General features: G+C 35.8%; 3 protein-coding genes across 9 annotated transcripts; 2 read left to right on the forward strand and 1 right to left on the reverse strand.

The window, feature by feature from the left end:
- The first annotated feature begins 72,470 nt into the window (after positions 1-72,470).
- LOC149534232 (UDP-glycosyltransferase 83A1-like) lies at positions 72,471-74,454 on the forward strand. Its single transcript, XM_089805993.1, has 2 exons — positions 72,471-72,969; positions 73,526-74,454. The coding sequence occupies exons 1-2, from the start codon at positions 72,471-72,473 to the stop codon at positions 74,452-74,454; spliced, it is 1,428 nt and encodes a 475-aa protein (XP_089662119.1).
- A 36,842-nt stretch (positions 74,455-111,296) lies between these two features.
- Positions 111,297-221,915, reverse strand: LOC149534233 (nitroreductase family protein). Of its 7 annotated transcripts, XR_016356925.1 has the most exons (5): positions 220,168-221,915; positions 193,828-194,017; positions 170,426-170,569; positions 169,904-169,945; positions 111,297-111,521 (listed from the first exon to the last, which is right to left on the reverse strand). XR_016356925.1 is itself a non-coding variant. In XM_089804248.1 (4 exons), the coding sequence occupies exons 1-3, from the start codon at positions 221,809-221,811 to the stop codon at positions 170,442-170,444; spliced, it is 1,962 nt and encodes a 653-aa protein (XP_089660374.1). In that variant the 5' UTR covers positions 221,812-221,915; the 3' UTR covers positions 168,100-169,180; positions 170,426-170,441. The 7 variants fall into 7 exon arrangements, 6 of the variants coding, with proteins under 6 accessions (XP_089660374.1, XP_089660373.1, XP_089660372.1 ...); XM_089804248.1 differs by lacking the exons at positions 111,297-111,521; positions 169,904-169,945 and adding an exon at positions 168,100-169,180; XM_089804247.1 differs by lacking the exon at positions 111,297-111,521 and having other exon boundaries at positions 169,826-169,945.
- LOC149534234 (UDP-glycosyltransferase 82A1-like) lies at positions 114,539-117,295 on the forward strand. Its single transcript, XM_089804809.1, has 2 exons — positions 114,539-115,110; positions 116,268-117,295. Exons 1-2 carry the CDS (start codon positions 114,579-114,581, stop codon positions 117,152-117,154), a joined length of 1,419 nt encoding a protein of 472 aa, XP_089660935.1. The 5' UTR covers positions 114,539-114,578; the 3' UTR covers positions 117,155-117,295.
- Positions 221,916-288,358: the final 66,443 nt, after the last annotated feature.

Below are 288,358 nucleotides of genomic sequence, written 5' to 3' on the forward strand. Positions count from 1 at the left end.
GATCAGAAGCCATTTCTTATTGTAAATACATTTCTTATGATGTTTGCATTTTTGGCTCTCATGTCCGTTTAGGGTTTTTGCCCGTGCTCCATGCTCTTCCCTTCTATGGCTTCTCTTTGACAGGTTCACATGCAGGTGATCTTGGCGTCTTCGGAGTTGGCTTTCCTCAACTCCAACAAATATGAGAATGAATAACTGATTCTTTGGATATTAGATTATTGAATGATAAATTAATTGATGAATGTAAAAGTACACTAGAAGTACCTGTATATAAAGGCCTCTAGAATGACTAGGAGTTAGCAAAATGATAAGCCTCACAAATAAGCACATGTCCACCAAGAGTGGATTATCCTCCATTGAGCACATAAGTTAGTGCGATGATGAGAGGATAAGCTTACACAAGTGTATCACATAAAAAGATGTTGTAGACACCATGTGCTTAATTAGAGTGCAAACAACTATGTTGTCTACATGACAACTCAGTTGATTATGTAAACTCTAGTGTTTCAACAAGACAACTCATATGAGTATGCATACTCCTAGGTATCTAACTAATAAATAATAAAATAATGCATTTAATCTAAGTAAACTTAAGTAAAGTTTAATAATAATTAATTATTTACACTAACATGAACGACAAGGATCCTTTTGAATCCCTTGCTTGAAAAGCTAATCGAGGATCAACTCCAAGGTTTCGGGTGATCTTGTGACCTACCAAAATTTGCTCAATTGAAGATAAATGTGCCTTTGCTGGTTCTGAACAATTTCGGATAATCTGTTTGATCTATTACTATTTGAAAAAGTAACCACAAAAGAAATATATTTTTGGCATTTTTTATTTTTATGATAATGTAAGTTATCAATGCGACTATATGAATTCTTATTTTAACCTAGTGTTAGCAAAGCAAATAACAAAGATAAGGTAACATGAGATTAAAGTAAATAACTTGAAAGAGAAATTCCTAAAGGAAAGCATGGTAACAACATGTCTATGAATTAAATATTCAAAAAGATCGGGCAAGAAACCAATGAAATTAAGAGCAACAATTCCTCAACTCCATTGATGCAATTATCGATGGGAACTCAATAATAACCAAAATATGTTTCATGTTTTTATCAAATTGCAAGGCCACAGAAAGTGTGCTCGTGCGAGTCAATATGATATGCAAGAATAATAGGTGATCTTTTCTCCAATTTGTTAAGTTAGCAGAATTTGTTAACACAAGGCAAACACCAGAACTAAAAGGTCACACAATCATAACAACATAATAAAACCAATGGCTGCATTATTATTCATGAACATGCATTCAAAAAAATAACACACTCCAACAAGAATAACTACACTCAAAATTAGAGCACCAATAACATATATAATTGCATCAAAATAAGGGCCTAGAGTACATATTACATCTATGTATTTATAAGAAATCATCTCCTCCCTTTGTGTTAGAAATCAGAGCTCTTCAATACAAACTTATGCCAAAAAACTGATAAGAAAAATCTAATTACATACAAATTGACTCTCTAAATGGTGCTAAGTAGGTTTCTACCCTTTTTTATATCAATTAATGAGAATGCAATCTCTCTGGGAAGTTAGATCATCCAGTTGAATTGCCCACCCCAGATTGGTGTCTAGTATGCGAGACGAGACCATATGGTATGCATCCTCATATGCCACCTATAGTTAGTAGGGGAGACCATAGAGTATGATGAGACCATATCATATGGTATTAGTATGAGCCTTTAATTGACTTAAAACAATAAAAGAATGAGAAGATAAGAAAATAGAATCCATAAGATGATCTGGGAGATATGGAGAGCTCTAAAAATGAAATCTCAACCTTCTCTAGGTGTCTCTATGAGTTGAATTGCTATCAAAATACATTTTTGATGTATGGAATCCTCTAAAATAACAATTGGAAATTAACTGTCGATGCACTAATTCTTCTTCAAAATTGTTGGCACACCTCTAAGAATAGCACACCTGCACACATGCGCACCTTGGTGACAGGACCCAAAAGTCTAAAAAATCTTCGAAGTGTCAAAACTTGATTTCCAACATCTGGCTTTTCTTTTCCTTTATACCAAAATGATGTGTAGATTTTCCCTTTGAACATTTGGATGGTAGAGGTGATTTATTGAGGAGATAATAAGTCTAAAGATTCATAATTTACCCTCACTTCCCTATGGAAATCATGAAGTGTGACTTCTTAGGCATTCCCTAGAACATCAAAGTCATGGGTTTAAGTGTGATCTTAGCTGCTATAGAAGACAAGGAAGCCATGGTAATGTTTGGGACCTCGAGGGGCCTCTAGATGTTTTAGATATATGCACTTGCACACCTTTACAGACAATTCATTCATTAAATCTTCAAATTTCACACTTGCACACTTTCAGGAATATGTTCAAGGTGCTTAATTCACCAAAAAATCAAAGTTCTTTATTTTAAAAATAGTTTCTAGGTTTTTCTCAAATGGGGTTTTAGATCACTCTTGTGTACTTATTTTGATCTTTTTGATGATTAAGGCTTATTTGCACACCTTGTGCACCTATGTACTTTTCTTTTCAAAACTTGTGAAATTGTGCACCTATGCACCTTCACACATGTGCACCTTCTAAAGTCCTTCAACTTATGCATATCTCAAAATTACAATGTGCACCTACGCACCTTACACATCTACACAACTTGCACACCTTCACACCTATGCACCTTCTAGAGATAATTCATTCACCAAATCTTCAAATTATGCACCTGCACACCTTTGCACCTTCAAGGAATTGTGCAAGGTGCTCAATTCACCAAAAAATCAAAGTTCTTAGGTTTGAAATCAGTTTTTGGGGTTTTCTCATACGAGGTCTAGGAGAACTTTAGTGTACTTATTTTTCCCTTTTTTTAATGATTTATGCCCTCTTTATAGCTTGACATTGACATAGACTTGAACTCCTACTTCTTCTGTCTGAAATCCTAAGGCACTTGTTTTGAAAATGCATATGCAATACCATGGTAATTTTTGTGTGCTATGGATAATGAGGATTCAATGATGACCTACAAAAAAGATAAAAATTAATATACTGGTTCTAGGAGTTAAAAATGATGGTAACTAACTAAACTCCTAAACCCAAACTAAAAAGTTCCACTCCTTAAGGCACCTTGGAAGATACCCTATTTTGACGAGCAAGCTTTTGTGAGCCAAATAAAAGGGAGTCCCCATTTTCGAAGTAAAAAATGGGGCATGTGTTGTGGAACCACAACAAATACCATCCACCATCTATCCTAAAACTTATTTTTTATATCGTCATTAATATATTAATGAATGGAAAACCTCTTTGTTGTAGTTCTTAGGGTGTTTTGTTCTCCTATAAATTTAAACAAGGAACATATGCCATCTTTTGCATTTTTTGCAATTTTTACGTCTTTGTAGCATAATTTATTATATAATATTATTTTTTCTCCTCTCTCTTATTATGCCATACATTCAACTGCCCACTAACTGAGGCTACATGAGTCAAAATGGACTCAAGTGGTTGTGCTAATTGTGCCCTGCCAGGATTTCCTTCAATCAAACTTTTGAGCCTCCTAACCAAATTTTCTAATTTGGCTCTCCCTCTTTCAATTTCATTTAATATATTCTCTTGGGTTCTAGGAGGGTGTCTTTTGATTGGCGGTGGTAGTTGAGGTTATTTTTCTTCATTTGGAGAGTTTTGTGGTTGATTTGGATCATTTGGTTGAGGGTTTTGTGGTGGACTTGATTGAATTGGTGGAGAATTTTATGGTAGATTAGGTGAAGGGTTTTTTGGAGGATTTTGGACATTACCTGACAATTAAACAATACTATTTTAAAAAAATAATAAAAAATAAAGTGAAATTGATTGAAAACATAGTTATAAAAAATAATCGTTAAAAAATTCCTTCCTCCACCAAATTTGTATTGGCTCTGACATGGAGGCATTTTTAAAGTGATTTGAGAAATTTTTTGGTAGCCCATGGTGCATTCACACTATTGGAAGCAATAAAGAGGGGAATAAAAAAGTTTGAGAAAGTGAAAAAAAGGAAATGACCACAAGTTTTGCGATTTTTTTTAATAGTGCGGTTGCACTATCTTTTGAATTTCATGAGCCTAAGGCTTATGGCATCCAAAGCATAGTGTGATTAAGAAATGGTGTGATCACAATATTTTTTAGATAGGGGAAAAAATTTAAAGTGACACCTTTTTGGTACCACAACTTTGTGCACTTATCATATAGCATGGTTAGTTCTCCAATGAGCCATATTTTGTGCCCCACGCTCCCTATCATTGGGGACTTGTCTAGGTTGGAAATAACCTCCTCATTTTTTTCTCTCATTTTCCCTCTTAGTTTTTTAAAATTTATTTTTTTGTTTTTTAATCCTCTCTTAAGATTCTATAGGGTCAATCTTTTGGGGTTATCAAGGTCTCATGATCCCTAACCCTCAAAGTCCTGATAGGATAATTCTCATTTGCTAAGACAAAAGTGCTTTTGGGATAGTGAGAATGGGGGGTTTTCATGTGTATCATGACTCCTAAAAAATTGAAACAATGATACCACATCCCCTGGGTTATAAATCAGCTGATGCCACTCACATATTTACTTGTAAAGCTATTTAAGGGCATTTTCCTGCCACAACTACAAACTCTTGAGACATTACCTGGAGTGACTTGGTATTTGAGCTATTGAAAACTCCTATTAGTGTGATTCATTACTTTATTTCTTTGTTAGGGTTCTTAGATTGATCATTGGCTCACAATTAAACTACCATTTTCTTATGCCTTTTCAAGCTAGGGGTTTTTTTTACCCTAACTTTTTTATTTTTTTCCCTTTAATTTTCTTTTCTTTTCTTTTCATTGAGTAGTTTTGTTTTGTCACAGTTTATGTTGGTTTGTTAGTCATAGGCTTTAAAATATTTATAATTATTGTGATTAGATAGTTAGGGTTTAAAAAAATTTAAAATTAGTGTTAAAAAATATCAAACCCTAACTCACAAGTTTTTGGATATTTGGAGATTGAAGCCTAACTTAGTACCCATTCACATTGCATCACTTAAATCACATTTCAAAGAATTAAAACCCTAAGGTTGTTCAAATTTTTGGGGTTTGAGATTCGTAAAACCTCACCAGAGGAGTTAGGGTCTAAAATTATGATATTTCCTCTAGCTCACATGACTAAGTTCTCTTGGCACTTTTATCTTCACCAAGCCCTTTCAAGTGTTAGGGCTTCAAAAACCTAAAAACTCGAAAGGGGACTTAGACTATGAAGTCATAACCCCCCCTCAATCATTCACTATTTCCTTTACCTAGATCCCTCTAGCATTCAAGGCTTGTACCCCTAAAAGATCAAAAGGGGTTTCAAAGGTATGACACCTTGAAACCTTGCCTTTTCCACCCTTGAAATGAATTAATCCACTAAATCTATTTTCTAGGATTTCAAAATTTTGTGACCCCAAAACCCCAAAGGGTTCTCGGATATCAAAATAGTGAAGCTCTTATAGGACCCATACAATGCTAATTCTACTAATTTTGTTAATTTTTGTGGTCTTAGACTTAGTTTTTAAGGTTCTCTTTTAGTTTTTTTTTTCTTTCCCAATAAGTGTTAGTGTAAGTTTGTTTTTTTTCTATAGTTATATTAGTTGTTTTCATAGATTAGTTTTCATTTTTTCAACAAAGAATTCTAACTATACCATCTTAAATTACAAGCTCTTCAATTTGGCACCCATTTAATGTGGAGTCATTATTTATTTGCATTTCTCTACCTTTATCCCTTTTCTTCTCATTTCTCCTAGGTGAAATTAGGGTAGGACCTATGGATCCTCCTTGGTGCTCCTATTTCATGGCATAAAACTTGAGGTAGGATATAATCACTTGGGTCCTTCCTTGCCTTCCTTGAATCACTCAACATCTATTTTCTACATCGAAATGGACTTTTCTTGAAAACTACACCAAATTTCTGAAGACTATGTCCATTTTTAGTTTCTTGGGGGAATCCCAAGGGTTTTAGGTCCTGGTTAGTAAGTATGTAGTGCATCCCTACTTAATCATGGATGCAATGCATCTTTACTTAATTAGGGATGCAATGCATCTCTTCTGGCCCAATTAGGGGCACAATTCATCCCTACATGGGACCTATTTTTGGTCCACTTCTTAGGTCCCAAGTCTAGATTGATCTACAAAGTTCAATGCAAGGCTTATTTGACCCATAGAAGAAAGCTAATTTAAATCCCTTTATAAGCCCATCAAATCATCTTATTTTGCATCATACACTCACAAAATCATCTCACATACTAGAACTAAACCCTTCTAATCTTTAAGCATCAAAGGCTTCAAGCATTAAAGCTATTTTCAAGAGCATGAAAGGAGATTCTTTTGCAAGTCATTGGAGATGACATATCTTTCATTCAAGGTGCTTTCAAGGAGGTTCAAGGAGTTAATTTTGGGGCTTCATCATCTCTTTCATGTTCATGTCATGACCTTTCAAGATCTAGCTTCCTTCATAGGTGATAACTCGAAGCTTGTCATCAAGGAAGGGTTTCTACTAGCATTCATCCTTCATTACTCTTGATCCATTCAATTAGTAAAGTGATCTCATTGCATTTGATTTGAGAGATCCTACTATTGTAAGGTAAATTCATGTATTTACTTTACATTTCAAACATTTCAATTATTTTGAATTCAAGGTTAATTCCTAAACTAGGGTTTGACCAAGGCAAACCCCCCATCAAGAAAAAAATCATTTTTATTGTAGGCTTGGATCTTAGAAGGAAAAATAGGTTACATATTTGGATATCCTTTTTGTTGTACTTTAGAGATCTGCATTTTTTTTTGCATTCAAATATTGTTGAGAAGGGTCTCAGTTCATCCCCACTTCCAAAAGTTAACCCTACTAACAAAAGTTGACCTTGCCAAACAACAGAACAATTTCTTGGTTTTAGAGATCTCACAATTTTAATTTTGGGGCTTGAATTTTTCAAGGATTGGAGTTGCGTAGATGTCAGAAAATTAGATCCAAAATTCCTCTTCATTCTCAAGGTGAGTTTACTTAATTAGTTTATTTATTTCAACATGTTTTCTTTATCTATTATCTTGATTGCATTTCATAGCTCTTTCTACACTAGAGTTTTTAGAGTTTTGCATCCTTTCGTAAATTCTATAGCCATTAGATCTTTTACTTGTGTTAGTATTTTGTTATCATTTGGCTAGCACTAATATTTTTACATCTAATCACCTTAGAATTAGAATTTAAAGGATCTAATTCCTTGATTCCCCTTTGAGGTGTTCGGCTATGTGATGAACTTAAGTTTACTTCCTTGCTTCACATTTCTCCCTACACACTAACTAATGTTTCTTTTAGTAAAAGATCAATGAAATGAATTCACCTCTCCCAATGAAGTAAAAAATCAAAGGATATGGCTCACCCTCAAAGATTGGCAACATAGTGAGATTACTAATATCAATATTAGACATGTATGGATCTCAACAACTTAATGATGTAGGTAGCAAATCCATATAGTCAATCTACTAATGTAGTCGCCATGGGTTTATCTAGACTTATCAATGCAGAAGGATACCTAGTATCCATTCTATAATTGGACTTAATAATGAAAATTGTAGAACGTAATGACCCAATAAAGAGAAGTGTAAAGAAAAAGGTTGGCAATGGAGTCTTAGACATCTAACATGGTGTGATTGATGAAATTTCCATATTCCCCAAGCAAACTCATGCTTCTCTATTTTAGAGGAGAAAGGGGAGCATTATTTTTGGAATGCACTAAACATCTATTGAAATTTAAATCATGATTATCTATAATGTCCTCAAAAGGATGCTAAACATGAGAAAATGGACTTTCACAGAGCTTACTTGATAGTGGATAAGAAGAACTATATGACCCTATTGAGAATGATATGTGTTTCGAATTCAACATGTGAGGAAATTGGAAACTTGGATGGTGTTGTAAGCTAAAATCATCAAAGGTAGGAATAGGAAGGTAGTCTGGGGGAAGATTATTAGTGACAATCTTGATGAACAATAACAAATAGTAAAAAGACACCCCATATTCTATATGACCTATATTGTCTACTTGTTGGTAGCCCACGTAGATTACTTAGGCCTCTATAAGAAAGGATATCTCTAAGATCTAAATGCCTACCCCTAAATTGTATATCTATAATTTTAGAGAAAAGAAAAATTGAAGGAAAACAATCCTAAATATAGGATTGTGAAAGATACTCGTGTCTTCACAGTTATTTGAGAAATAGAAGGATATTATGCTAAAATAATATCAAAAGAGGCTAATGTAGAGATTAAGATGGTAGGAAATTATCTTATAGTGGCAAGGTGCACTTTGAATCTAAAAAAGTTTCCTTGATACCTATCAGACAAGATTATCCTAATAGAGATGAGAAGATAACGTACAAATGCCCATGAGGTTATAGTCAAGAACCATAAACATTTCTTTGAATTCTCTATATCAATTATCACATATACAGTCTATGATATCAAGGTGGAAAATTCAATCTATTTGGAATTGGATGAGTGACCCTTAGATGAATTTCATATTAAGAGGTGTAAGTTTGACCCCATTGGTACATTTAGCAAGGTGAATGATGCTCACTTCAAATATGATCCCCATATGGAGCTCCATTAGGAAACTTGTGTAGATGAATATGAGGTTAGGGTTTGAGATCAAAGTAGGCTATCACTCCCTTTCCAAATAGGTGATCCAGATCTAGATTCTATAGAGGGCATGGAAAAAGAATTCAGGTGATGTTTTGGTGCCTTTATATGACAAGGAGAACATCTACACTAGGGCCATCATAACTGCAGAAGTGACTACTTTAGAGAATGGTGATATCAAATATAGAGAGAGGATGTCATTGAGTGCACCAAGAAGTGGATTCATCAACCCTTTAGGATGGACTCGATGCCAATGAGGCCTAAGATTGATCCTCACAATTAGATAAATAAAGCGAGAAGAACATAAATGTACTAGCTTATAAGAAGAAACCTCCTCCTTGTCTTAGTCAAGTAGTCGATCAAGTTAGGAAAGTGGAACTATGGGGTCCTTCCTTTAGAGTGCCCTAGTATTAAGAAAAAATAGGAAAGACACCAAGGAACACACACTTATGTCTCAAGAGTTTACTCTGAAATGATTTCAACTCCTAGTATAGACACCTTGACATATGTCCCTTCTACTTTTGGACAACAAAGGGTTTTGTCCTTCAAACTAAAGGTCCCTAAATCTAGGGAGCTATAACCATAGAAAAATAAAGTTTACACAATACTTAAAAAGATGAGAAACTAGATGACTTTCCTTTTATTACAGTGAAGACCATGTTGGCTATTAGAGTAGTTAGAAGATAGGATATGTCCCTCTTTTTAGAGGACATGTTAGAACCCCCTCAAGAGGGCACTGATCAAGCTAGTTTGCAAGTGATGGTAGTGGAATCTAACTCTACAACCAATCTAGCAAAGATTAAGTAGGTGTGGATGATTTCTATATTTTATATTTTTGAGATTCTCCTAGGATATAAAGATTATTCAAAATAAGTGCCCAATTATGATGTTGGAAGAGAAAGGGAAGGGAAACAAGACACTAAGCAATTTGATGTTCAACTTCTTCCCATGTACAAAGCACAGGAACCCACAAAAGAGAAAACTCAATAGCTTCCAAAAGTAGAGATACAAGTCCCTCCTCAAGTAGAAACAATTTTATCTCCTACTAAATAAGTGAAAACTAAGGGGACAACCCAAGGGAATGCACATGTGTAAATTGTAGAGAAAGAAGAAAATGCACACACATAAGATGAAATAGAGGGTGAAGTACACACATAGGATATAGAAACTTGTAACCCAAATTTTTGAAATCACCAAATTTTAAACATTGGAATAATATTTTGTTTGATTTGATTTATCCCTACATACACCTCTTAACACCTTGTTGACGAGAATCAACTTTATCAATTATATAAATGTATCCTCTATCCTTGAAATGAAACTATTGTTTTTATAGAGAAGGATTTTAAATTCATAGTCTAAATTGTTAGAATGCATAGGATGTAGAAGTATGGAGGATACCATAAATAATAATGAGATGAAAAAATGAATTCACAAAACTATCAAAGAAACAAAATTGATGGAGAATAACTCAAGGCACACTGGCTTTCCTCAATTCCTCACTCACAAAGTCAATGATATAGATGCATCTAGACCTAATCATTATATCAAAAAGTATTTGCTAATTTTGGAGCTTGGTTAACACCTAATGAAAATTTAGTGCTACACATGGTCAGAAGTTGGGACTTCCTTACATTTTTAAACTAAACTTCCAAGCTTCTAGAATCAAAGGACTCTCCTATACTATACATAGTTAGGCCAATCACACATTCTTAGAAGTTAGAACTTTCTTACATTTTTTAGTTAAACTTCCAAGATTCCAAAATTATACGACTCTCCTATACTATACATAGTCAGGCCAATCACGATGTTCTTAGACCAAAAATTTACACAACCAAATTCAATGGTTTCAATATTCATTTTGGACCCAATAAATAATTAAAGGGAAAATTTGAAATGAAGTCGATTCCATATGATGATTGGTTATCATAAACATGTTATTAGATTGCTTTCATAGTTTACGACTTCTCTTTTTCATGATTCTGGGGTTGGAGACATTATTGGGCAAGATGTTTGTTTCCAACTTTAGTAAAGATATGATATAGTTCACAAATCGAGTTCTCTCTCATAACCAATTGAGAGTTAGAAAACATTCTAATATCCTAGCACTTCATTCATGAGCCAACATAAATCCAAGGCTCTAGTACAAGTAGACATTATGATGTTCACAATACATGTTTGGGGTTTAATTATGCATCCTTGAACCTCTATATTGTCCATAGGATCCATCAGTGGCCTGAAACATGGACAAATTATACACTATCAGTTATGAGATATCAACTATCACCTATTGAGATACAACATGATTATTTGCTAGCCTCGTTACATTAAGAAGTCAATTATTTATTCAAATATAGCAAGGAGTACCAATTACTAAGGATCATAAGCCCATAATGAACAAATTACAATAATGTGTCATTCTACTCCATGCAATCTATCTACCAATGAAAGCATAATATTGACTCCATTTGTCTATATGTACACAAATACACATATGTATGTATGTATGTACATACACACATATGTATGCATTTATGTACACACACATGTATGCACATATGTACACACACATGTATGTACATATGTACACACACATGTATGTATGTATAAATTTGAGTTTTTATGAATGTGTTTTAATAAACTGTTGGGTTCGTCGAAACTGAGGCTCGTCTTTTAGAAGATGAGAAGGAGCATTGTTGGCATGTGGGAATAGGGTTTCTTTCTACATTTATCTATACATAGTTTATGACCTCATAAACTATGTACAGTTGATGTATACATAGTTTAGTTTCTTATTCCATTGACATGATTTGCATTGATCTTATTACTGAGCACATGTTTACTATTTTCCTAAGCAGATTCGAAACCAACTGTTACAACATATATTGATTATTTTGCTAAGTAGATAGTAGATAGAAACATAACCATTATAGACTATGTATAGGTCAACTATGTATAGATAAAAGCTATGATCGTCATTGATCTGCCATGTATACTACATAAATATAGGCCAGATTTAGTATCCACCATTTAACAATGCAAAACTAAAACATGTGAATAGAGTCATGGGCATAAACACTTTAATTAGGTACATCCATACATAGTTTATGAGTAGGCCGTGTTTAATGAAATTGCAATGATCTATACATAGTTTATGACTTGGTTGTGTTTAATGGAATTGCAATGATCTATACATAGTTTATGACCTTATAAACTGTGTGCATGAACTGTGTATAGATCAGGGCCAAGATTGGCATTGATCTATACATAGTTTATGACCTCCTAAACTATATATAGATAAAATCCCTAATTGCCTTTGATCTATAAATAGTTGATCCATACAATTTTTTTGACTTGGCTCTATTTAATGGTATTGCATTGATCTCTCACAACACTATACTAGAACTCATTACTAGCAAGAAATTGTTACATACTTTAGTTTTTCATTTCATTAGCATTGGCATGATTAACATCTGAAGTAATTCTAGTTTATGAGTTTCCTATGTTGAATGGTTCTGCATGGATCTATTAATACTTGATATATCCATAGTTTAGTTGTTCATTTTATTGGCATGATTCGCTTTTATTAATGGTATTGCATTGATCTCTCACAACACTATACTGGAACTCATTAGTGAGAAAATATTGTCTATTTTGTTAAATAGATTTGAAACAAACTATTACAACATATATTGACTATTTTGCTAAGTAGATAGCAAACAGAAATAGAACCATGATATAAACTATGTAATAAGATAATCAGAGGTAATGACATGAGCACATACTAGAAGTCACTATTGAGCACATATTGACTATTTTGCTAAGAAAACTAGCAAAAAACTATGATATATCTATGTAAAGAAAAAACCCAAAATACAAAGATGGGTGGGAGAATAGAACCATGTATGCAGAGATTGGTAGGAGAAGAAACCCCACAGGTGTTATTGAAAGCAGAAAAAATCCACAACTATTAGCTAAGTGGAGAACAATGGCCCAAAAACTCCAAACTCGTCAGCATCCATAGAAACCCCCAAAACTCCAAAGTCGTCAGTGACCACAAGAACCCCCAAAACTCCAAACTTGTCATTATCCACAAAAACCCCAACCTCGCCCAAGAACACTAGAAACCCAAGTCGCAAGAGGAAAAATGGCTCACGAGTTTGCTATAATTTTAAACCCTACAAGCCAAACAAATTAATTCCAACTGAGGCCTGTGGAAAATGGCATGCCCTTGTCTTCCCAAATGCCTCTATCATCTTCCAAAACCCTAATATGGATTTTGTAGACTTGATGGTTTGATTAAAATGCCTTCATAAAAATCCATAATCGGGTTTTCATTTTGAATTCTCCCTATTTCTTGGAAGAAACTTCTTCCATTTTTGCTCCAAAATTGGAAGAAAAAATTGATAATTGGGTTCTGCATTTGGTGAACCAAATGCCCACATTTTGCTGCATAACTAGGTTTTCACCGTCAAAACCCTATTCTACCCCTCGTATTCCCGTAACCAAATGAGGCCCTATGGAAGATAAGTATACTAAAGGGAGAACACTTAGTAGGTTTTTGATTCCCAATATTTCATAATGGTTCCAGTCATTGGGGTTCATGATTTGGGAAAAATCGACGTACCGAAAATCAATGTGATCATTGGGACTGATTAGAGAATCAAGATAAAATCACCAAGTCTTTGAAATGAAGTATTGAACCTACAGAGTGAATAATTTCAATGGAGAACTAAATTGATCCAAGTAGCCTTATTAGTGGCAATTTTGACGAACCACAATCGCCAGATTTTGAAGCTTCACTTGATAATATTATTGGTTCATGAGCTAGAAAGACTATTTGAATACCATTTTGTGGTTTCAAGAAGAGATTTTCAAGGTTATAGAAGCCCTTAATATGTTTCAGTGTCCTTCTAAAAATACTTAAAGACCTTTAACATTTTGAAGAAGATCAAATGAGGAATTTTCAATAGCACGAGAAGATTAAACAACTTCAAACTATGCATGATACTCATTAAGCACATTAATCTTCTATAATAATTTGCAGCTGTATTAATAACATTGCCATCTCTCATAGCCAATCAATTCAACTCAGGCTCCTAATGAGAAGGACTTTAAATGATTAATATATGTTAGTGTAATGGTAGATTTAGTAAATTAGGCGTCCATAAAGGAAATGTCAAAACTCAAAAATAAGGTTTTCCACTATTACTATTGGATAAATAAAATGATATTACATGAGTAAAACTTTTCAAGCATTGTAAATAGCCTTCCACTTGTTGATAGATCAAAGGATACTTGTTACCTCAATTGAGATAATTTAATGCAGCATCAAGGATACATAGAAATATAAAAAGAGTTCAAAAGATTAAGTATCATCTTGCAAGAATTAGTTTTTCAAATCGAAAGGTCACCCAACACTAAAATAAGGCTTTTCAAGAAAGAAAGTTCCTTTTTTTGGGTGTGAGCTCACATTTTGGGCATTGAATAAATAAAGAAGATATTTATAAAATTATGACTTTATTAATGTTTCCTTTAGATTATAATGATCCATGTCTCAATATAATTATTTTTAGCTTCATTATTCATGTGTATTTAGTTTTGAAACTTCAATTTTAGATTAGATTATTTGTTGAGAAGGATATGCACTCTTTATTTCTTTGGTTACAATTTGTGAATGCAAGGGATTCACAAGGGAAGTGGACTTTACATCATTCTTATGCATTCACCTTAATTCTATATTTAAATATTTCACATCTACTTTCATAGCTTTGAGTAGGTATTAGAACCATTGTTTTTTAATGGGGAAAAACATATACAACATTTAAATTTATTGCATACCTTCTAAGAGGGAGTTGCACCTCTCAATTCAGAGGAGAGTTGTGAACCCCATGATAAGCTCTCCAACTATTAGAACCATTTATTATTCCTTTTGGGCCTCTTAAGTCTATTTATGTGTTGTGTTTTGGAGGGATAAATATGCTTACTAAAAAAACTAGGGAGCCTAAGGATGATGAATTGAGATAGGTTGCAAAGAAACTTGAAGAGAAGAAAAAGAAACTAAAATAGGAGGAGCCTTCATCACCCCATCCTTAGAGTATAGAGTGACTGATCCTAAGCAAGAGTAGGAGAATAATATGAAGGAGAAGAACCAAAGATGAAAGTTGGCCCTACAATGATGGGCATGGCTCCTTATGAGTCATTAAAGGCTAGCTCAAGGCTCACTTAGCTCACCAAAGAAGAGAAACCCCAAAAAAGGACCTACATAGATCAAGATGATGCTGATCTTTCTTAGATTAGTGAAGCATTCCATCAAAGGAAAACTAGTAGGAAGAAAAACACATATCATACATTATCAAGGACAAAGTGGAAGCTAGAAGGCACAAGTGGTGGTTCCACATTCAAACATGAGGTTAGAAGGTTACTCCTGAGGATTTTTTCATAGAAGATTTTAATCTTGGAGAACCTTATATGGAAGGAGGTGAGGCATTAGATACAATAGTACAATATCCATATTATTCAAATATATGCATGAGGACAAGGCTTAAATTTACAGTCCAACAATAGAATATAGTCTCTAAGGACTATATATCTCATTTAATTGGTCTCATTGACAAAAATAACCTAGAGGAAGTGTTGTAGGTGATACTTTATAAGAGGGCATCCCCAAAGAATACTAACCCATTCTTTGAGGTGTGCATAGATTAGAAATCTAAATTAGAGGAATTCTATATCGAGACTATACAAATAGTTCTTATGCATTTTCATACTATTGTTACAGAGATCACTTAGTTATTGTACATGATTTTAGAAGGAGATAAGAACATAGAGTGGAGTGTGGAGACATTGGGGAATATTTTGAAGGATTTAAAGAAGATAAGGAGAAAAAATCTAGACATTTTAGAAAAAATATTTGAAGATAGGGAATTAGATAAGTTGGATATGTGGATTAGGGCCATCAATTTAGTTGTCAAAGAATGTAACTGTAAGAATTTGGTATAGCTCTAATACCATGTAAGAATTTAGCTAAGGCAAAAATAAAATGCCAAGATCTAGAAGCTGAAAAGATAGCACAAGAGAGACAAGATGTGATCAAATGAGAATGAATTAATCACATAATTGGATGAATACATCATAGAAGTGCCTTATACATAAAGGCAATCAAGATGACTAGGATTCATGGAAAGAAATAAGCAACAACTAAGCACACGTCCACCAAGAGTGGAATATCCTCCATTGTGCATGAATGTATGTGCAACAATGAGAGGATAAGAATGTAAAGGTGTATCTCATAAGGAGATGTAGTAGACAACATGTGCTCAATTAGCATGCAAACTACTATGTTGCCAACATGACAACTCATATGAATATGCAAACTCCTAGGTATCTACATGACAACTAACATGAAAATGCATTATCCTAAGTAAACTTAAGTAAAGTGTAAATAGTAAATACTTATTTACACCAACAACAAAAATCTAGGTGAGAGATGATAGAGAAGAAGAGAGAAGATTCAATACTAAGACTCAATTGAGTATAAAAATTATTTGATTCCATTAAATATGAATTGTATCAAGATGAGGAGAAAGAAAAGTTGTATTCCATCAAGAATGTTGTTCAATAATTTTTGGGAATCTTGACAAGCAATAACTCAAAGGAAGATGTTAAGTGAATCTTCAAAGAAAAGGAGGACATGAGATAAATAATAGAGGATATTTAATAAATTTATAAGCTTAGGAAAAAGTTAATATCCTTTTAGAAGAATCAACAAACCCATTTAGAGTTCATGAAATTGTTGGATTTTGAGGAAGTATATGCTATGATTGTGAAATTTATCCAAGCAGTTCCAACTATTCTACCTCAGAATTAGGTGTTAATTGTCCATTCATTCATATTTTTTCATTTTTTCATGATCAATATCAGCCCATGGCTCAAAATTTCAATGGAGAAAAATCCCCAAATTCTAAAAAGTGACAAGGTTTCCAACTAGATACATATACCAACAATAGTTAATTTATTCAAATTCATGAATTAAAATCAAGTTATAAGTTGATAGAAGGGTGTTTTTTTGCAAGCAATGGTTAAACTTCACTTTTATCCACAATTTTTAAATGCAAAAGGTGCTTGAATATGCACATCTAGGCACAACAAGGAGTTAAAATGTAATTTAGCATGATATAAAATAGTTTAGGAGTGTTTTTCTTAAGTTAGACTTCACTTTTAATTCTATCTTGCCATTTTGGCCACCCAAAACCCCTAATTACACAACTCATGATTTTAAGATGTAAAAACTATAAAAACTCAAATGGGTTATGTAGTTAGGGCCGAGTAATATTTTTTTGTATAAGGATATAATATATAATTGGTGTTGCACTCATGGTGTGTTAATATCCTATCTATGAGAATTTATTTTCAAAAGTTAAGAGCCAAGGTACATTCTTGTGTGAATTTTCCTGCAATTCAAGTAATTGGTGTTAGTCATGATTAATTCTTCTCATGGTGATGATCAATTGTAAAGGATTTCATTATATGTTCTTGAGGGAGAATTTGTCTTGCATGTATGAATGAATTGGTGGCTTCACAATTTGATGAATTTTAAAATATCATTTTTTTGCTAAATTCCTTGGTGATTGCATTTACTTCATATGAGTTAAGTTTTCTAATTCATATCCTTGTAGGTTTTCTTTATCTAATACAATATTAAATATGTGTGGTGAATTCATTATGGTTAATGTCTTCTAGAAATTGACATTTGAATGATTTCTCCATGCTTTCATTGCCTTAAACTTTTGAGTTTTTTTTTGATAGGTAATGGGCTGAAGCCTATAATAATAATTATTATCTGTTATTCTCAAGTAGAATCGATTTCAAAAAGATCCCATATGAGAGGCTCACAAGTAACCGTTGTGTTGTAGGCTATTGCCTACCTTAATCTTTTGAGTTATTTTGCAAAAGTGGGCCAGAATTAAAATTTGACATAGGAATTAATTTAGTTTGCATTGGCAAATTTACATGCATCTTACTATAAAAAATCTAAAAACACAAAAAGAAAGTCTTATCAATTTCATTCTTAAGTTAGACTTCACTTTTAATTTTATCTTGTCATTTTTGGCCACCTAAAAACCCTAATTACATGGTTCATGATTTTAAGATGTAAAACTACAAAAAATCAATGAGGTATGTAATTAGAGCCATATATTTTGCATAAGGATACAATATACAATTGATGTTGGATTCATGGTGTGTTAATCTCCTATCTATGAGAATTTATTTTCAAAATTTAAGAGCTAAGGTACATTCTTGTGTGAATTTTCCTGTGATTCATGTAATTAATGTTAGTCATGGTTAATTCTTCTCATGGTGGGGAATGATTGGAAATAATTTCATTATATGTTCTCGAGGAAGAATTTTTCTTCCATGTATACATGAATTGGTGGCTTCACAATTTGATGAATTTTGAGATATCATTTTTTTGCTAAATTCTTGGTTATTATATTTACTTCATATGAGTTGTGAGTTTTCTAATTCATATCCATATAGGTTTTCTTTATCTAATCTAATATTTGATATGCATGGTGAATTCATTATGGTTTATGTCCTCTAGGAATTGAAATTTTAGTTATTTCTTCATGATTTTATTGCCTTAATCTTTTGAGTTCTTTTTCCTAATTAGGTTAGAATTAAAATATGATATAGGGATTTGTTTATATTGCATTGGTAAATTTTCATGCATGTTAGTGTAAAAATTCTAAATACACAAGAAAAAAGGTCTTATCAATTTGATTCTTAAGTTAGACTTCACTTTTAATTTTGTCTAGCCATTTTTGGCCACCCAAAAACCCTAATTACTGTTGAAGGAGACTGTTGAGAACAAATTAATACAAGTATGATCAATATGTTTCAATCATTATTTTTTCATTGATGTCAAACCTGCTATTTTCTGGTAAGACAATTGCTTACAAGATTTAAGTACTATCACTTATTTGATTGATGAAGAGGATTTGATCAAAAGATGTAACAATAGCACCTAGAGGAAAGGTTGAGTTATGATATGTAAAGGAGCACAAGAATTAGGTAAGATAGTGATAACATGATGTATTGATAATTTACTTAAGGTTACAAAGGTTGGTTACACTAAGCAAGTATAGAAGAACAAGTTAAACAAAGTTTGTTTGCCAAGCTTGACCGAGTGGATAGTAGGTGTCGAGAAAAGTCAGTGCAAGCCGAGCAAAAAATTAGTTGGAGCTGAGTAAAAGTCTATTCTAGTGTATGCCGAGAAAAACAATGGATTTCGAGTAAAGTTTAGTTGATGCTCAGCACTAGTAAACTTTACTTCATGCTGAGTGATTTTATAGAGGATGTTGAGCAATGCAGTATGTGTCGAGCATCAGAAGCAAGTTAATGCTGAGTGGCTGCATTATTTGAAAGATCATGAATTTGATGGATTTGAGTCAACAAGGTTATTTTCTTGGATTGTGTGAACCAGGTGGAAGATAAGATTGATGAGCTAGTGGCACAGAATTCAAGGTAAACCATTTTTAGGAAAATTCAAAGTGGATTGAAGGAGAAGTTTCTAAAAGAGATATGAAATGAGGGGTAGATTCATTGAATCCTACCTAATCTATCCTAACCCTAAATTGGACAATAGAGAACGAATGACAAAATATCTCAATTTCCTATTTATAGGAATGGTTGGTCAGAAGTAAAGGTTGTCATGTGTGAGAACCTAAGTAAGACAAGGAGTCAAGGGTTTTGCTTCATCAAGTGACCTAAGAGAAGAGTCTACATTGGCATGTTAAGTACGAAGGCTTAAGGGTATGAATGCTTGAAGGGTAAACAAGTTATTAGAGCTTAAATGTGTGAAGGCCAAGCAAAATGGAGGACTGAAACAGAGATCTGTAATCTATAAATGAAGTTGTAAGTTGTTATCAGATCAAGCCTTACTATTACTATCTAATAATTGTATTAGTATAGGATAAATCCTTTGGATTATGGTTGACCTAACAGTCATTTGTAAATCTTTTAACTGGATGACATTCTAGGTGAATGGTCTAAAGTCCTTAAACAAGGCTCACTTCTAACAGGGTGATTGAAATCCTTTAATAGGATCACATTTAATAGTGTGTATTGTAACCTTTAACAGGGTTGGCCTTTCACAGGGCATCACTTCAGAAGAGTGAACAAGTATAGCATGTTACTGGTGGTTTTTCTCAAATTGAGTTTCTACATAAATCATTGTGTCAAATGTGTTTCTGAATTTGTTATGGTTTATGTTTACATTTCTGCAAATTGTTTTGACAATAACCTACAAGTTTTAAGTGGTTGCACAATCTTATGGATGCATGCATGATGATAAATGTTTTCTGGGTTCACTAAGCTGTGAAAAGTTTTATTTATACATTTGGACCTTGGATAACTAATTCACCCCTCCATTTATTCTAAAGTATTCCAACAATTGGTATCAAAGCCATCTGCTTAAGAGGACTAGTTTGAAGGTACTAGAAGCACAAAGATCAAGATGTCAAAAAGAGAAGTACCCAAGCTTAATAGAGATAACTTTCCTGAATGGAAAAGTTTGATGAAGCTACACCTTGGAGGACTCAGAGGTCATGCATAATCTACCATTACTACTGAGCATGTTGATTCTGCTAAAGCCCCAACTGCCAAGGATATGAAATAGAAGAAAGAGCATAACCAAGCAATGCTCGAGATTACCTCTGCCCTAAGCTATGCCAAATTTAATAATATCAAAGGTCTTGGTAGTACAAAGAAAATGTGGGATGCCCTAACCACCATCTATGGAGGAGACACTAATGTTCTAAGACCCAAAGTTGAAAGTCTTAGAGGTAAGTTTGATGATATGAGAATGGAAGATGGTGAAAATATTGCTCATTATGTTGCAAGGATAAAAGAATTTGTTAAAGCAATAAGAGGATCTACTGACACAATAGATGATGATATTGTACCAAGCAAAGTTTTAAGAACACTACTACCTGGGTAAGTGCACAAAGTTGTGGTGCCAAAAGGAGGGTATAAGTGGACACCTTTTTCTTGAAATCAGCAAATTCTGGACTTCAACAAGAATTTGAAGATAGTTACGCTCAAAATTTTAAGATATGACAAAAACAAAAGTCGTAGTCCTTTGAATCTAGTTTCTAAACTACTATTTTTTTTTCAAAATGGTTTAGTTTTAGGTCCTCAAAAAAGGGCACCATAGAAAGTGGTACTGTTAATTCCAAAAAAACATAACATAGTACAAAGTGTGGCCCCCCTAAAATTTTAACTTTTTTTTTGAAATTCTTTAATCGCTCTGGTCAAAAGTTACCTAACACTATGTAGTTTATCCCAAATTTTTCGGGTAATTTTATAATGTGTATTTTTTTATAATGAATTTTATAATTAGACCCATCCCAAAAATGTGAAATATCTGTGTGCTCCCCCTAGAAATGATGGAAAACTAATCTAAAATCAAAACTTCTTTTTTTCAAAGTGTGCAGAATGGAGTCTAGTTTCTAAAAAACTAAGTTGTTACAAAATTCGATGAATGAGCTAAAATCTACAGCCCAATTAGTAGATGGTGGTTTTTGACAAAAAATGAACATACATTCAAAAGAAATTATAGATGAAAGACTTAAAATAGTTGAAATTAAAAATAAATTATATGGTTAGATAGCTAACACAGAGACCTATAATGTTATGTAACCTAATCTTATCGATACCCAAACACGAGGAATATTGAAGCGGAGCACACAAAAAAAAAATCATTTTTTGTATGTTTGCTGGAAAACACGTCTCAGACCTATTTATAAACTCCAAACCTTTGGGTTGGATCTCTAAGGGAAAACCAAGCCTTAGGCTTGGTTTTAATGCAAAGCTTTGAATAGCGTGTGCGCCCTATAGTGCGTGCACCCTATAGCGCGCACGCGCTATTAAAATGCTATTGAATTCAAGGTAGTGCACACACGCTATTAAGACCTAAATTGCAAACCAAAACCAAGAGAGAGCTAGGAGGGTGGGGCGAGGGAATGGCTATTTGTGTGTGTGAGAGAGATAGAGAGAAAGTAGGGGATGGGAGAGGGGAGAGAGGAAGTGAGAAAGAGTAGGGGTGGCAGAGAGAGTATAGGATGGGAGATAGAGGAAATGTGAGAGAGTAGGGGTGGCAAAGAGAGTACAAGATGCAAGAGAGAGGAAGTGTGAGAGAGAGTACAAGTTGGGAGAGAGAGATTGAGAGTAGGAGATGGGTGAGAGCGAGAGAGTAGGTGGTGGGAGATGGAGTGGGAGAGGAAGAGCGAGAGAGAGGAGGATGGGAGTGCATGTGTGTGAAAGAGAGAGAGTAGGGAATGGGAGAGGGGGAAGATAGAGTAGCTTGAGAGAGAGTAGGGGATGGGAGAGGGGGAAGATAGAGTAGCTTGAGAGAGAGTAGGGGATGGGAGAGGGGGAAGATAGAGTAGCTTGAGAGAGAGTAGGGGATGGAAGAGAGAGTAGGCGATGGGAGAGGGAGTGGGAGAGGGAGAGAGAGAGGGGGGATGGAAATGTGTGTAAGAGAGAAAGAGAGAGAGTGTGAAAATGTGAGAGAGGGTAGGGGGTAGCAGAGAGAGAGTAGAGAGGGAGAGAGTGAGAGTGAGAGAGAGAGAGAGTGAGAGAGAGTGAGAGTAGGAAGTGGGAGAGGGAGAGCAAGTGAGAGAAAAAGTAGAGGATGGGAGAGGAGAGAGGGGGGATGGGTGTGTGTGAAAGAGAGAGATAGAGAGAGTAGGGGATGGGATAGAAAGAGAGTAGGCAATGGCAGAGGGAGTGGGAGAGGGAGAGAGAGGGTGGATGGAAGAGAAAGAGATTAGGCAATGGCAGAGGGAGAGGGAGAGGGAGAGAGAGGGGGGATGGAAGTGTGTGTAAGAGAGAAAGTAGGGGATGGGAGAGAGTGTGAGAGTGTGAGAGAGAGTAGGGGTGGCAAAGAGAGAGAGTGAGAGTAGGGGATGGGAGAGAGAGGGAGAGAGTGAGTGAGAGAGAGATAGTAGGTGATGGGAGAGGGAGTGGGAGGGAGAGAGAGAGGGGGAATGGAAGTGTGTAAGAGAGATAGAGTTGGGGATGGGAGAGAGTAGGAAATGGGAGAGGGAGTGTGAGAGAGAGAGAGAGGGGGGGAATGGGAATGTGTATAAGAGAAATAGAGTAGGGGATGGGAGAGAGTGTGAGAGTTTGAGAGAGAGTAGGGGGTGGTAGAGAGAGCTTGTACAGGATGGGGGTGAGAGAGAGAGAGAGAGAGAGAGAGAGAGAGAGAGAGAGAGAGAGAGAGAGTAGGGGATGGGAGAGAGTGTGAGAGAGAGTAGGGGATGGAAAAGAGAGAGTGAGAGTAGGGGATAGGAGAGAGAAAGGAAAGAGGGAAAGAGAGTATGAGAGAGAGAGAGAGATAGTAGGTGGTGCAAGAGGGAGTGGGAGAGGGAGAGAGAGGGGGCTGGGAGTGTGTGTGACAAATATAGAGAGTAGGGGATGGGAGAGGAGAGAGAGAGGGGGGATGGGAGTGTGTGTCTATGAAAGAGAGAGAGTAGGGGATGGGGGAGAGAAAGTAGGCAGTGGGAGAGGGAGAGAGAGAGAGAGGGGGAATGGGAATGTGTGTAAGAGAGATAGAGTAGGGGATGGGAGAGAGTATGAGAGTGTGAGAGAGAGTAGGTGGTGACAGAGAGAGCTCGTACGGGATGGGAGAGAGAGAGTGAGATTAGGGGATGGGAGTGTGAGAGAGAGAGAGTGAGATTAAGGGATGGGATGGGAGAGAGAGAGAGAGTAGAGAGGGAGAGAGAGAACTTGAGAGAGAGAGATATAGTAGGTGGTAGGAGAGGGAGAGGGAGAGAGATAGGGGGATGGGAGTGTGCATGACAGATGTAGAGAGTAGGGGATGGGAGAGAAGAGAGTGGGGGGATAAGAGTGTGTGTGTCTATGAAAGAGAGAGAGTAGGGGATGGGAGAGAGTGTGAGAGTGTGAGAGAGAGTAGGGGGTGGTAGAGAGAGAGTACAGGATGGGAGAGACAGAGTGAAAGGATGGGAGAGATAGAGTGAAAGGATGGGAGAGAGTGAGAGAGAGAGTAGGGGGCGGTAGAGAGAGAGAGTACGGGATGGGAGAGACAGAGTGAAAGGATGGGAGAGAGTGTGAGAGAGAGTAGGGGATGGAAGAGAGTGTGTGAGAGAGTTGGGAATGGGAGAGAGAGAGAGTAAGAGTAGGGGATGGGAGAGAGAGAGTAGAGAGGGAGAGAGATAACTTGAGAGAGAGAGATAGTAGGTGACCTGGGAGAGGGAGTGGGAGAGGAGGAGAGAGAGGGATGGGAGTGCGTGTGACAAATCTAGAGAGTAGGGGATGGGAGAGAAGAGAGAGGGGGGATGGGAGTGTGAGTGTGTGAAAGAGAGAGAGTAGGGGATAGGAGAGAGTGTGAGAGTGTGAGAGAGAGTAGGGGGTGGCAAAGAGAGAGTACAAGATGGGAGAGACAGAGTGAAAGGATGGGAAAGAGTGTGAGAGAGAGAGTAGGAGGTGGAAGAGAGAGAGAGAGTACGAGATGAGAGAGACAGAGTGAAAGGATGAGAGAGAGTGTTAGAGAGAGTAGGGGATGGGAGAGAGTGTGAGAGAGAGTTGGGGATTGGAGAGAGAGAGAGAGTAAGAGTAGGGGATCAGAGAGAGAGAGAGTAGAGAGGTAGAGAGACAACTTGAGAGAGAGAGAGAGAGAGAGAGAGAGAGAGAGAGAGAGATAGTAGGTGGTGGGAGAGGAAGTGGGAGAGGAGGAGAGAGAGGGATGGGAGTGTGTGTGAGCGATCTAGAGAGTAAGGGATGGGAGAGGGGAGAGAGAGAGGGGGATGGGAGTGTGTATTTGCAAAAGAGAGAGTTTAGGGGATGGGAGAGGGGAGAGAGAGAGTAGCCCAAGAGAGAGAGAGAGTAGCAGATGGGAGAGACGGGCGGATGGGAGTGTGTGTAAGAGAGAGTAGGGGATGGGAGAGAGTGCGAGAGAGAGAGTAGGAGATGGGAGAGAGTGTGAGAGAGTAGGGAGAGGGAGATAGAGAGAGGGGGATAGGAGTGCATGTGACAAATCTAGAGAGTAGGGGATGGGAGAGAAGAGAGAGGGGGGATGGGAGTGTGTTTGTGTGTGTGTCTATGAAAGAGAGAGAGTAGGGGATGGGAGAGAGTGTGAGAGTGTGAGAGAGAGTAGGGGGTGGCAAAGAGAGAGTACGAGATGGGAGAGATAGAGTGAAAGGATGGGAAAGAGTGAGAGAGAGAGTAGGAGGTGGCAGAGAGAGAGAGAGAGTATGAGATGAGAGAGAGAGAGTGAAAGGATGAGAGAGAGTGTGAGAGAGAGTTGGGGATGGGAGAGAGTGTGAAAGAGAGTTGGGGATTGGAGAGAGAGAGTAGAGAGGGAGAGAGAGAAAGAGATAGTAGGTGGTGGGAGAGGGGAGAGAGAGAGAGATCAGCCCAAGAGAGAGAGAGAGAGTAGTAGATGGGAGAGAGGGGCGGATGGGAGTGTGTGTAAGAGAGAGTAGGGGATGGGAGAGAGTGTGAGAGAGAGTAGGAGGTGGCAGAGAGAGAGAATGGGATGGGAGAGAGAGAGAGAGAGTGAGTGAGAGTAGGGGATGGGGGAGAGTGTGTGAGAGAGAGTAGGGGATGGGAGAGAGAGAGTAGAGAGTAGGTGATGGGAGAGGAGAGAGAGAGGGGGATGGGAGTGTGTATCTGTAAAAGAGAGAGTTTAGGGGATGGGAGAGAGAGAGTAGCAGATGTGAGAGTGAGAGAGAGAGAGAGTAGGGAGATGGGGGAGAGAGAGAGAGAGAGTAAGAAGTGGGAGAGGGAGGATGGGAGTGTGTGTGAGAGATCTAAAGAGTAGGGGATGGGAGTAAAGGATGGGAGAGGGGAGAGAGAGTAGGAAGAGAGAGAGAGTAGGGAGAGAGAGAGAGTAGGGAGGGTGGAGAGTGATGTGTTCTCACATAGTGCGTACGCGCTATAGCGTGTACGCACTATGTGAAATCACCTAAAAATGGTCAAAAAGAAACTTTGGGGCTCATTTCATTCATTCTCTGCTTTTGTTCTGTTCTGCACTTTGTTATCCTGACAGAAATTGCGGGTTTCAACACAAAAAACACTCTTTCAAGGTGGCAAACACTATTTCAAGCTAACAAACACTATTTCAAAGTGGAAAACACTCCTAACTCCTCACGACCAATATTGATTTGAGGGTTCCTAGCCAACCACACATTCCAAATATGTTTTAAGTAAGATTTTAATGGTGAGAAAAAACTAACATCTAATGATTAACACCTATAGATGGTATACGCTACAAGTGACACACAATCTATGCCCAACTTCTTTGCTTTATCAATTATTTTCCATGTCATATGGATTCCATGATCATCAAATACTAGAAGACACCTTTTTGAGAGAAACACCCCACATGGAATTGTTCTTACAAAGTGGTCTAGCCAATTCAAGAATAATTATTTCATCATCCATCCATGTACTTGGACTTCCATGTAGTCCTTGAGATCATAATTGAAAATGTAGTTTTTTATATGTTTCTTAGCCTTGAACAAATAAAAATTGGAATTCTCTAACCAACAGTAATGTAAGGAGACCCACCCTGCTAGTTTAGGCCACTATGCCCAAACTAACCAATGACTTCTTCTGATCCTATAGGGTTTCTTCCTAACCCTATTCCCAAGAGGATATCTCCCAAATATACCCTTCCATAGGATCTATGCACACCAATTGACTATGTCAACTTCAATCACCCCAATATTCAAATGAAGGCATTTTCTCTCTACTAGGAAAAATTGGGCACAAACCCCAATGCAATATCCAGGGTTATTATATGGTCCTCAACTTGATATTTCCAAACTCTCCTAATCATCACAAGACTCCACTCACCAACCTAAATCATAGATGCCCTTTTCTTTCTTACTTGACTTACTAGGTCTAGAGCCCCAATTAGGCCAAAATTGTCAAACTCACTAGGTGCTCTTACACCATTCTCCCCATCTGACAAAGAACTCATGGTGGATAAATCTGAAGGAATTTCATAGGAATACCTTTCTTTCCAAAATCACTCTCATCTATCCATGTTACTTCAGATTTTGGTTGATCCTTCCATTTGATAAGATGCTCCATATAGGTGCCATGACAAGTCTTCTTCTTGATTCTTCAATCCAAAACCTTTTCAGCTTTTGGCTGAGATTATAATGGGATAGTGACTTCTTCAACCTTTGATTTTGTTTGTCCTTCTATGAATGTAGGCCCTTTATATTGAGCTGAGTCCTTGACATTAAAGATAAGGTAAATTTCCAAGTTTGGTGGGAGTTCTATTTTGTCAGCATTAGAACCATAATTTGCAAGTACCTTACAAGGTCCTATCCTATGCATTTGTAGCTTGGTTGGAACACCCTATGCAAGTACCAAAACTCGTCCTTGGCATCATATCATGGCCTCAACACCTTGGATCATCTCAAAACATCTCATCTAACATGTTCCAACTCCTTGCACACTCTCAGCAACTCATCTCTTACACTTTCTCAATTTTGCCTCTTCTAGGCTTGTTCCAACTAGCCCTTGCCAGTCACTAATTTGTTGTTTTCTCCAAAATTTTCCACAGAACTTCCTAAACTATTGGGTGATTAAAATACCCTTTTCCTCACTCTAAAATATACTCCAAAACCAACTACACTTTTTTTGTAAAATATCACTCAAAACTGGCTATTTCAGTCTGCCAACTAGGCCTAGTTTGAGGCCATTTACAAAGCAACTCACAATCCATTGACTTTTGGAACTCCCATGACCCAAAAAAGTCTTAAGAAATGAATCAAATGCAAGGATTCTTCTATTTTTTTGGTCTCATGATCAACTGTACAATGGTTTTTACAAAACCCTCCTTTCTAGCCCCTTTACCCTAGGGCTTTCTAGAAATCTTACTTTGCAACGTCTCTAGAACCCCAAAATGGTTCAAACACCTTCACTTTGGTTATATTAGATTATTTCAAACATAAAATTCAACTCTTTTTTGGAGAAAACACTAAATCCACCTTGGGAGCAATCACATACCCCTTTTTATGCACTCAAATTTTAGGGAAAACTATGCAAATACTTCTTAAATGGTTTCAACACTCGACTTTTTAGATGGAAATGGTTATTATAGACTCAAAACAACAAGAAAAATCCCAAACTTGAGGTTTCTCAACACTCAACAATCAAATTTCAAAACTGTTACCAGCACTTACTACTAGGACAATTTCTAGTTTTAACGGTAAATCTCCCAAACCATACAAAGGACCCCCCGCTGTTTTTTCATTTTTAAACACTCTTTTTGGAGACCTACAATAACCTCTCTCACTTTTTGGAGATCACACTCCGTTTTCATTTTACGACTCCATCTCGGGTGATGCTGAAACTTGCAATGTCGGCTAGTACAAAGTTGCCAACTGCCAAATCTCTCTCACCTTTCCTCATGGGATCAAACTGTCTGCTTCATTAGCTCCGCATGGCTGGGCAAACCCTATCCCCAACCTCTTCCTATCCCCTTCAGTGCTTGAACATTCTTAGGCACGCCAATCCAGAATGTCCCCAAGGGTCACTAAATGCCATAGGGCTGTGATCTTTGACGAGACATATCTCGGAGCTTGTGTGAGGTATGGATGCGATTCTAGTTCCTGCAGGACCATGTTTTAGAGACCTACAATAACCTCTCTCACTTTTTGGAGATCACACTCCATTTTTTTTTTACAATGCCATCTCGGGTGATGCTGAAACTTGTAGTGTGGGCTAGTACAAAGTTGCCAACTGCCAAATCTCTCTCACCTTTCGTCGTGGGATCGAACTGTCTGCTCCATTAGCTCTAGGTGGTCGGGTAAACCCTATCCCCAAACTCATCCTATCCCCTTCAGTGCTCAAACGTTCTCAGGCACGCCCATCCGGAATGTCCCCAAGGGTCACTAAATGCCATAGGGCTGCGATCTTTGATGGGGTATATCTCAGAGCTCGTGTGAGGTATGGATGCAATTCTAGTTCCTACAGGACCATGTTGTAGAGACCTACAATAAACTCTCTTTCTTTTTGGAGATCACATTCTATTTTCATTTTACAACGCCATCTCGGGTGATGCTGAAACTTGTAGTGTTGGCCAGTACAAAGTTGCCAACTACCAAATCTCTCTCATCTTTCGTCATGGGATCAAACTGTCTACTCCATTAGCTCCAGGTGGCTGGGTAAACCCTATCCCCAACCTTGTCTTGTCCCCTTCAATGCTTGAACGTTCTCAGGCACGTCGAACCCGAATGTCCCTAAGGGTCACTAAATGCCACAGGGATGCGATCTTTGATGGGGCATATCTCAGAGCTCGTGTGAGATATGGATGAGATTCCAATTCCTACAGGACCGTGTTGCAGAGACCTACAATAACCTCTCTCTCTTTTTGGAGATCACATTCTGTTTTCATTCTACAATGCCATCTCGGTTGATGCTGAAACTTGTAGTGTTGGCCAGTACAAAGTTTCCAACTGCCAAGTCTCTCTCATCTTTCATCATGGGATCAAACTGTCTACTCCATTAGCTCCAGGTGGCTGGGTAAACCCTATCCCCAACCTCTTCCTTTCCCCTTCAGTGCTCGAACGTTCTCAGGCACACTGAACCAGAATGTCACTAAATGCCATAGGGCTGCAATCTTTGATGGGGCATATCTCGGAGCTCGTGCAAGGTATGGATACGATTCTAGTTCCTATAGGACCATGTTGTAGAGACCTACAATAACCTCTCTCACTTTTTGGAGATCACATTCCGTTTTCATTTTACAACGCCATCTCGGGAGATGCTGAAACTTGTAGTGTTGGCCAGTACAAAGTTGCCAACTGCCAAATCTCTCTCATCTTTCGTCGTGGGATCAAACTGTCTGCTCCATTAGCTCTGAGTGGCTAGGTAAACCCTATCCCCAACCTTGTCTTATCCCCTTCAATGCTCGAACATTCTCAGGCACGCCGAACTAGAATGTCCCTAAGGGTCACTAAATGCCACAGGGCTGCGATCTTTGATGGGGCATATCTCGGAGCTCATGCAAGATATGGATGAGATTCCAATTCCTACAAGACTGTGTTGCAGAGACCTACAATAACCTATCTCACTTTTTGGAGATCACATTCCATTTTCATTCTACAATGCCATCTCGGGTGATGCTGAAACTTGTAGTGTTGGCTAGTACAAAGTTGCCAACTGCCAAATCTCTCTCATCTTTCGTCGTGGGATCAAACTGTCTGCTCCATTAGCTCCGAGTGACTGGGTAAACCCTATCCCCAACCTCTTCCTATCCCCTTCAGTGCTCGAACGTTCTCAGGCACTCTGAACCAAAATGTCCCTAAGGGTCACTAAATGCCACAGGGCTGCGATCTTTGACGGGGCATATCTATGGGCTGTCAATACTTCGACTATAATTTAAGTCAACGATTATCAATATGTGAAAAAATGGAACTCTTTGTATTTTGAAGTATTGAGAAGATGGCCTTGCCCTTCCCCAGGAGTTTCAGAAATGGGAGACATTAGGTAAGAGAGTGAAAATGTTACTATCGCTTCAACACACATGACGCAATTGGAAATGCAAATTTTGATGGTAATCTTTTTGTCATAAGGGAGAGACTAGGGATGATCATTGTTACTATCTCTTTAGTAGTGGAATTTTTTTTTCTCTTGAATTTGGTGGTGGGGGATCAGTGGTAAGTCTCCTTGGATATTCCTTCTTATGATGTTAGTGACAAGTGTTGCTCTTTGAAAACACTTGTACAATCTTTTTTAAACTATTAGATAAAAACAGAGAATTATAAGTATTAAACATGATTAACCTTTAGTTCCTAGAAGATCTTTATTTCCCCATCAATGCATTTAGAAAGTTAAGTTTTAAGAAGATCATAAATAGAAAAAATTAGAGAAGCGATTTAAACATTTATATTGATTGGAAACACGTGAGTCTTGAGTTTCCTCTACCTTTTAAAGAACGTTCCTTAGCTAGTAGACCTAATTCCACATTCCATAAGACTGTCATTGCACTAAAGATTTAGGAAACCAACTACTCTAAGATAAAGCTTCCCCATCAATAATAATCTAGCCTATTGAGGTACATAATACTTCTCAATTAAACTTGTGTTAATTCAGTATTAATTTTGTAATTAACTACAATTTCAGTATCTATGTACAGGGGGTGACTGAGAAAACTATTTGAGGTCCAATTTGAAAATATATTTGTAAGGATCTCGACCAAGGTTCACAACTTCAATGATTAATACATTCATTCAGGCCAGAACCTCACTACAAAAAAATAATATATAAAAAAGGTAGTGAATAACGTCATGTCTAGACCCAAATCAACCAATGAAAGTCAAATTATCATAATGTGGAACAACAATATATGCATTGAGTGGGTTGTCATAAAAAAGCTTCATAATAAAATTCATGTCTAGAATTAAAAGACCTTAAAGAACATTTATGCTTGTAACACAAATGGCCATTCAAAACTGAATATGATTACAATATGTGAAATAGCATTACAAGAACTTGTAATGCTCTTGTGAACATCATGTTAATTCTTGTAAGAATCCCTAAGATGCTTGTTATACTCAAATTTTTTTTGAAATTGAATTAATTTTTATCCTGTCGGTTAATTGGCTTAGGGTGATATATGCTTCTTGGATGGAATAATGAGTTCTTGATTAACTCTGTATTAAGATTCATAGCATCTTCTAGTTATTTGCAAAGGAAATTTATAAATTACTTGCTAATGTCATATGGCTTGCTTGAGAAAGATGTTCGTGTTCTTATTGATGGGTACTAATGACTATCCACATTTAGTTCTTCAATATCCTATTTGACAAGCTTTCCATAGACATTTCTTTGCCATACTAAGTATTTTTGAAAACATATTTGAGTAGAAGGACTACAGTAGATACTACATGATGTTTTAACAAATAAAGTAATGAGTTAAAGACTATTATTTCCAAGGTATTATGTCATAGTATTTTAATTGTAATGATCTTAGACTAATGATATTCTTGAAGGTAACTTCAACATGCAACAAGAAATGCAACCTACAGCCAAGGCTATAATGTGCCTACAACCAAAGCCATAAATTCTCACAGCCAAAGCCACTAGTGCACATAGCCAAAGCCATGGATGCTTATAGCCAAAGTTACAAGTGTTCGCAGCCAAAGCCATGAGTACATGAAGTCGATGATCACAATTGTTTACAACTATTCACCAGAAACAACTTCTTTGCAGTTTTTGAGAAATACTAATAAAGCAAAAAAGAACATCTACTAGTTGGTAGACATAATGGCAACTCTCTAGCAATTGAATTTAATTTCATACATGCACATATCTAATTTAATGTTATACATGAACATATCTAATTTAACGTCATACATGAACAAACATATAATATAAAATGATAACCAATAATGTCATATACATTAACAAACACATAATATATTATGATAACCAATAATGTCATATATGAACAAACATATCATATATTAACCAATAATGTCATACATCAAATATGTCATACATCAAATATAGAATGTCATATGTACATCAAATGTGTATCGAATATGTCTCTCAGATGCCTATATATATACATGGGGAAGGAAACAAGTCTCTATATATATGTATCAAATATCTCAACTACATATTTTCCTTCCCACGAGGGGAAGGAAACAAGTCTATCGACATCCTCTGCCATCATGTGGAGGGAGATAGTGGAGATGACGGGGCCCTCCTAACACGCTCACTTGACCTCTTGTTGAGGCTCTTCTCCAGGTCCAACTGATACAAAGAAAGTAGATATGAATCAATATTTATTATATGTTGAAATCAAATATATGTACTCACAAAATCAATTATTTTCTTACCGCCAACAAATAGTCAGTCTGTAAGTCCACCTCAAATGCTCGTGGATGATCAAGCGTGACAAGACCCTACAACAATTCAATAAATATAACCACTTATAAATAAAATTAGAAAATTTGAGATTAACTATTATAAACAACAACTAAAACGAAGAAAATTCTTTCATACCTCCGTCAGTGGCTGTGAGCTAGCCACAGCTGCGGCCACTCCACTATCAACAAACTGTCATAGATGAGGAGGTGTGTCCGACATCATGAGCTGCATGTCATACAATACACGTTATATCTAACATGAAACATGGAATAAATATAATCAAATGAATTAAATTAACATGAAACAACTGTACCTATGTGAAGCTCGTATGATGTCTCTACTCTGCGTTTGTGGTAAAGGTTGAGGGTCCTGTGGAGAACTGATGCACATGCATATTTTTTTTTGTCAAACCTTAATATGATTACGTAATAAATATATGTATTAATTAAAATGATTAAATTGATACATACCTCAGGACTTGTCGAAGGGACAAAAAATGGGCCTGAAGGATCATTGCTAGGTCCAGGAACACTTTGACCCTAAATTTTGAACAATGTCAATAAATCCTAATTAATTAATCATTCACTATACGTATGAAATGTGATCAAATTAGTAATTTACCTGTATGTCAATGCCAAATGTCTCATTCAAGAACTGATCGGTGACAAGCCCATCATTTTCACCATCTCCGACATGAGTGCCAAATGTGCATAGGGATCCGCATGAAGTGCACATGTAACCACGACGTATAGAAGGCTCCCCCTCAACTAATGGGCTCGTGGAATGGATGAGGGTCTGCATCAAAGAATTAATGGTCCCTAGAGTGCTGGCCTCTACATGTTCCTTCACAACTGAAGGAATAATCACATGCTCACGCTGTGGATGGACCACGACTGCCCTAACTACATTAGGGTCACGACGTGCTCCTGGCCTCTCAAATGATGACCCCCCACCTCTACCCTGGGAGTCTAACATATCAAAATAATTGGGGATCTCCCCAAGGACAAACTCACAATATAATTTCTTCAAAAAATAAATGGGGACATCGTGATTGTTGCAAGGAGGGGCATCAAAAACCATCCACCATCTATCCCAAAAATTATTTCTAATAGCATCATGTATGCACCAATGGATGGGGAATTTTTTAGTACCCTCTCTAACAGTATTTTGCTCACCGGGTTTTCTAACATCTTCATATGACAATTTATTTGCATAAAATCTTTTTGTTCATCCCTCTTAACCCGCCAAATATCTAACTGACCACTAACTGAGGCTATCTGAGTGTTAATGGATTCGAGGGATGATGCCAATTGAGCCCTTATTGAATTGGTTTGTCCGGATTCTTTCAACTGAGCAATGATTCCTTCTAATTTAGTTTTGCCTCTCTCTATTTCATTTCTTATATTTTCTTGTGTGCCTGGTGGAGGTCTTGCAATTGGTTCGGGTTGTGGAATTTGTTCTTCTTCTTGAGGAGGGTTTTGGTTTTGGGGTTCTTGAGGGTTTTGATGTTCTTGTGGATTTTCTGGTTGATTATGAACATTTCTTGATAAAAAATCAATTCAAATTCAAATAAATAAGCAAATCTAAATGAAATTTGTAAAAACCCTACAAAAGAATATAAAAAACTTACAAAACAATATGAAAAATATATCAAACAATGCAAAGTTAGGTTTATATCACTTACGGCGTCATTGTGGGTGCACTTGTGGTCTTGGATTTCGTCGATGAGGAGGCATTTTGGCAAATGGTGGTGCAAATGTTGAGTCTTCAACTCACGTACGCGCTGCTCCCTGTAGGAGTAGAAGAAAACGCTGATGAAAATGATGGGCTGCGGGTTTACAGCCCATCATATATACTTTTTATTTTTTTAAAGTGCGTACGCGCTTTTTAAAATAGGAAAAAAAAATTTCCTTGTCACCTTTTTGGCACCACAACTCGGTGCATATGCCTGCCTATATATGCTATTAGAGTTTCTGCAATTCAAGAACAGAGAAGTATACCAAGGAGTAATCTATCACTTGAAGGTTTGGTAGGTAGGTTCATTAATTTTGAGCTATCTAACTTTGATAATTACAAATCTAAAAATATTGAATATGCTTTTAGAGCTAAGCTATCATTGAAGGAACCTCATGAGAATAAGAAGAAGAAAAAGATAAAGTATGTGTCTAGTGACAGTGATATAGATGAGGAAGATGTAGAACAACTTGAAGCACTACTAGCAAGAAGATTCCACAGAGGTAAAGAAAAATTCAAAGAAAATTTATCTATCATTTGTTTCAATTGCAATGAGGTTGGTCATATTGTTGCTAGATGTCTAGAGAAGAAGAACTTCAAAGGTAGTGACAAGTACAAAAGTAGAAGAGATGAAGACAACAAGGACTACAAATACAAAGACAAAAAGTCTTGCTATATTGCTAAAGAAGAAACAAGAGATGAATCTGATGAACATGATGAAGTGGTGTATGTTGCAATAAAGGATGAATCTAATGAAGATGAGGCAACTGCACTTGTGATTTGTGTGAACAAGAATGATAGATAGATCATTGACAGTGAGTGTTCACATCACATGACTAGAGATAAAAGTAAATTCATTACCTTAAATTGTTATGATGGAAATAGTGTAAGATTTGGTAATGATGCACCATATTTGATAAAAGGAAAAGGTTCTATCAAACTCACAAATAAGATTTTATGTGACAATGCTTACTATATTGAAGGACTTAACTATAATCTATTGAGTGTGTCACAATTGAATAATTAGGATGTAAGGTTGAGTTTGAAAACAAGATTGCTAAAATATATGACACAAGTGGAAAACTAATTGGAAAGGGTGATCAGACTAGGAGTAATCTATTCTACCTTGACATAGAAGATGCTACTTGTCTAGTTGTAAAATTTGATGATGTGTGGCTATGGTACAAAAGCTTATGTCATGTTAACTTTGATAATTTTGTTAGTATCAATAACATGAGAAAAGTTAAAGGTTTGCCTAAGTTGAAAAAACCTGATAATATAATGTGCAAACAATGTCCAGTTAGGAAAAATGACAAAGTCAAGTTTTAAGAGTAAAGATCATACCTCTAAAGAAATACTAGAGATTGTTCATACTAACTTGTGTGGACCAATTGAAATGAAAAGCTATAAAGGAGATAAGTACATTATGTTGTTTGTTGATGATTATTCTAGAATGATGACAGTTATGTTTCTGAAATAGAAATTTGATGCTTTCCAAATGTTTAAGTGGTACTTAGTAAGAGTTGAGAAGGAAATAGGTAAAAGTCTGAAGTGTTTGAGATTTGATGGAGGAGGAGAATTTACATCCCATGAGTTCGAGATGTTCTGTAATGATAGAGGAATCAAAAGATAGACATCTGCCCCTAGAACCCCTCCACAAAATGAGATTGTTGAAAGAAGGAACAAATCTATAATGGACTGTGCTAAAACACTCATGATGGACAAAAATGTTGCTTTAAAATAGTGGAGAGAAGCTGTAAGTACAACTATCTATAACTTGAACCATGTACAAGTCAAGAAAGGTACTCATTCAACACCTTTTGAACTATGGTATGGATGCTCACCCAATGTAAAATATTTTAAGGTATTTAAAGAAAATGCTATATTCTCAAAGACTTCAAGAATGGTAAACTAGATGCAAAAAGTGAAGAAGGTATATTCCTAAGATATTCCACAAGAAGTAAAGATTATAAGTGTTTATATACTAACACTAACAAAGTTGTGGAATGTGAAAATGTAAATTTTGATGAATATACAGAAGTATATGAGGCTGAACCTGTGAAAGAACCAAAAGAATACAAATCATTTGTATACTTTTATGAAGGTATGCATATTGAAGAAGATGCTACAAATCAACTTGCAAACCAATAACAAGTTTCAGTGACTAGCGAGTCACATACTATGAATGTTGAGTTGCATTCAGGAATCAAGCTACATTTAGATGTTGAGTTACTAAATGAAGTTACAACACATTCTGATTCTGAGATTAGTGTAAATGAAAGAGAGATGTTGAGCTACCTGATAGAGATGTACACAATGACTCTGAAGTTTAAAGACCAAATGAAGAAACTATAGATGAACCAAGATTGTCCAAATATGTCAAGAGACATCATCCTGTTGCACAAATTATTGGAGATAAAGATGCTAGACCAATGACAAGAAATAAATTGAGAAATGATACATGTTTTCTAAGCATGAAAGAACCTAAATCAGTGAGAGATGCCTTAGAAGATGTGGACTGGAGTAAAGCCACGAGAGAAGAGATTGAATAAATTGAGAAAAACAAAACATGGATTCTAGTTCCTAGACCAAAAGACAAAAATGTGATTGGCACCAAGTGGGTATTTAGAAACAAGCTAGATGAAAATGGTGAAATCACAAGGAACAAGGCAAGATTAGTTTGCAAAGGATATACAAAAGAAGAAGGAATTGACTATGGGGAGACATTTTCTCCTGTTGCTAGATTGGAAGGAGTAAGAACTTTACTTGCTTATTCTACATACAAAGGTTTCAAAGTTTATCAAATTGATGTTAAATTTGCATTTCTGAATGACATAATAGAGGAAGAAGTTTACATAAAACAACCATAAGGATTTGTTGATGTTAACAATAAGAACATGGTATGTAGATTACACAAAGCTCTATATGGTTTGAAACAAGCACCAAGAGCATGGTATGAGAGACTTCATAATTATCTTGTCAAGATTGGATTTGAAAGGAATGATGATAACAAAAATTTGTACATGAAGACATACAAAGGCAAAGATACTTTGTTATTTGAAATTTTTGTTGATGTATCATATTTGGAGGTCAAGATGCTTTATGTAAGGCTTTTGCAAATGAAATAAAGCAAGAATTTGAGATGTCTATGTTTGGAGAGATCAAGTTCTTTGTGGGTTTGCAATTATATCAGATGAAATATGGTATATAAATCACTTAGTCAAAATATGTCAAAGAAATATTGAAAACTTTTGGATTGGAGGATTCTAAACCAGTAAGTACACCTATGGTTGTACAGGTCTATGATTGAAAAATTACAATATGTAGTACATATAAGACTTGACATTGCATTATTTGTAGGGATAGTTGCAAGATTCTCTGCTAATCCCAGAGAGAATCATTTGATGGCTATAAAGAGAATAATGAGATATCTAAAAGGAACAGAGGAGTATGGTTTGTACTATAAGAAAAATGAAAAATTTGAATTAAGAGCCTATACTAAAGCTTATTGGGCTGAAAACATTGATGATTGAAAGAGTATTAGTGGAGGAACATTTTTCTTAAATAAGAGGCTGGTTACATGGACTGACAAGAAACAAAATTGCACTTCACAATCTATTGCTGAAGCTAAATATGTTGTTGCTACTGTAAATTATACAAACATTGTATAGATCAAACAACTACTCAAAGGTACGAAGGAAGAGATCATAGAACCAATGACACTTTATTGTGATAATACAAGTGTTATAAACATATCAAAGAATCATGTGATGCACACAAAGATTAAGCACATTGCAATCAAGTATCATTACTTGATAGAATTAGTTCAAGATAAAGAGGTGAAGATGGAATATGTTAACACAAAAGAAAAAACTATTGATATCTTCACAAAAGCATTACCTAAGGATGCTCATGAATATCTAAGAGGTAAACAAGGGGTGATACCCCTATTAAAGGCTATCTAAGTAACAAAAGAAATGCCCTGCATCAAACAAGTTAATTTTCATATGTTACAGATTGATGCAGTGGATCTTACTTTAGGAGCTGCTAAAGTAATCAAAGAGTTGACACTACAAATCAATCACAAGCAAGGTGAAAAAGGAAGAACTCGAAGAAGTTTGTATCTGCATGTTAAGATGACAAGTCTTTGGTATTGTTGTCAAAGAGGGATATAGTTATTGATTTGATCAAGGGAAATATAAGAAAGAGGGAGATAGTTATTGATCAGGAGAACCACAAGAGTTAAATTAATTCTAGAGGAAGAGATATACAACTAAGAAGGAGATAGAACATATAGGAAAAGAAATCTACCTAGTAAGATGAAGATAATTTAGAGGGAGTTATAAGGATGACACAAAGGAGTTTCATAACCTATTCAAAAGATGAAAGTTGTTGATAGAGGGAGAGATTTCAATACAAGGAGTTTTATTTTTTTGGTATTTTGTTGGTCTTACTATTTTAACCTAGTCAGTTTGGTTTACCATTAATGCCAAAGATGGAGATTGTTGAAGAAGGAGACTGTTGAGAACAAATTAATAAAAGTATGATCAATATGTTTCAACCATTGTTTTATCATTGATGTCAAACCTGCTATTTTCTAGTAAGATAATTGCTTACAAGATTTAAGTACTATCACTTATTTGATTGATGAAGAGAATTTGATCAAAGATGTAACAATAGCACCTAGAGGAAACGTTGAGTTATGATATGTAAAGGAGTACAAGAATCAACTAAGACAGTGATAACATGATTTATTGATAATTTACTTAAGGTTACAAAGGCTAGTTACACTAAGCAAGTGTAGAAGAACAAGTTAAACAAAGTTTTTCTACCAAGCTTGACCGAGTGGATAGTAGGTGCCGAGAAAAGTCAGTGCAAGCCAAGTAGAAAATTATTTGGAGTCGAGTAAAAGTCTATTCTAGTGTATGTTGAGAAAAGCAATGGATGTTGAGTAAAGTTTAGTTGATGTTGAGCACTAGTAAAATTTAGTTCATGCCGAGTGATTTTACATAGGATGTCGAGCAATGCAGCATGTGTCGAGTATCAGAAGCAAGTTAATGCTGAGTGATTGTATTATTTGAAAGATCATGAATTCGATGGATCTGAGTTGACAAGTTTGTTTTCTTGGATTGTGTGAACTAGGTGGAAGATAAGATTGATGAGCTGGTCGCACAAAATTCAAGGTAAACCATTTTGAGGTGAATTCAAAGTGGATTGAATGAGAAGTTTCTAGAAGAGATATGAAATGAGGGGTAGATTCATTGAATCCTACCTAATCTGCTAACCCTGAATTGGACGATGGAGAGTGAATGACAAAAGATCTTAATTTCTTATTTATAGGAATGGATGGTCAAAGCAAGGGTTGTCATGTGCGAGAACCTAAGGAAGACAAGGAGTCAAGGGTTTTACTTCATCAAGTGACGTAAGAGAAGAGTCTACATTAGCATGTTGAGCAAGAAGGCTTAAGGTTATGAATGCTTGAAGGGTAAACAAGCTATCAATGCTAAAATGTGTGAAGGCCAAGCAGAATAGAGGATTGAAACAGAGATTTGTAATCTACAAATGAAGTTGTAAGTTGTTATCAGATTAAGCCTTGTTGCTACTCTCTAATAATTGTATCAATCTAGGGTAAATCCTTTGGATTAAGGTTGTACCTAACAGTCATTTGAAAATCCTTTAATTGGGTGACATTCCAAGTGAATAGTCTAAAGTTTTCTAACAAGGCTCACTCCTAAAATGGTGATCGAAATCCTTTAATACAGTCACATTTAATAGTGTGTATTGTAACCTTTAACAAGGTTGGCCTTTCACAAGGCATCACTTCAAAAGAGTGAACAAGGGTAGCATGTTACTGGTGGTTTTTTCAAAATTGGGTTTCCATGTAAATCATTGTGTCAAATGTGTTGTTGAATCAATTACATTTCATGTTTACAATTCTATAAATTGATTTGATAGTAACCTACAAGTTTTAAGTGGTTGCATAATCTTATGGATGCATGTATGATGATAAATGTTTTATGGGTTTTCTAAGTTGTGAAATTTTTTATTTATACATCTGGACCTTGGATAACTGATTCACCCCCCCTCTCAGTTATTCTAAAGTATTCCGACAAATTACACTGCTCACAATTTCAAGATGTAAAAGCTATAAAACCTCAAATGGGTTACGTAATTAGGATGAGGTTTTTTGCATAAGGATACAATATACAATTAGTTTTACATTAAGGTTGTGTTAATATCCTATCGATGAGAACTTATGTTCAAAAATTAAGAGCCAAGGTACATTCTTGTGAGAATTTTCCTCCAATTTAAGTAATTTAAGTAATTTTCCTTGGTAATTGAATTTAATTCATACGAGTTGAGAGTCTTCTAATTCATATCCTTTTAGATTTTATTTATCTAATCCAATATTTGATATGCACGGTGAATTCATTATGGTTTATGTCCTCTAGAAATTTAAATTTAAATTATTTCTTTATGCTTTTATTGCCTTAATCTTTTGTGTTCTTTTGCAAAATTGGGTTAGAATTAAAATCTAATACAAGAATTAATTTAGATTGCATTGGTAAATTTCCATGCATCCTAGTGGAAGAAATATAAAAACACAAGAAAAAGGGTCTTATCAATTTCATTATTTTGAAATTATTTGAATATAGAGCCAACAAATGTCTCCTTGTGAAAATATGATTATCTTTAGCCGAGTCTCTTGCATGGTCATTTCATGACCTCAAGAAACCTTGGGAGCGACTCTTGTCATTCTTTCAAGAGAGGGATTTGTATCACAATTTCCTATTATTACTTTGTGCAAACATGACACCCAACAATAACTAACAAAATAATATGGTAACAGTATTGAATACATTCTAAGCTCTAAACCAAAAAAAGTATTACCATTTTTCATTAATTTGTTTTACATAACCACCACACTATGATATTTATAACTACTTCCCCATCCAACTCTACAGACCAAAAGCCTCCATGAAGGAAGAAATCACCCTCATTCTATTTTGCAAGCAACCAATGCTTGTGACCTAACATATCCATGGTTTGAAGGCAATGTGAAACTAAAAATAAACAAACCATCCTTAAAAAAACACAATAATCCCTTTTCCATTTTTGATGACCTACGTCATGATCTATCAAAACCTTTTACTCTAATATTTTTCATAGGTATAATAAATTTGATGTTGAATGTAAATAATTTCATGAATAATGAAATTGATACTTTTAATGTGGTAATGATAATGACATTATTTATGCCGGTCAAAACAAAACACCCAAATAATGATGTTGACAAAATGAAGTTTATCAAAATAATAATCAATGGAAATGTCAAATAATGACCAAGTAAATTGTGACCAATAAGAAATCAAGAGTCATTTTCATTGCAATGAGATAAATAATACCTAGTATGTGAAGCAAACCAACTATGTCATACTTAGTCAGTCAAAATTTGTCAAGTTTATTGTCACATGTAATAATAACCATTACCAACCATCATTTGTCATAAATATATGTCACAACATCTTTTATGTATACCATGGTTGTAAGATCAAACTATTTTCACATTTTATACCAAGATTTAAAAAAACACTAAATTTTGGCAAATAGGTCATTGACCAATTAATCATTCTTGTTTTACATACATTATTATTAACACCTCATCACTTGATAGATTTAGACCTTGTATGAAAAATATTATTAATAACTTATACATGGGTAAGTGCAAGAAGTTGGGTCTCACTTTTGGGCTAAAAGTGAAAGTGAAATGCTATTTTTAGAATTTCTTGTCAACTGATGTCAAAATTTGAGGCACTTAGAGATTGAATATCAAAAAAATTTAGCAATAAAACTTTTAGTGTCTAGAGTCTACTTTTTGAATATGTAATATATTTGAATACCCATATGACAATTTTTTTTTGGTATGGATATTAAAAACCCACCTTTTCAAAGTGCTTGTTTTAGGACCATACCACACTTGTGTACATACACCACAATTTGACACAAATAAATGATTTTTTGTAAATCCTTTTAAAATGAGTTACCTAACACACTAAAGATTGATTAGAATATTTTTCCTTAATTTTTTATTAAATATTTTTAAATTAATTTCTAATTTTCTACTAAGCTAATTTTTAAAACCTCTCATGTATGAACACCATGATTTGACCAAAATTTGACTTTTTAAATTTTATTTTATTTTACAACTTCAAAAGAAATGTATGTAAATTGATGAGATAAAAAATGTTATTAGTGTTTTAGTGAACCCCACTATTTTACATTTAGGTATGACCTTTGATTAAAAAATAATACAAAAATAGTGTAAAAATCATAACACTACAAAATCTAGATTTCTAAAATTAAGACAGTGAGAGTTGTAATGGGTTTTCATTTTGTCAAAAAAATCGTCAGGAAGACCCTCCAAAAATTACGACAAGGTAGAAATTCATATATTACTTACCTTAGCCAAATTTTGAGAGATCAAACCCTAGGTTTGGTCCGACCAAGCCTTTCCCCAATCCAAAACCCATGGCTAAGTAGTGATTCCTGCCCATGACTTGAAAATTAGGCACCCATTTTTTAAATTTAAAAACTGGGCGCTCGATTCATATTTGGTCGTTGAGCACAAATCAAGAAATCAATTCATAGATAGTTGTTAGGACCCAAAAATTGCCCCACATGGGCAAAAAAAAGTAGTTCCAATCATTGTTTGATAGACTCGAGCTACGACAACATATTTATGCATATTACTCTATTTTCTTATCTTCTTTTACATTTGACAAGTTTAGATTCATTTGAATTCAAATTTGGTGCAAACATGAGATCAAAATAACAAAGAAAGAAAAAAATGAAAGTTCTAATAGATGAGGAGATTTTAGCAAACAGAGAAAAGGAAGCACAATGTCAATGACAGAGAAGACAAAGAATTAGAGAGTTGGGCATTGTTGGTTCTTCAAGTTCAAATACCATTTCACAAGAGAATAACATTGAAGATACCATGATGGATGAAGAGGTCAAAGAACAAAACCCATTACAAGGAGATTCAAGTGCACATTCTAATCAAGTATTCAATATAGGTGTGTCTCCACAACCTTGAATTTATTTTGATGATGAAATTGATCATTTTGTAGAAGTAGGTTAAAATTTAAATGATCTAGATTTTCTTCATGAGAAAAGAGTGACAAATGATCATGTACAATGATATCCAATCAAAATTCAAACCACAAATGAGATACATAGAAATAATGAAAATGACATTCAAGTTCCAATTAATATTGAACATCAAACAATGATCATTGCTTCTATTGGTCCACTTAATCGATATGGGGTGTGAAGTTTAAAGACATAATCATAAAAAAATAATAAAACACAACAAAACTTAGGCTAGATGCCCTCTTCCTTCTCTTGGTTACCATTCTTCTACTCCTCAGGAGCTTCCCCCACCTCATCCTCCTCCTCCGCTTTCACTGGTTTCTCCAAGATGATTTTAATCCAATCCTCCACCAAGAACCCATATATGGATTAGGTTGTCTCAGTTGTCTTTTCCAGGTCATGTTCTTCTTTGTTAACCTATAGGAAGTGGAGGGTTGTGGTCACAGAGTGCATAACCTTGGTGGAGAAGTCAAATAGGGTTTCAAATCTATGGAAACTAGTGGTATGGTTATCCACTAGGTCCCTCATGGCCTTCTCAAGCCTCTCCATCTACATCTTGGTGTGGCTATGTTTTCCTTTCTTCCCAGTAACCTTGGGGTTAACCTTCCTAGGAGAAGTGATGTCTTCCCCCCCACTACGAGCCAGGGTAGCTTCTAGGGTATCAGAGACTTGGGATGGGATGATAGAGCTAGGGCTAGGTTTAATGTCCTAGTGGAGTCTTTTCTTTTTATCAAGTTTCTCCTCACTACCACAGGAGTCAGAGGCGGATTTGTATTTTGGGGGGGTCTTAAATTTCTCCATCTAGAGAAGCTTGTTGGTTCTCCTAGCACACTACTTGCCCTTCTTGGTATCCAAGTCTGACTCAAAAATGCTAACTTTAACCTCAAGGTTAGTTTTGACCTTAGTGGCATGACCTTTCTTGGAACTCTTAATAGTAGAGCTAGGAATGGGGTCTAGGGAGTTTTAAGGGGTGATAGAGGCCAGGGGGTTAATCAAGAGAGGGGGATTCTAAGTCAAGTCCTGGATGAAAAGTTTATTCATTAGCCCATGGTGGATAAGGTAGAAGGGTTTCCCCTCATGTTTCCTTCTAGCTTTAAAGATGCTATCCTCTAGCAAATGTAGTAATACAAACCAGAGAGGAGATAAGGTCTAGATTTTTGAAATGATTTAGGATAGGAAAATGATAATGATATAGTACCTGAAAATAGTCCTCCAAGGTAATGTATATAATAATCACATAGCAAATGGTATCCCATGGCTTAGGAAGGGTAGCTCGTGCAAACCCACCACACAATCTCGTTGGTTCCTCCTTGGATTTGAAGAATTTATGCAAACTCACCTCCTCATTAACCTTAGCTTGCCTCTACCATTTCTTGCCACCCAATAGAAAATCCCCAATCCTCGTAATGTTTTCTTCAGAAATTTCAAAGCTCATGTCGTTGACAATAACTTTTCTATCCTTCCAAGTTTGATAGAACTGCATCAAGATGACCTTGTTGTGTTTAACCATGCCCTCCATATAAGGTAAAAGGCCCCCCTCTTGCAAGTAGACCATCACAGCTTCACTGCTGTTGATACACTTCTCTACAACCACTAGTTCAATACATTCTCTAGTGCCCATATCATTGCCCAGGTCCACAACTAACTCCTCTAACGACATAGCCTTGCACTAGGTTTTGGAGTTGCAAAATAAAAAATGCCAAGGCACAATGAGAAAATGAAAAGGCATTGCATAGTCATCATTAATCTGTAATATTTCCCAAAAAACCAAAAATCTCCCAAAATAGTACGTATGGCAGTTCCTTTCCATCCATAAATAGTCGTCGCTAGCTATACCAATTGTGGGAATTAACCAACCTGTCTTTATGATCATTATAAAATAATTCTTTAAATCTCACTGAATCCCCCCTTTGTGTCCTTTTACTATAGTCATCAATGTTCATGGTAGTCAAAACACAAATGTTAATCAACATCCAAACATGTCAAAAAAACCCTTTACTAAGTGCCACATTCCTGTGACCACATGTAGAAAAGGAGACCTGCCATCTACTTTGATTGTTCATGTATCATTATTGAAGGTATGTTCACTTTCCATCACAATTTGAGTTGATGATGGAAATAAACTAACGTCATCCCATTCTACTAATTGTGTGACACCGTGGCCAACTTTGGTAAGGTCATCCACCATGTAGTTTCCTTCCTGATACATATGTGCCACACAAATATCATGGTAATCTTCCATCATCCTTTTTATTTCATCAATAATGATTTTAATCGACCAACTGAATTTTCCCTCTCCCTTAGTAGCTTTAATGATTAGCATAGAGTCCCCTTTTATGACCAGCTTAGTGACTCCCTGAGATCTCACAATTCTTAGACCCAAGAGAAGCAAAATCACCTCGGCTTTATTATAAGAACCTCCACCATAGTTACCTAAATAAGTGGCCACCAAAATTTCCATGTTGTTCTAGAGGATACACCCCACGATGGTGGTACCCATCATGGCTGACCCATCAAAATTTAACTTTATCTAAGACTCCATGTGGGGGTGCCAAACCGTCTCCTTTCTTGCCTGGATTTTGGAATTGTCAAACTATGCCACCATTGGCCCCACACCCCAAGTCAAAGGCTAATTCTTATCAATTTCACTTAGGGGATGGGGGGGGGGGGGGGGGGGGGGGGGTTTAGCACTAGATCCTGCTACATTCCTTTAGAAGCCTAATAACTTGTTGAGCCACCCCTAAGCTAGTTTGGGCTTGCTCCCTGAAAATCCTATTGTTCCTCTCCTTCCAGATTTTCCATGAGACATAAGGTGGGAGAATCAACCAAAGGTTTCTGAGATAAGGGTGGGCAGTCGAGCCCTCCCAATGGGAAAATTGGTTCAACTCATTATCCATACACCAACCTTCCCTCACTAGCCTGCAAAGATAAGCAGACTTGATAGTAAATTCCCCTAGGGGTGTGGGTTTGTAGACTAAGGAGTCCTCAATTAGGATGAGGGGAATCCTATAGGTGTGCAAGAGATCCTACAATTCCTGAGCTAAACTCAAATCTCTTGGCTGAAGATTCTAGAAAGTGATCCATTGTCTATTAGGGGTGATAAAGTCATAAGTTTGAGAACTATACATTCTAGTGTACATCCCATGTAGAGGGGAAAACTTGGTTTTCCTAGTGGGTCCTCGTGGATCCATTGATCTTCCTAGAAGTCTATTGAATTACCATTCCCCATGATCTCGTGACACCCCTTTCTTAGGATCTTTCATGTGTTAAACAATGTTATTCCAAATCTTAGAGCCCTGGGGTAGAGCCTGTGCCCATATAAATTGGTGGGAAGATAATCCCCCAAAGTATTTAGCCATTATGATGTTACTTTAGCTACCCTAGGAATTAACCAACTTCTAGCCAATTTTGGTTAATAGAGCCTTATTCAAGTGTCCAATTCTTCTTAGATTCAATCCTCCATGAGCTTTAGGTTTGCAAACTTTCTCCCAACTAATCAGGTTCATTCTTGTCTTTTCTTCAGTTCTGGACCATAGAAAATTATGTTGAATTTTCTCAATGATATCTCTGAATCTTCCTAGGAGTTTGAAAATAGATAGGAAATACATTGGGATGCCTTGTAGGGAGGCTAAGAAGAGCTAGAGTTTCCCAACATTGCTCAATATTTTCCCTTTCCAACCCACTAGCTTTCTTTATAGATGTTCCACAAGACCATTCCAAAAATGGTTGGGGATCTCCTTAACACTAAGCGGTAGACCAAGATAGGTGTTAGGGAGGATTGCATCCTAGCATCTAAGGATACTAGTAATATTTTCTCGCAAACTAGCACAAGTGTTAAAAAATAAACTTTACTTTTTTGGTAGTTTATGCATTGGCTAGAGACTAGAGCATACATATTCAGGGCGTCTTTCCGTTCTCTAGCTTTATTGATGAAGGAGATGCCAAACAAAAAAGTATTTTCCACAAACTACTGTAAGACTTGGGGGAGGCACCAAGAAGCAGGCTCGATGTCCTTAATTTTGCTAGAGTTAGATAAAGAGACTAAATTTCTGCTTAATACTTCTGCTACAACAATAAAGAGATAAGGGGATAAAGGGTCACCTTGATGAAGACCTTGAGAGGAAGAGAAGAGGTTACCGGGGCCACCATTAACAATCACCAAGAAGGTAATAGAAGTCACAACATTCTTAATAATACTTAGAACCCTCTCATTAAAGCCAAGTTTGGTGAGAATGGAAAATAAGAAGTCATGCTTGACCTTATCATAGGCTTTAGAAATATCAAGTTTAAGGGCCATACCTAGGTTTTTAGATTTTTCCATCGAGTGTATCACCTTGTGGGTAGTTATGACTACATCAAGAGTCTGTCTCCTAGGCACAAAGCCATTCTGATGAGGACTAATGAATTTGTCTAGGAGGGGCTTGAGTCGATTCACCATAACTTTAGAAAAGATCTTGTAGATAGTATTACAAAGGCTAATGGGTTTGAAGTCTTCCATCCTTTGGGGGTCCTCAGTCTTAGGAATGAGAACAACGAAGGTTTGATTGAGTTCCTTTAGTAGCTTCCTTTTTTTGAAAAAGTCCCCTACAACATGAACAACACCATACTTAACAATGTCCCAAAATTCTTGGAAGAAGGCAGGGGGGAACCCGTTGGGGCTAGGGGCTTTGTACTAATTCATACTAAAAAAACCACTCTAAATTCTTCCTCTTTGACCTTACACATGATTCCCTCATTCATCTGGTCATCAATCATAGGTTGGAAGGTCCATAGGATATCACTCTATAAGTTACTATCAATTTGGGTTAGTGGGGGATTATACATTTCCTAGAAATAAGTGTTGACTCTTTCTTCTATTTGTTCCATTTTAGTGATCTCCTTTTTATTATCATCCTCTAACAAGTTTATAGTGTTTCTCTTTTTTCTCCTTGAGGCCAATCTATGGAAGAACACCATGTTTTTGTCTCCCTCCTCCAACCACTGGACCCTAGATCTTTGTTTCCAAAAGACTTCCTCATTTAGGAGGGAGTTCCATTTGTGTTAGCACTCCCTCTCCTCCTACTCTTGTATCACCCAAGCTCCACTTTACATGATTTGATTTTAGAGCTCAACCAACTTTTTTTTCTATATCCTTCTTATCTTTGGCTAAACTCCCAAATGATGATTTGCACCATTCCTTAACCTCCTTACAGATTCTCTCCATTTTTCTAGAACTTCAAAACATGATCATACCTTCCATTGGGTCCTTCCCCAATGTGCAATATAGTCTCTAAAATCATTATGCAAGTGCCACATAATTTGGTATCTAAAAGGCCTATGTTTGGTTAAATTTTGTGTCCAGGAGAATAGAAGCAGGGAATGATTTGAGATGCTCCTAGGATAAGCCTTTAGGTTAGTATACCAAAGAATGTTCCATCCAGCAGAGATGAGGGCCCTATCAAGCCTAACCTAGATCAAGTTTTTCCCAAGTCTATTGTTAGACCAAGTGAAGGCCAAACCTTGGAGGTCGATATCTATCATATTGTTTCTTCTCAGGAAATCCTCCAAATCCTGCATACTATCTGAGAAGTCCTCCAGTCCCCCCATCTTTTCTGAGGGGTACAAAGGGGTGTTGAAGTCTCCCATACATAAGATATTTCCTAGTCTTATGGAATCATCCATAGTGGTGAGCTCATCCCAATCAACAAGCTTTCCATTACGAGTTGTAGTGCTTGCCCCTAGTTCGCATTTCTGTTATCATTGTCATTTTGCTTTAGGTTGATTTTATACTTTAATTAGTTTTAGAGATACTAGATTTGTAATATTATGATATTATTTCATGACTTTGATTACAAATGTATTAGTTATTATTGCTTAATTGATTTCATTCATGTGTTGTTAATGATATTTTGATGATCCTGGTTAGTAAGTGTGGTTTCTTTCATAAAAATGTTAACATGATGTCTTTAATGATGATTATGTTGTATTGATAGAGATGCATTATTATACGTACGCATTTGATGTTAGACTTGTGATATTTATGATACTTACCCCATACTTGCATGTGTATGGTGTGCGTGTTTATTTTATCTTTCTGTCTGATGTGTTTGATGTGGTTAAGAGAGGGAGTCGTAGTCACCTGCTAGTCGGGATCTACACGATGAACCACTCCCCGCCATTGTCTGTTTAGTTTAGATATATTATATATATGTACATGCTCGTCTTTTATGCAGGATGCAGGTACCAGGCATCGACTTGCCTGAATTGCCAGGATGAGCGTGCCCTATTACAAATACTCAAATGGTGAGAATGGGAAGATAATGATCAGGTCCAATCCTAGCCATAGCCTAAAATACTTGTCCTGCAAGGAGGACTCGTATCAGACTGTCTAACCTTTTTAAAACCCGTGAGTATTTTGGGCGTATGTTGTTTTGTGAGTCTTTGATGAATTTTCTATTAAATTAAGTCCAATTTAAAGATTAAATTAATGATTTAATTTAATGGAGAATTATTATAACATTTTAATATTTAATTATATTTAATTAATTGAGAAATTAATTTATTAAAACAAATGAATTCGAAGATAAGAGTTATAAGAATAAATTCAGAACATGATAATATTTATTTAATTTAATAATAATATATTTAGAGTTCATTTTTAAATAAATGCTAAATATTATTGTTATATAAGTTAATAAATATTTATCAAATTAAACGTTCAAAAAATAAATAAATTAAGAAGTTAAAAGATATTAATTTATGGAAAAGATTTAAGTTCGCATGAATGAGTTTAAAATATAGAAATTAATTTAAAAGATAAAATATGTGAACTTGATTGAGATATTTTATTATAGCGCGCATGAGATTTAAAAAGTTAATAAATTAATTTAAAGCGAAGTCAAGTGGAAAATTAAATAAAGTAATTTAATAATTCACTTAACATGCATGAAGGGAATAATAAAAGAATATCTTAATTAAAAAGAAAATTAATTGTGCATGACTAAATTAATTTAATAAAATAATTATAATTTTAGAGTTGTGGGGATAGAAACCCTAAAAGGTAATTAGTTCTATATTAGGGGTTTTCGGGTCATTATTGCACACACAGGTTTTGGAGAGAAACTCAGAGGGTTTGCGAAAGAAAGGAATTTCTCGTGGTTTGAAGGATTTTGCGTAGGAATTTTCATCTTATTGTCAAAGTTTAGCATCAGTACGAGGTAGGGTTTGAAATCTCGTGAATGCTTTTTCAAATTGGAAATATCTGCTTGCTTCATGTTTGTTTGGGTGGTTGAAATTCTATTTGTCGTCTTGATTGTTGTTCAAATCTGATTGATTGAAATTAGTCTCTCATTATTCATATTTACCAAAGAAAATCATAGAGAAAATTAATTTAAATCACGTAGGGTTTGAAAGAAAGGTAAATTCTAATTTAGAAAGAATTTTTTTTTGATCATTGCCCATATTCGTCCTATCAGATTTAGATGGCAACTGTTTATATTATATATATATATATATATATATATATATATATATATATATATATATATATATATATAAAATAAATTAAAGTAAAATTAAAAAAATTATTTATTGTTAAAAATATTATAAAAGATTGTGTTGGTTATTTTTTTTAAGTATGGAATTATTATAAATAAATTGAATTTGTTTAAAAATTATAATAATAATAATGAACGATTGTTTTTAAAAAAAAGGGAATTTTCATATATTAATAACCCTGGGCCGCATGGTACCGCCGGCGGCTTTAATGGGCCGTGGCAGCTAGTACCTCTGCTGCCGCAAGCAGTAGTTGTACTGCTGCTGCGCGTAGCAGGGTACCCTGCTGCCGCAGGTAACAAGCCAGCGGGCCTTTAATCACGCATATATGTTATAAATATATATATTTTTTAAAAGCTTTTAAAGATTTTAATAATAATTTTTATTAATCGATTTTATTTGGTATTTAATGTAATTATTAATACATTTCTTTTATAATTATATTAAATTCAACAAAATTTTAATTAATGAATTTGATTAATAAACGTTATTAATTTTTTTTAATTTTTTTATAATTAATTAATAAGTATTGTCATTAGTATTATTTAGTTAATAAATAATTAAATAATATTAGAATGGTTTTGTTTAAAATATATATATATATATATATATATATATATATATATATATGTATTAATTAAATTAGTTAAAATCTTATTTAACTAAGGATAATTAATAAAAGAAAGATATTTGAATCAAGTATTGAACGTATTTAAATTATCAATAGCAAACGACCTTAATAAATTGAGAATCTTGTACACTTAAAATATTCTTTGAAATGCAACTGAAACTTTATCTTTGACTCTATGATGTATTCTCAAATCAAACACAAACTATAAAATTGTACCGTTTGCTTGTACTATCTATACTTTTGGATTTTTGAGGTTGATTAGATGTTGACCAATCTAGGATTTACACCAGAGGTTTTGTGAGATTTCTTGTATACTATTTATGTGGCTAGATGTTATGATGTGTTTTGTGATTCATATTGGAGATTATATTTATGAGGTTTATCTTGTGGAGCTTTTATGTGTTCTTGGATGGGAGAACCATCTTATTATCAGGTTGCCTATTAAGGAACCGAGTTTGATCTTTATGAGTGTTGTGGTATGGGACACAACTGTGTTTTTATGTGCTTAGGAGAGGTTGTCTAGGTACGTGACTTGGGGGTGGCTTGCATAGGGGTCTGAGACCCAAAGTGGTCAGTGCCAGGGTAACCTAATGCAAGTTAAGTAATAAGTGATAATCTAGTAATTAAAAATTTTGGGGGGAAACACACTAAAAAGATAAGTTAGAGATATTTGATCCACCCATGCCTTGAGTGCTTGTATAGACTGAGGATGGGAATGGGATGATTGCCTCATCTTTTTGAGAGGGCTTCTAGTTTCCACATGTGTGATGTTGAGAGTCCGGGGTTCAGAGTAACCAGTCCAGGGTAACTCAACACTTGAGGGTCTGGGGTCTATTAAGAGATCAGTCCAAGGTAACTCAAGTAGCCATGTGATGACACTTCCTAGTATGTAGCCTGAGTCTCCTCTGTAGATCTTTGTGAATTTTGTGTGCCTCTGGTGGTGTACTTATTTTTGGATGTGTTTATTGTGGTCATTACTTTCATTGATGATGATTGGTGATTCATGGATGATGTACTTTTGACATGTGGTTATTAACTTGAGGTGGTTATCTTTTGTTGACTTTATCTTATGATCTTGGTAATTGATTTATACTTGGTTCGTGTGTGATGTTGGCTATGTGGAGTCGGTATTGGATTGAGTGTTCTTTCCTTTTGGATTATCTTATCTTCTTTAATAGCATGTGTTACCTTTGAGATAGTTTTGGCTAGTAGGTATTCCATGCCTAGGAATGTTTTATGTTTGATAGCCATATGTGGATCGTTCATTATCTTCCCTGCACGGTGGGAGTGGGAGCCTGACTAGGTAACCACGCGGTCGGGAGGTAGTGTCTTCTTACCATTTGGGTTCCCCTTCACATTGCTAGCTATTGGATGTTCATTGCAGAATATGTACCTTTATCATTCTTATTTCTTATCACAAAGAATTCTTTTCAGATGATGTATATATGTTATCATGTATTCTGATGTATTGTATCTATTCTCACATACCCTGCGACATGTGCAGTGGATGTTATTAATTGGATATACTTTCACTGTATTGTTTATACTTATGCATTTGCTTATGCGATTATGTATCTGTTATTCCTTTATGATCTTAAGACATTGTACTTGGAACTTAAACTAATTAATTTAAAATTATTAAATGTGACTCAACGTAAAGGAACCCTTGAGGAATTGAAACTATATCTGTAATTGATTATGTGTATTTGATGTGTATGTTCATGTTGCTTCTGCATTAATGTTATCTTGATGTTGTTAAAACTTTAAAAAAAAAAAAAAATAGTTCAGTAAACATTGTAGCATGTTAGGTTTATTTCTCTTGGGTTCTCGAGCAGGGCGTTACACGAGTATTAGGGGCATAAAAATTAAAAATAAACTAGTTGCCAGATTGGTTGGTGAATTTAGTGGCAACAAAATGGGTGCTGACAAAAATATCCACTCTCAATGCCTTATCAAGATTCCACATCATGGAAATCCATCTAGAAACACCATTAGCCTCACAATAAGTGTAGCTAGCACCTGGCCAAACATAACTAGCTACTCTTGAGAAGACCTGCACTGTCATTTCAACTTCCTACAAAAGAATCAAATCAGCCTTGAGTTCAATGATCTTTTGTTTGATTTTGTACTATTTTCTAGGGCTGTTCAGTCCTCTCACATTCCAAGATATGACCTTCATCTTTTGCGGCTATGGGTTTCCTTAGGGTTCTTTTTTTTCCTTGAGCGATCTCCTTTTCTGTTTCCTTTTGATAGATGATCCTAGTTGGAGGTCGACCAACCCTCTCGGTTGATCTAACATCCACTTTATTCCCTCCTTTTTTCTTTCTCTTCAGGATTGTCCATTCAAAATCCTTGTTAAAAATATCAAAATTTGGGTCCCCCAAAGTGGGTGAAAGAACTTCAATAATGCCTAGCAAGGAAACCACAAGGGTTTCACTTTTGAATAGTGAACTAGCTCCCACATTAGGGAGTGGGCTGCATGTGTTCCCTTCTCCCATCAAAGCCATTTCTTTGCCCAACAACCCCTCACCTGGCTATAGTATCTCCAAGGTTTGAATTTCCAAAATCTCCCCCTCTTCATGCATAACTGTCTCCAAAGCCTTAGAAAACTTACTCATGTTCTCCTCTCCTTGCCTCTCAACCCAAGCTTTCACAGGGGTTCTAGTTTTCCCCTCAATATTAGGGGTTTCAATTATCTGGGCATCCCCCAAACCAAGTGGTTCTGTGCTTTTCAGGATATTAGGGATAGCATCCATTTTTAGCTTTTTTTGAGCTTTCTACCACCTCAACACCTAGGGTTGAGACCTTGTTCTTGAGTTTCTCAATTGTTGGGCAATCAACAAAAAGATGTCCAAAGTTGTTACACTCCTGGTAGAAGGTGACAAAATTCTCATAAGCTAGCAGTTACAACTAGATACCTCATTTAGATCTTAGGCCCATCGTGGTGGGAAGGGGTTCATTCATTCTCACATTAACACAGATCATGGAAAAGCCAAGCTTAATCTTTGAGCAAGTCATTGAGTTCACTTTTATGAACTGCCCAAAGGAGTTACCAATCCACCTAAAAACACACTCATCCCAGTACTCCAAGGGAAAATCCTAGGGAGGCATATCCAAACGGAGGCGGATATGAATAGATCACATTCTAAATTGATTCTAGGTTTCCACTTGGCTATCATCAGATATTGTTTGCCAAAGCTCTAGGACCCAACCATGATCAAATCCCAGTCCATCTTAGCCATGAATCTGAATAAGAAGAGGGCACCTGCTATTGCAAAGATGGAAACAAAACCCATTAGTTTCCATTTAGTAGAGCACCATTTTCAGACCATGTCCACCATAGGCCAGAAAGAGAGAAACTTTCGAACAAGGCTAAGGGTAAAACCTGAGGAGATCGAATCCACCACTAAATCTAGAAGTGAAATCTAGGGTCTAGTGGGACCTAAGGAGGACGCGGGTTTTGCATTAGAGTCCACATGAATCTTTGAACCAACAACAATCCCAAGCCAATTTGGCTTAGGATACATCGATGAAGTGGCATCATTTGAGGGGACACTTAGAGATTTGGTGCCCAAACAGGTGAAGTCATCAGGGATGGAGCCAAAGTCTACCAAGATAGCAACACCCTGCTATAGAAGAAAGTGACTATTTAGGGATTTTGCGACCAGTTCCAAATCTGGGCAGTCAAGGGCAAGATCTAGAGGGTGGGGGGATCCATCCCTCCCAAGATTGAGAGGGCATTGAAGAAGGGCGAGGGACTGCATCAAAGTTGTGGGTGGTAGGGAGGGTAGGAGAGTTGCAGAGTAGAGCTCTCAAATTATCTCATTACTCAAAGTTATTGGTGAATATCAAGTGTTGATATTCTAATAGGCCAATACTCATGTTACTAGGTAATATGATATCAAAATAGTATTTGGTGAATATCATGTGTTGATATTGTGATAGGCTGATACTCATATGTTATCATATGATGGAAGTCAAGTCTGATCAAAGATTTCCATTGTGTTATCACTAAATATTGCCAATAGTGTACTATTTATTTATGTAATTATCCTTCTAAACTAAGAGGGAACATTAATGTGATAGTTCAACCAAGATAAAATATCATGAAAATATAAATATATTTGTGTAATGTACATGATATATATATTTATATAAAATTATCATATGTAATAATATATTACTATTTGGAAATATAGATTGATTAAAATTATGACCAACTGAATTAACATTCCTTACAAGTGCGTTTTGATCGATAAACAATTTTTTTAGTTTAGAAATTCACTAGGAGCCACATATCCGATGGGATGTGACTCCACAGTGGAGTCACTCCCACCAGGGACATGGTTCCTCATTGGAATATATATTATACAAGGAAGTTCTTGTGTTATTATTAATGAACACATATTTTATTTAGTCTTCCAAACTAAGATCGCATGCACATTCAAATTTGACATATGATTTCAGCATCTTTCACTTTTTCAAACTGTTAAATAAATACAATAGAAGTTTTCTCTCTTTTAGATCGGACTATAAGAAGATATTGAAACCATATATATATATATAGACTCTATTCTCCTCAGTATTAGAAGAAGTTAAGATCTACAAATTGAAGCAATAACAGATAAAGTTTGATATTTTTACAAATTTAACAGTAATTATAGTAATTATATCTCAAATAGGGGAAATAATAAATAATTAAATATTAAAAAATCATTTGGTTGGAAAATGAGTGTTTTTTCTTGATTTGATTGGTTTGTTTAGATGATTGTGAAATGAGGAATATTGAGTATATATAATTTTCAAATGAGTTTTAGGAAAATAGTGATAAAAATAGACTATAAAATAATGAAAACGTAAAATTAGGAAATAGTGAAAATGGTTAAAAGTAAATATAGGAGGCAAGAGCCTACAACACATTGGTAAATTGTGAGTCTCTTATTGAGAAGATCTTGGATTCAAATCTACTTGAGATTAAAATAAAATAATAATTAAACTGATAATAATAATAAATCTTTGTCCTCTCCTTTTTAATTTGTGACTCTCTCATTTGATGTTGCTCATGCTAGAAGCATTATAATTCAATTCTAGCATAACGTTTATATACATTATATAAATATTTATCATAATATTATATTATACTATATAACATATAATAAGAAACTCTATGAAATATATTAGATTATATCTATTAATACATTAAATGCCTATATAATAGACTCATCTCTCTAAAAATTAATTTATAAAACATCTCAATTTTGAACCTTGCAATGGGTGAGATTACATAGTTAAAGATTAAAAATTTCCAACAATGGACATAAGTTTTTGAAATTAATTGTTACAACTTGAAAAAAATATGTTTCCAAAGTCTGTGACAAGCATGATTTTATTGTGTATCCATGCCATTGAATGCATGTGCATGAGGTGTGATTTTATGTTGATCAGATTGCCAACACTAATTACAACCACATGTAAAATAAGAATAGGTGATTATGCTTAATCAAGAACAAGATTATCGAGAACACAAAGTGAAATAGGGAAAAAATGTACCATTAAATGTAAATGTAAATTTGGACTATGATTTTTTATTTAGTGTCTATTTCACATTTATTAGTTAGTTTTAGTTTGTGTTGTGAATGATCATTTTATTTTAAAAAAATTTAAATAAATTTTGAATTATTTAATCTTAGAAAATGTTAACACAAATTATTGATTGTTCATTTATTATTATTATGCTATATGAATACATTATATTTTTTTGCATGAGTAAACAATTGAACATATCAACTCTTAGATGCATTCTAAATGTGAAGATGAATTAATTTATTATTCATTATTTAAGCAACAAATCACATATATTTTTAGTCAGCCATCATTTAGGTGAAAAATCCATTTTTATTATTTAAACACATAAGTAATAAAATCACTATCCTAAGTAATAAACATACACAATTTTTTATATTTTGCAAGCTATAAGTGAAAAAAAATAATATAAAATTTTAGAACATTACACCTAGTTTGAAGAAGTGGTGCTAGTATTACAAGGCTAATACATGGTTTCACTAATTTCTCCTGTTGTATAGAGAGCAAGTGCAACTAACATATAAAATAATCATTGTATACATCACGTATATTTGTAGTGAGAAATAAAAAAAATATAATTCAATTATGTAAAAAACTATAATATAATCTATAATAATAATTGTAGATCACATCAACATGATTTTTAATTTATAGTCATTTTAGATCTATTTATAGAAATTTAGGTTTCCCATATGTAGTTTAACATAAGAAAATATATGGATAATTTTAAAATTAAGAGATGGGGGTCAAGATTTGACTCTTCATGATAGTATGTTGTTTGAATGTTATCATTTAAAATTAGTCCCAAACCACTTCTAATATTTCCATTGCATGTGGGTCAAGTTGATAAGAGATTTACTAAGTAGTGAATATCATGCCATGTCTATTCATATAAAAGAGATTTCATAATCAATACAAAAATCTAAGGTGTTATATCACTTTATATCAAGGGGGCGGAAGAGATGAATTAACAATGTTCCATATGAATGGTCTTGGGTAGATTCATCAATTTAATTCATAAAAATTAACACATTCATCTTTTGGGAATGAACACAAGGAATGGCTAGCAAGTAATGAGTTTAGTATTATTCAGTTATATATATATGTATATATAAAACATTCAAATTAATTTATTTTTTATAAATAGATATAATTATACTTAATACAAAAGACGTAGAAATAAAAAAAGTTAATTTCTTTAATACAAAATAGCTAGTTTATGTATAAGGTAAAATAAAATGCATTCAAAACTTAAATATATGTGTTGGAAGAAATATTATTCATTAAATATTATGATTTAAAAACTAATTATGTATGTGTGTGTATATTGTTTACTATGTTATGAATAATGTGATGGAACATAAAATTTTATAGTGAAGTTTTAATGAAAATTTCTTAAATAGATATTCAAAGACCCAAATACTTTTTTTAAAAAATCAAAAAAAAAAATTGATATTTTTTCAAAGAAAAAAAATTTAACTACTTGAATTTGATAATTTCATCATATGAAAGAGGTAGGGAAGGAAATCATGTGCCTCAAAAATTTCTCAAACTAACCAAATTTATGAAACTAATTGCCATTCTTTCCAATTATTATAGAATGGGAAAGAGCCTAAGATTTAATATAAGAAGAAAGAAAGAATTTACCATTCTAATTCACATCCTTCTCGATACTAGAATATATAGTTGTGAGGATTCCATCTCACCAAATTCCTTTAAGGTGCATCAATTTAGGACAAGATTGTATAATCCACTTGTCTAGCTATAAGACAAGCACTTCAAGTATTGGGATAACAATTTACATATTCCTCCTCTGTCTTGGACTCTGGGCATAAACATATAGTGAATAATGAATAAAGTAAAATAATAATAAACAAAATAAAACACTATATAACATGCATTCAAGTGACTAAGTGGACTTTCTCATCAAATCGATATGGTCAAATGAGTGCAATAGTTTTTTCCAATTTGTTTACGTTTTCTTTTCATTTTTTGTGTGTGTTGATTGGGGAAGAATATGTAGATTTATAGAATTTTGGGCGAGGAGACAAATAATTTCGAAAAAAATTACCTTAATTCAACAACCCTTCTAATTTTTTTAAAATATAGTTTGTGTCATCTTTGATTTGTTGATTCATTTATTTTATGAATGTGAAAACATTAATTAGGAAATTAAAAGTTATAATTTAATGAGTAAAAGAGACAAAATGTTGTTATGACATGTTGATTCTATATGAAGCATTATAATGAAAATAATGAATTCTACTCTTCATTTTTCTCCTCACTTCTTTATTGATTATTAATTATAAACAATGTTAGAATTATTAATTAATTATGAAGTGAGGTGAGTGGATGAGAATGATAATTAAATGAGTTATAGAACATTAATATTCAAGAACTAACTAACTACTTAATGATAATCAATTAATTAATGTAATTTGATGCTACAATAGAACAAATTAAATAATTAAATTAAGTAGTCAACGTTGTGACGTTAGAGTAGAATAGTAAAGATGAATCAATCTATACATTTATCTATAGAAAATGGTGAAAATTAAGTGTTAATAAAATGCAATGCAATCATTGAGAGCTTGGCATGTCAATATATGTTTACCTTGCTTTGGTCATAAAAAGTTTTTAATAAGCAAGAATATTTAATTTTATCATATCTTTTATAAAAGTCAACTTAAAGAGACGTGTAGATAATTTATTTTGAGAATCTTATTAACAACCTAAATGCATGCATCCATTGAGAGGAACATATTATTCTATTTAGTGTTATTTTATCTTTCAACTTTGTATTAAACTATTAAAAAAAAGTTAAAAAAAGAAAAAGAAAAAACTATAATGAAAATTATTATAGATAATATATCATTTGGGAATTGAGGAAAAATAGATGTAGACACATTTGACTTAAAAAATCTGATTGACAACTTAAAAAACCGATTAACAACTAAGAAGCATATAATTTTAAACTAATTATTAACTCTCACCTTTCTATAAGACACTAGAAACAAAGTGTATACACATTATCATAAAAATTAGACTCTATAAATCTTTTAAAAATGCCAAACTAGTAAACTCTCAACGCCACTTAGTTGATCTAACACAATGTTTTTTTAATAAAAATTTCTCTCCTAGGCTTCTACAAGAAAATGTGCCAACTATAGAAGTCAAAGCCCAATATTTTGTTGGAAATGTTATGGAAAAAAGGATCCACTCTCACATTACTTTTGTTACTTAACGTCCACCGTTTTTAGTGACAGGCTGTTGCTTAACCATCTACTCTTGTCTATTGAATAATATAAAAGCAAAGGTCAAATCCTATTTGTGGTATACAAATTAGATCCAGAAGATGTATTCAAACAACTCTTTCATGGGCGTTTTTTTTATAAAACCATTTGTATTCAGGGGACTGAGAGGAGAAAGAATGGTGATGTATCATGCGTTATTATTGGTCTCATTTTTTTTTTTTGACCTGTTTTGGACAACTTGGCAAAAAGCATGCTGATGTGGCATCATAACAGGTGATGTGGACTTGAAACCTTAGTTAAGCCATTTGAAATTTTTACGCAGGGTTCTGATAAGCGTGAAGTTAAGGTGTTCAACTACTGGATCCTCTCCCCTAGTTATTCCATTCCCAATTGACGATCACATTAATCCTGATGGTCTGCCACAATCTGATTGTAGGCTGGTGCAACAGAGAATACTATATATTCACCAGCTTATTCATGTGATCAATGAGAGCACAGATTATCCTCCTCTCACCTTCAATACGTTCAATAAATTTCTTTATGATTTGTATATGAATACCGCTTCTGATGGATATGGATCGCCATGTTCATGAATTGCATAAAAGAAAATGTAATCGTTTGAAAGAATTGAAGTGTATAATATTGGATAGGAGGATGATTGACTAAGTACAATATGGCTCTTTTTGTCTTTTTCTGTGATTCATGTACAGTTGCGTACTTGGGACAAGTTTTCTTTACGTTTTCTTCCCTTTCTTTTATTCGTTTGATAAACGTGCGCAGGTTAAATACGCAGAAGTATGCCTGCGTATCTAGTTCGTTGAAAGTTACAAAAGATCCGCACTATAGAAAACGCCTTCCAACAATCCGGTTCACCGAGGCAGCGCCGAGTGGAGCATATGCTTCTATTTTTATTTAGTCTTCGGGTTTGTTCTTTTAAATTTATTTACTAGGACTTGTACCAAAAGAACTTGCACGGTGTACTTCGATAGGTTGTTGAAATAATAAATATTATTAAAGGAATATATAATTGAAGGAAAAATGAAAAGTTATTATTGTATAAGTAAGTTATTTTATAGAAGCGAGTCATTTACATACTAGTAACATTTTGAAAATAAATCACGGAAATACTGTATTTAACGTATGCAATATCAATGTAATAGTTTGCTTGTAGTGTACGATAAGTAAACAAAATAATCGTTCTCTTGTGTGGCAAGGCTGGAACAAGCTATAGAAAAAGGAAAAATGGGTTAATTGAGAAGAGAATGTAGATATGAAAGAGGGGCATATGTATCAAGATGGTGTGCAAAAAAGTGGACGTGGAAGAAGTCAAAGTACACATGTAATGCAATCACATTATGTACAGTTTCAATCAAATTTCTAAATGGGTCTTGACTTGTTACCCAACCAAGGAAAAAACATCAAAATTTTTGAAGGGGATGCAAGGGAGGAGAGAGAGAGAGAGAGATTTTATATTTCTCTATGGATAATTCCACAACACTTATTGCATGTGCACCGAAGACCTTCTATCACTACTTGAGCTACTAGTAGATGATTTCTCTTGGTCAATCCCACAATAGAGTTGAAATCTAGATTTGGTGGAAGAATAGTTTTAGATCCCCAATTTTAAAACTTCATCACCTAGTAAATTTTCAAGTTTGAATGACATCATTTGACAGTTTTCATTGGCACTAAGAACTTCTAAAACAATAAGTATTTTAATGCAAGCATCCCCCACCACCCTCATAAGATGAAGGCTTGAACTGCTTTCTAGTTATTCTTTATGCAATGATTCAAGAGGGAATAACATTCTTACCAGCAAATTTAGTTGCCAAGCACATCTTTTCCTTTTGGTTGTGTGGATCAGATTTCAATATCAAAATCCTCTTGATGTCTTTTTCCCAATGTACATGGGAATGTACAACCACTATAATTTGTTCTGTCTCGTCATCTTCAGTTATTATTTTCAAAGTTTACATAACTACAAAGGTTTTATCTACTTCACAAGCTATAGGCTCCAAAAGACCACTAATAATTTGATGCCTTCTATCTACTGATAATTTGAATGGTGGAGATAATCATATACAAACCTTTTTTGAACATGCCTTATCCTATCGAAAGCCTGTGTAAGTAGATGATAGTTGAAACACACTCCTCCTCTTTCTATATTGCTTGTGATTCCAATACCCACAATATGGATTCCAAGGATTGCCCAGCTTCATAAAACAAGAAAGAAAACATCCCACCGTAGAAGTAGCATACAAACTTGTCTAGTGAATATATTGTGTTGGAGATGGCTTCTGATGTCACATGATGATGGTGAAGAATACTCACCATCTACTAATAGCTCAAGTAGTGACAGAGGGTATTTAGTGCACATGCACTCATAAATTAGAGACATCTTGTGGGATCTTAAGGGGTCCTAATGTCTCTTCTGACACACTAGGACCCCTCATGACCCCTTTCAATACATTAGAACCAACAAGTCTTTGAAAGCACTTATATTTGTCAATAAAGGAGACACACCCATTGGATATGCAATAATCTTAGATATCTCACCTCAATTGATGTCATGTTAGTTTTGATGCTTTCTCCCAACTAGACCTCCTTGTCCTTTTATAGTACCTACATGAAAATAAAAATTTGAAGTTCAGTGACAAGCTCTATAGATAGCTTGAAAAAGAAGGTGTAGTAAAACACAACTTAAAATGATCTTATAAAATATATAGGAGGGATGACAACAAATAAATAATTCTAGTTGTCAAAAACCATATCAAACCTTGCATGATTCAAACATGTTATTTTTATCTTGCCTTGATACCTCTATCCATCTCTACCAATCTATTCCTATTCATTCTCTTGCCACTCTGAAGAATTTTGTGAATTAGGATTCAATGGTTGTACAAAAGCTTCATGAGAAATCCAAAAGAAATATCTATTTCTTAGAAATAACAATATTTAACCCATATTACATACCCCATTAACATGCAGAGTCATAACTACACACTTAAACACAAATACTTATACAAACATTTGTTACAATGGAAACAAGCTCATGTTTACAAATGAGAAAATGATTGCAACATATGAAAATTAAGTGTACCACATATGATAATGATGGTTGCATTTCCATGTCCTCAAAATCTAGCAGTGGTGGCATATTGATAGGCTTTGATGATTTATGAGATTGTTGAGATTGGGAAGATGTAGTTAACATTCACCTTGGTTACAATTAATACATGGTATGAATGTGAGCCTATGTCAGATGATGATGATGAATACTCACCATCTACTAGTAGCTCAAGTAGTGACAGAAGGTCTTCAATGCACATGTACTTAGAAAACTTGTGATGAAGATGGAACCTACAACTATTGGACTATAATGGAAAAATTGTGATGAAGATGACACCTCCAACCACTAGTATGTCATGGAAAGGTTGTGATGAAGATGTCACCTACATTCACTAGAGCGCTTATCAACATGTTTCATTGTTTCAAGGTCTCTACTAAATTGGCTATCAATGTTGAGCATTAATTTTTATTTCATCTCAACAAGAGCTCCAATAATTTGGCTGACCATTTGAGATGAATATGTTGTAGGTTTCCTTGTTTGTCATGGTGATGCACTCTTGGCTTAATTTCAAACCCTTCTTCCTATTCTTGATATACACACAAAAACCCATCACTGAATTTGCCTACATGATAAAAATCAAAGAGAAAGTTTAGTAAAATAAATTGATGTACTCAAATACTTCACAGGAAGTTTCCATCATTTCTTTAGAAGATGATTTATCTTCTTATTCAACCACAAGAATCTCTCTCCTATATCTGGACCTTACATTTTATTGTTTCATTGCAATTAGGTCTGCCCTGTAAGGATCACCATTTTGATGAACAAAAAACTGAATTATTCCAAGACACACATTTTGATTTCCACAAGCTAACATTTCCTTGATAGAATTGTCATTTGAATCTTTGTATAAAACCCACTATGCATCGTCCCTCCACCACACTCTTTCTTTGTATAAAAACCACTATGCATCATCCCTCCAATCATTTATTTGATGAAATAAATCCATTTTTAAATAGTTGCTTCATTAATTGGGCCTAATTAGGCTTATTAGGTCTCTGAATATAATTTACTATATTTTTACATAGACATAGCACAATCGTGTTATGTCTTGTAAAGTCAGACTAGACTGTGAGGCCTCACCCCGACCCATCGTAGCATAGTGATACTTTATTATTATTTTGATACTCACGACTCGAGATGTCGGGACATTTTCTAATGCTTTGAACATATTATATTATTTTATGTTGTATGATGTTTACTTTCAGATATTTGAGTTCGTCATTTAATGCTTTATGAACATGTACGTTGACAAAATAAGTAAATGTAGGATTAACACATTTATTATGGAATTTTTATGATTAAGGATATAAGTAGGATGAAAGAAACCCTGATTGATGTATGTTTCAATTTATGTGAATTTCTGATATGTATATACATATGTACATGTGATTTTATGGGACTACTGATGTGTGCAATGAGCACGCATGATATTTTAGCCGAGAAACTCGACGGAGGAACATAACTGATCCCTATGTGCTAATTTTGGAAACCTTGTTGTTTGTAATTCAAACATTTTAATTGTGAGATGTATGTATGTATCTTTCTGTGATCAATAAATGTTAATGTTTGTAACTATACTCTTATAGTGTCACTTGACACTTGTGAATTTGTTTATGCTCTTCAGCGTGCTAATTAGCGTTAGCTGTGTAACCTTGGACCTAAGTCGGATTAAGTTAGTGTCATTTTCGCTAGTTTTTTTTAATCGAGTTTAGTCATCCCTAATCTGGATTAGTGCTTAATCTGCAATTTTAGAGTTGTTAAATGATCCTTATTTTTTCCTAATTTTTGTTTGGTTTCAAATCTATTCCTAAGGCTTTAAAACATGAAATATTTATACCCAAAGGGTATGGGTATGGGTTGGGGGCATTTTCCAACCCCTAAGCCCCTTTTGTTGACTTTTGAGGTCACTCAAAAACTCTATTTTTGCCTTTGTGCGAAAATTGCAAGTGGTTACCATGAGTTGCATCACCTCAACTCCACTTAGTGGTTAACCTTAGTATGGGCTGAGTTAGAAACTTCTAGATTTGTAGGTGGGTGTAGGGGGTAGTGTTAGGAGTTAGTATGGGGGTTAGTATAGGTTAGTGTAGGTGTTAGTAATTTATTATGTTAAGTTATTGTTATTTTTTTTGTTTTGTTATAGCATTAGTTAGTAGTTTTATTATTTAAGTTTGTTTAATATGAGTAGTGTAAGATAGTTTTTAGTTTAGTATTAATTAGTTTTTTTTATATTGTTAATAGTATTGTTAGTTAAGAAAGGTTAGTTTATATTAGTAATTAGTTTAATTTATTAAATTTTTAAGTTAGTTATTCATTGTGTTGTTTAATTGTTATTTGTTTTAAATTTTAAAATATATTTAGTCAAGATTGTTTTAGTTAATATTTACTATTAAGTTAGTTTTAAATTTAATTAGTTAGAATTGTGTAAGTTTTGTGATGATAGTTAAATTAATAAAGTTCTAAGTTAGTCTTATATTGATAGTAAAATTTAATTTTTGAGTATTAAGTAGTTTTAATTTTAAAGGTTAATTGGCTATTTAAATTAAGTTTAAATGTAGATTTTATTTAATTAGATATTTTCAGATTAATCTAAACCCGAACTCCTTTAGAATGTTATTTAAATAACTTTCATATCTTGTTGAGAAGTTAATAAAATAATGTGATTAATGTCGATATCATTTTAAGAACGTAAGCTCAAATCTTAACGATGTATTCCTCCACAAGTTTATAAACTTAAGATGAAATGTAGAGAACCTTTACTTAAACTATGATCACGACCTTATCGAACTTAGAGCATTTTAATTATAATTAAAAAAAAAAATTGTGTTTTTGCCTCGTAGTTTGGGCATGACATAGACATAACATGATCGTGTTATGTCTATTAGACATAACACGATTGTGTCATGTCTAGTATGATAGTTAATTCATACGAAGAATAACGTGATCATATTTTGTTATTAAAAAAACACGATCATGCTTAGTGCTTTCTCAAGATCTACACACAATTTCCTAAAAATAGGACCTATTTTGGGAAATTGAGGGAATCCTAGGGGTTTTTGGACCTGGGAATCAGGGATGCAATGCATACCTAATGATGCAGTGCATCCCTAATAGAGACCCATTTTTGGATCCCCTTCTTGCACCCTTTGTCAGTATTGTTCTGAGGCATTAATTTTGTATACAATTGACCAGAGGGAGAAAGTTTATTCTGAGCTCTTTATAAGCCCATCCATTTTCCTCATTTTTTATCCACCAAATATGCATTCGAAACATACATCTAGAAGCTCTCTACATATGTAGAAAACATCAAGAACATTCAAGCATTCAAGCTCTTCAAGCTTTCAGGTTCATTCAAGGAGATCTTTTTGCAAGCCATTTGAGATGTAATATCTTTAACTTAAGGTTCTTTCAAAATACTTCAAGGAGTTCATTTGGGGGCTTCATATCTCTTCCATGCTCATGGCACAACCTTTCAAGATCTAGCTTCCTTCATTGTTGATAGTGGAGCTTGCCATCAAGAGAGGACTTCTACATTCACATCCTCTTGATCCATTCAATTGGTAAAGTAATCTCATTAGATTTGATCTGAGAAGTCCTATTATTATAAGGTGAATTCATGTATTTACTTTACATTTCCAGTATTTCAATTATTCTAGTTTGAAGGTTAATTCCTAAACTGGGGTTTGACCAAGGCAAAACCCCCATCAACAAAAGAAAACTATTTTTATTATAGGTTGCAAATTGCAGTAGGAAAAATAGAGTGTGAGTTCGGATATTATTTTCAAAGAACTTCAAAGGTTTGAAAACTATTTTGCAATTGAACGCTATTAATCAAAGAAGCACAGTGCAAACCTAATTCTACTCTAGATCGATCCTACCATCCTAGACTGACCTCGCCAGTCCTAATGGACCCTAAAGAATTTTGAGTTTTTTAGATCTCACTATCTCAAATTTTGATTCTAAATTTTCTCACTATTTGGAGTTGCAAAGAAATAAAAAAAGTAGATCCAATATTCCGTCTCACTTTTCTAGGTAAGTCATTTAATTGCTTTCTTCATTTCAACACTTCTACTTTTAATATCTATAGTCTTCATTGCATTTCATATTTTTTTCTACATTAAGGTTATAAGGATCTTGCATTCTTTCTCTAATTCTATTATCATTAGATATTTGTTTGCATTAGTACTCCATCATCTAGATTTTTTTACTCCTATAAGAATTAAAGTGTTTTCATCAGTACAAAAAGTATGGTTGGTGAATGTTAAAAAGATAGGTCCGTGAACATAGTTTTCGGGTAGGAGTATAGTTGGGTCAGTGCAAGAAGTTGGGTTTTACTTTTGGCCAAAAAGTGGAAGTGTTTTTCTTATTTTTGAAATTTTTTGTCAATTGATGTCAAAATTTGAGGCATTTAGAGATTGAATATAAAAAAAATTCAGCAATAAAAATTTTAGTGTTCAGAATTTAGTTTTTGAATATGTAATTTATTTGTGTACCCATGTGATAGATTATTTTTTTGGTATGGATCTTTAAAAACCACTTTTTCAAAATGTCTGTTTCAAGACCATACCACACTCGTGTATGAACACCATAATTTGACACAAATAAATGAATTTTTGCAAATCCTTTTAAAGGGAGTTACCTAATACACCTAAGATTGATGACAATATTTTTCCTTATTTTTTTATTGAATACTTTTATTATTATTAATTATTAATTAGCTATAAAGGTAAATTTTAAAACCTCTCGTGTACGAACCACATAATTTGATCAAAATCTCACTTTTTTCAATTTTTTTTTAAAACCTCAAAAGAATTGTATGTAAATTGATGACATATAAATTAATTTAAGAAAAATTATAAAATAAAAAAGTTATTAAAGTTTTAGTGAACTTCACTATTTTACATTTAGGTACCACCTTTCATTAAAAAATAATGCAAAAATAATAAATAAAATCATAACACTATAAAATTTATATTTCTGAAATCAAGACAGTGAGAGCTCTAATGGGTTTTTGTTTCATAAAAAAATTTGATCGAGAAGACCCTCTAAAAATTATGGCAAGGCATAAATTTGTTTGTTCAATGCCTTAGCCAAATCTTGAGAGGTCAAGGTATAGGCTTGGTCTCACCAAGCCTATCCCAAACCAAAATCCGAGGTAGGAGAAAAAAATCCTGCCCAATGTTGTAAGAAACGGGTACCCATTATTTAAATTCAAAAAATAGGTACCCGTTTTGAAAAAGTCAAATCGGCATACCAAATCCCCCCCCAAAAAATAAAATTTTAAATTTTTAGAAACAGGTACCTATTTTTTAAAAGTTAAAAATGGGTACCCGTTTCTAAAAATACAATTTTTTTATGTTTTCAAAAATGGGTACCCATTTTTTCAAAATAAAAAATGGGTCCCTAATTTTTTTTAAAAATGGGTGCCTATTTTTTAAATTTCGGATTGGGCGCTCGAGCCTAAAACGGGTGCCCGATTTTTAAAAAATGGGTACCCATTTCTAAAAGAGCATGATCTCAATCCATGGACTTCCGCGAAATTGAGACCCAACTCCTTGCTTCTACCCAGTTATCGAGTACAATTCTTACCGAGTGATATAGTTAGTGATCAGATACATATTGACTAACTAAAGGTTTAACTTAGTGAACCAAGTACGATAATCAAGCAATGTAATTACCAAAGGACAACATCATAACTAAGCAAGAATGTGAAGTATCACCAAGCTACATGATGAATATAAATGTTTGTGAATTCACTGAAATTAATGTAAATTGATTCTATCAAGTGAGAAAATGTGTTACCAAGGTCGAGGAGAAAATTTGAATAGATTTATTGGGAATAAAGATTTGATTATTGATGATCTCAATGCAAATACAAAACAATGAAATAAAATGATGAATTTGAATCATAGATCTTGATCATATGCAAACTTTAAAAGTTTCTAAACCCTAATTAGGTTATACATCACATAAGTAAAAGATTCCTATAAGTACATATCTGGAATAGATTACCAGTTCTTGTTGAGATGTTTAGAGGGTTATGAGACAATAAAGGAAGAATTGGTGACATTAATCACAGAAGGTGATAAATTGGTACCGAGCATAAAGGAGATATGTTCATAAGAAAAGTAAGTTTCATTTCAACAAGATCAATATTGTTAATTTCTCGCCATTGTAGCAAAGAAATCTCCTAACCGAGTGGACTTGAAACTCTTTTATTGTAAATCTCATAACATAATGCACACGTGATGAGTGTTGAAAAATCCTTGTAAAAGGTAGACTTTAGAAGGTCTATTTGTATTACTCCTAACACACTAAGTCACCAAAAATGACATCATTATATGTCCTAACATGAAACCTTTATACTATAGCAGTGAAGGATTTGTGGGTGCCATCCCCACCGCAGTTTTCCCTCTAACTAAGGGTTTATGTGACACCAAGACATTGTGTCAATTGTGTTGATTTGATGACAACTTTATGTTCTTATGACAAAGTAGATTAGATGAGATTGTTTTCATTTAAGCCTATAAGATTATGGATATCCATGCAAATGTTAATCAATCATAAGAAGGGAAAGAAATTGTTAAAAGTCAAAAGTTTTAGAAGGTACCGATTCATCCCCCCTCTCAACACCTTATGTTTCCCTAAATTCCATCAAGATTGTATTAACCTTCTTAGATCTAATTATGTTAGAGTTGAAATGGAAAGGATCGATCTCTTTAACTTTCCTTTGAGGTATAAGGTTGTCGAACCCCCAAAATGTGAAGTGATTGCGACCTCTTCCTATTGCTCCACATTTCACCTTATACGCCATCATATGGAAGAGGTAGGAAAGTAAATCTTGTGCCTCAAAAATTTCTCAAACTAACCAACTTTATGAAGCTAAAATTGTCATTCTTTCCAATTGTTGTAGAAGAGTAAAGAGCCCAAGCTTTGATATAAGGAGAAACAATAAATTTTCTATTTCAATTCACATCCTTCTAGGTAGTAGAATATGTAGTTGTGCATATTTTATCTCAATAAATTCATGTAAGATGCATCACTCTGGAACAATGAGTGTATAATCCACTTGTCTAGCTATAAGAAAAACACTTCAAATATTGGGATCATAATTTACATATTCCTCCTTTGTCCTTGACTATGGGCATAAACTTATAATGAACAATAAATAAAGTAAAATATTAATTTTAAAAAAAAACACTGTACAAAATGCATTCAAGTGACTATGTGGACTTGCTCATCAAATTGATTTGCTCAAATTAGCATGCAATATTTTTGCAATTTGTTGATGGTTTCTTTAAAATTTTCTTTTTGTGTTGATTGAGCAAGAATATGTAGATAAATATAGAATTTTGGGTGAGGAGACAAATAATTCAAGATAAATTACCTTATTCAACAACATCTTTTTCTAATTTTGTTTTAAATATAGTTTGCATGATCTTTGATTTGTTGATTCATTTATTTTATGAATGTGCAAATATAAATTAAGGAATTCAAAATTATAATTTAATGAGTAAAAGAGACAAACTTTTGGAATGACATGTTGATTCTATGTGAAGCATTTTAATATAAAAAAGAATCCCATTCTTCATTTGCCTCCTCACTTCATTATCAATGGATAATAATAAGCAATGTTATAATTATTAACTAATCATGAAGTGAGGTGAGTGGATGACAACGAGAATTGAATGAGCTATAAAACATTAATAATCAAGAAATAGCTAACTACTTAATGTTAATCAATTAATAAATGTAATGTAATGATATAATAGAACTAATTAAATAAGTAAATTAGTTAGTCAATGTTGTGATGTTAGAGTAGAATAGTAAAGATAAATCAATCTATACATTTAACTATAGAAAATAGTGAAAATTAAGTGTTCATAGAATGCAATGGAATCATGGAGAGTTTGACATGTGTGTATGTTTACCTTATTTTGGTCATAAAAAGTTTTTGATAACAAGAATATTTGATTTTATTATATCTTTTATAAAAGTCAACTTAAAGAGATATAGACAACATGTTTTAAAAATCTCGTTAACAACCTAAATACATCCAACCATTGAAAGAAACATGTATTATTCTAAATACATCCAACCATTGAAAGAAACATGTATTATTCTAAATTATTATTCTATCTTTCAAGTTTCTATTAAATTATTATAAAAATTAAACAAAACAATATCAAAATTATAATGAAAATTATTATATAATATATCTTTTATTAAATTGAAGAAAAAGAGAAGACTTTAGAAATCTGATTAACCAACTAATTAACATTTAATTCTAAAATAATTATGTAACTTTCAACTTCTATAAGATACTAAACAAAGAGAATATACCTACATTATAATAAAAATCATATCAATATCTAAACAAAACTTATCTCTACCATATAAAACTATATAAATCTTTTAAAAATGCCAAGCTGGTAAACTCTCAACACCAGCTAGTGGTTCTAACATAACGTTCTTTTAATATAAATTTCTCTCCTAGGCTTCTACTAGAAAATGTGCCGACTATAGAAGTCAAAGACCCCTATTGGAAACGTTGCTAATGTTTTTGGAAATAAATGACCCAGTCACACATTACTTTTGTCACTTAATGTGCATCATTTTTAGTGACAGGCTGTTGCTTGACCATTCACATTGTCAAATCCTATTTGTGACACAAATTAGATCCAAAAGATGTCTTAAAACAACTCTTCCCCATTTGCGGTTTAGAATTCTATATCAGAAACATCCCCTCGTATGTAGAAGAACCCATAAAGTAGATTTAGATTGAGATTGAGAGAGAAATTGTGAGGAGAAACTTTGTATTGAGATTGAGAAACTGTGAGGAGAAAGAATGGCGATGTGGCGAAGGCATCATGCAGTAGTTGTTCCATTCCCAGTTCAGGGCCACATTAATCCAATGATGCACCTCGCTAAGATGCTGAGCTCCCATGGATTCATGGTCACCTTTATCAATACAGACCACGTTCATTCTCGCATGCAAAAACTCAACTCATGCAACAATATCAGCGCTATTCATGAAGGGATTCAGTTCAGGCATATTCCTGACGGTCTGCCACAATCTGATTCAAGAACAGATTTTGCAAAGTTGGCAGGTACAACAGAGAATACCATGCCTCTCCTGCTTCGCCACCTTATTCATGAGATCAACGAGAGCAGAGATTATCCTCCTGTCACCTTCGTTGTTGCTGATTTTTTTGCAGGTTGGGCTTTGGATGTTGCCCGCCATTTTAACATTCCTGCTGCTGCTTTCTGGCCCGGACTTGTTGCTACTTATGCCATTATTTACCACATTCCCACTCTCATCTCCAAGGGGTTAATACCATCCAACGGTGTGTACTGCCCAAATGTTTTCAGGTTTTTTACTGTGCCAGTTTTTCCTCTCTAGATTAGATTGTGTAATATATAAGAGTGGCCCTACAATTGTAATTCATTCATTTTCAGTTAATCTGATTTTTTATTTATTAATAAAGAAGTTCTAACTTTGGATTTCTTCATTCAACTTATTGTGTTAATGAGATCTTCAATTTGTTGAAAAGAAGTTCCAATTTTGGATTTCTTCATGATTATTGAGTTGTTGATAAAGAAGTTCCAATTTTATATTTCTTTATTTAAAACTTATATTAATCTGATATTTGATTTCGGGTTCGTTCCAAAGCCTGCCTGGTCAGTGGAGGAGTCTTAAGGTTATGGATAGTTCCCTATGATCTTGAGTTTGAATCTGGTGGTTAAAATTTAATTCTGATCTAGTCTCGCCCCAGCTTGCCTCAGACTATAACTTATTGCATTAATCTGATCTTTTATTTGTTGATAAAGAAGTTCCAATTTTGAAGTTGGATTTCTTCATTAGTTTTGTGAAGTAATATCAACTTGGTTTGAACATGGCAGGTATTCCAAAGGATCATGCAATGGTAAAGTACCTGCCCTCCATGCCACCTCTCTGCTCTGCAAAGCTTCCATGGCTAATTGGAAACAAGGAAGACAAGGAGTTTCGTTTTCAATTTTGGGTTCGGAACATGAAGAGACTAAGGAAGCTCAAGTGGGTTCTCTGCAACTCATTCAGTGATCTGGAGCTTCCAATACTCGAAATGTTCCCAAAAGAAGTGGGCATGTGTCCAATTGGTCCTTTCATCTCCAATCTCCAAACCACAAACGGTCAGAGCAGTCTGTGGAGGGAAGAGTTTGAGTGCTTAGATTGGCTTGACAAGCAGCCATCCAAGTCAGTGATCTATGTCTCTTTTGGAAGCATAGCAGTTATGAATGAAAGGCAATTGGAGGAGCTCGCACTTGGTCTGGAGGCCACAAAGAAGCCATTTTTGTGGGTGGTGAGGTGTGATCTAATGGAGAGAAAGAAAGCAGTATTTCCTTCAGGTTTCTTGAAAAGAGTTAATGGATGCATAGTATCATGGGCTCCACAGACTTCAGTATTGTCTCATCCTTCAATAGCCTGCTTTGTCACACACTGTGGATGGAACTCCACCATGGAAAGCATCACTGCAGGCGTACCCATGCTTTGCTGGCCTTTTTATGCAGATCAGTTTCTCAACTCTGCTTATGTAACTCATGTTTGGAAGATTGGGTTGGCTTTGAATCCAAACCAGAGAGGACTCATAGAGGCAGAGGAAATTAAGAGTTGTGTGTGGAGAATAACTATGGGAGAAGAATGTGCTGAAATTAAAGAGAACGTAGGTAAAATGAAGGGCAGTGCCATGGTTGCTGCAAAAGCAGGAGGATCTTCTTACAATACGTTTAATAAGTTTCTTTATGATTTGGATATGAATACCGCTTATGATGGATATGGATCGCCATGTTCCTGAATTGTATACAAAAAATGTATATTTGGTTGACAGAATTTGGTAGTGTGTATAATATTGCATGGGGGGATGGTTGACTAAGTATGATTTGGCTCTTTTCCTTTGTGCGATTCATGTACAGTTGCGTACTCGTGACATGTTTTGTTTACATTTCATTCCTTTTCTTTAGTTCGTTTGATAAACGTGCGTAAGTTAAATACGCAAAAGCATGTCTGCGTATCTAAATCTCAAAATTTGAAGAGATCCGCTCTATCGAAAACGCCTCCCTCCAGTCCGGTTCGCCCGGTCAAAGCCGAGTGGAGCATATGCTTCTATTTTTATTTGTTCTTTTATTTATTTATTAGCACCTTCAATTGCACTCCACGGTGGTAGAAAGATTTACCTAGATAATATTAATATATTGTAGGATGTAAAGAAATTTTTGAATAATTTTAATTTCATGGAAGAGGAAATTGTTTTGAAAGCTTGCGAACAATAATAAAATGATGTTTTCATATTATTGAGTTGAGTGTAGGTGGTGTTGTGAATCAATATTTTAGAATAGAGCTCGAAGGACAACATTGACATAATAGATGGCATTGAGGAACATGATCATCAACAATATGGTATATTGTATTTAAATAATGCATATATGGAAAAAACTTGTTTTTGCAATTTATTGATTAGGCAACAAGCTTTTAAAACAATTATATAACTTGAAACAATAGGTCATTAAATAACTTGACTCTAAAAATGGTTGTGAAAGTGGGCCTTGGGATTTGTGTAGAGTTATAGGTCATCCCATTGTGAGGGGTATTTACCTTCAACTCCCAAAACATATAATAACTATCAGTATAGTTTTGGGGTCTTATTTGTGTTATCCTAGTCCATTCTAATTATAAATCTTTGCCACAACGTATATTGGGATATTAGGTGGTTCAAAACCAAGCCTATAAATGATCTCAATTACTTCACCAAGAGGTACATTTACACATGACGGACTCACTTAGTAAACCTAAATAATTGCATGTATGTTTGTGGCATATCAAAGAATACCTTTATTTAATTATTATTTTGCTTCAAATTCCTTTTATGAGAGAGAGAGAGAGAGAGAGAGAGAGAGAGAGAGAGAGAGAGAGAGAGAGAGAGAGAGAGAGAGAGAGAGAGAGAATTAATCATCACAAGGCAAATTATAACCCATTAGGATTCCTTAGAACACTGTATGCAAATTTATGTATCAATGCCTGAATATCAAATGTAAGCTAAAAAACACAAAACACACACATAATGAAAGATTGTAAATCAAAATGAAATCTTTACATTTCCTTACCATATGCAATGTGCCTCCATTGTCCTCCTAGTCTTGAGTCTTCTTGATTTGTGAGCCCTTAGATTTTGATCAGCTCCCTTCTACAAGATTGCTTCAATACGCTGGAGATTTATGAACTTCAATACTAGATCAAATAGAATGATACTAAAAGAACTAAATGATGAAGATGGATGATAATGCAAATGGTTTATGAAAATGGATAATTGATTGCTTGAGAATGCTTCTAATGCTAATTCAAAATGCTACAATTGAGCATGAATCTAGATGTCGAAATGAGGAGACAAAGGTTCCTTTTATAGACTTTGGATAGACCCTAACCTAGGTGGCAACATCTGACGATGGAGAGATGATTAAGAACACATAAACGTATGAGATTGACTTGATTGAAGAGATGGAGGAAATGAAGGATTTGGTTGAGTTATGAGAGGAAAGTTAAGAAAAGGAAAGACACTTGGCAGTCATCTCATCAAGACCTTTTTAGAGGACTCCAGCTCTAGAGAAATCTCCAAGTATAAGTGTCTCATGAATCCTTGTTGACTGCATGAGGTGGATTGATTGACTCCAAGTTAGTAGAGGAAGAGGAAGAGAACTTAGTCTCCTAGAGACATGTGTCTCAGAGGTCGAGTTAATCAAGGCCACATTTCCTCTTTTAATCCCATAAAATAGGACACATGGATGAGGATAAATAGGATTTTTAATAATTAATTATTGGTGCAACTATGAGGTGGCACATGACTTGGAGTGCTTATGTGAACTGAAAGACTTAGTCATTTGGGTGAGTAGATAATTAAGTAATTTAAATAAATTACTTAATAAAATTATTTGAGAGACTTAAGATAATGTGATTGACTTAGGTGAATTAGTTTAATAAATTAAATAATTTATTAATACTAATAGATCAACAATATTAATTAAATATAGAACTATTTAATTAATTATTAGCAAGTGAATTAACTTAATATTTAATTAATTGACTTGACGATTTTTTAAGTGTATACATTTTGCCCCTCTTTGTAATAATGTGTGGACAACACATTGTTTCAAAGATAGCTAGTGGTTGACTTTGTTGCCCTTGCCCTCTCAAAAGATTGATTAGGGTATGAATATGAGCAATGGTTCGATAAGCAATAGAAAGAAATAGTTTAGGTGAGAGGAAATGATGAAAAGTGATGTTGTGTGATAACACCCCCAAGCAAAAAGTGTCCAATGGGTACATCAAGGAAAAAGACAAGGTGGATGAGTCATCATTTGTACACATGGCGATAGGAGATTGGTGGAGATCAAGTGAAGCGAAGATGTCATTCCCAATTGCAAAGCACCAATTTGAGCGAGTCTAGAGATATTAGTGACCACCCGACTATGGAGAGCAGGTAGGTAGTCTATCCCTCTTAGTCAATTGATATGTTTAGATAGGAGTTATGATATAATGGTAGATTTGATAGGTTGTTGAGTAGGATTGTAGGATAGGTAGAATCTTTTTTTGAATTTTTTGATTTTAGCGAACAAATGTGTAGTTGCGGCACACAAATGCCCATGGTGCTTGTTTGCACATTTTTAGCCGTTAAAGCACATTTATATGCAATTTTTGTACAATTATCATTTGTATGCTCGCATTTGTGATATTTGCACATGTGCAAAATGATAGTGTTCATAGATTTAAGGATGTTGTGCATTTGATAGGAATGTGCAACCCTAGTGTGATGCAACACATTGGATTAGGGATCATGCACATTTGTTTAAAATGCACAATTGTTGATATATTGCAAAAGCATTAATTGCACAAGTGTTGGATTATAATGCACATCTGTGGAATAGAGTTGCACATCTATTTTATTGGTTGAGATGGCTACGTAGAGGGCAGAATATGATAGAAATTATTGAATAAATAGGAAATGGCTTTGTTGGAATGTTTCGGTAGTATAACTGATGTGACCCACATAGGCATCATTGTAGCAACGTTAGCTAGAAACCCACATTGGTATAGACAAATGATAAATTTGTCAATAGTCATGTGATAAAATCAATTTTTTGATAAAACATGTACAAAAAGAATTTATAAGATAGTTGATGTCATGTTTTGTTGATTTGTGTAGGAGGATCTTTTTGATATTCTAATGTTGAGAGAGAGACAGATTTCCTAACACAGTTTTTGAGGCCATTATTGACTGAGAGTGTTTGAGTACTGACTACCACTAGTGAGGATAGATAGAGAGTGGCAGAGAGATTGGTGGTGCTAGATCATCTATTCTGAGGTGGCGAGATAGATAGGCAGAGTCATGTGGCAATGCTTCTTAGACATTATGTATACACCATGGACAAACTTGTTAGACTCTAAAGGATTTTGTATTTTGAGACATGTTATTATCATGATATATCATCAGCTATTAGACATTGTATATTATTTTTTTATCATGCATGGACATTGGATACTTATGATTTTATATGGATTTATGATATTTACATGTGATGGATACTGACACTAGATTATGTAGGATGTGATATGATAGGATTATGATATAATATAAATTTGCAGCTATAGTATGACTATTGATTTTGTCATGATGTGATGCAATTGGATTTTAAAATGTGTATGTTGTTTTATTTTTGCGATATGAAATATGAGCAATAATAAATGATAATGATGACTTAACCTAAAAGTGACAAATGGATGCACACTAAATGAATTTTTTAATGATGGAATCTATATGAAATTCAAGTTTTTTGATTAATGTACCAATAACTTCAATTTTGGATAATAACAAGACCTCACCCTAAAAGACCTAAGAAAAGAAAATAAGATACCAGGACAAAAAACACTTAAATTTATAAAAGGAATCTCACATTCTCACAATGTCATGCATGTGGATGAATAAGGAAAACAAATATGTATATGAAAATGCAATACTAAAGTTCACAATCTCCATTTTCTTGTAATATCTTGCTTTCAAAGGTATACAAATTTTTATCATGATTGGGCTCTTTATTGTTGTAAGAGAATATAGGCATCATGGTATAATTAAACCAAGATGACCAGAGCATTCCTTAAATAGATTTTAATGTTGCAAACTTGACAAGAATCTAGGTATAATTGAACCAAGATTACCCGAGTTTCATTTGCATGATCAACAAGCAAGGAATGCTTTTCCATTTCATCATATGAACAAGTATTTGAGGTAAAGATATATGTGACTCTTCATGATTGATGCAATTTGATCCATGAAGACCCTTATGCACAAATACCACATAATAAATGTTTCAATGAATACAATAGGAAAAACACACCACAAACAACAAACAAACAAAAATATCATATTCCATTCCAACTATTCTAGTCACAATGGCAAATAAGAGTGATTAACTCATACCAATGAGACATCTTGGAATAGCATAAGAGCATGATAATAATGAAATTGAATTGATGAATGCATTTACTCTAATAATCAATCAAAACTGTCACTAGATGCACAGATATCTTGCCAAAAATCATGTTATCACATGATGTGATTCATCTATTTGTTTACGAAGAAGTCAAAAGCTTTTGACGTAGAAAATAGTTTGATTTAGCATTATAAGTGATTGGGTCAACAATTTGAATCCACTAATAAGAACCACGTGATTATTGCTTTTTTGTCTGAAGATTGTTAAAATAGAATCCTCTTTTTTTAATCCTCTTTGTAGACATGGATTGTCAAAGATCCACTTCTAGAACTAGGTCGAGGGCATGCCCCCAGTTAGGTATTGGACTGACTAATTGATGAAGAAAGACACAAAAGAGGGGAATGAGTGAAGATCTAATCTAATCCAAGCTATTATGGAATTTTACTATGGATATGTAAACGGTCGACAATTAATTATAGTTATGTACATGACAAATGATTAGGAATTGACAAAAGGGATGAGAGAGATAGACTAGGTGATGGAGAATTCAGAGGAATCCTAATAAATAGATGAAATATTTTTGTCACAAATGACACCTATTTCCAAGTTTTCACCATTTTCTTTTTTCTTTCTTTTTTTTTTTTTTTTTTTTTTTTTGTATTTTTGATATTTTTAAATTTTTTACATTTTTAATTTTTTTTTGATATTTTTGATATTTTTAATTTTTTTTTGTATTTTTCATCCCTTGCACTGGGATTTTAGCCATGTAATTTCTTAAGGTGTATGATGTTGATAGGTTCATCCAAAAGCTCCTCGTTAGAAGTTGATAATTGATATGCCCCAAATCCAAACATTGTTGTGATCACAAAAGGACCTAGCCAATTTGCTTCAAATTTTCCTTTCTTTTCTCTATTATATTGATTATTTGGATTTTCTCTTAGGGCTAGGTCACCCACTTGAAATTATCTAGGTTTCACTTTGTTGTTGTATTGATGGGACATCCTTTGTTGATACACTTTCAAATGGTCAAACACTTTTTGTCTCTTTTCATCTAGCAATTTGAATTCTTGTAAGTGTGATACATTATAATCCTCATCTAGAATAAGATCCCTTAATGATACTCTAAGAGATGGTAATTTGACCTCGAGGGGAAGTATAGCGTTGTTACCAAAGACTAGGGAATATGGAGTGGCTCTAGTAGGTGTGTGAATGGATTTGCAATAAGCCCATAGTGCTGGATTGAGTTGAACATGCCAATCATGACCAACGTCATTGGCAGTCTTTTCAAGGATTTTAACAATGGTTTTATTTGATGCCTCAACTTGACCATTTCCTTGTGAGAAATCTATGGATGAAGAATGATTGGTGATGTGAAATTTCTCACATAGTTCCTTGATATCCTTGTTTTGGAATTGTTTACCATGATCTACAATTATGGATGTAGGGATACCATATCGACAGATGATATAGTTAAGGATGAACATGGAGACTTGTTTACCTATGGCGGTTACGACTAGAATGGCCTCAACCCATTTGGTAAAATATTTGGTTACTATAATGATAAATTTGTGGCTATTGGAAGAAGATGGATGAATTTCCCCAATGAGGTCGAATCCCCACTGACTGAATGGACATACTATTGTAAAAGGGTGAAGCTGCTAAGCCGGTACATGGATTAGATTCCCATGTATTTGGCACTTTTTTCATTTTTTGGCATATTGAAAAGAGGCCAACTCCATTGTAGGCTAATAATAACCCATACACATAAGTTTTTTAGCCAAAGAAAGACCACTAGAGTGTAATCCACATATACCCTCATGTACTTCTCATAAAGCAATTTTAGATTCATCATGTTCAAGACAATGTAAGAGAGTACCATCAAGACCTTGTCAATACAAGGTATAGACAATTAGGGTGTAATGGGATGTTTGGCGGAGGAATTTTCTCTTTTAATTTCAGGATAAATCAGGTGGTAGGATATTGTCTTTTAGATAGGCATAGATTTTTCCATAAATTGAGGAGTCTTGATTCACCAGATGACATATGATTGATGAGTTAGGATCATCATAAGAAGTATGAGATAAGGATTCCACTAAGAACTCAAAATGAGCTTGTGTGTTTTCCATATCGAGCAATGAAGAAATCGTTGCCATAGAATCTGTAGCTTTGTTGTCTTTTTGAGGAATCTATTCAAATGTGATTGTTGTGAAATATTATTTGAAGTCATCTTTCATCAACTTGTATGGTAACAATTTATAATCCTTGGTTTGATATTCATCATCAACTTGATTAATGATTAATTGGGAGTCTTTGAAGATCTACAACTCTATCATTTTCCATTGTATTGCCAATTTGAGTCCCATAAGTAATGCTTCATATTCTACCATGTTATTAGTACAAGGGAATAATAACTTGCAATACTTTGGTATTGTGCATCCTTGTGGTGTAACAAAGAATACCCCTAGCCTCGAGACATTTTGAGTAAATGAAGCATCAAAATATAATTTCCATGACTATGTTGATACTTGCATGATTTTGGCATCTGGAAGTTCAGGATGTATTGATTGTTCCACTAATAGTGGAGCATCTGCTAATTGATCTAATATCACTTATCCCTTTATGGATTTTCAATCCACATACTCAATGTCAAATTCACTTAAAACCATAACCCACTTTGCCATTCTACCTGTTAATGCTGATTTACTAAGAAAATACTTTAACGGATCTATTTTGCGATCAGTGTGACTTTGTGGGACAAGATGTAGTGTCTCAAATTTTGGGATGCAAAGAACATTAAAAAAAATGCTCTTTCAATTGATGAGTAGTTAACTTCATATCTCACCAGAGTGTGACTGATATAATAACATCCTTTTCTTTTCCTTCATGGTCTTGTTGTGCCAGTAAGGCTCCCAAAGAATTTTCAGTCACTTTTATGTATAGCAAGAGTGGTTTACCATGTATAGGTGACATCAAAGTTGGTGGATTTGTCAAATATTGTTTGATCTTGTCAAAATCTTCTTCACACGTGGCATCTCAATAAAATGGTACATTCTTATGTAGCAAGTGCATAAAAGTATGACTTATATCAGTCAATTGTGAGACACATTTCTTGATGGATTGCAATCTTCCTTGTAATGATCTTGACTAACTTATGTTCCTTAGGAGTCAAATTTCCATAATTTACTTGACTTTATTAGGATCCACTTCCATTCCTTTTGTAGAAACTATATATCCCAACAGTTTTCCAAATGTCACATCGAATGCACATTTCTTGGGATTTAATCTAACATTGTACTTTTCCAATCTGGTGAATATCATGTCCAATATTTGTAAATGTTCTTTCCTTGTTTTTTATTTTCCTAGGATATCATCAACATAGTCTTCCACTATGGTATCCATCATGTCATGAAAAATTGTAGTCATTGCCCCCTAATACGTAACACCTACATTTTTTAGACCAAAATGTATGACATTACAAAAATAAGTATCCCATGGACATGTGAATGCAATTTTCTCTTGATCTTCTAGTGCAATTTTGATTTGGTTATAACTAGAAAAACCATCCATTAAAGATAGAATTTCATGCCTGACAGTAAGATCTACAATAGTATCAATGTTTGGTAAAGGAAAATCATCTTTTAGACAAGCATTGTTTAGATCTTTGAAGTCAGTGCATAACTTGATAGACTTATTGTTTCATATCCATTCTACATAATCAATTACTCTTATAAAACTAGCACCCAATAGTTTATTTATTTCAACTTTTACTAGAAGTGCCACGTGTAGATGCATCTTTCTGAGTTTTTGTTTTACTGGTTTGGTTCCTAGAGATACATTTAAATGATGCATTACGAGACCTGGATATAAACCTGACATATCAATACATGACCATGAAAAATTGGTTTGTTTGGATTTGAAAAACTGTATAAACTCTTCTCTTTCTAATTCTGATAAAGATGCTACTATTTTTAGGATGCGTTGAGATTCTTCTGTCCTGATATTGAAAGGCACTATTGGTTCAATGAGTATTGTTGATTTCTCTCGATATAAATAATCAGGAAGAGTGTCAATCCTTTCATCTTTAGATTCCTCAAAGAGGTTTTCACCCTTATATTGGTCTTTTATTTTTACTATTTTTGGATCTAATACTGCCACAGTGTGGTTTTCACCATTAGATCTATTGATTATTGTCACATTTTTATGACTAAGAGGATTGGCATTCTCACCGAAGTAAGCCATGTCATTAAGTTCAATAGAAAACCCTTTCTTATTATCTCCTTGTGGTATATGATCTCTGATCTCAAGATAATCTATGATTGCGTTATCATTATGGAAACTAGTTTGGGAATAGGAGGTGAAGCCCAATCAATAAGCTCATTATGTATTAGTGGTAAAGGATCATTTGGGTTATATTCAAAGGCAGTATTGGTATTAATAGAAAAAAATTGAGGTTTACAAATTTATGGACAAGGTCAACTCTTGTACTCTCATTCAAAATGTCATGCTCTTGATAAATCTCTCTTTCTTCACAATCGTCACGATCATCATAATATGGGAATAACTATAATGAGTCTAACTGTGAACTTTCTCCCTCATGATATGAATCACTATAAGTCCTAACAATATCAATTTGTTTTTCTTCAGTGAGGGTATTTGAATCATCTTCATCAAAATCTATCTTCTTGCTTATCCCTGACTTGATTCAAAAATTCTAGGGTGACCCTCTATTTCCATTTCATTTTAGATGTTTGATCTGATCTATGTCCTAATCTTGTAGTATCTCTCTGATATTTTAGATTTTTCAAGATGGATTGTAAGACGCCTTATTTTAGTAAGCCAAGAAGTCCACTTCCTTTGTACCCCATTTTTACTAAAATATCATATCATTTTCCATAATGCTTAGGAGATATGTTCATATTTGATGATCTCTTATTTCTTTTCTTTGTACAAGAATTGTTTAGCATTTTTGTCATTTGCTTCATTAGTTAAGGTGCCCCCACTCCTAAAAGTGCCAAGAATAGTAGTAGGAGGTGGTTCTGACGGTTGTTTTGTTATCAATTATCTACCATATGATCTAGGAGACAAGGGTAATTTTGAGATACAAAAAGTTTTCCCCAAGGTATATTCTCCCATACTCTGTTCTTTGACATCAACTTTTATATCTGAAGACTTGGAAGTAGATCCTAGATTGCTAGGGTCTTGAGTGAGGGAAGTGGATATAACCCAATTGTATGGTATGAGATAATCTTTTGATGACTTCAAGGCATTGTAATATTGAAAAGGATTGGGATCTCCTTTAATTGTTATCTCTCATCCATCATGAGGGAATTTTAAACACTAATAAAATGTTGATGATACTGCTTGCATGGAGTGAATCCATGGACATCCTAAGAGAATATTGTAGGCAAGTTCCATATCCAGGTCTTGACAAGGTACATCTTTGAACACAAGACCAACTCTAATAGGTAATAGAATTTATCCCTTTGATGCTATTTCTTGTTCATCATAAGCTCTAAATGTGATTTTCTTTTTAGAATCTACTGTATTTTCAAAAAATCTTAGTGCAAGGACCAATTTTAAAGTACAAATATTCAATCCAACTCCTCCATCTATAAGGGTTCTTTTGATCTTGTGACTTTGTATAGGGACTTCAATATGGAGAGGAGTGTTATGAGATTAATGAATGGAAAGGTCATCATTTTCTATAAAGGATATGAAATGTGGAGTAGTCAAATGTCCCGCCATAGCTTGGAATTGATTCTAATATAGATTGGTAGGTATTGTGGTCTCTATTAGATATTTTTCAAGAATTTCTCTATGGGGCGTGGATAAATTCAGAATCTCTAATATGGATATCTAAGATGGTGTTTTCTTCAATTTGTCCAAGATGTTGTATTGTTTTGATGTTTTTGGCATAGACTTTGGTACATAGACAACTTTTGTTTGAGATGTAGATAGTTTTGATGAAACACCTTGCAATGTAACCTTTGCTTGATTTCTAGTGGTAGCACTAACTTGCTTGGACCCATCCTTCTCATGAAAGGTAATGACATTGGCATAGTATTGAGAAGGATCACATTCAGATAGGTTGTTAATGTACATATAGGATGTGGTAGTGCAAGTAGCTTGTTTTTTCATCTTATTGTTGGAGGCATTCCCTTTATCTTGATCTAGAAGTGGATCTTTGATTGCGGTCTGTGTCTCATTTGAGGTATGCTCATCAACAATAACTCCACCACTCTCCACTAGGTTTTGTATGACATTCTTTAATCTTTTAAAATCATTGGCTTTATATCCTTTGCCTCTATGGAATTTGTAATAGCCATCATCATTCTACCATGATGGTTTCACCTTTGGTTAATGGGTGAACCCACAATACTAGGTACCACTTTTGGGGGACGAAGGAAATCGCGAAATGATGAAAAATTTGCATATAGAATTTTATGCATGTTCGCCCGAACATATAACCATGATATGTTCGCACGAACATATTAAGTATAAATAAGGTATGTTCGCGCGAACATACCTTGTTAATATGTTCGTGCGAACATATTTGTAATGGTAATTTTGCAATTAAAATTCACTTTTCCGTTTGAAATCTTGATCAATTTGGGTTTTTTTTATGTTTGTGTGAACACAAATGATTATAAGTGTTCGCACGAACACATTAAGTTATATTTCTGGTAGTCGGATTATTTTTTCCATACGTTCGTGTGAACATATGTTCGTGCGAACATATTAGACAAGTTCGCGCGAACATATGTTCGTGCGAACGTATCAAATTACAAAATTTTTGTGCTATTATTCCCTCATTGATGAGATCCTTGGATTGTTGAGTTGAATTATTGAAAAGGATTTTCTTGATTATAACCTTGTGAAGAAACATTTCGAGGATAACCTTGTTGTGTTATGCCTTGTGGGGTCATCCCTATAAGATCATTGATATGTTTTGTTTGGTTGTTGAGTAGGACCTTGTAATGTTATCATAGGAGGATGAGGACCTTGTTGGGTTGTACCCTATTGAGGGATACTTTTTTGGGTATAAACTTGTTGAGGAGGTCCTTGTAATGTTAATATAGGTGGACTAGGACCTTGTTGGGTTACACCTTGTTGAGGAGTACTTTTTTGGGTATAACCTTTTTGAGAAGGTCCTTTTAATGTTACCATAGGTAGATTAGAACCTTGTTAGGTTACACCTTGTTGAGGAGTATTTTTTTGAGTATAACCTTGTTGAGGAGGTCCTTGTAATGTTACCATAGGTGGACTAGGACCTTGTTGGGTTACACCTTGATGAGGAGTACTTTGTTGGTATAACCTTGTTGAGGAGGTCCTTGTAATGGTAAATCTTGTTGAGGACTATTTTATTGGATTAACACTTGTGATGTTGCACCTAATAAAGGACTTTGAGAAGAGGAACTTTATTGAACGAGTCCTTGGGAAGATGCAATATTTTGTTGCAAAAGATTGCTTGATGGAAAAGAGCCTTGTGAGGTTGAACATTTTTGAAAAAGATGTTGTGGGGTTAATCCTTGTTGAGGAAGTTCTTGATCACTAGAGGTGTCCTTAAGTTGATTGAGATCAAAATCAATAGGAAGCTTGACACCTTTTGCAAGTACCATGAAATATCACTCTTTATCTAGGTTTAGTATCATTTCCATTGTTTTTTGAAACCTAGGGTCTTTCATGACTTTCTTAATCTCTACTTCAGTTAGTTCATCATCCATTGATTGTCTAGAGGACCTAACAATTTATGTGGGCCAATGATTCTCTTAAGTATTATTTTGTTCCATGTTGGTTTGTTGTTGTTACGCTTTCAGTTTTTGAGCTCTTGTTTGAACTACCATGTAATGGAAAAAGAGGAAATTGTTGGTTGAAGGTTTTGTTTAAATGTTGAAAATTTAGATGTAGACAATGATAATCTAAGTCTATATGATATAGAAAATCACTATGATGTAGACAAAGAGGTCTAAGAATATCAAATCTAGGTGAGTTTCTAGATGAAGGATGATAAATCCTGATAAGGAAACTCACTAAGATAAAATTTGTTCAACTCTAGAAATTTAGAGATGCAAATTTTTGGGATGGTAGACTAGAAGTATGAAAATGAGGCTCAAACTATTTTTTGTTATTTGAGTTGTAATTTTTTTATCAAGCTAGAAGGACAACTCAAATGGGTAGAATGCTCTCTATTGTTTTTTGGTTGTTTTTCTAATTTTTTTATTTTCTAGTTTTTTGGTTTTTTTTAAAATATCCTAGTTATTTTGGTTGTTTTTCTAATTTTTTGTTTTTTTTTTTTGTTTTTTTTCTAATTTTTGGCAAGAAAGAAATGCACACATGTAAAATAGGATGAATTTCTGAAAGTTTTTTCTAAAATGCAATGCACAAACACACCACAATCCTAGGTTGGCCAGGACAATCTCTACTGAATTCCCACTTGGACTAGGTCTAGCCATGCTAACTTAGTGTGGATAGAATGGTAGCTTGGAGGAACATGTTGCCCCTTACAGTGCACTCACTTCTTGAGCACATGAAACTATGAATTCCAAGGGTGATGAAATCCCAAGGAACCACTACCCCACAACAAAGCCACAAGAGGTGTGGGATGTCTTTAGGAACCCTTAGCGCTAGAAAATAGAAGGCTTTTGGCAATCTATAACACAATATTTAGTAAGCACATCCGTTTGGAAGGCTATGCATTCAACAGCTTATACCTGTTAAGGGTGTTGGTGTTTGAAAACTACTAGGTTGCAAAGGACCTAATATCAGGATGCAAAAGATAATATTTAGTCTAAGGGTTACTATTTCCTATATTCAACTAAATTTTCTTCAAATCTAGACCAACTTCAACCAAATCATAGGGGACTCTCTACACTTTTGGCTCTACAGGGCCAAGGTGGTTGCACCTAAGGGATGAAATGAGTAAATAATTTCTTTAGAACTCACTCACTTGCACTTTATTCTTCAAATCTATCCCCTATAGCAAAAAATGGTCACAATTCTTCTTAGATTTATAATGAATCCTTGATTAAAAACTAACTATAACTCAAAGGGAGATTATTACAAATAAGAAATGACAAACAGTTTGATTCTTCATACAGAAAAGTAAAGATTGATTGGATTTAAATTTGTGCTTTATGCAACCACATGAATTTAACAATTTGCATTTGAATTGATGATCAATGCCTTATCCACTACTACATAGAATCACACTAGTAAAACTTGACCTATTCAATTGCCTTACAATTGAAATTATCAACAGTTAACTCTAAATTTCATTCTTATGAATATCTCCCCATAAACCTATAAACCCTATCAATTCAATGAAAGCATTTACTTAACTCCTTGAATTAAAAAAGTAATCAATGAAAAGATATACTACCCATCCAAGCTGCATTAAAATAAAAGAACCTTATTCATTCATTCCCAAAATTTCAGACATATGAAATAGGAGACAAAATTCAGAGATACAAATGTTGCAGAACATTCCTTTGTATTTATCTTCCTTGAAAATAATGCTTTACTAGTATAAACTTAAAATAACTCAAGATATGACAGACTACCATTCAAGGTTCATTTGTATTCTCATATTTACAAAATTGAATACATTACAAAGTTTTACACAAAGACTAATTGGACCGACTACAAAATAGCATAACACTAAAAATTACACAGACTTCAGAACCTCCTCTAGCCTTGGGAGCTCACTTATATAGTGTGAGATAAAACAAGCTACAAATGTAGAGGGAAAAGGACAGTTGTCCTTAGAACAAAAAGATTTATAGAAGGACAAAAGTTGTCGCTATCACAAAAAGACAAAACTTTGACACTTGCTTTTATCTTTGCAATAGAATGTATTTATCATTGATCTCCCCATGGTGGGACCAATTCTATTGTAACAACTGCTTGCTGATCTACTACATCTAGTGATTGGCTCTATTGTATTTTTTTTTCTTCCAGCTTTGCGACCGCTTGGCTTGCACTTGATGGATCATGTTTTGATAGTTGGATATTAAATTATAATTGGTTGATCCTCTACTAGATCATTAGTTTGAACTGCCATGTCCACGATTGCTATTGGTTGTTCTTCATTTATTCTTTCTGTTTGAATTAATACATCAACTAATTGCACCCTTTCAGTAGCCACTGCTTTTTCTACACTCTCTACTTCGACTGTTATTTGCAATAGTTGCATTGCTAGTGAGTAATCAATTACCCACTTGTCAAAAAGTGTATCATCAGGCCAATTGAAATTCAATATTTCTTGTTCCTTTCTCAAGGCACTTCTTCCAATTCTCCTTGTTTCTTCAAAATCTTGTTTAAAAGAATTTTAAAAAATTGTACTTGTGCCACTTCCTCTGTAGTTCTAGCAAACCAAATATACCTTTTATCATTTACAATTGTATTAAGCCTGATGCTCATTAAATCATTCAATTCTTTAGCCCATTCCTCCTTTTCTCTTATCTGGCCTATACTTTTAAGTACATGTGGAAAGAGATCAAATTTTTTACCAAGGTATTTCAGGAAACAATTATTATCGTTTCTCTACAACAAATTTCTCTTGTGATCAAATTCCAAGAGATCAGTAGCCTAGTCAATATTTCTTTCAACTCATTCATTGGAAAAATCAATCACATGACAACAAAGGGTTGCAATGATATCATCCCTACTAATCCATTTGTCCAAAATTGGCCTTAAAATTGCCTCATTATTCATTAACTCGTTCCATATCTCTACTAATTTTGAAAATTCTAAATAAAATTAGGGCCAACCTATTTTATCCACTAGATACAAAATTGTATCTCTGATTCTATTTTCGTGCTTAATGCCCAATTCTACATGCAATGACCATAGTTTATACTTTTCATCTTTAAGCTCCTCAACTATTTACATTGTGGCTCTTGGGGGGTATCAAGAATTTCTACAATTGGGATGGTATTTAAAGGTGGTGCTGGAGGAGGAGGATGAGCAATTCTAAGCTAACCAGGTTGTGTGCCTACCTTTCTTTTCCCAAATTGTTTCTCCATTTGAGAAATTTTACCTTCCAGTTGGTATATCTTCCTCCCTCTTTCTTCATATGCATCCAAAATCTTCTCAAATTTATCATTTAATTCCAGGAACTTATTTGTGTCCTTGGCTGCAACCGTAACTCCAAAATCAGCCATTTCTTTGGTCATTTAGGCCACTTTGACACTATCTACCTCTTTTTCCCTGTAAACCATGAGACTGCCTGTGTACTCAAAGTCTGAGACTTCTTGAATCCTGGCCTTGTCTCTCTTCTGAATAGACCATGTGACTAAAGCTTGATTATCATCACTTTATTTCAACCCTTTATGGGCTTGCAAAGCTTCCTCCTCAGTTTTGAACTGGGTATCTTTTTCCTTTCTAACTACATCAAAGATAACTGCATTAGCAATGTCCTATTTTGCTAATATCATACCCATAAATCCCTTAATATTTCCCTTACCCCCTCAAGGGTTATCTTCCCAAATTCTTCTATGAGGCTAGCCTTGACCTCTTCTTCAATTTCAGAGTCCTACTTATCAGGTTTCTCTGTTTTAATTTTTCTTGTACCTTGCCTCAAAATTGCCAATATTGCTCCTCCACAAAGATTGAGTAAATGCTCTAGATTTTACAAAGCTTTCATTATCCAAGAACTTCTTAGATAGTTATTCCACCACAAGGTCAATTTCTCTACCTTGAAAATCTCCTACAGTAAGAGCTAATGATGGCATAGGAGGCTCTTTATGCACTCCTTCCTCTATTTTCGCAATAGTTATAATAATATTTCTTTCACCTCCCATCTGTTTCAATTTCTCCCTTAAGGATCCTTCATCATCTATTCGGACAGGGGTCTATGAAGGAGAGTACTCTTCAATCTTGGAAGAGGAACCCTTTTCAAAGTATTGTTTCTTTGCAATAGGTGTAGTAGGTGGATTCTTTGATAGTTGTCTCTTATAAATAGACACAGGGTGAATATTTCTTGCCACAACATAACCAACTCTTTTCTGCAATGTGTACTAGCCTGGGTTTATGACTGCTCTATTAGCCAACTTATTTTCTACCTCAATGGCCTTGTCTAGATAAGTTTGGCTCAAAATTGCTTTCTTTTCATTTAAGGTTTGTATAAATCCAACAAAATTGTTCATAAGCATATCTATTTTGGCACCCAATATTTCTTATCAGCAAGGGGATTATACTTTGGCTCAAAGGCATTAACGAATTCAAGCACCCTACTGTACACTTTCCATTTTTCTTTTCTAACCTCTTGCTCTTGTAGTGAAAATTGATTTCTAATTATATCTTCAGGAAAATAAACAATATGTTTATGTAATTTAGCTCGTGTTCTTCCCTTAAACAAATCATAAAAGTCTTCAGGATCTATAAAATGATAATGGGACTAGATCATCTAGTATTTATCTAAAAAATAATAATTGCCTCCAACCCTTCTTGACAAAAACAAAATTGTGGACAATAGTAATCTGAGGAAAGAAAGTACCTTTAGATCTGCCTAACAGTTCCTTTTCTTCTAACCCTCCAATTTTCCATAAGAATTCTACAATCCTCACCTTCAAAGGTACTTGATATGGCAACAGATGCGGTTTCCCTAGGAAACCATACACTCTGAACACAATAGAAACTAAATATGGGATGATGTCTCCCCAATTATGACTTACCTTCAATCCTTTACCATGTTCGTTAGGTCTAATTAATTCCAGCCAGGGCTAAGGTATTCTAGGGTTATCTCCAGTCAATAGAAGCCTTAGCTTGGAAGAAAAGTATCTATCAAATCTGACAAAACTAACATCAGTGACCTCCTATGTCATATCAGTGCTCCATAGTTGGACTAGTAATTTCTCTCCATCCTTCTCTAGATCCAACTTCATTTCTTTGGAGAAAAAGGTAATGTTACCTCTGGTTTTACCGCCAGAAGATTTAAATTCGAATCCGCGGCCTGTTCAACGGTTAGCCAAAAAATCATTATTTTAATGCCCCGACTCGCCAAGGTTCTATGACCGTCAGATTTTAGATGGATCGACGGTAGGCGCGATCTCGTCATCGAAAGTTGCACGGGAGATAGTATCGGCGACATCGCGCCCGAACGACACGTGTTTGGTGGGCCTGACGGAGATGCTCACGACGGCGGGCAGGTCACGTGGCCGAAAAAATGTTGCGACGATCGGATAAAGTTTGGCAGGCTGGAGAAAATAAACGGCGAGAACTTAAGACAAATATTGGGCCCCATTGCGTACCTCATCTACCCAGTTGGCGGAGCCCGTGTCACGGCAGCGAATCAAAAAGAAACATGCACAGATCGGGACACGTCATTGGTTGGGCGCTATGGCGCTATGGAAATTTAACCTCGATTTTCCCATAGTGACATGGCGCCTGGTCGACACGTAGTCACCCTGTGAGGCCAAGTCGCAAGATTTCCTAGTGGTGTTCCGCTAGGCCAGTGAGGAACCGCCGTGTGTAACTAGGCTGGAGTCTCTATCAGTACGGTTGGCACAGTCAAAGTTTGCGATCTCCACCGTCAGATTTGATTGCATCAGCAGATGGCGCCATCTCGCTATGGCGGAGATGCGCAGATATTATCATGGCGACATAGCGCCCATCTGCCGCGTGGCCATTCTACGGATCAAGTCTCGGGTTCACCAATCGGATGATGCCATATGTATATGTCAGGACACGGCAACCACGGGCCCAGCAATTTTCAGGAGGAACGGCGAGTGAAGTACGATGTTGCTCTGATGGTCAGATCTGCAAGATCTACGGCTGGCGCTATCTCGCCATCAGGAGCTGCCCGGACTTTAGCATCAGTGACATAGCACCCGTGCACCACGTGTCCTGGCAGGGCTGCGTTTCATGCCGTCAGAAGCAGATAGGGTGGGGTGACTGACGAACCAACAAGGGGACGCCACGTGTTGGCGGGCCCGGCAAATCAATAGGAGCGGAGGCTTACAGAAGGTCAGGCTCTCCACCGTCAGATGAGAAAAGATCAACGGTAGGCGCCATGTCGCCTTAGCAAAACTGCAAGATTTTTACCATGGCGACATTGCGCCCGATTGACACGTATCGGTGGGGTCAGGTCTCGCCGGATGCACCATTGAGGTGGTGCCGATTCGGATGGGGCCCAGTCACAGGAAAGAGAGTCCGCGGCGAATCAGAAACAACCAAGTGTGTCGAGTCAGAATACAGATGCGTCGAGGGGCCGAATTTCTTGATGCGATCAGCGCATTGAGGGGTCGATTCTCTACCATTAGATCTGCAAGAATCTAGGGTCGGCGCTATCTCACCATAGAGGAACTGCGCAGATTTTACAATAGTGAGTTAGCGCTCGGAAGACACGTGTCCTCGCATTTCAGTTTTTGACGTGGCAATTCGCTGACGGCCAGCAGTTAGGTGATAAGGTGGCGCAGTTAGTTCGACGAAGGCGGTCAACCGCAGAAGGACTTTCCAAGTGGAAAGACAAAGGATTACGATTGGCCCGCGTGACCCAGTCGACATATAAGAAATCGGGTCGGCTAATAGGCCAGTTTGATTCATGAACCAAGATGCAGAGGCGATCGACGTATCTTATGATCTGATCTTCGCGATCATTTCGGACCTACCAGGAATGAATGCAGGACATAAGGACACTCCACCCATCCGGTCGGCCCATCTACCTTGTCAGGGAATGTTGTGGCACCGTTTCTATCCTCTCCAGGCTCTTCTTAGAAGAAATGAGATTTCTCAGTATGCAGGCCAGGATTTCAATCCAGATCCCCGATTGGATTCTCAAGACAGGAAGTTAATGCCAGTAGGTAAGAAGTGAATGTAACGCGGAAATCTTCAGTTGTGCCTGATCTATAAAGGTAGTTTCGTGATTTGTTCTAAGGGTCGATTCTTCTTGATTTCCTCTGCTACTGCTTGCAGACTTGCAGTGTAAAACCCCTTTATCTCTGAGCCATGTAATAGCCTGTATCATCTCTTTCAGCCATCAGTGTGAATGTGCAATCACTTTGCCTCCCATTGGTGTATTGTTGAGATCAACGATCTGCATACTGTATCTATCTTTGGTCTATCGAATAATACATAAGTGAAATCTCCTTTTCCTAGTGTCATTCGGTTGGTTTCTTCTGATCTGTATGTGATTACTGATCGATATAAGTTTGGATGTGTATGACTTTTGTATGTTATTCTGGTTTTGTAGCATATATATGGGCAGGAATGAGTCTGAACACTCTATTTTGGTGCATCACCGCCTTAGATTAGACTAGGTAGATTTGCTTTGATGCTCTCTTTCTCCCTTTCCCTTCTGAGAATAGATAGGTGCGCCCCGACAGTAAGAGGAAGCCGGCCTTCTCCGGAGACTCAACCTCATAGTTCAAGTCCCACAGCTTGGAGGTTGTTTCCATGTTTCACTAGGTTCTCCTCGCGCATAGGCCTTGGACAAGGGTGCAAACCTAAGTGACAACAGTTTTTGGCACGCCCGGTGGGACCTATATCAGAAGATTTCATGTCTACTGGTGTCAAAAGAAGAAAGAGTTTCTGAGATTAATGCTGAAGAAGTAGTGCTGGCTTCAGTATTCAAGCCTTCAAGAGGCTGATTCATCAAGTACTTGGCGACTCTGAGCATCAACAAATCTGGTTTCAGGCCAAAGTTGCAGAAATTCATGCCCAGAGCTGAAACAAGGGCGTCTTCTAGAGGTAATTTTCAATATCAAGAACTCTCACTTTCAAGTCCTAGAAGAAGGAGGGCTAGAGTTTCATTATCACCAGTTAGAGGTGGAGTAACAATCAATATACCTGTGAGATCTGTCTCTACTCCTCCTACTGTCCGAACTCAGCCTAGATTGCCATCAACACTCATCAATAGAACACTTGTTTATATGGCACAGCCAAGAGTTCATCCTTTTGCCACCTTTAATGGTGGGAGTCCTCTGTTGTTAGCCCAAAGACATGATATACCAGTAGCTGCACTAAAAAGAATACCTGATTTTACTGGTGAAACTTCTATTTCCCCCCTAGAGCATATCCAAGAGGTAGCGAATGTCTGCAATATTCATGGTATTACAGAAGATGATGTTGCCGTCAGACTTCTAGCCTCATCTTTAAAAGGAAAAGCATTACAGTGGTATAGAGGCTTAGCTCATGGTTCCATAACTGATTGGGATGGACTAGGAGCAGGATTATGCAAACATTTTGAGGATAAGAGTGACCATTTGTCACTATTAGAGCAGCTGACTACAATAAAAAGAGCCCCCCATGAATGTATGGCTGATTTTAATTACAGATTCCAAAAGACATGGGATAGAATACCTACTATAGTGAAACCTACCCCTGGTAATGCCTTCTTACATTACCTTAGAGCTTTTAACAGTGATATTGCCACCACAATCCAAACTATGGGAGGAGATACATTACCTAATGCTTATGAGACAACCATAAAAGCTGAGAACATTCTAATACAAGGGGGAAAGTTGGCTCCAAGGCCTCCTATGCCTTTCTTTCCTGATGTTCCCAACCACCAACCAGCAGTAGCCCCTCTCCCTACAATTTCTACATCGCAAGCCCTTACTCCAGTTCCCCAAGCTTCCACATCCTCAAACGGAATAGATGAACTCAAGGAAATGCTCCAAGGTCTAGTACTGAACGCAGATAAAAGAGAAAAGACCCTGGATAAAAAATTACAAGAGCAGGGGAGGGAGTTGAAGGACCAAGGGAAGAGACTAGAGGATAGTTTTTCTCTAATACAAAAGATGAGTAACAAGGTGGTGGCCTTAGAAAGACAGTAGGCTCAAGGTGGCAAGCCTCCCCAATTGCAATATCAGGCTTCAAGTGGTGGTAGGCCTCCTAATCAGTGGAATAGCTCTTTTGATCAGAATAGGCAGAATAGTCATGCTTCTGCTTCAAGCTCAAATCAAAATAGAGCTCTAGTCCCTCAAAATAACTTGGCCCAAGACCAAGATTTTTGTACCTCATGTAACTATTCTTATACCTACTGCTTGTGTCAGAAATCAGAATCTTATTTGGCCCTAACTGTCCAGGAGTCCACAGTAAAGCAATCACACAAAGAAGATCATCCCAAGGAGGCCCCATGTGTTCAGAGGCAGGGTGATTGCTCTTTTATGAATCACCAAATGGAGGAACATTGTAATGTAAACCAGGACTCCGTTGCTCATAACACAAGAAGCAAGAAGAGAGCTATGGAACATGTTGCTCCTCCCTCTCCTAAGCAGGCCTCAACTTCAAGTGTTATACCTAACACACAAACAAAAAATGAGCAGACGAACACTTCACAACAGCAAAAGCAAGGTCCAAGAAATGAGGATGCAAGTGATCCTTTTGTTGCCCCATCTCAACCTCTTATAAGTGCAACCCCCAAAGTTTCTACCAAAATTCCTAGTGCACCATTGAGTGTGGTAGAACAAATGAAGAATACCAATGTAAACATTTCCATGTAGGATGCTATTGCTACCATACCAATGCAGAGGAAGATGTTGCAGCAAGAATTGGAAAGGATTGAGCCCAAGGATCAGTCATCTGCCATGGAGAGTGCCACTAGTTTAGTACAACCAGCGGGAGATGTGGAGGCAAATAAAAAGGTTAGACCTCCTCCATTTTATGTTTCTCTGATTATAGGGGGCAAATTAGTCCATAATTGCATGATAGATTCAGGGGCTAGCAGCTCAGTAATGCCTAGGTGTGTTGCTGATGCTTTAGGGATGAAATATGAGCCCATTGTTAGGGATGTGTTACAACTAGATGGGAGTACTGTCAAAACCGTAGGCATCCTTAGAAGTGTGGAAATGGCCCTACATGCATGCCCTGGTTGTACTGTGATTCAAGACATATCTGTGGCTGAGGTTAAGCCCTATTTTGCCATTTGTCTTTCGAGAGACTTCACTGCTCAAATTGGTGGATTCATATCTGCTGATTGGTCTTACATGTCATTTAAGACCAGATATGGGTCCAATGCTTCAATAAGAGCAGAACCTCAAGCCCTTCACCACACTGAACCCTACACTCCCAACTTCATCAATATGAATTGCCCTATCCTAGAGGTGAACGAAAATAACGTAGTAAACAAGCCTGTCACTTCCATAGCAGGGATTCCTGATTTCTTCTTGGATGAGTGGGAAAATACATGTCAGTTTGAACCTATGTCGGAAACCCTTGAGACAGGCCTTAGTACATATTGCATAATAGAGAAGGAGGTTCAAGTTCCCAGCCTTGTTAGGACTAATGACGACATAAATGGAGTATGGAGAATGTATTTTGATGGCTCAAGGAATAAAAATGGATCAGGGGCTGGTGTTATGTTGATCTCTCCTACACAAATAAGATACTACTTCTCCTTTAGGCTCCAATTCAGTTGTACCAATAATGTGGCCGAGTATGAATCCTTGATCCAAGGTCTCCTACTTGCCCAAAAGAGGGGAATTCAAGCCTTGAAAGTATATGGGGACAGCAAGTTGGTAGTGAACCAAGTGAGAAATCAAAATATATCACCAAAAATGGCCTGCTCAAGTCTTATAAACATAGAGTCTAGGATTTGCTCGAGGGTTTCAATGCATTTAACATTCAGAGCATTCCTAGGAAGGAAAATAAACATGTTGATAGACTTGCAGCAGTGGGTGCATCTTATGATGTGCCAGGGAATCTTGAGGAAGAAAAGAAACAACAAATAAGGGTAGTGGTGAGGCCTGCTGTTCCTGATAATAATACTCACTGGCAAGTGTTCGAGTCTGATGAGAAAATTGTGAGCTTCTTGCAGAATGAAGAGAATTTTCAGAGAGAAGTCAGCTGAGACTACAAGATCAATATGGTGATCAGATCATTCATCTCAGTTCCAACAGGCTACCCAAGGGTCTCATTACCTTGGAAAGCATCTTTAATCCTGATGATCAAACAAGAGGCAAAGGGATGAATCTAGCTGCAGAAAAGGATGACCATGCCCCAGTTACTATTGCTGATGGAAGATCTCTTAACATGGGAAAGGTATGTTCTAAAACTGAGCAAGAAGATTTCATTCATCTATGTCAAGAATTTAGTGATGTATTTGCTTGGACATATGATGATTTAAAAGGGTTTGACCCTAGTTTGTTTCAGCATACCATAGATTTAGTTGATAGGGTCAAACCAATAAGGCAAAAACAGAGGCCAGTGAATCCCAAGATTGAACCTTTAATGAGGAAAGAACTATCCAAACTGATTGAGGCTAACATAATTTTTCCTATCAAACACTCATCATGGGTAGCTAACCTTGTCCTTGTGAGGAAGAAGAATGGAGAAATCAGATTGTGTGTGGACTTTAGGGATCTCAATCAGGCTTCCCTTAAAGATCACCATCCTCTCCCTTCTATGGAGCAAATTCTGTCCAAGGTCAGTGGGTCAAGGAGATTCTCTTTTCTTGATGGGTTTTCAGGTTATAATCAAGTATTGGTTAAAGAGTCTGATAGACACAAGATGGCATTTACTACTAAATGGGGCACCTATGCTTATTGCAAAATGCCATTTGGATTAACAAATGCAGATGCCACATTCCAAAAGGCAATGGAGGTAGCTTTCAAAAGATTAATTGACAAGTTTGTCTTGGTATACCTTGATGATATAACTGTGTATTCCAAGAATGTGGAAGATCATCTTGATCATTTGAGACAGGTATTTCTAAGATGTAGAGAGTTTGGGGTATCTCTCAACCCAGCCAAATGTGTCTTTGCTACAAACCAAGGAAAACTATTGGGACACATTGTATCTAAGGATGGGTTGACCGTTGATCCAGAAAGGACAAAAGCAATACTTGCCCTTCCCCTCCCTAAACACAAGAAAGGGCTACAAAGCTTCCTTGGTAGGATAAATTTTGTAAGAAGGTTTATTCCTAATCTTGCCACCATGGTGAAACCCCTTACAGCCATGCTCAAGAAAGATATGGTCTTCTCATGGACCAAGGAGGGGAAGGAGAGTTTTGAAAAGATCAAGGCAGCGATAGCATCGGCCCCTACCCTCATGAACCCAAAGTTTGAGAAAGATTTCATCCTCTACACTTTAGGTGGTAAGTCAAGTATCTCTGCTATCTTGACCCAAACAAATGATAGGAATGAGGAGCAACCCATAGCCTTCTTTAGTGAAGGGCTTAAGGAATATGAAGATAAGTATAGCTTTGTTGAGAAGCAAGCCCTTGCAATCATTAGAGCCTTGAAGAAGTTCAGACACCTCTTATCCCATAATAAGATCCATTTGTTGGTACCCCATGCGAGTGTAAAAGACTTCCTGTTAAACAAAGATGTCAGTGAGAAGAGAGCTGGATGGATCACTAGGGTAATGGAATATGATGTTGACATTCAGATTACCAAATTGGTAAAAGGAAGAGGATTATGTAAAGAAATGTTATCAGATCAGAACTCAGATGAAGAAGTTGCCATGGTGATAGCAGAGCAGCAGGAGGAAAGGTATGCTGATGGTCCAAGGAGCTGGATAAATGACATGAAGAATTTCTTATTAGGGAATGGATACCCTCGGGGATTGGACAGAACTAAAAGAAGACAATATAGACTACAATCCATTCCCTATGTTGTGATTGACAATATCCTATTCAGGAGGGATTTTAATGGGACCCTGTTGAGATGTGTTGAAGGGGATCAGGCTAAAAGGGTGATTAGAGAACTCCATCATGGCCCTGATGGCGGCCACTTCTCTGCAAGAACAACCACTATGAAAATCATGAGGGCTGGATATTATTGGCCATCTCTGTTCCATGATTGTTACAGGTATGTGAGGAAATGTGAGAAATGTGCTTTTTTCTCAGGCAAACAGAGACTTGCAGCTCTTCCTCTTCATCCTATTCAGGTGGATCAGCCCTTCACTCAGTGGGGGTTGGATTTTATAGGCCCCATCAATCCTCCATCTAGTGCAGGTCATAAATGGATCTTGGTTGCTACTGATTATTTCACTAGGTGGACAGAGGCAGTTGCCTTGAAGGATGCCACAGAGCCATCGGTTGTTGAATTCCTTGATGGAATTGTATCTAGATTTGGTGCTCCTTCTACTATTATCTCAGATAATGCCAAGTCTTTTGTTGGAACCCAAATTTGTGCATGGGCCATGAATCACAATATCTACCTGAGCACATCATTGAACTACTATCCTCAGGGTAATGGTTTGGCTGAATCTTCCAACAAGAATCTAATCAGAATTATGAAGAGGACAATAGAAGACAATCAGAGGACCTGGCACAAGAAATTAAGGACTGCTCTGTGGGCTGATAGGATAACACCCAAGAGATCTATTGGGAATTCACCTTTTGTGCTAGTATATGGTAGGGAAGCTAGACTCCCAATCTCATTGGAGTTCCCATCCTTGGAGTTGGCTCATCAGCTGGAACTGGTTGAAGATGATGCCATGTCAGTAAGAATGGCAGAACTAATTGAGTTGGAAGAAAAGAGAAACAAAGCCATGAAAACTCTAGAGATTCACCAGCAACAGATGAAGAGGAATTTTGACAAGAAGGCAAGGGCCAGAATCTTCAGAGAGGGAGATTTAGTTCTCAAGTGGGACTCAGACAGAGCAAAACCAGGAAGGCACTCCAAATTTGACCCATTATGGAGTGGCCCTTATCTGATTTCCAGTTGCAAACAGGCCAACGCATTCCAACTAAGTAGGCCAAGTGGTGAAGTTCTACCCATTCCAGTCAATGGGATCTATCTGAAGCCCTGTTTCTGAAGGGTTGTGAATCTATGTACATAGTTAATCTAGTTGCTTCCTGCTTGTTCCTGTTTTGCAATAAGTGCACGAGCACATGGCTCTCTTCGTGAGTCATTTTTGACATGTCTCATGCTGCTGAGGAGGTCCTGTTTTTGTTTCCAATTATAGAAGCAGAGCTAGAACCTTAAGGGTTTTTAATGTTTTGATTTCCTCTTTAAGGGTTAGGGTTCTTGCAGCTCTCAGCTTTGTGCCTCCTGGTCCTCTTTCGACTCCATAGCCCAATGGATCATTCTTAGGTACTGGTCACGCATTGAGCAGGCTCATGCCCCCTGCGAGTCGCCAAAAGTGTTACCTCTGGTTTTACCGCCAGAAGATTTAAATTCGAATCCGCGGCCTGTTCAACGGTTAGCCAAAAAATCGTTATTTTAATGCCCCGACTCGCCAAGGTTCTGTGACCGTCAGATTTTAGATGGATCGACGGTAGGCGCGATCTCGTCATCGAAAGTTGCACGGGAGATAGTATCGGCGACATCGCGCCCGAACGACACGTGTTTGGTGGGCCCGGCAGAGATGCTCATGACGGCGGGCGGGTCACGTGGCCGAAAAAATGTTGCGACGATCAGATAAAGTTTGGCAGGCTGGAGAAAATAAACAGCGAGAACTTCAGACAAATATTGGGCCCCATTGCGTACCTCGTCTGCCCAGTTGGCGGAGCCCGTGTCACGGCAGCGAATCAAAAAGAAACATGCACAGATCGGGACACGTTATCGGTTGGGCGCTATGGCGCTATGGAAATTTAACCTCGATTTTCCCATAGCGACATGGCGCCTAGTCGACACGTGGTCACCCTGTGAGGCCAAGTCGCAAGATTGCCTAGTGGTGTTCCACTGGGCCAGTGAGGAACCGCCGCGTGTAACCAGGCTGGAGTCTTTATCAGTACGGTTGGCACAGTCAAATTTTGCGATCTCCACTGTCAGATTTGATTGCATCAGCGGATGGCGCCATCTCGCTATGGCGGAGATGCGCAGATATTATCATGGCGACATAGCGCCCATCCGTCACATGGCTATTCTACGGATCAAGTCTCGAGTTCACCAATCGAATGATGCCATGTGTATATGTCAGGACACAGCAACCATGGGCTCAACAGTTTTCAGGAGGAACGGCGAGTGAAGTACGATGTCGCTCTGATCGTCAGATCTGCAAGATCTACGGCTGGCGCTATCTCGCCATCAGGAGCTGCCCGGACTTTAGCATCAGCGACATAGCGCCCGTGTGCCACGTGTCCTGGCGGGGCTACGTTTCATGCCGTCAGAAGCAGATAGGGTGGGGTGACTGACGAACCAACAGGGGGACGCCACGTGTTGGCGGGCCTGGCAAATCAATAGGAGCGAAGGGTTACAGAAGGTCAGGCTCTCCACCGTTAGATGAGAAAAGATCAACGGTAGGCGCCATGTCGCGTTAGCAAAACTGCAAGATTTTTACCATGGCGACATCGCGCTCGATTGACACGTATCGGTGGGGTCAGGTCTCGTCAGATGCACCATTGAGGTGGCGCCAATTCGGATGGGGCCTAGTCACAGGAAAGAGAGTCCGCGGCGAATCAGAAACAACCAAGTGTGCCAAGTCAGAATACAGATGCGTCGAGGGGCCAAATTTCTTGATGCGATCAGCGCATTGAGGGGTCGATTCTCTACCATCAGATCTGCAGGAATCTAGGGTCGGCGCTATCTCGCCATGGAGGAACTGCGTGGATTTTACAATAGCGAGTTAGCGCTCGGAAGACACGTGTCCTCGCATTTTGGTTTTCGACGTGGCAATTCGCTGACAGCCAGCGATTAGGTGATAAGGTGGCGCGATTAGTTCGATGAAGGCGGTCAACCACAGAAGGACTTTCCAAGTGGCAAGACAAAGGATTACGATTGGCCCGCGTGGCCCAGTCGGCATATAAGAAATCGGGTCGGCTAATAGGCCAGTTTGATTCATGAACCAAGATGCAGAGGCGATCGACGTATCTTGCGATCTGATCTTCGTGATCATTTCGGACCTACCAGGAATGAATGCAAGACATAAGGACACTCCACCCATCCGGTCGGCCCATCTACCTTGTCAAGGAATGTTGTGGCACCGTTTCTATCCTCTCCAGGCTCTTCTCAGAAGAAATGAGATTTCTCGGTATGCAGGCCAAGATTTCAATCCAGATCCCCGATTGGATTCTCAAGACAGGAAGTTAATGCCAGTAGGTAAGAAGTGAATGTAACGCGGAAATCTTCAGTTGTGCCTGATCTATAAAGGTAGTTTCGTGATCTGTTCTGAGGGTCGATTCTTCCTGATTTCCTCTGCTACTGCTTGCAGACTTGCAGTGTAAAACCCCTTTATCTCTGAGCCATGTAATAGCCTGTATCATCTCTTTCAGCCATCAGTGTGAATGTGCAATCACTTTGCCTCCCATTGGTGTATTGTTGAGATCAACAATCTGCATACTGTATCTATCTTTGGTCTATCGAATAATACATAAGTGAAATCTCCTTTTCCTAGTGTCATTCGGTTGGTTTCTTCTGATCTGTATGTGATTACTGATCGATATAAGTCTGGATGTGTATGACTTTTGTATGTTATTCTGGTTTTGTAGCATATATATGGGCAGGAATGAGTCTGAACACTCTATTTTGGTGCATCACCACCTTAGATTAGACTAGGTAGATTTGCTTTGACGCTCTCTTTCTCCCTTTCCCTTCTGAGAATAGATAGGTGCGCCCTGACAGTAAGAGGAAGTCGGCCTTCTCCGGAGACTCAACCTCATAGTTCAAGTCCCACAGCTTGGAGGTTGTTTCCATGTTTCACTAGGTTCTCCTCGCGCATAGGCCTTGGACAAGGGTGCAAACCTAAGTGACAACAGGTAACACCCTTGTACAAACACGTGCACATCAACATTGAGCACCAACAAAATAGTTTTACAACTTTAGCCTTATTTATGCCTATTAATCCATCATGGATTTCTTCAACTAAATATGTAGCAAAATAAAAAATTGAGCTCATGTCATATTGCAATGTCTAAGAAGTGATAAAAATAATGGATCCTTGGAAGTGATCCTGTTCATCCATTCCAAATATTTTGCAGAGAGAAAAATAGAGTGCTTGAGCCCTAGGATTGAAATATTTCCTTAACAATGGCTTATCTTAATCAATGGAAATTGACCTATTTTCAAAAAGTGTTCCTGCAATGGCCCTCTCCATAGGTACACCCTCTGTGCATCATATCTTGCTTGCAAATCCTCCATATCAATTTTCTCATGTATCACATGATTAGGGTTTAACTTAAAAACTTTCCTAATCAACTATGGTGAAACCCTAAAGAGATTATCCCCAACATGGCATTTGACCATCCTTGATATGAGGTCATATTTCTTCACTATCATTACCAATAAGTCATCATAAAAGAAAATACCTAGAATAACTATCTTCCCAATATCAAACTCCCATACATTGTTTAGAGGAACTCGTATCAAGTTTTCTCTTTGAAAACCATTTGCAAAAAAGCTCTAAACCCCTAATAGATGTTTGGGCATATCTTAACCAATTTTCCTTGTCATAGAAACCCTCTCTGAACAATAACCTAGGGTTTTTTAGAATTAATTATTTTCCTGTAGAAGACTCATTAGTAGATTGTGGTAATTGTTCTAGAAAATCATCATGCACAACTCTCAATTGGCAATCTACCTTTCCTGAAAAATCCATTCGTGGAGGCATTTTATCTATATTATCTCAATTACAACTGCAAATTCTTAACTACCCAAATATTTTCAGTACTCACTCAGACAAACTTGTTTTCTCTATTGAGAATTTCGTCTGTAATAATTCACATCCTTGAGAAAATGTAGTTTGAGCTTTGAATATTTTTGCACTCTGAGAATTATGTAACTTGGTACTCAATAATGAGAGAAATTGCAAATGTTATGGCAATTGGCTCCATATGAATTCACATTGATCAGATTTAATATTCTAACTATCATATTTCAAGTTGTGCCGCAAAAATTGAAACCTAGCCATCAATTTATGCAAAATTAGCCGATCAAGCTTTAAAACTATAAAAGTTGTGTTACCTTTTTGAAAATTCAGACACATGTCAACCTCTCACTTCCCCGCATTAGTTAAACTTCTCTCCTCTTTAACATCCAGGAAAGAAACGATTGTAGATCATCTTTTGATCGACAATCCTAAGTGATCCTTGTTATTATTACATTCCCTTAAAAAATTCAAGCCCACTGATCCAACTCAGTATCCACCTTTTCTTACATGATGTACCTGTGGAAAATTGAGATAAAACATTTGGCACATTATCCAACTCAGCATTACCTGGCAACCCATAAAGTGGCTAACCCCACCATGTTCATGTGTCACAACCGTGCTTCCCCACATTAGTTAAACTTTATACATTTTCAGATTGTGGGGATGCAATATGCATTGATCTTCATTTGATCGACAATCCCAAGAAATTGATCTTCATATGTCCTTGTCAGCATTTCAAACCAATTAGAGAATTCCAATCTATCACTTCCTTTGATGGTTTTTTTTTGCAGCCCACCAATCGAACCCGATCCCACTTTGTCAACATGGTAGCTTCTTGCTTCCCCATATTGATGAAAGTTTGCACATGTTCAGAATCTAGGGAAGCGACAATTGTTGGTCATCATTTGATTGACAAGTTGAATTTGCATGATATACACTACTTTAATACTAAGGAAAAAGGGGACCGTATGGATAGGTGTCACAAGGTTGCATCCCTACTTTGTTTAAACTTTGTGCAACTTCCGAATGCAGGGGTATGCCCATCGTCGATCTTAATTTGATCGACAAACAATGAAATAAACTCTCCAAAGGTGAAGGGTTTTAAAATAACATTGTGCAAACTGATTCAAGGTAAACCCATGGTTAAGAAGGAAATACACACTAGGGTAAAAGGATTTTCGGGAAAATATTAAAAGATTGCATGAAAACCATGGAATAAAGTGTTTTTTCAAAGGCATTGAGGGCTTATAGAAAGACTTCCCTTGTGTTTTTTTTAAAAATTAACAAAAATAGACCCATTTTTTGAGACTTGGGACACAAACAACACTAGGGAAACAAAAATTAGGGATTTTCTCTAGGGCACAACATATTTAAAAATAGATGATCCCTAATTTCCAATGGATAATTGGATTTTTTACTGTAATTTTGCAAAATTTAAAAAATGTGAAAAATAAGGCCAATAGTGGCTTTGTCTAGAGATGATGAATATAGAAAATTCATACAAAAGCTCAGAATCCTTGGAAGAAGTAGACCACATGCTTGACAAAATTGACAACTCTAAGAGAGAAACACACACACACATAACAAAAAACAACAAATTTATATAGAGAGCCACACACATGTAGACAAATTACACAATATACAGAAGATCCTAGACTACTATTCATGGAAGATTTTAAGTATTTTAACAAAAATACTTCTTCAAGAAATGTCCATGAAATGGCAACTCAAGAATATCATCTAAAAGCTCCTTTAGGATATAAGAGTCTTCTCCCCATGTAGAATCCACCAGATAAGGACCCAACAAGATAAGATCAAAATTATCATGCTTTCCTTTGTCCTCAATTCTAGTATTACACCTTAAAACCTAGTCATTAGGTTCAAACTTCCTAGCCATTACTTTCCTATCATACAAAAGTTTGGCTTGCAGTTGTAACTTAACATTCTTGGTAGATGTTTCCTTTTTGGTTTCTGTTAATCCTACCAACTCATCTATCCTTTCCTGCATATCATCAATAACATCATCACCATACATCTTGATGTAGTTGTAACAACCTATTAGGTTATTTTGAGGCATCCTTTCTTGGATTTCATACACAAGGTCAAAAGGTGAAACACCTATTGCTTTCTCTGTTGTCACTCTGCCAACCCAAACTGCCAAGTGTAGCTTAGAATCCCATGCCTTTTTGTTATCATCCAAAGTCCTTTTTATGACTTTCAACAAGCTTTTATTGATAGACTCGGCTTTTCCATTCCCTATGGACGATAGGGTGATGATGTTGATCTGGTAATGCCATACTTGTCACAAAATTAGATAAACTCTTTTGGTCTGAAACACATAGCATTATTAGTCACTATTTTTTTAGGGCACCCAAACCTTGTTATGATGTTTTTCAGTAAAACATTATTAACTACTTTACTCATACCATTTCTAGTGGAGATACCCTCCACCCATATTGTAAAGTAATCAGTTGCTACCAGGATCCATCAATAACCAGTGCTAGACTTAGTAGAGATTTACCAATGAAATCCATGCCCCATTGTTGAAAAGGTGTTTGTACTTCTACTAACTTCAAAGGAGTGTTGCCAAAAAAATTTAACTTTCCTACAAATCTTTGGCATGAATCTCACCTTTTGACCAGAATTTGTGCATCTTTAGTAAACTAGGCCACCAGAATCTAGCTCTCATTACTTTGTGGGCAATAGTCTTTTCCATATAATGATCCCCACATACTCCTAAATGCATATCATTTAATACTTTCTCAGATTCTTTGTGATCAATGCATTTCAAAAGTATCCCTTTAGAATTTCTCCACTACAGACTTCCATTAACAATAATATACCTAATGGCATGCAATTTTATAGTTCTCCTTTCATTATCTGTTAAGTGGGATGGGGCTTCTTTGTGCTGCAAATAATATACCACATTTGTATACTAGTCACAATGGTCCATATCACAAGTGCTTGACTTTAGGTCTTCACTTACCAAATTTATTTGATTGGCATCCAAAGTTGATTGAGCCATTAGTTTGCCAATCCGTGACCTCTCACTAACTTAGTGATTTCAATGTCAATATTGAAAATTCCTAAATTTTGTTTATCCATCTGTACCTCCTGCCAGACACCTTCTGTCGAGAAAATATATCTTTAACTACTGCATTGAGCACAAATGCTATAATAGCAGCACCTACCAAATAACATCTGAAGGCTTTCACTGCTTTGACTAAAGAATAAGCTTGCTTTTATTTAATTTCATATTTAAGCTCAACAAGATGAAGGGACTTGCTAAAAAAAGAAATGGATTGCTCATAGCCCTCTTCATTTTTTCTGAAGTAAAATTGCAACAACAATGTGGAAAGATGCAAAAGAAAAAATATGCATTGGCTTTGCATAATCTGGAGTCCTAAGGACTGGTGCATTTTTTATGGCACTCTTGATTTCTTGAAAAGCTACTGTAGGCTCACCTTTACAACTAATGATTGATCCTTTCTTGAGAATCTTGGAGATTGGCTTGCTGATATCATCAAATTAGTGACAAATATTTTCAAGAATTTTACTTGTCTAAAAAATGACAGTATTCCTTTGACATTTTTGGGCTTAGGGACTTTATCAATTGTTGCCACTCTCTTAGGGTCAATTTTCACTCCATCCTTAGATACTATGTGACCAAGCAATTTTCCCTTTGTCACTCCACAAGTGCACTTCTTAGGGTTTAAAGAAACCCCATACTCTAAGGCTTTGATGAAAATCTTTTCTAAGTGTTTGCAATGGTCCTCAACACTTTTGAGTATGTAGTTAGCTCATCCTGGTATACAACCATGAATTTATCATTGTACTCCTTGAATGCAACATCCATAGGTCTTTGGAATGTTGCTCCCACACTGATCAAGCCAAAAGGCATCCCTACATACACATATTTTCCCCAAGGAGTAGGGAAGGTTGTTTTAAATTATTCCTTTTCATCAACAAAAACTTGGTTATATCCTTAGAAACCATCCATCATGGACATTAGTTATTGCTCTAGCATGGTCTCCATATTAGGCAATCCATAATTATCCTTTAAGGATGCAATATTTAGGTTCCTAAAGTCGACACAGAGTCTAATGTCTCCATTTTTTTCCTTATAGGAACCAAATTGACACCCATGAAGAATGTATGATTAGGTTGATGATTCCTCCATCCCTAAGCTTCATCAATTCTTCTTGCATCTTGGGAGACAAAGTAGGATTTACATGCATCTACTTTTCTCTGAATGGCTTGATATTTTCTCTGAGAGGTATTACATGTTGAAAAAAATCCTCCTTATAGGCCTTAAGCTCATCATATGACCATGCAAAAACATGCCTAAATTTTCTAAGTAAATCGATCAAAGACTTTCTAGAATGGAAACCAACTAAAAACAAAAACTTTCTTGAAAGGGAAACCTGCTAAAATGGAAACTTTCCAAATATGTAAACCTACTAAAAATGAAAAACAAATATTGGTTAAAATGGGACAAGGCCCCATGGTGGGCGCCAAAGGTGTATGCAAATTTATGTGTCAATGCTTGAATTTAAATCTAAGCTAATAAACACACACACAATGAAGGATTGCGAATCAAAATAAAATATTTACCTTTTCTTACCATATGCAACATGCCTCCATTGTCTTCCTAGTCTTAAGTCTTCTTGATTTGTGAGCCCTCAGATTTTGATCAGCTCCCTTCTACAAGATTGCTTCAAGATGTTGGAGAATTATGAACTTCAATACTAGATCAAATGGAATGATCCTAAAATAACGAAATAATGAAGATGGATGATAATGCAAATGGGTTATGAAAATGGATAATTGATTGCTTGAGAATGCTTCTAATGTTAATTCAAAGTGCTGCAATTGAGTATGAATTTAGATGTTGAAATGAGGAGACAGAGGTTACTTTTATATACTTTCAACATACCCTAGCCTGGGTGATAGCATCTAATGGTGGAGAGATGATTAAGGACACACTGAGGGATGATATTGACTTGAATGAAGAGATGGAGGAAATCAAGGATTTGGTTGAGTTATGAGAGGAAATTTAGGAAAGGGAAAGACACTTGGCAGTCATCTCATCAAGACCATTTTAGAGGACTCCAACTCTAGATAAAATTGCAAGGACAAGTGTCTCATGAACCCTTGTTGACTGCATGAGGTGGATTGACTGACTCCAAGTTAGTAGAGGAAGAGGAAGATAACTTAGTCTCCCAGAGATGTGTCTTAGAGGTTGAGTTAATCAAGGCCACATCTCCTCTTTTAATCCCATAAAATAGGACACATGGGTGAGGATAAATAGGACTTTTTAATAATTAATTATTGGTGCAACTATGAGGTGGTACATAAAATGGACTGCTTAAGTGGACTGAAAGACTTAGTCATTTGGGTGAGTAGATAATTAAGTAATTTAAATAAATTACTTAATAAAATCATTTCAGAGACTTAGGATAATGTGATTGACTTAGGTGAATTAGTTTAATAAATTAAATCATTTAGTAATACTAATAAATGAATAATATTACTTAAAAATAGAAATATTTAAATAATTATTAGCAAGTGAATTAACTTAATAAATTGAATAATTTATTAAAGTTAAATGAGGAAAAAGTATTAATTAAATATATAATATTTAATTAATTATGGAAAAAGTGAATCAACTTAATAAATTGAATAATTTATTAAAGTTAATAGAAGAGGCTCTATTAATTAAATATTAAAATATTTTATTAATTGACTTGATAATTTTTTAAGTGTATACAAACACATTTACCATTTTAGGACTCACTAATTGGTTCTAAGTGATTTTAATATATAATAGGGGGTTGTAATGGGTCCTAACTGGTCCAAGGATCCCTTAGGAACCATCACAACCCCTTACCATGCATTTAGACCCATTAGGGCACATTAGAATGCATCAGTAGACCTTAGAGCACATTAAGGGATGTAGGGTACATTAATATGCTCTAATGTTCCCTAATGGGTCTTAATGTGTATTTTACTATTTAATTAGTCTAATAAGTAGGATAGTTTCTCTCATATTGGATATCCATTAAGCAATCATCAGGTTGACTTTAGGTTCATTTATCTATCAAACCCCATGGATATAGTCTTGAAATGGTGCAACAAAGCATATTCGTTAAGACACCATTGTTGCCATCACTATATTCTACTAAAAATGAACAAGTGTTTTCCAACAAGGTTGTGAGTCTTTCAATTTATTATGTTTTATCAGATTTTCAGTTATAAATAATAGAAGACATGTTTGAGTTTTAGTAGCTTACATAATTAATTCTAATTCTCTTGCCCAAGGGGGCCCACTCGATGAGTGAATATCTATAATTCTTAGTTGTGTAAAAGTTGTCTAGTTCTCTTTTATTCATGCAGCCAATAGGTAACAAAACCTATGATTGTTCATGTTGCCAAGGTGGGTAGAGTAGATACCTACCTAAAAACCTGACCCTACTAAGTAATTTGGAGTAGTTAAAACTATGATTTTTAGATAAGGATTACTTTCTAGTAATTTACTTATGTAACTTACTTCTGCATTATTCAATCTATTTCTAAAACAAGTCTCATCAAATTATTTATAACATAACGATCTTAACTAACTTCCTAAAATAACTAGACATCCCCAATTGGATAAGTTATAATAGTCAAACTCATTACAACCATGTTCAGAGAGAACAAATCTTTGCATTAAGTGTACTTGTAAGAAAAAATATAGTCGACATCAATTAGATTTTCTACCAGCTGGAATACTCCCACATTGACTTATTCACACTCAATAATGAGTACCAATAGTCAATCCTCCACTTTTTTGATTTTTTTTGACAAGTCCATAGATCTCATGGTGTTGGCTACCTTTGAGCTAGATTGTTGTCTATTCCTTGTCGTGTCCCTGCATGATTGACTTAGTCCGAGAATCAAGAGTTAGTAGTAAAAGTATACACCTCATTCAACACACATAATATTTATTAATTCATATGAATAGAATTAACAATCGTTCAATCCATTCTCGCAAGAAAAGAACTCATATGACTACAAGAACCCTTTCGCAGTTCAATCATTCATAGAAACATGAATAAAATAAAAGCGATTAGTTTAATCATGGATTTTTGCTATAATGAGAAAATTTTTTCCTAATGTCCAGACACAACACAAAACATATACTCAAGTGCTTTAGACCTATAATATTCCCAAGGGAATCCTTATAATGTCATGGTAAAATGTCAATTCCTAGACTATCAATGCTAGAAAATGATATAATATTAGGCCAAAAAATGGCTTCATCAATCCCCCTAACTTATTTTCTTCCTAGTCCTCTAGAAATTGAAAATTTATTGATCTTAACATTCATCCTGAAATCTCGTGGAACTCTGACTCACTCCAGCCTTAGCTAGGCTCCAATAGTAAGCCTTAGTCTCTCATATATTTTCTAAGAATTCCACTTCTTCTTCCATTTCATGGAAGTTTGCATCATATGTCATGCTAAACAAAGGTCATAACAAAAGTGGTGGCTAGAACTTCACGGGAAACCAATAGTTTTGTCTTGATCTATCCAATATGACATACCATGGGGCCCTTTGAGAAGCCACTATGTAGTTCCAATGAGAGTGTGGTTTCACTCTCTTCAAACTGCACACACATTATTCCACCATTACATTATTTCTCCTAACACCAACTATCATTCACTTACTATCATTATCCATATTCGATGTAAGCCTCTTTCCTTAATGGTTCAATTTGTGACATTGTTTCACGTGTAGCAAGTTTCAACTAATCATTATACTATTTTCAAGAATCATAATACTCATGCCCATTATGGAGTGACATGTAAATGTAAAAGTGCATAAAATGTAAACTCTAGTACAAGGAGGGCTTATGTATGCCCCCCTACTTATGATGACTATATACTAGTTGTAGACATCATAAGGATGAAAATCAATGATAACAAGAGATATGACCTAAAATGTGTGTGTGTGTGTGTGTGTGTGTGAGTGAGGGGGGACTGGGGGGGGGGAGAGAGAGAGAGAGAGAGAGAGAGAGAGAGAGAACATACTAAGGAGGGATAAAGGGTCTCAAAATGAAGTGCTTCCATTTTAAGATGGTACAAGGAATATGTGCATAAGCATCAAAACAAAAAATATGAAGAAATGCGTAATCATCTGGCTTACCTTTCCATATTTCATCAAGAATTTTATTAATCAAGATCAGTATAGGGAGATCTATGGATCAATAAAAAATATTATGTCAATAGCCTCACCACAAAATTTATGCTCCAAACCATAAGCTCTCAACATACATTTGGCTCGCTCCATAATGGTAGTGTTAATGCATTTAGCATCACCATTTTGCTATGGTGTCCTTGAAAGCATTAATTGTCTTATAATTTCATGATTTAATTAAACAAAACTCACCCCCATTATCTATTCTTAGATATTTAGTTGTTTGATGTTTTTTATTCTCTACCAAATCCCTAAACCTGATGAAATAAGAAACATTTTATATTTCTTCTTAAGAAGATAAATCCACACCTTATGGGAATAATCATTTATAAAGGAAACAAAATATGATGACCTCCAATAGATGTTACAAGGGATTCCCAAGCATCTAAATGAATTAAATCTAATACATCTTTTCTCTTCGTAGTACTTCTAGAAAAAACATAGTCTATTCTATTTCCTAGACAAGCAATGTGCACAAAAATTGAAAACTTTGAATTTATCACTTGGGAGAAGATTTTGATCTAACAATTTACCTTGAGACCTTGTTCACTCATATGGCCTAGCCTTTGATGTCAGGTTGTTATTGAGTCATGGGAGAGAGTTTTTCTTAAATGGAGAAGACTATCTTCAAGTTGCCTTGGATTCTTGGAGAGAAACTAGATCTTGCATGCTTTCTTTTAAACCTTGAATTTACTTGATTGCATGAATATTTGAAGCAAAATCTTGAATCTGATTTCTTGCCATTGATCTTGATTATTGAAACGAGGAGAGATAGAGTGTTTATATACAACCTCATCTCACATTTTGTGAATCAAATATAGAGAGCAGAAATCTAAGTTAACAAATCTTCCACTAATAATCAAGGACTGAGAATTATCTATCCTACCAAAGTCACCATGTGCATAGTATCCACCTCATCTTTTGGAGTGGCAAAAACCTTACACCAAACAAAACTTGCTTGTAGAATCGTTTAAGACTATTCAACTTTACCATCAAATCAATTTTTTTTTGACAATTTACCAAATTTTCAATTAAGTTATTCAAAGATTTTCCTATATCAATAAACTGAAATAAAAAATCATTTATATGCTACTTGTATATATGTCAAATCATCTAACCTATAAGATTTTTGGAAGAGTTGTAAAGATGTAAATTCTTTTCATTAAACCAACAGTTCTAAAGATACAGATTCTTTTCGTTAAACCAACGTTACAAAATCATGCCAGCACACCGCAGAGGAGGAAAAGAAATCGTGAAAGAATCAATGGTGGTGTGTACACGGCAAAATGGCAGTGGAAGTGAGGATCCCATGATAACGACTGAGAATCACCATGACTTAATCTATCTTTGTAGCCCCACTTGCTACTATGGATATAAAATTTGTCATCATGGGAAACATACAATGAACGTGTTATTTTTAATGCCGGAAAGAAACGTATAATTGGTAAGCAAGAGGAATCACAGTTTTGAACATGCAAGTGAGGACAAACGATGAAAGATGAACAAAAAGTTAATGAGAAGGAAGGTTCGATTGGTCACGTTGTGGTATTAAAAAATACCATGTCGGTTCTTTTTATGCATGGAGCAATCCGCCACCAACCCACCATGATTATAGAAATGTTCACTAATCACCCAGTGGTTTATTTTTTCACATGAATTTACTGTGTGTAATGCAGCTTGCACCACTGCGCCCATTTATATAAGGGAATCTGAGCCTGAAGTGAAATATAATGCATAGTTTTGTGAGAAAAAGAAGGGAGAAAATGTCAAGCAATAGGCCTCATGCAATTCTTGTCCCATTTCCCGTGCAAGGCCACATAAATCCAATGTTATGCTTGGCACATAATCTATCTTCCCATGGATTCATCGTCACTTTTGTTACCACTGAATTCAATCACTCTCGAACTTTGAATGGCTATAATGACAGTTATAGAAATGCTGAGAAAGGGAATGGTTGGATCGATTTTAGAGCCATTCCAGATGGTTTGCCGGAGGATGATGGGAGAACAGACTTCGCAAGATTGGCTCGTGTGACAGAGACAGCAATGCCTTCTTTTCTTCGTAGACTTGTGGAGGAGATCAACAATGAAGAAGTTGAGAAAGTTACGTGCATGGTAGCAGACTTCTTTACAGCATGGGCTTTGGACGTTGCGAACCACTTTATGCTTCAAACAGCTGCTTTCTGGCCCGGCCTCATAGCTGCTTATGCCATTATTTATGGCATGCCGGACTTAATATCGAGGGGAATCATACCACCCAACGGTACGCAGATAATTTTTCTAAGCATAATTTGTATTTTTATGTAATATATCTCATTTATCACGAATAAGTAGGAGATATATTGTAGTTTTGAGTTAAATTTAGGGGCTTATGTTTAATGAGTAGTAGTTCATAAGAACTCATCTTTAGTAGTAATGAATAGAACACTTATTGTATTTAGGTGATGCTCACTCGAAGTCATTGACAGGTGTTTAATGAATAGTGGTTCACAAGAATTTGTCTCTCATAAGAATGAATGGAACTGTTTGGTGGAATAGGAATAGGAAAATGGAAATACGTTTTCTATTTTCTGTTTGGTTCGTTAATTGGAATAGGGAATAAGAATACATATTCCCATTTTGCCTCTAAAATGAACTTATCCCCATTCTGAAAAATAGTTGTTATTGGAATAACCATTCCAATTCCCAATATTGCATTCCTATTCTCCATTCCTATGCCTGAACCAAATGGGCCATAGTTAGAGTGTGCATTATCTAGATGCAATGAGTGCTAAGTGTATCATTCATTCTTAAGAGATGGATTCACACAACTCATTAAACATGGGTCAACGAGTTTGACTCAAAAACTATACAGTTAAATCCTAATAGCAATATCACAATTTAACTTGCTATAGAAAATATCTCTTACCTATCAGTTGATGAGCCTAAGGGACTTTTGTAATGAATGGTTCATAAGGCACAACAGTTATGAAGGTTGTGCAAATGGGGTTGCGAGCAGAGTGGGTTTAACCATGGAGAAAATTTTGTAGTTAAGCACACTCAAGCTGGAGCGGTACTGGGATGGGTAACCTGTCGAGAAGTCCCATTGCTTTTCACCTCTATGAACATCACCTAAATCCAATGAGTGCTAAGTGTTCCATTTATTCTAATGAGAAACGGATTCTTGTGAATCCCTAATCATTAAACAGGGGTCAGTGAATTTGATTCAAAAACTACTTATATAGTAATATCACAATGATTTAAAGCTTTAATTGTTCAAATTTCAAGTTTAATTTAACGATCGGAAAAACGTAGAAAAAACTTTTTAAAAACCTTGCCATCCAATATAAAACTTCGTCGGAGGTCACTACCTTATTCAATCATGTTTATATACACATCCTCTGACTAATTGAGTCTCAAATCCACTGGTTAATGTTTCAGGCATTCCAAACGAACATGAACTGGTGAAGTACTTCAGCTGCATGCCAAACCTATCCTCGGCGAATCTTCCATGGCTGATTGGAAGCCGAGAAGACAGAGAATTTCGTTTTCAGTTCTGGCTCCGCAGCATCTCAAGATTCCGGCGGCTCAGATGGGTCCTCTGCAACTCATTCAACGCCCTCGAGCATTCCATAATCACCACACTTCCCAAAGAAGCAAGCATCTGCCCAGTAGGCCCTCTCCTCCCCCACAACACCACCACCAAGAAGATAAAGAAAGAAGAAGAGGAGATCAAAGATGGGTGTTTGCAATGGCTAGACAAACAATCCTTCGGGAGCGTAATATACGTATCATTCGGGAGCAGCATAATACTGAGAGAAAAACAAGTAAAGGCAGTAGCTTTGGCTCTAGAGAGCAGTGGAAGGCCATTTCTGTGGGTTGTGCGGGGAATAGAGAGGTTCATTTGTGAAGAATATTGGGAGGGGAACGGAGAAGGGAAAAGGTATTTGGTGTCGTGGGCTCCGCAGATAAGTGTGTTGTCACACAGGAGCGTGGGGTGCTTTGTGACGCACTGTGGATGGAACTCGACGTTGGAGAGCATAACAGCCGGCGTGCCCATGATTTGCTGGCCTTGTGTTGCTGATCAATTCCTCAACTGTGCGTATGTTGTGGACGTGTGGAAGATTGGATTGGGTTTGCGTGCAAATGATGAAGGAATCGTGGAAAGGGAGGAGATTGAGGAGTGCGTGGGAAGAATAATGGAGGCGGCCGAGATTCGGAGGAGGGCCCAGAAGCTCAAGGCGTGCGCCGTGAATGCTACAGCCGGATCTTCCTCCATTAACTTCACTGCTTTTTTGAATGCCATGAAAATGAGTGCGGGAGGATAATTATCATATCAGTTTTCTATAATCTATCCTGCTTTTGTTTACTAGTATTTGGGATCACACTTTGTGATTCTATTACTGGTATGCTAGAAAGTTGTGGAACAAAATTATCAAAATAATAAAATTATAGATTGTTTATGATTAGATTGACTGAAATAATATCAATATAGTTTTTTTTTTTTTTTTGATATGTCAGTATTAGGAGATTTTTACAATGGGTCAATTATAGTGGATATTGCTTTTAGATTTTGGTTGTGTATGTTTTCTATCAACATTTCATATCATAATCAAGTTGTGGATTTCAGGACCACTTGCTCTCTAATATTTGTAGCTTCTTAATTATCAGCATGATGTACAAACTCTTTTATATTATTACAAATCTATATAGGCCTTGTTGCCTTTTGTTAAAAAAAAAACATTTTATAATATATAATCATATTCTGTGATCTATTATTAACATAAAGAAAGAAACTATATGAGTATGTTTTTGCGCAATTGCAATTTCTTGCTATTTTATTATTAGGAAACTTCTAGAATCTATTAATCAAACAATATATATTATTTTTGGATTCTAATTTTATGTTATTTCTAGATTTTGATTGTGTATGTTTTCTAGTATTATCAACTTGAATGAAGAGAGTCACTAGCTTTTATGATCAGATTGATTGAAATTATGTGAATATGTTCTTGTTGTAATTTCTTGATATATCAGTACTAGGAGATTTCCACAATCCAACAATTAAAGAAGATGTCATCTTTTAAATTTAAATTCTATATATTTTTTAACAATATTTTCTATTACTCTTAGTTATCCATCATCAAAAAGAAGAAAGTCAATAGCTTTTATAATTCTGTTAACTCTCTTCACAGTGATGATAGATCACTTAGTATATTCTTAAACTTTAATATTAACAACATACAATCAAAATCCAAAAGTAACATCCTCTTTTCTTGATACTTCTTTATATAATTTAATCATTTAAATCAAAAAGAAAATAAATATATAAGATTTCTTTTAACCTATACTAAATGGAAAATATATTATATAAAGTGAACGTAATAGAAAAATAATGATTTATAGAATTAGAAGATATCAATTTTCAAATTAATTATTTCTAACTATATTTTAAATAAAATAAAAGGCAAGATTGCTAGATAGGATTTATAGAAATATCTTATGTTTTAAGATATATTAGATATATACTTCTTTGGGATCTTGGAGGAGTTTTTTCACTAAATCATATAAAGTAAAAGAGTAGTGATGATTTTGATTATCTTCTATAATAAATGGTTATATGAGAACAAGCTAAATATTATTGATTATTTTGATTGGTTTTTTTATGTTAGGTCATGAAAACAACTTAAGTGATATATAAAATAAATACATATTTATTTTGTATTTTTAACAAGATTTTTTTTGAAGTATAAAAATTGAAATGAAAGTTTTTAAAATTATCGTGATATGCTTTTGTAAGAAAACTATTTTTATAATATAAATCATTTTGATTCTTCATTGTATAAGATTGAAGTACCTATATTTTAAATAAATTTTATTAATTAATTATATAAAATAAAAGATTAATATTAGTTTTCATCACAATAATATATTTTCAATTTTAAAATTATCTTGATGAATAATTATTAAAAAACAAATTGAAAAATATGGATCATTTTAGTTGTTTCTCATACAAGATAATGAAGACTGTACAATTGATTTTTAAATAAGTATACGTGTATCTATTAATTAATAATAATTACACATTAAAAAAAATGAAAACAAATTTAATTAATAATAATTAAATATATTAAATATGGTCTTGCTTAAATGGTTCCTACCATTAACATGGAATTGTAAAATATTTGTACTTCAATCAAGAATCTATGGGTTCCTTTCAAGGCTTGATTCTCTTATACTGATACACATGAGAGATTAGGGGCAATCATTGTCAAAATCTAGTGTATGACCTTTATATGGAGACTAATCGTCATGTTAGTCATTAAACTAAGTGATGGGTCATTACGTATCATTCAAAAGAAAATTTGGAGCTTGACTAAAACATATTCCTAAAGTATTTTGTTGTGCTTAAGATTATTGCATCACACGTATTGTTTTTGTTGTTATATGTGATCGCCCTACCTATTACTTAGATATTCTTTTTAGCTCACTAGTAAACATATTTTTAATATTTTAGTATTAAAGAATTTTCATTTTTTACATTAAAGCTTTTTAATAATGTTATATAAGATGGAACTACTTTGCTCAAACTATTATCATTTAGACATCGTTAAGTGCACCAATATGATATGTTTAAAATAGTTATCACTCACTCAAAAAAATCTTAAAATACTAATAACTCAATTGAATTATGGCTTGGCAAATGACCAAGCCTAGATTCAAAAAACTCATACAGTTTTTATTAGAACAAAAACATTATCATGTTTAATGAATAATAAAATTTTGTTTTTTCTTGTTGCCATAAATATCATTTTAACCCTTGGTCACAGACTAAAAGTGACAATAAGAAGCCAAAAAAATATAGAACTCAATTGTTTTTTCCTTAACATAGCATAAGTTTAGCATTTACAACAAATTTTCACTATGTCATGTTGTCCCATAGGTTAGTCTCCCTGAAATAATGTTTTTTCAACATTTAATTGTAATATTAAAATTGTTGATTGATTTTTATTTTAATTAAATTAATGGAAAAGTTTCAAAATACTAGTCCCCCAAAGAACACACAACAATAAGAGCTTGAAGAGAGTTACCCTCCATCTCCTCCAATAGAACTTGTACAAACCACACATGAGGGTAATTTAAGTAGTTGTTACAAAGTACAACCCAAATTTCTCGATTAGTGAGTATGTTGAGGAACTTTAAGCATAAGCATCATTCATCCCTTTTCATAGAATTAGAATCAATGACCAATAACTTGTCAATTATGTATCCAAACAAGTTACAAAATAGGGTACATATAGCGATAGACATTGTGTGGTCTATTCTACTAAACTGTCATATGATGGGGCAACAAAAAAGTGATAAGTAAAGAAGATATATGTGCCATTTTCACTAATCCTAAAACCACTAATACATTACCTCTTGATTGAAATAATTTTTCTATAAATTAGTTTAATCGCATTGGGCTCAAAATAATTTTTGAGATAGGTGGTATATGGTCTTTTGCAACTAATCACCCATTAACAATTATGAGGTTCTATTATTATTTTTAGTATATCATCTTCTGAAACTAACCATCCATTAATAATTATGAGGTTCCATTTTATTTTTCTAAGGAAATTATATTTTGAGTTTAACCTCGATGAGCGAGACATGATGGAGTTATAGGGTAGATGTAGGGGATCAACCTAGGTTAGAAACTTAAAGAATATTAGACCCCTAAGTAAACCCCCATAATTGCATATACATCTCTAGTACTTAAATCTAAGGTTCACATCACAGTCTCAATAGCCATGAGGTAGTATATGGAGGTACATGATCTTCAGGAAGCTATGTTATTGACTTATCTTAGATCGTTTAACATGGCACATATTTAGTAGAGCCTCTCCAATCACTAGTAGATTTGGTGTTAATTTTTGACCTTGTTCGATTTTTTATTTGACTTTAACTTTTTTTTTGTTAAGCTCCCAAGTTGGTTGAAAATTCGACCAACATGAGTTTGTTTGGTAAAAATTTCGACCAACATGGATTATAAACAAAAAAAAAAGTGAAAAGTGTATAGGAGGAGGGATTTTCACTACATTTGTTCACTTGTGGGCATGAGAGGAGGGATGCAGGATTTCGAACGCAAATTTCTATGGTAAGTCATCGACCCGATGCCATTTTGAACACAAGTGAATGTAAAAGGATGCAGGATTTTGAATGCAAGTTGTAGGAGGCTATAAGTTGCAGGAGGTAGAAAGCAAGTGAATGCCGAACTCTCAAGTGAATGGTAGAAAGCAAGTGAATGCATAAAACCCTCATTTCGAACCAAAGCCAAACTTTGGCAGTCATGAAATGAAAAAAAAGAGAGCTTGAGTGAAAAAAACTATAACCCTACGGATTTACCAACTCATACCTATGGATCGGTGCCTCTTATATATTTTGATTCTTATGCCAGATCTCATATTATTTTTCATTTTAGGAGCTCCTATAGGCATTTTAGTGTTGAGCAAGTTTCAAGCCACATTCAAAATAACAATCTTTTTTTGTTTTGTTTTTATCTTGGTTTGATTGTCTTTTATATCATTATTTGAAGTTTGGAAATTATTAGACTACATTTCAATTTTGGGTCTGAAGATTTGTTAGAAAATGTGGCTTATGTTTAAACAGTAAGTGATTGCTTTCTCATCACAGTGTTCCACCTAATTTTACTTCTCATCACAGTGTTGATGGTTTTGTGTATAGAAGCTCAGATGTTAGAAACCATACAAGTATAGTACAGGTAATAGGGAGAGTATGAAGATAAAATGATTGTTTATTATGTTTTTGTAGTATAAACTTTAATCAAGATAGTAAGAGCTTCTCTAGAGGATTAATATATCACACTATTCATTCTTTATATGTATAGGTTATTCATGAAAACAAAATGGTTCATGACAAGAAAGTTGATGCCCCGCCCCACCTGATATATGTAGCTAGAGAGAAATGCCCCAAGGTTAGCCATCATTATAAGGTTGGGGCCATTAATGTCATGGTTAGTAGATTTTTGTTTCTAAATCTTTCTAGAACTTATTTATAAAGATTCTGGTATAAATTGTGATTGAAAAAGTTTTTGAATAATTGTTTGAAAATTTTAATAGTAATGTCAACTATGAAGAATACCATGAAATATATAATATTGTACTGTCAACTATGGTAGGTTTTGATGGTAGTGAAATATATATAGTTTCTTAACATGATTTTTACTAATTTGATGTGGTGTTGGGTTTTCAAGCAAGAGTCTCAACGTTAATGACACATGCTCCTTTCACACTAAATCTGGATAGCGATATGCATGTTAATGATTGCAAAGCTATACAACATGCTATGTATTTTTCCCTTGAATGTAAATCAGAGAAAGAATGTGTTTTTGTTCAATTCTGTCAAGTGTTCCATGGAAGTATCAAGGATGATCCCTTTGGAAACCAGTTGAAAATACTCGTAGAAGTAAGAAATAATTTAATATCTTTTATGAACTAATTATTCAAGAGCTCTATAACAATTTTGGCCAAGTTATTACATGATTATAGATGTAACAATGGAGATGTTGGGTGTATGCAGATTATTGGGAAGGGATCAAATGCACTCCATGGCCCTCTTTATGGAGGAAACAACTACTTTCATAGAAAAAAGTGCTTGTACGGGTTGCCATCTGAGATTGATCAACACCATAGGAAAGGAAGTGAAAGGAAAAGACAAGGTAATAGCAAATCTTTGGCATTAAATTGGTTTAGAGATTGAAGTTTAGTATATGGCATTCAAATATTTCACATGAAATAATGATATACATTACTAAATGTCTTTTAATATCTTAATGTTCATAATAGTATTGTATATTAACATTAAATGTTTAATTGTTTTTATATTTAGGTGTAATCTTGATATCTTTGTTGATTTTTTTTGTTATTGACTGTTTGTTGTGTACTAATAGCATTATAAAACTATGGAAGTCCTTTGGAAAACTCCTTGGACCTAATTAAAAATATATATAATTTCAATCTTATTTGAAGCAAGCTTTCTAGAAGTTACTTTTATAGTTGTACACCACTTTATTTTCAAGTGCACAACAAATATAGTGTCTAGTAAATGTTTTAGGCAATATGATAAGGACTCATCTTTTTGACTTTATTTTATTTACTAAGATTTTATTACACTCGATCATGTTTTAATTTATTGTTTTTTAAGAAGCTTCATTTGATAATGCATTATTATCTTTTATTAAATAAAATCTATTTATAGAAAATAAAATTTGAGGAACAGTCATGTTGGCATGTGGTTGGAATAGTGATTCATAAAAGGCTTATAAATTATTTTTTATAAACCCTTTAAATATTCAATCAATAACATGTATGTTGTTGCCTAAGTAGAGATTCTAGACTTTGCATCATCTTGTTTGTCTGAGGTGTTGAGGAAAGCATTTGGAGAATCCCATGCCCTAGTTGAAGTAGTCTGGGCTATACTAAGTGACATTCCATGCAATAGACATACCCTTCCTTCCCTAGTTACAGAGGAAGCTTTGAATGTTTCTAGTTGCAGCTATGAAACCAAAACTGCTTGGGGCAAAGTGGTAGAAGATGCATAACCTTGTTTTTTTCTTAAAAATAATTCCTACTAAAAGATTGCCCATAATCTTATATTAATCTTATCATATGTCCACGATCCATTTGAAATGTAAATTTTTGTTTTTGGATTTGATTGTGTATTTTTTTTAGCATCATTTTTTTGGATCGCACTCCACAATCCATCATTGAGATAAGAAAAAGAAAGAATGGAAAAGTGAAATATGCAAACCAATCCTCTTTTTCTTTTCATTTCCCTTTGGTTGGTCTTGGTCAGTATATTTCACTTTTTAATGCATTCTCTCATCGTGATGATAGATCATGAAGCGTGTTCGAAAACATTGATGCTAAAAAATTGTACACAATCAAATCCAAACACAAAAATTTACATATCACCTTACATATTAGATATTTGATGCAACCCACAAAAATCTTTCATAGCATAGATGCTAACTCACTTTTGACTGGTTGCAGGTGGGATGGATGTATGGATCTACGATTAAGGATGTTATGACAGGAATGAAGATTCATAGTCTAGGTTGGCATTCCAATAGTGTCCAACCAGAGGAGCTAGTTTTCATGGGATGTGCAGCAACCACTAGTCCAAAGACCCTTGTTCAGTAGAAGAGATGGGCAACAGGACTACTTGAAATATTTGTAAGTAAACTTTGTCCTTTCATTGGACTCATTAGAGGCATTAGCCTGAGGCGGAGGATGCTTTATACTTATTTCTGTCTATGGGTTGTTTGGTCAGTATAAGTTATCTACTATGCCTTACTTCCTACCATAAGTCTACTATATCATAAATCATTCATGCCCAAGGTTAGTTAAATTTTATTTTATATTAATATCATCTTATCTGTCCAAATTGAAACACACTATCAACCTATTAGCCACTGGTCTCATCATATGGTTGTGGCATGAATAATATATTTTGTGTTTTGATTCAAATCATCTTTACGAAAAAATAAGTTTTGAAAAAGGAAGTCAATTTTGACTATTTAACAATTAGACCTTAGCGTGTGATGCTTAAGCCACCCATTTGATTCATTGAGTTGGTGCATCTTTAATCACATTACTAAATGAGTCTATGATTTTAGATGGACCACCCAAACAAGTCAAATCATAGAATGTGCTGCTTAAATTATATCATAAAGATCGGCAATGAACCACTTGAACAAGTCAAATATTAGAATGTGTTGTTTAAACTATATCAAAAAGGTGAACTCATTTTTATTTACAGATTTGTATATCATAATTTTCATTTTTTAATGCTAGCTTTACTGCTAATGCATATCACAAAGGTTTCTTTCAAATTGCACTAGCACTCTTTGTTTCAGTCTATAAATATCAGCTTGTGTAGTACATTCTTCTTGCGTGTTTTGTGAGAGAGTGGTGGAATAACCAATTCATGTGGCTCATTGTGTGCACATTTTCATGGTTCGTTGCATTGTTTGATGTTGTAGTGAAGTTGTTGGGATTGTCTAAGACAATATTTGTTGTGACTCCAAATGGGTCAGAGGAAGAAGAGAATGGTGGTGAGAGCAAGTTTACATTTGATTCCTTTGCATTGTTCATCATACCAAATACAATATTATTATTAAACTTAGCAGGCCTTTCTTGGAACATTGTTTTAATTGTGGGCAGTGTCGATGAGATCAAAGAGAGATCTTTTGCAGAGTATTTGTGCAGTGTTTGTGTAGTCATAAATCTCTAGCCGTTTGTGAAAGGATTGGTTAGAAAGGGGAAGAGAAGCATTCCTTGGAGTGTTCTCATAAAATCTTGTGCTTTGGCTATTTTCATTTATGCTACACTGGCTTAATTCAGTTAAGGGCATTTTTCGTATCTACCAATCTCACTTATTTAAATTGTATGGATCTTCCTAGAAATATTCTTCTATCATGGAATGATTTATCTTTCATCCTTTCTAGTGAGGAACTCTTCTTCCGTTAACAATGTGTATATAGTTTTGTACCATTTCTAAATATATATTTGTGGTCCACTAAATTCTTCGAATAAGAGCATTTAGAAAATGACAATCTTTATAATTCAAATTTAAGTTTGAGAGGCTCTAGGTACTTGATAAGTATGTTGTATGTGGAAATTACAATTGATTGTCATTTCCCCCTTGTGAACATTTTTGCAGTTCCTTTCTCAACGGTAGACATGCAATATTGTTTTCTATGTTACTTGTGTAGGTCTCTTGTAGGCATTTTTTTATATGCTTGACATGATATTTTATTTTAAAATATAAATAGCTTCTCTTCATTTTTTGTATCCATGCTAAAATATTTTTCTACTTTCAATATATAAAATGTCAACAATTTAAAATGTAAATTTCAGATGATAAGTTGTTTTCTTTGAGTATTTTGTTAATTGTGAAGTAATCTCATATAACTTTTAAGGATTTTTTTATAACTAACTAAGCATCTTCCTTTTTCTATTTGATTACAGGAAGGTGGCTTCTCAAAGCGAGATGGTAAAAATTTGCACTTTACTATTATTTGATTACTTAATAGCTAATGTATCTCTTAAGTCTCATATTAAAACATACTCCATGTAAAGTACAATATGATCTAAACCCAAAAGCCTTCCCCTTTGTTTATTCTAGATTGGGATGCCTGCAGGTATGTTGAATGCAAAGATAATACTCCTATGACTTCACGTTTGATGCCCTATTGTATGAAGTGCATGTATATGCAATAATTGTAGACACTTTACCTAGATTTTTTTAAAACTTTTCTAATATCTTTGTTAGGTATATGAAGATACCCATGGAGCCCAATGCTTGTAAGCGAACCTTTTTTTATTAATGATTCTTGATGCAATACAAATATACTTGAACTCTTGAGATAACTAACTAATATAAGTTGTAGCTATCTTATTATTCTCAAGAATACTACAAGCATTCAATCTATTAGGAATTCAGTGTCTAGTTAAAAGTTAAAACTATATGCATGGCTCTCTATAGGTGCATTGTATCCCTTAATACTATATTATTAATATAAATTATAAATGTGGATCTATACCGAGACATTATTTTGTTTCTTTAGTTTCCTGCAACAGTATGATATTAATTCCTTTTAGATCAACAACTTTGTATAAAAGCTAGACAAGTCAATGTTGTTTGAAATCTGATTGAAAAGATCATTGTTGAAGATCAAAGAGGGAGATTGTTGTAAAGAAGAAAGTCGGTTGATAAAGAATGTTTTCAATCATTGTTTTGTCATTGATGTCAAACCTACTATTTGCTGGAATGACAATTTCTTATAAGATCCAAGTACTATCACTTAGTTGATTGATGAAGAGGATTTGATCAACAAGATGTAACAAGAGCACCTAAGGGAAAGGTTGAGTTATGGTTTTGTAATGAAGTGTAAGGATCAGTTAAGACAATGGTTAGATGATGTATTGATACTATACTTGAAGATACAGATGTTGGCCACACTTAGAAACTTTAGAAGTATAAGTTGTAACAAAGTTGACTGCAAATCTTAACTAAGTTCATCAGTGAGTGCCGAGCAAGCTAGTTAGAGCCGAGCAAATTTTCAGTTATAGCTAAGCAATTGTAAAATCTAGTGTGTGCCGAGTGATATAGAAGGTGCCGAGCAAACAGAAAACTTAATGGATGCTAAGTGAATCCACAGTAGGTGTCGAGCATCAATAAAATGTAGTTGATGCCGAGTAACTCAGTATGTGTCAAGCACCAGAATTTCAATAGTGTCGAGCTGTTGCATTATTGGAAAAGTCAAAGATTCGCTAGATCTGAGCCGACAAAGTTGTTACATTGAATTTTGTGAACCAGTTCAAGGATAAGGATGATGAGCTAGAGGCACAAAATTTTATGAAAATTGTTTTTGAGCAAATTCAAGAGGATTCTTCAAGATGTTTCTAGAAGGAGCAAAATATGGGTTAGATTCAAGCAATCCTAACTAATCCATCCGCACTGAAATTGAAAGAGGGAAGAATCAAGCGGGAAAGAGAATTCCAGACTTCTATTTAAGGAGTCACGGGCCAAGAAGCAAGCGTTGCTAGTGTGCCAAATTGTGAAGTGGTTTAAGGGTGTCAAGAAGAAGGCATCAAAGAGAAGGAAGAACAGAGCACAGAGACTCTGCTTCAATAAGTGGTCAGAAAGAGAGTATTGCACTCATACATTAAGAATGGAAACTCAAGGAGATAAAGCTTGAGAGGAGAACAAGTTGTCAAAGCTGCAGAGAATAAAAGCCAGGCAAAATGTTATGAGTTGAAGAGTGATCTGAGATTTGCAAGATAAGTTGTGAATTGTAATCAAGTCAAAACCCTTTATTGTTACTCTCTAGCAATTGTATTAGTTAGGGTTAAATCCTATGGACTTAGGTTGGTTCAATAGCCATTTGTAAATCCTTTAATAGGGTGGCATTCCAAGTGAATGTTCTAAAGTCCTCTAACCAGGCCCACTTCTTACAAGGTGGATAAATCCTTTAACCAAGTCACATTTAATAGTGTGTTGTAGCCTTTAACAGGGCAGGCCTTTCACAAGACATTACTTCAAAAGAGTGAGAATTGAGTAGCATGTTACTGGTGGTTTTTCCCAAATTGGGTTTCCACATTAATCACTGTGTTATGTGTTGATCTTTCATGTGTTATGCTTGCATGTTGATTTACAGTAACTTGCTAAGTAGGAAAGTTTAAAGCTTGGATGAATGAGTAGTTGAATGGGCTCACTACACTTAGTGAAAAGTTTGAATTGGACATTTGGACCCTAAATAACTGATTCACCCCCTCCCCCCCCCCCCCCCCCCAACCCCCCCACTTCAGTTATTCTCAAGCATTTCTAACAAATGTATACAACAATCATGTTATTTAGGAATCATGTCTGAAAAAGATAGCGATAGAAAAACTACTTACAACAACAAGTAAAGAGGTGTCATAGAGTATTAGGCTCTAGTCTGCATCATAGTGAAGAACACATAGAATAACCTGGGTGTGGCAGGATACTTCTCGTAGTTTTGTTCCTACGATTTGAGTCTGATCATCCTCACATGTAGAAAGAAATTTGTATTATGCATCTACAATAATGTTCCATGTAGAATAACTTGAATTTTGCCCTCAATCTAAAAGATCTAAAAGGATCAAAGGTTGTGAGCAACCAATAATTTCTAAAGGCTATATAAAATTATATAATTGGTTACAGAAATTCACTAGTTCACCCTTGATTTTATTCAAATTTGAACTCCTTTACACTACAATTTATTAATGAACACCTTATACATTAATAGAGGAAGGTAATATATAAAATTATCCACACCCAAGTCTACACCCTTGGTTTTATTCGAATTTGAACTCCTTTACACTAGAATTTATAATGAACACCTTATACATTGATAAAGGAAGTTAATAGATAATATTATCCACACCCAAGTCTGATATGATTTAAGGTAATCTATTTTGAGCACTAGTTCAATATTGAGAGTTGACAAGAGTATGAAGCTGTTGTTTTGGATATAATTTGATGTGTATAAGATAGTACTTATTAAATTGTTGTTTTCTAGTTAAACCTCTATATTGTATGGTAGCCTATTGATGATTTGTCTGATATAATATCACAGTACTAGTGCATGCTTATTCTGGTGATAGATGGGTCATGTACACTTTTCATTGAATGTGTGTCAGGTTATGAAGCCTTTCCTATTTGAATTCTTCAAATATGTAATTGATAATTCTCCTCCAATCTCCTAGGTTTTATATATATATATATATATATATATATATATATATATATCTTTCCTCAATATGTTTCAATGGACTCTTGCTTAATAACATTAAGTGAACCGATCAACACATGAGTAGTTATGTTTCATACCATCACTGCCTTGTACAAGTCACATTAATTGAAGCGTCGAAGACACGAACATTGCAACCCTCACTAAAAAAAATATTGGTGGATTCATATGAAATGTTGGGTTTAGCTTTATTGTTATATCTTTAGGGGTGGATGGCGTAACTCACCTAGACGTTGTGGTTAGAAATTGTGTAAGCATTGGCCACACTAATTCCACCAAACATTTAGTGGATACTACGAAACCCTACCTAGATTTCTCTGTATATTTCTTCCATGCCCCATCTCACTCGAACCATTGAATAAGAATTGGAACCTATCATTCGACATTTCATTTAACCTTTAATGATATTTATTTCACGTAAGCGCGTCAGAAACCTCAATAGAAATGTTGTTTCTTCGTTCAATGCTTCATATACCGCTATAGTTACAATGATTAGGCTTCACGAGTCAAGATACACCATAGCGATCGCAATATGGTCAAAAGAGATTTTGGGTACTACATCGCTATAGAATATAGCAAACTCTTCTATTGCTATATGGAGAAGGCCTAATCTTGACATAGCGATGAGTGATGAGGAAAGTACATCTCTATGACATAAAATGATCCCTTTTATCGCTATGCAAAGAAACTGCAAAAATAATATAGTGATGAGTGATAAAGGAGGCTTATTGCTAAACATATAACGATCATCAAAAAACAAAAAATAAATATAATCATTATAGCAATGAGCGATAGAGATGTTGTACCACTATAAGTCATGGAAATGAGTGTTTTCAATGATTGAAAAGGAGGAGATATTGCTATAGAATATAGAATATAGTGAACTCTTCTATCGCTATACAAAGAAGGCCTAATCTTGACATAGTGATGAGCAATGAGGAAAGTATGTCGCTATGACATATAGCAATCCCTTTTATCGCTATGCGAAGTAACTGCAAAAATAATTCAGCGATGAACGATAAAGGAGGCTTATCGCTATAACATGTAGTAATCATCGGCAAACGGAAAACAAATATAATCATTATAGCAATGAGTGATAGAGATGTTGTATCACTATAAGTCATGGCGATGAGTGTTTTTGGTGATTGAAAAGGAGGATATATCACTATAGAATATAGCGGCCTCTTCTATTGCTATACAGAGAAGGCCTAATCTTGACATCGTGATGAGCGATGAGGAAAGTATATTGCTATGACATATAGCGATCCCTTTTATCGCTATACAAAGAAATTGCAAAAACAATATAGTGATGAGCAACAATAGAGACTTATCACTATAACACATAGCGATCACTGGCAAACAAAAAACAAATATAATCATTACACTGATGAGAGATAGAGATGTTGTATCAGTATAAGTCATGGTGACTCGTCATTCTTGATTCTATCTACAGAGGATTTTGGCCCACCTTCTCAATTGCCTGTCATCTCACCCTGTATGCATTAAGGGGGGGTTATGTTTTTTTTCTAATGCATTCGTGGTTCGATGGTTCGATAGTGTGAGCTATGTATTCAATGGTTGATCCTATACACGAGGCAATTGTAGTGACTGGCTACCTATGCATTTCGATGAGATGGATCATCTACCATATAGACACGCTCGGTTTGTGCCTTCTTCTTTCATGGAGGTTCTTCAGATTAGTAGTTTCTTTCTAATGAAAAACTTTGTAGCTTCTTCATGCTTCAGTGATGCTCTTTATGATCACTCCTTATTCCTATTTTATAGGACATTTTCCTAGTTGGAGGCTTATTCAGTTCTTCACTAGGTTCTTACCTCTTTTTGGGGGAGGGTATTCCCACGTGGTTTTCTCTCTTTCCCTATTTTCAGAAGTTACATTCTCTTGCATTGTACATGGGTACCTAACATGGCCTCGTTACCGGGACCCATTTTGCATTTCATCTTAGTTTTGTGAGCTTAAGACATTCCCCTAAGTTGCACTTAAGGGGAGGTGTTAGAGTAAATAATTAATTTATTATTTATTATTTATTCTATTTACTTAAGCTTAGGTTAATGCATTTATTTAATATTTAGTATTTAATGCATGTAGTGGTTAGTTGTTGACAACACGGGAGTTTGATCCCTTCTAACATGTTCCACCTTTTTGTGAAAGTGTACTTAGTTGTCAACCTTATCTTCTACCTCTTTCCAGCTTGTTATACAAGCTTCCATGAAGCCTTTATATTCGGGCTCTCTCATTGTAACTCATAATTGCATTTTCATTGTAAATACATTTTCATTGTTTTACAATATATTCTCTCTCAAGTTTGTTTAGGGTTTTTCCAAGCTCCACCTCTTCCTTCTTGGTTTCCCTTCGACGGGTTATTTTGCATGTAGGTGATCTTGGTGAGCTGTGGAGTTGGATTTTATCAACTCCTACATCATCTACATGAGAAAGTTGTGAATTATCACCCAAAAATGTCCTAGACAACCTACGAGCCTTCCTTATATAGGCAATTTCCACTACCTAGGAAGGTTCTAGACATTTAACCATAACCCTAAAGGCTCATGCACTAGAATAGGCAGATTTACAAGATACCATTTGATATTTTTGAAGATTCATTGACATATAGGATCCCATTTGATGTTTTCATCTTTTTGCAATAGACATGTGAGTGGTTGGCACTTGTTTGCAAGTTGGGAGAGAAACCTAAAGACTGATTGCAAGTAGGGTAATGTTTAGGAGGGTAGATATGGGCTATGTGACAAAAGCAGTGGTGATGGAGATAGTGGTGGATGTAGCTTGTGGTATGGTGTTTTGTTTTGGTGTGGTATGGATCACTAATTGCATGATGAACAATTGGTTATTTTTGGGGATGGGGACACTGAGTTGGTAGATCCTACAGTCGAGTCTACAACCTGTTGTATCACTGATTGACTTTCTTCTCTAGAAGTAGGAAGAGGATGATTGGGATCTATGGGTCTCTACGATGTTGGCATTTTGAAAAGAAAATGAGTGGGATCTATGATAGTGATGGGTGGTGATGTTTCGAGCTAGTCACAATGTTGCAAGTATTTTGTGTTTTTGTTTTCTATCAAATTAGGGGTTTTTTTTGCACTCTAGGAGACATATCTTGAGCATCCTGAATCTATTTTTTGAAAAATTAATATCATTGGAAAGCTTGTTTTATGGTATTTCTAGTTATGCTGATTGTATTTCTAGATTCTGCTTTGGGTACACTCTATTTAGTTTTTGGCAATTCACACTCTGGTAAATATCTTGGTTGTTTTAGGTCTGGAGATCATTTTGGTTACATTAGATGCCTCGTCTTGGGTTTTAATTTTTGGTGAATTAGTCTTATGCCTATTTTTATATTTGTTGACATCTTTTGTAAGCATGTTTATGCAAACACACTAAGACAAAGCACCATATTTTATTTGTCTTCTTGGGATTTACCACGTTAAGTGCTTTATTGTACATGCACTATTGATACAGTGCCATGAGGGGGTTGATGTTTGTCTTTGTCTTCCATCTACCTTTGTTAAGTGAGTGTTCCTTTCACAATAATAGCCTCACGATTCATGTCCTAAGTCTGAATACCTCACGACACAAGTATGTATTATTTGTGCATCTTGTTGTTCTTGGTTCTTTGACATGTAATGCATGTTGGCCCCTTTTTATAGTTGTCTGTCACATTTTCGTTGCCTGTATTTGGGGGTTTCTCTTGTTATTTCTTATACTTGGTTCAATAGAGTGATCTATGTATACAATATTTGTTCCTATATACGAGGTGGATGTAGTGGAGGGGACCTATGTATTTCAATGAGATGGGTCATTTACCTTACATACACCTTTTCTTTTGCTCCTATTTTAGAGGCAACCTTCCATGTTTGATTGATTAGCTCTTCAAACTTTGGTGTTTGATGCCATATGTATCTTTGAGTTTAGTCGTTTGCCTTTGTTTACCTCATGATTCAAGTAGTGTCATTTTAGGGCATTAATGTAGATTATAGTCTTCTCTACCTAGTTAGGGTCTATTTTAGTGGAGGTTCTTTAGATCAACAATTTATTTTCGTTAGAGTTGGTAGCTTCTTCATGCTTCAGTGGTGTTCTTCATGATCATTCTTTTGTTCCTATTTTTGGGGGCATTCTCTAGTTTGGAGGCTTCTGCAGTCCTTCACTAGTTTTTTCAACATTCTTTTCACTTTTTTTGGAGTAGATTTTTTCCCACGTGGTTTTCTCTATATCTCTTCTTTATAGAGATTTGGTTGTGATTGGGTACCTCATCAGGCCATGTTGTTGAGACCCAGGTTTTCTTTCTACACTATATTTTTCTTTTGATGTAAGATCATCCTAGGTGTAAGAGCAATCTTGCATTACCAAAAATATTCCATTTTTGTCTCTTGAATAAGGGTTGTCTCAATGTAGATTTGTTATTTGTGAAATCTTTCTATTTAGTAAGTCAATCATATGAGCTCAGAATGCTCTATTTTAGAAGTGGAGGTTCATCTTGGATATATTAGCCTACTATTTGAGGTTTATAGGCATATCATGAGTATTCATGAAGTTATTGCATATTTTTGGTGTGAAATTTTGAAACAAAAGCACCAGGCTCAGTTTTGAAGGCCTTACAGGCCTTGAATGTGGTTCAAAATCAGTTGGCTATAGCTTGTGCAAGTTAGGAATTGTAGATTAGGAGTTGAAAACTCTAGAATGGGATCATAATATCCAATTAAATCAACAGTTTGCAAGTTATGGTCTTTAGAAGTTGAGCTACTTGAAAATCTTGAAATAAAATTTGTGATTGTTTCAAGCCAACTCTATATGTAATTTTAGTGTTGGTAATTCTCCAATCTCAGGGAGAACCTTAATATTATACATATATGTTACTTTGATAGCACTAAGGACACTCTTAGCCCAACTGGACAATAATAGAAAATAGAGAGTGATATACTACATTAGTCATAACCTAGTCGGCTATGAGCTTAAGTATACACCAATGCAAAAAGCATCCTTGGCATTGGTATTTGTCACTCAAAAACTTAGCCATTACATTTTGAGCCACATGGTAAATGCCATATCCAAAATTGACCCACTCAAGTAAATGCTCACCAAGACAAATCTCACAAGACATTTAGCAAAATGGTTCATGATTCTCAACGAGTTTGACATCCACATGTAGATTGAAAGGTAGTAAAAGGGATTTTCATTGCGGACTAGTTAGTTGATGCACCTTTTGAGGATGACTATTTATTGGTCATGGAATTCCCCGATGAATATCTATGTGATAGAAGAACAACCTCCACGAAGATTTTACTTTTATGTTTCATACACATCAAATGAATCTAGAGCAAGGATATTGTTGGTCACCCCTCCCAAATCCTTCAAGTTAAGATTCTCACACACCAACAATATATCTAAATACAAGGCTTTTATTGTAAGACTCTGAACAACCATAAAATGATTTTTGATGATTCATAATTAATCATCAAATAGATCCTCGATGAGTATCAGATAAAACATGACAAGTTGCTACTATATAAAGAGATGGTGGAAAACATGAAAGAACATTTTACCAAGATCCAATTCAACAGGTTCCATAGCTTCATAACATGGTTGTCGATGCAATGACTACTATTGGCTCACACCAGGACATTTTGTAGAAAGTTCGCTATATCAAATCTTAGTTGAGCAATCACATGATCCTACATAAGAAAAGGATGAATCAATGATAGTGTACATTCTGGTTGGTCCCTAATCCCTATGGTACGATGAGATCCACGCTTACCTAAAAGACAATATCATGTCCTCTCATCTCACATGATACTAATGCCTTAACCTTATCTGCAGATCTTCCTGCTACACTACTGTAGCCAACACTCTACATCGTCAAGGTTATCACAATACCCTTTCTAAAAGTTTAGACTCAAATGAGATTGATATGGCTCTAAAGGAGGTGCATGCCAAATATTGTAGTGCCCACATGAGTGGTATAGTCCTTGCTAGGAAAATCTTGAGAGTTAAATATCATTGGCCTACATTAGAGCATGATGCCTGTGAATTTGCCTGCAAGAAATGTTTAGCATGTCAACAACATGCCAATCTGATACATGTACCAGCACAAGATTTACAACCCATCACACCACCATGGCTATTTGTATGTTGGGGATTTGACCTTGTTGAGGTAATTACACCCTCATCATCTGATGGACACAAGTGGATAATCATAGCAACCAATTAGTTTGCTAAGTGGGTTCAAGCAACCCATCTTGTTAATGCCACAAGAGTTCAAGTTTTTAAATTCATTCTCTACCACATTGTTTGTCGCTTTGGTATCCCTACTACATTGTTTGTCATTGAGTCCCTATGATGTCATAGTGACCTTCAATTCATAAGCATATTAGTTATCTACTTTACAAGGTGAACTTTTGAATGATCCCACCAATATTATTCACCTCAGTAAATTATATGCTTGAGTTGCTTAGTGTACCTTGCCAAAAATGTCTTGAAAAAAGCACAAAAATGTCATAACATGTCCTAAAAATTATCATCCTGGTTAAAACCTAGAAATTAGGCACCTAATTATAACAAAAAATCAAATATCAATAAAGAAAAGAGAAAAGTGGAAAAGAAAAATGAGAAAAGAACAAAAACAAGCATTTTACATTGAAAACTTGGCAATTCAAGCACCTTGGATAGGTCACTTGGTGAAAACATAGCAATAGGTGCCAAGTGTACTCAAACCTACCCATTATCTACTAAATCTCATCCCCAATCCTCGCAACATTATGTCATCCACTTACCCATATCCCCAAGGTGTTCCAACATCGCACAACAAAAACACTTGTATCTATAGAAACATATATGAACCATACACGATATTGTACCAATCTTTACATGTACTAAAATAGCTTCAAATCATATTAGATGGATCACTATCCTACCCTCTTAAATTATACAATAATGTTCAAAAAACCCACACATCTTGTCAGTAACTTGTAAAAAACTCTTGTGCAATGTCATCCCTATAAATATTTTAGTTAATTACATTGTACATACCACCCCCCATATCAATCTTTCAATCCATCCCCATGTGCATATCCCACTATTGTGTCCATTCGCGCCAAATCAGTGTCCTCAGTTCTCCTAGCTCTACGCTTCAAAAAGTCCTCATGTGAGATCCTCTATCATTAAAGTGTTGTCCTAAAGGTTTTCTTTTCTCTATTCAAGCATGGATAGAGATACTACCAAAAGTTCCTTGTAGGATGTATCCTTCCTCATGTTCGACTTTGGTCCATCAGAATCAAGTCCTATCAATCTTTATAGTAGAAGGATAATTTCTATGGATTTTCGATATTGGATTTCAATTTTGGTTCTCAATTATCTTTTTGGATAAATTTGGTCGTTCTCTACTCAAGGTCACCACAATCATCCATATCATGGTGTGTTGCGAATAAGGCGATCTAAGAGAAAGGTCTTGGTCAGTCTTTCATTTGTTTCTTTTTTCTACTTATGAGCTAGTCAGATGTAACCCTTGCATACTCAAACATGTGCATTCAACCATTTGTTTCTTTTACCCTTGGCAAATAGATTGAACTCTCCATCTTTCACAATTCATCCAGTGTCATTCGAGTAAACTTATTATGTTGTTCTGAGAGCTAAATACTATCAAAGCACTATTGTTATACTCAAATTTCATATATCCATCCATCATTCGCATACGTTACTGAAGCTTGAGCATCCCATTGAGTACACATACACAATCATTGGACCACATCAAAACATCAAGAAGGCTAATGAAGACTTGCAAGGTTTGCATTCTATTGTTTTCACTTTCTTTCAATCTATCATATTTGTTGTTATAATTTTTTATTTGTTGGATGTTTAGCTTCAATTTTATATCATTTGCATATTGGATATCATACACATATAATAAGAAAAGACAATAAAATGGATCCAAATAAGAAGATAATTATTACACAAGATATTTGGATTTGAAATAGGTAAACATTAGCATTTTATTGGATTTGAAATAGGTAAACATTAGCATTTTATTAAAGTCAAGGCAAATGACAATTACAGAGAATTTTAGATAAAATAAACAGAGAGGATTCCAAAAATATTTTCATGGTTGCCTTTGTAGAGTTCATGCATAGCTGTGATTACATTATGATGTCCAAATCTTCAAGTAGGGTTGAGTTTGCAAGTACATGAGTAGGAGAGAAGATTGAAGATAAATCAGATCTCATTCCATATTGAAATGCTAGAGAGAAACCAAAATTTAATGTTATGGCCCTATAAAATATTCCCTACATCGAGAAACCTCCATATGCAACCTTGAATAATAACTATAGTGCCAAAGGTCTCTATAATTTGATAAATGTACCTAAAAGATAACAAAAGGAATTGTCAAGTTACGTGTGTAGAAAGATGGAGTTATGTGAGTTAATATGTTGCAATAGAAAGTAGTTGAGAACCCATTTAAGCCTTCTTTGAATAGATTATAAAGCCCTACCTGAAAAGAGGTAGCTATGACAATATGTCAATTATGACCACAAAGGCCTAAACTATATCATTGTCCTCTAAAAATCCCTTCGAAATAATTTGATGATATGACTAATTTGATCCATTTTACAATCAATCCAATTCCATCATTCCATCACTAACCATTCTATTTCAAATATTCAAATATAACGTTGCTATTTCTTAGGTCAAAAATACGACAAATTACCTTGACCATACAAAATATCGCAAAACTTCTTGGTCATTATATTAAAACACCTTCCCCATTTGAGGGACAAAAGATTTTGACTAGAGGGGTAATCTGCGAAATGGCAGGAAGCCATTGTCTGTTTAGTTAACATCGTTGTTTCATAGATGGCCAAAAATGGGCCCACTATGCTTTTGTCATATAGTGAAAAGCTTTCATTTGTTAACGCAGACCCACCTCATGTCTTTCCTCTAAAATCCATTTTCACCATTTGCAGTCAAAGAAGGTTGACCAAGATGTCTCTTTAACTATCATCACCATTTCACAGTCAACAAAATTTGAGCCTCTTTCATCCTTGCCAAATCAAGAAAGCCTTACAACATTGGACTATGCCATCTCTCTTTGCTTTCGCCATTTTGCAGTTTAATGAAATTTGACTGGAAGGCATTTATGTGAAATGGCAAAAAAATAACTTACCATTATTGTTGTTTCACAAAAGGCCAGCGATGGATACCCCCATCTCTTTGTAAAATAGTGAAGAGCTTTTCTTTGAATTTAGACCTAGAACATGTCTCCTCCTTTTATTGTTTTGTAGTCAAAGAATTTTGACCAAGAAGCACTTCTATGAAATAACAACTTAGGTATTTCTTGTATGTTTAGGGCCCCCACCATTTCCATGCCTTCACCTTTTTTATGTCAAAATAAGTAGACCAAACACCATTTCTTTACTGTCATCACAATTTTACAGTCAATAACATGTTGAATAGAAAGGCATTCTGTGAAATGGCATAAACAATGGAATTTGATCAATAAGGGAAGTGACTCCATAAGTGATTGACTGGTGAAAACTTACCAACTTCATAACAGAAATGAAGTGTTAAGCCCTAACATTGTGTATATGAACCCCTATGAGAAAATTTAGCCTAAAGGGTTAATGGTGATAGAAAGTCTATAATACCTGCTCACAATATTTATATCTATTTTCATAATGGGGCTAAACTACCACCAAGATTTAATACTTCTGTCATTGTGGAAAAAGAACCACCTAATCAAACATCCTCAACAAGCACCACACAATCCACCCAAATTCCCACAAGCATACCTTGGATTGCTACTTCTCATCCATCTGTCTATATTACAACATCCACCACTTCTCATAGAATCTCATATAACAACCAACTCTTTGCCCACAATAATTTTTGTAGCAACAACTATTACCAGCCAGCAATTGCATCTACCCCTTTGAAGCCAACATATACATATGTCTCAAAAAGTTCCGTACCCTAAGGCACAATCTTGAAAAAAAAATTGGAGGATAAACAAGAAATTCAAGAAGCATGCACCTGAATGAAAACACCAAAGTAAAAAACATTGGGTCAATCCCCCAATTTACTAGTACGAATCCATTTTCAAAGCCAAGCTTGCTTTTACATATTTTACACCCTAGAGTTTCTCATCGTATGTTCCATCCTAATCATCATCATCTTATACAACTCTGGGGTAGCAACTAACTTACACATACAATTAGGGTCTTGCATATCAAAGTAAAAACACTTTCATGGACCCTAACCTCACCTTCAATATCCAACCTTCATCATCCCCAACAAATATCTCACATCAACAAATGTTAAGCCTTTAGCAATAGTTTTTGGGCCTTCAAACAAGTAGCATCAAGAAGATATATACACTTGAAGGAATTATGTACTTACCTGTTAGACAAGTTACTCTATATGTCATCATTTCCAGTAAATTTTAAAACACCTAAATTCTAAAAATACAGACAGAAAGGTGACCCAAAAGACCGTGTACAAGAATTCTTCACTGCATATACACAAGTTACTCATGATGGCACTTATTTTATGCAAGTATATGGAAGGAATCCTTGTGGTCTGCCTATAAAATAGTTTTCTAATTTACCTTGTTGAATAAAGAGATGGAATGAAATAGAGAAAAAAAAAAAAAAAAACTCTTGATTCTCATAATAACATTCTAGAAGTCACTCTTAACATTTGTAACACCAAGTAGAGATAATAGATAACTTTGTCTCATTCTTACAATGATGGCATAACTTGGAAGACAAGGCTCCTTTCGCCATCTTGAAAAATGACCGTGAATTAATGTGTGCATTGTAAATACAACATTTGGACACTTTTAAAGACATCACTGAAAAGGGTCTAAAATGTGAGACCTCATAACACAAGTGGGAACAATACTAAACAAGGACACCAATGTAAATAATTTGTATAATTAATCTTATGACAAGTCCACATATTGGTACAAGAATAACAATGTCACTATGTTTCCAAAATCAATGCATATGCCATTGTTCCTTAAGAAATATTATCCTTGCCCTGAAGCATTTTCAAGGCCTTGACAATTGTTTCATGCTATGGAACTACTAAGATAATGTCTACATTTCATTCTGTGCTTTATGCTCTATCAAAACAATACTACCTATTTTCATACATGACAATCCTTGAAACATTTTAGATCAATGATTTTACATTTGCTCCTTAATTGTCCTTTATCTCAGCCCTGATATCTTTTAGCCATTATTTCTCTACCACTATCATAATTGTATCAAAGCATATTCAAGGTTTAGACAACCATTTCATGCTATGGAATCATTGAGATCTTGTCCTAATTTCATCATGTCTCTCTCTATTATATCAAAATAATGTTATCTCCTTTCATATGGAAGTCCTTGACATAATTTATATCAATCATTTCAGACACGTTTCTTAATTGACCTTAATCTTATCCCAAATTCTTTGTCATTGTTCCTTCAACAATATCGTCACTACTCTAGAGCACTTTTCAAGGTTTTGATAAACATTTCATAGTATAAAATCACAATCTTATGGCTTTGATACTTTTAATGGTTTACTAATTGTACGTCTTTGTGCAAAGTTAGTCAAAATCTCACATCTATGTTTTCTTAACTTTGGTCATTCACAAGCATTGGTCATTATGATGGTGTTCCTAGTGGTATGAAAATCATTTTCACAACCCTTGAAGATTTCACCGGTTCATGCATACTTGTAGTATAACTTGGCAAAGTAGAGCTTGGTTATTGAGGAATTCGTTCACCAAAGTATCATCTATTTTTGTCATTGACCTTAGGAGTAGATTATAATTTTGCAACCTTTTCCCTTTGGTTTTATGCATATCTTGTAAAAACCTTAAAAAAACACTTCACTACAATATCTTTGATACCTCTCATCTAGTATGATTTGAAATCAATCTGAGTGAAGTAAATTGTAAGATCCCTTGTGATCATCAACAAATCACATCAACCAATGAGCTTATTCACTATCCTAACCTAAAACAAAAGGAACCTCGAAATTTGTTAGGTGATCTTTTGCAATCTTAGCACACAAATAGTTTTGATCAAGAGAGAATAAACTAATTTGATATTTTTTCTACGGTTTAGTGACTCATAAAACATGCATCAACAAAAATCGGTGATATGAGGGCCTCAACACACAATTATTTGAGAAATATTTTACACCATGAGTGAGGATGGTGCTACCACATAGAGACATTTTACCAATCTTGCAGTCTAATCTCAAGTAAGGAGATGACAAAGAAGACATCATGGCAAGATTGAATGTTGAGTAACATGGATTGTTTTCTGCAAATGTACTAACATTGCCAATGTGATTGATGATTTCCAAATGCAGATTTGGATCTCATATAAATATGAGAGGAGATGAGACATGTCTCTACGATTAATCATCACTAGTTAACATATATAATAGTAATATAAATAACCATATATGTAACATATTATTATATTATAATATAATATATAATATATATAATTATATAATTATATATATATATATATATATATATATATATATATATATATATATATATATATATATATATATATATATATATATATATATATATATATATATATATATATATATATATATATATATATATATATATATATATATATCTTAAAGATGATTTAACATCAACAAGGTATCTCAAGATAAAATCAATGACAAAAGCTACAACCTTAACACTCCCTCTTAGCTAGTGAGGATTTATAGAACACATTATGTTCTCAAGAATAAGAAGAGATATCATCTCAGTATGATATTCAATTCACTATGAGACTAAATTTCTCAACTTTCATAACACACAAATGAGGCAATTTCCATTACTCTAAAAACCACCACCTTAAGTGTGGTCTATTGTAGCAACTATGGTGTCTGGTAAGATAAGGCTCTAAGAACCATAATAAGTTCGTTATCATGGTGTCTGGCAAAATCCAACCCAAAGAACCATGATAACAGGTCTACCATTTATAAGATTGCCACCTTACAATGGTTACCTTTTGATTGTTTGTTATCATAGTGTCTAGCAAAATCTAGCCTAAAGAACCATGATAACAAGTCTACCATTTATAAGATTGCCATCTTATAATGGTTACCTTCTAACTATTCGTTATCATGGTGTTCGGCAAAATCTAACCCAAAGAACCATAATAACAGGTCTACCATTTATAATATCGTCACCTTATAATGGTTATCTTCTATTTATATATGTCAATAAAAGATTGTCACCTTTCATTACATATCATATGTGAAATAGTAAGCACCATAAACCAAGTCAGAGGGTGGTGCAAAGGCTTTCACCTCAATTCTCTCTCATAGAGAAAAATGCATTACAAGGAATTTCACTTAGAACTTACTCTCACAGAGAAGATATCATTCACAAAGGATTGTATCTCAAAATTTCTCCCTCTAAACATTGATCCTAGGAAGTCAAGTGCTCTAGTTACTTCCTCATAAATTCTCCTCACCCAAGGATGCTTGTCGAACTCTCTCTGAATCAATTGTCTAATTTTCTGGTGATAATTCATCACTTCCTCATGATATACATAGGAGTAGGCCCATCACATCATGTAGTCACCTACATGTATTTCTAGACTCCCTCTAAGTATCAATCTTCTAAGCTCCTACGTTGCCTTAGAAGAAGTGTCATACTCCCTCTTAATGTAGAAGAATCTTATAATCTCAATCATCAAAGATGTTTGCTTCAAGAGCCTCACTTTATCCATCTTGATAATCAAGCTCTTTGGAGCTACTATCATTAGCTTGAGTCTGCACAATATTTGGTAGTAAAGTACCAAGCTTCTTTTCCTGTAAGAATATCCTCAAACATAAAGGAAAAGATCAAGGCAAATAACCCTTATGGTATGTATGGAATCACAAATAAGAGAGAGACTACAAAGAGAAGATAAATGTAAAAGATAAAAATACTACTTATCTGCACATGAAGATTTAGAAATTGTCTTTTTAGATTATTTGAGAATAGAACATCTCCCTTCTAAAGAAGGTTCAAGTGGGAATGGAACATTTGACTATTATTCCCTCAAAAATGTAAAATCCCAACTAATTCTTATATTGTTTTGCATCAAGTATGATAACTTGTTTCTAAGTTCTAACTTTCTCTTTTTATCCATTGAAAGTCCAAACATTCATTTAGCTTAATAGTAGAAGCGAACACAAACTTGTCCACAATATGCCAATATCTTGATTGAGTATGATTGTGCCACTTGAATGACTCTACAACTCATACGTCAAGTATCATTTATCATTTATCGTAGATGGTTCAATTGAAGTCACCACTTTCATATGATGTACACAAGGGTTAGGCCCATTAAGATCACATAGTTGCATGAATCATAATCCTCTTGACTATTGCAATTTATCAATCATTGAAGATTTTATCAAACCATGGTTTACTACTTATCTACACATGAAGATTCATAAATTGTCTTCTTAAATTATTTGAGAATAGAACATCTCCCTTCCAAAGAAGGTTCAAGTGAGAATGGAACATCTAACTATTATTCCCCCCACAATATAAAATTCCCACTCATTCTTATATTGTTTTGTATCAAGTATGATAACTTCTTTCAAAGTTCTAACTTGCTCTTTTTATCCATTGAAAATCCAAACATTCATTTAACTTAATAGTAGAAGCGAACACAAACTTGTCCACAATACACCAATTATCTTGATTGAGTATGATTGTGCCACTTGAATGACTACAACTCATACATCAAATATCATTTATCATTTATCATTTATCATAAATGGTCCAATTGAAGTCACCACTTTCATATGATGTACGCAAGGGATAGGCCATTAAGATCACATAGTTGCATGAATTATAGTCCTCTTGACTGTTACAATTTATTAATCATTGAAGATTCTATCACAACATGGTTTACTCCCTTTGAATCAATATGATCGAGATCACCGAAGATTGATTGAATCGTATCCTCTATCTGCTCCCTTTCTTTCAAGGTTGCCTAAAATGTCAGTCTCCCTCTTCTTGTAATAACAATCTTGAAGGAAAAGACCAAGGCACATAGCCCTTGGTTGTATGCATACAAATAAGAAAGAGAAACTACGACAATACTCAAGGATAATAACTAGTTTTGTATAATTATATATCATTTAATAAAATATAGATAAATATCTTATATGCTTTGAACATATATACTCAATCTCCAATATATATATTTTAATCTATTTTTAAACATATTGTTTGATTATCAAATAACTTACAATGAGTATGAAATTCTTATTCAAATAATGAACAAAAATCGAATAATATATTAGTCACCATAATGATAATAGAATTTACATAATATTTTATCTATCCTCAATATAATATAATTATAGTTTTACAATCCATGCAAGTATGTAATTAAGATAAGCACATGTATAATTCAAAATAGTTAAATTTATATTAATTCATCATTTATATAAAATTAAAAGTAATCATACCAAATATACCTCTTATTTGGTAGGTGGGTCTCACATACCTGCATAGATGATATTAGGCGGAGGAGGGTCTTTTCCCTTAGTTTGCAGGAGTGAATAGACGCTCTGCTCTTGTCACGATGGCAGTACCATTATTATGTCATTGTTTTAGGCCACCTTAGTGCCAATGTAGGGTGAATAGTAGGATTGGTGGGTCCATGCCACGTCTTCACCAGTAGTGGGCTCCTTGTAATACGTGGGTGCCATGTTGTAAACTTTGACTTTTAATGCCTCCCAAATTTGTCGGTAGGAGCTCCTTGTTGTTTTCTCTACGCCTTATAATGGGTCGTTGATTTTACAAATGTCTGACTCTTGCAAATAAGAAGTGTTCTTATTTCCTCTTCATAACCACGGTCTCCTATTCATGTGGAAACTATGCTAAGTGAACTTCACGTGGTCGTTATCCCTAATCCTTTATTGTTTGTGTTTGTGATGACTGCTTATAAGGTAAAGATATTCTTCCTTATCTTCCCATGCTTTGGCGAAATTGGTAGTATTCCTTACAGTCGTTTGTCTTCCTTTCCCATATATTTTTCCATTTTTCGACTGTGTAAAGGCTTGATTTGATAGAAGTTATTCATTCATTCCCATTAGGAGCGGATGGTAATAGGTTTGATGGCTGTTTAATTATTTTTGCTAACACATCATTGTAGACATGTTCAATATTAACCTCACTGTATCATTCGTTCTAACATCAATGGTCCACATTGGAGATCTCAGGGACCAGGTTATTTAGTCACGTCTTTATACTTGCTCTTTTTGACAACATATGATTCTAGTCGCACTCATCTATTGACATGTGATGACTTGGATTGTCCAATAAATGGGTAAAGAGAGGTTACGTTTCCTTCTACCAACTCTGCAAATTATTTCCTTCTTTATTATTATGATCTCCATATTTATGCATTTCCGATCTTTGCGATCACATTCTCCTCTGCCATGGTGGTATAAAGATGGAAGATGTCCCCTTAAGGTATTATTTTCATACATATATTAACTTCTACCTTCTAATCGATATGAATTGCCTCAAACAAGTTGTGGGTATGATGACTCACATCAAATGACCTCTAATTTTCTCGCAGGTAGGGTTACATTATCTAAAACACATGATATTCTTCTAGATGACCAATTCACATACTCTCTCTGTCTAATATCTCATATAGCCTATAAATTGTGTTTATATTTTCACATCTTGGTACCTGTTCAAGATCTGCACTTCATCTATTTTCTACCATTGTGTTTTGCATATATCCAAAAACCTCATCCTATCAGTATCTTACTTTGAGATATGCAAGATAGATGTGCGGAAATGTTAATGAAGTATGTATGTTTCATCTTTACGTATGACCTCACATAGCTCGCAAGTGGATATTATCCAGAGAAGTCTAACACCACTCTTTTGTTTTGGGATGTCAAATATTGATTTATTCCTGAATTGTTCTGATCATCCCTCTTTTTACTCTCCTCTTGGATCGTATTGGACATGTCTATTAGAAAATTATTATGTTTGATATTTTGCATCTATGATTATTCATTATTTTATCTATCGTCCAAGCCCATAGCTTCTAGATCATATTTTTACCCATGATGCTGACGGTGACTATCATTTTCTACACTTATAGCCTACTCTAATACCATGTTAAGTAACATGGATCATTTTTTGCAAATGTACTAACATTACCAATGTGATTGATGATTTCCAAATGCAAACTTGGATCTCATATAAATGTGAGAGGTGAGACATGTCTCTATGATTAATCACCACTAGTTAACATATGTAATAGTAATATAAATAACCATATATGTTATATATTATTATATTATTATATAATATATATTATATATTATATATAAGATATTTATCTTAAAGATGATTTACCATTAATAAGGTATCTCAAGATAAAATCAATCCGACAGAAGCTACAACCTTGACATTGAACACTCTCACCTAGATAGTTAAAATAAGTACAACTAGTATATATGAGCGATCTTTGTGTTATAAGAAGGCTCATATGATTGATGTTTCTATTCAAAGAGCACTAATCATTCAAAGAAATCGACAATCTCTGAAACTTGTGAGAAGATATTAAGATTGAGAAGATTTCACATACTAGAGCACATTAATTCATTCTCACCTGAGGTACACCAAAGGCAATTCTTGCATTTTACTAGCGTATCAATTTGCACATAAATTTGATCCAAAAATGGCAAGAGTAAAAGGATGCATTCCTAGGAAAGTGCAAGTTGCCTATCACCCCTACTGAATTGCATAGGTAGATCATTGAGATGAGGAGACACCAAGAATTGCAAATGGAGCACCTAATTAATTTGGCAATGTTAACGCTAAATCAAAGAATGATAAGCTATGCTCCTGCTATCAATCTTAGTCCCACTCCTCTAAATCAAGCAATGTTGCATCCCAATGCTACTATGTCTCTAGCAATGCCCATGTAACCTATATATCTTTGGAAATACAACAACTTCAATGAGGACTCAAGACGAATGCAGTGAGATGAAAATTTTGATTAAACGGTTGAGGAAGTTGTCTATTGAGGTTACTTACCTCATGAATCAAAGAATTCAATTATAGTACTCATAGAGGAATTATCAATCACATCAAGGTAATAATCAATGATATAAGGGATATCAAGGAAATCGCTCATGCATCATGATAACAATCAAGAGCGCAATCAAGAATACCATAATAAGAATTTAAATTGTCAAAACAACAATCAAGGAAATGAAGACAATAATTTTAGATATCATAAAAACAATCAAGACGAGTAGAGGAGATCATGGAACACAAATCAAAATAATTTCGGTGTACCTTTTCTGTTGGACAATCCGCCCAATTCTGAAAGTTGACCTATCGATCAAGTGTTCCTAGCAAACCCTCCAACTATGGAATGTGAGTTAGTACCTGCCCTAGATATGGCCAAGCTTTGGTCTTTGATAATTTAAGTATTCCTCTCCCTGATTCTCAAGATCAAATGCCAATAAAGACAAATCCGAAGTTCTCACTAGTGTCAATAAACAATCCCATGGAGACGTCATCTTATCTCCTTCCTCCTCCTCCTTGTCTTCTTCTCCTTTGTCTTCTTCTTATACTTTATAAACATGCTTGCACACCATAAAAAACTAAACAAATACAATTCCACCTCTATCCAAATAATTTTGAGAACCTAGTTTGTTATGTGGAAAAATTACACAATTAAAAAAATCTAGATAATTAAATTTAAACTATTTAGTGGCACAAAGAAACTTTAAAAAAGTAGCTAAAACATTAGAAAAGTAAACTTCATAGGATACAAGTGTGTTAGGATATCTTGTCAACCTACACCATCTACTACTTCTTTGCATGGCTCTTCAACCATGCTCAAATTAATTATGTTCAAAAAATCATCAGGGATTTCTTATGGTCAGATGGGAAAGGCCACAAGAAGAGACATGTTGTCAAGTGTGTGTAGTGTGCTAAAAGGAAAGAATTGGGTGGCCTTGGATTAAAAGACTTAAGATGGCAGGGAATTGCACTTGTTGTCAAATGGATAGCTAAAGCCCCACACGAGGTGATGAATCGTCAAACATACTAGTCTATTACAAAACATGGATGCTCCCGCCCACCATCCTCATGTTGTTGCAACTCTTGCATTTAGGGGTGTTGTTCGTGAGAAGTCCTATGTTGCTCATGTTGTTGAGTCTCCTGGAGGGTCTTCTAGGTTGTCTCATGTGGCCCTCATCAGGTCTCAAGTTGCTACGGGGAGGTTGACGATCTCTTATGCGATTGTGGTTGAATTTGAGGCAGGTCTCAGTGGGCATGCCTCTATTGGGAGAGAATGCCTTTGTTCGGTTTTGCTTGTCTCTGTATGTAGCCCCATTGTGATTAATCTTGATTTAGAAACTATTGATCAGATTTTTGAAAATGTGAAGGGTTACTCTTCTACTACTGCTATTTTTCGTTTTAGGGGTTTATAGCCCTCTCTTCTAGTTTTACATGCTTGGATTTCCAAACTTGGGAAGCAATCATAAATGATACAGTTCAGATTTACCCTGTGGCAAGGGATTTTTTTATTGTGAGATTTGCAACTGTTGCAGACATGAAAACCATTTTGTGTAATAGTTGTTTCTCTTGGGAGGAGAGGTTCCCCCTAATGGCCAAACCCTGGTACCAGGGATTTGATCCAGCTACTGAATATTTTAATAAGATACCTTTATGGGTAAGATTGTTGAATCTTCCCCTTCACTTTTGGTTGGATTTAGTCTTGGAGTCTGTGGGGGAAGCCATTGGGGATTTCCAGATGGTTGATACAAAGTCTTCTAATATATTTAAGACGATGTATGCTTGCATTCTTGTGGAGGTTGATGTTTCTAAGGGTCTCCCTGGATAGATTACTTTGGCATCTCCAAATGGTTATTGAACGTAGAATCTTGATTATTAGGGTATTCCTTTTAGATGCAGGCAATGTCACAATACTAGCCATCTCACTACGCGGTGTTCCTCTGATAAGGTTCTTGGTGGTTGGGGGTTGCGGGCCATCGTTATATAGTTTGAAAAGTTTCCAAGGAAGGGGATGGGGTGGATTTCTCACCTTAGCATGATCTTTCTTTGGCAGATGATAATGTTGTTATCCTTGATGATACAGATGTTGTCTCTAAGTTGGCTTTGGTTCAGAATGTTAATTTTGTCCCTTCTTTTGTCACTTGATCTGTTTAGAACATTGATGTTGGCGTTGGATCAGCTATCTTATCTCTTGTTGTTGTGTGTATTGATGCCCATGTTTCTTCTGTGCAAGTTTTGGGGGTTAGCAGTGGTGCTACCCCTTTCCCTTTTATGGATACTCTTGTGGTCTACCCTAGTTCTTCAAATCTATCTATGGATTGGCAGATAGTTGCTGAAAAGGTGATGGATGGACATCAATTAAACGAGAAAAAAAAAGTCAAATCCTCCAAACCTTCGTTTGATATGTCTTTATGTTCTCAAAAGACTTGACCAAAATGTAAATCTTGATGGTCTTTTGTTTTTTTGTTGGGCTGGTTTTAGCCATCTTTTTGGGAACTTTGGTATGTCCCTCTGTTTGTTGGGTGGTGTTCCATAGTTGTGTTAAGATCCTTCAATGCTATATCTTTCATGTCTCTTTGTACAAGGCTTCGGGTCCTTTCAAGACTTGTTTTTACTTAATCGAAACAACATAGCCAGAGGTGTGTCTCATATTATGAAATTTTCGAAGAACCTACACATTCATGACCTTTTCTCAAGTAGGTGGAAAATCGAGGTTGAAGGTTCTGTTGTGTTAAAAACCATCTAGAAAGCATGGGATTGTGTTAGACATTGGGTCTAAGGGATAGGGGTCACTGCTAGCAAATCTAAAATATGTAGAGAAAAATCTCCATGCTAGGATTTAGAGGGGAAGGAAAAACCTCTTGCACTTATACAAGGATGCTCTGTCAAATCTTGGGCTAGGTTGAGCATTAACAAATTCAATGATCTAATAGATAATAGTAGGTTGATGGGACAGGAAGAGTTGGCCTCTAAGTATAAGCTTCCTCCTATCCAAAAGAGGAACTTTGTTATGCTTAAGGAGGTATGGAGGTGTGCCATACTTTTAGGTTAATGTGGAGTACATGTGGATAGATTGCCTATGTTAATATGGTTGGATGGTTCCCCTTTGTCCACAACTAAAGCCAAGTATATATGTAGCCTTCTTTCTGACAATGGGGAGGTATATGATTACCTCAATGCCAAGTGGTCCCTTGATTATGATTCTAAATGATGGTCCAAGCGTCCTACTTCTCTCTGGCACAAAAATGTTGAACCCAAGATCCATTGTTTCCTTTGACAAGCCTTGCTTCACAAGCTACACCCTTAACCAAGTTGGATGGTGAGCCCGACCCATGCAATGTATGTTCTCAACCAAAATTTGTTTTTCACATCTTTGCAGACCGTAACTTTGCCAAGGTGGTTTGGAGTTGGTTTGGTATCCCTATGGGCCTTGACATTCATATCTCTCTTACTTTTGTTGACTTCCTTCCTGGTTTCCCTAAACATGGTAACCTTTTTTGGGCCATTATTTCCTCTTATTTGCATTGGTTCATTTGGATTGTTAGGAATGATGACATATTTAAACATAGGTATAGGATCCTTACAGAGTCTCTATGGAGACTCACTATGCAATAAATGTGTGCATGTCACATTGAGGTAGAAGATCAAGGAGAAGCAATTCCTAAGAGTTACTGAAGCATGTACCAAAGTACTCAAAGATGAAGGGGTCCAATTTAAGGTAAAGACCAAAGACAGTGACAGGTTCAACTTTGATTGTACCTTAAAAGACATGATTGAGTAGATCAAATTAAGGGAGTTAGAATGAACTCAACGGTCAAGTCGAACCATCAAATCAGGTGAATGTTGGAGCATCTAGCACTAATGAGAGCATAACAAGCTTGGGTGGTATCATCAACACGCTGGTCCAAGACAATGATATGTCCCAACATGTTGGTGGTTATAAATAATGATAAAGATCAATGTTGGAAGACCTCCCTGCCTCATTATCCTGTGAGCACCAGCTTTATCTTGGAAAAGTACTGATGAATAACCCATCTAATGTGATCAAAGATGGTGCCCTTTGACTTATGTAGAAGAACAAACCCCTTCCTGAGAGAACATGGTTTGAAGAGTAGTTTGCTTGCATTATATACTTTTATGACATTGTTTTGACTATTCTTTATTGGCCCGATATTATTGTTGATTTGAACGGACCATGGATTGAGATACTTGTTGGTTCTTTCCATAGACTTGTGTTATGGTAGAAAGTGGCAATATATTATGTAGCAAACTTATATATTATATCTAACAAAAAAAAGTAAACTTGAATTAAATATTTGATTCTTTATTTTAACATCACCCTTATGAATGCTTTAGCCTGAAGGTATCATTCACATCAAAACAACTGATATTCCTCTTAAGGTCAACAAATACAAAAAAGTCGTTATACGTTAGCAAAACATTACCTGATATCAACATATATATCATATGAATTTAATGACATTTGTGAAAAATATAAATTAAAATAAAATAAAACTTTTTTATATTTATCTTTTTCTTTAAAAATAATAATATTTTAGTCAAATAATTTAATAAAAGTATGTAAACATCATTGTAGCAATGTACAAATTCCGAAGGCAATGTAGTTAAGAGTGCTAGTGGCAAAAAACTCAAAAGACAATTCAAGATAGCATATTGTCAATATTCAATAATCTTTGTAACAAGACTTCTTGATATCTAATAGGGAAAAAAATCCTTCACACATACTCAACTATCATTATCATATCATTTTATGAAGGTGAATCATGTTAGTGTCTAATTTTCATAGGTTAATGAGCATAACAAGCACAGATATATCGGTGTCTCCAAACTCTATTTGAACTCCCAATTGATCACCTCTAGTTGGCACACTAATCCATCAAAAAATTATAATTATAAAATGCAAGAACATTCTAAAGATATTCATGTTTATTGGTATTGTGAGAACTTATTTGCAACTAAAAGAGAAATTTCATGCTTCTTTTTATAGCTAATATATTAAACTTGCATCTTATGATTTTAAATTTCAATTCAAAGTGACCTTATTCACAATGACATATATCATTCACCTTAATATATGTCTTGCATACACACTTCAATTTATTTTCGCAAAATGCTTATTTATTTTATTTAATACAATAAAATCTTTGTAGACAATGGTTATATAATATAGCCATTTTGTAAGAATTTGCCTTAGGGCAAAATGACACCACGATCAAGAAGCTCAAGAACTTAGCACAATATGGACCAACAATGTATGATCATAATAACAATATGAAAATGAATAACTGATTAATACACACTAGAAGTGCCTATATATAAAGGCATCTAGAATGACTATGAGTTAGCAAAGTGATAAGCCTCACAACTAAGCACATGTCCACCACGAGTGGATTATCCTCCATTGAGCACAGGAGTTTGTGCGATGATGAGAGGATAAGCTTACATAGGTGTATCTCATAAAGAGATGTTGTAGACACCATGTGCTCAATTGGAGTGCGAACAACTGTGTTGTCTACATGACAACTCAGATAAATATGCAAACTCCTATGTTATCAACGAGTCAACTCATATGACTACACATACTCCTAGGTGTATATATGACAATTAATTTAATAATGCATTAACCTAAGTAAGCTTAAGTAAAGTGTAATAATAACTAATTATTTACACTAACACCCCCCCTTAAGTGCATCTTAGGGGAATGTACTTAAGCTTACAAAAGCTATGATGAAAATGCACGATGGGTCCCGACTACTAGGCCATGTTAGGTACCCATGTACAAATGCAATGCAATGCAATCTTTGGAAATGGAGAAAGAGGGAAAACCTCATGGGGAAAACCCTCCCCCAAAAAGAGAGATAAGTACAATAAAGAAAGATGCATGTATGGATGGAGTAATCAAGACCCCCCCATTATGACATACATCATGCATATGCAATAGAGAATCCCTCCATAAGAAGGAAATATAGAGAAATGAAATCCCCCCCTTAGTGAAAGATCTCCTAATGATGAGTGCTTGAAGACAAAAGAAAATCCAATGCCAACAAACAACATTTCTCCCTTTAGGAAGAAGATGCACCAAGTATAGGTGCAAGGATACTTCCCATTGTGGATAGGAAGATGTAGGAAGAGAAGCAATGTGGCCTCCCCTCAATGATGAATGCACACCCATGAAAGAAGCTACTTGATGACTAAAGAAGTTGCACCATGAAAGCTGAATAAAGTTCCTCCTTGTAGGAAGAAGTGGTGCCATAGGTATTAGAGAATGCTCCACAACTAGTAGGAAGAATCCTCAGAAGATATGATGTCTGAGGAAATTGGAGTACAATCTCCAAAGACTGATATGTATCCTCTAAAGTAAAAGAGTCCTCCTTCTGCTGAAAAGAAGCGTCCACAATCATGTCAATCTCAAAAGAAATATCAAGTGGTTGAGGGTCACCTCGCAACAAGTGAAGAAAAAGTCTCCTCAACAAAGACAAGGTGCATGTCATCAATAATGTCTCCCACATCTTCAATGTAAGACTCCACAAACAACACTGCAATGTATGGAAGGAAGTCATCCCATGAAGCTAAAATAGGAAGACATGGTATTTCTTGTTGCACTGAATCAAGAGCATCTATGGCTGGAACTAGATCAGTAAAAGCAATAGGAGCATTAGGAGGTAAGATCTCAACTAGAGTTGTAGGTACCATAACTGGAGCGACTCGAGATAGAATGTCCTCTGGGAATGGAGGGACTTGTGGATCTCCATATGCTTTCCAAAGGCACATCCAAAGTTCATAAGGATCATTTGCCTTTCTAAGGATAGCAAAACAATCCAAACTGATATTTATAAAAATAGCTTAAAGAATTATGCTAATAGGTGACTGATCAGTGCAAGAGGGTAGTTCTTTGGAACATAGATAAGGAAATACTTTGTTATGTTCTCCTAGATGATCAATCATCAAACCACTCCATTTCTGATAGTTTCTTTTTTTCAACTTCAATTTTAAATCAAACTCATACTTGTGACATGACTCCATGAGATCAATAAATATATGCACCCCGAAAATGCAAAAACAATCAACCCCCCCCCCCCCCCCCACCAAAAAGAATGCTTTAGGCACTTTATATTTAGTGTGATTACAATGGCCACTTGCCAATTTAGGGCCTAAGTGGACTTCTAATTTTTTTGTTTACAACCTCCTCTTCCCATTCAAATCTGGTACTTAGCATGTAACTCAGATGTGCACCAATTTTGAAGTTTGATCAAAGCAATACAATGCAAAAAAAGGACCTATTTTTGAAAGTGGTATTTTTGTCCACACAAGCCTATAATCTGATTGCAGATATGGAAAGTAGACAAAAAATTATGCATTTAAAAAAAAAACGAAACCTGAATGTGTCTAGATGAGCCCGTACAGAGCATTTGAAGTTGCAAAATGCAGGATTTGACAGGTATAGTCGCCAAAAAATAATTTTTCTGACAAATCTGTGCACCAAAACCAGAAAATAATAGCACCACTGAAAAGTTTAGGAAATTCTAGCTCAAATCAAAAAAAATTGCACCTGATTTGAAGTCCAGATGACTAAGATATGACCTCCCAAAGTTGGACTGTCAAATCAAAATTGCATATGGTAAGGGGTCTACCCTGATGACATCAGGAAACTGCGAGGTTAGATTTGATGTTCAAATGGCAGTCACGACAGTGTGCTTGGGCTTGTTGGTGACGATCAAATGGTCGTCAATTTTAGGCTCATGAAATGATGATGTCAACAAAAAATATGCCCTGACAAGCTGACGTGGCAGTACAGACTGTACGGATGCTGGCATGTCTAGTCCTATGGCTGAAGTGGCAGTCGTGTTGTCAGATGACGTGTCATACGCGTGGCAGATGGTTGTGCAGGGGGTGCTGACGTGGCGGATCCCGTACAACGCTGACTGTGCCAAGGGTTGACATTGCATCGCAATCGTGTCGAGTTACATCAACGCTGATGTAGTCGAGTCTATGTGGATGTGGCAATGTGCTGCAGAGGTGGAGTTCTAGTGGCATCATCCACATTGGCAGTGCTGACATGGAGGTGTCTGCGAAGGAATGTCAGCCGTCGGCGGTAACAGACGGACGAAATTGACGAAAGGTGGGCTGCAGGAGCGGTCACTGAAAATGAGTGCGGAGTTGTGTCGGTCACTGACAGTGGATGTGGGATTTTAATCCCACATTCACCAAATGCAAGGGGGCCAAGTTATATAAGAGTCAAAGCCTGCAAATGTTGAGACGGCTTAGAAGCCGCTGGAAATTTGAAGCCGCAATGTATGTTGTGATGTGAAGTCCGCTGGTTTGGCTTGCGGTTAGATTTGGTGTCACTTGTGGTGTGGAAGCCAATTCAATTTGGAATATGTCGGTTGCAATGGAATATTATGGCCGTGGGTTGTCGGGGTTTGACCACCTGGTATGCCTGTAATAAAAATTGCTCTCCTACAGGCCTAATGGCCAAAAAAAATCGAAAAAAATAATGCAAATTCGAAAAAAAATTTATTGTAGACACAAAAGAAAAATGTAGATCTGAAAATCAATTGCATAGATCTAAAGAGATCATACCAATTCTGCAAATTAGGCCTTTGGGTTCTAATTTGCAAAAAAGATTTGCCTCAAATTTGACTATGGCCTAGGGTAGGCAAATTTATAGTCAAAATTCTCCGAATAAACACTCTAGACGCAATGGTGGGTCTACTTTGCCTCTAGACGCTCCCAATAACTACAGACACTCTAGATCTGAATCGTGGTCCTCCGAGAGGTGAAGCAAAAATGGTCTCCAATGGCTATGAAATGAACCGCACTCAGCTCTGATACCATGTAAGAATTTTCCTTAGAGCAAAATGACACCAAGATCAAGAAGCTCAAGAACTTAGCACAATATGGACCAACAATGTATGATCATAATAACAATATGAAAATGAATAATTGATTAATACACACTAGAAGTGCCTATATATAAAGGCATCTAGAATGACTAGGAGTTAGCAATGTGATAAGCCTCACAACTAAGCTCATGTCCACCAGGAGTGGATTATCCTCTATTAAGTATAGGAGTTTGTGCGATGATGAGAGGATAAGCTTACATAGGTGTATCTCATAAAGAAATGTTGTAGACACCATGTAATCAATTGGAGTGCAAACAACTATGTTGTCTACATGACAACTCAAATGAATATGCAAACTCTTTTTTTCTCAACAAGACAACTCATATGACTACGCATACTCCTAGGTATCTTTATGACAATTAATATAATAATGCATTAACCTAAGTAAACTTAAGTAAAGTGTAATAATAATTAATTATTTACACTAACACATTTAATACACATTAATATATCCTAGGATGAAAAATTTATTTATGATTGACTCTCACTTCTAAAATGTACCACATGTAGTTATTACATCAACTTTTGTGCACCTCAAGTTAAAATTCTAAATGAATCCAACATGGTATAGAAATAGTCCACCATGTCAATAACGTGATTGTTGTGGACCACCGATGATGTTGAGGTTACACTTATCAATGGATGGGACAAACATCATGACAGTAAGAAAAAGTTGAGTGCTTCCCCTTCATTGCCAGTAGGGCATATGAGATGTTGCGCAATAATCAGGCTTCTCCCATTGAAGACGTCACCAGAGTCTTGTAATCTAATTTCTTCATTACAAAAGGAAATTTTGAAAGTTGTAGCAATGCCATAAAGCCTACGTGCAGTCACTTTCGCCATTTTCTATCCCACAATGACTTTGTCTTCCCATTTCATGACCTTTCATAATGATCTCTCACTCACATTTCTGACAAAATTTCCCCACAACAACGATAGCAAAAGTTTTCTCGATTTGAACATGATAATTCGTTGGGAGAGGAACCCCGACAGGGAATAGCCTTATCGGCCAACTATAAGAAATGAAATTGAGAAAACCAGATACAACATGGTCTTTGATTCTTGTATAGGACAATGAGGTCAAACATCATTCTAGTGGCGAATAAAACATTGACTATAAGGCGTGATAGCAAAGAAGTTGAACAAAGACTAAATCCATGTGGTGCCTAATCAATGAGTGGATGGTGATTATGATCGCTTAGTGGAAGGCATTTAATAATCTACACATCTATGCCAGTTGTGCAACATTACACTCTTAATGAAACAAACATTTGAAATAGTGGATCAATGGAGCCATATAAATGACTTGGGATGGGACACAAAGCAATGTAAAAATTTACAAATTGACTCTACAAAGTCAAATTTGCCCATCACTTGTTCAGATGACAATTTTGGAATATGTTCATGACTTGCATTGTTAAGCCAAGGAATAATTGTGGTAGGTGTAGTAGTTAATGAACGATTAAGATTGTTTTGAGGGTAGTCATTCTCTTTGAATGATTCCCCATCTTTGGATTAAAATTTTAGCTCCTCTCTTTCAAAGAAGGAAACACATGTGGTGTAATTATACAAGTTGTTGAAAATTTCTAAGTTGTTAAAAATTTCAGAAATTAGACACATTGTTGTGAAGTCTTGGTAATACTCCTCCAAACAAGGTACATCATATCCACCTAGAGGTGCCCCCAACCCATCAATCCAATTTTGCACATGACACTAATATTGTTGAGGATTGGCAACCAAATGCACCTAAGGTTCCTTATAATCCCACATGTTTTATTGGGATGGTATCAAATTCTTCTGATGATCAAAGGATTGCAACTAACCAAGGAATCTTGCAAAGTGATCATGCACCTAGAGAAACAATTTGAGATATTACTACTCTAGTAGAACAAACGAAAACCACTACACAAAGAGTAAGTGATAATTTGTAGAATAATGAAGAATTCGCTCCAACAATGCAAAATCTTGCATTATTGTTTGATTGGTTGTAGTATGTCCAATCATGTAACACCTTTGAACATATGTAGAAAGTTGGTATTAGTTCTATCGCAAACAATTAAGGTCACACATCTTGGTAAAACAGAGGTTCCATTTATAGGAAAATTGAGCAACATTCACATGCAACTAGCTTCAAATCCACAAGTTTAGAGATACATTGGCATATTTGCTGGGGATATTCCTAAAGGATATGACATACTTTTCAATAGAAATTGGGTAAGGAAGTTAAACAGATACATTGCCATTGACTTTTCATACATATGGCTACTATGGAAAAGAAACCCAATTCATATAAGAATAGAAAGCACATCGAGGCTTAAGATTTTTGTTAACTGGATATGGAGAGGACAATGAGATTTTGTTCATGGAGACCACTTTAGTATCATGTGTTCCCAAAATAAGAGAAATTTTGATGTTACAAGGTTACAATCAGTGAGGATGCCCTAGGGTGATTCCTAAGTTCACTGAGACATCTAGGGATAATGATTCAGAGCTACCACTGAATGAAAGAATGTTCAAGAATTTTCTAAATTTGTCTTAAAAATTGTAAAGAAAGAGGTTGAATAGGTTAAGAATGCAACATTTATCTTCTATTGTTATCCAACTGGTGCAAAGTAAATAATGCCTTCCATTCAGAAATTTCATGGACCATGTGCAAAGTTGTAGTTACACAAGCATCGAGGATGGTTTTGTGAGCAATAATGATTGAAAATATTAGAGAATTTGACAATTTTGAAGGTTCATCAGAAGTGGCAATCCCAATGCCACAACTTGAGGAAGTTAAACAAGGTGAAAAGCAAAATTCAAAAGAGAAACATAAGAAAGAGAATGAAAAATTGGAAATTGAATCATCTTATGCATGAACTACTGACCAAGCACAGACACTATCATTTGATGTATCTAAGTCGGAGAAAGGAAGTGGAGGTAGTTTTGAACTTATCAATCCAACTAAAGAAATCTATTTGGTGGCATGAAGATTGCAATTTCCATGTACGAACAATATTGTTTAATGAGTTGCTAATTTTTGGATTGCTAGTTGCTAACCAAAAGGTGCTAAGATCCAACATGTTAGCGAAGAATTAAGATAATACCTAATCAAGTTAAGACAAGAAAAAGTGAATAGAATATATATCTCCAACATTCAGTATTGTGAAACTTTTATAAATGATAAATGGAAGAAGACGAATAAGACCCACTTAACCTAATTTCCTAAGGAGCTAGCATGGCTAGATTTTTGGCTTGCGACAATCATACGTGTTTTAGACATGGATGTGGTACTTTCTCAAATTAATTGTTGAATAGCATGACCATGTGGATTGGGTCAAACTGATCAGCGACAACCTTGAGGAGCAATTGACGAATCTAGAACAATCAAGGAAGTTTTATATAAGCTCCCATATCATATAAATGTTGGCATGATATACAAAATATTAACTAAGATGCAAAGGGACAATCGAGAGTTGCAATCCACATTTGGAAGTACACAAATGTTATCCTCAATTATATTTATAGGCAATGGATGATTATGTCAGAGTTATTGACACATTTGTTATGTCCATCGTTAGGACTTTACATAAAAGATTTCATGTAAAATTATTAATTGTGGTAATAAAGTTGGTGATGCAATATGGAGCATGGTTTATTTAGTTTCCCACAATCTCCTACATCTAGTAGCAAATATTTTCTTCACAACTATACAAACTTCCAAGTTATTCAATAGATAAAATGGCCACGTTAGAACTAACTCCACAACTGACAACATATGACAAAATCCAAATAGGAAAGAAGAAAGTTGGATTTGATTTCGCAATTTCCATTAAATACAATGTTGAAATGTGCTTTTCTTTGAGAGTAGTCAAGAGATCGTTAGATGAGCTAAATTTCTTTCATTTGTCACTTCATCAACAAAGGATCGATTTAGTCCTTGCAACAAAATCAAATTAGTGGCACGAGCGAGATATCAACACAAGGTATACCTCAAGGAACTTTCGGCCAATATTGGAGATGAGAATGAGAATAGAAAGATGATGCAGTCTAGGTCCAAAGGAGATACAATCCATAAAAATAATATAAAAATTATTCATCCCTGTGATTGGCAATAGAACAACAATAAAGTCATTGAGACATTGTAAAAACCAGTCTTTGATTTCATGACGTGGTGCACTGAACGACAATGGACAAGATGACCATGTCAAAGGAAGGCTTGACATACGGGTTGAGGAGTCATCAACCACAATGTTTTAGAGACCAAAACAATCATAGAGGAAGGATAGAGGAAGACAAAACGTCATTAGGAAAAACAAAGCGAAAAAAAATATAAAGGTGACACTCGAGAAACATGCCCAAAGAGGAGGTTGAATCTTCATATACAAGAACTACAACAAAAGAGGTAGAGGTTTGAGAATGTTCCATCCTCACCTAGTCGAACTCCAAGTTACACGAGATGGGAATTTTCGCTAAGCAAGTAGTAGAAACAAGTAGACGGATAACAAAACAAGAAAAGTACATGCCTATGTTGATACAGGATAGATCGAGCATCAATGCTTATCAGAGACCTGCACAACAAACAAGTAGGGAGCAAGATATGTCTACTAAAGAAAGTTGTCTAGCCTTGCTAGAAAAAGAGTTGATGGAAGAAATGTAAATTCTTCCAATAGAGGTAGAGATTACTATTACAAAGGAGGTAGCTTGTGAGGGATCACTGGGTTGAAGTTCTAGAATTGGTAAGGCAAAGATACATACAAATCAAGATAAGTAAATGGACTCTACAGTTGAATTGCAAGAAACCTTAAACGGGATCAATCAATCAAAAGAGAGAGTAAAGGAAAAGAAGTTCACAAAACTTATCAGAGGAGAGTGTGCATCTAGAATTTTGCAACTTGCAACACAGAGGCTGAATAAAACAACAGATCAAAGTACTCTGAAATTATATAATATGACAATTTCAGATGGGAATGTTTGTAGAGCACAAGTCATGGAAGAGTTTCAGAAATCAACACAAGTTGTAAAGGACAAGATGAAGCTTGAAGGGAAATATCAGAGGGAAAAAGGTGAGACCAAGACATTCTATGAGCACATTAAAAACCTACCCCACCCACTAAGAGAAGGCCTACCCTTTGTCCCTCCAACAATTAATCCTGTTGAATCTATAAAGGGTATAGACAATATCAAAAGAGTTGCTCAGAGTGCAGAGGCATAGATTTAAGGCATCCAAAGAGGCATATAAGCATGTCAAAGACTTGGTACAAGTGCATGACAAGGAATTAGCCATTCTTTCAAAAATTCACTTGCATGGTTTGATGGTTAAAATAGATGTTGGTCAATCGTAGTGTCATTTGAAAAGGGGAAGCATATGATTTTGCTCATTAGTATGGTGCAACACTCATAGCTAAGGAAATGTTTGAACATTTCACTGAAGAATTTGTTTGATTCAAAGGGATAAATGAGAATATTTGACAAGAAGTCTCCGACACTATTGAATCGTTGTTATCACAAAGGTTGGCTCAAGATGCAATAATTGTGAGCAACTTGAAAAGAAAGTTGGAGGAGTCCTTCCCATTGAGCTTCTTCATTAAATAAACCTTTGAGAATTTCTCCACTTTCTCAAATGAAATGCATAATACCACAAATTTGTTGTTGAAATAGAATGATAGCTTGAGGAATCTGAACAAGCAATGACAGTCTTGGAATTCAAACAAGAAGCACCACTGAGTGTCAACATTGATAAGTTAGAGACAATATTGGATGTCCAAATGACAAAGGCAAACAGACGTTATTTTGAGCAATCAACCATTTATTGCATAAAGGGTGTAATGGTCATTTATATCACCCCTATTCCTAAACATGTGCACATAGTGAGAATTTATTACCCAGTACGATAGTGAAAAATTTCTTCGTTAGTCAAAATTGACCGTCAACCAGCTATTGCATAAAGGGTGTAATTGTCATTTATTTCACCCCTATTCCTAAACATGTGCATATAGTGAGAATTTATTACCCACTACGATAGTGAAAATTTTCTTCATTAGTCAAAATTGAACCTTGCATTTATTAGATTCTCTTTTCCTTGCCCTAAGCCTAATTATAGCTAAGGTGTAATATTGTTAAAATCTAAGCCACTTGTTGTATCCAATGACCTATAAATGCCTCACTTATCATTCGAAAAATGGTGGAACTTTGAGATTGTTGCTAAGAGCTATTGAGACAATAAAATTTCCATTGGAGCTTGTTGATAATTTTCTCTATCTTGGTGCTTGCTTGGTTTCATAATTCCCTCAATCAGATAAAGGTCATTTAGATAAAGTGTTGTCATTACAATGAAAAATATGATGGTGTTTTAAAGAATTCCTTTGGTTCATACTTCAGAGTTAAATTGATTGTAACTTGTTGTGCCTAAACCCACATTTGTGTTTGCTTCACTTGAATCATTCACAAGCATTCTTCATTCTAATGGTGTTCATGGTGGTATGAAAATCAGTTGCACAAACCCTTGAAAAATACACTAATTCATGCATGGTTGTAGTAAATCTTGGTGAAGCAAAGCTTGGTATTGAGCAATTATTTCCACCAAATGATCATTTTTTGTTATCATAACCCTTAGGATTAGATTATAATTGTTGAGCCCTTTCCCCTTTGATTTCCAAATATCTTGTGCAAACCCATAAAAAGTGCTTCATTGCAAAATATTTCAAAAGATCCCCTCTAGCGTGATTTGAAATCAATCTAAGTGAAGTAAACATGAGGCCCCTTGTGTTCATCAACAAATCACATCAACCAATGGGCTTATTCACTGTGAAGAATTGATGCAAAAGGAACCTCAAAACCTATTGTGCAATCTTTTACAATCTAAGCGCACAGGTGATTTTGATCAAGAGAAGATAAGATACTTTGGTATTTATTATTTTGTTTCGTGAGTCATAAAATACACTCAACACTACTTTCACCTGTACTTTGGTTGATTTCGATGTGTCTCACACAATTCCTTGGGATGTCATGGTCATGGTTGATCATCGACCATGGAGACAAGTGCTCAATTATGAGGGCATACCCTTCTACTGCCAATGTTGCTTCTCTATTGGTCACATGGCTTTAGATTGTGCTCATCTATGTTAAATTTGTTGCTTCTTGGTGAAAGATTGCTAGTAACAATCACTTAACTATCCATGTTGATGACTCCCTCTTGGAGTCCTTCTCTAAGGGCTCTCATGCTAGTGAAAAAGATGTCAACCCTAGATAAAATTTTGATGAGACCCTTGTTGCTAATCTTGTCAAGGCCTTTGTTGTCGTTCGAGATGAGCATTTGATGTTGTTCCAAGTCTCCTCATGTTGCATCCCTTGTTGAAGCTCCCAACTATACCCTCAGGCAAGAAGGGCACTTTTGCTCCCTCTTCTACTATTGCCTTGCGTTGTGGTTTCATTGACGATGCTCAACTTCTTCAACACTCTAGTGGTTATTGCCCTAGCAGAGTTTCCTTTGTTAGGGAAGCTAAGTGTAATGTCCCATTTTTTTGGAGGAATTAATTATAAAGTTATCAATTAAAAAATATATATTACAAGGTAACTTTATAAATTAAATAATAATAAAAAAATCTTCTAGAGGTTGTTGGAAGAAGCGGAGAAAAATTAAAAAGGGGGGGCCGGCCTATCAAGGAAAAAAGAATAAATAGGCATTGAGGGCTCATTGCCTATCATCAAGATTTATTATTGATTTTTGCTTATGTGCGTTGTGGAGCCTAGGGTTTCTGCAAATAGTCACAATTGGCCATTGAGAACAAAAACTCTCAATTGGTACGCAATTTTGAGGGTGTGAGAGATCACCTGAATTATTGCAGCTGTGGGAAGGATATTTCAGTCCTTTCATTTGTGCTTAATTGCTAATTTGGAGTTTCTAGTGGAGTTGCACTTTCACCATATCATCTTCAACATTCAGTCTCCGCCATTTGATCAATCCAGCCATATACTTTAGCCGTGCATTAAATTTAGGATTTGTTTAGTGGCCTATTGGTACGGGTCATTACAGTGGTATCAGAGCGGTTTCCTGCCAACCTGATATGGTTACCCAGCCACCATTTAATTTAGTTTACAAAATAACCAACATAACTGAGAATATGGCTGAGAGACATTCTCAAAGCCCATCCAGAAGTGTGCGAGATGATGAGACTTTACAGCAACAGGAAAGGCTTCTATAGTCAATAGAGGCAAGTACACAGGCAATGATGGTTATGATGCAACATTTGATTGGGGCAAATAGGAGAAATAATCATAATAATGATCAGGATGACAGAAGCATAGCAAGATCACAACATAGGACACAGTCTGGAATAGCTGATAGACCCACACGTCCTACATTTAGAGAAGAAACTCCAGCACGCACACCTGATGCTATGGTAACAGATATTTTAGATGAACTTCGTCAAACGAGGAATGAGTGGGATTCATTACCAGAATATGTACATGATGGATGGACATTTGACAGGTACCTGAACTATAGAGCTGCCAGGCAGAAGCAAGTAGATAGACATAATGAGTTGCAACAGGTCACCAACAAGTTGGTATTACCCACATTTGATGGCAATGGAAAAATGATTGCTCGTGCTTGGATTCATAAGGTGGATACTTTTCTATCTTTGAAAACGATGACAAAATTTGAAGCACTCAAGTATGCCACTTTACACATAGATGGGGCAGCACATGATTGGTGGACACATGGCATGATCACATTGCAACACAATCAGGTAACCACTTATCAGGAGTTTGTGGATAGATTGATAGAAAGGTTTGATAAAAAAAATCATGAAGTTTATTTCCGGGAGTTAGCCCAATTGAGACAGTCAGGAGGCTTAGAACAATTTATCAATGACTTCCAGAAGGTTGCATTGATGGTGCTTGACATTTCAAAAAGGAGGCTAGTCATTTTATTCACAGAGGGATTAACTAAACCACTCAAGGGGTGGGTAAAGGCCTTTGATCCTCCTACTTACAGGAAGCCATGAAGAAAGCCCGCAATATGGAACTTGCAACTCCAGCAAACCGGTTTAGTTCAAAGAGTTCTTCATCATTTAGAGATAACAAAGGGGAATTCAGCAAGGGTAAAGAGAAGGTTAGTGACTCAAAAGACAAGCTAGCTGCACCTTGTGATAAGGAAACACTTAATGACCTGCGTAGGAAGAAGCTATGCTTCTTTTGCAAAGGTCCCTATGAGTTTGTTCATGATTGTCCTATGAAGCCTAAGGGGAAGGCTAATCGGGTGATGTGGGCTTATTACGAAGGTTCAGATTTAGATAGCTCAGAGCACCATGATAAGGATTCTAATGAGGCAGAGGGTGAACAAGAGGTAGATAGTGCTGAGAAAAAAGAGGCTCCAGATATACATTTACAAGAGGCGCGTCTGTCTAGTATTCAAAGAGAGGGATCTTTCACATTTCATGGAGTGTTGGCAGGACAAAAGATTATTACTCTATCGGATATAGGTGCCACACATAATTTCATTGATGCGCGATTTGTGGAGAGGCGTGGACTCATTACTGAGGAGTTCGAGGGACTAAGAGTTAAGGTAGCCGATGGATATACTCTTCGTTGTGATAAGATGGTGCGAGATCTACCTTTGCGCCTGAACAACTATGAGTTTGAGGCAAACTATCATGTGGTCAACATGGGTGACATGGACATAGTACTTGGGATGCAATGGCTACATTCTTTGAAGGAGGTTACCCTAAGATTGGCGGATATGGAGATACGATTCGTGGTGGATGGCAACACTCATGTGCTAAAGGCTATCAGTAATGGTGATGTCAGGACTATCTCATTTAGGCGGTTGGAGAGATTAGCCAAACATAATAATATAGAGTGGGCGGCAATATGCGCTTTGATGCCTACCCAAGAGGGCCAACATAAGACTGAATATCATCCAGATATTTAGAAATTGAGAATCAAGTATGGGAAGGTATTCAGTGAGATTCCACTAGGTAGGCCACCAGACAGAGGTATTGAGCACATTATCGACTTGGAGGAAGGTGCTAAGCCTGTCATGATCACACCATACCGACACCCAAAACTACTCAAAGATGAGATCGAGAGGACAATCAACGAGTTGCTAGCAATGGGACACACTAGACCAAGTAAGTCACCCTTTGCATCTTCTGTTGTTTTGGTAAAAAAGAAGGATGGTACTCTACGAATGTGTATTGATTACAGGGTGTTGAATAAGAGAACTAAAAAGAACAAGTATCCCATCCCACGCATCGATGAGCTGTAAGATGAATTGTATGGGGCTTGTTATTTCACAAAAATTGATTTGAGATCAGGCTATCACCAGATCAGAGTTCGAGAGCAGGATATTGAAAAAACTGCTTTTAGATGTCATTACGGGCATTTCGAGTTTGTAGTCATGCCTTTTGGTTTGACTAATGCACCTACCACTTTTCAGTCCACTATGAACAAGGTCTTCCACCATCAATTGAGGAAATTTATGCTAGTGTTCTTTGATGATATTTTGATCTATAGCAAGACATGGCAGGAACATTTAGAGCACTTGGAGACAGTATTAAGCATTTTACAGAGCGAGTCCTTATATGCCAAGGAGTCCAAATGTGATTTGGGTATGACAAAATTGTTGTATCTTGGACACATCATTAGTGCGGAAGGAGTGCGAATGGATCCTGAAAAGATCCGTGCTATTGGTGATTGGCCACTACCAAAGAACCTTACACAGTTAAGAGGGTTCCTTGGTCTATGTGGATTCTATCGCAAGTTTGTTAGTGGCTACTCACGACATGCAGCGCCCATGACAGATTTTATTTGTGTGGACTCGAGAGGCACAGAAGTGATTTTGCAACATCCAGCATTAAGATTGCTTGAGGTCAAGCAATTTTAGGAGGGGCAGACCTGTAATGTCCCATTTTTTTGGAGGAATTAATTATAAAGTTATCAATTAAAAAATATATATTACAACGTAACTTTATAAATTAAATAATAATAATAAATCTTCTAGAGGTTGCTGGAAGAAGCGGAGAAAAATTAACAAGGGGGGCCGACCTATCAAGGAAAAAAGAATAAATAGTCATTGAGGGCTCATTGCCTATCATCGAGATTTATTATTGATTTTTGCTTATGTGCGTTGTAGAGCCTAGGGTTTCTGCAAATAGTCACAATTGGCCATTGAGAACGAAAACTCTCAATTGGTACGCAATTTTGAAGGTGTGAGAGATCACCTGAATTATTGCAACTGTGGGAAGGATATTTCAGTCCTTTCATTTGTGCTTAATTGCTAATTTGGAGTTTCCGGTGGAGTTGCACTTTCACCATATCATCTTCAACATTCAGTCTCCACCATTTGATCAATCCAGCAATATACTTTAGTCGTGCATTAAATTTAGGGTTTGTTTAGTGGCCTATTGGTACGGGTCATTACACTAAGGCTAGTAATGCCTGGACAATTTTCCGAATGCGTAGAAAGAACTCTCACCCTTCTTCTCTTGCAGTGTGAGTTTAGCCCTTCTTTTTGGCCATTGTCCTTTGTGTTTGGTATTGGTAGTTTTCTAGTTTGCACCTTTTGTGTTGTGTTGGTGCATTGACAATCTATTGGGTGTCACTTCTATGACAAGTCACCCCCCTTGTTTCTTATTTCTTAATAATAAAAAACAATCTAACTTTTGTACAATCATGGAACTATAGGTAAATCACACTATTTTTAGCATCATTTAGTTTTAAAACATATCTAAGTACAAATTACACATAAAGCAATAACAACACAATCACACATAATCCTTTCTCCAACTACATTCACGATTGCCTTGAGAACTATTATATTTCATAAAAACTTTGTACTCATAATTGCTCGACTAATGTCATCGGAAAAATATGAAGCCATGCACAAGGCTAGCAATGCATTCTCCAGAAATACATATTATTTTATAACTTTACTCCCACCAACAAATACAACTCATATCTGGATATTGAGAATATCGAGCCATGAATTGCCTCCTTCCAACAGTTTGCTCACACACCATGTGATTTGGAGATTTTCTAGTGTCTTGATTGACATGTGAATAGACCAATTGCTAATTTATCTCTATTTATAGTGAATCATCATAAGATCTACCACCTTAGAATGAGAATCTCTTTATGCGCAACACATGCAAAACCAAGTATGCAAAAGTGGCATGATTATACAATTCCTTGATTTTTCATCATGTTCGCTACACTGTGGAATTCAAATCACATCTTGTGCATACCTTAATAGGTCCCCAAACCTATCGAACTCAACCCCAAAAACATGCAAAATCTCAGTAGGTGAGAGAAAAACATGTTATGCAAGAATCGCAAGTGGCATTGAGATCATCACTTGTAGGCTTGGTGCAATTCATTGTTGCTTGCTATTGAGGAATATTGAAAAAATCATGAGCTTTGACACATACCACAAAAAAAATATTTTTGCAACACATGAAAGCCCAAGAAGAGTTGTCATCCCCCTCTGTCATTAGATGAGTTGTCATCCCACTATTCTCCAATGCCCCCCCTAAATTAGTCAGTATGTCCAATAGAACCGAGCCAGCCACCAATCTGATGAGATTCCTCTACCCTCTAATCTTTTACGGATGTCCATATCTCCCACCTTATCCTCTGGCAAAGCCATAGCAACAAGTCTTGCCAATTCCTATGCCATGGCTCCTTTACCTGTCCCATCTTTCTTTTCCTCCTATATACTTTTCCTTTAAAGGAGCTTTTGATTTATTTTTATTTTAAAATTATTTTGCCATACAGTCCAGCATGTATGTGGATATAATACGAGGGATGCAACAGGTAGACCCAATTATTTTCCATAATTCAACAGAATAGCAGTCACCCACCAAGGTCCTAAGGAGAGGATCTGAAACTGTTTTCAATACAGTTTTCAACGCAGTTTCCTGCATGCCCCACTTCGTAAGATGGTAGCCATTAGATTCAAACATGTGATCCATCCCTTTGCATCTGACACAACAAATATGCCACATTTCATTTGTATTATAAGAAAAGAGTGCCACCTAAATTCTGTTGTGTGCAAAAGATGAAAACAAGAAGTTTGGTCAAAGATGGCCCAGAATAACATTCTTTACGGTTGTAGCCATTTGAGATTATATACAATTTAAGCTGCAGTTTCTAATAACAGTATTAATAATAATAGTCAGGACCGACAATCATATAGCTCACAGAGCATCTTCAACTAATTTCCATTGTAGACAGTGCCTTCAACAATATATGAGCCAAACCTTGTGATCTGATGCCTACCTGTGCTACTCTCACATTTTATTCAAATGATGCAGCTTGAAAGCTCAATTTTGCAATGCTCCAAAGTCTTCATCACAAGATATTAAATCTCAAAAGAACTTCTGTATATGCTAAAACCAATCAATAAAAGACGCTACACTACATGAAGACAATGTCACCTACAATTTTTAACTGAAGGTTTCAAAATGAAGACAATAATGCTAGCCATGGGTGGTAAAAATTTCCTGCAAAGTTCAAACTCTAAAATGGCAAAACAGAACAAGAATGAAAAGTAGAATAAACTGCCTTTAGCATCAAGTGACCTAAGAAAGATTACATACTAAGCCATTGAAATATGTGCAACGTGAATTACAATTGGGAAATTAAAATAATACTAATGAGAAATAAAAACAGCTATAAAAGTAAAATAAGCAGCTGAAGACCAACCTAATCATCCTGCCCTTTATCTGTCCCGTCAATTTCTACAATCTGCAAATCCATGAGAAACTAACCAAATGATTTTGAAACAAGCTTGAGCCTGTTTGACTCCATATTCTTTACAGTAACAAATAGCTTTACACTTTTTTTAAAGATAAAAGATTACAACACCATAGTAATTTGTGACTTCCGATTTCTATCTGCAAACAAATGTAGACATTTGTGTAGTTTTAGCTTTTACATCAAAACCTTTTTTAATTATACAATGACAGTGCCTCAAATGGGAATACTAGCTGATGCAGTAGCCCTGGTACACGGTGATCTAGAATAATGCCATTTTGCTATACTGCATATATCCATGACTCCCTCAAGTTCACCGAGGCAATTGTCATTAAGTAAATTAACAAAAACAAATGACTAAAGCTGTGGATAACGATTGTTGTAAGAGTTAATGTTATTTTTATGAAATAATCTTACCATACAATATTTACAACTAAATGATTTGCAACAATGTAAAATTGTAACAGATACCTGAAAAGGTTAAATATTATGCATCTATTGTCGGGCCTGGATAAGCAGGTAAGCTCATTATCCGTTTGTCCAAAACTCCCGTACCGATTGTGAAGTGATAGAGACTTTGGAAATCATTTCCACTCAGTCCCAGAATATCATGAACTGTAACAAATCCAAACCAACCATTTAAAAACTCATTTTCATATTTTGTCCAAAATGCCAAACCATGACTGATCTTGACATTGTGGTGTTGACAAAATTAATAGGGATCAAGCATTAGTTTTTCAAATTAAATGTAAATAGTTGCAAAACCAAACAATCATTTAGTACTGCCTCCTATTGCACATTCATACTATCCTTCAATTGGAAAAGGGTTTGTGGTTCAACCTATTTTAGTAGTGCCTCCTACTACAAAAATCTAGAATTATTCTTAAAAAATTCTGAAGGCTTATTCTTTAGTCTTGCCTCCTACCACACATTCATACTATCCTTCAACTGAAAAACGAACAGAGGCTCAGCCTAGTTTAGTAGTGACTCCTACCACACATCCATAAGATTGTTCTTAAAACATTCTAGAGGCCTGTATTTTGGTCTAAGTATCTGGGCAGAAATTGAAAAATGTTTGTATTTTATTTTCTGTAAATATTTTTCATCCAATACATAGCTTCTCATACTGCCAATGACCGGCAACTCACAACAGAAATAGGCTATTCCTCCATCAAGTCTTTAAAATCACAGTTTCCCAACAATGTTAATTCAAGACCATATTTCCACTTGTGAAGATAAAAACTTATGCCCAGCTTTGCTATATTGCAAAGTATACCAGGCAACAATAAATTTATTAGTAACATGTATAAATTGTTTGATGTAGAGTTTGCCATGCTAAGAAGTGTAAAGTGAATACTTAAACCCCTTTTTTGGCAAAATATTCATCAGCAACAGGTGGACATGTCTAGGAATGAACAAGAGAGTTAAAATAACCCTAGATTAGAGATGACATCAAAATAACCAAGTGCATGCCAATTTGCCAAATGACCAACTAGTAACCTAGAGGATTGGTTATAGATGTGAGGTTCATTGAAACCGAAAGATACAGATTAGTTGTCTAATACCATCGCTGGAATTCTAATGTGTGGTGGAGACAGTTGTTTCCTTAACATAAAGGAGCACATATGCATGACGCATACATGATTCCAAAATAAGCAGGAGTTGCATACATTGATGTGTAGAAACCTCTGCTTGCATGCACACAATCCCATGGAAGAAAACAACCTTGATTGTATAAAATCCATACAACACTTGGGCAGGAATATCAAGAGAAATCATTATTGATTGGCAATGAGTTGCAACTCCTCGTATAATTGTTAGTAAAAAAAAGCGAGATCCAGATCAGTTAAAGTACCGATTGTTTGGGATGGGAAATAGACATAATGGTCGGAGGAAATTGATTTGAACATGATATGTGTACAAACTTTATTGCATTTTTGTTGTCATATTACTTCTTTTTGGAAGTAAAAATAATATTTTTAAATATCATCAAGTCATATTACAAATATTTGGCATTCCACATTTGGTCTGCAAATGGGATGAATGTGCATTGTACCTACGCACCTGTTGTGTTACAAATTACAATGCACAGATCTCTACTGCAGTGTGCCACACAACTTGATCAATCTTGTGTCAAACCAACAAGAAATAGAGCAGCCAACCCAACAAAAAGAATAGGTATGTATTTCAACTCTTGATGAATAAAACTTATTTTATATTATAATACCAATTATATCTTTTCAGTGTTTCCTAGGGACATGCCACCTTTAGTTTCCGGTGTTTCCAGAATCTAGATGCTGGAAAAGGGACAAAACATCCTCCCATTGGGGATCGCCAAGCTGTCCCGTGAATGTCCTCGTGTCCCCAATGGCCAAAAAGAATTTGCAGCCAAACAGAAAACAACACAGAAGATTTTATAAACTTAAACCCCCTATTAACTTTTGTGGACCCTACACACGCTCTTAGAATCTGAAAATATTAAATTTATGTCTATATTCTACATGCCTTGCATCATCTAAAACAGACATATTTGGAGGATTCACTTAAAAAGAAGAGGAAAAGCCAAAGGTCACAACCCACATGTAATAGAAATTCACATCCCTGTGTTTCAGCTTTGAATTTTTAATACTTTATGGTGTTTAGTTTCTTCTTCTTGTCTAAACTGTGACATTAGATACAATATGAATCAAATTTTGTTGTTACTGTCAGTCAACCCCATTTCCATCATCCCATAACAAAGGAGCTCTTGAGTCTTCTTCCATGATCTGGCCCATTTAAAGCAACCATCCAAATGCTAATTTGTTCATTTTGTTGGCTTAATGATGAAGAGGCTTAAGTCAAAGAGCATGAAGTTTGAAGTTGTGTTGTCATTGATAGCAACAAGCATACTGAAGATGATGGATCAGCAAAAACGGCAGTGAATTGGATTGAATACACAGAATTCCCAAGTGTTCAGGGCAATGATGACAGGACAGTTAGTTGTGAACAAGTGATCGGCGATGGAACTTTTAGATGTTTCAGGTTGTGTGGTTCATATGGAAGCATCATCAGAATCATATCAATGTATGTCTGGAGCTGCATCAGCTAGTTGGCAATATAGGAAGAGATTTGAGGAATTTGAAATGATGAATTGGTGTGCTTGCTCACATGATGTTAATTGTTTTGGAAGCCGGCTTTGGTAAATACATTTTAGGGTTTCCGCCAACACGGAAAAAGATCTATAAAAGGAGAAGTAAATCGTATTGTTGAGAGTTCTGATGCATGAATGTGATTGGTGAAGTTAGGGCAGCCGTGTAGTGTTGTTGTAATGAGTCTCTCGAAGAAAAGTATCCATATCTCAAGAGTTTCAACATGTATTTCCAGTAGAACTGGCTGGCCTACCCCCTTCCAGGGTATTCGATTTCACCATAGACATAGTGCCTGGAGCAAAGCCTAGATCAAGAGCACCCAATCGGATGACCAGTACAGAATTAATGGAGTTACAAGTGCAGTTGCAAGATTTATTAGATAAGAAACTCATTCAACCAAGTGTCTCACCTTGGGGAACTCCATTGTTGTTCGTCAAGAAGAAGGATGGAACTATGAAACTGTGCATAGATTATAGGATGCTTAACAAGGTCGCCATCAAAAATAGGTACCCACTTCCCAGAATTGATGATCTATTCAAACAAATGAGAGCAACAATATTTTCCAAGATTGACTTACGATTGGGTTATCACCAAATTCAGATCAAGGAAGAGGACATTCACAAAACTGCCTTCAGAACCCATTATAACCACTACGAGTACACAATGTTACCCTTTGGGCTAACCCACACCCAAGTGGCCTTCATGAATCTCATGAATAGCATATTCCAAGATTGTTTGGACAAATTTGTGTTAGTTTTTATTGATGATATTCTCATCTACTCCCAAAATGAGAAGGAACACCAAAGAAATCTGGAGATATTCTTGCAGAGGCTACGAGAACATAAGTTGTATGGGAAACTATCCAAGTGCTCATTTTAGCAAAGAGATATTCAGTGCCTAGGGCATATTATATCAGCTCAAGGAATAACAATATACCCTGTGAAGATCAAGGCAATCAAAGAATGGCCGGTGCCTAAAGATGTGTCATAGGTCAGGAGCTTCATGGGCTTAGCAGGATTTTACAAAAAGTTTGTCAAAGATTTCTCCAAAATTGCATACCCTATCACCTCACTTGAAAGGAAAGGGAAGAAGTTTATTTGGACTGAAAAATGCCAAGCAACCTTCGACTACTTGCAGGATAAATTAACTACCACACCAGTACTTAAGAGTACCTGGTCCCAAACGTCAATACGTGGTTATAACAAATGCATCAGGAGAAGGATTAGGAGGCGTATTGATGCAAAAGGACAAGTCATCGTCTATGAATCCAAAAAGTTGAAAAATTACAAACAAAATTATGCACCACATGTCCTCGAATTAGCAGCTATTGTTTGTGCTCTAAAAATGTGGAGAGATTATTTAATTGGAAAACCATTCAAACTCTGGTCGAATCATCATGGACTAAAGTACATATTCACCCAACCTAACCTCAATGCTCACCAAAGAAGATGGTTAGAGTTTCTAGTAAATTACGACTTCAAGATCAGTTATATCAAAGGTAAAGAGAATAATGTAGCAAACGCCATGAGTCGACGAAGGCGTATATCAGCCATGGTGGCAATAAATACTGGGCACAAAGACCAAGTGTTGTCGTGTCTGCTCAGGGATGGTCTTTATAATGCGATATGTCAAGCACTTCAAAGGGATCCCCAAGACTTCAGATTCAAAGGATACCAACTAGAAGAGGATGGGATCTTAAGATATAATGGTAGGATGTACATACCCAAGGACCCAGAAATTCGAAGGATGATCCTAGGAGAAATTCATGCTGCCCCATATTCAAGACCCCCTAGTGTGACTAATTAGCCGATATGAAACCCTTGTACTTTTGGAAGGAATAAAGAAAGAAACAACAAAGTACGTAGCAGGTTGCCTCAAATGTCAAAGAGTCAAGGCAGAGCATTGTTACCCAGCTGGGCTATTGCATCCGAATAAGGTTCCAAAATGAAAGTGGCAAATAATCACCATGGACTTCATTCAAGGACTACCCATGACCCGAAACAGACATAAGACCATCATGGTAGTTGTGAATAGGTTAACCAAGGTGGCTCATTTTATACCACGAAACCTAATTGATGGAGCACCAAAAATTGCTCAAATGTTTGTGAGAGATTTTCAAACTCCACGAAGTCTTAGAAAGAATTATATCTGATAGAGATACCAGAATAACATCTAGATCTTGGCAAACCCTATTCTTAGCCTTGGGAACCAAATTGAATATCAGTTTCGCTTACCATTCTGAGATTGATGGTCAAATAGAAAGGGTAAACAAAGTATTAAAAGATCTCCTAAGAGTATATTGTATGGGTCGTCGGTATCAGTGTGAAATGCATCTTCCATTGGTGCAATTTTCTTATAATAATTATTACTAGTCTACTATTAAGATGGCACCCTTCGCAGCTATATACGTGCATAAATGCAAAACCCTTGTGAGCTGGAGTAGAATTGTGGCCAAATCATCTTCAGGCTGAATTGTGCAAAAACCCTTGTACTTTTAGAAGGAATAAAGAAAGAAACAACAGAGTACGTGGCAGGTTGCCTCAAGTGTCAAAAGAGTCAAGGCAGAGCATCGTTACCCAGCTAGGCTATTGCATCCGAATGAGGTTCCAAAATGAAAGTGGCAAATCATCACCATGGTCTTCATTAAAAGGCTATCCATGACCTGAAACATACATAATACCATCCTAGTGGTTCTAGATAGGTTAACCAAGGTGGCTCATTTTATATCAAGAAACCTAACTAATGGAGCACCAAAAATTACTCAAAAGTTTGTGAGAGAGATTTTCAAACTCCATGGAGTCTTAGAAAGAATTATATCTGATAGAGATACCAAAATAACATCTACATCTTGGCAAACCTTGTTCTCAACTTTGGGAACCAAACTGAATATCAATTCTGCTTACCATTCTGAGACTGATAGTCAAATAGAAAGGGTAAACCAAGTATTAGAAGATCTCCTAAGAGTATATTGTATGGGTCATCAGTATCAGTGGGAAATGCATCTTCAATTGGTGCAATTTTCTTATAACAATTCTTACCAGTCTACTATTAAGATGGCACCCTTCAAGGCTCTATATGTGCATAACTACAAAACTCCTGTGAGCTAGAGTAGAATTGTGGCCGAATCATCTTCACGCCTGAGATGCTTCTAGAGGTTGAGGAACGGGTAGTTTAGATCCGTCCAAGGCTGAAAGAGACAAATGACTGACAAAAGAGTAATGCAAATACGAAGAGGATTCCTAGGGAGTTCTCATCAGGGGAGAAGGATCTCTTGAAGGTGTTAGAAGTCATAAGCCTAGTAGCCTACAGAATTGCTCTACCTTTGGCCCTTGCCAAAATGCATAATGTGTTCCACATATCTTACCTTAAGAAATATATAACCCATCATGAGCATGTTATTGACTGAAATCTCTTGCAAGTGCAAGACCCTGAGGTGGTAGAAATGGAGCCACTCAAAATACTCAAGGTATGTGAGCTTCGCTTGTAGAATCAAGATATAACTGAGTGCAGGGTCCAACAGGAGTAGTATACTTAGGAAAATGCCACTCGGGAAGATTACGATGAGATCTTCTAGAAATTTCCTCTTCTTTTTCCAAGAAACTGATCTATGTAGTCTAATTTAATGTATTGTGGATTTATATAAGTTTTAGTTAAAATGTTCTATTTTGTAGTGCAAGTTCATTGAGGACGATAAAATGCAAGTGGTGTAGTATGTTACATCCCACTTTTTTGCCTAATTTTAAATAATCCCATAGCCGTTGAGAATTCATGTTAAGTTAGTTGTTCGGTAAAGATTGTTGAAATATTGATCTTGTGAAATGGAATTTTGGTTGTTCATTATTATTTCATATTACAATTAGTTAATCCTTATACTTGAATTTCATATGACATGTTAGTTAATCCTTATACTTGAAGTTCATATGGCATGGTAGTTAGTCCTTGTGCTTGAAATTAAAAATGAATATTATGGAAATTGAAAAATTATTATATGATAATTTGAAATTTATTTCATATTTTGAAAATCATGGAAATATGCTATTACTCCAAAACTTTTCCTCTTGCAAGAACACGATGAAGGGGGGAGTATTGCCAAAATGGGAGTTAAGAATGGGACACCAAATCCACTGTCGAACCATTAGGTATGAAATCTAAGCACCTTGACCTAGGATGAAATGGCTAGACAAGCAACAAAGTACGATGGACTCTCATGAGCTAACCAATTGAAATCATAACACTGAAATATACAAAGGAAAGAATTACCTTCATAATGTGATTAATCTCTGAGCATCTTGTAATTCTATCATGTCTTAATATAATAATATTGTGACTATACTCCCGCTTGTGTGGGTATAAAATATGTACATTTGTGTGTGTGTGTGTGTGTAATCACTAGTAAAGCATATACATATATATAAGGCTATCCATACAAGCATAAGGGGCAATATCATTATATTAAGGTGTGAGTATGAACATTATTATTACTATCTTTATTTTTTGGACCTTGGCGATAGCTCTAATTATTTTGCCTTGAGCAGCCAGTTTTTATACTTCTTTTTTTATCGGCCTTATGAGCAGGGAATGATACCTTTATTTTAATTTGAATCAGTGCCGTTTTCAAATGGCTTGCCACCTCAGATTTTCTTGTGTAACAGTGCATGTTTCGGCGAGCCTTTTATGCTATGCTCACAATGGGATTCATACTTCTCCCATTTTTCCTTTAGTTGTTCCTCGACACTTTTGTCATGAAGACTCTGAATGCAAAGCTACTGTTTAATCAAAGTTGGAACTTAATCATTCCCATCAGCTAAATTGAGTGTGATTTACTGGCCATACTTCTAGCATCCAATACTAGGATGGAGATCCCATCAGCTGAATTGAGTGTGATTTACTGGCCATACTTATAGCATCCAACACAAGGATGGAGTTATTCTTGTTGCACGGGATTGCTGGCATCATATCCACCCTTGCTTTCAGATTTGTGCTGGATGAGCCCTACTATTTTTCAGGTCATGTTTATATATGCCTTCTTATGCATCTGTCAAATTTGAGCATAGTTTAATCAGTTTCGGTCAATCAAATGAAGGAAATAATATTCTTATTAAATCCAAGATTCAGAACGAGTTACAGTCATGCAAATATCTTCCTTTATTTCTTTTTATCTGTGTTATAAGTGTTTTTCTGTAAGTGTGCATGAGTAATTTTAAAGAGATGACAGCTTCTATGGAAGTATCGTCAATATACCTCTGAGATAAGTACGGCAACCATATGACAACGAATCTACTTGGAAAGAACAATATCTCATCAGTCATGCCATAGGCCAGAATTGAGCATAATGAGATGGCAATATTTTATAATCAATAACCAATTTCCACTTAAGCAACCACCTAGAATTTCATCCATGAGGACCAGCACAATCAAGATGAAGGGTGAGAATGGAAATACTCCTGCATGATAAAGTGTTGTTTAATAGTTTGTCCCTCCTAGGTTTGGCTTATACCTTGACTCCTAAAATGCCCAATGTGTGGAGGAACAAAGGCTGTAACCAGTAGATGGGTCGGCATATGTGTTATATCACTGCCCTCTGAATTGGAAGGTACAGCTCCCTTAAATCGCAAAGATTTGCATTAGGCTTTGTCTTTAGTAGATCAGGGGTTTGGGGGTATGCTCTTAACCTGAGAACAATAGAGGCAATGGCCAGACTACTTGTAGACACAAGCAACCTAGGGAAATGGAAAGATTTGAAAAGCCCAAAACACCCACAGAAGTGGTTGACATGAACTATCTTGTAGCTCTTTTATACTACTACTAACTTCTACTTCTACTCCTACTAGATACAAGGAGTGCACAATGAAACAGAGCATTCATGGCCTTTATTGGCTCTCTGACCAGAGAAAGTCGCCCAACAGCAACTTCCCAGCTCACTTTAACTCTAATCTCGCTATACACCATGCATGACTATACTATCTGAATGCAACAGCAACAAGGAGGAGCAAGACTCAAGCATGCAGTGATACGAGGCCCACCCTGTCAAGTTACAGCAACTCAAAGGCTGCCCCTAACCTGAACATATTCTCATTAAACAAACCCACTCCCAGCCACCGAAATGAACATACAACTATTATGAAAATCAATGCAGCCCCAAGAAAAGAAACAAGATCGCACATGTAAAGCAATACCAAGTCTGCTATTACTGTCAATATTATACTAACACTCAGATCAGCAAGAAATTGACAGCATCGCATACAATTGTCTTTTGATTCCAAGGAAAACTAATCCAAGATGAAATGAATGACAAACATCCATAGTAAATTAGGTAGACAAAGCCACAAAGCCAATTCACCCCAAGAATCTATCGATCTTCTACTCATCTTTAAAAATTACATTAATAGGCCCTTCGTAGAGATCTGGCTGGTTACATTCCATCATTAAAATTCAAACCCAATTCGAAAGGGATAGCCGAAAATAGGATTGGCTGACAGTCATCCATTACCAAAGCTTCATACATGAGAGAAGAATTGCCATATATGGCTACAATAATAGAGAAATAGAAAGAGAGAGAGAGAGAGAGAGAGAGAGAGAGAGAGAGAGAGACATGGCAAAATTGGTGCTGAAGAAGAATCAGAATGTAACGCTTCTATTCATGTCAGTTCTTCTTGCGTGTTATGGACTTGGCCTTGTGTGCTTTCATGGCATCAACAACTGTCTTTAGCTCCTTCACACCTGGAATGAAGATGTTATTAGTTCTAACCACCCAGTAGTCATGGTCTCCTTTCAACTCCACCGTGGTGATCTTGGATTGGAGTTTGTCTAATGTCGTCCTCACAGTATTGTCAATTACCATGAGACCCTGAATCTTCAAATCTTGGAAGTTAGCGAGACTAACAAAATCCTCAATGAATTCAAGGAACTTTGACTTCATTCACCCAATATACACCAGTTGCTTATTTGGATCCACCTGGGATTCAGTGTGTAAGTCTTTTAGATATACGTAGACTTTTACAATCACCTTTATTATTGATCCACGTATAGTGTTAAGTTCATGCTCTGATTTCTCTAAGCTCTCTTTCTTGAACTCCACTGATTGTTTACAGTGGTGCAATGGCTTTTTTCCAAAACTTAGGATGCCATGACTGATGGCAACATCAATCTTCGTATCAAGCACCTCCTGTAATATGGCCAACTCCTGTGTTAAATTGTCAATTTCCACCTGCATTGAGGCTTGGTGCTTAGATATAGCCTCTCTCAATTTATCTACATCTAGTACCAAATTTCCAAGGTTCTCAATCAAAGGAGGACCTCAAGTCTTCAAGTTTTCAATCCAAGCATGGCCGATCTATCCAAAGTGTCTCTCCTGCTACAGCTTTACAAGCAAATTCTTGTTCTCCTTTGCCTTGGGATCAAAGGTATTCGTACTAGCACTATCACCCGACACAACTGAAAGTGGTCCAAGTGTTCCTCTAATATAATTAGTTAACTCCTTATTGGCAGCCTTCAATGTTGTTTTTGCCAACTTCAACTCTTCTAATTTATCTTCAATTTTCTCATTTGTCAAGTTCCATATATTAACCATAGAGTCATGCATTCGTTGCCCTATGTCAATTGTCTTCATCTAGAAATCACATGGAGTTAACTCTTGAATCTTTCCCTCTTTCTTCGGCTCAACAATCTCAACAACCATATGTCCGATATTCACATTAGTACCTAGGGCCGCAAGTGTCTTTTGCTTCTTCATTTTGGGGCGCAAAGTAGGCTGTTGCATGGCTTGTGCAATTAGGTCCTTGGGTAGAGCACTATCTTCCAGCCTTCTTTTCTTCCTATCAATAGTTTCCTCCAACCATGACTCTGTTGTGAGGACTGTTAGAGTAAACTGATATTTTCTCAATTTCACTCTTTACTTAAGTTATGTGAGTTTATTTATTTATTTAGGCAATATTGTGAGATATTTATGAGACATATTTAATTCCTCTTAGGAATTAAACACACGTCTTCATTTCCCACATGTTTCCTACCTTTGGTAGGTGCCAACTTTGGTAGGTGAATTTGACCATGTGCCAACTACTTTGGTAGGTGACTTTTGCCTATATAAATAGGCTAGCTCTTATTTATTAAACACGAGGAAATGAGGAAAGTTTGATGCTATTATGCCTTTGAGCATTTAGATCTAAAATTTTATTTCCTCTTTATTAATCTATATCTTTCATTAGATTCTGGTTATATTTGTTTTATACAAATTCTAACATGGTATCAGAGCAAGTTTGAAAGAATAGATCATATTTTTGTAGAGGTCTTGGAAAATCCCATATGCTCTTCTCTTGCATTTCTATACAATTTGGAAAACCAGAAAGGATTTATGAAGACCCAGGAATCTCTCTATTGCATATATGTGTGTTTTCTTGATCTATTGATTGCAGCACTCTAGTGGATTCATAAAGCCATTCTGACCATTCAGTTGCATCTAGAAGGTTCGAAAAAGTCAAATTCAACTTTTATTTCATCCAAATCGAAGTTTGTTTGCATCAGTTACAAACACATACTTGTTGCTCAAATCTGGAGAAGGGCACACAAAACACATGTTCAAGCCAAATAGACCTCATCATTACATTGAGAAGGCTCGAGAAAGTCAAAATCGGCCTTTCTTCCATCCAAATCGGAGTTATTTTGCATCAATTACAAATATATGTCGCAAAACCACGTGAAGTTAAATTTGACGTCCATATGCCTGTCTCTGTAAGTTGTTTTTGCTATGTGTGACATCCACTAGCCCATCAAGTTTGATCTCGTAGATTTCTGTATTACCCTTCTTCAATTGAATTTTTAATTTGGTAGTCTAACTTTGAATGGCTATATCTTGATCATACAGACTCCAAATTGGATGCAATTTTTTTTTATTTGGGGTAGAATTATCCAAATAATGCAATGGTGGTGTTAGGTTTGATTTTTGGATGCATATGGTAATCAAAAATTGTAGGTTTTCATGACTGTACCTATGTAATCCTACATTTTGCAACTTCCGGAGCATCATACAGGCTCATACAGACAGATTTTGAAGTGCCATTTTTTTTAAAGTGCATGATTTTTTTAGAAGAATCCAAATATGCTATAAAAGTATAGTCTTATTTAGGTGAAAATTGTACTCTCAGCCTTTGGCCAAAAATTAGGCACTTGTAATTGTTTGGATTCCTAAAAATCCATTGTCCTTATTATTAAAGTCTTCATTTACTTCAGATTGGAAGTTGTTATTCTCAAAATTAGAAGTCCACTTATGCTCCATGTTTTGCAAAAGTGGCAATTGTACATGCACTAAATTATAAAGTGCCAATATCATCTATTCTGGGGAGTCATCTCTGAACTAATGAAATTGGGGGTGTGATCTTGTGTTGATCTGTTTTTGAATTTCTTGGTTGTCATACAAATGGAGAAATCACAAATTGAACTCCTAACTCCATATAATTATGAAACATGGAAAAAATCAGTATGGATTTATCTAAGGGAAAAAAGCTGCACAGGATATGTAGAGGAAACTATTACCGCACCAACTGATGCTAATGCTCTTCAAGTATGGGAGGTCAATCGTGAGAAAGCTCTTGACTACATTTGTTCCTTAGTCTCTTTTGATTTACAATTTCATTTGGAATCAATCAAGACACCTAAAGAGGCTTGGGATGCTCTTAAAACTTTGTTTGGGAAAACTGACAAGATTAAGGGTTATCAAATTGATAACAATCTAATGAATCTTGATCCAAAGAGTTTCAACAACATCCAAGACTACATCTCCAAGGTTGAACAACTAAAAACACAACTAAAGGATTGCAAGATAATTAAGCAAGATATACAGTTGATTCTCAATGTGCTACTCAAGCTTGGTCCTAAGTATTTTGTATTTGTTTCTACCTTTCATACCAATCAGGTTTCTATGGGAGCTGCATATGTTGATCTTACTTTTGATGCATTTTCAAATCTTCTAATCCAAGAGGAAGTAAAGTTAATTCAAATGGGTATCATCAAGACATCCATGTCACAAGCATTAATTGCTAGTGAGCCTAAGGTACAAAAAGAAGCAGGGAATCCTGAACAGAAACAAAAGAATAAACAAAACACGTCACAGAGAAAATTTGAATCTTCTTCCTCATATAAGGAATCATTTAAAAAGGAAAAGCCTACTTGTGCATATTGTAAGAAGAAAGGACATAAAGAACATCATTGCTACAAGGACATTGATGAACTTAAGAATATTCTTAAGAAAAATCAAATAAATCTACCCTCAAGAATGACTACTTCTTCTTCTTCTCATTCCAATGTAGCTAAAGGAAAAGATAACAAGGGAAAAAGGTCAAGCCTTAATTGCTACTTCAAGTCATGATTCAGGAAGATGGCTTCTAGATTCAAAAGCTTATAATCATATGGCATCTTCATAGTCTCTTTATTCTACATTTGAGCCTTGTAATGCACCACCTATTTTAATGGGCAATCATACTTACATGAATGTGATTGGGAAAGGAACAATTGATAAGGGGGAGGAAACCTTCAAAGATGTGTTGTATGTACCCCACCTTACTCACAATCTTCTTTCCATATATTAACTCACTAATGGGCCAACAAGAAGGATAGTGGAATTCACTCCCAAATTTGTTCTTATCAAAGATTTAGAGAGCAAAGAGATCATTGCTACAGGAGTAGTTGATCATGGATCTCAAATATATTACATTGTAGACTTTTCTTCTAATGATGATAGTGATTCTTCAGCATATTCTAATCACACTTATAGTGTTGATTCACATATTGAGGAGAAATTTCGCTACTTGAACTTGGGTATCCTTTCATGTGATCCAAAAGAGCCATCCATTACTTCTCCTATTGATATTGCACCTACGGTTGTTCCTGATGATGATGAGATTCATATACTCTTAGGTTCAGGTGATTCAGTACCACAAGATACTCCTTGTCTTCCATCTACAGCTTCACGAGATTGCTACTTGATAGACAATTCAAGTTTGTTTGTGGAATCCTACATTGCAGAATTAGAAGACATCATCAATGATATACATCTTCTCTTTGATGATGAGTATCCTTCTTCAATTGTTGCAAGGGAACACTTTGACTCTCACACACATAATCCACATGATCAATCTTTCAAGGTTGAAGTCACTATGGATCCTTATGTACAGCAGCTGCAAGAAGTCTCTTTATTTTCCAAGGTGACAGTTGAGTCTTCAGTACCTGTTCTACATTCATCCTCACCAGATCCTACATTTTCTTATTCAACAGTGTGGTTTATTGCACCTATCTTCGAAGGGCCTGCCTTCAGTATCAATGTGGGGACATTTGAGCAGTTTTCCAAGATTCCACATTTTTTGAGGTTTATTCCTATCCATTGAGGAGATATTTCTCATACACATTTGGTCATGTTTCTTTCTAAAGGGAGGAACATGGTTCAATTTCAATTGAGCAGTTTCTGCATCACGCCTGGAGCGTCAATCATTGGTGTACATTCTCCACTGGGGGGGGGGGGGGCTATTTGGTCTCGCTTCCTTTGTTTCCTTCCTATGGGGCGATACTTTATTCTATATGATGATGTATGTCATAATGGGGTGGGGTCTTGATAAGTCCATCCCTCATGCATCTTGTATTTTCTTCTCTTTCTTGCGGGAGGCTTTTTCCCATGAAGTTTTTCCTCTTTCTCCGCTTTATGAGAGATTGCATTTTTTTGCATATAGTACATGGGTACCTAATATGGCCTCATAGTCTGGACCCATCATGCATTTCATCTAGCTTTGTGAGCTTAAATATGTCTCCCTAAGTTGCACTTAAGGGGGGTGTTAGAGTAAACTGATATTTTCTCAATTTCACTCTTTACTTAAGTTTACTTATGTGAGTGTATTTATTTATTTAGGCAATATTGTGAGATATTTATGAGACATTTAATTCCTCTCAGGAATTAAACACATGACTTCATTTCTCACATCTCCTACCTTTGGTAGGTGCCTAACTTTGGTAAGTGCCCAACTTTGGTAGGTGAATTTGACCATGTGCCACCTACTTTGGTAGGTGACTTTTGCCTATATAAACAGGCTAGCTCTTGTTTATTAAACATGAGGAAATGAGGAAAGTTTGATGCTATTATGCCTTTGAGCATTTACATCACACAATTAAGAAATATTGATGCTATTTTGCCTTTGAGCATTTACATCTAAGATTGTTATTGTATTGTTACTCTGACAATTTTATTTCCTCTTTATTAATCTATATCTTTCATTAGATTCTGCTTATATTTGTTTTATACAAATTCTAACAAGGATGTTCAATGCTAACTGGAGTGCTGAAGGATCAAAAAACTTTCTGGCCACTAGAGGTGTCTCCTTCTTGCTTGAGAAAGGAAAAGTTACAATTTTAGTTACAGAAAATGTAGGTGGATTACCTTGTTCAGTAGCTCCTTCTTGTTGTTGTTGGGGAGTTTCTTGCACTTGCCCATTTCCACCGTCTCCACCACCTGGTTGATTTCTATTTGCATCAAGATTGATTCTTGGGATGATTGAGGAGTCTTTTCCAATCAATTAATCTTTCTCCTTCTCCTTTTCCTTATCTTTCTTTGCCTTTGTATCTCCAACTTTACCAATATCAAGAAGAGAACCTCCTCCACAAGTAGGAGAGACTCGAACATTCTTTTCTAAAGGCTCATCTCCTCCACCACCAACGGATTGCGATGGACCCATAGAAGCTAAAGTAGTGGTTGTCGTAGTAGAAGTGGCTGCCAATGTTGTTTGAGCTCCACCGGACACGCCTGCAGATAAGCCTTTAGCACCCATCCGCTTCCTTATACCTCTTGTCCACTCTACCCACTTATCGGTCCGCTTAATGATGTCGTCCATCATAACCTCCATCTTATCTACCATGGGACCTTCGGGTGGGATTAACACTATGAGAGTGTCTTTGATTTCCTTCTCATAGGTAGATGACCTTAAGTGATATCATTCTCTTCTACATCACTAACATTGATGCTCAATTTGTATAGTCCAATTTCCCCTATAATGAGCCTAGACCAAAACTTCTCTCTGGTTTGAACCTCAATATAGTAATCGGCCCAATAATCCTCAATATCAGGCATATGCTTCTAGCTAGAACCGAGTTGTACATGATCCTTGGCATAATTCATTGGGTCATGTAGTGGCCTAATGACTTCATAGTCTTCCAATTTGATCCTACCTTCAAAAGCTTTAATTAAATTCCTTGCATCTAACCTAGATGCACAAGTGTATGGCACTGTAACAATTAGGAAAGGGATTCCTACCTTCTTAATTGCTAAGCACAGGGTATTTACTTCCAAAACCTGTCTACATAACTCAATTAACACTACCTTGTCTTCAGGGTACCTGGGCAACCTCTTTGGAAAGCCATCAAAGGCACCAATACGAATGTAGGAGAACGTTGAGAATTGAATGAAGCAGCACCCAAATTGAGCTACTATTGAAATTGCCTCTGGTGAAAATCTTCATTCAAGACACCCCTTGTGGTTCTCTACATAGCCTCATGGTGAGGCATCATTTACCTTCACATATTCTTCATAGCTTTTCTCCAGTTGCAAAGAGGGGTAGAATCCATAAACCTTTGTCTTCATTAAATCCTCAATGCTTGGCAAGCCTGGCCACAAATGAATGACCGCCAGAATGTATATCAGAAATGATGACAGGTGAAATTGTTGAAACACCTTTTGTTGAGTTCATCCAACTACTCAACTCATCGCAAATGATTTGAGCCCAATCGATGTATTGTCCATCAGCACATATCACTTGTACAAGGAAGAAATGATGCTCAATAAAATTAAGGACCTCCTCATGTCCTTTGAGTCTCAACAACAGGATTGAGAAATCTACTATCTCTCGCTTCATATTGGTTCCAAATAGAGTCTTTGGGAGCTTACTCTTCTTGCTCTTCGGTGGTTGGAACCAAGTTGTCAAAATGTCACCTTGCCTAAGTTTTTTTCTCATTGAACATGGAGGCCGAAGAGCCAAAGTCAAAATCACAATATTTCGCTCCGTCTGGAATACCAAATGTTCTTTGCATAAGACCTCTGTCAAGTGTGATCAAGACTAAGTCATCAAGCATTTTAATTTGCCTAGATTTTGCATCGTATCAAGCTATGCATTCCCTAAGGAGTTTGGCCTAGACAGCCATTGGAAAATTGGCAGCCTCCACAAGTCTGCTCTCTTTAAGCTTCAGAGTAATAAGATGAATGGGCTGATTGTTGAGCCTTCTCTACAAATATTTGAGATTATAATATCTGAGAGATGTGTCTATATAGTTTTTAAGCTCACTCACTAATCTAGGCAGGCTATCAATTCCACCAATCTTTTTAGCCATTTGCTATATAACATCACACAGAGCAAGGAAATTCACACTAATCATGAAATTATGCCAGTTGCAATATGCAGAAGTAAACCTACCAACAATTCGATCTTATTGGATTTAAATTTGAACATTGGGCATTGAACTCTCACATCACACGAGTGAATAATGACCCCTTTACTCAGAACTCTCCTTTAATGGTGCAACGATCAAATTAGCATTTAATTTGATTAGCTAACGGCTTCATTTGATATCAAATGCATCACTAACGAGAGTTCATAAAGTAGGTTTTAAACTTTAAGCTTTGGTGCAGTGCAAATTGGACTTTCTGATTCTCCCGTTTAGCACTAGCTTTTGAAAGAGTAGCTTGACAAGTGAGAATCTACCTTGGATAGAATAAACACCTCATTTGTTGATCCTCGAGGAGAAACCTTTTTTACTCTTCTCCACAATGCTCTCTTTCGCTCTTTTTGGAGCAAGCCTTTCTTTACTTTTCCAAAAAGCCATATAATGAGGAAATTTCCTTTCATTGGGAATATTCCAATTTGAGTGCACTTTCACAATTGGAGATGTTGATACTTCACTTTTCCACAACCTTAATATTTAGGTTTCCACCTCACCTCGGACACCTTTAGGAAGCAATTCAAGAGCATTTGTGCCTGAATATTTTATTTCATACCCCAAGGCTCTATAAAAGTATCTCAATATCTCATGTCGAAGGAGTGGCCTCTAAAGTGCTCCTTCGGTGAAGGAGCAACTAAACTGGTGGAACTTCGACATGGTAGGAGTTTACTTGAAGCCCACTAATCTGAATGCGTTCTTGACTTTAACATCATTGGATCATCTCTTGAAAATGCCTTCTCACCAAGGGGCAATGCTCAACTACAATCCCACCCGAGCTAGATACTTTAGTCCAATACAAACTGACTTAGCATGATTCCCATAAGAAGGCTTGGGGGAGAAGGTGGGGAAGGGAAAACCCGAAATCCTACCTTGGCTAAATTAAGGACAAATGATGGGAAGAAAAGCCACCTATATCAACCTAGACCTGGACACGTAGAGACCATTGCATTTGACTTAACTCCAAACTAAAAGCTAAAAGGGAGAGGATTGAAAGTCTGGCAACATAAACACAAATCAATAACAAATAACCATATCTATAATTAAGTTAGCTCATGGTAGTCCATTATATAGTTTCTTGTTGTCAAGTCAAGCAATGGGTGATCAAGTTTATATATTGCCCATCCAAAATCCTTGGCCAAGGTGGGTTAGTGGCATGATTGTCATTGTGATCATCAAGGGTCATAGTGCTAGCAGTTAGAAGATAGGTCGATGGAAGGTGTTCACAGCCTCATCCACTGACTAGCCGACACTCTAACACCAGGATGCTCAGTGGCTGGATAGAGGTGTCCCAAGCCTAATCCCAGGGTAGGGAGGGCCTTTCTCGGTAGAGATTGTGTGGGGATAGTTAAGGGTCCACGGTTGGGAGGTTAAGCCCATGGCAATGCTTCTCCTCTCTTCCAAAAGCCAAAGCTTGCACAACACAAAGAGTTATTCGCATTTTCTCAGGTACCTATTTATGTTCTTTGCATTTCATTGATATCTTTTAGCCATGTATTTAAGTTCTATTATTGCTATAAATTGGTTATTAGGTTGCATTGAATTATTGTAAGATGGATGCTATAGATGTGCTAGTTTTAATTGTATTTCATATGAACCTAGAGTAGAAGTGTTAGTCATTTTTCAATTATAGGAATGCAAGATATAATTAAGTTCATTAATCTTCTTCTAATGAATGTGAAGAGTACTTAATATAACTACCCCTCCCCTTCCTTCGGCTGTGATTATAATGGCTTTACATTTATGTTAATTGTTTATTTGGATGTGGACTTTTAGCATGTTACACCATCAAACTTGAGGAAATTAAAGCTTGGTATCTTTGTAAACATGTTGCCTATAAGAATGAATCTTATAAGGTTAGCGCAAATGATAAAGGAATTAAAAAATGAGATACAGACTAAGATCCAAAATGCATTAATTGCAGTTGGGAGAAACCCTAAGATCGAAGATGAATTTGATGAAGCCATTTGAGACTTTGAGACAACTAAAGTTGAGATTCTTGTTAAAGAAGAAAGATTGTTGCAAGCTATGGCACAAATAGGTAAGAGTCATAGAATGGATGTTGCGTTTTTTTATGGTTCATTAAATCTAGAGGAAAAGATAAATTGGTTTAATGAGTTGGAGGACTACGTTGAGCTTGAATATGCTAGAGATCCACTAAGGATTAGGTTAGCACAAACTAAGTTGAAGGGTCACGATGTCTTATGGTGGAAAGAGTTGCAAAAGGGTAGAGAAGACAATGGGGAATATAAGACCACTAGGTGGAGAGTTATGGTTTCTAGACCTAAAGCTAAGTTCATACCAAAGAATTATGAATTGGAATTGCTTAAGAAATTGTAGAATCTAAAGCAGAAAGATTCGACGATTAAGGAGTATATTGAGGAGTTCTACAAGATGACAATCAGGTCTGGACACTGAGAGTCAAGAAAAAGATGGCTATGTATGTCAATGGTTTGAGACTTAACATTCAAGATGAGTTAAGTATGTTAAAAATTAGTATAATTGAGGATGCTTAACAGTATACTATGAAGGCAAAAAATAAGTTGAAGAGAAGACAAGCTACTCCTAGGGTTAGGGATAAACTAATTGTTGATAAGGGGAGAGATAAACTTGTGATCGAAGAGGAACCTGATCAAAAGATTTGTGGAAGGGGAAGAGGCAACAAAGAGTTCAAAGGTACTTGTTTCAAATGTGGGAATATTGGACGTAGAGCTTTCCAATGTTTGGTTGGTTCTAGCAAGGGAAAACATAACCTAGCGGCGCATGATGAGCAAGCTGAGAAACTTGAACTTGTTGAAAAGGAAGTTGCACTTGAGACAGGAAAATCTCTGATGTTCAAGAGAGTTAAGTAAGAAGGAACCATAGCCTATGCAGAGAAGGCAATTGTTCCTAATTGTTTGTAAATCGGGAGCCAAATGTTACAAGGTGATAACAGATAGTAAAAGTAATGATAACTATATTAGATGAAATGGTACAAGAGTTGGGATTAACGAGACTCAAATTTCCTTGTCCTTGTGAGATAACTTGGTTTCAAGATGATCTTATGTTGGAAATGAAAGAATATTGTTGATTTAATTTCAACGTTGGACTATACCAGGATGAGGTATTATGTTATGTGATGTTAATATGAGTGCTTGCCATGTTTTGTTGGGTAGAGCTTGACAATATGATGTTGGAGATATTCATGATTGTCGAAGAAATGTTTATTGTGAAAGATGGCAGACAATTTACTTTAATTCCTTTGAAGGAGGAAGGAATAAAGGCTAAGATTTTGAGTACGATGAGAACATGCACCTTAAGAGATCAAACTGCTTCGGATCAAAAGGTGAAGGATTTGCAACATGTGTCTAAGAAGATTATTGAGGTTGTATAGTTGTTGAAATATGATGAAAGAATGTGAACCAATTGAACTAAAGACTCGAGCAACCAAATGATGTTACAGCAAGTTACCGGGGGAATGGTATTAATGAGCAACAAAATCTTATGATTGGATTAGAGGTTGAGGAGTTGCTAAATGATAACAGAGGTGCAAGCAAACATAAAAGGACAAAGCAGACATTTATTGTTGGCTACAGAGGTGACAAAGGAAGAAGCAATTGGTGTAGATTAGAGAATCAGAGTAGAGGTTGAGGAAACAACAAAGAAGTATTTGAGAGTAGAAGGTTTTCAAAATGAATTTGTTGATTTGCAAAGTTAGTGCAACCATTTTCCTTTGATGAAGAGACATGTGGGTCAAGAATGAACATGGGGTTTATGTCATGAATCCTATCAGATGTTCATAAGTCCATAAGATAGTGCAACCATTTTCCTTTGATGAAGAGACATGTGGGTCAAGAATGAACATGGGGTTTATGTCATGAATCCTATCAAATGTTCGTAAGTCCCTCTTATGGAACATCTTTTTCACCTCGGGTGCATGATGCGGGAGCATCTTTGGGTCGTTGGCAATTTTGCATCATAGTAACGAGACTCGCCGCAAGTCGCGCGAGTCGTCTGAGTCAAGTTACCTCAGCCAAGTCAAAATGACCCGTGACCCTAGCTCGACGGGTCAACTAAGATGACTCGGCTGACTCAGCTAACTTGCCTAAGTGACTTGGCTGACTCATCTAACTCGGCTGATTTTCAATTTTCTTATTAGTCCTTATAGTGTGGTCTAGGCATTGTTGAGATCCTATATCTAGCTTCGCATGTTGTTCTAAGTCTCCAGATGAAGGTATCTTCTGATCAGTCTGGTCCTATATTTGGCTTTCATATTCTTACAGCAAGGTTGGCTACATTCGGCTTGTAATGGGATTTCACGACATGTGATGCTAATTGGTACATTGTTCTATGTTGTTATACATGTAGTTGTCCCTCTTTTGTATTCGCACAACATGATGTATCTATGTGGGGGTATTCTTATGGATTTAGATCGTGACCTATATGTCATAATACATTTCCTTTGTCTTGGAGATATAGCTTTGGAGGCTAGTATCGAATTTGATAAATAATCAAGCCTGTATGCTTGAAATATAAGAAGGCTTATTTTCTAAATCCGTAATATGCACTTGCAGGCCAACTTGATGATTATTAGATTTCTTGTTTCCTTACTGGTTGGTGTTATTATTGCTCTGTGTTGTTATTTGCATTGTGGTGTTCTTGCTGCAAGATTGGGTATCTCCTTTTGGGATTCTTCAACCTTGATTGCATTAGCTTCTCCCTTGTCACTGCCTTCGTAAACATATCGCTGGATTTTCATCTATATGTATCTTTTCCAGCTTTAGTTGTCCATCATCCAAAACTGACCAAAAGAAGTGATTACCTCAATTGTATGTGTTTGGCCTTCGAATTAGGCACAATTCTTTACAAGACGAATGGTACTTTGGTTGTTTATAAACAACTAATTTTTAGCCTATGAGTGTCCCATTTCTTCCATGAAAAATTGCAGCCACACCATCTCCTTAGCTACCTTTGTAACAACAACATACCCCACAATAAATGACAAGTGTACAGTACTTGCCTAATCAATCACCACAAACCAATAGCAAAGCTTAGCACAACAATGAAATGCAGAGCCCAAGCAGTCCAAAAAACTTGATGTAAACCATGATATGCAAATGGGATTCAAGTAGTTCCACTTCCTTTTATTAGTTCTAATAATGAGAACCCTAGATATGCAATTGTAAATGATGGTGATGACTAATCTTTGAGCTTGTTGCTCAAACAAAAACAGCTATAGATATTATTTTTGGCAATAAAAGTTGTAATTTTGATGCTTCACTTGTGTAATGACATTATAGTCTAGAGTTGGTAGTTTGAACTTTCAAGTTTCAACTACTATAGTAATATTACTGAATGACCATTGATATTCAAATTATTCCATTTTGTCATTTTGATGCATGATTCAACAATCCAACTGAGCCTTGGCATTGTTTAATTTAAGATTGAATTATCAATTCTCAAACTGTCATAGATTTGTTGAAATGTGTTCTTAACTCTCAAATCTTCTTACCTACATTTCTATTTTGTATCATATATACTGCCACCGCAATTAGTATTGACCTATCCTTGTCTTTGTTAACTTCCTTTTGTTGTTCAAAGGTCTATATGTGGCTTTGTACCTCACACACAAGTTTACGATGTGCAAGTGTGCGCAATCTAGCATCTTGTCCCGTATATGTGTGGCAAATTTTCTAACAATTAATGCCTCCCCTAAACATTTTCATCTAGCAAATTTTGCAAGCCAACTTCCCCTTCTTTTACTCTAGGACACCATATTTCCAACAAGTGTCCTTTGTAAAACTGAGGGCAACAACAAACAATCTATAAATGGGAAAAAAGTGCAATGACAAATAAATGGAGAATGAATTGCCGTTTAAGGTTTCATGTTAAGCTAAGCTAAATTATTGACAAATATAGCCACCTCTTCACCATCCCAACAATGCTGGAAAAATTTGCTCTCCCAAAAACCCTCCCCTTGTCCCCCACAATAATTTGGGAAATCCACCTACATGAACATCCCAAAAACTTGGAGGAATGCCATATTTTTAAATTATTTTTTTGTCTGTTTTGTTGCACATTTACTCTAATCTCTCTCAGTTAAATGTATGCAAAAATCTATAAGGAAAATTTTATCATCACAAAACTCAATTAAAATCAGTTGAATTGAAACTTGCATAAACAAAGCCCACTTTAATATGCAAGTTACAAAGAGAATCCAAATATAAAAATTACATAAATAACTGAGAAGATGATTTTAAAGACTTAAAAGCTGAAAAATATCATAAGGTCAATATGTTTGAATACCTGGATCATCAAAATAGCATCCAATGCCAGTTGCAGATATACCGGCTGCATGTGCTTCCAAATATAAGATTTGACCCAGCAATCCAGCTTCCCAAAAGAGACGGGGATACATCCAAGCATGTCCACCACCTAAAGTTGTTGCAAAATGAGCCAACATCCCTAGACTAAAACAACCATCACTTGCAATATCCTGCATTTTCAATTCAGTTTGGGAACAGTAGGGTTGGAGATTAAAATATTGAAACAAGGACTAATGTAAAAACATTCTAAGACACAAAAAAAAATTCCAAAAGATAATGCGTATTCGTCAATTCAAAGCAAGTGGATATGCATGAATTCATCTACCAACTATTTAGATCTAGAGCAAGTTAAATTATTTCATTGCGGCGTGTACCTAGGTAAGCTGCATTTTAGACATGGATCATGTATAAGCATATAATAAAGGAAATATTTGGGCTTCAATCGCTTCCTACAGCTATTTATAATGAACATGATACACAAATAATGCATCAGAAAAGTATTGATCACAAAGATCAAGTTTTCACAATAGTATTCCAAAAATAATATATATAGAGGCATGAAACATTTAAAGAAATGTATTGAAAAAAGTAACTTTCTTCCCTAAATGTTATTAAGACAGCAAAATTGTCTCACAAGATGAAATAAAGAGGATCAGTTGGCTGACTTTCACTACATTATTTCCTAATTATTGGCATTTAAGAATCCAGTGGAAGGGTATAAATGGAAATGCTTCTTCAAGGCCATTAAGAATTAAACTCTTCCCTCAACTCCCTATCTTATCAAATGAAAGATGAAATAAACAGGATCAGTTGGCTGACTTTCACTACATTATTTCCTAATTATTGGCATTTAAGAATCCAGTGGAAGGGTATAAATGGAAATGCTTCTTCAAGGCCATTAAGAATTAAACTCTTCCCTCAACTCCCTATCTTATCAAATGAAATATTGATAAAATATCGATAGGAATTACAAGACCTAGCAAACATAATGAAAAACGATAAAGAACAATTTGTAAAACTTTCTAGCATAGACCTAGGTCAAAACATCAATAGTCACATGAAGCCTAACGCCTTGATAAAATTGTAAACATTGTCTCAAGCCTAAATGTTATTAGACAGCAAAATTGTCTCACAAAATGAAATAAACAGGATCAGTTGGGTGACTTTCACTACATTATTTCCTAATAATTGGCATTTAAGAATCCATTGGAAGGGTATAAATGGAAATGCTTCTTCAAGGCCATTAAAAATTGAACTCTTCCCTCACCTCCCTATCTTATCAAATGAAATATTAATAAAATATCAATAGGAATTACAAGACCTAGTAAACATAATGAAAAACGATAAAGAACAATTTGTAAAACTTTCTAGCATAGACCTCGGTCAAAACATCAATAGTCACATGAAGCCTAAAGCCTTGATAAAACTATAAACATTACAAAAAGGATGAGGGTTAAATCACTTGTTTAAGAAGATATTGAAAATGTAATAAATTTATGAATAGGAGTTACCTTCAGGCTCTAAGCATGAGCTCCCAACGAAGCCATAGAAGGGATGAAGTACATTAGTTAAGGTGTAAAGCATTAACTGCCTCCGCACAAAAAACATACAAAAATAAGTTCCAATGTTGAATAAAATTCAAGAAAACTTTTGAAAGACGAAGGCAGGAATGTCATCAATGGTTTTTTAAGTCTTTGAGAAATGGCTACTAGATCTTTTAAGAAATGACAGCCAATTACTCCCCTACAAGAGGCACTTTGCTCATCTCACAAACTAAGTTTACACCATAGATCTGTAGGGAATATAATTTTCAGTGCATCACAGTTTATAGAGGTCTTGCATAGGGATTTTGAGCCCCCAGTTTAATCTTTGTGTAGATTGTTATTCCCCTTTATATTAAAACTAGTATCTCTGATTTTTGTTGAAAGATTTTTTTTTCTCCTTCTGCATTCTTCTCTAATTTGCTTGCACATCCTAAAAAAAGGTCATGAGGGCACAGAAGGCTTTCAACCCTGGTCCCTAATTGAAGCATAATGGTCATTTTGAAAGATTTGGAGTTTAATTAAAAGCGGTAAAATTTGTGCCCCCAAATCCCACAAGGACCACTGCCTCTCAACCCCACAAGGAGCTGCAACAGCCAGACCACCATCCTAGTTTTAAACTTTAAAAAAATGTAAAAACAACATTGTTTTAGGCCACCAACTAGAAAAGTGGTGAGTCGATGACTATTTTCTGTCTTTTTTCAATTCAATTCAAAGTAATTGGATTCCCTTTTTTCACTTTTAGTTTTCTAAGCAATACTGAATCTAAGTAACACTAATATGATATAGAACCATTTTGATTTATAAATTATCTTTACAATTTACGATTTGAGGATTAACTTTCCACTACAATAGTATAAATTATTATTTTGGTTCTCAATTTAGTCAATTCTATAAGTTTTATCCAGCAGGAATTGTTTTAAGCATCTTGAGATAGAAAGTTGTCTGATATTGAGATTGATAACCAGATGAGACAAAGCTGTAGTTATAGGTATATAATTTTTACCTATAATCTTACTAATATTCCAATTGTTGGCCATTTTGTTATTTTATGATTTGATAACTTAGGGCTTGATAACTTAGGGCCCCCGTCATAATGAACACAATGAAATTACTACATTCTATTGCTGCAGTGATTCAGCGAACATTGAGCAGTGAAGATCAACTCCAATAAATTATATGAATGTCTAAATCTTGAATCTCAACGTCATGAATAGCTAACCATTCCAGTAATCACATTCTTATGCTGTGATTGGTACAGCGAAAGCGGTTTGAATGGTAGGAGCAACCACAATTAGCTGAAAACAGTTATACACTACGAATTGTTGGGTCATATAGAATTAAAATTCAATCTCACCAATACATGCTGGACTGCTCCTTACCCAATGGTTTACAAGTGTGAACTTTCTGGCTGTTAATAATATACATAGAATTGTTTGCACATTAAAAACACAAATAAAATACTTTTTTTTTTAAACTGGGGTTCAAATCATAAGTTATTACAATTTAATCTCCAAGTTTAAATTACTGGAGATACAAAATATAAGTATAAAAAAGAAATAAATTGATGTTATGTCCCTCAGTTTTTAAATATGATTCAATAGTCAATGTAATTTCAAGCCCGTTAAAAAAGCACATAATACATCTTCCATGCTCATCTACATGTTACTCCACTTAAATAACACATATGAAGTGTTCAGCTACCCTTATGACCATAATTATCAATAAATTTCCATTGGAAGCACAAGCAATCTGCAGCAATCAAATTCTCACCCAACTCAACATGCGCAACCCCCCTCCCCCTCCCACAAGCGACTTAATAATACTAGCACTTGCACCTTTGAGGGGTGCAATGGTTATGCCGATAGCATTGTATATATTAAAGGATGTTTTCGCATTGGTGATATGGGAAGTTTGATCATGTAATATTTTTGTTACAGAGTGAAACATAAGCTGGAATAATTTTATCATTATTGTTCCAACTACTTACCTTTTTTTGGACAACTATGCTAAGTTAAATTATGTAATTTAAACTAATCCCAAAGTAGAATTTATTTCAATTAGTCAGCATGTTTGCTTTAAAATTTTGAAATAAAAAAATCACACCATTGAAAAAGAAAACTCTCAGACTCTCCCTATCCCTACATTTATATCTTTCCCACTAACACACATAGATACTCTCTCTCTCTCTCTCATATCAAACTTTTCACCTTTCCGTCTCTATTCCCTCTTTTTATTGTTCGTCTTACTCACTCTCCCCTTCCCTCTCTCTACCTCTTTCTTCTTATCTCTCCCCTATATCTCTCTATCTCGAACTACCTACCTTTTGAAACAACAATTCAAAATTGACTCTATCTCATCATCATCATCTTCCTCTATATATCTTTCTATCTCTTCCTCTCCATCTCTCTCCCTTTCCATCTCCATATCTCTTTATCTTTTCCACTCCCTCTATGATTTGTAAGAATCCATGAAAACAATCTCGGCAACAAAGGAAAACAAAATTATCATTCTATTTTGTTTAGATTTTTAAGGTTTCTGTTTGTGGGCTTATTATTTCCAGCCTCTCTTCAAGTTATAAATCTAAATTTTGTCTCTCTCTCTAAGTTTGAATTGTTAGCCTTCATTTATTATCTTAGAAAAGAATAGCAACAATAAACTATGAAGGTAAAACCAATCAGTAGAGATGACTGACAGAGCTCTTAGACACACATTATCTCAATCTTATCCTACCCCCTCTTTATCTTTCACCTCTCTCTATCTATGTCCCATTTTCTCTATTTATCATTGATTCATACTATCTATCTTGTTGATGATTTATAGCTTCCGTTGGATAAATATATATTGTGTAAATATGAATTAGACGTGACAAAGATTAATTCTTTGTTATTTATCATACAATAATAAAAAAAGGGAGTTAATTTTAATAATTGTGAAGATCACATATATATATAAAGACATACAAATACAAATTAATAACATCAACCCAACCGACTGGATTATTATCTTATCATATTAACTAATGAACTGACCAAGGAAGCAGTCGTAAGTAGGAAGGGTATAAGTCTTTGAGAGGGAGGCACAACCATGAGTGGACGTGTCTCACATGTAGGAGGCACATCCACTTATGACCATATCACTTCGTACCTTTATTTATTACAGTTTGTGGCAGACATTATTAAACCAATGAACACATATTTTGAAAACAATCTTCCACGTGAATAATATTGACGCCCTGTGATAATATAATAATGCTGCCCTGCGATTGTAAATTTATATGATCGTTTATTGGTGGAGACTAACTGAACTATAGATTTATATCTGTGTGAGCAATCTTTAATTTAATTCTGAATTTATCGATAAGAACATATCTTCCTTATCAATGTCTTGGTACTGAATTTATTTAAGTACATATATAATGTGCAGATCTGAGTTTTACTGAGACAGTAATGCCTTGTGAATGATTATATATCAGAACTGACAAATGCATATCATATGTATATGATCCTACGTAACCATACTTCAACACATAACTAAAACCTATTAAGAAGTACTGATCAAGTGCAATAATAGTAAATACTTAACATAAACTAAACCTTATTTGAGGCCAGTGTCCAATCATTGTACCGGTTCATGTTACAGTCTATACAAGTAATGAATATCAGATCACTATTACTTTGATGGCATTCAGACTATAATAAACTTGATTGGCATTCAGAATAATGATAAGGAATATATATAATAAACTTGATCGGCATTCAGAATAATGATAAGAAATATATATAATATATTTATATGTTATAATAATGATAAGGAATATATATAATATAGTTATATATAATATATTTATATAAAAATATATAAATATATTTAGAAATAATATATTTATATATTATATAAATATATTTATATATTATAAAATATATAATATATATATTCCTTATCATTATTCTGAATGCCGATCAAGTTTATTATAGTCTAAGTAAATAACAATATATAAATCTGTACATATATGTGTGTACGTGCGTGCGTGTGTGTGTGTGTATGTATAATTAGATTTAACATACTGATTTATCATCAAACATATGAAACACATAATTATTATTTTGCTTCAATTTCATGAAGCTAATATTCTTAGCACTCCCTCTTTATCAATGAGGGAATTGAAGGAAAATATAATACAAGGTAATGTGTTTCATATGTTTAATGATAAATCAGTATTAAATATACTGATTTATCATCAAATGTATGAAACACACAACTATTATTTTGCTCCAGTTTCATGAAGCTAATATTCTTAACACTCCCTCTTTAGCAATGAGGGAATTGAAGAGAAATATAATACAAGATTATGTGTTTCATATGTTTGATGATAAATTAGTATATTAAATCTAATTATACATAAGCGCACACACACACATGTATATATGTACAGATTTATATATTGTTATTTACTTAAACTATAATAAACTTGATCGGCATTCAGAATATTATATATATTCCTTATCATTATTCTAAATGCCAATCAAGTTTATTATATATATTCCTTATCATTATTTTGAATGTTGATCAACTTTATTATATATATTCCTTATTATTATTTTGAATCCCGATCAAGTTTACTATAGTTTGAGTACAAGTACATAACAGTATACAAATCCGTACATGTGTGTGTGTGCGTGCGCGCGTGTTCATGTGTGTGCATGTGCATGCACGTGTGTGTGTGCATGTGTGCATGTGTATGTGCGCATGTGTGTGTGCACGCGTGGGTGTGCACAGGTGTACGTGTGCGTGTGTGCACATGTGTGCGTCCGTGCGAGTGCATGTGTGCGTGTGCGTGCGGGTGGGTGTGTGTGCGTGTGTAGGTGTGGGTGTGTGCGTGCGTGTGTAGGTGTGGGTGTGTGCGCGCACGCGTCGATGTGTGGGTGTGTGCGTGTGTGTGTGTGTGCGTGGGCGTGCATACATGCGTGTGCATGCGTGCGTGCATGGGTGTGCATGTGCGCGTGCGTGTGTGTGTGCGTGTGCACATGTGTATGCATGTGCACATGCGTGGGTGTGCGTGTGCACGTGTCTATGTATGTGCGCATGTGTGCGTGCGTGCATGTGGGTGGGTGCATGCACGCACATGCATAGGTGTGTGTGCGTTCATACACGCGCATGGGTGCATGCATGCATGTGTAATCAGATTTAATATACTAATTTATCATCAGACATATGAAACACATAACTATTATTTGTGTGTGTAATCAGATTTAATATACTGATTTATCATTAGACATATGAAACACATAACTATTATTTTGCTTCAATTTCATGAAGCTAATATTCTTAACAGTGATAAGATATTGCTGCCACTCAGTAACAAATTTAATATATAATTAAATGTTATCAAATACAATTTGTTTTCTAGTATATGTAAAGATCTTTTATATCAATTCATCGGTAAATTTAGTGAACAAGATTAAAATGTTAAAAGACAAATCTGATCTCAATTTAACATGGTATCAGCAATGGTTTGAGAAACGATCAAGATCAGATTTTTAAGTCTATATATTCTGTTGGAAATCTTGTACCTACAAAAATGGTGAATGGAATCAAACTTGAAGGTGCTTCGAATTTTGAAGCTTGGAAACTATGAATGATTCTAATACTAAGAAAGCATGAGTTAAAAACAATAGCAGAAAATCCTAAACCTAAATCTAATGAGAATGACAAACACCAGAGCACTGGAATTATTAGTAGACAGAGTAAAAGATCATCTACTACCTAATATTAAAAAATTATACTCTGCATACGATATGTTCAAAGCCCTAGAAAACATCTTTGAGATCAACAACACTAGCAAGATTCTTACTCTTAAAAAATAACTCTCTAATATTAAAATGAATAAAGGAGAGAGACTATCACCTCATAAATTATGAGGATAACAGAATTTTGAACCAACTCTCAACAATTGGTCACATCTATGATAGTAGAGAGTTAACTATGATAACCAGATGCTGCAAAACAAGAATAAAGATACTGTGTGAATGTAGACTTCCTCAATAGAGGAATTTTGTAAATAAAGATTGCTTAGTCGAGCAATGGCAAATGAATTTTGTAATTAAAGATTGCTAGTTGAGCAATGGAAAATGAATTTTGTAAATAAAGATTGCTTAGTCGAACAATGGAAAATGAATTTTGTAAATAAAGATTGCTACAATGGAAAATGAATTTTGTAATTAAAGATTGCTTAGTTGAGCAATGGAAAATGAATTTTGTAAATAAAGATTGCTTATTCGAGCAATGGAAAATCAATTTTGTAATTAAAGATTGCTTAGTCCAGCAATGGAAATAAATTTTGTTGATGAGATTGTTTAGGCGAACAATGAAAATTTTGAACAATGGGAATAAATTTTTTGCTTAGTCGAGCAATGAAACTAAATTGTATACTTAGTTGTGTTATTTGAAAACTATGTGCTTATAGATTTTTTTTCGCACATTAACACAATTGTAACTAAAAAGTGAAAGACCTGAAACACAAACATAAGTAATAACAAGAATGCAGAAAACCAAGAGATAGTTCGTGAGAACCCTCAATCCTCCAACGAACTATTACTCCAAATTTTACAAGAAACGCAACTAAAACTAGAAACCATGGAAAGGAGAATGAGTGAGATGGCAGCCCAGATGGGGCAACATCGTGAAGAAGTGCAAAACACACCTAAGGCTGAGACAAAAGTCTCCGAACATAATAAAACCCCCTCTCCTAAACAATCAGATAAGCAAAAGAAGAAGGAAATAGTAGCTGATTTATCAGCAGATATAGAGAAAATTAAACCACCTAAGTTCTCTGGTTTTGAGTCCGGAGAAGAAGTTGAAGCCTGGTTGACAGAAATGGAACAAGACTTCAAAATTAGAAAATTTTCAGAGACCTCAAAAGCAGTGTGGGGTATATACCATTTCACCAAGGATGCTACAACTTGGTGGGGAAACACCAAGGTAGAACAAAACATTAGATCCACTAGCGTCACCTGGGAAAAGTTTGTAGACATATTTAGGACACGATGGCTGCCCCAGACTTTCTATGATCAGAAACTCTTGGAATTCTAGAACTTGAAACGGGGGGATTGGTCAATACATAAATATTGGGAGAAGTTCACCCGGTTGCTTAAATACGTACCACCATACTAGCAAGACACGAACCTGAAAGTGAGAAAGTTTATCATGGGACTGAATAATAGGATAGGGGTAGTTGTAGATGTTCTTGCACCTCAAACCATGGAAGAGGCTTTGGAAAAGGCTGTCCGACAAGAACATAAGGTTAGGAAGGATGATTCCATCCGGGACAATAAGTGAAAGACTATCTAGAATTCAGAAGGCGCTGAATTTGGACCACCAAGAAAACAATTTAAGGATTATAAGAATAACAAACCTGAGAATAAAAGCGGTGGAACAAGAGACATCAAAGGAAATTTTCATGTGAACAAAAATGACAGAAATAATGAAAAGAGAGGACCACCGGGAGGGTGTTTTATCTACAGAGGAAATCATTTTAAGAAGTAGTGCCCTAACTACAACCAGTCACAGTGCCCACCTTTTCCACAATAGCAGCAAGTTTTTTAGTAGAGAATTCACGCAGCCTTGGATAATAGGCAAGTAGAGCAGCAAATGGGCCCCATTGAAACACTGAGTAAGATCTACGGAAACCCTGTGTCTATACTCATTGATACTGGAGCAACTTAATGTTTTATATCACCTAGGCTGTTAAGTAGATTTCTGAAAAGATCTGGTTTCATGGCTAAACCATGGATAGTCGAGTATGCAAACCAGTGAAGGGCCAAGGTAGAGCAATGCCTGTTTGAAGCTCAAGTTGATTTCCCGAATTTCTCCACAAAACTGAATTTATATGTAGCTCCGCTGGGGTCTTATGACATTATCATTGGAATTAATTGGCTTAGTGAACATAAGGCTAAGGTAGATTGTCTTGCCAAAACTGTCAATTGTGTGGATGATCGAGGTAGACCCACAAGTATTTCAAGGATCAAACATGAAATTAAAGCACAACAGATTTTCGTGATGCAACTTAAGAGATATGGAAGGAAAGGCTGTGAAATATTCGTAGTTAGGGTTGAAGATACAAGGGAAACCACATATGGCGATGACTATATTTATGAAGATGGAGAATTCAAGCAAAAATTAAAAGAATCCTTCAAAGAAAAATATCCTTATTTGAAGAACTATCAAGATGTGTTTCTTGAGGAACTTCCTGGATTACCCCCTTCCCGGATATTTGATCTTGCCATAGACTTATTACCAAGAGCAGAACCTATATCCAGGGCCCCATACAGAATGACCACCACGGAGCTAATGGAGTTGCAAATTCAACTGCAAGATATGTTGGATAAGAAGATGATTCGACCTAGTGTCTCACCATGGGGAGTCCCAGTGTTATTTGTAAGAAAGAAGGATGGAACCATGAGACTATGTATAGACTATAGGATGCTCAACAAAGTCACCATCAAAGATCGATACCCATTGCCAAGGATAGAGGATCTCTTTGACCAAATGAAGGGTGTGACTGTGTTTTCAAAAATTGATCTAAGATCAGGATACCATCAACTACGAATTAAGGAAGAGGACATACATAAAACTGCTTTCAGAACTAGATATGGACATTATGAGTTTACGGTACTGCCGTTTGGATTAACTAATGCCCCTGCAGCCTTCATGAACTTAATGAACAGTGTATTTCAGGATTGTCTGGATAAATTTGTATTGGTCTTTATAGATGATATTCTAATATATTCCAAGAATGAAGAACACCAGAGACACTTAGAGATAGTTCTAGAAAGACTTAAAGAACACAAGTTATACGGGAAATTATCAAAGTGTGTTTTTTACAAGAAAGAAATTTAGTACCTAGGGCATATTATTTCAGTGCAGGGTATAGCAGTAGATCCATCTAAGATTAAAGCAATTAAAGAGTGGCCCATACCTAGAAACGTGACAGAAGTTGGGAGTTTCATGGGATTAGCTGGATTTTACAGAAAATTTGTCGAAAACTTCTCAAGGATAGCTTATCCAATCACTTCACTCCAGAGGAAATGAAAGAAATTTGTTTGGACGGAAAAATGTCAATCAGCCTTTGAGTTTCTGAAAAAAAAACTGACTACTGCACCTATCTTAAGGATACCCGATTCGCAAAAACTGTTTGTGGTAATCACTGATGCTTCAGGTGAAGGTCTAGGAGGTGTTAATGCAGGAAGAACAAGTCATTGCTTATGAGTCTAGGAAGTTGAAAAATTGCGAACAAAATTATGCTCCTCATGGCATTGAATTAGCAGCCATAGTACATGCTTTACAAATGTGGAGGCATTATTTAATTGGAAAACATTTTGAGCTCAGATCTGACCATCAAAGTTTAAAATATATTTTCACCCAGTAAAATCTAAATGCTAGACAAAGGAGATGGTTGGACTTCTTAGAAGATTATGAGTTCGACATAAGCTACATTAAAGGAAAGGAAAACAAGGTGGTCGATGCTCTAAGCTGGAGAAGACACATCTCGACAATGACTATGGTAAATTTCAGACTGAGATACCAAATTTTACAACATTTAAGAGTATGATGAGTTTTATACAGAAATCGGCATGGCACTTATTAGAGATCTGCAAGACCCCAAGTATATAGAATTTGGTCTAGAAGAAGATGGATTGTTGAGATATCACCATCGAATCTATGTGCCAAATCACCCTGAATTACGAAGATTAATTTTGGGTGAATACCACTCAGCCCCATACTCAGGACATCCAGGGGTAACAAAGATGTTATCTGATATAAAACCCTTATATTTCTGGAAGGGAATGAAAAGGGAAATAATCGAGTTTGCAGCTAGTTGTTTAGAATGTCAGAGAGTGAAGGCAGAACATCGGTATCCAGCAAGGTTGTTGCACCCAAATGAGGTACCTGAATGGAAGTGGCAGGTAATAACCATGGACTTTGTACAAGGGTTACCTATGACCCGAAATCGACACAACACTATTTTGGTCGTAGTTGATGATTTGACTAAGGTTTCACATTTCATACCACGGAATTTATCCGATGGAGCACCTGAGATAGCTCATAAGTTCATAAAAGAAATTTTCAGGTTAGACGGGGTCCTAGAGAAAATTATTTTAGATAGGGATGCTAAGATAACTTCCAAATTTTGGCAAACATTGTTTACAACCTTGGGCACTAAATTGAATATAAGTTCAGCCTATCGTCCTGAGACAGACGGTTAGACTGAGCAAGTAAATCAAGTATTAGAGGATCTTCTACGGGTATACTGCATGGATCGGCAGTATCAATGGGAAACATACCTACCTTTGGTCGAATTTGCGTATAATAACTCATATCAGTCTTCGATTAAAATGGCTCCTTTTGAGGCTTTGTATGGCCATAAATGCAGAACCCCAGTAAGTTGGAATCAATTGGAAGACAGAGTCATTGTAGGGCCTGAAATGCTTCAGGAAATGGAAGAGCAGATAGTGCAGATCCGTCAGAGGTTGAAGGAAGCAAATGATAGACAAAAAAGTTATGCTGATGCAAAAAGAACACCCAAAGAATTCGCAATAGGGGACAAGGTGTTGTTAAGAGTTAAGCCTCAGAAGAGTACTATCAAGTTTGGCAAGAATGCTAAATTAGCCCCCAAATATGTAAATTAGCCCCCAGATATGTAGGACCCTTTGAGGTTTTGGAAGTTGTCAACCCAGTGGCTTACAAGATTGCTTTACCACCAGCCCTTGCCAGGATGCATAACGTCTTCCATGTGTCTTAACTTAAAAATTTTGTTAGTCACCATGAGCACATGATTGATTGGAAATTGTTGCAGGTGCGAGAGCCAGGAGTGGTAGAGGTAAAACTGCTCAAAATACTCGAGGTATGTAAGCTGCGAGAGGTACCTCGGTGCAAGGTCCAGTGCGACCAATATACAGAAGATAATGCCACCTGGGAAGATTATCATGATATTTTTCAGAGATATCCCTACCTTTTCACAGAAGTTGAAAACTGAATATTTTATTTCCTTTATTTTAACTGTTTAAGTACGATTTGATATTATTTTCATCGTGGACGATGAAAAATCTAAGGGGGTGGGTATTTTACATCCCAATTTTCGCCCTAAAATTTTAAAATGATTATAGCCGTTGAACCAAATTATTTTTTCATGTTCATATGAAATTGAATTAGTTCATTATAGCCGTTGTTATAACATGTTCATGTTCATGTGAAATTGAATTAGTTAATTATAGCCGTTGTATCGATTTAATTATCATATGAAATTGAATCATATATATATATATATATATATGATGGACAAGTTAGTTATTATGATATTGATGAAATTCCTAATGGTCACTTGATGATTTTAATTAATAATTTATAAATCTTGAATTGATATCTTGGCGAGTATGTTGTTTTGAATGATTACAGGATGAAGACCGCAGAGAAAGGGGAAGCATTGCGAAACGGGGTCATCAAAAGGGGATGGTCAAATGGTCCAGTCATCAGAATTGACAGGTTTGACCTAAAACCATCTTGGCAAGGTTACCAGGACTTGGCAACATATTTCATGGTGGAACCACATGAGTTATAAAGTGAAATTTATAATAAAACAATGTTAAATAAAACATAAGATCTTACCTTTAAAAAAATCATCAAATATTAATATCATTTAATTATTATTCTACATTCTCAGATATGATCATATGTAAATAATAATGAAATGACACCATTACATTAAAAAAAATATTAATTCGATGATGCCATCTAATTATTACGTACATACAAGCATAGTTGAGAAAGTAAAACAATAATAAAATAATATTAAATATTTAAAACCTTTCATCTTCTTTTCTTTCTCATTTTCTTTTCCCTCCTTTTCTTTTTAAACCAATTTGAATAGTTGTCGAATTGAATCTTGTAACCGATGGTAGTTGTAGAGACACGATTAACCTTTAATATTGTCTTCGGCATTCTTTCTTTTCATCGGCTTCTAAATTTCCTTAGTCATCGAGATCCCTGTTTAAGCTCTAGTATCTAAACCAGTCCAACGACTCTTCTTGCATTGCTCCAAACAATACTATCATCCATGGGTTATAGATTGAGACAGTAGTCTGCATAAGTGCAACTCTTTTCAGAATCGGGTGACAGAGAAGGAGTCACATAAGACTTCTATTACTTCTCATAAAATCGTTTATGTTTCCCTTCTCATTTTATTATTTCAGAACCAGCGAATCAAAGCTTGGTCTTATTTATTTTAAGTATGTGAAAGTAGAATCCAAACTGTAAATAGATTCATCAAATTCTCAATTGTAAAGTGTGTCGACCTTCCTTGAGATATAAGGCAGCGAACTGAACTTGAAGTCTATTTGTTTCCCATTAGAGTTTGTCGTTTTTCTTATTGTGAAATAAGCAATGATAATAGTCTATATTTCCCTTTCAAGATTGTGGTGTACCTTGAAAAGACTGCCGACAATCATATGAATAGCAAAGTGATGATTTATACTCAAGTCTGTAATTTCTTGGATAATCGAACATGTAATCTTTTTGCATTTTTGTCTTTGAAAACTATCATCATAGATTTAAATCATTTACAATCTGGTTTAATATTGAACACCAAGGAATTCACCATGCAAAATGCAAGAGTATGGTGAAAAAGGTGTAAAGTATCTCACTAAAGATAATCTGAAGGCACCAAGGAATCACTAGCTTGATGGCCTGATTATGGTGAGGAGGTGTATATGAACTTGTAAAACAAGAATGATATCAGATTCAAATAAGTAATAAATTAAATAATGCATGAGTTCATGCAAGTTCCACTTCTGAAATAAATTGTCAAGCTAAGTGGTGTAGATCAAGTTGTAAACCCACAATTTGAAATCCTTGGCCAAGGTGGAATTAGGCAGATTTTTCGGAACAACTGATCTTGTTGTTGTCCAAACACTTTAGTTATTTTGTCGAATAACTGCTAAGACCTCAACCCACCTGGATACTCTGATGGCTGAATCAATGAAATCCCAAGCCCAACCTCGAGGTAGGGAGGATCGTTCTATTAGATTAGAACCTATGGAGATAAGTAATGGTCCGCCGCTGGAAGGTTAAGCCTATGTCAATGCTTCTCCTCTCACCAAAGCCAAAGCTTGGACAACCATTGAAAGAAGCTTCACAAATTAATCTGTATGTTCCTTTAATCCCTGTATGTTTAGTTAATTCTTTTCAAGATTGAAAGTCATTTACTTTAAGAATAATTATTACGTTAAGGTAGTTAAATGATCATAGATATTTTGATTTGAATTTCCTTTCAAGAACATCTGCTATTTATTTTCGGTTGAAATCTAGAAGTAGTTGAATGATTACATCTGATATTTACTTTCAGCTGATTAAGTAATTTTAATTACATTTCAATTTGTGTTCTTGGTAATTCAGCATTGTAATTAGATTTATAGTCGTTGGAAATCTTAGTCATGTGAATAAAAGTTAGAAATCAGTTAGATTAAGACTGAAATTAGTTAGTAAAAAAAAGTATGTTACAAATTATCATATCACCATCTGATATTTTGAGAAATATATTAGGATCAAATTCATTTTTGGGGTTTCCTAGTTTGGTGAGATAATTGTCTATCCTTTTATACCAAGCCTTGTGGGCTTGTTTAAGGCCATAGAGGGCCTTTTTTTACTGTACACACATAGGAGTTCTTATCATGAGGGATAAATCCTTCTAGCTGTTCTAAATATACTTCTTCATCAATAACACCATTCAAGAATGCAATCTTGATGTCCATTTGATGTATCTGCCATCCTTTGGATGCTGCAATAGTAATAGTGGTTCTAACAAAGGTGTATCGATGAACTAGAACAAATGTCTCTTCACAATCAATTCTAGCCTTTTGAGAAAAACTTCTAGCAACAAATCTAGCTTTGTGTTTTTCAATACTACCATCTGGTGCATGTTTCATTTTGAAAAACCATTTAGAGGAGACACCTGAGTTCTCCTTAGGTCTACATACAATAACACAAACCTCATTTTTTAATATGGATTGATATTCTTTAATCATTGCATCTTTCCATGCTTGATATGATAAGGCTTCTTCAACAGTTGATTGTTCAGATTTGATAAGTTCAGATACAAGGGCAACATAGCATGAATGACTTCTAGCTCTCTTACTTTCTCTAAAGATCTGAATAGGTTTCTCCATTGTTCTTTTCAATCATCTTTCTTGCCCAATGTGGTCGCTTCTTGTTGTTAGGGATTTCAACATTTTCAGCGTTTGATGATAAAGGTTCATGATCTTCTCAACAATTCTCCCTTTGATTCTCAACTATAGGGTTTCATCTAATTCTGTACTTTATTCTTCGTTTGATTCTTTAATATTTTTCGAGATGTTATATGCAATGCCTTCTTCAAATTTGAGATCTCTACTAACTTCAATAGTTCTTTGTCCAAGAATGTAAACTCTTCAACCTTTAAAGGATGCATTATACACAACAAATATGTCTTTCTTCCTAGAGGGTTCTAGTTTAAATCTCTTTTCTTTAGGGACATGAATATGTACAAGACAGCCAAAAATTCTCAAGTGACTTAAATTTGGCTTGTTTCATGTAAAGGCTTCTTCAAGAGTTATACTTTCTAAGATTGAATGAGGACATCTATTTTGGATGTATACTACAATATTTGAGGCTTCAACCCAAAATGAGATGTGAAGATTTTGGTCATGTATCATGGCTTTAGCGGATTCAATGATAGTTTTGTTTTTCCTTTTTGTCACACCATTTCGTTGTGGATTATAAGGTACTATATACTCCCTCTTAATCCTAACAGAAGAGCAAAATTCTTTAAAGTTCTCAAAAATGTATTCACCCCCATTGTCAAATGTTAGTCTTGATTTTCTTCCCGGTTTGATTTTCAACTAAAGCTCTAAACTTTTTGAATTTTGATAATGCTTCATTAGATTCCTTAAGTTTTAGGACATAAATCTAAGTTTTCTAGGTGAAGTCATCGATAAAAATTACATAATACAAGAAACTTCCTAGGGAAGGTACTAACATAGGACCACACAAGTCAATGTAAATAAGTTCAAGCACAATTTTTTATTTATGTTCACTATGAGGGAAAGATCCTTCGGTATTTTTCCCTAGAGCACATCCCTTACAAGTTCCAACATGGTCAGATTTTAGACTAGGTAGATCGGTTACAATTTTCTCTACATAGGGTACAGCACGAAAATGACGAAAATCAAGGTGATCTAGCCTTCTATCTCGAATTTCATTTGAGTTTGACACTTCATGGTTTAAAGCTAGGTTTTGAGAGTTGTGAAGTTTATAAAACTTCCATCTCTCAAACCTATGGTGATTACATTCTTAATATTGGAATTCTTAGGCCAAGATAGAACTTTATTTTCTTGAAAGGTGACATGTTACCCTTGATCTACTAGGCCTGATATGGAGATCAAATTGCTCTTGATGCTAGGTACAAATAGTACATCTTTTAGTTGCAAGGTGACTCTGGTTTTCAATTTTATTGAACGTGTCATGATTCCTTTCACTAGATAGGTGAAGTTCTCCCCTATTATAACTTCAGTGGAGTGACTTTTAAAGGTTTCGAACTGATCTTTCAATCCAGTTATGTGAAGAGATGCTCCACTATCTATTATTCAAGTGTTCTTGTTAGTGTTTAGCTCACTTGATAATGCTAAAAAGAATAGTGAGTTTCTTCTTTGACTTCAGCTAGGGCAGCTTGAATTTTCTTTCTTTCCGGTCAGTATTTGTGAGTGTGACCAAATTTATCAAATTTGTAGCATTGAACTTTAGACATTTCTCTTTTCTTGTATGTTTGATTCCTCTTCCCCCTTTTTCATTTGAAATATTTTTTCTTTCCTTTATTACTTGTGTTAGTTTTAAGGGCTTGAATTTCTCCCACTTGATTTGGACTGATTCCTCTTGTAATCAGTCTTCATTCCTCTTGTGTACAGTCATTCTTAAGTTGGTCAAAGTTTGGCAATTCAGGTTGAGCACTAATTTCTCAGATAAATGATTCCCAAATACATAGGTAACCCTTTAAGGGCTATAAGGAATAATTCTTCGTCATCTACATTATTTCCAATGGTTGAAAGTTTATCTTTTAACTATGCAATTCTCATGAAATAAGATGTAATAGTCTCTCCTTTATTCATCTTGATGTATAGTAGTTGTTGCTTCAAGGTGAGCAATCTGCTGGTATTATTGGTCTCAGATGTATTTTGAATAGTCATGAACATCTCATAGGCAGTTTCAGATTTGATATGTATGAAGTATGTGATCTTTAACATAATCTATAATAATTTTCATAGCTTTATTATTATGCCTTTTCCAAATTGTTTTATCTGGTTCATTTTCAGGCATTGTTTTGTTTTCTTCTACGTACCCATCTAATTCAAGTTCTCGAAGGATGACCATTATCCAAATTTTCCATGACATGAAGTTTGTAGACCTTTTAGTGTATCCTCAAGCCTTACATGGTTCACCATGTAATGAACCATGCAAGTAGTTTAGAATTTTTTAAATAGGTTTGAGATTTTAGAGGAAGAAAAATATTTTAACTCTTATCAATTAAGCTCTGATACCATGTGAAGGAATAATGGATCTCTGATAGAGTAACTGTATGTAGGATTTTATAGAGTTTAACTGAAAACATGATATAACTGTGACTGATATATAATAATTCTGATCATTAATACTGATATTTGGGACTTCCTGATATAAAGCAGAGTAAGATATTTTATTCTGACTTGATAGAACTGTAGATATAACTCACTACTGGAGATACTAATCAGTGCCAATGTTATCGTTGATGTTCCCTTCAGCAGCAAGCATTTTATATTTATAAGGCAAGGTAAGGTTTTAGATAGAGACATGAGTCTATGTGGTTATTGCCACATAGGGTCTTGTCCCTACGTAGACTTTATAATCTAAATACAATAACATAACCGATCATTAGTTATGCTCTCACCTGTTCATTATAACATATTACCCATAAGATAACTTGACACCCGATTATAGTGCCTGATTAATTCAAGAAAAACATCGAGTATGTTATGAATGAGACCGGTCAGAAATTTGATAGCAAATTGCATAATTATGCATTAATTTCATTGTGTGTGTGTGTGTGTGTGTGTGTGTGCAATTATATGCAAATATACATATAATATACCATACTGATTTACTACATGCTTCAATTCAACTGAAACTAAATTTTAACAATACCTACTCGCAAAAGGTGGATCCACCATAACTACTCAAAGAGGGTGGATCGAGGGTTTTCACCTCAGACTTCTCCCAGAGAAGAATGTGTCTCCACCATACCTATTCGCAAAAGGTGGAACAACAGATTTCACCTTAAACTTCTCTTAAAAAGAAGAACTCATTAACAAGGGATTCACCTCAAACTTCTCCCTCTTGGAGAAGAGCTCATTAACAAGGGATTGCACCTCAAACTTCTCCCTCTCAAATAAGAACTCATTAACACAAAAATTATCTGAGTGGTCAGACTAGCTCTCAGTTGAGACTCCCTCTCAACCATCTGAACTCCTCATCCAAGATTGACTGTAATGAATAATCAGACTCCCTCTAAATGAAGACTCTCTCTTAGCTGTGGCAGCATTCTCACAACTTTGATTATCATGACAAAGTAAAGTTAATTCCTATGTACACCAAACACACTGCTACGTAGACTTTGAGTTGTTCAATATCCTTATGTTCGCTTGTTACGACACCTTATCTTCCTATAGGTTTGGTAGATGCTCTTTCTCTTCCTCCTTGTGATGTTACTACCTTTTTGGCAAGTGACCTATGCCAAATCAGATAAATATCCTCTCTTTGCATAAAGTTCAATACTTAGGAAAAATCTGAGTACACTAACGATGAGGACTGGGAAGATGGAGATCCTGTGGGCCTAGAGGCTTTCTCAGGCATCCCTGAAAAGGGACACATCTTACAAACCTCCTCACAAAAAACTCGATGCAAAGGGGGAGAAACAAAAAAGTGGGGCAGGAAAACAATCACACCTCGATTGGAAATTGTTGGATGTGCTTTGGGGCAGACCAAACTAAGATCAAGAAATGGGTATCACCCCTTATCCTAAGGATGATGAAGATTCTTTCTTTGAATGTCAGGGGGTTGCAATGCCCCTGACAAAGTTCATTTGATCCAAAGTTGCATTGATCAAACCCGACCAGAAATTATTCTTTTACAAGAATTAAAAGTGAGTGGACCGAAGTTGAATGTTTCTATCAAGCAATTTCATCATCGGAAATGCTCTCTTATTAAGGCTCAAGGAGCTTCCAAGGGATTGGGCTTGTTATGGAACCCCAAACTAAATGGTGGTTTCTATGAAGCAATTTCGTCATTGGAAATGTTCTTTTATTAAGGCCAAGGGAGCTTCTAGGGGATTGGGCTTGTTGTGCAACCCCAAACTAAATGGTCCAACTTCTACCACAAGTCTATCCAATTTATGGAAAAAACCATCGGACATACTTCAACGGCATAGGGATGGTTTTTTCATTCTAGGAGGTGATTTCAATTCAACTCTAGGACCGACTGACAAAAAAGGTGGTTCAGGTTAGGGCACTGCTAAACAAAGAAACTTCAGTGACTTTGTAATGAACAATAATCCGTTTGAGATGTTTTTTCAATCTGGGGAGATTACCTAGACAAAAGAAAGAAAAGCCTTTTCCAACATTGTAGAAAAGTTGGACAAATTCTTTATTGCTCGCAATTGGGCCACATTGCCCTAGTACATCTTGACTTGCATTCTCCTTGTTTCAAGGTCAAGCCACTTCTCTATTAGTTTACGCATTCTGAAGGGCTCCATTCCTGAACACTGCCTCTCCAAGTTTCAGAAAATATGGATGCACTCAGAAGGCTTTAAAGATTTTATCAAAAACTGGTGGACTACAATTGCACATTGGGACGGTAATAAATCTTTTATTTTCTTTAAAAAGTTACATTTTTTAAAAGAACAATTGAAAAGATAAAACAGAGTAGTTTTAAAAAATATCCTCACAGACAAGCTAAGAATCGAAGGGGAACTAAAGTCTTTAAATGAAAAGGTAATCATTGAAGGTATGACTAGTCTAGTTTTGAAGCAAAGAAAAAATTAAAAGAAGAGTACTCTGAAGTATTACAAAATGAAGAAACATTTTGGAGATACAAATCTAGAGAAGCATGGTTGCAATAAGGTGATAAAAACATCAAATTCTTTCATAATTCAGTAAAAAGCTAGACGAATTGTCAATTGCATATATTCTACTATGGAATCCACAAGCAAAACTTTAATTGATACACCGAGAAGATGCAAGATTCTTCACAAAGGGGTTCAGACAAGAGGCAATTCAAGATCATGACTCTACCTTGTATTAGTGAGGCACAAAACAGAATGGTGCTAAACAATGTATCCTTAACTGAAGTTAATGATGCCCTATTCGGAATGGGGGGTGACAAAGCGCCTAGACTTGATGGCTTCCATGCAGGTATTTTCAAAAGATGTGGGACATTTTTGTGCACAATATTTGGGATGTGGTTGAGGAATCTACACAAGGTCTTCATCCTTAAAGATCTAAGTAACACCTCCATCACACTAAAACCGAAGAAGAAAATTTCTCAAACCTTTAAAAAATATAGACCAATTGCATCATATAACACAATCTATAAGATTATCTCTAAAGTTATTGCAAATAGATTGAAAATTGTGCTACACTTGGCCATCTCCCCAAAACAAAGTTGATTTGCTCCAAATAGATCAATTTATGAAGCCATTATAGTGGCTCATGAGGCGATACATACTATCCAACAAGCACGTATAGAAAGAATGCTTGTCAAACTAGACATAGAGAGAGCTTATGACGAGCTAAATTACACTTTTCTCTTGGTTGTACTCCGAAGAATGGATTTTGACAACAAATGGATTGCCTAGATTGAATCATGTATAAGTACCCCCCAAATTCTCAACGTTGATCAATGGTAGTCCTGAAGGCTTCCTTGAGGGAACAAAAGGCATTCAACAAGGGGATCTTTTATCCCCTTTCTTGTTTATCTTTATGCCAGAAGCTCTAGGTAGGCTGATCACAAGTAAAAACTTTGTTGGAGGTTGGAAAGGTGTCATGCCGATTTTAAATGTGGATCATGTATCACACTTACAGTTTGTTAATGATACATTACTCTTTGTTGTCTCATCCCTTAGAGAAGCAAGAATGATGCGTAAAACCCTAGATACTTACAACTTAGCCTCCAAACAAAAAATTAATTGGCATAATATAGAGGCAACATTCTTACAGAAGAAAAAAGGAAAAAGTTGGGCTTCCAAGGACCTTCCAAGTGTGTATTTTGTACATGCAGAGGAAAACGTGGAGCACTTATTAGTCTCCTGCAAAATAACATGAGAATGTCGGTTAATGCTTCAAAGAAAATTTGGTTGGCAAGGTCCTTTACAACATGAACTCAACCAGATTTTTCAAGACTCACCAAAAAATCCCCCCAAGTCGTCCTTTTCAAGTGTATGGACCTTGAGCCCATCCCTCCTGATTTGGGAGACTTCGAAGGAACGTAATAAGTGGATCTTTCAGGACAATGGATCTTTCAGGACAAAAAGACACCTCTAGACAGATTAAAATTGAGCATCAATAATGCAATCCAAGAAGCAATAGGTGCAGCTGCTACAAGATTTCCCAATCCCTCACCCCTTTCACCCAGGGGCACAAGCAAATTCAAAAGGCTTGGCCTAGTCTAAAATTCAAACTCGTAAACAAGTGTTCTAGGGTTAATCACTCCCCCCTCCCCCACTCTTGAAGCGGTCCAATGCAAAAGACCCCAAAAAGGGTGGTAGATGTGTTACTTTGAAGGAGCCTCTAAAGGGAACCCAGGCCCTTTTGGACTAGGTTCCATAATGAAAGATGCAAAGGGGGATCTAATTGCTTGTGGAGGCAAACATCTTCTAGATGGAACAAATAATGTGGTAGAAACCGAAGCGGCTCTTTGGCAATCAGATCCTCAAAAATATAAGTATCAATGTTGCATATTGAAGGTAACTCACAAATAGTTATTGTACCATCTTAAAATGGGCACATTTCATTTTAAGACCTTTAAACCCTCCTTATTATCGTTTTGGTCTTCTTTTCTCTTTCTTCTTTCCATCTCATGCCTCTTCATCATCTCTCGCCTTTCGATGCGGTCTTCTAAGTGTTGCTTTGCTATCTTTCTGGCCATATCTCCTGGTAGGCCTGTTATCTTCCAGTTTCATCCGCACATCCTTTTGGGTTCCCTCCTCTAGGATTAGGTCGACTAGATTGACCTAGTCCAGTCAAGGTCAACTGGGTTGACCTTGTCCCTGGTGATCATGGGGTTTAGGGCTCAAAAGACCTCGAGTTTGCCAATTAATTTATTTTATTCCCCAGTCAGCCTAAGTTGTTTTCCCACCTAAAAACTTGTATATAAGGAGGCTTGAAGGCTTCATTTTTGCATCCACAATCTTCAAGTTTATACATTCACAAGACATCCACAACAAAAAAAGTAATCAAGGCGTCTTTCTTCAAGGAAGCATCTTCAATCATTCAAGTGTTGGCATCTCCTTCTTGCATTAAGCTTCTTCCTCCAAGGTGGTAGTGGAGTTTGGCTCTAAGGAAGAGATCTACCATTTCAATCCATTCAAAGTTCTTCTATGCCATGTCAAATACATTTCCATACATGAGCCTTTGGCTTCTTCGATTTCCTCTTTGGTTTCTTTGAGTCAAGGCTATTACATTTACATACTTAATCACATATCAAGTGCAATTGCATCGATAAAGGCAATTGTATCTTTCATTTGATATTACTTAGTCTCACTACATAAAAGCATTTCCTTTATCAATTATATTTCAATTCAAGGTTGATTCCTCAATCTAGGGCTTGACCAAGGCAAGCCCTCACCCAACAAACAACAAAAACCCTTCACTTTTTGTGTGTTGAAATAGGATAATAAAATTTCGCATGCAGGTCTGCAAATCACTCCCTAAGAGCTTTTAGCAGAAGTTGGTTCGACTTCGTTACAATGCCCCCGGTACATGTCAACCTCACGAGAATCCGACTCTCCAGATCGAGGGTTGATCTAGACCCTAATGCTTTTTTGGAAAAACAGTTTGTGGGTATTGTCCATTTCGTCGTTTCATTCAGATCTGGACAATCAAATATTCAAAAACAGACTCAGATCTGCGATTTTCGGACCCAAAATACTTACCTCAGATCTATATCTTAATTGGGCTGATTATATACACTTAGCATCTACATTTACATTATTTAATCAATTGGTTCAATTTTGCATACACATCATCCTATAACAGCCAAAGAGTGTATTTACTTGTATTACATTCTCCATAATTCAAATTTAGAATTGGCACCATTTCTCCTTTTGGGTCCTAGCTAATTCAATTTGGGTTATAAAGAGAAATCCTATTAGGAGATTCCCTCTTTCCCTCACATACATATTTGAATGGCTTAGCGGACTGAAAAGTGGAGATCTACATCTTATTAAGCTTCCCCCTTCCCCCCATACAATTATTAAAGCCATTATTAAAAAAGACATAGAAGCACAACATCACCAAAATTACATCTCCAAAATCAATGTGTTAACATCCTTGGAGGACTAAAAGATCTCACACATAAAAAGAAATGCGAACAAAGAGGCTGACACAATGTTCAATTTGGCTTTGGACCTTAACATTCTTGAAATTGACATTGAGAACTATTCTAATGTCAGCTTGGACGAATGAAAGAAACCCAACAATTGAATATTTTCTACTCCCTTAACTAGGCACGTTTCCCCGCTTATTAAAGAAACATGCAACCGATGAAGTTGAGGGGTTGTCGTTCTTCATAAAGTACTACAATGAATGTGATAAGTCTTAAATGCACTCCATCAATAACCACCTCCAAACATAGAGGTGTGTGCCCTCAAACTTATAAGCTTCTAAGTTGCAAAGGATTTTCAGAGAAAAACAGAGTGAGAGTTACAAAAAAATGGAAACCTCTTTTACCCTCCAGTGTACAAAACAACAAATCCCTTCCATAGACACAATTAAGAATGTGTTTGGACAAAATGTTCAATTTTACCCACAACAAACTTGCAGATGTGGTTGATTGGCTGTTTGGAAAGATGTTCTACCAGTTGAAAAATCTCTATCGCACCAATACGGAAATTTATTCCATGAATATGATATGGGCTCTACAATTGGGAGAAGGTAAGGACATTGTCAGGTTCAAGAAAAAATAATAATAAGAAAACGGCAACTGCAATAATTAAAATCAACCAATGATACTAAAGAATCAACAGCCCGACCATAGTGAAGAACACAAAAAGGCCCGACCATGAAGAACGAAGATATTAAAGAATCAACTGCACCCAAGAAATAGTCAATGACGTGTCAATATGTTATTGCAAAAATCTCTAATGAACATTCCTTGAGGGAACAAGAAATTGAGTTCATTCCAAATTGAGTCAAGGCCTCCATATAACTGACAAAAGTTACAAAGAAATACAATGAGACTCATAAAGTCACTGATGAACATAACAGACGTAAGACAGTACCATATCATGATGCCGCAGAAATTGCTTACAAGGATGCCAACACAGCATTATAAAGGCCATGTCATCACATGATGACTTTGATTACAATTCTGAACTTGACACAAGAGTATTATGAAGCCAAAACAGATGCATATGAATGGATGTCAGATATATGTAGAAGTCTTCAACAGAATTAGGAGCTCAATGAAGAACAGCTTCACTAGCATGCAAACAATATCACACAAACAGCTTCATCAGCAGCAAGATTGAGCTGAAGAAAAACATAGAACCTTTATGGGAAATGATCTCTCTTGCAGCTAGCCAAAACTTTAACATAAACAATCTGCCATATGTGCTACATTTTTGGGTATGTTTATGACACTGAAACAAATTGGATAATCTAGAAATTTCCAGTCACATGGAGGACAAACCCGAAGAGATTTTTTAGCATATGTCAAATTAACCACAAATCAGGCTGGGATCTATTTTGCAATATAAATTGCAGGCATAAAGATAACGGCTTTCAGTACTATCTTCATAATATTTTATCGGTTATAGTGGCTTCCAAATAGCTAGCATTGACTTTTCACCTTGTTCTCGTTGTCATGTACAAGTATAAAGAGATGCCCATTATACTTCTCTGCTCAATATGTTTACCCCACAAGAAGATTACATCGTAACCATCGTAATTTGTGATCGAACTGAAGAAGTTTTCCTAACCAACGCGTTATTTCAAATGATTGAAAAGATGCTAAAAAATAAGATTAAGTTAAGCATTCTACGTCAAGACCAGACTTGCTATTGAGCATTAAGCTCTTAACAGGTCAAATATAAATTTAAAAATGCTTTCCACCTTAAGATAAATATATCTCAATCATACTGATTTGTGTTTGAACTCGTGCAAAACCTTTGATATGTCCACTTCCAATCACGTTTGGTCCAGATATAATATTCTTATACAGCTAAAGTTGATATTGAGCTACTAATGTATCTTTATGTAATACTTCGGTTTTATGAATTGCATATTGATTGTAGCCATTACTATATTCATTTATGTTTATAGATGTTATCTAGATAAAACCTGTGTCTCAAGGACCAACCATAGAACCTACACAACACAGATGGAAAGTTTTTAAATGAACATGAATTACTCTTTTTAAATTAACACCATAGCTAGATATGCACGAACCTGATGACATGAAAGCCGCTTTGAAAGCTCACGGCAATCGCCGGCTACAAGTCTGTAAAGTGGTAAACCAGATGGACAACCGTCTGGTTTCTCCCACTCAAATTCTGGCCTCATGGCACTTTTAAGATCATTCAAATGATCAGAATTCCGCACTAAGAAGTAAATTCCCTTTTGAAGCCCTACAACTCTATGCACAAATAAAACCATGTGCAATTGAGCCCTCCAAGGAAGCGCCCTAAAAGGCAACTGCTGCTCTTCACCTTGACTCTCCTCCTGCCAGCCTGAAGGAATCGCCTTGGACATAAGTTGATAAAATGTATTCCTCTCCATACTATATCTCACATCCATGTCCACAGCACTGCGCCGCTTTCTAACCACTTCCCTCACACTACTTGGCTTATAGGCCGCCTCGGAAAAAATGCCCATCTTAGGCAATGAAGCAAATTTGATAGTGGATTCACCATCCACAATAGGCTTCTTGGCAGCATTTGCAGTTCTATAAATAATGTCCCAGCACACATGTTCTTTACTAAGAGCATTGCGGCGGCCCTTGAATTTAATACCTTCGAATTTAGCTACAACAGAACTCAAAAATCTGTAATCAATTTTCAACTCTGATGAAGACCGACGTGAAGTCTCTGCCTCGATTGAAGACCCGAACGAATGTTTCGCCGGGAAAACCGCTATGAGGCAATCACCATGCTCCCGCTCGAGCTCCGGCATGTAACCCTTCAAGGGCCCATCAGAAACACTCAGCTCTTTCTGTCCTGCTAAACCCAATAAAATCTCGACCTCACGATGACCCAGACCATCAATTAACCTGGTATCCCAACCCAAAACAGCGGCAGCAATCGAAACCGCCCCAATTGCATGACCCACATCATGGTTGCAGTAACGAAAAGCCCGTTCTCCATACTTCCACGCTTCTCTCCAGAAAATCGAACTCAAACCAACGAAAAAACTGTTTTCAGGCAATCCCCTGCTCAATTCGGCCCATAAATTCAATGGTACTTCTGCTCGTATCTCCAGAGCGTGCTCCTTGGGGGCATAATGGGCCACAAAGGCGGATTCAGAAATACCACTAATTGGCCCGCTAACTATATATCCCTCTGTAGGATGAAGATTACCGCTACTGGGGTTAACTCTTAGTGACCACGTAGAATAACCCGTGGTTTTCCAGGCAGAGAGCGCGAGACTGTCGTAAAAGAGCTGTGATACGGAAGATTTGTCGAGCGGTTTTGCAGCAGGGAATTGCAGGAATAAGTGGTGGTATGGCAGCTCATCTGCTTTGGTTTTGTCGGGCGGCAAATGGATGAGAGGAACCAATGGGGCGGATTCGTAGCGCCGAAACGGGTTTGGCTGATTTGCCCAGTCGAGGCCGTGCGGACCGCGGGCGTATTTGCGGAAGGAATGCTTCGTCTGTTCGTGGTATTTAATAACTGCTGATTGGTTTTCAGTGAGAGTGAAAGGTTGCTGCTGCTGTTGTTGGGCGGCAGAGGATGTCATGGTGGTTGTTTTGCGCCTGGGGAATTGGCAGGAGAGGATGATATTTTGGAATGGGACACTGGTGCGGAATAAGGAGTGAACGCAAGGGCAGTGGCAATGGCGTGTGCGTAAGGATGAAGCTGCATTTGTCGCAGCCATTTAGAAGCAGAATGAAGAATCAGCATGGTAATGAATTGTTTTGTCAAACGTTCGAATTGGGGTCTAGAGATGTCGAGTCCTCGATGGATCGAACGTCTCGAAATACATATTGCCCACGAAAACCTATTTATATTGTAACTCAATTTCTTTAATTTAATTATTTACTTATTTTGGTATTGGAGAAATTGTGTAACTCAATTTTTTAGTTCCTTCTATTTTTTCTCATAATTTAATAATTTGTAAAATTACTTCAATCTCAAATTCCAATTGGTGCATACCTTAAACAATAGAGTTTCCCTTTTTTTTTTGCACCAACATTAAGGTAGTTTTTGTTTTTTTAAGGAGATCTTAAATAAGGTTTTCATTGTCTTCAATTTCCTAGTCCTTCCTAAAAGAACACTACCATGTCTTTATTACAACAACTCCAAATTGTAAAGATTCAATGCTAGTGTGTTCTAATAGTGTCTACAGTGGTAGGTTGTACAATAATTGGTGTTTCCTTTGTCAATATGTTGGACTCTCAAATTTCCTAATTTCAATTTGTCTTTTTAGCTTCAATGGCTCTATCACGATGGTGGGGAAAATATAACCAAAATATTCTTCTTTGCAAACTGAACTCATAATATGAATAGTTATGGTGGCAAATGACAACACATTTCGAGGGAAAATGAGGTCTGGATGTATTTGGTTGTCTTCCAATTAATACCTTGGAGAATGTATTGTGCTGACCAATGACAAGCTTGACTTCCCATCTTGAATTCCCATCATCGGTAATTTTAAATTATTCATTGTGCATTTTGAAGGTCTAGTAGATGAATGCACTTTTGTTCATTCCTCTTTGTTGCTCTCATAGTTGCAATAAGCAAAATCGTCAAGGTCTTTTCCTTCTTAAGGTAATTTTCTATTTTCCTCCTTATATTGTTTGGTATGCATGTCTATTAACATAGAGAGTGTTTTCATCTATTTTGTGCATATAATATTTTTTATTTGCACCTCTTGTAATATATGACCAAACATTATTGTTGCTAATTGTTCATGTTTGTTGTTTCTCATTTAGTTTATAGTTGTACAAACGAATTATTCTCCTTTGTTTAGGTAAGTATCTTTTATGTTTCCTATTTTACATGATTTTGAATAGAATTCTAGTATATATGAGGAGAAAAAATTCAAGTTTTTTTAATAATTTATTTGTTCTATGTTGCTCTGTGAAATGAGCATGCACTTTTCCTCTAGATTCTCTGCTTATTTGCTCTTTCTTTGAGAAAATATAATCTTTGACTATAACATTTTCATTCTCCAAACCCTGTAATGGAGCCAATGTTGCTCTATTTTACCACATTTCTATTGTATTGTACAAGTTGTATCAATAGAGTGTTTTCGAAGTTTTTATGGCAATTCTTTATGTTTCTACATACATTATTTCTTGTTGTTATCTAGTGAATATGAGGAACAATTTATTTAAGTTTGTCGATCTTGATTTGAAAATGGTTTGACAATGATGGCTTTAAATAAATTGTGAGGTGTACAATGAGAACGCTTTTCACTGAGGCAACCTTGTAGTGTCCAGTGCTTTTTTTATTTTTTGGTTTTTTCCTTTTTTCTAGGTGTTATATAGGATATTTCTTTTATTTCTACAAAGACTCATATTGTCTATTAGTGTCAAATGTACATAGAAATTGAACTATCATATTGCCCAAGCTATGAAGGAGGAGTTAAGTGAATATTGTTAAGTATACCCTAGCTGAATTGTTCAACGAGCAATTCTATGTATACCGAGTTGAGAAGAAGTCGGTGTACACCAAGTGCAAAGTTTAACGAGCTACATAGTTGACATCGAGCAAATGTTTGCCAAGTGTTACTAAGGAAGAACAATGTATTTCCCGAGTGATATAGGAACAACATCAAAGTTTGAATTAGCACTCATTCTAATGCAATACAATCCTACCAAGCAAGGAAAATAGTTTACGTGAATCAAGGTAAATATTTGAAAGTATTTTATTAAACATTGTGAATTGATTGTGCATAATTACAAGGTTGGACGGATCAATGAAAATAAAGATGCGAAGGAAGATAAGGATGAAGCTTTTTAGAATTGTTGATCATGATCATAAGACAATTCCAAAAAGGTTTAAGACCCTAATTAGGTCAAGTTGTGAAACTGCAAAAGAAAACTATAAAAGGACCAGCTGAGAACAATTTTAAAGTTGTTGATGGTTGGAGTTTTTTTGAAAGAAGTATTGATGAAGAAAGTATAGAAGCAAGGAAGAGATCAAGGTCAAGTACAAAGGTCAGAGAGATCAAAGACAAAGATAGATTTGGAATGAATCCTAGATCTATCATTGCAAGGTGATAATTACAAAGCAAAAGACGGATCTAATCAAACAAAGTAGGTTGCTATTGTATAGATCATTACTATTATTATTTAGCCATTGTAGTAGTTTCCTAAATCCTTTAGAAGGGTGGATTAATAGTCTTATATATAAAATCTTAACCAAGGACACATTTGAAGAGTGTTGTGAAATCCTTGAAAAAGGTAGATCTAAATAGGTCTTATTGTATACTCCTAACCAAGTAAGTCATCAGAAGTGATAAACATTGTAGCCCTAACAAGGCAACCTCTTAACAACAGTGATGGATTTGTGGGTACCATCCCCACCGTAGTTTTCCCTCTCACCAAGGGTTTCTACATACCAAATATTTGTGTTGTGTTATGTTTCTTGAGTTGACAAGTTTCTATTTGTGAATGTTAAATTGGTAATGTTGTTTTCATTTACAAATTAATGTGATGTAAAATTAGTGATTACCAAGTTACAGTATATGAAAAGGGAAATGACTAAATTTTTTGAAGTGTGAAAAGTTTTAGAGGATACTGATTCACTCCCCCTTCTAGCATCCTATCTATCCTTATATTTCAACAATTTTGTATATAAGGGGTTTTAGAAAATCAATTATACCTTAGTGGCTATTGATTTAGACCCTCTATTGTCGCACACTAGCTTTACTCTCTTGTTGCTTAATCCATCTTGACTTTGCTATGAATCAAATCGAAGATATGTGGACATTGAAAATACAGATCAAAATAAATAGAACTACCACAAATCATGAACCTCACCATGCCAATATTTGAGCTTTAATTTATGACCTTTGAGCCAAAGGATGAACAAGGACAACTTTTATAGGGTTAAGTTTTTGTCTTTGCAGTCACGAACCACATTGACATGTACCAGTATATGTGGAACACCCTCTTTACCTGTGGATTGCAATATGATTTTTTCTAGACCTTGTAAACTATGGCTAATAAATGAACCAATTTTATTGTAATTTTTATTATAACTTCATTATAATCATGCTTGCAGGGGCTAACTACATTCCATACTTGTAATGGATTGTAACACAACTAATTAAAAATAAAATTTACATCATACAACTATAAATAGCTACTCTAACTCCCACAACTTTTTTTTTTAATAAATCTAAATCTAATTTATGCATATTATTTTGCTCTTATCTTTAAGAAGACTCTAGGAAGTTATTCTAATACTTATTTGAATGTTAGTGACGCAATGTAAGGCAAGAGGATCCCCAAAGGAGATGTCCTAGCCCCCAACAAATAACCATGTAGCAGAAACACAATAACAAGAAGCAATAATGCAAGATCTGATACCAAATTACAATAATATATTCATAAAATATAACTGATTACATGCAATGTGTTGGGTTCTAAGGCCTTCCCGGTTACGACCAAATACTAAGCAAGTAATAGTTCTGCAAGATCCCTCAAGATCCAAATCAAACCCTAGCTAATCTAGATCCACACCATGGTAGAAACCTCCAAGGGAGATCTCAACTTGTGCTCGCAAGGCCACCAAGCAATCTCCTTGTTTTCCAAGTTGTAGCTACTAGCTCTTCTCCAAAATTTGTTCCTCTGCCACCTCCTCTTCTCCATGATGAATGAATAATCCCTAAAGACTTCCCTACAACCACTACTTATACTAGTCTAAGCCACAAGTCAGCCCAAAACACAAATTAAATACAAATACATAAATTAAATGCCATAAGTCAACCTGCAACAACAATTAAATGTCCAAAAATTGATATCTAAGTAAAATCATGATATCTCCTAGCTCTGATTGAATTAGAACACGTGCTTTGAACTATAGGTAGAAATCTAGGTCCTTTACAAACCCTTAAATGTGCAAAGGTTGATTCCCCAAGTAAAAGTGTGCATCCTTCCTAAAAGTTGCATACAACAAAGTTGCGTGAAATTGCCAAAAATTGATATTGTAGGAGAATTGCTATATCTCTAAACTTATAATGAATTAGGACTTGCAATCTTGATACAAAGAAGTACTCTAGGCCCTCTTCAATCCTTTTAGTGCGCAGCCTCTCAATCATTATGCAAATTTAGTTACATGCCCTACAACAGGCACCCAGAAACTAGAAGAACACAATTTTAGCAGCAAGGTTCAAACAACTCAAACTTCAACTCAATCCATCCAATCTTATGCAATCATGAGGAAAGGCTCCCCAATGCATCTCTAACACATCCCTATATATGAAAACATAACTCCACCAAAATCCAAGCTCGATGCTCCTCAACACTTAACCAAAATCCCTCCAAACATGAAGGATTGCAGGCAAGCTTAGGATGCTCTTGCATCAGACACCCCAAGTTCGAAAAGATGTTCTAGTAACTGGAAGAACATCTTATGGGATTCAACACATAAATCCCAAATTGGTTCTTCATATACACATCCTCCAAGTCTTCAACTTACACACTCTTCCCTTTTTTTTTTTTCTTCTTCACATCCACCACAGGTGTTCCATAAGTCTACTTTCCATGTTGATCTCCAACCTTCTCAGAATCTGCCAACTCAACTCAGCTACCAATACTCAAATTCCTCCTACCGAGCTCTTCATTGTGCAAAGGAATCAAGGAAAACTTCCTACCACCTTTCTCAATAGTAAACACATTCCTAACACAATCATACACAACCCTATAATCATACTGCCAAGGTCTGCCAAGTAACACATGACAATTGTTCATATCCACAATATCACACAACACTTGATCCTTATATTGCCCAATTTGGAAATCAACAAGGCACTGCTCCCTCACTTCCAAAGCATGCTCACCTTGGAACCAGCCAATCCTGTAAAGATAAGGATGTCTCATTCTCTCCAAACCAAGTTTTTGAACCATCTCCTCAGCAACAAGGTTATCAGTGCTAACACCATCCACAATTACCTTGCAAACTTTACCACTAGACTTACAACAAGTCTTGAATAAACTAATTCTTTGACAAGAATCCAATGTCCTCTCACCAACCAATACTCACTGAGCTAGCAAACTCTCTCCTTGCTTAGGCTGACTATCTTGTATTGCAACCTCATTCACAACAGCTTTTGTCCTTGCAATTGGACATTTAAAAGATCTATGCCCTTCTTGACCACACTTGAAACAATTACCTCTAAACCCACCTCCACCTGTCCTCTTTTTCTGATCAATAGGTTTTGGTTCGCCTTTTACTTTTGGTTTAGCTTGTGTTGAACTATCTTGCTTCTCCTTCCTATGGGAACTACCTTGATTCTTCCTCTTTAGCTTCTCTTCTGCTCTCAAAGCATACTGATAAGCATCCTCAACTAAAGAAATATTCAACATACCAATCTTATCTTGAATATTGAATCTCAAACCATTAATATACCAAGCTACCTTCTCTTTTGACAATTCTCTATGCCCAAACCGAATAGTCAACTTGTAGAACTCCTCTGTATAATTTTTCACAGTCATATCCTTCTACTTCAGATTTTGCAACTTCTTAAACAACTCAAGTTCATAATTAGTAGGAATGCACTTAGCCTTCAACTTAGTCACCATCAATTTCCATCTAGTGATCTTCATTTCACTTTCCTCTTCTCTGTCTCTTTGTAGTTCCTTCCACGAAAGAGAAACATGTCCCTTCAACTTAGTTTGTGCCAACCTTACTCTAAGTGGATCCTCAATATCCTCAAGCTCAAAGTAGTCTTCCAATTCACCAATCCAATCAATCAAGTCTTTAGGACTCAAAGTACCCAAAAAATTAGAAACCTCCATCTTATGGTTCAACTTTAATTGAGATCCAAGTTGAGCAACCCTATTTCCCATAGGTCTCTCCATACGATCAATTCTAGCCTCACCACTTGATTCAGCAAATTCAAAGTCTTCAGCAACTTCCTCATAACCATCTTCAATACCCACATGTCTAGGTACACCACCTAAAGTACTTCCAATTTCAGTAATCATGTCACTCTTCATCAATGCAATCTCAGATTTGAATTCTGCTCTCATCTTCTCTGAGATATGTTCTTTTACAATATCAAATAGATCAGCAATTTCCCAAGGGTCCAATCTTCTTGGAGGCATCTTCCAAATTTTTAGCAAACCCTAAGTAATAAATCCACCAATCCAGAAGATCAATCAACCACAAGATCAACCTTCTACAACCTAAGTCCTACTGTAAACTACCTCAGCTTCGACAATCTATCTACACACTCAGGAAGAACTTTTGCTTTGATACCACCTAACACAATGCAAGGCAGGAGGATCCCCAAAGGAGATTTCCTAGCCCCCAAAAAATAACCACGAAGTAAAAAGACACTAACAAGAAGCAATAATGCAAGATTTGATACCAAATTACAATAATATATTCATAAAATATAATTGATTACATGCAATGTGTTAGCCTATAAGGCCTTCCTAATTACGGCCAAATACAAAGCAAGTAATAGTTCTGAAAGATCCCTCAAGATCCAAATCAAACCCTAGCTATTCCAGATCCACACTCTGCTCGCAAGGCCACCAAACAATCTCCTTGTTTTTCAAGCCACAACTATTAGCTCGTCTCCAAAATTTGCTCCTCTACCACCTCCTCTTCTCCACAATGAATGAATAATCCCTAAAGACTTCCCAACAACCCCTACTTATACCAATCTAAGCCACAAGTTGGTCTAGAACACAAATTAGATACAAATACATAAATTAAATGCCACAAGTAAGCCTGCAATAGTAATTAAATGTCCAGAAATCAATATCCGAGTAAAATCATGATATCTCCCAGCTTCAATTAAATTAGAACTCATGCTTTGAACCATAGGTAGAAATCTAGGTCCTCTACAAACTCTTAAATGTGCAAAGGTTGATCCCCCAAGGAAAAGTGTGCATCCATCCTAAAAGTCACATACAACAGATTGTCGTGCCAAACTACTAGAAATCAACACTCTAGGAGAATTTCTATATCTCCAAACCTATAATGAATTAGGACTTGCACTCTTGACACAAGGAATTAATCTAGGCCTTCTTCAATCCCGAAGTGCACAGCCTCTCAATCATTATGCAAATTTAGTTACATGCCCTACAACAGGCACCCAGAAACCAGAAAAACATAGTTTCAACAGCAAGGTTCAAACAACTCAAACTTCAACTCAATCCATCCAATCTCTATGCAATCATGAGGAAAGGCTCCCCAATGCGTCTCTAACAAATCTCTAACCATGAAAAGATAACTCCACCAAAATCCAAGCTTGATGCTCCTCAACACTTAACCAAAATCCCTCCAAACATGCAGGATTGCAGGCAAGCCTAGGATGCTCCTGCATCAGTTAGGCTCTCTACATGAGCTTTCATTATCTCTATTAAATTCTTGACAGTGTTGTAGGTAGCCATGACATTTTGAAACTATATGGTTGTTTTTAACATACCAAAATACATATCTGAAAATTCCTTTTCAAAACACCCTATTTTGGTCTGCAAAAATATTATTTTCTTTGTACTTTTTATGGTTGTGATCCCAAACAATTGGTGGATTTTAGTTTGCATTAATAACTTTCCTTATGGCATAGATCTTTTTTGGTTTGAGGGTTTGTAAATATCTATTTTATCTATAAAACCTAAAACCCCATATGCATTTGTGCTAGCTCTATTATACGATTTGCAAATACTATAGTCTGTTAGATAGTTGAAAATCTTTGCAAGAAAAAGTTGTATATGTTTTCATTTGTGAATTGTCCATGGTGATGATATTTTATTTCAGGATACCCTGATATGTTTGGGACTCAGAAGTTATAATTGTATATGCTCATCTCTAACATTCTTTGTAATGCTAATAATCCTCTCATGACCTTGACTACTCACTTTTTCTACTTGTCATTTCACCTTAGATAATTATAGCATTCCTCTACCATATAACAATTTATGATACTACCCAAAGTTTCATTGTAGAAATATCAAAGTTTTAATGCTCTCTTTCTAGATTCATTATGGAAAATACTTTTCTTGTAACTTTTGTAGGAGTTCTTCCTTAATCATGAAAACTTGATGTTTCTTTAAATCTGATTCAAATGCATGACATCTTTCTATATAATTTATAACAATGTATTAAAACCTTTTTGAAATGTCATTTTTCATCCTTCTTTATTTTGTCATTATGTAGCATCCTTATAGTTTGTGTAGGATTTAGATATGGTTTTAAAATTTAAAAGTAGTAATTTAGAAGATTGAATATTCTCTAGAAAAATTATCATAACACCTTCAATGAATATATTATATTGTTGATGTACTTCAATATGTTAGTGTGATAACAGAATTTTAGCATTTTGTCACTATTTCAATGATGTATTTCCTGAGATTTCATTCTCTATTTGAAATTCATTGAATTATGTAGCAAAATAACAGAAACATAAAAACTCATTTGAAAAAAATAACAAAATTTTTAGGTTCCTTGTAGGCAGTGAAAAGACCATCAAGTTTCATTAATAGATTATTTTGGTCAACTAATAACCAATAACCTTTTATTGCTCTATAGATTAGCATTTAGTACGATAATGTGGTCATTCAGGTTTTAATACATTTGTAATATTTTAAAATTGTTTATTTTGACATATTGATTTTTTGGATTTACATGCACAGGCTTCAGAAGGGTGCTTTGAAACTTTGGTCTTGAGGAAACATTTAAAAAAATGAAATACAAGTTTGTGGTATGTCTTGAAGCTATTGTGGAAAAATGTCTTCTATGTATCTTAACTACATGTACTTTAGTAGTGCTTATGCTAACATTTTGATAGTTAAAACTATATTATAATGTCAATATAAAATATTGTGATTAAAACAAATATATGGTTTCCAAACTTTGTTTTTAATCTTCATTTTGTAAGAAAATAAAAAATTTCACTAACAATTTATATATCCTTCTTTGCAAGTGTGACATTCTCAAAAGCATAAATTACAAACATAAAGAATATGTGTAAGGCCTTTCTTCGCACATGCATTATAAGATCTCTTTAGTAGCACCCATATTGCATGTTTGTAGTGGCCTTCAAGATCCCAAAACTCAAGAAATTGGGAGTAAAAACAATTTTATGATATCACTTGAATTTTTTTCTAACTTTATTCTACCCTAATATCTAAATGTTCCAAATATCAATGTAAACCCTATGGAAGAGCTTGGCTTATCAAAATGAATGAACAAATTAATATTCCAAGTCCTGATTGGGATTATCCAATCATTGGTACAATTGACTCTACAACTTTGTGACATGTGTTCATCATACAATGCCCAAATATTGAGCAATCATTGTGTTTTGTACTTGGTGAAGATTACTTGAAAAATAAATGTGGAACAATATATTATGAAGACATTGTTTCTCAATTATTTTCTAACTCCATGGACCTTTTAGAAAATTATGAAATTGTCAAGCATTTGGAAAATGCATATGTACAACAATACTTCAAACCTCCTGAAGACTATGATGTGTATATTAATGTGTATGTGGAAAAGAAGGGTAATGCTCATTTAGGTGGAATCTTCTCTATTGAATCTCTTAGGGCATGATTTGCATCCTATGTATACACTTCACTAAAAATAACACTCTCTAGTAAGTATAAACATGTTGTTGAACATGCATTGGATGTTCATCATGCCCACTTTTGTGAGCATTAATCAACAAGAATTGTAGATATTTGCAATTCACTAATATTTCTACAAATGCATGTGTCCTTGTGTTGTTTCACCTAATCTACCTATCACATGTTTCTCAACATTGTCTTGTAGTAAGGAGATTGAAAAATTTATCAAAGGTTTGTCACGTGACAATGTTGAACATCTCATGCATATATGTACATTATTCCTTTGTGATGCCATAATAGAACATATAACTATCAACTATTATTGTGTCAATTTCCCTTGTAGTAAAAGTTCAATTTTGGAGCATGTGCACAAATGTAGCAAATGATATTTTAAACTGAATTGCAAGGGTTCTCAATTATTTGTATAATATTGCATCTTAGACTTCCTAAACAATTTTGTAATGTTAAGCCTCAATTCAAATAAAGTCATTGCCAGATTGTTATTATTATTACATAGTTTATATATGCATGATGTGGGGTAGTAATGCTTTAGAAATGTAAAAGTGGTATCACAATTTATTTATTTTTGATGGAGGTCATCCACAAACAAGTGTTAAATACCTGACATGGGCCTACATGTGCCTGAAACCTCTTCGGCTAAGAGCCAAGGACTAAGGAACATCCATGCTGCCAAATTTTCTCGGGGCATGATCCCGGCTTCATCCCTTATGATGCCTTTGGGCCTTGCACTCAACAAGACTTGATCCCTAGTGGGCTCTTCGTGTAAAAGTGGTATCACAATTTGAAGTTCACATTAAAATACAATTGTCATCCTTGCAAATGAATGTCTTATCATCTTACAATAATATGGTATTTGTTGGATCAATAATGCTATTAGAAATATGCATCCTCTTGCTACTATTTTTTATACTGAAACAAACATCCTTCAATACTCTTTTATGTAAATTTGTACGTAATTGAGTTAGTCATCTACTCAAAAGAAATTGATGACAAATAAGCTACATATTTAAAAATGAATTATTTTGCACTTCTTTGTAGCTATTGACCTTGGAAAAATATATAATTTTATATGTACATTGGTTTTTATATACTTTCAATTAATAATGTATAAAGTATAATTGATTATTATGCTTTGTTTGGTTTTCTTAAAATGTTCAATTGGTTTATAGAATTGATCTCAAGGATTAGTAATATGTTGGGAAAATCAATGTGTGATACATGCAATGAGCATAATTGCAAGTATGATAATAAAAAAATTCTCTCAAATAAATCAAGTGAACAATCCAACCATGTATCAAGACATAAGAAGGCATTGATGGGGTGGATATTTTGCAAAAATAAGGGACTCAAGAACCAAGTGTCACCATTGGCTAGGGGCTTTCTAAAGTATTGACGAAGTTGCCTTTGCAAGTGGAAGAGATGTATTTGTAATGAAATGAAACAAAGAAATCCCTTATTTGAACTCTAAAACTTTGGAAATTAACAATAGCACATGTGAAAATGAAATTACTAGTCTACCAATGGCCTCAAAATTTTAGAGTAGTCTAAAGAGTATTAAAAGTTCAAGTTTTGTTCCATTATTTGAGCATCCTATTGCATGTTCCATTATTTGAGCATCCTATTGCATACTTAGGGAAATATTCATCTAAGAAAAATACACTTTTTCACATTGGTCTTGATAAGAAAGACAAATCTCTCCAATCAATCTCCTCTCTTGCTAAATTTGAAGGAAAACATAGCCAAAATGGGTCAAGCCCAATGTAGTTTCAAATTGACAATAAGCATACTAAAAATTTCTCAAAATATGTACCTATATCTCCCTATTGTTATATAGTCCTAGAGACCAAGGCCTATTAGACAATGTTGTTCAAAGGTACTTATCGAAGCAAAATCTAGACAAATGTGGAAAGGATTTTTGTAAAGAAGTAATTGGTTGCAAAGACAATATACCTCTCTCTAACCCCTAAATTATCTTTCTCTTCCCAATCCCTAACCCATATCCTTCTCTCTCTAATTGCTCTTTCTATATCTCTTCTCCTTCCTCTGGCTTAACCCCTCTCCCCACACTCTCTCTCTCTATCTCTCTCCTCCCCTCTCAAAACCCTTACCCCTAACCCTTATCTCTCTCTCTAAACCCTAACACGTAACCTCTCTCTAACCACTAACCCCCCTACCTCTCTCTCTCCCCCCCTCTCCCTCTCTCTCCCCTCTCTCTCCCCTAGCCCCTAACCTCTATCCCTCTCTCTCTATCTAACTTGTAACCTTTAACCCTTCTCTATTTAACTCCTAACTCCTAACATATCTCACTTTTTGTCTCATTAGCCCCTAACCTCTCTCTAACCCCCCTCACTCCCTCCTGTAAGAATTTGCCTTAGGGAAAAATCCACCCAAGAAGTAAGAACTCAAACACAAACACAAATGTAGACCAGAAAGGAGTATGATCAGAATAACATTGTATTTGATTCAATATGCATAAAGTACACTAGGAGTGCCTATATATAGAGGCCTCTAAGATGCATCTAGAATGCCTAAGAATAAACTACATGATGAGTCATACAACAGGCACATGTTTGCTAGATATGGGTTATCCTCCATTATGCACAAAAGTAAGTGCGATGATGAGAGGATAAGCCTACAAGGGTGTAACACACAAATTTATGTTGTAGACAACATTGCTAAAAAGGGAGTGTAAATAAATGTGTTGTCTACATGACAACTCAGTGAATGACACAAACTCCAGTGTTGTAGACACCATGTGTTGAATTAGAGTTACGTACTTCTATGTTGTCAACATGACAACTCAAAAAGGTATACAAATTCCTAAGTGTCTCACAAAATAAATAATAAAATAATGCATTAACCTAGGTAAACTTAAGTAAGTGTAAATAGTAAATATGTATTTACAGCAACAACCCCCCTTAAGTGCAACTTAGGGGAATGGCCTTAAGCTTATAAAAACTAGGATGAAATGCATGATGGGTCCTCGCTACTAGGCCATGTTAGGTACCCATGTACATAATGAAATGCAATCTCTCATAAAGCAGAGGAAGAGGGAGAACCTCATGGGAAAAACCGTCCCCCAAAAAGAGAGATGAATAGGGATGCATGGATGGATGGAGTAATCAAGACCCCCCATATTACAACATACATCCAGTATATACAATAGTGAAGAATGAGAAGAACAATATCACATAAGAGGAAAAAGTCCCCCCCATAAGAGAGAAGAGGAAGAGAGACAAGTTAGTCCCCCCCCCAATAAAGAATGCCGACCAGTGATTACTGCTCCAAGGAAGAAGTTGGTCCATGAGTGCAAAATGATGTTCCTTCCTTTTGGAAGAAACAATGATAAAGGTACAATCCAGAAGTTGTATGGTGGCCCTAAAACCTACTCAAGTGTCCTTGTGTCAATGCTGATGGTTGCCCCTTCCAACACTGCTAAAAAGAACGAATACAGATCTGGCAAGGATGTCTATTAAACCTATTCCAATGAACCATCTATCTCCTCAATTGATAAATAGACCTCTAACAACTGCCATTCATAAGGATCCACAATCACGCCAACCTGTGAAGATTGATCATGTAGAGAATGGACATGAGGGTCAGAGTGAGCCCTCACAACAACTATAGAAGGATCATTGTCATCAAAGAGAAGATGTAAATCATCAAAGTTGTCTCCCAAGTCTACGGTGTGTGACTCTTCAAACAAACCTGTAATGTTTGCCATGTAGTCATCTTCTATTGTTGAAGTTGGAAGACTATGTGTACCCTGTTGTGTTGGACCTATCATTGTGGCAATGTATGCATATGGACTACGCTGATGTTGTGACCTTTCGTTACAACTGTCAATAGAAACTCACATGTCTAAATTTGTTGAAGCACTATCGCTGGTGTCACTATTAGTTTCCATAGTGTATGATGTGCAGAGAGTAGAGGATAAGTTGGGTGAACTTTCCTCAAAGTAGACATCCTTCTCCACAAAAAACTCATGAGTCTCTAGATCCATAAGTCTGTAAGCTTTAACATTATCTTCATAATTGATGAAAGTACAAGGCCTAGGTCATGGTGCCTTGCATCCCTTGGAAAATAGGTTTGCCCATGCTGGACAACCAAAGACTCTGAAGTGACTCACAATTGGTTTTCTATAGCACCATTCCTCAAAAGGAGTCTTCCCATCTAAGGAATTATGAGGAGACTTGTTAAGTATGTTAGTAGCACTGCTAATAGCTTCAACTTCTAGTGTCGGATCAAGAGACTTGGCTTTTGTCATGCAACTTGCCATGGTCTTAAGAGTCCTAATCCTCATAGCTAAAACATTTGTCTTGTGTAGATTGAATGTTGGTGGATTCTGAAGATCAATTCCCTCAAGTTTACAAAAGTCCTTAAGTCTTTTGTCCACATATCTACTTTCATTGTCCATCCGTAGAGCCTTGATGGCTTTCCTTGATTTCTATTCAACATGACTCTTAAAGGCTTGAAGCTTATCAACCACTTCATGCTTGTGATGAAGGAAGTAGACCCATGTGAATTGTGAAAAGTCATCAACAAAAGTAAGGATGTAGTAGCCCTAGCTGACTGAAGCCACTACAAAAGGTCTTGCTAATATCATGTGAACCATCTAAAGAACAATTAGAGATCTAGAAGACTTCCCTTTATCATACTTCTCCTTGAGATACATATCCACTAAACATGATGAACACTCACCCTTAGAAAAGTTGACGTTAGTTAGACCTTTGACCATGTGTTTTGAGCAAAGCTACTGAAGATAGTGGAAGTCAAGATGACCAAACCACTCATGCCATAGTTTTATTTGTGAATGTGAGTGAGTCAACAAGGCTTGAGAAGGAAACTTAAGCACAAAGTAGGAGAAGGAATAAAGCCTCTTGTCATGAATGACTTTCCCCACTGCAACCATTGAATCATCTTTAAGACTACCTACCATCACTGAATCTGGAAGGAACTCAACTTTGTGGCCATCTCCAAGGTGAGTGATTTGGTAAACTGAGAGGAGATTGGAGCTAAGGTTTGGAACATAGAGAACATATTTGAATTCTCCATTTTCCATTTCCACATGTCCTTTTGCTTCAACTTCTATTTTGGTATCATCTCCCACAAAGATGTGTTGTACCTGTGACTACTTCAATTAAGAAAAGTCTCCCTTTGAAGAACCCATATGATAAGAGGCACCTGAGTCAAGTATCCATTCCAAAGAAGAACTTGTATTTTCCATAAGTGTTTGCCCTTTTCCCTTTGAAGAGGTTGGAGTTGAATCCCTAGAAGTACCTAGCACTTGAATTTTGTTCTTCTTGAGTAGGTTTTCCAACTCATCGATTATTTTAGTCTTGTAATGATGCTCATCATGATTTGGATTTTTACAGTATGCACAAAAAAGCTTGTCCTTATTTTCATTACTTCTCTTCTTGTTTGAAGAAGGATTGCCTTGCTATGAGGAGGATTGTCGTGTCTCAGATTGTGATTTCTGCTTCCACTGCTTCTTCTTGTTGTTAGAACTTCTTCCTCCTTGACTTGATTGGTGCTCATCACTAGCCACCAATGCTTTGGTCTTTGATGTCGTGAGAAGTACCAAATATATCAAGTGAGATTGTTCAACAATCAACAGCTCTGCAAATACATCAAATGTAGGCTTTTGGAAAGCACTTCCCATGGTCAACCTGTGAGTATTATAACTCAAAACAAATGAAGCATACTTTAAAGGTAGCCTCTTCAGGATGTGATGAATCAACTTTTCATCCTTCATGGTATTTCCACAATCTTTAAGTAGTGCCCTATACTCATTGGCTTTCTTGATGTAATCCTAAATTCTGTCAAAGTTCTTTGGATCCAAGAGAAGTAGGTCATCCTCAATTTGAAATCCCTTTTCCTCATCCACCTTACCATACAATGATTCAAGTTTGTCCCATGCAAGTTTGGATTTCGTGAAACTAGCAATGTGGAAGAAGAGATCTCTATGTACACAACTCCTAATAATTCCTAAAACCCAATTGTCTATAATTTTCCAATCAATGAGCTCTTTAGCATCAATGGGTTTTGGAATTGTACCATCAACATAAAGATTTAGACCTTTTACCATTAATCTACTCCATACAATATCTTTCCATGTAAAATAATTGCGTGAAGTTTGAAGAGGACATTTAGGTGAACCCATGATGCAAAAAAGTAAAAGAGCACACAAAAGAGACACAAAAAACATAGTACACCACCCTTTCACTCAATCAAAAGACCCCCCCAAAAAAGATGTTTTTGACACTTTATATGTAGTGCATGTGCAATAGGCCACTTGTCAAAATGTACAAAGTGGACTTTTGATTTTGCTTTTTACAACTGCCTTTTGAGGCCCAAATCTGTCACTGAGCACTGTAGCTCAGATGTACAAGAATTATGAAAAGTAATCAAAGCTTACAATGTAGAAAAAGCCCTAATTCTGAAAGTGAGATTTTTGTCCATACAACCCTAGAATTTGACTACAAATCTAGAAAGTAGACAAAAAATAACGCACTAAAATGAAACCTATTTTCGTGTCTAGATGAGCTCGTACGGAGGGTTTGAAGTTGCAAAATGTAGGATTAAATAGGTATAGTTGTCAAAAATGCAATTTCTAAAAAATCCTTGCACAAAAATAAAAAAAGAACACGACCATTGAAAAGATTAGAAAATTCACAATTTCAAAAAAAATTGCACCTAATTTGGAGTCCAGATGACCAAGTTATGGGCTCACAAAGTCAGGCTGCCAAATCAAAAAGCAATCTGAAGAGGGGTCTGGAAAGAAAACTGTGTGCTTAAATTTGACAGTCAAATGGTCATCACAGTAGTTAGAAAATGACTAGAAATGACAGTCAGACAGTCGTCAAATTTTTTCTCGTGTCTGGTAGACATTAGCGAAAAAAGCTCCTCTATTGACGTTGCTATATAGAATGCTGACAATGTGTATAGACATGCGTGTCAACATGGACACGTGGAAAAATGCAGTTGGTTCCAATTGACATGGTGGTAGCTGACATGGCTTGGTGAGTTAGCAAGTCCTGTGATGTGGCTAGCTAAAATGTTGACACAAGGCAGGCACAGTCACTGCGATGTGGTGCAGAGAGCTTGCCAGAGGGTGTAGGTTCCCATCATCAGAGAAGTTTCCACAGATGGTGGGAGTTTAAACCTCACCGAAAAACATAAAAGTAGTGGTAGATTTACTTCATGTGGGTCAGATAATGGACAGTCACCATCATCTGAATGGAGGAAGCTGTGGGCACTGGAAGATTAATGGTTGTGCTGGAGGATGCCAAAAAATGCAAAAAGCGGTGCCAAATTTTTTCGCTGTCAGCCTGAAAACCTGCGCTACTAGGAAATATTTTTCACCAATGGTTGGGTGCCGCCAGGAGGGAATCTCCATGTCAGGTTGGTGTTTGAAAGTGTAGTGTCCAGAAAGTGAAAAAAGGGCGTCATGTCCCCTTTTCAAATAATTAAAAATAATAATCTTTGCTAAGGCAGGCAGGCCCAAAAAGGTGAAGTTTTTGAAAAAAGGGGATAATATTTGGAAGCTAATGGACTAATAAATGAATATTATTATTAAAATATGTTTTATTAACCCCTCTTGGATGTGAGTTAGGGTTATGCCCTCTTTTAAGGGGTTTGGAGGCATTTTGGGCTGATTCCAGAACTTGATTTTGCTCATTTCTTTGTTGTTCTTCGGAGGCTGCCAAACCTGTGGAGAAGGAGACCCAAGAACAGGAGTTTGTAGGTTTCTAGGAAGGCTAAGGATGGGAGTTTGAAGCCATTCCATGTGCATGCTCATACAGAGTTTGCCTTTGTGTTGAACAGTGCAGATTTGTGGGTTTTTGAGTGTGTTTTTTGTAAGAGTTTGGTGTTTCCAGCTATTCTATGTTGTTTTCGGGAGCCCAATGAGCATTATTTTTATCCTCTGTTTGGGAGTTGTTGTGTAAATGTTATACAGATCTAAAAATGTCATTTTTTAGGCTGTTATGCTGCTAAAATTTCTATAAAAATATCCACTTTTAGATTTACTAATAATATGTGAAGCTGTGAAGTTTTTGGCACTATTTTCGGCATACCCGATTTGGGGTTTATTGAGAAATTGGTGGATCTTTGAAATATTGGTCGTTTGATTTTAAAGATCTGATTAGAGGCTTGAAATATCATATAAAATTAGATAAAGGGACATTTTAGTGGTATCAGAGCTATGATCTTGCCAGCCTGAGGGTTTGTAGAAGTTTGCATGTCAGTTTTGACAACTACCCAAATCTTGCATGACATAATTTACGGTTGCATGTTGCTTCTAATCAGCTGCATGTCAAAATTTATGGTTGCATGCTACTTCTAATCACTTGCATGTTAGTTCTTGGTGAATTTGGTGGTTGCATGTTGCTTCTAATCAGCTACATGTCAAAATCTATGGTTGCATTCTACTTCTAATCATTTGCATGTTAGTTCTTGGTGAATTTGGTGGTTGCATGTTGCTTCTAATTAGCTGCATGTCAAAATCTATGGTTGCATGCTACTTCTAATCAATTGCATGTTAGTTCTTGGTGTTTGAAGAAGTTATAACCTATTGGGGTTACACTCTACTTTATTCAGAATGGACAGGTATAGTACAGAGTCTCAGAGGACACGATCTTGGACAATTGATATCTAGAGTCAAAACAGTAGAGAGGATGGTTATTTAGACATTCGAGATAAACTTAGGAAAATAAGCCATGACATGTCTGAACAGTTGGTTGAGCACCACCATATGATGAATGACATGTTTTTTGACCCAACTAAAGTGGATAAGTTGACTAGATTTCTATTTGGCAGATTTTCTCACAGGGCAGATGACACAATTACCAAGAATTTGCATGAGGAGTTTGAGAAACTAGCTTATAGCCAGGCAGAGGTCTCAGATTCTACTCTGCCACGGGAGGTAGTGGGTTTAGATGATGATTATGAGGATGTTGTTGTGCATGATGGTGAGATACCTGGTAGAGATGAGCAGACATTGAGCATTCATGACTTTGTTGAGAAAGAGTACTAGGCACAATTAGATGCTTCATCACATGAGGTTGAGGCAGGTAGTACTTAACATGATTTGTCCAGCCAGCTGAAGGTGAACAAAGATAGTATTGTGACTTCATTATCTCATCATGACAAGATGCGGGATATGATAGAGGATCACATTCAGATGATTCAGTTACAGGGTAGACATAAGGGAGTTCAGGCAAAGTCTCCTTGTGTTGACTTACAAGCAATTAGGGAAGGAATGGGAACGATGAAGTTAAGTTATTTACATCTTCTATCAGATCGTGACCATCTTCTTAGCCTTGTCGAAGACTATTCAGATGCCTTGAGGAGGAAGGAGGAGGAAGTTGACAGGCTTTCTCACGAGCTTGAGGACACTCGAGCTTCTTTGGTGAATACTCCATTGGCATTAAAAGACTGGGAGAGACATGGGGAAAATCATGGCATGGAATTGAGTTTAGTTTCATCTTGCACTCCTAATACTCAGCTTTCTGTGAACGATAGATCATATGTGGATATTGATAATGTTGCGAGTTCATCTTGCATTCACATCCAGGATATAGGGACAATGTCAGACATGTATGTGGAATTAGTTGGTATTGGTCATATTACTCAAGTGAGGAGTTTTCTTGAGTTACCAGCTGATTATAGTTTACGGATATGGACTCGAGATTGTTATATTGGCATTTGGGATTCAGTTGACTGGAAATCTTTAACACTTTTTGGTAGCAGTGATTGTTTAGGTGCTATTATGGATTTGATTAGCAGATTTCACAGTGTTGTCTTTTCTTGTGCCAGGAGCTTATTCAATGTTGTTATTAGTTTTTATACACCGGTGTTGGGCTTTGTTCATATATCCAGTCGACCATTTTTGCTGGAATGTGTTGATGATCTTTCATATTTGGCAGTGTGTACAGATGAGTCTCAGGATCATATTGGCATTGATGACATCCAGGAGGATGTAATGGGCAGTTTTGAAGACTTAGTTTCCTTGGTGGTTTCTTTTGGTACAGAGGAGTTGGATAACAGTGCTATAGTTTTTGATACTTCGTATGTTGATATGAGCTTTGGAGTTGATTTGCATGATATGGATGGTAATACTCTAAAGACCAGTAACCTTGAGGATACTCCTTTAGATAGTGCATCAGAGGAAGTTTGTAGGATACAGTCTAGCCAGTGCCATCATGTGTCTAGTCAGTTGAGAGTTAGTGAATGAGACATTGCTATTGCTTGCCAACATTTTGATGTTGCTCGTCAATTATTAGCAGTTTATGGATGGGGTTCTCCTACTAGTGATGAGCAGGGAGGTAGTTATCTTTCCTTGATAAAGTTCCACTCTTTATGGGAGGCAATCCAGATTCTGAGACAGGATTATATGCAGTTGGTAGCCGACAGAGATTATCTTATGGAGTGGGGAAGTACATCATATGATGCATTGTTGGCCAAGGAAGATGAGGTGAGTGAGCTTACTCAACAGCTTGAGGTGACTTCTACGATTCTTGAGAGTACACAGTTGGCTTTCAAGGAGTCACAATTTCATTTGGCTAAGGTGACCATGGAGCTAGAGCAACTACAGTCTTTACTAGATTCTGTACAGTCACAAGCTATGGTGTCTGGTGATTTGAGGATGTCCATGGTCGAGATTTTCAAAGACAGTGGAGATGGGGATGCATCCATCCTTGATACTAACATTGGTATAATGGGTTCATCCTCACTAGAGTCAGGATCAGTTGAGTTGGGTGCTACAACAGATTGTTGTGGTATGCCTGACATGGTGGTGACCTCTAGTACTAATGGCACGAAGACTAGAGATGTTGTATCAAAGACCATGTGTGATTTTGGTGAGTCGATAGTTGGCATGGTTCCTGCTAGTAATACTACTCCCTTGGCGATGTCTTCAGAGGTAGTAGTCAGTTCCAACTTGATTAGTGATCGATTGCAGTTAGTTACATCTGGATTGCAATCTGAGCTACTGACGGAGATTGGTGCATTCTATCGACATTACATTGTGAGGTATGCTCATCAATTTACCTTTGATGACCATGTTGGTGAGATGATGATACAGAGATGTACTTTGGTTCCTAGTGCTTATCATCAGATATGGGATAGTTTGACGCCTCGGGATGAGAGTTGTGATGGGCACAACATGGCGATAGGTTATGCAGTTGATAGCTTGATAATACATGACTTAGAGCAGGAGTTTTGGAGTGATGCTTCAATGAGTGTTGTTATTGATTCTACTCCTTTGGTTATGACATCTCCTCACTTAGCTCGTGATCAGTCACAATGGGTTGTATCACTTGTTCATGGAAAATTTGGTTTGGGTTCCATTTCTTGCTGTTTATCTTGTGATGGCTTTTCACCATCAAGGGTGCATGGGAGTTATGGTTATGAGACAGTGACCAATGATTTACAGAGTTGTGTTCAGTGCAGGAGTTGTACAGTGTGTGGATTCTCCATACTTTGTATAGTTTCATTCGGGAGCATTCACCATTGTTGCAGAGTTGGATTGTACATTCCGTATAGGCCAGTGGGATGCGTTGATGGTATTTACTGTGTTGGCAGTTTGATTTGTCCACTTTACTTGGGTTTTGATGTTCTAAGAGTTTGTGTCTTGTGGTTTTCTGACTGTGGAAGTTGTGACTTTGGAGTTTGGTTGAGCTGTAATTGTCAGTTTGATTATAGATTTCTCTTGGTTATATTGCAGAGGATATTGCAAGACCCTGTGTTAATTGACAATAGTATAGTTCATGACTACATTTGGGATCCAGGTGGATTGATTGGTTTATTTTTTAGCCATTGCTTGAGGACAAGAAATATTTGGAAGGGGAGGACTTGTCATGTCCCCTTTTCAAATAATTAAAAATAATAATCTTTGCTAAGGCAGGTAGACCCAAAAAGGTGAAGTTTTGGAAAAAAAGGGGATAATATTTGGAAGCTAATGGACTAATAAATGATGATTATTATTAAAATATGTTTTATTAACCCCTCTTGGATGTGAGTTAGGGTTATGCCCTCTTTTAAGGGGTTTGGAGGCATTTTGGGCTGATTCTAGAACTTGATTTTGCTCATTTTTTTGTTGTTCTACAGAGGTTGCCAAACCTGTGGAGAAGGAGACCCAAGAACGGGAGTTTGCAGGTTTATAGGAAGGCTAAGGATGGGAGTTTGAAGCCATTCCATGTGCATGCTCATACAGAGTTTTCCTTTGTGCTGAACAGTGCAGATTTGTGGGTTTTCGGGTGTGTTTTTTTGTAAGAGTTTGGTGTTTCCAGCTATTCTATGTTGTTTTTGGGAGCCCGATAGCATTGTTTTTATCCTCCGTTTGGGAGCTATTGTGTAAATGTTATATAGATATGAAAATGTCATTTTTTAGGCTGTTATGCCGCTAAAATTTCTATAAAAATGTCCACTTTCAGATTTACTAATAATATGTGAAGCTGTGAAGTTTTTGGCACTATTTCCGGCATACCCGATTTGGGGTTTATTGAGAAATTGGTGGATCTTTGAAATATTGGTTGTTTGATTTTAAAGATCTAATTAGAGGCTTGAAATATCATATAAAATCAGAGAAAGGGACATTTCAAAGGGTGTCATAAAGTGTGTTTAGCGGGCTGTTGTTTTAAATTTTAATTCCACATGGGATGTGTGGGGAGCCCCTCCACTTTTTGAAAGAGATAACCCACGTGGGTTAAAATAAAAGGGCTGCCGAGAGTATTGTGTGCAGGTCAGTCTGTGAAAGTGATCACCAAAAAATATGAAATGTGTCATCGAAAATGGATGGAATATTCTATGAAATATTCCTTGCGCAGGGTCGGGGTGTGACTGCCTTGTACCTATGCAAAAAATAAAAATAAAAAAATATTTGCAAGGCTGCCTAGCCAAAATTTTTTTTTGAAAATATTCTAAAAAAAAATGCAAAGAATAAAATTATAGATTTGAAAAACAATTAATTAGATCTGCAAAATGACCATACTCAAGTTGCAAATTGGGGTCTCTAGGTGCCGATTTGCAAAAAAAATTTGCCTCATGATTGACTTTGGCCTAGGGTAGCTAAATTTATAACTGGTTTGCACTAAATCGACGTTTCAGATGCAATGGTGAGGTCTATTTTGGCTCAAGATGCTCCCAATTTTTGCGGTACTCTAGATCAGGGCCGAGGTGCTGAAGCAATAATGGTCTCAAACGGCTATGTGAAGAGAGATTCTCCAAGCTCTGATACCATGTAAGAATTTTCCTTAGGGAAAAATTCACCCAAGAACTAAGAACTCAAACACAAGCACAACTGTAGACCAAAAAGGAGTATGATCAGAATAACAATGTATTTGATTCAATATGCATAAAGTACACTAGAAGTGCCTGTATATAAAGGCCTCTGAGATGCATCTAGAATGCCTAAGAATTAGCTACATGATGAGTCATACAACTAGGCACATGTCCACTAGATATGGCTTATCCTCCATTATGCACAGGAGTAAGTGCAATAATGAGAGGATAAGCCTACAAGGGTGTAACACACAAATTTATGTTGTAGACAACATGTGCTAAAAAGGGAGTGTGAATAACTATGTTGTCTACATGACAACTTAGTGAATGATGCAAACTCCAGTGTTGTAGACACCATGTTTTGAATTAGAGTTGCATACTTCTTTGTTGTCAACATGACAACTCAAAAAGGTACACAAACTCCTAATTGTCTCACAAAATAAATAATAAAATAATGCAATATAATAAAATAATGTATTAACCTAAGTAAACTTAAGTAAGTGTAAATAGTAAATACGTATTTACACCAACACCTCCAACTTTCTCTCCCTCCCACTAAACTCCCATCTCTCTTTTTGTTATAATTCTACATAACTCAGTCAACTTTTACAAAACTTGATTAGCTTATGAGATCCTATGGATATCGTAGACAGGAATTAATAACCCAATTAGGTTATTGAAAAATGTTAATATATAAACATGTCAAGTGCTATTAGACTATTTTATTGTGCTCCATGAGCTCCTACTTCTATATCACATGTTCTTTTGCAACGAGTTTGTATATATTTAGACTTTTTTTCTTGGAAATGATTATTTTGTTCAATTTCCTTGTATCCTTGTTATTTATGTTTGTATATTGTCATTCTCCATAAGTTTATCTTGGTTTTCAATTTGTTGTGTTTCTTCAATGTATAAAATAATAGTGCAAATTTTTATTTTATTTTTTTGTATTTTATTGGGTATTTTGTTCATAGGGGAATTTGGATCTACAATGGGAAAGAACAAGAGAGGAACAATTGAAAAATAAGAGGAAGTAAGGCACAAACAAGGGAGCATATGAGGAGATTATGTGTAGGTGTATTGTCTTAAAATGGATGCACTTTCCTTTTAAGACCATTGAGCTCCCTCCTCTTCATGATTCCCTCTTCAAACCATGGATATGCTCATGCTCACTCTTCTTTTCCTCTTCTCTCTTCCATATTTCCACCTTATCGGTTTGGTATCTTACCTGGCTCTTTATGGCACCCAAGACATGTTCTCTTGGACCAGGTTGACCTAGGTTGACCTAGTCCTCCCAAGTTGACCTAGTCCTCTTAGGTCGACCTAGTACTCTGAGGTCAATCTAGTCCTCAACAATTGTTTGTTTTAGTGTCTGAAAGTCCTCAGGGGTTTAATTAGTTAATGATCGTTATCCAGTTGTCTCATATTGTTCTCCTGCTCAAAAAATCATATATAAGGAGAGTTGGAGGCTTAATTTAGATATAGTTCACATTCAAGATCATTTATTCATCCAAGCTCTTCTCTCTAGGGAAGATTTTCCAGCCTTTTTCATTCAAGCAAGGAGATTTTTATCTAGCATTGGAGAATCCCTTGTGAGTGTTTCCTCTTCAAGATCTAGCATATTGTTGGCCTTCCTTGGCCATGAAGGAAGGAGTTCTACATTGAAGTATTCATCCTTTTCATTGATGCATATCCATATCCATGGCATCATGACAAAGTTATGATGGATCCATTACAAAGTGTGGAGATATCATACATCCCTTATTCAAGATCTACATTACATACACATTACAAAAACACAAGCAAGGTGAATCCTAAAATTTATCTTGTTCTTTATAGTCCTTTACATTTACATTTCTCATTTACAATTAATTCCTTGACCTAGGGCTTGACCAAGGCAAGCCCTCATTAAACCCCAACCCCCAAAACCTTTCTTTTATGTGGTGATTTATAGGTTGGGAGCAAAAAGGATTGCAAATCTAGAACATACAGTTTGCAATATTTTTAGAGTCAGCAGTTTCAGAGCCATAGACTATGTCAACTTGGTTGTAAGATGTCCTTCCATGTCGACCTAGTCCTTCAGTCTTGGATTCCGAGGATATTTTTGGGTTTTGTTCCCTTCATTGTTTCAATCCATGATTTGCAAATGAAATTTCATAAAAGATTTAGATCCAAAAGTTATCAAGCGAAAACACACCTTCCTCTATGCATTTCAAGGTTAATGTTTTACATTTCATTTTGTAAGAATTTTCCTTAGGGAAAAATGACACCAAGATCAAGAAGCTCAAGCACTAGTACAATGTGGATCAATAATAGATGATCATAATAACAATAATGAGAATGAATATTAGTTGAATACACACTAGAAGTGTTTGTATATAAAGGCATCTAGAATGACTAGGAGTTATCAAAGAGATAAAGATTACAACTCAGCACATGTCCACCAAGAGTGGATTATCCTTCATTGAGCATAGGAGTTTGTGCAATGATGAGAGGATAAGTTTGCATAGGTGTATCTCATAAAGAGATGTTTTAGATACCATGTGCTCTAATAAGTTGCTAACTCTTGTGTTGTATGACTACACATACTCCTAGGTGTCTACATGACAACTAATATGATAATGCATTAACCTAAGTAAACTTAAGTAAAGTGTAATAATAATTAATTATTTACACTAAACCCCACCTTAAGTGCAACTTAAGGGAATGGAATTAAGCTCACAAAGCTAAATGCAAGATGCAATGTAGGTCTTGTCTATTAGGCCATGTTAGGTACCCATGCACAAATGTAATGCTCTACATACAATGTGATGCAATGTAATCTCTCTAAAAATGGAGAAAGAGGGAAAACCTCATGGGAAAAACTCTCCCCCAAAAAGAGAGATAAGTACAATAAAGAAGAGAAAAGTCATGTGACCCCCCTGGTGAAAAATCCCCCACCCCTAAGAGATCTCACAAATGAAGATACTTGACCTCAGTGAAGGGCTTGGTGAAGATATATGTAAGCTGCTATTTTGTAGGACAATACTACTATACAATGACTTGCTCATGAATCAACTCTCTAATGTAGTACATATGAACCTCAATGTGTTTTGTCTGTTGATGTTGCACTAGATGTTTTGAGATTTCAATGGCACTCTAATTATCATAGTGTATGATTGTGGGTCTAGGTATGTAAAAACCAGACTCCTTTAGAATATGCTATAACCAAATAGCTTCTATAGCCACAATGACAACTCCTCAATACTTAGTGTTAGTAGATGAAAGAGCAATAGTGTTTAGCTTTTTAATCTTCCAACAAATGGGGCTGAAACTTAGATGAAACACGCATCCTAAAGTGCATTTGTGAGAATCAAGATCCCCTGCATAGTCTGAGTATATATAACCCACTAACTATAGTCAAATACCAACTGCATAGCATGTCCCATATGTATGTGTACCCTGGATATAGTGTAAGATGCATTTGGCTACCTTTCAGTGAAGTTCATGTGGCTCTTGCATAAAGTGAGAAACCATGCCAACTGCAAAGGATATATCGACGCATGTATGTGTCAAGTAGATGAGACTTCCAACCAACTGTCTATATAGAGTAGCATCAACAAGTGGATTGAAACACTTTCCTTCTAACTTAATACCTGAAAGAAATGGATTAGATGCAGCCGTATAGTCACTCATGCAAAATTGAGCAAGTAGATCAAGAGCATACTTGGGTTGTGATAGTGTGATCCCTGATGAAGGCTGTTTTATCTCAATACCAAGGAAATAATGAAGTAGACCTAGGTCTGTCATGGAAAATTTGTCCTGCAAAGTAGACTTGACACTGTTAATGATGGATGTTGTACTCCCTATAACGATTGAGTCATCAACATAAAGCACAAGTAGCAAGTGAGAATCATCCCACTGAAGAATGTAGACATTCGAATCTGAATGACATCTGGTGAACCTTGCTAAGAGAAAGGAAAGAATCCATCTTGGCATAGCAAGCTCTTAAAGCTTGTTTTAGTCCATAGATATACTTTTTCAACTTGAAAACCAAAGTAGAATCTTGAATGAAACCCTATGGTTTCTTCATATAAATCTCTTCATAAAGATCACCATTCAATAATGCACTCTTTACATCCATCTAATGAACAACCCATCTCTGAGCTGCAGCTATAGCTAGTGTCAAATGAATGGAGTTCATTTTTGTAGTTGGGGAAAATTTCTCAGTGTAGCCAATACCAGGCACTTGAGAGAAACCTTTTACAACAAGTCTTTCCTTATACTTATCCACACTTCCATCTGCTACAAACTTGGTTCGATAGATCCACTTACACTAAACCAATTTTCTTCCCTTAGGAAGAGAGACTAAGTCCCATGTGTTGTTTCTCATAAGAGAATTGTACTCTTCCTCCATTGCTTTATCCCATTCTAGAATTCCTAAAGCTTCTTTAAATGATTGAGGATGGGAAGCAATTGCAATATAAGCATGAGGGAGTGAGTTGTATTGTGATCTTGTCCTCCTAGTATCTGAAGGATTCCCTACCAATGGTCTTGCTGCATCCAATGTCTACTAAGCCCATTTAGGTCTAGTGGAAGAAGACGTAGAAGTAGAAGGAATTTTCTCAACCTCATCTATTTGCTGCTTCTATTTGGGTCATGGACAAACATCTTGCAAGTCAATGTCATCACTATCACTCTCTTTAATGAAGGAGGAAGAAGAAGGAGATGAATAAGTAAAGCTTGGACAACTTTCTTCAAATTGTACACTTCTCTCATAGAAAATTTCATGTGTCTCTGGATCCATCAACTTGTAGGCTTTATGAGAGTCTGCATAACCAACAAAGATGCAAGGTTTAATTTGAGGTTCCAAAGCCTTGCATTTTCATGGTGGTATTTGTGCCCATCTTGGACAACCAAAGACTCTAAAGTGCTTTACAATAGGTTTCCTTCCAGTCAAAGCTTCAAAAAGAGTTAAACCATCAAAAGCTTTATGAGTACTCCTATTCTGGATGTAGTTTGCACAATTCATTACTTCAGCCCAAAAAATTTGATCAAGAGACTTATGTAGTAGCATGCAAGTGGTCATCTCCTTTGGGGTTCTGTTCTTTCTGCAACACCATTTTGCTATAGAGTGTATGGTATTGAATGCTGAAGGTCAATTCCCTCTTGAGTACAAAAGTCTATAAGTCCTGAGTTCACATACTCCCTTCGATTATCTGTTCGAAGAACCTTGGTGGCTTTCTTTGACTATTTTTTTGCTTGATCCTTGAGGTGAGAAATTGTTCAAAAACTTCACTCTTATAAGCCATGAAGAATACCCAAGTATAGAGAGAGTAGTTATCAATGAAGGTGAGTGCATAGTGAGACTTTCCAAATGATGGCATTGGAAATGGGCTCACCGCATCACTATGAACTAGTTCAAAAACACTTTGTGCTCTCCAAGACTTCCCCTTGTCAAACATTTTTTTCTGGATGCTTCCCAAGAGTGTGACCTGAACAAAAACCATCTGAAAACTTTATTTGAGGTAGACCATGAACCATGTTCTTGCTGCTAAGTTGTTGAAGATACTTGTATTTGAGATGTCCAAACCTCTCATGTCACAATTTTCTTTTTGTATTCGAATGAATTAACAAGGCTTGTGCATTAGATTTAGGCACAAAGGAAGAGAAAGTGTAAAACCTTGAATCATGTTTAGCTTCACCTATTGTAACCATAGAATCATCTTTAATACTTTTCATAGCAACTGAATCTGGAAGAAATTCAACCTTGTTTCCACCTCCATAGTGAGTGATTTGGTAGACTAAAATAAGGCTGGAGTTAAGATTAGGAACATAGAGAACATCCTTGAATGCTCCACTTTCCATCTCAACTTCACCTTTTCCTTCAACTTCCACTTTAGTATCATCCCCTACAAAGATGTGAGGTACCTCTAAAGGTGTCATTGAAGAAAAAAATCTCTTTGAAGCACCCATGTGATGTGTGGCACCTGAGTCAATAATCCATTCCCCCTGACTGACAATGTTTGTGAGTAAAGCTTGCCCTTTACTCTTAGAATCTGAAGATGAAGACCCATTTTCCTTATAAGCATTAGGCAATGGAACATTGTGCTTCTTCATGATGTTTTTCAATTCATCAATCTGCTTGTGATAACACTGATGTTCATCATGACCAATTCTTTTACAATAGGCATACTTCTTCTTTTCCTGATTATTGTCACCCTTTTTATTGGTATTAGGAGAAGACTTACCTTGTTGTTGATTTGATGTAGGTGGTGACTTTTTTGTGTCCCCTTATTTGTTATCTTTCCACTTCTTCTTTTTGCCCTTGCCTTTGTTTGAACTTTCACCAGTTGGATTTTTAGAGCTCTCATTGTTAGCCACCAATGCCTTAGACTTTGAAGACTTGAGAATCTCCATTGTTATCAACTTAGCTTGTTCATCCTCTAACAACTAGGTATAGTCATCAAAAGTGAGTTTCTAATAAGAAGCCCTTAAGGTAGCCTTTGAGGTGTTGAAAGAAGAGAAAAATGTGGAGTAGTCTAATGGTAACTTATTCCAAATTAAATAAATCAACCTGTCATCATTAATGAAACTACCACAATCATTAAGTTATGTTCTCAACTCATTCACCTTAATGATAAGATCCTGGATGGAATCAAAGTTCTTAGGGTCTAGGGAGATAAGGTGATCTTCAATCTTGTAGACATCTTCCTCAGTCACTTTCCCATATAGCTTTTTAAGGGCATCCTAAGTTTCCTTGGATGTATCATATTTTATGATTTGATAAAGGATCTTGTCATCAACCCCTAACCTAAGGATTCCTAGGGCTTTTCTATTTGCCAATTTCCAAGCGCAATTATTGCTTTGAGTTACTTTATCACCTATGGGCTTAGGAAGAGATCCATCTACATATTGAGAAACTTCTTTATTCATTAATTCGCACCATTTTTTAACTAACCATGTGGCATAATTATGTGGTGTTAATTTTGGAACCTTAATGTTTCCCATAATGCAAGGAAAGAAAGATAACAAGAAGAAGAAAGGAACACAACACCAAGAGACACCCTCCATTTTGACTCAATCAAACCTACCCCCACCCCCCCCCCCCCACCAAATGAATGTTTTAGGCACTTTATACTTAGTGCGATTACAATAGCCACTTGCCAATTTAGGACCTAAGTGGACTTCTAATTTTTGTGTTTACAACCTCCTCTTGGAGTTTAAATATGGTACTTAGCAATGTAGCTCATATATACAACAATTTTGAAGTTTGATCAAAGCAATACAATGCAAAAAAAGACCTATTCTGAAAGTGGTATTTCTATCTACACAAGCCTATAATCTAATTGTAGATATGGAAAGTAGACAAAAAATTATGCACTTTCAAAAAAATGAAACTTGAATATGTGTCTAGATGAGCCCATACGGAGCATCTGAAGTTGCAAAATGTAGGATTGGATATGTATAGTTGCCAAAAACTAATTTTTTTGACAAATCTATGCACCAAAACTATAAAATAATAGCACTAATAAAAAGTTTAGGAAGTTTTAGCCAAAATTTTAAAAAATTACACCTGATTTAGAGTCCGGATGATAGAGATATGGCCTCCCAAATTTGGATTGCCAAATCAAAACTACATATGGTGAGGGGTCTTCCCTGATGATGTCAAGAAAATACTATGTTAAATTTGATGTCCAAATGGCTGTCGTGATAGTGCAATTTGGCCTTCTGATGATGGTCAAATGACCATCAAATTCAGGCTCATGGATTGATGATGTCAGGAAAAATTGGGCCTAGTTGGCTAACATGGCAGTCCATATTGTACAGATGGATGATGTGGCAGTCTATGGGGCAGCTAACATGGTAGTCTGTATGGTAATTGACGTGGTAGTTTGCATGGTAGCTGACATGGTAGTCTGTGTGGTAGCTTACAAAGTAGTTGAAGGTTGCTGACATAGCATCTAGCGAAGGTTAGCATTGGCGGCAGTAGCAGAGTGAAGGCAGAGCGCTAGCGGTGTCATGGGGGCGGTTGGCTGGCAACATTGAGTCGATAGAGGAAATTGCCACATGTGGTGTGAGAGTATAGATCACTGATGGTGGGTGTGGGAGTATTAATCCCACATGAATCATGTTCGTGAGGCTAATAGTGGATAAATGTGCGAGCTAGCAACACTTGAAGTAGCTTGGAAGCCATTGGTATGTGGAGGTTTGCCACATTTTGGAAGCCAGTTGCAATGTATAAGATATGTCGGTCACCACTGACAATTGTTAAGTCAAGGCTGGTTAGGGTCTATGTCTAACCGTAGGTGGCTAGGGTTTGACTGCCTGGCCTTCCTACAATAAAATTGCTCTCCTATCGGCCAGATGGCCAAAAATTTTGACAAAATTTTGAAAATAAAATGCAAATCCAAAAAGAAAAAATGTAGATTCGAATAAAATAAGTGTGGAGAAGTAGATAAAAATGTAGATCTAAAAAATTAATTGCACAAATCTATAATGATCATACCAATTTCACAAATCGGGCCTTCAAGTTTCAATTTGCAAAACAATTGCCTCAGATTAGACTATGGCCTAGGGTAGGAAAATTTATAGTCAAAATTTGTCAAATCGATCCTCTGGACACAATGGTGAGGTCAGATCTTGCTCAAAACACTCCCAATTTCTATGGATACTCTAGATATGAATCATGGCCCTCTGAGAGGTGAAGTAAAAATGGTCTCTAATGGCTATGTAAAGAGATCTCCTATCGCTCTAATACCATGTAAGAATTTGGCTTAGGACAAAATGACACCAAGATCAAGAAGCTCAAGCATTAGCACAATATGGATCAATAATCGATGATCATAATAACAATAATGAGAATGAATATTAGTTGAATACACACTAAAGTGCATGTATATATAGGCATCTAGAATGACTAGGAGTCGACAAAGAGATAAAAATTACAACTCAACACATGTCCACCAAGAGTGGATTATCCTCTATTGAGCACAAAAGTTTGTGTTATGATGTGAGGATACATTTACATAGGTGTATCTCATTAAGAGATGTTGTAGACACCATGTGCTCTAATAAGTTGTTAACTCCTGTGTTGTCAACAAGACGACTCATATGACTATGTATACTCCTAGGTGTCTACATGATAACTAATATGATAATGCATTAACCTAAGTAAACTTAAGTAATGTGTAATAATAATTAATTATTTACACTAACACATTTCATTTCATACTTTACTCTAGATTTGCATCTTAATTGGGCTAATTGTCTTTAAATAACACCTAGATTTACATTTCCTAAGCAATTAGTTCAATTTCAAATTCACATTATCCTATTAAGGGCCTAAGAGAGTGTATTTCTTTGTACTACATTCCTCTTTACAACCTAGATTTGGTATTAGCACCCTTCTTCCTTTGGGTCCTAACTAATCTAATTTGGATCATAAGTGGAATCATACTTGGAAATCCCCCTCTTTCCCTCACACACACATATTTGAATGACTTGGTGCCATGTAAAGAAGAAGCCTTCATTCTATTAAAGTGTTTCACCATCAAACAGAAGGTACATCATTAAATGCAAAATGTAAGTGATAAAAATATAATTCAAATTGACATGATCAATGCACCTAATGTATAAAATGAAAATCATGAGCGTGCACCTAATTTGACAAACAAAACAAAAAAAGTTCAACATACCCCAAATGAAATGATTATGACAAATACACCTACTTCAACTAATGCACCTAATGTGGCATCTCAGGTTGACATTATGAATGCACAGAATGAAAGTAATGAAAATATTGAACATGCACCTACATCAACATCTCCTAGAAAAATTCATAGAAAACTAAAGTTTCTTATTGACATCGATGAAAATATTTTTAAGCCAATGCAAGATAATATGTCAAAAAGAAATTCTAAAAGAATTCTTAAATAGATTTGGAATAACTATTTTGAAATATTAAATTGAAGTGGAAGATGCCAGCTTGTTTTTGAAATGCTTAAAAATCTGAATTTTAGAGAGATGACGAAAATTTTGGGGTTAAGAAAAAATGAAAATAGTAGTGAAAGAAGCATTCTCAGAAATATCTTTGATGCATACCAATCCATCGGTTCAAAATCACACAATAGAGATGCTAATGTCAGTTGACGTGTCCTCACATCAACCATAATGGGAAAGGAAATAGAAAAATCGTGTATAAAAAGAAAAACAAATAAATTAGTAAGGATAAGTAGAACAACATTAGTCAAAGCCTTAGCAAGGCAAGAGAAAATTGAGGATCATAACAATACTTCTTTTTGGTCATTCCTTGGTAGACTACCACATAAGGATAAGGTTATGTTAATGCCCTAAGAACATTAATTGAAAATTTTTGGTGTGACAATACAAGTGCTTCACCAAACAAAAAAGACATTGCCAAAAGGTGAATTGGGAAAAAGAACCATGAGCTACATGAAAAAAATTATCTCAACATGACTCCAACACAATTTTATGAAATTTTTCTTCAAAGATTCCCACAAATTAAAATCAATCAAAGGTTTTCTGAGATGACAAAACCATTCCATGTTAAGATAAATCATATACACACTACATGTTGTTGTAGGGTTCATGTTGAGTTTTCCTATGCATTATAATGTTTATCATTACATATATTGTACTTTGCATACTAATGATATATTGTAGGAATGTGGTCTACAAGTACCTCCTAAGTTACTTGATAGAGGAATAGGGATTTAATTGATAAATTGATTTTGGGTTATCATTTGATTTTATCAATTAGGCTATAGTTAATTAAATTAATTAACTAGGAGATGACAATTAATTAATTAAATAATAAATATTTAATCAGTAATGTCTTAGGAGATGACTAAATAAGATTACCTAATGGTGTAATTAGATTTAGGTATCTACATTTTGCCCCTCTTTGACATAGTGTTGGGACAACATTATTTCAAAGAAACTCGAATATAAATGACACAAAGAAAACTTTTTTTTAAAAGTAACATGGTTGGCTTGGTTTTGAAAAGAATAGGATAGACTATACTGCATGTGCCCCTTAAGAAGGTGGCGGGGAGAGAGAACAAATCTTGGAAACTTATTGAAAAAGTTAAAACAAAGTAACAGGAGCAGAGGGATGTAGAAGGGCAAAAGGAGAGTGAAAAAGATAATTAAATGGTAAAAATAATAGGGCGGGAGGAAACAATAGGTGTGAGAGGGGCCAAAGAGGGAAGAAGGGTGCCACCTGAGGTCTATAAGGGGGGATAGGAGGGGTAGTAAGGGTTATTGGCTCTCATACAGATGTCGATATATTGTTGGTTGGAGCTTTGATTTGGACAATACGATGGTTGCACAGGGATGATCAGAGCATCAGGTAGATGTGGTAGGGTGAGTATGAGTGCAATAGACACCAGACCAATAGGTAGGGTCAAAAAACTTTTCTTATTCATTTATGCATTTACTTGTGTAGCATTCCCACAATTTAGAAAACATGTTCCCACAGTCACAGGTATGGTGGGATTGTTGTAGGGATTCGTAGGACCGCGATCCTGCAAAATCAATTAGAGAGTAGGGCTAAAAATCAGTGTTAGAAGTAATTTTTACAAGATCGTGAATTTGGTAAGAAGGTCATGAGAATGTGAATCCACTAGTAATCTTTTGCAAGGTAGCAAGTTCACTAGTGAAACATGTTCCTGTTTGTGGGAACGCAAGTTCGTTGTTAAGGGTAGTGTTTTAAGAAAAGGTCAATGCGAGAACAAGGAGAAGTTTGACCGGTAGGGGTGATGGGTTGGGTGCTTTCCTACAGTAAGCTAGGGCTGCCAGAATGCAGGGGTGCATCTGGGATAGTGAGAATGTTAGAGAGGGTTGAGCGATCCCATGGTAAAATGGAATGACAATATTGGAGGTGGGGATCATTTGCGGGAACGCTTTGGCCAGAATGTCGAGAAAGGGTAAAGTACAAAATTTTGTGGGAAGAAAAGGGACTTGGGAGAGGGGAGTTTGGGTTTTGGAATTAGGGTTATGCTATATAGAAAATAAAAACTAACATGCTGTTGGCTTTTATGCAGTGGTCATATAGAAAATGAAAACTAACATGTTGTTGGATTTTTGGTGTCACTGGAGCGATGGGCAGTTGTACTACATGCAGGCAAGCAATTCACACCTACAGACTGGGCTAGGATTAACAATATCAACCTGGGGTACCTGGCTAGGTTACTGCATACACAGACATATATGGCGATGGTGACAACCTTATGTGAGTGATGGCTTAGTGAGATCGACACTTGATAGGGGAGATGAGAACAACCTTAGATGATGTCTACATGATCCTTTAGTTACTTGTATGGGAGACACCAATGATGGCGACCAAGGAGATGACAGGAGAGGTGGTGGTACAATAATTGGTGGGGCCTAAAGTGTAGTATCGTATTAAGAGTGGCCAGTTTCCTTTAGATGAGCACCTAGATCAAGTAGCTATAGAGGGGGGGATCTATTTCTATGTATGCAGGCTATTTTCAGGATATATTTCCCCAAATACAGGTAATATAGGAGCTATGTTGGCATTGATACTGATGATTATGCAGATTGTGGACATCGGAGTCCTTGCAGCCTGGGGTTCATTGATGCTTGCAGAGTTGTATCGTGATCTCCATTAGATAGTATATTAGGGTGTAGGGCACCAGGGGAGGAGTTTGGGGTTCCTAACGTTGTTACAGGTGTGGGCCTAGGAGCATATTATGGCATTTAGGCCAATTGGGTAGAGAGAGAGGTAGGTAGAGGAGCCGATTCTATACAGCTAGGGTGATCCACTTATGTATCATCATATAGAGGAGGTGGACTATTAGTGAGTCTAGATAGATGAGATCTAGGTTGTTACATGGAGCTCATTTATGGGTCTCAAGTTGTGGGCAGAGGAAAGGCAACATTTGTCATACACTATTTCACCATGTTTTATTTTTGGGCAGTGGGAGTATATTATAGAGCAGTACTGGCCAGATAGGGCCCTTTGGCAGTTTGGATGGCCATAGGTTGCTCCAGGGGAGCCGAACTAGTATCAGCGCATGATGTAAGAGCCATTCATTATTTTTGGGCCTACACTTCAGTGAGAGGGGTTACTATAGGCATGGCTAGACTTAATGTCATAAGAGTGGGATTGTTTTGGGGGTGTAGCAGATGCAGGCTCAACTTAGGAGTACCAAGATGGTTTTGAGTGCCCTAGGTTAGTAGGTTAGGCCTAGATCACCAAAGTAGTAGTGGTGGTAGGAGAGATTACCTAAGCAACGAGGTTGGTGAGATATGTTGTTAGGGGGTTATGATAGTGGGAAAAGGTGGTTGTACAGGAGGAGGCACCATTGAGGTGAAGGGTTGTGAGGGAGGAGAAACTAGAGGATATTAGGCCACATCCAAGGAGGGGAGAGGATAGGCCAATGGAGGAGAGGAGACCACAAGGGGAGGGTGGATAGGGGCCAGTAGGTGGAGGGGGGGTGGAGGTGGCTCATCATTAGGGAGAGGGTGGACTTAGAGAGATAGATGTTGCAAGTGCGGATGGACACCATCTAAGAAGAGAGGGAAAGATTGGTGGTGGAGGTGGTGACCCTGAGGGCACAGATGACTATTTGTAGAGGATTGGAGGAGTTGAGGAGGTTGTGAGGTGAGGTGGAGGATCTAAGGGAGAGAGCAAGATTCTATCATGGGAGATATCATGTGGTGGTGTTAGCTAAGCAGATAGAACATTATAGATGACCAATATAGTTAGGTACAACTGGGAGCCATATATGCATGTAGGGAATGGGAGTCAGTGGATGGAGCACCAGGGGCTCGTAAAGGACTAGTGGGTCTCAGTGCACAGGGTAGAGCTACAAGATAGGATAGAGCCAGAGGCAAGATAGGGGGATTAATAGGAGGAGAGACAAGGTAGAGAGCTCGAGGACTAGAGGAGGATAGGTGAAGCCATCACTTCCACCAGTAGTAGCGCCAGATGTAGAGAGAGGCACCTATTAGTCTCATGGCAAGGAGGCAATGGATGAGAAGGATCAGTGATATGCTACATTTTGCATAGTATTTTTGATGTATTTTTTGCAGGCATAGACCTGATGTATTGATAGGGGCCTTTGTACTATATGGATACTAGATATTTGGACTATGATTGACTTTGATATTTTTGTAGGAATGGGTGATTTATTCTTTATTCTTTGTGGGTGTGACATATAGATATGATCATTCTTTTGGGTGGGATATGGATGTACAGATTTGCTATGTCACAATTTGTTTATTATGTGTATGTTTGTATGAGATGCATGTGGTTAGATGTAGAAGAGAGACTGACATGGTTTTATGTAGGATGTGATGTTTATGAGATGTATGATGTTACTGACGTGTTGTGATGAAAGATGTGATGTGTTTATGATGAATTTTTGGATGGAGGTTGACGCTCTGTGATGCAGGATGTGATATGCTTTATGATAAGATTTGGGAAAATTTTTATGATGATGTTTATGATAGCTAAAACCAATTAGTAACGAACCTAAGATATGATGATGGATGTAATGTGTTTCAACTTTTAGGATGAGAAGGATAAATTGAATGGAATTTTTAAATGGGGGTAATGAAAAATAATAAAATGCAAATGAGGATGATGAAATACAAGAAATGAGTGTAAACGATGATGATAAAAGATGATAAAATGTGCTCAAACTATGATAATGAATATGACAAAAGGAATGCAAACTATGATAATAAAACATGATAAAATGAACTTAAGATTATGATGATGGAATATGATAAAATGAACTCCAACTATGATGATACAAGATGATAAATGAACTCAAACTATGATGATGAAACCTGATGAAATGAATTCAAACTATGATGGTGAAACACGATAAATGAACTTCAAATTATGATGATGAAACATGATAAATGAACTTAAACTACAATGGTGAAACATGATAAAATGAATTCAAAATATGGTGGTGAAACATGATAAATGAACTTCAAACTATGATGATGAAACGTGATGAATGAACTTAAGACCATGATGATAAAACATTATAAATGAACTTCAAATTATTATGATGAAACATGATAAATGAACTTAAGAATATGATGTTAAAACATGATAAATGAACTTCAGACTATGATGATGAAACATGATAAATTAACTTCAAACTATGATGATGAAACATGATAAATGAACTTCAAACTATGATGCTGAAACATGATAAATGAACTTCAAAACATGATAATTGAACGTGATAAATGAACTTAAGACTATGATGATGGAACATGATAAAATGAACATACACCATAATGATGAACATGATAAATGAACATAAACTATGATGATGAACATGATAAATGAACATAAACTATGATGATCAGCATGTTGAATGAACTCAACCTATGATGATGGATATGATAAATGAACTCAAACTATGATGGTGAATACCTAAGCCTAGGGTTTATGATTCATAATTTTATGATAATAAAGATGAACTTAAGGTTTAGGATAAGTGAATTGAGAGATTCTAATAATGGAGGGATCGAAAACAATGATAGCACAAGAAGGACCTAAAAAATGTACCATAAAGATCAAGATGAGTGGAAAAGATAAGCAATATAAAGAATTAAGATGAGGCAAATGATGAGTAAAAATAGGTGAAGAGATTAAGGGAATGTAGGAGGAGATGAGTGGACATGATATGAAAGGTAAGTAGAGTGATAGGGAAACACATGTGGGTTGTAGTAAGGTGGTGCAACATATCACTGATTGATCATAACCTTGGTCTAAAGGTGAAAATATTATGCACAACTTTAAACACAACATTTGTAGGGGACTCAAGGAGATGAAATTTAGTAGGAGATTAGGATGACATGAAGAGGTGATAACATGGTAGACACGAGCTTGTGAAGGAATGAGTGTGTAGGGTAGGAGGAGAACATGTAGGATGTGGATAGTACAGATGCATGGAAAGGAGGTATGAACAAGTAATTTTCCATATGGGACAAAATGACGAGGGTGATGGGATACACTTGAAGCTTGAGGGTGGGGTACTTCGTAAATAAGTACCACCATGTAGTGTGATAACTTTATTTGATATAGGAATATTAGGGATATGCCAAGCTTGCTAGGAACATCAAGGCCATTTCCCCAATATTACATAGGACTAACTCAAACAAGCATGCAAGGATTTCCCTAACATCACACATGAGTCCCAGAGAAATCAATGTGGAAATGATGTTGGGTGATCCACAAGCAAACAATATTTCCCAACTGCATCACATGATCATGAATGAAAAAAATGTTTGGAATATGCAAGGTCATATTTGACTAACTCACAAGCAGAAAAGAACTTTGATCAAAACCTTTCTTTCAAATTGCCCCAGTCAAAGCATACCATGATATAAAAGATCATGGTGACCTTGAGGAGGGAACAACTAAATCACTTGGAAAAGATCTATTTGAAGAAACTACAAAAAACCCAACATTAGAAGAAAGAATAAATCCACAAAATAGTAACCGTTTGACAAAGAGATCAGTAAAACTAGATATTGATAAGCCAATGTTAGGTATGAGGAAGGATGCATCATGTAAGAACCTAGTGATAATATTTGGGGGTATGACTCAATTAGTAACTATAACTTTCTATAGACACCTTGATGTGGGGCTTTACTAGAGGATTGGAAAATATACAAGTGGGTCTATACAACATGTAGATGATTTAGAAAGTATGTTAAAATGTAGCAGTGGGTGAACATATGATAGGGAAAAGCTCAGGATGAGGAGGTAGCATGATACATATATTACCATTATTATTACAAGGGTATGATACATATAGTATTGTTATTGTTACAAGGGTATGATACATATAGTATTGTTATTGTTAGAAGGGTATGATGCGTATAGTACTGTTATTGTTACATGGGTATGATACATGGGATAAGATACAACCAATATGATATATGTAGTAATGTTTAGGGATAGATGTGCGAACCATGGTAAAATACACTATCCTGATGGGTTTTTTCAAGCTAAGGGATAATGAGAATATGTCATGAATCTGGGGGAGTGGAGGAATGAAACTCTTAGAACACCTTTGGGAATGAGAAGATGGGTGATGAGATGTGGAGGGGTGATGGGGGAGATGTAGGTCATTGATAGATAATGAATAGGCTAAGTACACATGGTGCCTATTTGCTAGGTTCTCACCAGGGTACCTATTCAAGGTGCTTGAATTGCCAAGTTTTCACCATTGGATGCTTATTTTTCTTTACTATTTTTCTCTGAGGTAGTAGGATACACTGAGGATCTTAGGCATAGAATTTCTTGAGGTGAATGATGTTGGTGGGATCATTCAATGCTTCACCTTCAAGTGTGGATAGTTGATAAGCACCTGAGCCAAAAGATGATGTGACCACGTAAGGACCAAGCCATGTGGGTTCAAACTTACCTTTCTTTTCTTGATCAAATTGGACCTTCATGTTTTATTTGAGGACCATGTCTCCTTCCTAAAATTGGTGTGGATAGACCTTCCTATTGAAGTTGCACTTGAGGTGATTTTGATAGACCATGAGATGGTCATAGACTTGTTGCCTTTTTTATCAAGTAGATCTAGTTGGGTGAGTCTAGCTACTTTGTAGTCCTCATCTGATATTTGGCCCCACAAAGAAATGTGCAGGGATGGGAGTTTGACCTCAATAGGTAATACTACTTCAGTGCCATAGACTAGGGAGTGTGGGGTTGTGCCTATGGATGTGTGAAATGAGGTGTGGTAGGCCCATAAGGCAGGGTTGATTTGCAAATGCTAGTGACAACCAAAATCATTGACAACTTTCATTAGGATTTTGAGTAGGGTTTTATTAGTTGCCTCTCCCTGACCATTACCTTGTGGGAAGTATGGGCTAGAAAAAAAAAGATGAATATGAATGGAGGTGCACAATTCTTCCATATTAAGGTTTTCAAAGCCACCTCCATAGTTAGTGAAAATGGTAGCTAGGATGCCAAAGTGACATATGATATGATAGAGGATAAACTTGGACACTTGAACTCCTATGGTAGTGATAAGCAAGAATTCTTCTACCCACTTAGTGAAAAAATTAGTGGCAATGATTATCCACTTGTGTCCTTCTAAAGAGAGAGGTGCTATAACACCAACAGGGTTAAATCCCCAACATGCAAACAACCATTGTGGTGCAATAGGTTGAAGATCTTAAGCTAGGGCTCAGATTAGATTAGCATGTTGCTGACAGGGTAGAAACCTTTTGACAAAGCCATGTGCATCATGCTTTAGAGTAGGTCAATAATATCTAGCCCAGAGTATCTTCTTAGTTAGAACTATTATGCTCGTGTGAGCACCAAAAAGTCTAACGTATACCTCTTTGAGAGCCATTGCAGCCTTGTTTTGGTCTAAACACTGAGAGAGAGTTTCATGATAGCCATGATGATATAGGGTTTGAGCTATGATTATGTAACGAGATGCTCTACGAATAAGGTTCTAGCATTGGGTTTGTGTGAGATGGGGAGATATGATACCATTTAGTAGGTAAGTGAGAATTTTGTGGTACCATGGGGAATGGGGACCAACCAAGATGCATACCCATGTTGATTCATCATTCTCGTATGTAGGCTCTTGTAGTTGCTCAACTAAAAATTCATACTATGTAGCCTCCTGAGGGATTTCCAAAAGTGAACCAATTGTAGCCATGACATCTGCAACCTTGTTTTGTAATCTAGGTATCTGTGTGAATTGAATCTGAGTAAAATGTTGCTTCAACTGATCCATCAATTCTTTGTAAGGATGAAGCTTGCCATCTTTAGTTTGATATTCATCTAGAACCTGCTTGATGATAAGTCATGAATCTTTGAAGACCTATAACTCTGATGTTCCATTCAACTGCTATTTTGAGCCCTACAATAAGGGCCTCATACTCTGAGATGTTTTTGGTACACTGGAACTAGAATTTAAAAGATTTAGGAATATAATCACCTTGAGGGGTGACCAAGAGTATGCTAGCTCTAGAGCCATGGGATGTGTAAGATCCATCAAAGTATAACTTCCAGGATGGTTGTTCCTCTATCAAGCAGATGTGTTCGTTTGGGAACTCCATAATGAGGAGGTGATCTGCAATCAAAGGTGCATCGGCCAAGTGATCTACTATAGATTGACCTTTGATAGCCTTTTTGTTGACATATTGGATGTCAAATTCACTGAGAAGCATGACCATTTAACCAAATTCCTTTTTAGTACTATGCATGACAACATATATCTTAATGGATCAATCTTGGATATTATTTGAATAGTGTGACATAACATATAATGATAGAGCTTTTGAGTGGCAAAGACCATAGTTGAGCAAGCCTTCTCCATTGGTGTGTAATTGAGCTCATACCCAATTAAAGTATGACTAATATAGTAAATAGCCCTCTCCTTTCCTTCATTATCAAGTTGTGCTAAAAGAGCACCTAGTGCTATTGGGCAGTTGTGATGTATAATATGAGTGAGCACCCTACAACTGGAGGAACCAAGATAGGTGGATTAGCCAAGTATTGCTTAATCAGTTCAAAGTTACGTTGGCAAATAGGGTCCCACCTAAAATTTTGATTCTTTTTGAGTAAATGTGTAAATGGTTGTCAATTATTAGCGAGTTGGGAGATGAATCTTTTGATTGATTGTAGTTTCCCTTGGAGAGAGTGGAGCTATCTAAGCATCCTAAGAGGAGCCATATCCATGATGGCCTTGACTTTTTTAGGGGCAATCTTGATACCACATCATGACACAATGAACCCCAGGAGCTTTCCCAATGTAATGTTGAAGACACATTTCTTGGGGTTGATCATGAGACCGTACTTAGCCAATTGATCAAACACTTCCTCGACATGAGATAAGTGATTAAGGACATTAATAGATTTGAATAGAATATCATCCACATAATCTTGAAGAGTTTGATGGATTAGGTCATGGAAGATGACCATCATGGTGCACTGATATGTTGCCTTGACATTCTTTAACCTGAACAACATCATGTTATAAAAAAAATGCCCCCCAAGGGTGGTAAATGTCATCTTATGCTAATCTGCCTCTACTATCTAAATTTGATTGTATCTAGAGAAACCATCCATGAGTGGCAAGAGCTAATGGCCTCCGGTGAGATCAACAATCATGTCTATGTTTAGCAACGTGAAATCATCCTTTGGGCTAGCTTTTTTGAGATCTTTGAAGTTTGTGCAAATCCTAATATCACTAAGAGGGTTCATGATAGGTACCATGTTGGAGGTCCTTTATGAATAGTCAATCGGGTGAATATCTTCAGCTCTAGTAGTTTTTCTAGCTCCGTTTTAACCAATAGAGAAACTTCAGGATGTTAGGATTTTTCAACACACAGAAATAAAAATTACATGCAAATATAAAAAATATCAAAAAATAATAGATCACATAGAAAAGAACACAAGACACCAAGATTTAATGGGGTTCACACAATCCTTAGGCTACATCCACCAAACAACAAGTCCAATATTATCATGATCTAGTCATTACAATTTGATTACAATCTGTAATCCCTTATAGCTCAATATTGCCGCAAGAACCAATTTTTGCATCACAGCTTATGAAAATGCTTAACCTAGGTAAGCCCTTTTATACAAGTAACTTTATGCTACTCTAGAGTTACAACATGTTGGCCATATGTTGGCCATACATTGGCCACAGTCCAATTTTTTTTTTCAAAAGAATTTATGAAGTATGTACAGTAATTCCCTAACCAACCACCACAAACTAACATGGGATGCATCTTATAGAGTTTTTTCTTGATAGGCTTAGCCTTTGGATCCACGGCCAAATGGTGTACCACTAACTTGGGGTCCAATCCTGACATGTCTTGATAGGACCATGCAAAGTGGCCAATGTTTTCATGAAGGACTTAGATGAGAAGTTTTTCCTATCCAGGGGGTAGAGATGCCATAATGTATGTGATCTTTGGTATCTCGGTTAAACTGATATTGACTAGTCTAGTTTCTTCTGTCAAGACTAATGATATTGCCAGCTTGTGATCCTATGGGGGAAGGATGAAATCTCCATCCTTGGGTGCCTCAAAAAGGTTTTCACCATTGGATGCATCCTTTATTTATTTATTTTCATTTTTTGAGTCATTCAATGGTGCCCCAGAAGGGTTTTCACTAGAGGATGTCTTTGCTTTTCTTTTTAGTTTCATTTTGCGACTAGAGATTTCCTCCTCCTTGAAGTAACCTTATGGATCCAACTTGTAGACATAATTTTGATTCTAGTGGTGGATTTTTATGTGGTGTTTCTGCTCTAATGAATCTAAGAAGCACATGCTCTATGGAGAATTCGTCAACATAGACAACACTTGGTTGGTCCTAATCAATGAGTTCAGGGTGAGCGAGTGGTAAGTCTATAAGATTTAGAGATAATTAGCAGAGCGTAGAGGCTCCTAGGATAGTTTTATCAAGGAAGATATTATCATAGGATTTCTTTTCTACTTCCTCAGGAATGTCTTTGACCTCAACATGACTATTTTGGATGTTTGTGAAGGCATGACCCTCTTTTGTGGTGCCCCCAACTATGGGGAGTCCATAACCTAAGCCTTTGTTTTTGTTTTCTTTATATGCTTCCACAAGCTACCTAATGCCTGACTTTTGATGGCGTAGACCACCTCCTTAATAATCCCATTGCTCGGTAGCAAGGTGATGTGACCATGGGTATTTTTGTTTGAAGTGATCAAGAAGTTCTTCACTTTTTGGAGGGGGCTCTCGATATAGCCATGTACTTGTGTGCATAAACGTGTCACACTTCTATAAATCATTATTCTTGAGAGAACCCATGGAAGAGGGGGTCTCAAGAGCTAGCTTATAGCTCTCTATCTATGACATGCAAAGGCTATGAGATGGTGGCTCTCAAATGAACCAAACTATGCAACCCTTGCAAGGTGCACCATAGAACGAGAGATTCAAAGAGTAGAGGCAAGAATGCCAGTATCCAAGAATCTAGAGTAAAATGTAATGCAAATGAAAGCTATTCTAAATGAAATGCAAGCTAACAAAAATAACTAAGCTAAAGCATAAATGAAACTAAGCTAAAAAGTATGCCATAATGTAAGTAGAATGAGAGCTAAGCTAAAATGCAAAAATGCAAGAATGCTCCAAGTCTTCAAAATCACCAAGAAAACCTATAGCATAACAATAGCATGAGAGACTAAGATTTTTTGAATGAGGAGAGAGCCCACTCTTTTAAAGAAAAATGGATGGTAGAGTTTAAGAGGCAAGATGAATCTAATCAAGGGTGGAGTTTGAAAGTGGGAGTGATCGATGTGCACAAGCATCTCAACCAATCATAATTAATGATTGACTTTTGAGAGGGTTTGAAATGTGTGGAGGAGAATTAAAGTTATTTTAAAAGTAGAAGATTTCTCTCACATAGAAAAATGTGCATTGATGTGTAGACAAAAATGTCTTTTCTTTTATTTCTAAAATAGGAATAATGCTTTATGTGTGCACACTTAGGATAAGAGATGAGTGCGGAATTTTATTTAATTAAAAGGGGGACATGTTCTTTTAATTAAATATGAACTTGGGATAAAGTGGTCATACCATAGGTTATAATCAAATAAATATTTTTTTGAGGATTTGATCAAAAATAACCATTAGATAAAAAATGCTAGAAAGGGGGATCATAGTCTAGATGACCATTTTTAGTTGATTACAGTACTAATGTCAAGAGTTGTTTCCTTTCTATCAAGGATACCTTTGGTAATAAATGTGGTAGGTCCTAGTTGTTTGAGTTGAGAGGTTGTATCTGACTTTGGCCTTTGATATGTCAGGTGCTCTTGAGTATGTGGATCAAGTGGTTAACTGCCGACAAAAAAAGCATCAAAAAGACTATATTCTCCGCAACCTTGGCAATTGATCTTAACCATGGAAAGGGTGGAGGCTAAAATGGTTTTTTGATTATGGCATGTGCTAGAGGAACTAGCCATGGTGTGGCTAATTTTGATTCTAGGAAAATGGTTGGTGTATGAAGCTTCTACCACATTACAATAAGCAAAGGGTTTAGGATCTGCATGGATGGTTATCTCAGTGCCATTATGCAGAAACTTGGTGCACTAATGATATGTGGATGGAATGACCTTCATAGCATGAATCCATGGTCAACCAAGGAGGATGTTGTATGAAAGGTTAAGATCGATTACATGACAAACTATTTCTTAAGTGGTTGGGCCAACTCTAAGAGGTAGCAAGATGGTTCCTTCAATGGTGCACTCTATGTTGTCATAGGCTTTGACAGTGATGACCTCATTGAGCATATCTACCTCAGGGTATCTTATGTATTTTATGAACTTTAAAATACATAGATTTAGAGCCAATTCATTATCTATCATGACCCATTTGATTGCAAAGTTGAAAACCATGACAACTATGTAGAGTAGAAGTATATGATTGGCCTCGACTTCTAGGATGTCAAAAGTTTTGAAGGAGAAAGCACATGACACAGATAGGTAGCCAACCAAGTTGTGGAACTCGGTGGCATTGATGTTAGTAGGGATGCATGACTCATAAAGAGTACTGTCAAGGATCTCTTGGTAAAGTGGGCTTATGCGCAAGAGATCTAAAATGGAAATCTAAGTTGATGTATTTACAAGGTGTTCCAAGATGTTATATTGTGGTCCTAATGGGGTTGGTCCTGACAAAGGTGGTCTTGATGGTGTAGATATAGATGGGCTAGCTATGTTGAGTTGAGCTCATCGAGTGGTGGTTGTATATTGGGTCTCTAGGCCTTTGATATTTATAATATTTATAGAAGGCTTGACTTGTGATATGCATCTGATGAGGTTTCCGTATTCCAAGTATGTTGAGGTATAATTCTAAGACTTGTCTCAGTTATCACCTTGCTTGTTTTGGGCATTGTTGGGTTTGTTATTAATAGGAGTGTTTACAACTGCTTTGCCTGCATTTGTGTTGTGGGGAGGGAAAGAATTTTGGTATATTAGTAGCCCTACATTTGGTGAGGCTTGTGCCCCTACTATGATCTCTTTTTGATCAATAAGGTCCTGGGCATAGTCTTTGAGTTGCATGCATTTGAGGGTGGTATGCCCCTTGACATGATGGAATTTGTAAAACTCATTATCCTTGTACTAGGATGCCTTGGACTAATTATGTTTTAAAGTTTGTGTCTATGGATGTCAAATAAGGTTATCCTTTGCTAATTTATTGAAAATTGCATCAAGGGGTTCACCTAATGGGGTGTATACCTAAGGTTTCCTCTGAATGCATGGTTTGGGTCCATCTAAAAGTGTGATAGCGTTAGTTTGATTTTGATGGTTGGGTACTTGGACATTATGGTGATTGTTTTGTACAGGTGGTTGTTGATAGATTGGTGGTTTTTCCTGATAAGGTTGTTTATGACAAAACATGGTGGGTATGTTGGATGCTGCTCTGACGACATGAACATGTCGAGTGTTAGTGACACCATCAATAATTATGTTCTAGTACCATGGTTTGTCATTGCTTGGACCGTGATCTTGGGTGTTTTCTTTGTAAATCTCAATGAAACCATCTTTGATGAGCCCTTACTCGAATCCCATCCCTTTTAACTTAATGTCTTTGTACATTTGTAAGCAATTCATAACCATGCGATGGGAAAGACTAGGATGCATGTTGTTAATGAACATCTTGACAAGGTGACATTCGGGGATGGTGTATGAGATTTGAGTTGTGAGAGTTTATCATCATTGCAAGTATTTTGCAAGGATTCCTCCTCCATTTTGTTTGGTAGGAACTAGATCTACTACAGACAACTCAATCTCGACCAAATGAGCATATTGATCCACAAAGGCTTCAGAAAGATCAACAAAAGTTTTAATGGTGGCCTGGCATATATGATAGAACCATTCAAGGGCAGGGCCTCCTAGGATTTTCAAAAAAAGCCACATGAGGAAACAATAATTATAGGCCACTTCTTGGTAGTGCATATAGAACTCTTTGATGTGTGTGAATGGGTCACTTTTCCCTCTAAATTTATCAAATTTTGGGGTTTCAAAGTGTTTAGATAAAGACATCATCGTAATGGTTTTGTCAAATGGGTATGGAAAATCATTTTCAAAATTTGAAAGTTTTGGATTTTGTTCCATCTTTGAGGGCTTTGAGAGAATTTTTCATTTCTTCCCATTCAAAGTTCATAGGTGGGATAACAGGTGCCCCTAATCTGGGTGCCCCTAGTGTGAGGTATGTAGTGGATGATGAAGGTTGATATGGAAAACCTTGACTGCCATATGGTGATGGTTGAAATATCAGTTGTACAACTATTGCGATAGATGTTATTGGTTGTTGGAATGGGGCTTGGGCATACTATTGCATTTGTTGTGTAGATTGTTGATTGGGGAGTTGTGGTTGGGGGACATATGTGTAGGGTTGATGCCTAGCTAGATAACTCTACATAGGTTTCTAGGCATACTTTTGGTGTGATGATTGCTGCTAAAAAGGTGGTAGCATGGATAGTACATGGACCATGCTTTGAGAATGTATACCTTGCACAATATATGTCAGTTGTGTTCCTGCTTGAGAAAGCAACGAAGTGTTAACGGGTGCTAGATAATTGATGCAAGGAAGGGTGTTTACAGCTGGGTGTTGTGACAGAGGGATGACTTGGATATTGCCTAAGGGTGGCATACAAAAGTAGTTGGTAATGGGTGGTAATGAATAGACTTGAGATGGAAGGGATAGATGTGACTGAGGTATAGGCATGAATATAGTGTTAAAGGGAATATTAATGGCAGGCCCTTGTGCTAGACCAAAACTCCAATGTCTTAGTGGAAATGAGGTAGAAGTACTTTTCCTAGTGAAAAATGGATTGATACTGTTGTTGGGTGGGATGGAAGATGAAGTACACAACCCTAATGGAGACATTCATGTAGTGTACTGGGATGTGGATTGGATGTTTGTGGCACTAGTGAATGGATTAGATGTTTTTATGATGGAAGGGAAAATGTAGTGTTGCTAAGTGGAAAAGAAGTATGTTATGAAATGGGGATAGAAGTGGTGGAAGTAGATGTAGATGGCATACTTGTGGTTGGTTGGAATGTGGTATGGACTAAGGGTTGAGTGATGATGGGTTGATTGTTTTGTGGAATAAGAGCATTGACTTGGGTTGAAGGGATATTCGAGTTTGATGGTTCTGTTTGTGTTGGTTGGCACCCGCTACTTGATAAAAATAAGGGATCATGATGAGAAAATGGCCTTGTAGATGGGGGTTGCCATCCAAATAGAGGATGCACAGGATCTATAATGTTGATAGGTGGTGGTCTTCCAAAATCAAAGGCACTGACATTATTCCTTAAGAATTTTGCCATGATGGTCTCCCTATTTCGATCTACTATGGCAATAATGATGGTTGCATGTCCAGGTTGGTTCATGAAAGCATCAATGTCTAGTGTAGAATCTGATTCTTCTGGAATTTGTGGTGGTGGATCTGGTGGTGCTGTAGAGACTATAGGGTATGGTTTTGCCCTAGCTATGCTACTACTAAGACTAGAATCCATGTCCTTCTTTTTCTATTTATTCTTAATGAGACATGTGGTAGGTGGCATGAAATGAAAACTTACCTAAGGATGGAGTATGAAAAAGATGGAGGGAAGTACATGCAAGGAGGTGATTTGTCTAGATATGACTATGGTGGAGGAACTTTCTAAGATGCAAAGAAGAATGTGTGGGAATGATCCTAATGATATCTAGGGAACCTAAATGATACGATGCTAAGTAAAAGAGATTATGTTTCCCTTATGTGTGAACTTGAAATGCGATGGTGATATCAACCCTAAGATAGCCTTGTAACCTTTTGGAAGACAAATGGTGATCAAGTGTATAGCCCAACCTTTTTCTCAAGGTGATGAGGGACACAAACAAGAAGGACAACTTATCCTAAACAATGCTTAGTTCAAGGATAACTATGACAGTGTGATGGATGAAGGTTTCTAGGTTAAACAATTCTTAATGGGGCAATACCAAATTCTTAAGTGGTGAGTAAATAATGGAGGATATTTGGACCTATGATGCTTATTTTGGATGATTTTTGAAAACTTAAGATTGATGAAAAAAAGGGAGGGGATGAGTCTACAAACTGCGTAAATAGGATGAGGAGCTATATGAAAAACTAAGCCAATGAGGGGATAAGTGCAAAAATGTGTGTGGAAAAAGAAGGACCTAATCAAAGTAAGTAACACTAGAGTTATTGATAAGGATGTGGTCGACATTGCGTTTAAGAGTTAACTTCTAAATTTTGTAAATCCACTCAGTTTGTAGTGCAACGTTAGCACCATCTTTCTCAATTTGATCTAATTTAGTGATCCTTGGGTCAAGAGTATGCCTCTTGCATTCTGTTTCTAGTTCTTTGTAAGCTAGAATTTATAGAAGTTTAGCATTTTTGAACTTGGTCTTGGGTAGGCCTGACATGAGATAACTTTATGGGGTTTATCACAACTGTGGGTTTTTAAAGTAGTGACTACACTAAGTATACCTTTTCACCTTAGGTTGAAAAACATAAATCAGTTGGGGAGTAACTAGTTCTCAAGAAATGGTATTTTAAATAAAAAGGGAAAAGTGGTTTAAGATAGGATATAAGTAGAAAAGTGGGATAAACTAGCCCTAGGACTGTTATAAACAAACTTGCTAACAATTCTTTTAAAATGGTAAGGATAAACTTGGTTTGAAGATGAATGTTTTTTTGAGTGTCGACAAAGAAAGTTTTCAATAAGGAAAATATTTTGAAGTGAAGGTGGCCAAAAACTAAAGTTGTTGCGAATGGGCTTGCTAACAATTGTTTTTGAGATAACAAGGATAGTTTGAAAAAGGTAAAAGTTGAACCAATGAGAATAAAGCTGTTGCAAATAGACTTGCTAACAACTATTTTTGAGATAACAAGGATAAGACTCTTTTAGATGCGATAGATTATGAGCAAATAGTCTCTCAAAGGACAAAGCAACTTTGAGAGAGACAAATGAGTGATCTCTTTAGCAAAAGGATTTGTAGTAACCATAGAAAATGTGTATGTTTTACAAATGCTTTTCATGGGTCTTTTGCATAAATAAGACAATTCAAACAAACTCTTTATCCCTAAGGTTAAATTTTGGCTGCAATATGTCATTCAACGACCCACAACTTGATGTCTCCTGATTTTAGTGCAATATGTCCCTCTAATTAAAGAGGTGATTCGATACAAGAGTTGATTGACAAATGATACACACTAAAGAATCTTCAAGGCATGGAAAATAGAAGTCCTCCTTCTGCGGGGACAACAACTCTTGGAGATGAAACTCAAGTAGCCTTATTCCTCTACTAGGGGAGCACGATGATGAGTAATCTTGAGGGATGTTGTTCCCCTTGCATCATGAATTAACATACCAAGGATAAAATCATGATAACTAAATTGAGTTGTAAATAGGCTTGTGGAGTTACCCAATTGGTTGTTACATATGTGATCCACTTAAGGATCTATTTTGGACATGCTAAAATTGTGGGAAAGTTTTCCCACCTCAGGTTACCCCTAGAAACACACCACTAAAGCTTGCTTGATAGAGAGAGAAAGTTTACCTTTCCCCTCATTTATATATTGGCCAAATTTTTACCAGTTTGAGCTTCTCACCTAATGGGACACACTTCCTCGAGGTGGATGAACTCGCTAGAAGCACTCTTAGGTTATTGTGAATGATCTTGCTAACAACTTTTGGTACATGTATCATGTATTTAAGGTCTTAATTTGTAGAAAATAGAGAAGAGGAAGATGTGCTATAGGGCATAATCTCAAGACACACAAGGCACTTGGTTTATTTCTATTTTGGACACTTAGTTCATCTTAATAGCTAATCTTGAAAAAATACATGATTTTAACATACAATGTTCATTTCCAACTTACAGTGATGGCCAATAAAATAAATCACATCAACAAAATGAAATCGTGCATGAAAGCTTTGAAAAAGGAAGGAATAATGATGAGTTTGTTTTTAGAGCATTCAAGATTGAATGAATTCTTTTTAAATCGTGTTTTTACATAATGTTCATTCACAACTTAAACAAAATTTTCATCACATTGGTTCATTTTTAAAACTCAACACTCAAGATTTGGTTTTGTAATTATCTAACCAAACATTCCAATGAAAAATGTTTTAATACCTAGACATTCATTCCATCAAGAAAAAATAGAAGTGTTTTGTTTTTTAAGTATTCAAGAGTGATTTTTTGACAAGTATACTAAGAAAACCTACAAAAGAAAATATTAGGATTCCACTAAGATGTCCCTGCAATAGAAAATAGTAAATAGTTAGGGCTGGCTAGTCAAACTAGCAAACTTGCAGGTGTTAACCTGTGATCCTGTAATGCAGGAAAGTAGTTTAAAATACGTGAGCTTGCAGTACGAAACTTGGTGAAACTTTAGAAAAAGTAGGCTGTGAGAAGAAAAATCACAGAGTGGTCCCGTGATAGCATGATCCTATAGGTTTATGGGGTAGTGTTCTCACTGATAGGTGTATCTGTGGGTTCTATGATGGGAAAAAAGTGAGACTTAAGGTTTAGTTATTTTGTTTGAGAATTCTTGCAAGTTTTGACAATGATCCCATTGATAAAAGCTTATGTTCTTGTGGGAAGAATGGTTTGCAGGAATGTTAAGGGATGGTTTTGATGCCATGTGGTGGAGGGGTTTGTGATAAACACGATCTCACTCATGGGGGTTCATAGTCCCACTAGTATAAGATCGCAAATTCATGAATAAAAGGTGCTTGCAAGGTGTTTTAACTGGGATTTGATTGTATGGCTAGAAGAACAATTTTTGGTTGAGCATTTTGATACCTGCAAACAAAGTTAGGAAAACAAGCACCTACACAAACAAGTGCAATGCATTAACTCAGTTAGTTAACCAAATAACCAAAAGGACATGATTAGAATGACTCAAATGCAGGGTCCCACCGAGCATGCCAAAATGTAATGCTAAAAACCTAGCATGCTGCAAATATTAATAACAACTTGACATTTACAATACTAACTAATAACAACACTTGTGATAAGATGAGGTGAACACCAAGAAGGAAGACAAAGAATGGCAAGCTCCTTGGGTGTGACCTGTGATGACATAGATATGTCTAGATAGCTAGGGGATGTGTGCTTGGTTGTGCTCAAGCTTCAAGTGATGGGTTGTTTATCAAGCATGGAGGTGAGTGGGGGATTCAACCATGGAGGTGAAGATGGATTTTAATATGGCAAAGGTGTAAATGGATATAATATAGTGGTTAGTGGGGCATTATAAGTTTGCATGGGTAGATGATGGATTGTGAGATGGGAAGGACTCAATTTATAGGCTAAGGGGTAGTGAGATGGAGGGTCAGGATGTGAGGATGGAAGAATGGTGAGGGAGGGATAGGATGCTTTGAAAGGGGAGCACATTGATTGTGCTTCTTCAGGGCTCTAACCTTGACTAGTGTCACAAGGGGATTGGGTGGTCAAAATGGAGGGTCAAGGGGAGTAATGAGGGAGGATGAGTGTGTAAGAGGGATGTAAGAGGCATTAACGGCATGTAAGTGCCATTAATGCTCTTGGATAGGGATGGAAGAGAACAAGGGAGACTATTGACTTTGGCTTGGGTTAGCAAGTCTTAGCCATTGCTTAAAGTTGTCCACATGTTTAGGAGGAGGAATTAGGCTTAGCTTAGAAAGGTGGTTGGGGGGTAAGTGGCTTAGCTTTGATGGGATGGGTTAGTTAGGTGGCTAAGTGAGGTTAGTATGGGTGGATAATTTGGATTAGGGGTAATGGTAGGGTTTAGGGATGGTTTAGGGGTTGATTTGTTTAATAAAAGGGGGTTGTGGGATTAAATTGAATAGATTTGAGGATTTATTTAATTTAATAGAGCAATAGGGATTTAATTGATAAGTTGATTTTGGGTTATCATTTTATTTTATCAATTGGACTATAGTTAATTAAATTAATTGATTAAGTAGGGGATGTCGATTAATTAATTAAATAATAAATATTTAATCAATAATGTCTTCAGAGATGACTAAATAAGATTACCTAATGACATAATAAGATTTAGGTGTCTAGAGGAGCATGTTGAAAAGAGCTCTCAGTAGAGAGGAATTAAAGTATGAAGGTGATACAATATTAGAAAATGTTGAAAGAATTGTGCAATGGTATAACTCTATGATGGGACCAAGCAATACAAGTAAGTCTGGTTTCTAGATATTTTTGGTTGATACGTGAACTTAACATTGAAAAATTGTTGTACACTTATAGGATCAAGTGACATGCATTCATTTAGAGTTAAAATTCAACATTAATATTTATTCATACTACAAAGGTTACATGCTTTTGCTCTTATTGTATGCATATTTTATGGGATGAATGTGAATCAAAAGAGTGGGTTGACCAATGGTCTTGTAGGGTTTTGCATCCAATTGATCATATGAACTCCCTACAACACTATAATTGAACTAGGTTGAAGCATCAACAAATGTTGACCATGTATCTAACCTAATTAAACTAGGTACTTTATCAATTTAATACTTGGTTAAATAATTAATTTTGTGTCATTTTAGTTCAATCTCCATTATAATTTTGGCATTAACTTATCATTCCATATAATGTAGGTCATGTATATGCTGCTATTGTAGATGAGAATAATGAAGAATGAATCGATTACTTTTTATGTTGTTGTATTGAGGCCAAAGAGAAATTAATTACTACAATCATTGATGGTGAGGGTATTGAGTACCCAATAAGATCCGTCCTTCTGACATGCACATGGCTTAGAAGGTAGTATATTTGTATCCCATGACATTAAGACCTCTTTAAGTTAATATATCATGCTTAATGTATCAATTCTAACTTTAAATTATTTTTATAATTAAATGTAAGTACTCTATGAAGAATTCTAGCACCTGGTTGTTTGAGGATTTTGAGACACACATACATATTCTTCATTACTCTAACCCTATTGTTGCAACAAATATTCAATTGATACCATATCATGGTATACCTTTTAACAAGAAGTTGTGGAAAGTTCGTGAATCTTATCATGAGGCAATACTTGATACAATAAGGGTTAGAGCTAATCAAGAAGATTCCCTTGATTGATTGTGTGCTATCTAGTTGAATAATTCTACATATGATAGAATAATTTTGAGAATTTTGTATATATCTTGTGTGAGATATTTTAACTTCTCAGTGATGTAAATATTTAGATGTAAATTTGTGTATATAAAAAAAGAGAAGACATGTAACATGTACATATTTAGATGCCAAATTTTGTATAAAAAACAACTAAGAGATGTCACAAATTCATATTTAGATGTCATTTCATGAGTCCCTCTTCCAAATTACTTGGTGATCACCTACATTTACCTTTTTTCTTCATATTTAATGTTAGAGTCATATTATGGAAATGATTTCATGGTTATATATTGTTGTGCTCAGTGTTGAAGACATATGGTTATAAATTAGGTTGTTGAAGAAATATACCTCAATATGTAGGAAGGATTTATAGTCACAAATGAGCTTGATAATGTTGAATTAATGAGCCAATGTAAGGATATGTCAGATGAATTTAGTCTTATAAAACTGATCATGATGACACAACTACCTAAAAATCGGTTAGAAAATACCCAAAAATGGATAAATTTCACCAAATAAATGTTTGGATCAGCTAAGGAGCTCTAAAAGATGTTTAAATCCCAAGTTTCATGCTTTGAATCAGTCATGTGTGAGAGATATACCACTTTATAGTTCTTATTTCCCTATTAAGGGGCACCTTTACATGATGGAATTCATTTTTCATGGTTATATACTATTATGCTCAGTGTTGAAGACATATTGCTAATAATTTGGTTGTTGAAGACATATACTTGATACGTAGGAAGTATTTACCATCACAAATGAGCTTAATAATGTTGAATTGATGAACCAATATCAAGATATACTTGTTGAAATATCAGTCAAGTTATTTATTAGTGGCACACACTTATTCATAATCTATATAGCTACCGAGCTCATTGAATAGTTTACACTATTTTTCAAGTAATTCAATAGCTATCGAGTCTTTTGGACTAATCCTAGTGGTTACCGAGTAGATTCATCTAGTGTGAAGTTTAGTAGTTCAAACTTTGTATTTCAATGTTCACCAAGTTTATCAATGGTTACCGAGCATTGTAGTGTTTATCGAGTTCTCAGTTCATGTGATGTGAAGCCAATGTTAACTGAGCTAGTTTATGGTAACCAAGTGATTTAATGTTTTCCAAGTTGCACAATATCTACCGAGTCACTTGTGCAGATTGAGTTCCAGACTACTTGAAAGTGATCAGTATGGACTGAGCTTCTATGTTTACCAAGAGCATGACGATGCCAAGTAGTGATAGTGGATGTCGTGTATCAGAACCTCACTGAGTCAGTCTTCAAAACCTGAGTATCTTCATGTGGGCTGACTTTGTAATATTTGTGTTAACTTGTGTCATGGCCGACTTTGCAATTTTGTAATTTGGATTGATCTATATATATATATATATATATATATATATATATATATATATATATATATATATATAAAATGTATTGTATCATATCTAAAGTAAGAAAGTGTAAGCAAGAGAGAGAACGTGAATGTGAGCACATGTATTGTAATGTGGATACAAAAAGTTCAAGTTATGATAGTAATAGATAAAGAATTATAAAGGCCATATCAGTATAAGGAGCAATAGTGACAAATCTATCACAAAAAGGTGATCAATAAACTAAGGAATCTCTATTAGCAAACTCAGTTGTGAGCCAGAGATCTACTGCTTCATCCTAATAGGTGAACCAGTCAAAATCCTTTAACAAGGTAAACCTAATAGTCTTCTATAAATCTCTTTACCAAGTGCATACTTTATTGTGTGTTTATAAATCCTCTCACAAGGTGGACCTAGCAGTCCTATTTGCTCCTAGCAAGGCAGATCATTAGAAGTGATCAATGTAAGCCTTAATAGGCCAACTTTATGCTATAGTACTAAAGTTTGTGGGTATCATCCTCACCCCAATTTTACTTTCTATTTGGAAGGTTTCTGGGTCACCAAATCTTTGTGTTTAAATGTTATGAATGCTTTCATGTTTTTAGTTTCTCATGCATGCAATTAGATCAGATGTGATGAAATAAGTGTTAATTGATTTATTGGATTAAGAATTGAAATTATTAAAGTTTTAGAAGTTACTGATTCACTCCTCCCCTCTCAGTAACTTAGCATAGTCTTGAATATTTCCAACAATTGGTATCAGAGATTTGTGGTTCTTAGGAGAAAGTTTAACAGCTTGAGCAAAGATCAAGGATATTGAGATATTTAGACTTGACAAAGCTATTGACAATGAAAAGTTGGATTTGGCAATGGCCATTACCCAACTCAAGAAAGCTAAGAAGAAACTTTTCCAATCCCTGAAAAGAATAAAGGAACTTGCAAATCAAATGAACGATCATCTCTATATTGAAGAAAGAATTGAAGACTTTCACCCTTCAAGTAGCTCAGATGAAGCAAATGATGCAATCAAAGAACTCCTAGAGAAGAATGGCTCCCTACAAGAAGAAGTAAGAAAGTTGAAAAGAGAACAAGAAATTTAGTTAGTAAGGTTATGTGAAGTTTTGGAACAAAGAAATAAGATAAAAGAAGAAATGGATGGAAGGAACAATGAAATCCAAAACCAATCCCTTCAACAAGTAGACTTTATTGATCAACTTTCCAATGCAAATAAGGAAATCATGAACCTAAGATTTGAAAATGAAAGAATAAGGAATGATCTAAAATTTGAAAGGCAAATCAATGAAAGAATAAAAAATGAGCTGAGATCTGAAAAATAAAATAGTGAAAGATTGAGAAATGACCTAAACACTAAGAAAAAAATCAATGAGAGAATGATGAAATCTCAAGCAGACATGGATCAACTAAATGAGAAAAACTTTTATAAGCGAAAAGGAAAAGCAAGAATTGGATACAAAGAAGAAGGTGAATCCTCCAAACAAGGTTCTCAAAAGAATCAAAGACCCACTTGCAATCACTGTGGTAAGATAGGTCATACATCAAACAAATGTTGGAGCAATGGAAAAGCAAAATTCAATGGAAAATGCTTCAATTTCAATCAGCATGGTCATAGGGCTAATGAATGCAAAGAGAAACCAAGATTTGAAGGCAAGTGTCATAAATGTAAGAAACATGGACACAAGGAATTCAAATGCAAAACAAAGACATTGAATCCTGCAGAACAAATTGTGAAAGCAATATTTGGTTGGGATTACAATACCTAGTGTGGATGTCATTACCGTGGAGAATTTGGACACATCGGTATGAATTGTGTTAAACATCATATGAGGTAAAGAGATACCACTAAAAGATGTTTCATTTGTACATAACTTGGTCATCTTCCCAAAAATTTTATGAATATTGGTACAATTGAAGACGAGAAGAAAGCAAAGGTTGATAACATCCGAAAGTAGATGAGACAACAATGGATTCCTAAGTCTACCGAGGATATTGGTTTGAGTAATGATGGTCAAGTCACTCAAGAATTGGGTGACTCTACCATTTCTAATTAAGTTCTCAAGGAAGAACTGGAACTAGGCTACCAGAAAAGACATTTGAATAAGTTCTAGTTAAAAGGTAACAAAAATCCAAATCCATATACGAGATACAAAGGGATCATTGAGCAAGAATGGTATCAGTTATTACCAAGTTACCTTCTGTGCCAATGTGCAATTCAAGAAATTGGTACTCTGGAGATGGATGATGCCCTAGGTTAGTTATGTGTTGATGGAACCTTAAAACCCAAGCATCAAAATTTGGAAGCAAAAGGATTAACACATATTCCCCATATGCCCCGAGAGTTTCAAATTAAATGGATTAGGTATATCCTTAGCTAATTGCATAATAGACAACCGTGGTCAGAGAAACCAATTTTGACAATGAAGAAAATGATTCATCAAATCACTGGCCTTCCCATGCTTGCTAAAGCCAAAAAAACTAAAACCCTAGGTCGAGAAAATTTGGAGAAGAAAACCCTAGCCGAGTGGGATGGTAGAGGTATGAAAATAAGTAGTATTACAGATGTAGGGTTGAAATTTGGAATTCATGTTATTTCTCATAAGATATACAACAAGCCATCTTAACAAAGTGTCATGTGAAGCCATAGATTTGGCATATAAAGTGGTGAAGAACAACCTATCTTATGACCTTGTCAATTTATTGTTGAGGAAATTCAATATGAACATGGAAAATATTAGAACTTCAAAGAACAAACCATGCAAATTTGGTTCATTGTTAACTTGTCTATTCTTCTATATTTAGAAGTTCTTCCCTTCCAAAGGCACTATAGTCTGGAGAAAAGATGTGCCTATACTTTACCAAATAAATGAATATATTGCAAAAATGGGTGAGAACTATGGCATCATCATGGACAACTACTTCGATGTGTTCAAAGAGAAAATGAATAATAGGTTTAGAATTCTAAAGAAGTTAGTTGAAGACTACAAGGATGATGTGTGTTTCATTGTGGACTGTAACAAGGTATATATCCAAGCAGTCAAACCTCTTGGTTATCAGGTGAATATTGATGAAACCAAGGATATTGTTGAAGCCCTTATCAATGAACCTATTGATCCCAAGGCCCCCCCTTTGGAACTTATGAAGAAGCTAAGGCTAGAATTGAGCTAGAAATAAAGCTCCCACTTGTAGTTAGCAAAGGGAAGAGAAGGATAGACAAACTGCAACCAAGTGCACCTCTCTTATTAACTGAGGGAAAAGGTGAGGATGAGGAAAAAATAGAGGATGAGGAGGAATTTGAGAAAGAAGAAGAACCTTTGAAGAAAAAAGGCAAGGTGATCAACAGACCTCCACCCACCTTCCAAGAAAAGTTGAAGCAATTGGAAGAAGGATCTGGAATAACAAATTTTAAATCTTTAAAATATGAGACCAGGAAAGAGGCAGAGCAGAAGCAAGTTGAAGAACTAGTGTTGAACAAAATGGGTAAGTGGAAGTATTCACCAAACTAGATCACCTCTCAAGTCTCTAGTGAACTGCAAGAGAAAATAAAGCCAAGATGGGATTTTTCCATGTAAACAGTCAAAGACATTTATGCACAAACCTTGAGGTAGTTACTACCAAGCATATCAGATGCTAAGGTGAAAGAGTCTTTAAATAAAAATTAAGAAAAACTGACTCTAAGGTTTAATACTTGTTTAGTTTTGATTAAGGATATAGAGCATGTTGTTAGAAATGCTACAAACACTTGGAAAAACATTTATTGTCTTCATAAACCAATTAAATTTCCAATTGAAGTAAAGGATTTTGATGAAGAAGAAGATAAGGAGAAAGATGAGGAGGAAAATGTTGAAGAAGTGACTCATTTTGATAATGAAGAAGATGAAGAGGATCAAGGTCTAGAAGCTACCAAGAAAGAAAAGAAAGATGAAGAGCATGTTGTTAGAAATGCTACAAACACTTGGAAAAACATTTATCATATAGAGCATGTTGTTAGAAATGCTACAAACACTTGGAAAAACATTTATTGTCTTCATAAACCAAGTAAATTTCCAATTGAACTAAAGTATTTTGATGAAGAAGAAGATAAGGAGAAAGATGAGGAGGAAAATGTTGAAGAAGTGACTCATTTTGATAATGAAGAAGATGAGGAGGATCAAGGTCTAGAAGCTACCAAGAAAGAAAAACAAGATGATGAGGAGACTGACCTAGTCAAGATAGCTACTGCAGTCATTGCCTCACTTCCTCACTTCCCAAGCAAACCATTCACTACATCAAGTATGGAGACAACTTCAACAAGTTTGGTTGTGCCTACTACTGATACATCAAATGTCCAATCACTCTTTGCCCCAACTCAACTTAGCATATCATTGACAGAAGTGACTTCCACTTCATCAACCAAGTTGCAGACTCCTTCATCTACCGAGTTGAGTTCTTCAGTCTTCACTCCTCCAATTTTGACTTCTTCTGTTTTGAGTTCATCCATGGTAAGCTCTCCAGTTTTGTCTACTTTTGTTTTGGATTCTAAAATCTTGACTTCATCAATTTTGGATTCTTCAAGTATCTCTGTAAGTATTCCATTAGTCAGTATTGTATTAGTTTTTACTACAAGTCCAAGTATGTCCACTATTATTTCCATTCTGGGTACAAAAGCAATAAGTGCAATGACAGTTGAGTCTAAGGTTCAACCGAGTACAAAATTTTTGAAAGGAAAGGAGATAGAGGAAGATATAGATTTGGATGAAATCATAATTCCCAAAAAGGATATCTACAGTCTTTCTATAGACCAAATGCACATATTTGGTGATTTCCTCCAAAAAAGGCCAAACAACAAAGACTGAGAGAGGAAAGAGATAGAAAGTATAAGATTATAGATGATGCCAAGAATATTTTTTCTGAGGCTATAGGAGTTGAGGTTGTTTCTTCTCAACCTATTTTGTTTGAGTTTGGAGAGGCAGTCCAAAAATTTAATGAGGACACCGAACATCAAGAAAAGCTGGTTGAAAAGGTTGAAAAGAAATTTAACAATAAAGTGCTAGAGCACATTGCTCATCAAATAGCCATTTATCAAGTTGAGCTTTCAAAAATTTTGGTCAATCTTGAGGTGTTCTGTTCAAATGTGTCATCTCTTTTTGCAAAACTATGTGATGTCACTGAGTATACAATAGAAGTAAAGGAAAAATTGTCTAAAATTGATATAGATCTTAAAGAAAGTGCTCAACAGTTGCAACTTGGCCCCAGTTCAAGCTTTGCACATTTCAAGAAGATCAAAATTTTGTCAGACATGTAAGCTGAATTATTAAGAGAAGAAGCAAGGATCCGTTCAACATTGATTGATATACAAAATATGATCCTTCTAGTCATGGATGCTATGCAAAAACACATTTTATATTCAAAAACCCTGATCCATGATAGCAACTTCTTTGTTGCAGATCACATGATTGAACTATTAGCAGAAGTGCAAATTGCAATTCATACTTGCAAGGTCCTACAAGAAAATTGGGATAAAACCTTGGCAATCACCCTTAAGGTACACTTTGAATTCTTATCCCATTTTGGTGTCTCCATGTAAATATATTGAATAAATCTTTGGCATTACTGTCAAAAAGGGGGAGAAAAGTTATAGGGGGAGATATGTTATTATATAAGTGAAAAGTTATGTACATAGAGGAACACATAGTATGTGGGAGAAATATGTTATGGTGGAGAACTACTCTGTATATACCTTACAAAGATCAATTTTGAAAATCTCAAATATATACCGAGCTAGTATCACGTGGTGATGAATACAAGGTATTTAGTTTTGGGCTAATAAGTGTTTTTGTCACTAATGCCAAAGAGGGAGATTGTTGACATATCAGTCAAGTTTGTTATTAGTGACACACACTTATTCAAAATATATATAGCTACCAAGCTCACTGAATAGTTTATAGTGTTTTCCATGTAACTCAATAGCCACCAAGCTCTACAGTTGCTACCAAGTCTTTTGGACTAATCGTAGTGGTTACTGAGCAGATTCAGCCAGTGTGAAGTTTAGCAGTTCGAACTGTGTATTTCAGCATTCACCAAGTTTTTAGTGATTATTGAGCATTATAGTGTCTACCGAGTTCTCAGTTCATGTGATGAGAAGCCAATGTTAATCAAGCTACTTCATGGTAACCAAGTGATTAAGTGTTTGCCAAGTTACACAATATATACCAAGTCACCAGTGCAGACTAAGTTCCAAACTACTTGAAAGTGATCAGTATGGACCGAGCTTCTACATCTTCCAAGAGCATGATAATGTCAAGCAATGATAGTGGATACCATGTATCAGAACCTCACCGAGTCAGTCTTCAAAACCCTAGTATCTTCATGTGGGACGAATTTGTAATATTTGTGTTAACTTGTGTCATGGTCAAATTTGCAATTTTGTAATTTGGATTGATATATATGTAATGTATTGTATCATATCTAAAGTAAGAAAGTGTAAGCAAGAGATAGAATACAAATGTGAGCATATGTATTGTAATGTGGATGCAAAAAGTTCAAGTTATGATAGAAGCAGATAAATAATTATAAAGGCCATATCAGTAGAAGGAGCAATAGTGACAAATCTATCACAAAAAGGTGATTAGTACACTAAGGAATCTCTATCAACAAACTTAGTTGCAAGTTAGAGATCTACTGCTTCATCCTAATAGGTGAACCAGTCAAAATTATTTACCAAGGTAGACCTAATAGTCTTCTATAAATCTCTTTACTGAGTGCATACTTTATTGTGTGTTTGTAAATCCTCTCATAAGGTGGACCTAGCAGTCCTATTTTCTCCTAATAGGGGAGATCATCAGAAGTGATCAATTTAAGCCTTAACAGGCCAACTTTATGTTGCAATACTAAAGTTTGTGGGTATCATCCCCACCAAAGTTTTACTTTCTATTTGGAAGGTTTTTGGGTCACCAAATCTTTGTGTTCAAGTGTTATGAACGCTTTCATGTTTTCAGTTTCTCATGCATGCAATTAGATTAGACATGATGAACTAAGTGTTAATTGATTTATTGGATTAAGAATTGAAATTATTAAAGTTTTAGAAGTTACTGATTCACCCCTCCCCTCTCATTAACTTAGCATAGTCTTGAATATTTCCAACAATACTAGATGGATTTAGTCCTACAATTGATCTTGATGACAAAAATCCAAATCAAAGACAAAATGCTGCAAGACCCCTTTTCATTGAAGTCAATTTAAATAAAAATCCAAATCAAATATTTGCAGCATGTTTGCTAAGTATGCATTAAGGACATTTCATAACTAGCCCTTGTCATTCTATTAATTGCATATTGTAGGAATTATTTCCCTCCAATTAAAGATTCTTTTCCTTGTATTACTTCTTAGTGGAGGTCTATTTGGTGTGTTTGATGATAATGTCTCCTTCAAAGAATATTCAATTATATTAAATTATGATCTTTAGCCTTGTAGTCATTTTTGATAATTTTCTTCAGCTTCCTCTGACTTGAGGTTTAATTGATTGCAATTTTTGTCCCCTTCAAATTGCAATGAGTGTGCCTTCTAATTATGAACATTAGAGATGGCTAAGGCATGCTCAATCAATTAAGTCATATGATTCCTATCATCAATCTTATCACTATCTTTCAATGTGATATTCAATATCACTATAACCAGCCCTAAAGACATGTCCTTAGTTACTACACTTAAATTAAATTGCATGGTAATCTAATCATTTTCTATATCTTGGAAAAATGTATGTTTGTGGTAAGTATTTCACTGGTACAACATCATGTAGATGTGCCCTAATTTGTTAGTAGGGTATGTCAATGCAGATTCTGGAATGGCCAGAGGCAAAGAGGTACCATGCCTATGGTAAACCTACCCAATTATACAAGTTGGGAGTGTCAGTTGATGCTTTTGATGAGAAGAATGTGAAATGACTTATCTAGACACTATTTACTAAGTGCATATGGTGAGTTTTGCATCAAATGAAAAATTTTTCCCTACAAAAATGAAATATACTCTTCAATAATTGAGTTAGGGTATTGTAGGGGGGCCTAACATCATCCCATAGGTTTAAACAGATCCTATACATGTGCCCTAATTTGCAAGAAATAGTATGTGAAAGTTTGACATTTTTTCCTCCTTAGAGAACATAAGGGACATTGTTGGTACGATATGTCAGTGAGCATTACAGAGTGGCCAAAGTTAAAGAGGTACTATTCTAGGGTAAACCTAGCCAATTGATCATGGTGATAGCATCAGTACAAGCCTACAATGACAAGAATGTGAAATGACTTAGTTGCTCACTATTTACTAAGGGTCACTAAGCAACATTGGACAACAATATTTGAGTGGGTATATCTTAGAGCTCGTGTGAGGTATCAAAAAATAGTTAGTGCTAAAAAATCATGTTTTTGAGACCTAAAATAACCTATCTTAGTTTTAGGATATCTGAATTTGTTTTGATTTGGCACTCCTTTCTCATGTAATGCAAAAAGTTACAATATTGTGTAGTTCAAATGAGTAAGGTTGTGTCTCTTTCAAACCGTTCATCCTGGGGTGGAATTCTCTTCTTTTTTTATCTCTGGTTGGTAGTGCAACTAGTAGTGCCAACCTCATATTGGCCACATAGTCCCTTAGAAGTTATCAAGCACACTACACAAAAGTGTCCCTAAGGGTCACTAAGCAACACTTGACAATGATCTTTGAGCAGGTATATCTCAAAGCTTATGTAAGGTATCAATGAATGCTTAGGTGCTACATGATCATATTGTTGAGGCGTACAAGAACCCATCTTAGGTTTAGGAGATCCAACATTGTTTGGATTTGGCATCCCTTTCTCGCATGATGCCAAAAATTGTAGTCTTGCACAATTCAAATGAGCAAGGTTGTGTCTCTTTCAAATTGTTTGTCTTGGGATCAAATCATCTTCTCTATTAGCTCTGGTTGGCCAAGTCAACACTAGTTCGAAACTAATTTTTTTTCCATAGAGTTCCTCAGACGTTATTGAGCACACTATATGGAAGTGTCCCAAAGGGTCACTAAGCAACATTGGGTAGCGATATTTGATCGAGCATATCTCAAAGCTTGTGTGAGGTATTGATAAATGATTAGGTGCTACATGATCATGTTTTTGAGGCCTACAATAACCTATCTCATTTTTAGAGGATCTGGGTTTTTTGTATTTGGCATCCCTTTCTCGCCTAATGCCAAAAGTTGTAGTCTTGCACAATTCAAATGAACAAGGTTGTGTCTCTTTCAAACCATTCATCTTGGGATCAAATAATCTTCTCTTTTATCTTTGGTTGGTAGTGCCAACCTTGCTTTGGCCATAGAGTGCCTCAAATGTTATTGAGAACACTACATGAAAGTGTCCCTAAGGGTCACTAAGTAACATTTGACACCGATCTTTAAGTGGATATATCTTATAGCTTGTGCAAGGTATTGACGAATGGTTAGGTGCTACAGGATTGAGTTGTTGAGGCCTATAATAATCTATCTCAATTTTAGGAAATCCAACTTTGTTTGGATTTGGTATTCCTTTCTCTTCTAATGCTAAAAGTTGTAGTGTTGTGTAGTTCAAATAAGAAAGGTGGTGTATCTTTCATATCGTTCATCCTAAGATTCAATCATCTTATCTATTAGCTCTAGTTGGTCAAGTAAATGATGGTGCCACCCTCATTTTGGCCATAGAGTCACTTAAACATTATCAAACACACTATACAAAAGTGTTCCTAAGGGTTAGTAAGCAACATTAGGCATCAATCTTTGAGTAGACATATCTTAGAGCTCATGTGACATACCAAACAATGGTTAGGTGCTACAAGATCACATTGTTAAGGCCTACAATAACCT

Source organism: Cupressus sempervirens, chromosome 10, assembly GCF_028749045.1.
Source record: "Cupressus sempervirens isolate cs-2001-9-10 chromosome 10, ASM2874904v1, whole genome shotgun sequence".
NCBI classification, from domain to species: Eukaryota; Viridiplantae; Streptophyta; class Pinopsida; order Cupressales; family Cupressaceae; genus Cupressus; species Cupressus sempervirens.

Coding starts and splice junctions, on each gene's coding strand:
- LOC149534233 (XM_089804248.1), bottom strand. CDS start 221,811: ATGGCTGCGACAAATGCAGCTTCATCCTTACGCACACGCCATTGCCAC. Junction 194,018..220,167: donor AGCGGCTTTCATGTCATCAG/GTTCGTGCATAT, acceptor TTGAAAATGCAG/GATATTGCAAGTGATGGTTG. Junction 170,570..193,827: donor ATGCTATTTTGATGATCCAG/GTATTCAAACAT, acceptor GATTTGTTACAG/TTCATGATATTCTGGGACTG.
- LOC149534232 (XM_089805993.1), top strand. CDS start 72,471: ATGGCGATGTGGCGAAGGCATCATGCAGTAGTTGTTCCATTCCCAGTT. Junction 72,970..73,525: donor GGGGTTAATACCATCCAACG/GTGTGTACTGCC, acceptor TGAACATGGCAG/GTATTCCAAAGGATCATGCA.
- LOC149534234 (XM_089804809.1), top strand. CDS start 114,579: ATGCATAGTTTTGTGAGAAAAAGAAGGGAGAAAATGTCAAGCAATAGG. Junction 115,111..116,267: donor GGGAATCATACCACCCAACG/GTACGCAGATAA, acceptor TTAATGTTTCAG/GCATTCCAAACGAACATGAA.